Source organism: Myxine glutinosa, chromosome 6 (assembly GCF_964187855.1).
Source record: "Myxine glutinosa chromosome 6, kmMyxGlut1.1, whole genome shotgun sequence".
Lineage (NCBI taxonomy): Eukaryota > Metazoa > Chordata > Myxini > Myxiniformes > Myxinidae > Myxine > Myxine glutinosa.
The window spans coordinates 191019437-191307794 of NC_136266.1; the positions used below are offsets into that span (position 1 = coordinate 191019437).

A 288358-nucleotide genomic window follows, 5' to 3' on the forward strand; every position below is an offset into this window, starting at 1 on the left:
GAACTCCAAACGTTCAGCAATCGTCTTCCAATCACCTCCATGGGCGTTGAATTGATAGACGCGGTCATATGACGTCATCATGGATTACTTCGTGAAGACTGAAGAGGCAGGAAAACAAAGAAAAATCAGAGAATTTCACGAACTGGGTGAATACCAGGGGCAATTAAAGTTTCCTGCGAAGGTTTATCCTCATCGCCATGTGTTGTTCCACCCAAAGAACACCAACTCAGCTCAATGCAGAGTGACCGCCAACCTGGAAGTGACGTGTACATCCATATCCGGTTGTTAAATGTTGCCGAGGGTGAGGTCGAGATGTTGCAAACATCAAACCCATATCGTCACATGCCACCATGGACAACTTGCGCCCAGTTGCTCTAACTGGCCATTTCTCAAAAATTGCAGAACGGAATTCTACAAGGATTGTAGTTGGGACATCTTGTCGTTCATGCCATGGTCAACAACGCAATGCAGGAGTGTGCTTTTCAGTGCCAGGGATTGTGAGACTTGCAAGGATAGAGGGAACAATAAATGGAGCCAAACACTGGTAAAATCTTGAGGAGAACCTGCTTCAGAGGGCAAAAGATCTGAGACTGCAGCAAAGATTTACGTTCCAACAGGACAATGTGAATACTTTCTGGAGGCACTGCATATCGTTCACCGGCAATAAGATGTAAAACAAGCGTTATGCCTTGGTCCCCCGTCGTATCGGGGAAGTGATGTGAGTTGACAAAGTGGAAGACGCAGAAAACATGCCATGATATGATATTTCGCTCACAAGGTTCAGAAATACATGGAGGCGGCCATCTTGGATTTTGACGTGGCGACCCAATTTTCAATAGCGTTCTTCCTTATGCCTAGATACACCCACACACCAGATTAGAAGTTGGTACTTCGCTTATTTTTCAAGATATTTCGCTCACAAGGTTCAGACATACATGGCATGAGACATACATGGCGGCGGCCATCTTGGATTTTGACGTGGGTTGCATCCACACACCAAATTCGAATGCGGTCCTTCGCTTACCCACGCACGCACGTACGCACGTACGCACGCACGGAGGGGAAAACCATAGTCCCCCTTTCGCTCCGCGGTGCGACGGGGGACAATATTTGGGCCCATTGAGGAAGTAGTTGTAGTGGAGGTTTACAATGTGCTCCAGGATGCATGTCCCCCTGCTGGCACTGCATGAGAAGCTTGTCGATATCAAACCACCACGTTTACAAAACGTTAAACTTTTCCTGTTTAAATGAACCAACTTCGCCTGCATTGAATTTCCTATTGGAAAGACAAAGTTGTGGTGCTGTGCACACACAACTCGTTTGCCAAAAAGGTAGGCCACAACGCATGGTACAAACGAAAGCACTTTATTACAAGCTCGCACATCAGCACTCGGCGGGCTCGACCTTAGAGCCCGCATATATGTCCCGAGGCCACGCGTTGCCCCCGGGCGTGGCCGATCGGCCGAAAGGCGAGTCATGTATCTCAGTTCCACGCCCAGACGCTCGCGCCACCCACTGGTACGCGGAATTATTGATCATTGTGCCCGCCACACGCGCCCCCCCAGAATTCCCGCGCACCTGAAGGGTGAGCTTGCGGGGAAGCCAGATGACCCGGCCGAAACGCCCTCTGGCGATGCGTGCAGGGCTGGGGGGTAGCGGGACGGTGGGACTGGGGGGTGCCGGGGGTCTGATCGCCGGGGGGCGGCCTCGACGCGGAGGCAGAGCTGCTTGCGGTGGGTGGTCCAGATCGAGGTGGGCCGGCTTGAGGGGGTCCACGGAGATACGATCCGGGGCACCGCCGATGTCCACGGTAAAATGTTTGTCCCCGGTCTCCAGCACGTGGAAGGGGCCGTCGTACGGGGGCCGCAGTGGTGCCAGGTGGGCGTCGTGCCGGACGAAAACGTACTCCACCATGCGACGCTCCGGGGCGATGTGGGAGGACGGGCAACCGTGGTGTGCCGTCGGCACCGGGGTGAACCTCCTGGCGGCCTCCTGCAGGGTGGAGCGCTGTTGCGCCGCGGACCAACGAGCCGTGGAGTCGGGGATAAATTCGCCCGGCACCCGCAGCGGTTGTCCGAAGACCAGCTCCGCCGAGGACGCGCGCAGGTCGTCCTTGGGCGCCGTCCTGAAGCCCAGCAGGACCCAGGGGAGCCTGTCGGCCCAGCTGCCGTCGCGGAGGCTGGCCCGGAGCGCGGCCTTCATTGAGTGATGAAAGCGCACGCACAGGCCGTTGGCCTGGGGGTGGTAGGCCGTGGTGCGGTGCAGTTTGACGCCGAGCCCTTGCGCCACCGCTCCCCAGAGCTCCGAGGTGAACTGGGGGCCACGGTCAGACGAGATGTCCGAGGGGGCACCGGACCGGGCAACCCACGTGGTGATGAAGGCTTGCGCGATGTCAGCCGCAGCCGTCGCCGCCAATGGCATGGCCTCCGGCCACCGGGTGGTGCGGTCCACCATGGTGAGGAGGTGGGTGAACCCCCGCGAGGGGGGCAGAGGTCCCACGAAGTTGACGTGGTCGTACCGACGCTCTGGCACCGTAAATAGGGCCAACGGGGCCTGGGTGTGGCGGTGGACCTTTGCGTGCTGGCACGCGAGGCACGTCCTGGCCCAGTCGCGGATGTTCTTCGTGAGGCCATGCCAGACGAACTTCGCCGCGACGAGCTTCTGGGAGGCCTTCGTGCCCGGGTGGGACAGGCCGTGGATGGCGTCGGAAACCAGGGGCTGCCAGCCAGCAGGCACGATGGGGCGAGGCCGGCCGAGGGAGACGTCGCACAAGAGGGCCGTGCCCGCGACATCGAACGGCACCTTGGTGACGCGGAGGCCCGTGACGGTGGTCCACAAGGCCTGGATGTCGGGGTCGGCGGTCTGGACCTCCGCCATCCGGGCATAGTCGATCCCGAGGTGGACCGCGTGTGCGACGGACCGGGAAAGGCAATCCGCCACCGGGTTGTCTTTACCCGCGACGTGACGGATGTCCGTCGTGTACTCGGACATGGCAGAGAGGTGATGTTGCTGCCGGGCCGACCATGGCTCGGCGACATTGGCCATTGCAAACACAAGGGGCTTGTGATCGACGAAAGCTGTGAACGGGCGGCCCTCGAGCAGATGGCGGAGTGTCGGACCGCCAGGTGGAGCCCGAGCAGCTCGCGGTTGAAGGTGATGTAGCGGCGTTCGTGCGGGCGAAGCTGCCGGCTAAAAAACGCCAGCGGCTGCCAAGCACCACTCACCCACTGCTCGTGCACCGCACCCAATGCGTAGTCCGACGCGTCGGTGGTGAGGGCGATCGGTGCATCGGGCGCAGGGTGCGCCAGCATGGTGGCGTTGGCCAGGGCCAGCTTTTCGCCCGCAAACGCCGAGGCCATCGGCGCCGTCCAGGCGATGTCACTTTTGCCCGGCTTGCCCCGGAGGGCCTCATGCAGGGGGCGGAGGAGCTGGGCGACGTGGGGCACGAAACGGTGATAAAAATTCACCATGCCCAGGAATTCCTGGAGCCCCTTCATCGTGTGGGGGCGCGGGAAACTCCTGACCACCTCCACCTTGGCCGGCAAAGGGATGGCCCCGTGCCTGGTGATGCGGTGCCCCAAGAAGTCGATGGCGGTGACGCCGAAACGGCACTTCGCGGGGTTGATTATCAGGCCATGCTGGCCCAGGCGTTCGAAGAGCGTGCGGAGGTGGAGCAGGTGCTCCTCCCGGGACGCGCTCGTGACTAGGATGTCGTCCAGGTAGACGTAGATGAAAGGCAAGTCGTGCAAGACGCTGTCCATGAGCCACTGGAACGCCTGGGCCGCATTTTCAACCCAAAAGGCATCCGCAGGAACTCAAAGAGGCCGAAAGGTGTGATGACGGCCGTCTTTGGTACATCGTCCGGTCGTACGGGGACCTGGTGGTAGCCCCAGATGAGGTCCACCTTGGAGAAAACGGTCGTGTTTGCCAACCGGGCAGAAAAGTCTTGAATATGCGGGACCGGGTAGCGGTCGGGGGTGGTGGATTCGTTGAGCCGGCGGTAAGCACCGCACGGCCGCCATCCGCCGCCGGGCTTGGGCACAATGTGCAGAGGAGAGGCCCATGCGCTGTTGGAGCGCCGTACGATGCCCAGCCGCTCCAGCGTGGCGAATGCCGCTTTCGCCATGGCGAGCTTCGTGGGGTCGAGGCGGCGCGCCCGGGCATAGACCGGTGGGCCGACGGTGGGGATATGGTGCTCCACCCCGTGTTTGATGGCCACCGCTGAAAAGGTGGGCCGGGTGAGTGCCGGGAAACTGGCGAGGAGGCGGGTAAACTCGTCCGCTGCCAGAAGCGTACAGACTAACCTCGCCGGGACGGAACCACTCAGCAAGCCGCTTGGCAAGCCGCTCGGTGAGCCGCTCAGCGAGCTGCTCAACGAGCCGCTCAGCGAACAAGCGAGCGAGCTGAAGGTTTCGGCCTGGACGAGACGTCGACGCTTAACGTCCACCAACAGCCCATGCGCCCAAAGGAAGTCCGCACCGAGCAGGGCCATTGGCACGCTGGCGGTGACGAACGACCATTGGAAGCGCTGCCCTCCGAACCACAGTGAGAGGGAACACTTCCCAAATGTGCAGATGGGTGTTCCATTGGCGGCAAGCAAAGCGGGGCCCCGGCCCGCGGCTTGCTTGTCAGATGCGGAGGCAGGGAGGACGCTTACCTGCGCTCCCGTGTCGCACAGAAAACAATGACCAGACGAGGTGTCCGTGATGAACAGGAGGCTGCCGGAATGGCCGACGCTCATGGCCGCAAGTGAGCGCCGGCCCGGTTGTTTCCCGACCCGTCAAAAGAACACGGCGTGCGGCACGTTCTAGCCTTGCGGCCTAACCTGGCGTGATAGTAGCACCAGGTTTGAGGTGGTGGCGGCCACGTTGGCCGTGCCGGCGGCGGTGGTGGTGGTGGTGGTGGCGGCGGTAGTGGGCAGGGCGTAGCAGCGGCCACGAGGGAAGCAGGGGGCGCTGTAGCCTCCGCACCAGGATCCACTACGGCAGCACCGTACACCGACCGCTGTCGCAGGCCGCGAAAAATTTGTCGGCCTCTCCGGCCAGGGCGCGGGGTTCCATTATTTTTGAACCGGCCAGCGTGAGGCGCACCTGTACAGGTAGCTGGCGGACGGAAAGTGCTCGGAACAGGAAATCCGGGCGCTGGTCTCCGAGAAGGGACAGCATAAAATCCATCCAAACGGACGGTCGTGTGTCGCTGAGGGCGGGAAGGTCCAGGAGGCGGTCGGCGCGTTCGACCTCCATGAGCTCAAACGTGGCGAGGAGGAGACTTTTGAGCGCCGCGTACTTGTGGTCGCCTGGCGGGCGCCAAAGGATGGACACGACACGGGCGGCAGTGCCGGGCCCGAGGGCGGCGACCACATGGTAGTACATGGTCTCATCCGCCATGATGCCCCAGAGTTGGAATTGAGCTTCGGCCTGCACAAACCAAACGTCGGCTTGCGCTTCCCAGAACTCCGGGAGTTTGACAGCGACGGCGTTGGTAGCCTTGGCGCGTTCGGGGGTCAGCGACGGCTGAACCAGTCGGGGTCACCAGTGTGGTGCTGTGCACACACAACTCGTTTGCCAAAAAGGTAGGCCACAACGCGTGGTACAAACGAAAGCACTTTATTACAAGCTCGCACATCAGCACTCGGCGGGCTCAACCTTCGAGCCCGCATATATGTCCCGAGGCCACGCCTTGTCCTCGGGCGTGGCCGATCAGCCGAAAGGCGGGGCATGCATCTCAGTTCCATGCCCGGACGCTCGCACCACCCACTGGTGCGCGGAATTATTGATCATTGTGCCCGCCACAAAGTAATACATACATAAGCAGTGTAAGAAGAAGAGCAATTATAAAATGTTTATTCAACAACCAAACCTCGAAAGTTCCCACACAAACAACAACAGTCATGAACAAAGACAGCTGTACTCAGTGTTTAACCCTTCAAATGATACTGGAAACATTTAGTGCGTGTCAAACAAATCATTTTGCTGCATTTTAAACAGTAACTTGCATAAACAGGTAGGACAATGTCAAACGGTTCATTGCAGTTCCCGGCATGCTTTGCGGTAGTGTTCACTGTGTCGCAGAACATTCTACAACTACTAGCACGATGAGCCAAGTCCCTGAATATCCACTTGCACTGCGTACTCATTTCAGATTAGCACATGGAAAGTATATACATTAGTCAACTTCACCTATGATGCAGGTACAGGACATGATTTGCTCACCTTCCTTTTCAATGCAGGCCACAAGGCAAAGTAAGCAGTGTAATGGTTTCCACAGCTGTAAACAGTGTATACATCAATTGCAAACTTCTCAAAGGAATAGAAAACCCATTTTGTCATATGGTGTACCATGGTGTACCGTTTGAGCATTTGTCAATGTACAGGCTGTTTCAAGGTAAGGCAGGAAATACCTGGGTGATAAAACACCAGGATTGGGAACATTAAACACTCTTAAGACACGAGTAACACTCATCCATTTATACTGCAGCATCTTACCTGCTCAACAACTCAAACCGCTGTTGGAGCATCTTACCACATTCACACCACATTCCCACCACATCTCCCACCACTCGAAAAACCATGGAGACGTCATGGCAATGTCACAGAGCAGGAATGAATGAAAAAGAAGCTCACAACCACAACATATATGATATATGATATGTAAAAGGTTTCCTGTGGGTGGTCACAAGTCCCCAGTTTTACAGAGGTCACGTGATCACAAATAGTCTTACATGAGGTCACAATTTGCATTTGACAATTGGTGAGACTATGAACCACCGCACAATTATATTCAGTGATGTTCATAATTTACATGGAATCAGCTTCTAAATTATATCTGAAGTTTATAATTTTAAAAGTTAACACTGGGACAAAAGGAGACAAAATAGTCAAAGAAAAAGCACTTGATTAAATTTGAAATTCAAAGAAATGGACACTCGTCGTTCGTATGGAGATAGACCGTCTCCAAACCTTCATATTATATATATATACAGTATATATATATATATGTATGTGTATCTGTATCTGTATCTGTATCTCGTGTTGCAATGAATTCCTCAGCACAAATCACCATAAAACCAATATTGAGCATGTGAAGGAAAAACACCCAACCGAATAGTTTCCGCAACAAAAAAAAACGTTTTGTCATCAAGTGTGGAATGCTGGACTTATATTTTCATGAACACGGTAACTTAAATAAGCAGGTATTAGGAGTTGATCGAATGGATGAATAACAGGTGTGACGTAAACATGACAAAGAAAAGGAGAAACGGTCAGACGTCGGATGGACACCAAAAGAGAAACGGTCACACGTCGGGTGGACAATAAAGGAGAAAGTCAGACGTCGGATGGATAATAAAGGAGACAGTCAGAGGTCGGATGGACAATAAAGGAGAAACGGTCAGATGCCAGATGGACAATAAAGGAGAAACGGTCACACGTCGGATGGAGAAAAAGGAGAAAAGGTCACATGTCGGATGGACCAAAAGGAGAAACGGTCATATGTTGGATGGACAAAAAAGGAAACGGTCATATGTCGGATGGACAATAAAGGAGAAACGGTCACACGTCGGATAGCCAATGAAGGAGAAACGGTCACACGTCAGATATACATTAAAGGAGAAACGGTCACATGTTGGATGGACAAAAAGGAGACACGGTCACATGTTGGATGGACAATAAAGGAGAAACGGTCATATGTCGGATGGACAAAAAGGAGACACGGTCACATGTCAGATGGACAATAAAGGAGAAACGGTCATATGTCGGATGGACAAAAAGGAAAAACAGTCATATGTCGGATGGACTAAAAGGAGACACGGTCACATGTCGGATGGACAAAAAGGAAAAATAGTCATATGTCGGATGGACTAAAAGGAGAAACGGTCACACGTCGGATGGACAATAAAGGAGAATCGATCAGACGTCGGATGGACAATAAAGGAGAAACGGTCAGATGTCGGATGGACAATAAAGGAGAAACGGTCAGACGTCGGATGGACAATAAAGGAGAAACGGTCAGACTTTGGATGGACAATTAAGGAGAAACTGTCAGACGTCGGATGGATAATAAAGGAGAAACGGTCAGACGTCGGATGATGAGATGAGACATGATCAGATGAGATGATCAGATGAGAAAGAAACTCCTTCCAAACGGAAATTTGTTTCACCGCAACAGCATTTCCAGATTGTTGCATTTGCAGTCTGTGGGCCCAGAAGAATCCATATGTATTGTTCATTCTGTTCATATTGTAATTACAATGATCATATTCTCGTTTGCATCGATACCTTGCACAATGGTGATAGTTGCGAGTGAAATTTGATCACAACATTCTCACGCACCTTTGCAACGCAGGAAGTGGAATGAGTCAGTAAAGAAGAAGCGAAGAAGAATGAAGAAAGTGAATAAAGGAAGGTTAGCAAGGAAGACTGTTGGAAAATGTCTCCGGAACATAAAGTGCAAGAAGTGTGTCGTCACAATTTTATCCTGATTCACAACCTATAATCGGAGTACAATTAACCAGCAGAATAAAACTACATCCAGCAGACATTATAGCAAATAAATAGGAAATCATCAAATTAAGAGTGGATAACATTTAGCTGTAAAAGACGCTTCTTCAGCCATCTTGCTCCTGTGCATCTGATTTTTGAGAAGTGTAGGCTCTGGGGAAATAAAGAAAACACGAGAATGCAAAATCGTAATTTAATTTTGTTGTTTTGTTGCGTTCGTTATGCTTTAAAAAGGTAGAACGTTCACCGATCAGAACCCTATAGCAGTATAGCATCCGCCTGCATTGGATTAGCCCAAGTGTGCCCAGTTTGTCACTATGCGCCATTCTTCAATGTACGAGGACATGTTGAAAAGTAATCCCTCGAGTACTGTTTCTCCAAAACAGGTAACGATATTCGAATGAAGCAAACACAAATATTACACCGATCTTTATTCTACCATGATGCATATTTATTGATCAATATGATCATAACTGCAGTCCACACATTTCTGCCAACACCCAAAGGTTTTGTGATGCCACCACGATGAAACTTTCCATCTTGCCGACTTAACGAGACCATCACAGCGGCCTTCACATCATCGTCAGAAGAAAAATATTCTCCATGAAGGTGTTCCTCAAGTTTGGGGAAGAGAGAAAAATGTGACGGAGCCAAGTCGGGGTTGCGGCGGGATGTGTGTGTGTGTGTGTGCCTTTGATATGGTCTGGCACCCTGCTCTGCTCACCAAACTCTCCTCCTATGGTGTCCATGGAAATCTCCACGCATGGTCTGGCACCCTGCTCTGCTCACCAAACTCTCCTCCTATGGTGTCCATGGAAATCTCCACACATGCCTTTGATATGGTCTGGCACCCTGCTCTGCTCACCAAACTCTCCTCCTATGGTGTCCATGGAAATCTCCACGCATGGCTTGCGGACTTCCAATCTGATTTCAGCCAACGTGTGGCCCTGAATGGATTTCTCTAATTTCCCCCTTCCTGTTCAGGCTGGAGTAAAAGGCACCACCCCCGTTCAGGCACCACCACCGCCGCCGGTTATCGATGAAGTTCCGCCAAGGCAGTGTTCTGGGCCCTGTGTTTTTTCAGGTCTTCATTAATGATCTCTCCGACTCTGGGAAATCCTCTCCTGACAAATCTCAGTCTCACTTTGTCTCTCCGAAAAGACAGTCTGGACAACCCTCCCATCTACTTTCTGAACAATCATCTTAAAGAAGTTCTGTCACTCAAGGTTTTGGGTCTCACAATCTGCCATGATCTTTCCTGCGAAAACCACATTTCCAAGGTTGCCTCCAAAGCCAGTTGCCGACTGGGCATCCTCCGTCGTGCGAAGTTCTTTCTGGGCACACCTGAGCTCCTCACCACATACAAAGCTTTCATCTACAGCTCACTGCAATACTGCTCTCACCTCTGGGCTGGTGCTCCTGCCTCACACCGAGCTCGGCTTTACATGGTTGAAACCAAAGCATTCAGAATCATTGGAATCTCCTGCGATGAAGCTGATTCTGAGAGCCTTTCTCTCTCTCTCACCTCAGGCAGGTTTGTGGTCTTTGTCTTCTACCGACTCCTCTCTGGCCTAGCTCCCCCTGCTCTCTCTGGGCTCTGTCCCCCAACTATTCCTACAGGTCGCACAAGATCTGCCTGCAACCCTCTTATGGTTAAACTGCCAAAATCAAGACTCTTATTGTCCATCCGACGTGTGACCGTTTCACTTTTGGTGTCCATCCGACGTGTGACAGTTTCACCTTTATTGTCCATCCAACGTCTGACCGTTTCTCTTTTGTTGTCCATCCGACAGGTGACCGTTTCTCTTGGTCTTGATTTTGGCAGTTTAACCCATGTGTGGGGGGAGGGATGTGTGTGTGTGTGTGGGGGGGGGGGGAGGGATGTGTGTGTGTGGGTGTGTGTGTGGGTGTGTGTGTGTGTTTGGAAGGGTGTGCATGTGGGGGGAGGGGTGTGGGTGTGTGTGTGGGAGGGGGTAGGGGGGATGTGTGTGTGTGTGTGTGTGTGTGTGTGTGTGTGTGTGTGTGTGTCGGGGTTGTATCCAAGGGGGTTGTGTCAAAGCATGTCCAATGAAAGTGGGGTTGTATCACAAGTGGGGTTGTATGAAAAGTGGGGTTGTATCAACAGTGGGGTTGCATCAAAAGTGGGTTCGAGTAAACCGGTCATCACTGCCAGCAGTTTTAAAGTGGCAGTTCTAGTGGCAGTTCATGGCGGAACTTCATTTTGGGGGGGGGGGGGGGGGATACAAGATCGAGTCCCATGTAAGAGCTAACATTAATCACAAAAAACTTAAGCGGACACATAAAACATATAATAAAGGGAGCGGGAGACAAGATGGGGAGAGGTAAGCACATAAGTACAACAGTAGAGAACAGGGACATCAGGAGATTTGTGGGAGGGAGAGGGCTTGGGGGGAGGAGGCATGGGAAAGGGTGGGGGGTGGTGGGAGAGAGGTATAAAACACATGGACACTGCTAGGACATCAAGGAAAGAAGTTGGTATTTCAAAAAAGTGGATCTGGGGTGAATTAACGGGGGTAGAAGAGATCAAGATTTTGGATGGGGGAACATAAGAGATGGTGGTGAAAACCTGATTTAAAAACCTGGAGGGAGGAGTGGGATGGAAGAGAGTGGGGGAGTTTGTTCCAGAGGCGGGAGAAAAGAGAAATGAAGGAGTGAACGTGAGCAGAGAGTCTTGATTTTGGCAGTTTAACCATAAGAGGGTTGCAAGCAGATCTTGTGCGACCTGTAGGAATAGTTGGGGGACAGAGCCCAGAGAGAGCAGGGGGAGCTAGGCCAGAAAGGAGTCGGTAGAAGACAAAGACCACCAACCTGCCTGAGGTGAGAGAGAGAAAGGCTCTCAGAATCAGCTTCATCGCAGGAGATTCCAATGATTCTGAATGCTTTGGTTTCAACCATGTAAAGCCGAGCTCGGTGTGAGGCAGGAGCACCAGCCCAGAGGTGAGAGCAGTATTGCAGTGAGCTGTAGATGAAAGCTTTGTATGTGGTGAGGAGCTCAGGTGTGCCCAGAAAGAACTTCGCACGACGGAGGATGCCCAGTCGGCAACTGGCTTTGGAGGCAACCTTGGAAATGTGGTTTTCACAGGAAAGATCATGGCAGATAGTGAGACCCAAAACCTTGAGTGACAGAACTTCTTTAAGATGATTGTTCAGAAAGTAGATGGGAGGGTTGTCCAGACTGTCTTTTCGGAGAGACAAAGTGAGACTGAGATTTGTCAGGAGAGGATTTCCCAGAGTCGGAGAGATCATTAATGAAGACCTGAAAAAACACAGGGCCCAGAACACTGCCTTGGCGGAACTTCATCGATAACCGGCGGCGGTGGTGGTGCCTGAACGGGGGTGGTGCCTTTTACTCCAGCCTGAACAGGAAGGGGGAAATTAGAGAAATCCATTCAGGGCCACACGTTGGCTGAAATCAGATTGGAAGTCCGCAAGCCATGCGTGGAGATTTCCATGGACACCATAGGAGGAGAGTTTGGTGAGCAGAGCAGGGTGCCAGACCATATCAAAGGCATGTGATATGTCAAGGGAAACAGCTCTGATAACCTCTTTGACATTAAGAACCTCCATCCATTGTTGAGAGAGCAGAAACAGCATGTCCAGTGTAGAGTGACCTGGTATGAATCCAAATTGATGATCCGAGATCAAGCCATTGCAGAAGAGGAAAGATTTGATATCCAAAGCAATGATGGATTCCATGACCTTGCTGATGATTGGGAGCAGGCTGGTTGGTCTGTAGTTGTAAGGATCTGTTTTTGCACCTTTTTTGTGTAAAGCGGTAATGTTTGCTGATTTCCAAGCTGGTGGCAGATGACCTTGAGCAAAATATGGTAAAGAGAGCAGCTAGAGGGTGAGATAGAGCGGCAGAGCAGGATTTTAGGACCCGTGGGCTGATGCCGTCTGGTTCAGTTGCAGAGTGTGCGATATTGTAGGAATATTTGGGGGACAGAGGTGGGTACAGAGAGAGACGGGTTTGGGACACAAGATTTTGAGGCAAACACAGAGTTGAGGCATTCAGCTTTTTCATGTGCGGAGTCAACTGTGTATCCGTTTGAGGTAAGGGAGGAGATGGAGGGGGAACAAACACCAAAAACAGATTTGACCAGACGCCACCAGGATTTGGAAGAGGGAGACAGGATTTAGAGTTCAGTCTTGAGAGTAGAGAGATATTGTTTCCTGGCTCTCCTGAGGGTTGTCATTCTCTCAGGATCATCTTGACTAAAACAGCACTGAGACATCTAGTGCCAGAATCACAAATCTTCGCACTCCGTGGTGGGAAGAACTAATGTGTGGAATGCACGTTGTTTCATTTGAACACCTTTACCTGTTTTGGAGAAAAAGAATAGGAGGCATTATTTTTCAGCCCTTGTAGCATCTAAGTTTGTATTTCGTTAGTAAGAGGATGCTTGTTGGATTACTCAAAGGTAATGCATTATCCTTTTACCTGTCTAATCTGTTTATTTCCTCGCCCAGTTACGAACAGTTACGAACAGTTACAGAGATATTGTTTCCTGGCTCTCCTGAGGGTTGTCATTCTCTCAGGATCATCTTGACTAAACCGCTCTCAGGATACCGCTCCCGATGTTATATGTTTTATGTGTCGGTTTGTCTTTCTGTGTGATTAATGTTCGCTCTTTCACGAGCCTCGATCATGTATACAAAAAAAAAAAAAAAAAAAAAAAAAAAAAAAGTTACGAAAGGTGTCTTCACAGGAAATAAATAATCTGCTTTTCTTGAGGGGACATTAAGGCTAATCTTAGCATTGGCTTGTGAACATGAAAATCCCATGGTGCTCTCAGCTAGACCAATAGACTGAAAGAGCATCAAGCACATAAGAGATGAGGCGAATGGGAAAAATCAGCAATAGTCAATCATGCACAGACTAATAATTATCATCGCATACTAGGGACAGAGAGCAAACTTCTCACATCCATCAGCCAATGGCACACAAGGAGAATCAGAGAAGCAATGGACATATATTTACATCACATCCAAGAAAATGGACAACCCATTAGCGACATCTGGATCTCCCTGATAAAGAAACAGACACCTACTAACATAGGTATCGCCACATCGACGACAATGGACCAATGGACCATGATGAGCCAAACCACACTGGCCAATCAGCAACACACAATGAACAACCATTTGGGGGGTGTGTAGTTTTTTTCAACCCTGCTCCAATTCGTTCCAATTACTTCCACCTGTCAATGGGCGGAGCATGCTGCCCAAAACGTTGGGGCCTACTTTCCTTCATTTTCTTTTGCTTTGGAGTTATTATTTAAAGTATAAAGGATATAAATAGCTCTTCTAAGAGCCAACACATGGTGTAAACTGTAAAACCTTTTACTTTATTGTCATTCCTTCATGGAAACTGCACAGAGGTTTGGTTTGAATGTGCCATCTACGAACCTTCACCTTTCACGGGCCCATATCATCAACGTTTTTTTGCAATACGGACTGGAACATATCACCTTTTGGACAAATTGTTCAGGAAGTTCTCCAACTGTTTAGTTGTACAGAGGCATACCCCTTTCTCACAGGTAGGCTTACAAGTATTTTCAGCTTCTTTAAAAGTTTTTTTAAAGTCGTTTCATTTTACAATCCTTATCTGGGAGGCATGAAATATGTCCAGACCCCACGGATTTACTTCGTTACTCGAGGGTTCGACACTTACATGCCGAGCAACCTGGGGCAGATTACGTCTTTTTGAAAGTGCTGTATGATTTTTTAAAGCTAGGTGATTAAATTGTCCTCATACAAAAGGGGTCATCTCGTTATTACAGTCTCATAAAGGAAGGTACAGTGAGGTTTTCGCCAGTGGATACAAAGGGTTGAGGGATTGGGGAGATTTAGTTCATACAGTAGAGTCGTTATATCGGACTCACACCAGATTGGGGAGATTTCTGACCCCGGTAGAGTGAATTCCTCCGCCAGGCTGAACAGTTCAAGTTTTGTATCCCACTGATAGGTGGGATCTTCATCCGGACCATTCAGCCTTGTCACACCCAACTAGATGGTATTCATAGAATACTTACCCTGTGCAGTCAACTTGGTGTGAGCCAACTCTTCTATTTTTCAATGTTTCTTTTTTTTTTGATCCAATATGGCTACCAGACCACGTGAGCAATGACATCATGAATTTATATTCTCTAAATAATTGTTGCATAGATCATGCTCAATACATTTAAAACTGATCAGACTAAGCGTTGCCCCTGTCGAATTATGACGTCATAATTATGGCACCAATGACGTCATCGTTAACAACACCTATTCCCCATATGGAGTTATTTACAATGAGCCACGTTTCAATTTTTAAAATGCTGACACGGCACACACTTTACTTTACTGAAATGCAGACACAAATGTTATATGTTCGTCAAAAATCGGCAGAATTTCGCCAAATCTGTTTTGGCCGTGTGTTAATATACCTCAGCGATTGACAAATCTGAAATCAGAATTTTATTTGAGGTCAAAATGACACCGTGAGGTCGCTCCGTACTTTGCCTGTTCGTCATGTCGAGTGTGATAATTAATTCCATGCCAACTCTAGAAGACTCTACTTCTTCACACAATAACAACTTCTAGATTCCAGACCGTAAATCCAATCATCTTGAAATTTTGCAGACATGTTACACTTCATTACCTATACTATAATATAAAGTTTCACGTCGATCAATGAAGCAGTTCAAGAGTTATAAATTTTGAAATAATTTCGTTTAATTATTCATATCTGCCAAATCACGTCACCTATCGCAAATTCCAAAAGGTCATTTTAGTAGAATGATATGCTGAACACATCTTTGAAGTTTCCCCTCGATAGGATCAAAATTTATGGTGGAGCCAGGTTTTTTAAGTTTATGCTTAAAAACGTCATAATTCCGAAACCATGTGATGCATGACGTCATGCTCGCTGACTTTTTTGATTGTCATGGGTATGTGATACTGCCTGCAAAGGTTGGCCTCGATCTGCTCAGTCGTTTTGGAGAAAGTTGGATATTAGTGGTTTTTCAGGCTTCTCACTCAAAACAATATGGCGGCCGAACCACGTGACCTACGACGTCATTATAATTTTATTTCTGCATCAATTTATACCGAGAAGATGATCAGAAATTTCATCCTGATCGGATAAAGTTTTTTGGATATCGGATAAAGGATTCGACATCCTTGTCGAATTATGACGTCATAACGGCAGCACCTATGACGTCATCATTCACATATGTTATTCCGCAAGGAGAGTTCTTTGCAATGAGACCCGTCTCAATTATTTCTGTGCAGCGGTTTTTGAGATAGAGGTACAAAGTTTTTTGTTTTTCCAAGATGGCAAACGTACCACGTGACCAGTGACGTCATAATATTCGCGAAAATATTCTACAGGAGGAGGCCCTCATCTGGTGAAAATTTAATGTCAATCGGACCAACGGTTGCCGAGAAAATGAATTTTTAAAATGCTGACGGCACACACTTTACTTTACTGAAATGCAGACACGCACGTACGTACGTAGTGGAATGCTTAAACACGCCTTTCGCTTCCCGAGCGCAGGGTAAAAATCGAATCCGCTTCTTCTTGTCATCTACACAACTCATCCAACAAGTTTACTACTACAACTACAACTACAACAACAACAACGTCAGAATCAGTGCATAAACTTTTGAGATATCGTGCTCACGTACAGGCAAACATACCAAGCCAGACAGACAGGAGTGAAAACATAACCTCTGTCCACCTTCGGTGGTGGACATAAAGTGGTTTCTAACCCTATGTTTTCATGCAGTCGACGTCTGAGTAAAAGTCTCACCTCTTGAGCTGTGTCGAAATTTGTGCTGATATCCAAAGCAATATTCCGGAGACTGATATCATCCTTGATGGAGCTGCATTTGTCAACATGGTGGAAGCAGTTAGTCCAAAAACCTTCGACCATGCTTTGAAGTTCTTCGTACCATTCAAATCGAAAGGGCTCGTCGAGTGGACAGTGTGGGATTGTTATTTCCAGAACAGCTTGAAATCAGACAAGAAGCGTGAAAAAGGAGCGACAAGAAGAGTTGAAGTGTCAAAATACCCACCAGCAATCAGTGTCAAATTGCCCACCCACAATCAATGTCAAATTGCCCACCCACAATCAGTGTCAAATTGCCCACCCACAATCAGAGACAAATTGCCCACCCACAATCAGAGACAAATTGCCCACCCACAGTGTCAAATTGCCCACCGACAATCAGTGTCAAATTGCCCACCCACAATCAATGTCAAATTGCCCACCCACAATCAGTGTCAAATTGCCCACCCACAATCAATGTCAAATTGCCCACCCACAATCAGTGTCAAATTGCCCACCCACAATCAGAGACAAATTGCCCACCCACAATCAGAGACAAATTGCCCACCCACAGTGTCAAATTGCCCACCGACAATCAGTGTCAAATTGCCCACCCACAATCAGTGTCAAATTTCCCACCCACAACCAGTGTCCAATTGCCCACAAACAATCAGCGTCAAATTTCCCATCCACAATCAGTATCAAATAGCCCATCCACAATCAGTGTCAAATTTCCCACCAACAATCAGTGTCAAATTTCCCACCAACAATCAATGTCAAATTTCCCACCCACAATCAGTGTCAAATTTCCCACCCACAACCAGTGTCCAATTGCCCACAAACAATCAGCGTCAAATTGCCCATCCACAATCAGTGTCAAATTTCCCACCAACAATCAGTGTCAAATTTCCCACCAACAATCAATGTCAAATTCCACACCAACAATCATTGTCAAATTTCCCAAGGACAATCAGTATCAAATTGCCCATCCACAATCAGTATCAAATTGCCCATCCACAATCAGTGTCAAATTGCCGATGAACAATCAGTGTCAAATTTCCCACCAACAATCAGTGTCAAATTTCCCACCTACAACAACAGCAACAACAACATGCATTTTAAGGCCATTTTCCCTGCCAGAGCGCGGGTAAGCCATGCGGTCCCCATGACGATCTTCTCCATCTTGCCCTATTTTCTGCATCTCTCCTTGTTAACCCCCTTGCCCGCATTTCTTCTTCCACCATCTTTAGCCAAGTCTTTCTCGGTCTTCCCTGTCCTCTACTTCCTTCTACATTCATTTCCAACACTCTTCTCAACCAGTCACTTTCATCCTCCCTCAACACATGACCAAACCATCTCAACCTGTTCCTCTTCACAGCATCAATCACAGGCTCTATTCCCATCATCTTTCGCAATTCATCATTTGTCTTCCTCTCTCTCAACGATACACTGCACATCCACCGAACCATTCGCATTTCCACCCTTTCCAGCCTTCGTTGCTGCTCTACGTTCATTACCCATGTCTCGCTCCCATAAATCATAACACTTCTTACACATGCAGCATACACCTTTCCCTTCAGCTTCAACGACACTCCCCTCCTCGTCAGCACGCCACTCAGTTCCCGAAACTTCTTCCATGCACATCTCACTCTAGCAACCGTTGCCGAATCTGATCCACCTTCTCCATTCAGCATGTCTCCGAGGTAGCAAAATGTTTTCACACCTTCCAGCTTCACGCCGTCTGCAAGATCCAACTCAACATTTCCTCCATCTGCAGCTTCCGATGTGCACACCTTACATTTGAATGTAGCTGCCACACTGGTTAATGACCCTCTCAGACCACTACATTTTTGATGAACCCACTCAGCGCACATTGTACATTGAATGGAGTTCACTCCGAAACCCTTCCTGCACACAGCACGTGGCCACTTCCCAATTCTTTCCACCTCACCACATGCTTTACCACTTGCCATCACCTTTGTCTTTCTTATATTCACCTTTAGACCTTTTGTCTCCAGACATTCCTTCCACTTGTTCATCTTTTCCTTCAGTCCATCCATACTTTCCGCAATCAACACCAGATCATCTGCATACAACAACTCCCACGGTAAACCCTCCTTTACGTTCTATGCCAGCACCTCCATCACAGCTACAAATAGTAGTGGACTTAGTACCGACCCCTGATGCACTCCTACCTTCACCTCAAACTCACCACTGTTCCCGTCCTTCGTCCTTACAGCTGTGCGCACTCTTTTGTACATTGCCATCAATACTCTGATCAACCATTCCTCCACTCCTAACTTCCTCAATGCCCATGTCATTACTTCTCGTGGAACCCTATTGAATGCTTTCTCCAGGTCAACAAACCCAAGAAACAACTTCTTCCTCTTCTCCATGTACTTCTCCTGCAACTGCCTCACAATAAAAAGCACGTCTGTCGTTCCTCTTCCTTGCATAAATCCAAACTGCATTTCGTCGATCTTCACCTTCTTCCTTATCTTCCTCTCCACCACCCTTTCCAATACCTTCATTCCATGCTCCAATAACTTTATCGCTCTGTATGATCCACACTCCAGAGGGTCACCTTTCCCCTTATATAGAGGGACGAGGGTACTCAGTTCCCAATCCACTGGAATGTGGCCTTCTTTCACAACCAGATTACAGATCTCTGTCATTCTCTTCACACCCCAACTTCCTGCTGCCTTCAACATATCTCCCACAACTCCCATCGGCCGTCCCGCTTTTCTACTCTTCATTGCTTTTATCGCTTCCTCATCTTCCTTCTCAGTTATCTTCTCTGCCGGTCCTAAAACTGGGTTACTCTCTATGTTGCCATCCCATTCATTCTCTGTATTCGACAGCATTTCCATATGTCTTTTCCATCTTCCTTTAATTCCATCTGTGTCCACAACGATTTGTCCCACTTCATCCTTCAAGCAACTCACCCCCATCACATCACACCTCTCTTTCGCTATCTGCTTTGCAATCCTGAATACCGCTGTCTGACCCTCTTCTGAATCCAAGCGTTCTCCGAACATTTTCCTACATGTCTCCTGCGCCTTTGCTACCTCTTTCTTTGCAGCCTTCTTGGCTGCTTTTTCTGCTACCATACCCTTCGCCTTCTGCCACTCCTTGAACTTCTTCCTCTTCTCGTCAATCCTCTTTCCAACTTCCTCATCCCACCACCATGTTTCCGAGTGCCTCGGTGGTCCTTTTGTCCATCCATATACGTCACCAACGGCTCACAACAGACTATCTTTCATTGACATCCAACCACGTTCAAGCCCAAACACATCATCCTCTACCATACCCAGCCTCTCTTTTAATGCCTCCCTTACTGTCACCTCTTTCAACCTCCACACCTTCATTCTCGGTTGGTACTTCACTGGCCGAGCTCTCCTCGCACCTTTCACCCTTATGTCGCAGACAACCAAGTGGTGCTGTGAAACAGCCTCCTCCCCCGGGATCACCTTTGTGTCCCGGAGGTGCCCCCTATCTCGCCTACGCACCATCAGGCAGTCAACGGTTGTCGTCGACCCACCTGACGTGTATGTAACAAGCTTATTATCCTCTTTCTGGAACTGAGTATTTCAAATCAACAAATCAGCTCCATCAGCAAACTCCAAAATCCTTTCACCTTCTCCATTTCTCACACCATATCCATAACCCCCATGAACTCCCTCAAAAGCATCCATACTCCTTCCTACATGTCCATTTAGGTCTCCTCCTACCACAACAGCTTCCTCCTCTTTCACGTTTTCCATCAGCTTCTCTATCGCACACCAGAACTTGTCCTTCTCTTCATCGCTTCGACCAACCTGCGGAGCATAACCCGAGACGACGTTCACCAAGAGCTTTCCAATCATCATTTTCACCATCATCAACCTATCACTCACTCTAGTCACACTCACCACACTCTACAAACTCCTCAGAAAACAGGACACCAACAACATTCATGCACTCCGGGCAACTTTGCCACACAAACTTGTATTTGTGTCCCTGCCTACCCTTCACCATTCTTCACACCACTTCCCTTCCATCTCGTCTCTTGCACACAACATATGTCCAACTCTTCTTCTGACCAATACTTCCACCACTTCTCCTGATCTCCCTGTCATTGTCCCTACATTCCATGTCCCAAACCTCAGAAAGCGATCTCCACTTCGGGCTGTTACCTGCCCATATGTAGTTGTAATTGTCATGGTTCTCTTTTTGAGGCAATGTTTTTATGGCCGGATGCCCTTCCTGATGCCAACCCTCTTAGTCGCCTCTTAACACGCAGGGATACGGTGTACCTATTCTAACCAGGGTACACACCGGGATAAAGCTTTGAATAAAACCAAACGGGTTTAATCCCGAACGAATAAACGGAGAATGAAATCAATAATAACTATATACAATGAAGTAAAATAAATCCGATAAAAACTAAGGCGTTAAGTCACAAGCACAGACGGTGTGAGGGTCACAAAATGGCGACTTATCTCTGGTGGCAGCGGTTGAGAGGATGGGCATGGAGCAGGCGATGAGAGGATGGGCATGGAGGGCACATGGGGGCATGAGGACAAATGAGGGCACATATCAAATTTCCCACCGACAATCAGCATCAAATTGCCCATCCACAATCAGTGTCAAATTGCCCATCCACAACCAGTGTCAAATTGCCCACCCACAATCAGTGTCAAATTGCCCACCCACAATCAGTGTCAAATAGCCCACCCACAACCAGTGTCAAATTGCTGCCTACGCACAATCAGTGTCAAATTGCCCACCAATTAATCCATGTCAAATTGCCCACCATCAATCAGTGTCAAATTGCTGCCTTCCCACAATCTGTGTCAAATTTCCCACCGAAAATCAGTGTCAAACTGCTACCTATGCACAATCAGTGTCAAATTGCTCACCGTCAATCAGTGTCAAGCTGCTGCCTACGCACAATCAGTGTCAAATTGCCCACCGTCAATCAGTGTCAAACTGCTGCCTATGCACAATCAGTGTCAAATTGCCCACCGTCAATCAGTGTCAAACTGCTGCCTATGCACAATCAGTGTCAAATTGCCCACAGTCAATCAGTGTCAAATTGCCCACCGTCAATCAGTGTCAAATTGCCCACCAACAGTCAGTGTCAAATTTCTCACCCACAATCGGTGTCAAATTTCTCTCCCACAATCGGTGTCAAATTTCTCACCCACAATCAGTGTCAAATTTCTCACCCACAATCAGTGTCAAATTGCCCACCAACAATCAGTGTCAAATTGCCCACCAACAATCAGTGTCAAATTTCTCACCCACAATCAGTGTCAAATTTCTCACCCACAATCGGTGTCAAATTTCTCACAACCAATCAGTGTCAAATTTCTCACCCACAATCGGTGTCAAATTTCTCACCCACAATCAGTGTCAAATTTCTCACAACCAATCAGTGTCAAATTTCTCACCCACAATCAGTGTCAAATTTCTCACCCACAATCAGTGTCAAATTTCTCACCCACAATCAGTCAAATTTCTCACCCACAATCGGTGTCAAATTTCTCACCCATAATCAGTCAAATTTCTCACACACAATCCGTGTCAAATTGCCCACCATCAATCAGTGTCAAATTGCAGCATACCCACAATCTGTCAAATTTCCCACCGAAAATCCGTGTCAAACTGCTGCCTACGCACAATCAGTGTCAAATTGCCCACTGTCAATCAGTGTCAAATTTCTCACCCACAATCAGTGTCAAATTTCTCACCCATAATCAGTGTCAAATTTCCCACCCACAATCAGTGTCAAATTTCTCACCCACAATCAGTGTCAAATTTCTCACCCATAATCAGTGTCAAATTTCCCACCCACAATCAGTGTCAAATTTCTCACCCACAATCAGTGTCAAATTTCTCACCCACAATCAGTGTCAAATTTCTCACCCACAATCAGTGTCAAATTTCTCACCCACAATCAGTGTCAAATTGCCCACCGTCCCTGTTCTCTTCTGTTGTTGTGTTTGTGTGCTTCCCTCTCTCCCCCTCTTGTCTCCCGCTCCCTTCATTGCATGTTGCGTGTCTGTGCATGTTTTCATGTTCTATGTGTTAGCTCTTACACGAGCCTCGATTCTGTATAAAAAATAAAAAATAAAAATGGCATGATTGAGCCAATCAGACAAATGCAGGTTTTGTGGAGTAGAAACAAAGTACCGGTCAACTTTCGAGATGCAAAATACTCATGTCGAAATAGTTGTACACAGAAAGACATGACACCGTCTGTCGAGTGATCCACTGGCACATATGTAAACATTTCAACATTTCAACATTCCGGTTCAGAATAATCATGGAAACACAAACCAAACTTGATCCTTGAAAATGAACACATAGTGCTCACGCATGACAAGATGATCCCATCAAGTGTGGACATTGCAGGCGGAGCATTGCATCCCAGACATAGTGCTTAAACGCAAAAAGGAAAAGACAACATTGTTGATCGAAGTTTCGGTTCCCAATGATTTTGCACTAAATGCTTCAGAAAGCAAGAAAATGCTGAAATACCAGGATCTGAAAAATGAGGTGAAGAGGTCTTGGAAATGGAAGAAAACTGAAATTGTACAAGTGATAGTCGGAGCAACAGGGATGATCAGGAAAACCCTTGCTGAGCACTTAAAAATCATTCCGGGAAATATCACGACAAAGGAGCTACATGTGGAGACCCCGTCAGGTGTCCGCGTAGCCAGCAGCCGCTGGGGCCACCCACAAAGAGGGGCCACCCACAAAGAGGGGCCTCCTACATCAGCTAAAGCATCATGAAAGTCCAGTTGTGCAACACAGACGTTTCCAATAACACTAGTCTGCATATCTACCGGTTCCCAATCGCTTCACTGATGGGTTTAATCAAACACATCATGTTGCACTTCACAACCACATGGTAAATCTACCTGTAAATCTCAGAGGATGAAAAATACAGTGTAACACGTGAAAACCCGACCTTTCGTGGCAGAGCTGTTGTTGTTGTTGTTGTTGTTGTTTATGTGCTCCTTCCATGTCTGTCACACATTATTCTAAAATCTTAAATGGTTCCTGTTACCACAATAAACATCTTCTTCATCCAATTCAGAAAGATAGACGGAGTTTTTAAAATATAAACCTGTATCTTTATGTTTAAACAGACATCGATTTTTTCCAAGTAAAATCGATCATTAGGGGACCTTTTGTCGATAAGAGACTTGTCTCCTTTTGTCTATAACAGACTTGGTCTCCTTTTGTCTATAACAGACTTGGTCTCCTTTTGTCTATAAGGGACTTGGTCTCCTTTTGTCTATAAGGGACTTGGTCTCCTTTTGTCTATAAGCGACTTGGTCTCCTTTTGTCTATAACAGACTTGGTCTACTTTTGTCTATAAGGGACTTGGTCTCCTTTTGTCTATAAGGGACTTGGTCTCCTTTTGTCTATAAGGGACTTGGTCTCCTTTTGTCTCTAAGGGACTTGGTCTCCTTTTGTCTCTAAGGGACTTGGTCTCCTTTTGTCTATAAGGGACTTGGTCTCCTTTTGTCTATAAGAGACTTGGTCTCCTGTTGTCTATAAGAGACTCGGTCTCCTTTTGTCTATAAGAGACTCGGTCTCCTTTTGTGTATAAGAGACTTGGTCTCCTTTTGTCTATAAGAGACTTGGTCTCCTTTTGGCTATAAGAGACTTGGTCTCCTTTTGTCTATAAGAGACTCAGTCTCCTTTTGTCTATAAGAGACTTGGTCTCCTTTTGTCTATAAGAGACTCGGTCTCCTTTTGTCTATAAGAGACTTGGTCTCCTGTTGTGTATAAGAGACTCGGTCTCCTTTTGTCTATAAGGGACTCGGTCTCCTTTTGTCTATAAGGGACTCGGTCTCCTTTTGTGTATAAGAGACTCGGTCTCCTTTTGTCTATAAGAGACTTGGTCTCCTTTTGTCTATAAGAGACTCGGTCTCCTTTTGTCTATAAGAGACTTGGTCTCCTTTTGTCTATAAAGGACTTGGTCTCCTGTTGTCTATAAGAGACTCGGTCTCCTTTTGTCTACACGAGACTTGGTCTCCTTTTATTTTTGGACTTATTATTATTCTTTCCGCCAAATTTTGTGGAAGCTGTAGTGTTGGCACTGTTGCTCTGATCAAGTTTAAACTTTCCAGGAATGTTGGAGCCAATGGGGATTGATTCCATCTTTTTCCGAATTTTGATTTTGGTATCACCATGGCAACTAGCTTGGATTTAAGCGAAAACTTTAAAGATCTTCTTCTCTGAAACCGCAACTGCTATAGATTTGATTCTGGTCATGTTATGATCGACTACCCATGGTGCAAAAAAGTTGTATGAGATGACGTCATTGGTGAAGCGGTTTGGCAGCTACGTTGAGGTAAAAAAAAAATTTTTTTATCCGATTAACACAAAACATTTTTTGTGGCATATATTCATCAATAATAAGTTGAATATATTTTTTAAAAATTGATCGGTCACATGGTATGGCAATGAAATAGAAAACAAAATTGATCAAAATTGATGATGTCATATGTCACGTGACCAGGCGGCCATATTGGATTTCATGAAATCTTTAAAATGCATTTCCGCCTTAATTTTTCGATTGATCGAGTTGAAACTTGGACCACTTTTAGAATGCCAATTGACGATGTATATCCTCTGAATGACGTCAAACGTCACGTAGCATTGCGGCCGTATTGTACTTCATGAAAAACCTCTAAAATACACCTCCTCCATGTTTCGGTTCGATTCGGTTCAAACTTTGCATAATTGGGTCCAGGCTGCCGTTGTCTATGACGTTGTTGCACCCTCGTCCAATCAGAATGGGCAGTTTTGGTCCCCGGGGCACCACTGCTCGCAGTTTTAATTACTCCTTGTTTCCATACTTTTTCCAGTAACATCTCTACATCCTTTTTCGTTTTTTACATGTTTTTATTACTTGTTAAATAACTTTCCAACGACCTCAAAGTAAATCGAATGAAATTTACTTTTAATCATTTACTAATTTTACGTCATTTCCTCCATCTTGCGGAAGTACCTTTGGGATGCGAGTCAGCGTTGTCTTCATTCTTAACATACTCGGTATTAGGCCCACATAAGCTATCCGGGCTATAATGAACAGCGATTGACATTTAACTTGGTTCATTGTTGGCCACATATCACACTCTGGTTAACCCACACTACTATCCTTTCAAGTTTGGTTACAATTGGTGTTGGCACAGCCGAGATATGACAATACATTACCCATGATGGTGTGGAAAGACAGACACACGCAGAGACAGACGGAACTGGTCATTCTAATACTTTGCTAATCCCTCCGGAACCGAGGTATGAATGGAATCTTCGCCTGAACATCTGTCACCATATTATTAGCCATCCAATAGAAAGGGCCCCCACGTGAGGTGTTCAGGGGGCCCCCCTCACGTGAGGTTTGCAGGGGGCCCCCACGTGAGGTTTGCAGGGGGCCACCCACATACCCAGCGGAGGCTCTGGTTACACGTGGAGGCTGCCAGAGGCTCAGTGAGGCTTCTAAAAACAGCCCTTGAAATGAAGCTGTGAGAATGAGGTTTCACAATCTCATTCACGAGTAATGATCCTTTACCGAAAAAGGAGGTGGAGATTTTGAGTTCTGGGCAAACTTACTCCCACCTCCTAAAACCCGTATATGGAAATAACAACCAATGAGAGAAGCATATTGATTTTGAGGTCAAAGAACAAAGGTCATCTTGTGGTCAAATTTCTAAAATTGTCATTTTTCATTTGATTGATTTCAAAGTTGAATAGGATTTGAATATTGGGTTAATTAATTGGGACAACAACTATTTTTGAGGTCAAATGGTCAAAGGTCAAATTAAGGTCAAACTTCTAAAATGACGAATTCTCATTTGAAAAATAATGAATTTTCATCTGATTGACCTGACCATTCATTAAGATCATTAATTTTAATGTTAATGAAATGGACAAGTTGATGTATCCATGGCACCTTTTTTGGGTGGGGAGGGGGTGGATTTTTCAAGTATCGAGCTCTGCATAACGTCTTTCTTGATTAAACGTGAGCAAGAATCAAGTTTAATTTGGAAATGTGATTATGAGGGGGTTTTTGCATTTAGTGGGTTCATTATTGCGTTCAAACTCATGGCCTCAAGAGGAATGCGTTTCACCACCAATATGGGATCGAGTAAAACGAAGAAGCCTTTACCTCAACTGGTCCTCAACTTGTGCCAGACGCAGGCGAGTCTCTGCCAAAGTGTGAGTAATCACATCACTGTGACGACGACTGGCAGCTAAGGCCCGTCCCCTGTCCGTGATCTCACGCCGCAGGTTCACATTCTCCTCTGCCAACACTTCACAAAATGCCTAGGGAGAGCATGATAGATCCAGCCCCAAAGGACTTGTCATGCTCAGATGCAGACATGAAGAGAAAGTGTGCATAATGAGAGCGGCGATTACACTCGATTAATAAAAACTCTGGTAGGCAACAAGTCAAAACGTACCCTGCTTTCCTCCAGACTGTCGAATGGACCCGGTGGATCATCCAAGCAGAGGAACTCGCGTACCGGAGCGCTGCAGTTGGGACATTCATGAAGAAATGATGGTGCGCAAAGAGCAATCACAGGTGGACAAATCATGAAATCATGTCGGTGGGGTAGGCCCATACTCTTGACAGTATGTCAGAGTGTTCACACCAAATTAACATTTCCCTGGCTGAGAACCGGATCTTGCTTGGGTTGTCACTCACTCCATCAAATGTTGCGCACATTTCCACTCTGAGCAGCCATGGCAGTCGAATCCACAACAATCAGGAAAATGGAACAATGCTTTATTGTTACGGATCCGTCACTTCCACCTTTGTTGTTATTATATACTTGTAGGATTTTTAGTTTCAGGTAATATTGTTGTTAAGATTTTTGTGTGAAATGGAGATGACTTTAGTAAAAGGTAAAAATAATTGTTTGTGAAGGAAGAAGGAAAATGCGGCAAAGGAACCTGAAGAGGAGAGAGATCGAGATTGGCAGGGAGAGGAGGAGACAGCTGTGAGTCGCATCAAGTCTGCGAGCGGACTTTTTTTGATATTGGTCGTGAATGAATTGAGGCTTCCCGGGAAAGGGATTGCCCACGACATCGTCCTATATTGCGATTGCAATTAAACCTCAGTCTCAGGTTTTATTACCAAGAGTGAGTTATTGTTGGCGGGGAAGCAAGAGCCTCCATTTTGTCCTCGAAGAGACTGTCCGCTTGGTGCATATTGTTTTGTCATTGGGATTCCCATATCGACATCATTATGTTGATTGCCGATGGTTCCCATATCGGCTCAATTCCCATATCAACTCAATTCCCATATCGACCTCTCACCTCGTAACTCCTCATCCACCACCATGCCGATACTTGCCTGTTCTCATCGTTCGGCACGAATTCCACTTTCAACCAACGTGGGGATCCGTGCACGGACTTTGGGGAATGTTACATTCCACTCACATTTAGCGTATCGTGAGTTCATTGCTTTGAGAGCATTGGGGAATGATGGTACCATCATATGTTTTTTTTTCTTTTTTTCTTTTGTATACAAGATCGAGGCTCGTGAAAGAGCGAACATTAATCACACAAAAAGTCAACCGACACATAAAACACAAAATAAGGGGAGCGGAACACAAGATGGGGAGAGAGGGGGAAGGACACAAACACAACATTTGAGAGCAAGACACAGAGAGAAATGTGGGAGGGGGAGGGCTTGGGGAGAGGTGGTGGAGGTTTCAAACATATCAACACTGCAAGGACTTCCAGGAAAGATGTTGGAATTAAAAAAAAAAGTGTACCTGGGGTGAAAATTAGCGGGGTAGAAAAGATCAAGGTTTTGGATGGGGGAAGATAAGAGATGGTGGTGAACAGCTGTTTTAAAGACCTGGAGGGAGGAGTGGGATTGAACGGAGTGGGGGAGTTTGTTCCAGAGGCGGGAGAAAAGGGGAATGAAAGAGTGAAGGTGAGCAGAGAGTCTTGATTTTGGCAGTTTAACCATAAGAGGGTTGCTGGTTGCTGGCAGATATTGTGCGACCTCTAGGAATATTAGGGGGACAGAGCACAGAGAGAGAGCTGGGGGAGCAAGGGCGGAGAGGAGTCGGTAGAAGACAGAAAGACCACCAACCTGCCTGCGGTGAGTGAGTGAAAGGCCCTCAGAGTTAGCTTCATCGCAGGAGATTCCAATGATTCTGAAAGCTTTGGTTTCAACAGCGTGAAGCCGAGATAGGTGTGAGGCAGGAGCACCGGCCCAGAGGGGGGGGGGGGGGGGGGACAGTATTCCATTGAGCTGCGGATGAAAGCCTTGTATGTGGTGAGGAGCTCAGGTGAGCCAAGGAAAGACTTCGCACGATGGAGGATGGCCAGTCGGGGACTGGCTTTGGAGGCCAGCTTGGAAATGTGGTTTTCCCAAGAAAGATCATGGCAGATAGTGAGACCCAAAAGCTTGAGCGACAGGACTTCTTGGAGAGGCTTGTTGAGAAAGTAGATGGGAGGGTTTTCCAGTCGGTCCTTTCGGAGAGACATCGTAAGAGTGTGAGATTTGTCAGGATTGAAAGACTTGTTCCACTTGCCTGACCAGTCTGTGATTTTGTCCAGGTCTACAGAAAGTGAGGAGGCTGCAGACTGCCGATCTGAGGGATGGGGAATGGAGCAGCAGATAGTGGAGTCATTAGCAGAGAGATAGAGGATTTTCCAGAGAGTCGGATAGATCATTGATGAAGACAAAATTGTTCATTTGATGCAAGTGATATTTTCATTGTACTTTTTTAAATAGTGTTATTATTGTGTATGTGAGAGTTATTAACACAATTACTTGTTTTGTTCTACAATTGCATTGGTGTGGTTTTACCATGGTTTATTAGAAAATGCAAAATAACAAATCTTTCTGCCACATTCCCTCTCAAGACTCTGAGGTGCACTGTAACCGGGTTTTGGGGAGGTAACATGTAACATTTATCGACTCCAACTCAAGGCGACTTGGACCGTTATGGTTAGAGCAAAATATAATTGTCAACAAATGCGAAAAAAATAATTTTGTGCCACAGAAACAAGACCTAAAAATGAATCCCTTTGTAGAAATATTTAAATGTATCAATGAAAACTTTGCTTCAAACCAAAGTATGGTCGATTAAAATTGGAGAAAGTTGTTACCCAGTTCCCAAGCACCTGGCCATTCCACACCTTGCTAGAAGACCTTGATGTTGAGAAAGGGTGCAAAGGTAGTGATGCAGCGCACTCTGTCTTGTGTCCAAAAAGGTGAGATGAAAGTTGTCACAGAGTCGACGCTTGGGTGGCAGAGAGAGGCCGAGCCAAGGAAAGGAGGCTTTGAGCTAAAACAGAGAAAAAACAGCGATAATTATTTAAAAAGTAAAACTCATGCATATCTATCCTTTCTAAACACTGATCAGCAAGCAAGGAAGCAGCATGGACACTTTCTAAATACTGATCATCAAGCAAGGATGCAGCACGGACACTTTCTGAATACTGATCATCAAGCGAGGAAGCAGCATGGACACTTTTTAAACACTGATCATCAAGCGAGGAAGCAGCATGGACACTTTCTAAACACTGATCAGCAAGCAAGGAAGCAGCATGGACACTTTCTAAATACTGATCATCAAGCGAGGAAGCAGCATGGACACTTTCTAAATACTGATCATCAAGCGAGGAAGCAGCATGGACACTTTCTAAACACTGATCAGCAAGCAAGGAAGCAGCATGGACACTTTCTAAATACTGATCATCAAGCGAGGAAGCAGCATGGACACTTTCTAAATACTGATCATCAAGCAAGGAAACAGCACAGACACTTTCTAAATACTGATAATCAAGCAAGGAAGCAGCACAGACACTTTCGAAATACTGATCATCAAGCGAGGAAGCAGCACGGACACTTTCTAAACACCAACCATCAAGCGAGGAAGCAGCATGGACACTTTCTAAATACTGACCATCAAGCGAGGAAGCAGCATGGACACTTTCTAAATACTGATCATCAAGCAAGGAAGCAGCACGGACACTTTCTAAACACTGATCATCAAGCAAGGAAGCAGCACGGACACTTTCTAAATACTGATCATCAAGCAAGGAAGCAGCACGGACACTTTCTATATACTGATCATCAAGCGAGGAAGCAGCATGGACACTTCCTAAATACTGATTATCAAGCGAGGAAGCAGCATGGACACTTTCTAAACGATGACCATCAAGCAAGGAAGCAGCATGGACACTTTCTAAATACTGATCATCAAGCGAGGAAGCAGCATGGACACTTTCTAAACACCAACCATCAAGCGAGGAAGCAGCATGGACACTTTCTAAACACCAACCATCAAGCGAGGAAGCAGCATGGACACTTTCTAAATACTGATCATCAAGCGAGGAAGCAGCACGGACACTTTCTAAATACTGATCATCAAGCAAGGAGGCAGCACGGACACTTTCTAAATACTGATCATCAAGCGAGGAAGCAGCATGGACACTTCCTAAATACTGATTATCAAGCGAGGAAGCAGCATGGACACTTTCTAAACGATGATTATCAAGCGAGGAAGCAGCATGGACACTTTCTAAATACTGATCATCAAGCGAGGAAGCAGCATGGACACTTTCTAAACACCAACCATCAAACGAGGAAGCAGCATGGACACTTTCTAAACACCAACCATCAAGCGAGGAAGCAGCATGGACACTTTCTAAATACTGATCATCAAGCGAGGAAGCAGCATGAACACTTTCTAAATACTGATCATCAAGCGGGGAAGCAGCATGGACACTTTCTAAATACTGATTATCAAGCAAGGAAACAGCACAGACACTTTCTAAATACTGATAAATCAAGCAAGGAAGCAGCACAGACACATTCTAAATACTGATCATCAAGCGAGGAAGCAGCATGGACACTTTCTAAACACTGATCATCAAGCGAGGAAGCAGCATGGACAATATTCGAAACACCAACCATCAAACGAGGAAGCTGCATGGACACTTTCTAAATACTGACCATCAAGCAAGGAAGCAGCATGGACACTTTCTAAATACTGATCATCAAGCAAGGAAGCAGCATGGACACTTTCTAAATACTGATCATCAAGCAAGGAAGCAGCACGAACACTTTCTAAATACTGATCATCAAGCGAGGAAGCAGCATGGACACTTCCTAAATACTGATTATCAAGCGAGGATGCAGCATGGACACTTTCTAAACAATGATCATCCAGCGAGGAAGCAGCATGGACACTTTCTAAATACTGATAATCAAGCAAGGAAGCAGCACAGACACTTTCGAAATACTGATAATCAAGCAAGGAAGCAGCATGGACAATATTCGAAACACCAACCATCAAACGAGGAAGCTGCATGGACACTTTCTAAATACTGACCATCAAGCAAGGAAGCAGCATGGACACTTTCTAAATACTGATCATCAAGCAAGGAAGCAGCATGGACACTTTCTAAATACTGATCATCAAGCAAGGAAGCAGCACGAACACTTTCTAAATACTGATCATCAAGCGAGGAAGCAGCATGGACACTTCCTAAATACTGATTATCAAGCGAGGAAGCAGCATGGACACTTTCTAAACAATGATCATCAAGCGAGGAAGCAGCATGGACACTTTCTAAATACTGATAATCAAGCAAGGAAGCAGCACAGACACTTTCGAAATACTGATAATCAAGCAAGGAAGCAGCATGGACACTTTTTAAATACTGATCATCAAGCAAGGATGCAGCATGGACACTTTTTAAATACTGATCATCAAGCAAGGATGCAGCATGGACACTTTTTAAATAATGATCATCAAGCAAGGAAGCAGCATGGACACTTTTTAAATACTGATCATCAAGCAAGGATGCAGCACGGACACTTTATAAACACTGATCATCAAGCGAGGAAGCAGCATGGACACTTTCTAAACACCAACCATCAAGCGAGGAAGCAGCATGGACACTTTCTAAACACCAACCATCAAGCGAGGAAGCAGCATGGACACTTTCTAAATACTGATCATCAAGCGAGGAAGCAGCACGGACACTTTCTAAATACTGATCATCAAGCAAGGAGGCAGCACGGACACTTTCTAAATACTGATCATCAAGCGAGGAAGCAGCATGGACACTTCCTAAATACTGATTATCAAGCGAGGAAGCAGCATGGACACTTTCTAAACGATGATCATCAAGCGAGGAAGCAGCATGGACACTTTCTAAATACTGATAATCAAGCGAGGAAGCAGCATGGACACTTTATAAACATCAACCATCAAGCGAGGAAGCAGCATGGACACTTTCAAAACACCAACCATCAAGCGAGGAAGCAGCATGGACACTTTCTAAATACTGATCATCAAGCGGGGAAGCAGCATGGACACTTTCTAAATACTGATTATCAAGCAAGGAAACAGCACAGACACTTTCTAAATACTGATAATCAAGCAAGGAAGCAGCACAGACACATTCTAAATACTGATCATCAAGCGAGGAAGCAGCATGGACACTTTCTAAACACTGATCATCAAGCGAGGAAGCAGCATGGACAATATTCGAAACACCAACCATCAAACGAGGAAGCTGCATGGACACTTTCTAAATACTGACCATCAAGCAAGGAAGCAGCATGGACACTTTCTAAATACTGATCATCAAGCAAGGAAGCAGCATGGACACTTTCTAAATACTGATCATCAAGCAAGGAAGCAGCACGAACACTTTCTAAATACTGATCATCAAGCGAGGAAGCAGCATGGACACTTCCTAAATACTGATTATCAAGCGAGGAAGCAGCATGGACACTTTCTAAACAATGATCATCAAGCGAGGAAGCAGCATGGACACTTTCTAAATACTGATAATCAAGCAAGGAAGCAGCACAGACACTTTCGAAATACTGATAAATCAAGCAAGGAAGCAGCATGGACACTTTTTAAATACTGATCATCAAGCAAGGATGCAGCATGGACACTTTTTAAATAATGATCATCAAGCAAGGAAGCAGCATGGACACTTTTTAAATACCGATCATCAAGCAAGGATGCAGCACGGACACTTTATAAACACTGATCATCAAGCGAGGAAGCAGCATGGACACTTTCTAAACACCAATCATCCAGCAACGAAGCAGCATGGACGCTTTCTAAATACTGATCATCAGGCGACGAAGCAGCATGGACACTTTCTAAATACTGATCATCAAGCATCACTTCATATCCTAACACTCAAACACCATGACTCATCACTTCATATCCTAACACTCAAACACCATGACATCACTTCATATCCTAACACTCAAACACCATGACTAATCACTTCATATCCTAACACTCAAACACCATGACTCATCACTTCATATCCTAACACTCAAACACCATGAATCATCACTTCATATCCTAACACTCAAACACCATGACTCATCACTTCATATCCTAACACTCAAACACCATGACTCATCACTTCATATCTCAAAACTCAAACACCATGACTCATCACTTCATATCCTAACACTCAAACACCATGACTCATCACTTCATATCTCAAAACTCAAACACCATGACTCCTCACTTCATATCTCAAAACTCAAACACCATGACTCATCACTTCATATCTCAAAACTCAAACACCATGACTCATCACTTCATATCTCAAAACTCAAACACCATGACTCATCACTTCATATCCTAACACTCAAACACCATGACTCATCACTTCATATCCGAACACTCAAGCACCATGACTCATCACTTCATATCTCAAAACTCAAACACCATGACTCATCACTTCATATCCTAACACTCAAACACCATGACTCATCATTTCATATCCAAACACTCAAAAAACCATGACATCACTTCATATCCTAACACTCAAACACCATGACTCATCACTTCATATCCTAACACTCAAACACCATGACTCATCACTGCATATCTCAAAATTCAAACACCATGACTCATCACTTCATATCCGAATACTCAAGCACCATGACTCATCACTTCATATCCTAACACTCAAACACCATGACTCATCACTTCATATCCTAACACTCAAACACAATGACTCATCACTTCATATCCCAACACTCAAACACCATGACTCATCACTTCATACCCTAACACTCAAACACCATGACTCATCACTTCATACCCTAACACTCAAACACCATGACTCATCACTTCATATCTCAAAACTCAAACACCATGACTCATCACTTCATATCCTAAAACTCAAACACCATGTCTCATCACTTCATATCCTAACACTCAAGCACCATGACTCATCACTTCATATCTCAAAACTCAAACACCATGACTCATCACTTCATATCCTAAAACTCAAACACCATGTCTCATCACTTCATATCCTAACACTCAAGCACCATGACTCATCACTTCATATCTCAAAACTCAAACACCATGACTCATCACTTCATATCCTAACACTCAAACACCATGACTCATCACTTCATACCCTAACACTCAAACACCATGACTCATCACTTCATATCCTAACACTCAAACACCATGACTCATCACTTCATATCTCAAAACTCAAACACCATGACTCATCACTTCATATCCTAAAACTCAAACACCATGACTCATCACTTCATATCTCAAAACTCAAACACCATGACTCATCACTTCATATCCTAACACTCAAACACCATGACTCATCACTTCATATCTCAAAACTCAAACACCATGACTCATCACTTCATATCCTAACACTCAAACACCATGACTCCTCACTTCATATCTCAAAACTCAAACACCATGACTCTTCACTTCATATCTCAAAACTCAAACACCATGACTCATCACTTCATATCTCAAAACTCAAACACCATGACTCATCACTTCATATCCTAACACTCAAACACCATGACTCATCACTTCATATCCTAACACTCAAACACCATGACTCATCACTTCATATCCAAACTCAAAAAACCATGACATCACTTCATATCCTAACACTCAAACACCATGACTCATCACTTCATATCCTAACACTCAAACACCATGACTCATCACTGCATATCTCAAAATTCAAACACCATGACTCATCACTTCATATCCGAATACTCAAGCACCATGACTCATCACTTCATATCCTAACACTCAAACACCATGACTCATCACTTCATATCCGAACACTCAAACACCATGACTCATCACTTCATATCCCAACACTCAAACACCACGACTCATCACTTCATACCCTAACACTCAAACACCATGACTCATCACTTCATACCCTAACACTCAAACACCATGACTCATCACTTCATATCTCAAAACTCAAACACCATGACTCATCACTTCATATCCTAAAACTCAAACACCATGACTCATCACTTCATATCCTAACACTCAAGCACCATGACTCATCACTTCATATCTCAAAACTCAAACACCATGACTCATCACTTCATATCCTAAAACTCAAACACCATGACTCTTCACTTCATATCTCAAAATTCAAGCACCATGACTCATCACTTCATACCCTAACACTCAAACACCATGACTCATCACTTCATATCTCAAAACTCAAACACCATGACTCATCACTTCATATCCTAACACTCAAATACCATGACTCATCACTTCATATCCTAACACTCAAACACCATGACTCATCACTTAATGTCAAAACTCAAACACCATGACTCATCACTTCATATCCTAACACTCAAACATCATGACTCATCACTTCATATCTCAAAACTCAAACACCATGACTCATCACTTCATATCCTAACACTCAAACACCATGACTCATCACTTCATATCCTAACACTCAAACACCATGACTCATCACTTCATATCCTAACACTCAAACATCATGACTCATCACTTCATATCCTAACACTCAAACACCATGACTCATCATTTCATATTCCAATTGTTGGACCAGCACCTGATCTATCAAGGTCTGCAGATGGAAGAAGCTGCTACCTGCCCACCTGTCTGAAGGACGAGAAATGATACGGCAGACGGTGGATTTTTTGTGTACATTTTGATGTTAAAATACCTTGTTACACTTGAGGTACTGACCATCACTTCCGTTTCCGGTTCCCTGGGTGAGGTTGTGTGGCGTCAGAGCTCGTCCACGGCAATCAAAGTGAAGTTGATTTTTTTTTCTCAAAGTTAAGTATTTTGTTTTGCTGTGTTTGTGGTTCAATCGTGTTTTGCATTTCATGCACAATTGTGTATTAGTCAGTTTGGTCGTACCGTGTTTGGGGCTTGGTTAGCCTCGAGGTCTGCCCAGTCGCCCCTTATGCTCTTTTGTTATTCACGTTCGATCTCTCTGGATTTTTTTTTTCACCCCCTCCTTTCCCCCTGACCTCTTACTCTTTATTTGATGTCTGAAATACAAAAAAAAAAAAAATTATAATAATTACCTTCTCTCCTCGTGGTCTTCCCTCCCCCTTCCTCTTCCCCTCACCCCTCCCCTTCAAAACTCCCAACCCACCCCTCCCCTTCAAAACTCCCTCCTCACCCTTCCCCATCAAATCTCCCCCCTCACCACTCCTCAAATCCCCCCTCACCACTCCTCAAATCCCCCCTCACCAATCCTCAAATCTCCCCTCACCACTCCTCAAATCTCCCCCCCCCCCACCACTCCTCCTCAAATCTCCCCCCCCCCCCACCACTCCTCCTCCTCAAATCTTCCCCTCACCACTCCTCAAATCTCCCCCCTCACCACTCCTCAAATCTCCCCCCTCACCACTCCTCAAATCTGCCCCCCCACCGCTCCTCAAATCCCCCCCTCACCGCTCCTCAAATCTCCCCTCATCGCTCCTCAAATCTCCCCTCACCGCTCCTCAAATCTCCCCTCACCGCTCCTCAAATCTCCCCTCACCGCTCCTCAAATCTCCCCTCACCGCTCCTCAAATCTCCCCTCACCGCTCCTCAAATCTCCCCTCACCGCTCCTCAAATCTCCCCTCACCGCTCCTCAAATCTCCCCTCACCGCTCCTCAAATCTCCCCTCACCGCTCCTCAAATCTCCCCTCACCGCTCCTCAAATCTCCCCTCACCGCTCCTCAAATCTCCCCTCACCGCTCCTCAAATCTCCCCTCACCGCTCCTCAAATCTCCCCTCACCGCTCCTCAAATCTCCCCTCACCGCTCCTCAAATCTCCCCTCACCGCTCCTCAAATCTCCCCTCACCGCTCCTCAAATCTCCCCTCACCGCTCCTCAAATCTCCCCTCACCGCTCCTCAAATCTCCCCTCACCGCTCCTCAAATCTCCCCTCACCGCTCCTCAAATCTCCCCTCACCGCTCCTCAAATCTCCCCTCACCGCTCCTCAAATCTCCCCTCACCGCTCCTCAAATCTCCCCTCACCGCTCCTCAAATCTCCCCTCACCGCTCCTCAAATCTCTCCTCACCGCTCCTCAAATCTCCCCTCACCGCTCCTCAAATCTCCCCTCACCGCTCCTCAAATCTCCCCTCACCGCTCCTCAAATCTCCCCTCACCGCTCCTCAAATCTCCCCTCACCGCTCCTCAAATCTCCCCTCACCGCTCCTCAAATCTCCCCTCACCGCTCCTCAAATCTCCCCTCACCGCTCCTCAAATCTCCCCTCACCGCTCCTCAAATCTCCCCTCACCGCTCCTCAAATCTCCCCTCACCGCTCCTCAAATCTCCCCTCACCGCTCCTCAAATCTCCCCTCACCACTCCTCACATCTCCCCTCACCACTCCTCACATCTCCCCTCACCACTCCTCAAATCTCCCCTCACTACTCCTCAAATCTCCCCTCACCACTCCTCAAATCTCCCCTCACCACTCCTCAAATCTCCCCTCACCACTCCTCAAATCTCCCCTCACCACTCCTCAAATCTCCCCTCACCACTCCTCAAATCTCCCCTCACCACTCCTCAAATCTCCCCTCAACACTCCTAAAATCTCCCCTCACCACTCCTCAAATCTCCCCCTTCACTACTCCTCAAATCTCCCCTCACCAATCCTCAATTCTCCTTACCCCTCCCTCCTCAATTCTCTCCCCTCACCCCTCCTCAAAGTTACCTCAACTCCTCCACAAAGCTGCCTCCTCCCCGTTTCCTCTCCCTTCCATCTCATATCTCCACATCCTCCAACCTTCCACTTCTCTGTCACCACTCAAACAACACCTCTTTGTGCCTCATCCCATCATCATCAAACCTTTTGTCCTCCTCATCCTCCCCCTTCTCCGAGCTCTCCTGCAATCTCTGACACACGATCAACAGCTCTCCCTACCCCCCTCTCCTTCCTCATATTTCCATTCTCCTCCCCTCCCTTATCCTGTATCCGATGCTCCCCCTCCCTCTTCGTTAACCTCAAATATCTGGGGCCTTCGCTCAAACCTGATTGATCTCTCAATACAGGTTGCTTCAGACAAACCAGACTTGATCTGCTTAACAGAAACTTTCCTCCTTCATGATGTCTCTGATTCCTTAATTTCTCTCCCTGGTTACTCCCTCCTCCAGTATTAAAGACCTGAGCCTCGCTCAGGTGGTTGGGTTGCTATCTTTATAAAAAAAACTCTCTTGCTCACTCTCCTTGCACTGCCTTCTCTCCACCTGACCCCCAGGAGTACCTCTGGCTACGGCTTCCTCTCCGCTCCACCTCTTGTTCATACGTGTTCGGTACCGTCCACCAAACAGTGATGACTCCATTTACATTTCACTGTCTGACAACATGGACCAACTTTTATCCACACATCCCAACTCTCTCTTCCTCATATGTGGCGACTTCAACTGTCATCATGCCAGCTGGCTGGGTGTGGGTACCTCTCTCACCAGCCATGGCACCTCAGCCAAGGACTTCTGCGACTCATTGGGACTGACACAATCTGTCAATTTCCCGACCCGGATTTCAGTCACTGGAGTATCTTCTCTTCTAGACTTTGTTATGACAAACTTCCCTGCAAATGTCTCCTGTTCTTCTTCTGCTCAAATTAGTTCATCTGATCATTTCCTTGTTTAAGTGGACATCTCAGGCCATTCTCAGAGAGCCTCCTCAGTGTTGACGAGTCTGGCATTTCACTCAGGCGGACTGGCACGGTCTTCAAGCAGCCATCAATCATCTGGACTGGTCTCCCATCTCTACTGCCTCTGACATCAACTCATCCTGGTAATTCTTCCAAAGTAAATTGCTCTCTCTCATGCACAGATTTATCCCATCTCGTCTTCAGTTGTCATAACCTTCCTCCTGCCCATGGTACATGGAATCTTGTGGTGAGGCAGTTTCCCTGAAACAATTTACCTTCGTTTCGTGGAAGGCAAATCCAACGGAAGGCAATCTCATTTCCTTTCACAAAGCCCGGAACAAGTGTGTCTACCCTCAGGAGAGCCAGGAAACAATATCTCTCTACTCTCAAGACTGAACTCTCAAACCTGTCTCCTTCCTCCACCAAATCCTGGTGGCGTCTGGTCAAATATGTTTCTGGTGTTTGTTCCCCTTCCATCCCGTCCCTTACCTCAAACAGCTACACAGGTGACTCCGCACGTGAAAAAGCTGAATGCCTCAACTCTGAATGAGGGAAAAGGGTGACGAGGGTGAGAGGGGAAAAGCTTAATGCCAATGGCCACACAATAATCATAAGATGTCGGGGCTCGTCGAGTATTCCGTGGTCTCGCTAATGGCGAAGGTACCTGGGTAATTTTGTTGAGCAGTAAGTTATTGGGAGCAGAAACCGAAGTAATATCTGTAGAAAAGTGAAAGAGATACAACTTTGCGACGTAATTCGAGTGGGTCGAGTTTTGAGGTCAGATTGGGAGAGTTGATAAGTCGGATACATTGGATTTAATTCTGTCCAATAAGTATGTGGAGCTAGAGCCGCCCCAGATGTGAAAGCAGTACTCCATACAAGGACGAATCAATCCTTGACAGTCACGTGAAAAAGTAAGTACACCCCATGTGAAGTTTTGACTTTTTCAACATATTTCAACATACAGCTATTTGATCTTAATTTCAGCAATATTGATAGATAAAGGTGATATAATATAACAAATATCATGAAACATTTACATTTTGTAGTCCATTGTATAATTTAAATAAACATAAATGCAAATTTCACATGTGGAAAAAGTAAGTACACCCCATGAAATGTATTTTTTATCTTTTTAACATATGTGGACATATCAATATTTGATCTTCATTTAAACAGTATCTATAGATAAAGGTGATCTAATTGAACAAAAAACAATGAAAAATTGACTTTGCAATAATTTATTCAACAAAAAGTTGTTGCACAGCATGCACAACTGCATGCACAGCTCGTTTCAAATCCCCCCCTCCCCCCCCCCCCACAACATCTCGATGGGATTTAGATCCGGCCTTTGACTTGGCCATTCCAGAACCCTCCATTTCTTTCTTTTCAGCCATTCCTTGGTGGATTTACTGGTATGTTTAGGGTCATTGTCATGTTGCAAGGTCCACCTTCGGTTGAGCTTCAACTTTCCGACAGATGGCCTCACATTATCCTCAAGCACCCTCTGGTACAATGAAGAATTCATAGTGGATTCTATGATGGTGAGCTGCCCAGGCCCTGATGCAGCAAAGCTGCCCCAAACCATAATATTTCCACCACCATGCTTTACAGTTGGTATCAGGTTCTTGTGGTCAAATGCTGTCTTTGGTTTTCGCCAAACATGTCTTCTGGTACTGTGGCCAAATAGCTCTACCTTTGACTCATCTGTCCAGAGCACATTGTTCCAGAAGTGCTGGTCTTTGCCAAGGTGTTCATTTGCAAACTTTAGTCTTGCCCTGATGTTCTTTCTGGACAGCAAAGGTTTCCTCCTGGCACACCTCCCATGTAGATCAAATTTGTGCAGCCTCTTTCTAATGGTAGACTCGTGCACTTTGACATCAACAGTGGCAAGAGCTACCTGTAGGTCCCGTGATGACATTCTGGGGTTCTTAGAGACCTCCTTCAGCATTTTGCAGTCTGCTCTCGGGCTGAACTTGCTGTGACGGCCTGGCCTGAACAAGTTGGCAGTTGTTTGGAATCTTCTCCACTTGTAGATGATCTTCCGGACAGTCGATGATTGATTTCAAATTGTTTGGAGATCTTTTTAAATCCCTTCCCAGACTCGTAGGTATCTATAACTTTCTTTCTGAAGGCCTCGGAGAGCTCTTTTGATCTACGCATGGTGACGCCGCACACTTCAACAACAAAGAGCAAACCAAACTAAATGTCTGAGGTTTAAATAAGACAGGTTCCTCCAAGATCCTCTCTAACGATGTTCTAATCATTTGCACCTGAGCTGGTGTACCTGATTCAAATTTTAGGTATTTGAAGTGGTGATAAATGTAGGGGTGTACTTACTTTTTCCACATGCGAAATTTGCATTTATGTTTATTTAAATTATTCAATGGACTACCAAATGTAAATGTTTCATGATATTTGTTATATTATATCACCTTTATCTATCAATATTGTTGAAATGAAGATCAAATAGCTGCATGTTGAAATATGTTGAAAAAGTCAAAACTTTACATGGGGTGTACTTACTTTTTCACGTGACTGTAGTTGAAGCAACTGTTGAGAGGAGAAGAATCTTCGACATCTGAACAGGACTCCCAGTTTATTCGAGGTAGACTTGGCTCTTTATGTGATGTGTGGATTCCAGGATAAATTTGATGTTAGGGTAATACCTAGTATGTTTATTGTATCACGTTGTGTAATTGTGGAGCTTTCAAAGGTGATTGTAGAGTTGAGGAGATTTAGAGAGAGATGGGAAGAAATTTAGTTTTAGAAACATTAGTCAGGTTCACTATGTCAATAAATTATATTTCGTTCAAAATCATGGTAGATTAGCAAACCTATACATTTTTGGAAAGGTTATAGCATAAGGAAACTAAAAATCAATGTTTACATTTGGAGAGATACCTGTATGGCGGCCATTTTGGATTTTCAAAATGGCCACTGTAAAATACATATTTTGTTCTATTTCTGCCTCTAATTACCCTAAAAACTTTTAAAAATATACTAAACCTATATTTTCAGGGACAAGGAATCCAATGAAAGTATCAAATTAGTGCTATGGGGAATGGTAAGACACGAATCAAAGGTTTTGAATTGCAAAATACTGTCTTTATATTCGCGATAAGTTGCATAATCAAATACATGTTATCATTTTGTACAGGCAGTTAATAACATCAAAATGTGTCACAATAATTCACATCACCAAACATACACAGGCACTCAGCAAAATCATATATACACATGCAGTCAGTATAACTTCACATCTACACAGGCAGTCAATGACAAAATATACACAGGCAGTCAGTGGCATCAAACATATACGATTACAGAATATGCCATTTAGAGTTCGTCATCACCGTCCTGTGTGTCGTATCCGACAATATAGTCCGCATCGTTTTCACAGTCCGTTCCACACAAGCAAAGGTCGGTCAAATTGATTGGCAAATCGAATTGGTCGAATGGTCGATCGAATCGAATTCGATGAATCGAATCGAATCGATCGAATTGGTTGAATGGTCGATCGAAGCGATTGGTTGAATGGTCGAATTGGTCGAATGGAATTGGTCGATTGGTCGAATTGGTCGAATCGAATTGGTCGGAATTGGCAAATGTAAACATTGATTTTCTGATTTTCCATGTAATAACGTTTCCAAAAATGTATAGGTTTGCTAATCTACCATGATTTTGAACGAAAAAACATTGTGAACCTGACTACATTAAACATAACCTGATTACCTTTTCCCCACTGAGATTCAAGATGCTTGAGGAAATGGGAATTTAGAAGATGTTCAAAGACTTCTGAAACAGTAGAAGTCAGAGCAATAGGACGGTAGTTTGAAGGATTTGAAGGATCAATCTTTCAAATAGGCTATGCTAAGGTTTATTTCCAGGAAAGAGGAAAAGTTTGGGTTTGTTAACAAAAGTGAAACAAACGAGCAAGCACGAAAGCAAGTTCTGAAGCACACTACTTAAAAACATGAGGAGGAATGCCATCTTATCTGTATGCCTTTGTGTCCAGATAGAGGAGTACATTTTGACTGTATGAAAAGATTGTAGGGAGGGGCCTAGAATTGGTAAGGGGTGCTCAGAGGGAGATGGAATGTTCGAGTCATCCAGTGTAGAATTAGAGGAGAAAAGAGAACCAAAAAGAGTTGCTTTATCAGTCAGAGAGACAGCGATAGTATCATTGGAATGGAACAATGAAGCAAATGAAGAGCGACATAATTTTTGGAGATACTTTTAGCTCTATCATTGGAACTAGAACTAGGACCAGAAAGATCTATTATTGGAAGAAGATGAGAGGTTGCCACATTTGTTTTGGATCAAGGAATGCTTCACCTCATGAATAACATGTTTGTAATGATTTCTCGCAGATATGAAAGCTGAATGCGAGTCGGAGGAAGAAGAGTTTTTCCATGTCTGATATGCCACATCTCTTAGACGAATGATCACAGAGCAGGAATTATTGAACCAATAGTTGATAGAAGAGATAGACTTGAAAAAAGGGGATATAAGCCTCCATTCCTGCACCAATAACTTCAACTATGCGTTCAGCAGAGATAGAGGCATCGCCCGAGGAGAGACATGAGTCTTTCCAGGGAAAATCAGAAAAGAAGTTCTATAAACCAGTCCAGTCAGCGCTATTGAAATGCCAATACTGGTGTTTAGTCGGAGCAGTCGGAGGAGACGGAGGAGATGGAGTGGTGGTAAGTAAAGTGATGCACACAAGATTGTGGTGAGAAGAACCAATTGGAGGTGAAAATGTGTAGCTTCAACACAACAGATTTAAGGTAAAGAACAAATCCTAGGTATTGGAAGAGTGGTCATGACAATCTGGGATATGGGTAGGGTGGGTGATAATTTGTTCCAAATCATTGAAAATGGAAAATATAAGAGCTTCAACTCCCCCAACATCCATGTGGGATGATTTCAACCATTCCCTGTGGTGTACATTGAAGTCTCCTAAATAGAGGATTTCCGCTTGAGGGTGTTCGGATGACATGGCCTTATGGTATGAATTAAGATAGTGACGAAGGTGTATCGATTCGAATGTCCACACACCAAGAACAATTTTGAAGATTTAATTCCCCGGAGAAGATTCACTTTGAATACAACAAGGATTACAGCAAAGTTTAACAATACTATACTGACGTATACAATCACAGATTCAACACAACCTGTCCAGCCAATCTTCTAGCGAGTGGTTGAATGCAGCTCCTTTTTATAGTAAGTTTGGGAACAAAATAAATCTCCTGCTGTCTCAGGAGTCAGACTGAGGAATGGAAAGGTCAAGGGTTTTGCAGACAGATTGCACCATGGACTCTGCAAAGCATCTGTTTAACATTAAGCAACTGAAGATGAAAAAGTGCGGACTTGTTGTTTTTCCCAGCATGGCAGTCCAGGGGCGGATCCAGGGGGGGGGGGGTGCGCACCCCCCCCCTTCGATCCAGGATGAGGGTGCAGGTGGTGCAAATCTGCTGAACTGTTGGACCAGGGAAGAACACAAGCAACTGCAGAAACTTCCAAGAACGCACGAAATGCCGTTTCTGACGATCATTTTTTTTACATTTCCTGGGGGAGGACCCCCAGACCCCCATTAACCCCCCCTCCCCTAAGCGCTATAGTTTTATGCACCCCCCTTCTTGAAACTCCTGCATCCGCTCCTAGGCACCTCCCAGAGACTATCTGTTCTTGTCTGATGAAAACGGTTCCATTTGCCTTTTGTACATTTCAATACCCTTTCAAATCTTGTATCTCTTTCCTTGCATAGATGATCAATGTTAGCCTTATTTCTAAGCAGAGCAAGCATGAATTTCTATAATCCATTATGCAGATTTAATCAAATATTTATCAGTAAAGTATAAGCTTCACTTTTATTGGCTGCATAGATATATCGAAGACTAACAGTTGGAAGTCCATTTTAGACTTCCACAATAGTCAAAGAAAGCCATAAATTTTGTGGAATTTGGAGAGCAGGAAATGAAACAGAAAAATAGTGATGGTCAGGAGACAAATCTGAAGCCAGATTACATCAAAGTTTGGGAATTCGAGGTCCACAAGGTGTACAGCAGGTGTGTTGATATTGGAGTAGATATACACTCCTCCTTTGAAGCAGTATTGTGAGTGAAGGTTGTAGTTTGAAATATTAAAGGAGTTAACAAGAACATCATGTGACAATTGTGTCTCTGAGAGAAGTAAGATATTAGGAGAGGTACTTGCTAGATGATGTTCAATGGAGGAAACATTTGAAGAAAGACCCCAAATGTTGGTAAAATGAATTGAAAAAGAGTCACGTTGATTCAACAGGCAAAGGTATTGGGGGGGGGGGGGGCGACACTACTACTGCCTGGGCACCTCCTCCTCCCCCCCTCCTCATTGACAGCAGAGATAGGCAGGTCACCGGAGATTCCTCACACCCCATGCCAGGAACTAGAGGCCTTTAACTTTTCAGACGTTTTCATATTTAATTGGATGTTCTGAGGAAATGAGAGGAAAGAGAAATAAAGGAGAGAATGTAAAGGTGCGGAGTGAAAATGAGTAAGAAAGGCATGTGATGAAAAGTGTATGATGTTTGTTTGCAAGAGAGATTGAAGCTTGGCCGGAAGCTCAAGTTTTAGTGAGACAGAAAGTAAGTTCAGCAATCCTGACACGGAGAGTGTGCGATGGTTCCGGGCACCACTTTATCGCTCCTAAGTCAGAACGGTAGTACTACCCTGAGCAGTCTACCACCTACTACCGAAAAAACCGGTCCAACCAGATGGGTGTTTTTTTTGGAGACGCCATTTCCTTACTGGATGGCCGTTGGCTCCTGAAGGGAGCTCATCTGCCCTTTGACAGGTATTTTTAGTCCTGCATGATATCAGTCACCCTCCCCACTGGCAAGCCAGTGAAGGTAGTCAGTTTAGTCGCCGACATTCTGACCATGCGGTAGGTAGCACTGGGTTGCATGTTACTAGTGGCAGTAAAGAGACTGACATGACTGTATGTACAATATGTACCATAATATGAGGTAGAAAGAGAAAAAGAAAATAGCTCGACATAGATTGGTTGACAATATGACAGATAATCCAAAGTGTGTACCACGGTTAAGAATAGGTACACCGTATCCATGTGTGTCGAAAGAGGGGACTAAAAGGGTTGGCATCAGGAAGGGCATCCAGCCAAAAAACATTGCCTCAAAAAGGGAACCATGACAATTACAACTATATAAGGGCAGGGTACAGCCCGAAGTACCCGGTGGGGAGCATCACCCCCTCTCGTCAAACATCACGGTGGGGAAGCCGATCGAAGCAAGGGAGGAAATCACTCCATTTATGACGACGAAACGTCTGATGCCCCACGTGGAGATCGGTTTCTGAGGTTTGGGACATGGAATGTAGGGACAATGACAGGGAGATCAGGCTAAGTGGTGGAAGTATTGGTCAGAAGAAGAGTTGACATATGTTGTGTGCAGGAGACGAGATGGAAGGGAAGTGGTGTGAGAATGGTGAAGGGTAGGCAGGGACAGAAATACAAGTTTGTGTGGCAAGGGTGCCCAGAAGGCATGAATGGTGTTGGTGTCCTGTTTTCTGAGGAGTTTGTAGACAGTGTGGTGAGAGTGTGACGAGAGTGAGTGAAAGGTTGATGATGGTGAAAATGATGTTTGGAAAGCTCTTGGTGAACGTCATCTTGCTCTGCTCCGCAGGTCGGTCGGAGCGATGAAGAGAAGGACAAGTTCTGGTGTGCGATAGAGAAGCTGATGGAAAACGTGAAAGATAAGGAAGTTGTTGTGGTAGGAGGAGACCTAAATGGACATGTGGGAAGGAGTATAGATGGTTATAAGGGAATTCATGGGGGTTACGGATATGGTGTGAGAAATGGAGAAGGTGAAAGGATTTTGGAGCTTGCTGCTGGAGCTGGTTTGTTGATTTGTAATATTCAGTTCCAGAAAGAGGATAATAAGCTTGTTACATGCACGTCAGGTGGGTAAACAACAACCGTTGACTACCCTGATCGTGCGTAGGCGAGATAGGGGGCACCTCTGGGACACAAAGGTGATCCTGGGGGAGGAGGTTGTTTCACAGCACCACTTGGATGTCTGTGACATAAGGGTGAAAAGTGCGAGGAGAGCTCGACGGGTGAAGTTCCAACCGAGAATGAACGTGTGGAGGTTGAAAGAGGTGACAGTGAGAGAGGCATTAAAAGAGAGGCTGAGTATGCTAGAGGATGATGTGGTTGAGCTTGAAAGTGGTTGGATATCAATGAAAGATAGTCTGTTAGGAGCCGTTGGTGAGGTATGTGAAATGACAAAAGGACCACCGAGGCACTCGGAAACATGGTGGTGGGATGTCGAAGTTGGGAAGAAGATTGATGAGAAGAGGAAGAGGTTCAAGGAGTGGCAGAAGGTGAAGGGTATGGGGGCAGAAAAGGCAGACCATGAAAGTTATAAGGCAGCCAAGAAGGCTGCAAAGAAAGAGGTAGCAAAGGCGCAGGAGGCATGTAGGAAAATGTTCGGAGAACGCTTGGATTCGGAAGAGGGTCAGAGAGCGGTATTCAGGATTGCAAAGCAGATAGCGAAAGAGAGGTGTGATGTGATGGGGGTGAGTTGCTTGAAGGATGAAGTGGGACAAATCGTTGTGGACCCAGATGGAATTAAAGGAGGATGTAAGAAATATAGGGAAATGCTGTTGAATGCAGAGAATGAATGGGATGGCAACATAGAGAGCAACCCAGTTTTAGGACCGGCAGAGAAGATAACCGAGAAGGAACTTGAGGAAGCGACAGAAGCAATGAAGAGTAGAAAAGCGACGACAGTTTGAGGAGGATGGTGAGGAGGATGGTGGGGGGGTGGGGGGGGAGCTCAGAGCATAAAGGAGGATTACCGTGGGAGTTGTTGTATGCAGATGATCTGGTGTTGATTGCGGAAAGTATGGATGGACTGAAGGAGAAGGTGAACACGTGAAAGGAATGTATGGAGACAAAAGGTCTGACGGTGAATATCGGAAAAACGAAGGTGATGGCAAGTGGTAAAGCATGTGGTTAGGTGGAAAGAACTGGGAAGTGGCCGTGTGCTGTGTACAGGAAGGGTGTCGAAGTGAACTCCATTCAATGTACAATGTGCGCTGAGTGGGTTCATGAAAAATGTAGTGGTCTGAGAGGGTCATTAACCAGTGTGGCAGCTACATTCAAATGCAAGGTGTGCACAGCAGATGAAGGAAATGTTGAGTTGTATCTTGGAGACGGCGTGAAGCTGGAAGGTGTGAAAACATTTTGCTACCTAGGAGACATGTTGAATGGAGAAAGTGGATCAGACTCGGCAACAGTTGCTGGAATGAGATGTGCATGGAAGAAGTTTCGGGAATTGAGTGGCGTGCTGACGAGGAGGGGAGTGTCGTTGAAGCTGAAGGGAAAGGTGTATGCTGCATGTGTGAGAAGTGTTATGATTTATGGGAGAGAGAAATGGGTCATGAATGTAGAGCAGCAACGAAGGCTGGAAAGGGTGGAAATGTGAATGGTTCGGTGGATGTGTGGAGTATCGTTGAGAGAGAGGAAGACAAATGATGAATTGCGAAAGATGATGGGAATAGAGCCTGTGATGGATGCTGTGAAGAGAAACAGGTTGAGATGGTTTGGTCATGTGTTGAGGAAGGATGAAAGTGACTGGTTGAGAAGAGTGATGGAAATGAATGTGGAAGGCAGTAGAGGACGGGGAAGACCGAGAAAGACTTGGCTAAAGGTGGTGGAAGAAGAAATGTGGGCAAGGGGGTTAACGAGGGGAGATGCAGAAAATAGGGCAAAATGGAGAAGATTGTCATGGGGCCCGCAAGGCTAACCCCCGCTCTGGCAGGGAAAATGGCCTTAAAATGCCAGTTGTTGTTGTGTATCCAAGGGCTGATAAGGTACCTGACAGGTACATGATCTTGTTTCCGATTGATTGACAATATGATAGATCATCCAAGAGTTGGCAGGGATAGCTGACAGGGACATGATCACGTCTCTGATTGTTTAACAATATCATCCAAGGGCTGTTAAGGTACCTCACAGGTATATGATCTCGTCTCCGAACCGTCTCGCCTGGGTTCGAATCTCGACCCAGCTGTAAGCTGTCTCTCTTGTGTTTTGATGGAGGGCGAGGCATCCAGTGTGTGTGTCATCCAAGTGATGGACGTTAAGCTGGAGGATCCATCTGGCGGCCCTGGTCGTCTGGGGATGTTGAAGATCCATCGGTTTCTTTCACAAAGAGTTTGAGGGTTTTTGTCGGGACCCTGAAGGGAACCTTCCTCCCTGGCTCACTGCTGAGAAGGCAATGGCAAACTACCCAGCACAACCCTTGCCAAGAGACCTCTTTGGCAGCACCAATTCTCTGTAAAGCATGGTACATTCATGTTGACGATGTCATCCACAAATATAATCATATGATTTTTTGGGGGTGTCCTACTATTGCATTATCTTTGTGCATTAGTTTTTTGGTGATCACCTGCCATAGTGATTTCCTCAATAGGTTTTTATAATCTGAGAAGCAATAATAAAAAAGAATTGTTTTTCATATTTTTTCTGACGTCATACAATTGTAATGCAAAGTTTTTGCTTGGTTTCCCTAACTCTTAACAGTTGTGCCATTACAATAACATTAATAACCTCATGTTACATCTAAGCAGTCCGCTCATTGGATTATGTCGTCTCGACCAATATACTAATGTAGCAAGTAGGTAGGTGACAACTACTCACCTTGTCATCCAATCGGACAAAGTCTGTATAGCGTCGAAACACTGTCCACATACCATGTGCGCTTCGCACTTGCACCTTGTACACCTAGGTGATTGGGAATTGACAAAACAAATAATTATTAGAAAATTACACAACACACCCAAGAAATAAGGTTATTTCTAATGAGGCAAGTTGTTAATTGGTTTCAGAGCCACAGTTCCTTATATTCAATTTTTCGATCCCATTGCGTTTTTGATCTGATGCTCTTCCATCTGGTGGAGTGACGGTGCTTCTTGATGTACGTTAAACAGATTTGTGAAACCTCCCTATAGTGTTGTAATCGATGGACTTAGGGGGTGTGTACCCCCTAATAAGATTGACTTAGGGCCGTGGTTCTTAACCTGGGTTCGGCCGAACCCCAGGGGTTCAGTGAGCCAGTTTCAGGGGTTCGGCGGAGGTCCTCCGAAACGCATTGCAATTTTTTTTTTTTTTTTTTTTAGTTTTGTATCAATTTTGAATCTATGTGTAATTACACTTGTTATTAATATTATTATTATTTTGCTATGTATGTTACGAACGAATGGAAATGTTATTTGTAATTGTATTCCCATCCCATTCATGGTTTCTCCGGTCTGTGTTTAAGATAAGTTGTTTCACACTGACTGTAGTAAGTTGAATCAATGAGCAACTTCCTAATTATTCTGTTGATGGTGCTTACTTGCTTACTTACTTACTGGATTTTGGACGTTGCAGGTGTTCGGAAATTCCAGTGAATAGTCTCGATTAGCTTGCCGTGTGCCGTGTGTCATTGGTCGCCTTACTTTGGAGTTAATGATTAATTGAAAAGTAAGTTGGAAATGTTTGTGGATATGCAGGGTGGGTTCAGTTATATTAAAGTCAAAAGTGGATGGTGATTATAAAATATGATTGAATTACTCAGAAAATTAGGTGGAGGTGATATAACTCCTTTGGTCGCAATTCAAACTAACAATTCGCAGTTTTCTATGTAATATTATAATGGGATTTGACGTGACAGAGTTGAGTAGATAATAAATCCCGTCATCGTAACTATAAGTTATGTTTTCTTCGTTAAAATTTCTCAGTTTTCAGAGGGGTACTGATTATATTTAAGCAAGTTCCTTTTTAAATTTTTGTCATACAATTATTTGCCCAAACTCAATTTAGATCAGTTTGTTACTTTTTTTTTTTTTTTTTGCAGTTTGTCGAGCAAAAAAAGGAAGTGGTCGGAGGATTACGTGCAGTACGGGTTCACGTGTTTGACGGAACGGGACGGAAGTCAGTGTCCTCAATGCATGCTTTGCAATGTCAAGTTGAGCAACCCCAGCCGAGCACCAGCAAAACTATGGGAACACTTCAAAAACTGCATGGTGAGGGGCAGGCAGTCCAAAGACACAATGCTGGATGAATTCAAATTGAAGAGAGTCTGATTCGACGCAAGTTCTACCTTGCCCACTCTCGGCTTCGTTCCAATTGACAAAACGATCCTCACCGTGTCATATGAAGTTGTATACCTGATTGCAAAGCAGGGCAAACCGCACACAGTTGGCGAGACACTCATCAGTAGTGTAATAATGTTGTTCCTGGGACACCCCCAAATCTCCATTCACTTACATGTTAATTTTCCTCTCACCCTCACTTTTCTTCATTTCCCTGAAACACCCCTATTCCTACCCCCCTTAATGTAGTCCCTTAGACCACTCTACTAATGAGCCTATAAATATATTATCTCTTTCTAACTTTTTAAAATCCCCCATTCTGTTTTGGAACTCATCTCCATCTAGGATATTTATAAATTGAACATCATCTTTATTTGTTATCTGAGAAAGAATAAAATGGTATGTTTCACGGAGGGCTCTCGTTTGTCCTCCTCCGGGTCCACATACCATCTTAAAGTTGTAATATATACCAGGCTGGTATCCATCAAAGTTCTCACTCCACTCTAATATATTTTTCTTCCCGCCCTCCATTACCCCACTTAACAAATGAATACGTTTATCCGTCTTGCGGACCTTTTCACCAGTTATTTCTTCAATAAGACTTGTTTGATATTTCTCACACTCATTATGTTTACCGTTTATATACCAAGGCTGATTATGCCTCCACTCTTTAGTCTGGTTAATGCTTGGTTCTATCATTTATATATTCATTAAAAAAGGTGGCGGTAGCCCGTTAAAATCCCTAACCCCATTATCTTATCACTTATATATCTTATCACTTATATATCTTATCACTTATATATCTTATCACTTATATACTTATATAACCATAAGGGAGACTATCAATTCCATTTTCTAAAATAAACCTCTTATCATCAAAAGCCCCCAATGCTTTTTTATTCACCTCTTCTGAATATAATTGATGTTTATAACTTCTTAATCCATTAATCTTTCTAAACTCTTCTTTCTTTGTTGTTAAACAGTTATAATAATCCTTAAAGTTTATTGTTTCTTTGATACATTTTTCTTTACACCTTTTAACTTCTTATCAGTCTTTTCAACGTTATTCCCAATGTATTTATAAGCATAGGCCTTTGACCTCAATCCCACAAATTCACTCATAACATATCCTCCTAATTCATCCTTGAACTTTCCAATCACCTTTTTATTTTTAGAAGAGAACAACTCACTCTCTGGACTGTAATTACTCGTATCATAGATATTAATGTCCTTTTTCATGTCGGAATAAACATCATCAGTATTAATTTTTAAAATAAAACTATCTGTATCCATATAAAGTAGATTAACATCATTTTGATATTTCTTCCTCAAGTTATTGTAAAAGTAATCATACATCAAGGACTTTGATAAATCAAGTATTGAGGTACCAATGTAAATAGGTTTGTCCATCTCAACGCTTTCTCTCATCAAATGTATTGCACAAAAGTTTTCCGTAAAACCTTCTACTCTCGAGAAGCTTGGTCTGTTGATTAATTTTGATGCTTGTTTCCATGATGTTGATAAACGAATGATTTGCCTCTTTCTAACATTCTCCATCGTTTTTCCAAATACAGCGTTATTCATCAACTTATAAAAGTCTTTCTCAAAATCATTCTTTGATTCAATCCTGCATTTTGTGTTAAAATCAATGTACTCTTTCAATCAATGACTCTGATTAAACTTAAGAATCCTATGTATCTTTTCAACACGGAGACCCTTTGAAAGACATTGTCTCAAATTTCTTTGATGGAGTACATAATTTTTCTTGTTGTATAGTGTTGTTAGAAGCTTCTCTGACGCTTTACCCTTTACATTAAATGATTGTTGATAATCACTTAACCACTCCTTCTTTGGACTTTCCTTTTCACAAGCAAATGGGAGATCTTTGTGTAGGTTATGGAGTTCCTCTGGATATTTCAAATCAACTTCAAAATAATAACCAACTTTTTCTTCATCTCATTCTGCTTGTGTAGATATACATAGATTCTCAAAGACTTTGTTGAAATTATTTTCCTTTACCCATCTTAGTTTTCCATAAGGAAGAGCTTGAGACATTGCCCAGCCATACAAGTTGTTTGCGTCATAGTACATCAAGTAAGAACTCTTTTTCGTTGAATTATAATTTGAAAGATATTTGTTATTTGCTTTTGCGTATCTACTCGAGCAGACTTGTGAAATTCCACCTCTTTTTGCCTTTTCAATCATCAAAAGCATATCAACATCTGTTATCAAATCCAAAGCTTGTTTTGTCATTTTCAACATCGCACTCCAAGCCAATCCAGGAGCAGTGTAATAGTGAGCAGGGTCCAATCCATATCCAGAATGACAGATTGTTCTGAAAGCCTCAAACACATCAGCCAACAAAAGCACATCAGTTTTGAGATACAAATCGTGATACTCACCAAGATTCTTGATGTTATATTTTTCCCAAACATTTTGTGCGTGTACATAATCTTTATCAGATATATGACTATTATTTAATTTATTATAGAAATTTTCTTTTGAAGGAAGTTGTGTTTCATTGAATCTCTCAAATGAGCCCATATAGTCATAAGGATAAATTCCCTTTTGTGTTAGTAAATCTTTGTCTGAAAAATACTCTGAAAGACATGGAAACTCTTTTAGATTTTCAACGAGTTCAGCAAGAGGAGAATTCATGAATTTGTAAGTGTCTAAAAATCTAATATTAGTTATATCATAAGTATTTTTATTTTTTTTAATGTTAAATCCTGTTTTTATAAAGATTGTTTTTGTGAATGAAATGTATTTTTGGTCTGTGTTTGGAATTGCCGAGATACTTCCAGAAGCCTTTGAGAGATCCTTGATAAAAAGATGAGTGTCATAATTAGCATTGTTATGAAGAAAGACAGGAATAAAAGAGGGAAGTTTATAATTAATATTACAACTTTGATGAGCCGGACCTCTATATTTACCAGTGAGATGACAATGGTCTCTAACCTTTGAAACGTGAAAACGCACGTGACGCACGTGAAAAAGCTGAATGCCTCAACTCTGTGATTGCCTCTAAAGCTTGTGTCCCAAACCCATCCCTCTCTGTACCCACCGTACCCAGTCGTACCCAGCTGCTCCTGGACTCTGTGTCCTTTCCTCCTGACAAGGTGGAAAAGTTTCTGTCAACCCTCGACTCGGATTCTGCAACTGGACCTGACGGAATCAGCCCACGGGTCCTAAATTCCTGTTCTTCCGCTCTTTCACTCCCTCTCTCTGTTCTCTTCACCCTCTCTTTTGCTCAAGGTCATCTTCCATCTGCTTGGAAATCTGCCAACATCACCGCTTTGCACAAAAAAGGTGCAAAAACAGATCCCGGCAACTACAGACCAATCAGCCTTCTCCCAATTATCAGCAAAGTCATGGATTCCATCATTGCTTCAGATATGAAATCTTTCCTCTTCTCCAATGGCTTGATCTCTGATCATCAATTTGGTTTCAGACCTGGACACTACTCTGGACATGCTGCTTCTGCTTTCTCAACAATGGATGGAGGTCCTCAATGCCAAACAGGAAATTAGAGGTCTCCCTTGACATATCACGTGCCTTCGATACGGTCTGGCACCCCGCTCTGCTCACCAAACTCTCCTCTTATGGTATCCATGGAAATCTCCACACATGGCTGGTGGACTTCCTCTCTAGTCATAGTCAACATGTGGCCCTGAATGGGTTTCTCTCATCTCCTCTTCCTGTTCAGGCTGGAGTTCCACAATGCAGTGTTCTGGGCCCTGTGCTTTTTCTGGTCTTCATCAATGATCTCTCTGACTCTCTTGAAAATCCTCTGTATCTCTTTGCTGATGACTCTACTCTGTCGGTCCATTCTTCATCCCTCAGATCGGCAGTCTGCAGCCTCCTCACTCTCTGCAGACCTGGACAAAATCACAGACTGGGCAAACAAGTGGAACATGTCTTTCAATCCTGACAAATCTCGCACTCTTACGATGTCTCTCTGAAAAGACCGACTGGACAACCCTCCCATCCACTTTCTGAATAATCCTCTCCAAGAAGTTCTGTCACTCAAGCTTTTGGGTCTCACTATCTGCCATGATCTTTCCTGGGAAAACCACATTTCAAATCTGGCCTCCAAAGCCAGTCGCCGACTGGGCATCCTCCATCGTGCGAAGTCCTTCCTTGGCACACCTGAGCTCCTCACCACATACAAGGCTTTCATCCGCAGCTCAATGGAATACTGCTCTCCCCTCTGGGCTGGTGCTCCTGCCTCACACCTCGCTCGTCTTCACGCTGTTGAAACCAAAGCATTCAGAATCATTGGAATCTCCCACGATGAAGCTAACTCCAAGGGCCTCTCACTCACTCACCGCAGGCAGGTTGGTGGTCTTTCCGTCTTCTACCGACTCCTCTCTGGCCTTGCCCCCCCAGCTCTCTCTGGGCTCTGTCCCTCAAATATTCCTACAGGTCGCACAAGATCTGCCTGCAACCCTCTTATGGTCAAACTGCCAAAATCAAGACTCTCTGCTCACCTTCACTCCTCTTTTCTCCCACCTCTGGAACAAACTCCCTCACTCTCTTCAATCCCACTCCACCCTCCAGGTCTTTAAAACAGCTGTTCACCACCATCTCTTATGTTCCCCCATCCAAAACCTTGATCTTTTCTACCCCCGCTAATTTCACCCCAATTCCACTTTTTTGAAATACCAACTTCTGTCCTGGAAGTCCTTGGTGTCCTTGTGTTTTATACTTCTCCCTCCCCCCCCCCCTTCCCACACCTCCTCCCCCCAAGCCCTCTCCCTTCCGCACATCTCCCTGCTCTCAAATGTTGTGTTTGTGTGCTTCCCCTTCTCTCCCCATCTTGTTTTCCGCTCCCTCTTTTTATATATTTTGTTTGTCTGGTTAATTTGTTTGTGAAGTAAATGTTAGCTCTTTCACGAGCCTCGATTCAGTATACAACAAAAAAACAAACAAACAAAAAAAAAAACCTTTCGACCTTTATCAATTTTCTCCTCACAAATATGAGACTGTTTTTTCTAAATTCCCTTTTCTCTTCACTCGTCAAGGACATTGGTTTATTGGTTTCTCTCATTATCTTGGTTAATCGAACACAGTCTTTTTCTAGTCGTTTCACAAACTCCTCTGGGGTATTTGAGCCTCTATACACCTCTACCTTGAATATTCATCACCAACGGATGATTTGATATAATAACAAAAACCACAAGGAGTATGTTTTTGATATTTATTTGTGTATGATTCTTTTGGATCTTGAGAAGCAGTATCTATTTTTTCTAGAATACTTTCAAAATCAGCATATATTACAAATGGATGTTTTATTGTTTTCTTTTCATCTTTGAATGAGATTTTTGAGCCTTTTATAGGCATGTTGATTACCGTTGATTTATGCTCACCACAATAATTTGAATGTTTATCTAATCTTTCTTGTGTATGGAAGAAGTTAAGACAACGCAAACAAATATATATTTTATTTGTTCTCTTACAGACTTGTGGTTTTATTAATTTTGTAATATCTTTGATGTATGTATAATGTGAATTTTCGTCTGAATTAAAATATAGAAGATTAATATGAGTTTGTTTACAATTGTCAGAAAGCTTTAAAGCCTGAATGTTGTTTGTTTCTGTTCGACCATAAACATTAACTGATAAATTATTCATCTTTTCAAATTAAGGAATATCATTTAAAGTCATCGGAAACTTTAGATCTTTCGTAATTAATGTATTCTCATATTTTTTATAATGAGATACTCTTTCATCATGAAAATGTGGAGGATGTAAGTGTGCTAGAATAGACCAGAGAAAACATTTATTGTCTTTATTTTTGATATTGATAACTGCTTTTCTATTTTTGATAACACTAGGTAAATCAATGTAAGAAGAAGCTTTTAGAGGGTCTGATTTAAGAATATGAATGTCAATAAATAGTATCCCATCTATATTGAAACCACTTCCAGTAATAGTATGCTCAAGTTCTTGTTCTTGCTGGATAAGTTCATCATAGACTCCTGATGTTTTAAAATCTTGATATGAAGATATAAAGTGTGTGCCTGTTCTCATGTAAGCTGTATCAGTGTAATAATCACCAGTGAATGGATTATCTTTTGAGATTAACATTTTAACACCCAAGTAAAACTTGATTGTATTCAATTCTAGAAGAGTCTCTTCAACAAAGACTTTCATTGATGACTCAATAATCTCTGCAGCTTCAAGTATTGACTTTGGACCAGGAGGATGAAAGTCAAATATGCGTATTCTGATATGATTTTTGAAAGCACCATCAGTATTTTTAATAGTAAACAATTTTGACAAGTGTTTGTTTGTTTTAAGATGGGCTTTGAAACCCTTCTTTAGGATATCTCTATTACAGAGACTACAATGTTTTTTGTTCTTAGGAAGTGGTGATAATTGATTTAGAATGTTGTATGTATGTTTTGCGGTGAGAATATGTTGTTTATAATATTTTACTTCCTTCTCGCAAGTATCACAATAAACCATATTTATATAGTAAGGGAAACATATGAAAATCTGTTAACTAAATTGTTACCAAAAAATTTCTTCACCAATATGTTTGTAAAGGTGTGTAATAACATGTGTTAAAATGTTGAAGGTCAACTCCTGTGGGAAACCCAGAAAAAAGCTGTTGAATTCGGGTACCGAAAAATTATTTTCGAGAATTTTTATTTTTTTAATCGGCCCTTAAGTAACTTATGAGGGGTCAAATAAGGGTTTTTCATGATTCTGAGTTGATTGTTAACATTTATATTTCACCACAGACACTCCTTTGTGGAAAAATAATTTCTAAATATATCTCATTTTCTACTTTGCAGGACATGGAGTCGAGCAATATGGATGAAGACGTTACTCCACCTGTGCTCAATTGCTTCATCTGTGCACGCTCGGATACACCAGCTGAAAGGCTCATACAGGCAACTCCAAAGGGATACTCAACTTTATTGAAACAAGCAGAAACTGTCGAAAATGTTACTGTTGTGGAACGTATGAAGGAGGCTCAAAAGGAAGGAAAACTGAGGTACCACCAGAAGTGTAAAAATGATCTGTACAACAACTTTGTTGCAACCACCAAGAAGTCACCTCAAGCATCAAAGGCAGAGAAACAGTCATCAAAGTTGAAGAGAAGACGCACTACTTGTGAGTTCAGTTCATCAACTGGCTGCAGTTCTAGAAGATCACAGTCAGTTGACCTCCTGTATAAGGATGTATGCATTCTTTGCAACCAACCAGCCCAGCTCTACAAAAATAATCCAGCACAAGCTAGAAAGAAATACAGAGTGCCAGATAATTTGACTGCAGATACACTGAAGGCAAGCTTGCTGAAGACAGCACGGAGTCGCGGGGATGACTGGGGCACTGAAGTCACTGGACGCCTGGAAGGGATCAACGACTTGGTAGCAGAAGAAACACTGTACCATTTGCGATGCAAACTTATGTTTGCGAGAGGTGACAGTTTGTCCAAGACTGATGAGGAAGGAAAAAGGAAGAGAGGACAGAGGAGTATTGATGAGGAGCGAGAGGCAGTTTTTATTGAATTCTGCGAATGGTTAGACTCAGAATTAGAGCATGGGGTAATGAACATGGACCAAGTACATGAAAAGCTGCAGGAATTTGATCAGTCACCAGAGAAGAGCCTTTCTTATTCAAAGCATTGGCTAAAGATAAAACTTCTAAAGAAATACGAAGACACCTTGTATTTCACAACACAGGAAAGAAGGGCAGATGTACTCTGTCTCAAAGATGGCACCGACAATATTCTGCGAGAGCATCATGCTCATCTTGACCATGGAGATGAGAAGACTCAGATCATAAAGACGGCACTCAAGTTCATATCCAATGATATTGCCTTGATTGATTTAGGTCCAGTCATACCCCACCACACACAGTATGACTGACATTGATAGTCAGCTGACACTTGTTCCTACAAGCCTTCAGATGTTCTTGAGACCGATTGTCAAGACAGACGTCCCCGCGACTCCGTGCTGTCTTCAGCAAGCTTGCCTTCAGTGTATCTGCAGTCAAATTATCTGGCACTCTATTTCTTTCTAGCTTGTGCTGGATTATTTTTGTAGAGCTGGGCTGGTTGGTTGCAAAGAATGCATACATCCTTATACAGGAGGTCAACTGACTGTGATCTTCTAGAACTGCAGCTAGTTGATGAACTGAACTCACAAGTAGTGCGTCTTCTCTTCAACTTTGATGACTCTTTCTCTGCCTTTGATGCTTGAGCTGACTTCTTGGTGGTTGCAACAAAGTTGTTGTACAGATCATTTTTACACTTCTGGTGGTACCTCAGTTTTCCTTCCTTTTGAGCCTCCTTCATACGTTCCACAACAGTAACATTTTCGACAGTTTCTGCTTGTTTCAATAAAGTTGAGTATCCCTTTGGAGTTGCCTGTATGAGCCTTTCAGCTGGTGTATCCGAGCGTGCACAGATGAAGCAATTGAGCACAGGTGGAGTAACGTCTTCATCCATATTGCTCGACTCCATGTCCTGCAAAGTAGAAAATGAGATATATTTAGAAATTATTTTTCCACAAAGGAGTGTCTGTGGTGAAATATAAATGTTAACAATCAACTCAGAATCATGAAAAACCCTTATTTGACCCCTCATAAGTTACTTAAGGGCCGATTAAAAAAAATAAAAATTCTCGAAAATAATTTTTCGGTACCCGAATTCAACAGCTTTTTTTCTGGGTTTCCCACGGGAGTTGAACTTCAACATTTTAACACATGTCATTACACACCTTTACAAACATATTGGTGAAGAAATTTTTTGGTAACAATTTAGTTAACAGATTTGTGAAATATCTCATAAAATGCCCTTACTAATAGCGTGAGAAAACGTGGTGTTTTATATATATCGCTGTGCTTAAAATAAAACACTTTTGAGCTTTTTGGCTTGTTTTATATATATAACTTTACTTAAACTAAAACACCTTTACATCTCCCAATCCCTATCAGAACCAGGGTCATATTCAGAATCAATCTCACAATCAGAGACATCTGAGTCATCAATAAAACTACTATCATAACTATCATATTGACTCTGAATCAAAACTATCTACTGAACCTAGACTCTCCGTATCACAGGAGCAGAGGCTCTCTGTATCACAGAGGCTCTCAGTATATGAGGAAACTTCTGAGCAGGAACTATCACTCATTTAATTAGCAGGAAAAATATTACCATCTATAACAATATACTTTCTTTCATTAACGGATTCAATCACTGCATTTTTAATATCGAAAGTTATCTTAAAATAATCTCTAACGATCATAGTACGAAATGACATTTCACCGGAAATATTAACATTGTTCAAGTTTCTTAAATCTACATCCTTTGGATTATTAAAGAAGACACAAATATCTCCATGTGTATTGTTGATGGTCTTATCATTCATTTTCAAAGCATCACTTTCAATCACTTTTTCAAGCTTTGAATAAATTGCCAGGAGTAGAGGAGAAACATTTGTTAGACTTACTCTAATAGATGTCTTTCCAGACATAGTTAGAGCTCTTCCTTTAAATGAAATAGAGGAGCTCATGTTATTTTCCATTATAGGTTTTATCCAATAATTTCCATATTTATCTTTATTCAATTTTACATCTTTGACATATTTTACCACATCTTCCATTGATGATGAAATTGATTGAAATTTGTCTTTTGTGTTTTGAAACATTGTATTTATTAGCTAAAAAACTTGCGTTTAGTTTAAATAAAAATTTACTATATAAATATGATAAATTCTGAAGGATATTTAGAATTTCCAGACTCTCCATATGATAAATTAGAGAATTGTCTGGCTTGTGATAGAATAGGGCTTAATAATGAGGGTTCATATAAACAATGTATTTTCTGTGATTATATTTTAATTAATGATAATAAAAAATATAAAAATATATATAACTCTTTTAAATTAGAACCAAAAATGAATTACTTTACAAGATTAATAAGAGAGATGAATGTTAAGTATTGTGATGATAATACACCATTTCTTACAAGGAAAGAGACTATTTGTATTGAGGAAATGTATAAGGGTTTAATGGTATTTATTATTCAAAATAATTTTAATGGAAATGTTAATACAAGATACTATATAAATAAAATAATGAATTATTTTGAAATTAAACCTGAACTCAGGATAAAATACAGAGTTTCTAAAATAGCTCACAAAAAGTTAGATGACTTGTTTTCCAAATATATAAATGAATGATTTTTTACCCGTTTGGGAAAATAAGATAAACTTTAATAACCATAAAAACATTCCAAATTCATTGAGATGTCTAATAGTTGGTTCAAGCGGATGTGGAAAAACCTGTTTACTTTTAAAGATGCTCCTTGGTTCTAATTTTTTAGATTATAATAATTTAATAATTTTTACAAAGTCAAGTTTTCAACCCGAGTATCAACTACTCTCACAGGGTTTTAATGCGGGTCTTAAAAAGGAAGACATTATCGGTTTATTTAAACTTCAAAACAAACTAAATGATTTTAACATTGAGGATATAATACAATTATTTTGTGATACACAGAAATCAAAATCGAAACCCATAACTTGTATTCTCAGTGATAATACGGATGATATACCTTCACCTCAAGATTTAGATAAATCAAAAAAGAACCTCGTCATCTTTGATGATTGTGTTAATGAGAGAAACCAAACAGTAATGGATAGCTACTATACAAGAGGGAGACATTCTTCTTGTCATTGTATTTATCTTAGTCAGTCATATTTTCAACTCCCTCGGCGCTCAATAAGAAACAATGCCAATACTTTTATTTTATTTAAGTTAAATTCAATAGATGTAAATAATTTTTGGAGAGATAATTGTTCTACGTTATGTAGTAAAAAAGAATTTGAAAATTATATGAAACACACGATTGGAAAATATAAATATATTGTTGTGAAACAAGATGAGATACTAACTGATATTTTACACACATAAATGACAACTATTATTAATCTTGTGGGTAAATCTGCTTCAGGAAAGAACTTTCATGAGTGAGAACTTTGATGGATACCAGCCTGGTATATATTACAACTTTAAGATGGTATGTGGACCCGGAGGAGGACAAACGAGAGCCCTCCGTGAAACATACCATTTTATTCTTGCTCAGATAAAAAATAAAGATGATGTTCAATTTATAAATATCCTAGATGGAGATGAGTTCCAAAGGAGAATGGGGGATTAAAAAAAGTTAGAAAGAGATAATATATTTATAGGCTCATTAGTAGAGTGGTCTAAGGGACTACATTAAGGGGGGTAGGAATAGGGGTGTTTCGGGGAAATGAAGAAAAGTGAGGGTGAGAGGAAAATTAACATGTAAGTGAATGGAGATTTGGGGGTGTCCCAGGAACAACATTATTACACTACTCTCATCAAACCGGCCACGTTGAAGATTGCCAACATCATGCTGGGAAAAGCTGCTGAAAACACATCTCTCATTCCACTCTCAAATGACACCATCAGATGCAGAATTGACGACATGAGCGACGACATCCTCGCCCAGGTAGTTGCAGATGTAGTCACGAGCCCGACAAAATTCAGCCTTCAACTCGACGAGACCACCGACGTTTTGAATTTGAGCCAGCTCATCTTATTTGTGCATCATGTCAAAGGAGACGAGATCAAGGAAGACTTTGTTCTGCAAGCCTCTCACAGCAACGACGAAGGCAGCTGATGTGAAGAAGCTTGTGGACAACTGCTGCAAAAACAATGGCCTCTCGTGGAACATGGTGTCTGCAGTTTGCTCAGACGGAGCTCCAGCCATGCTGGGATGCAACTCCGGTTTTGGAGCGCTGGTGAAGGCCGATACACCACACATCATCGTCACGCACTGCGTCCTGCACAGACATGCGCCGGCATCAAAAACCCTGCCTCCAAAACTGGCCAATGTTCTGAAAATCGTCGTTGAAACTGTGAATTACGTGCGAAGCCGTGCTCTGAATCATCGCATCTTCAAAGAGCTGTGCAATGAAATCGGCTCTGAATTCGAAGTCCTTCTCTACCACTCTAACGTTTGATGGTTATCACGAGGGAAGGTAGTGAACCGTGTTTTTGCCTTTCATGTAGAATTAGCCCTGTTTTTGTGAGAACACCAGCATTGCCATGCAACGCACTTCCAAGAGTCAGAGTTCATCCTCGCCTTGGCATACTTGGCTGACATCTTCGACGCACTCAATCATCTCAATTGCCAGATGCAGGGTGGTGGAGTGAATGTCATCGAATCTGAAGAAAAGCTGAGCGCTTTCCGAAAGAAGTTACCATTGTGGAGGCGGCGAACAGAGAACGACAACTTCGCAAACTTTTTGCTACTGGACGAGTGCATGAGCGGGATCGAAGATGAGTCTGAAGTTGGAGGCACTGCTGTACCAGGGGAGCTGAAGCAAGCGATTGCCACGCACTTGGATGAGCTGGGAAAGTCATTCGACGGCTACTTCCCCGACCAAGAGCAATACCGAGCATTGGTGCGGCAGCCGTTTCCTTTCGACGTTGCAACGGCAGATGTCAAGGACCAATACCTCGACGACCTCATCGAACTTCAGCAGAGCCAGACTCAACAACAACTCTTCGGCATAACAACTCTCTCAACATTTTGGTGCCGCCAAATGGAAGGGTATCCTCACATCGCTAAAATTGCCCTTGAGATCCTCACACCGTTTGTTACAACATATCTCTGCGAGCATGCGTTTTCGAAACTGGTGGACATTAAAACAAAGAAAAGGAGCAGGCTTGCTTGCGAAAATGATTTGAGGGTGGCCCTTACCAAAACAAAACCACGCATTTCCCAGATCGCCTCCCGAAAAGAACAGAAAACGCATTAAGATGCAATTCTTCTTAATTTTTTTTGTCAAATTTGAGGGGTTCTGCGAGTGTTCGGTGGGTTTCGTTGGGGTTCGGCGCCTTTAAAAAAGGTTAAGTACCACTGGCTTAGGGGGTGTGCACCCCCTAATAAGATTGACTTGGGAAGTGTGTACCCCCTAATAAGATTGACTTAGGGAGTGGGTACCCCCTAATAAGATTGACTTAGGGAGTGGGTACCCCCTAATAAGATTGACTTAGGGAGTGGGTACCCCCTAATAAGATTGACTTAGGGAGTGTGTGTGTGGGGGACTGGGTCATTATAATTGTGGTTGCTTTCATTATTAATTCGTTTATGCTTTTCAATATTTGCTTTAACCTCACTGCGAAGAAAGAGCCACGACTCGTCTGCAGTTTATCCCTAGGTCAGCTGAACAACAGCATCACCATTTGTTTGTCTTGATAAGAATTGAGTCTGGGGAAGAAGCAACATTTGGGGATTAGGAATTGTGGTAGAAAGAGATAAACCGGGAAACTTGGAAATAGTCTTTGAAACACGTCCTTTGTGGCTTGGCTCAGCAGTTTGGTAAAGGATAAAGCTGGAGCCAGGGCTGAGATTAACAATTCGGGCCGATAGGATAAGGAATAAAAGCCTGGAGCCTGGTCTCATTTGTAAATCAGGCCGATAAGGACAGGAAGAGTGATCCAAATCCTTTGAAACTGCCTTTGTCTCGTTGGGAAATAATCAGATTCAGGTTTTGTATTTAAACTCAATTCTTGGCATGGTAGAGTCAGATGCTTGGAGATTCTGAAGGCTGCGTGAGTCCTTCTCTTTCCTGAGCATCTCCGCGATCATGTACTTGGTATATTAATAAATTTGGTTACTCTTCTTCTTCTTCTTCATCGTGGTGGACCTTCGATTTATTCATCAACATGTGTACCCCCTAATAAGAATGACTTAGGGAGTGGGTACCCCCTTATAAGATTGACTTAGGGAGTGGGTACCCCCTAATAAGATGGACTTGTGGGGGTCGGTACCCCCTAATAAGATGGACTGGTGGGGTGGGTACCCACGGATGTCAATGTATTTCCTTCAACACAAGCTCAGCATCAGGTCTTCAATGTTGCATTGAAAGGGATGTCTGTCCCTTGGTGTTTCTGGACAAAGTATTTATTTTGTTGGCAATACTCAGAGTACTTAAAAAGTTTTAGGACCGGGAAAACCCATTGAAAAAAAAAACCCGAAGATTATTTTTGTAATGCTGTAGAAAGATAAGAAGAAAGAACTACAACGACTGCATCGCCAATATGCCTCCACATAGTCCTATAACGGGTATACTGTATGCCCTCATTCACTGTCTTAAAAATAAACAAGTTTGATTTAAATCCCTTCAGCTGTTTTCAAGAATCACATTTTCACCAGCCATGACGGTTTCACTTCGATCGGTGAAGCAGTTTCAGAGGGGATTTTTTTTTTTTAATATCGGCTTTCAAGCTAATATGGCTGCCACACCACATGACATATGACCTTTAAAAATGTACACTCTGCATATGTATGGGTAGGGGATCACATTTGTGAAGTGTCATGTTGATCAGAGAAGGTTTATTTTTATATCCAAGATGGGTGCCAAACCACGTCACCTACAACATCATCATTTTAAAACTACAGGCAACAATAATGTTAGATGACATTTGTAAAATTTCACATTTGTAAACATGTAAAAAAACAAGCAGTTTCAGAGATTTAATTATTTAATATTTTCCTTCAATCCAATATGGCTGCCTCACTCACCATCTGACCAATGATGTTTTCGTGATCATCGTTTAATTGCCATGCCTAGTCAATGACACACGTAAAGTTTAGATTCAATTGATTTGGGGGTTTGGGAGATTTTTTAAAAATGTTTTAGGTGAAATCCAATATGGCTGCCAAACCATGTGACCGATGATGTCATAAATTTAATATTTCAATACAAATGCGTCACAGATAATGTGCATGCAATTTCAGATTTTAGGATAAGGAATTCCATTAAAACCTTTTTCTTTTTTTTTTTGTATACAAGATCGAGGCTCGTGAAAGAGCGAACATTAATCACACAGAAAGACAAACCGACACAAAAACATATAACATCGGGAGCGGTAGACAAGATGGGGAGAGAGGGGGAAGGACACAAACACAACATTTGAGAGCAGGGACCGAGAGACATGGAGACATCGAGATATCTCAGAGAGGGTGAGGGCTTTGGGGGCGAGGGCATGGGAAGGGGGGGGGGGGGGTGGGAGAGGTATAAAACATATGGACACTGCCAGGACTTCCAGGAAAGAAGTTGGAATTTCAAACAAGGTGGATCTGGGGTGAATTAGTGGGGGTAGAAAAGATCAAGGTTTTGGATGGGGGAAGATAAGAGATGGTGGTGAACAGCTGTTTTAAAGACCTGGAGGGAGGCGTGGGATTGAAGGGAGTGAGGGAGTTTGTTCCAGAGGCGGGAGAAAAGAGGAATGAAAGAGTGAAGGTGAGCAGAGAGCCGAGATTTCGGCAGTTTAGCCATCAGACGGTTGCTGGCAGATCTTGTGCGACCTGTAGGAATATTTGGGGGACAGAGCACAGAAAGAGCTGGGGGTGCAAGGCCGGAGAGGAGTCGGCAGAAGACAGAAAGACCACCTACCTGCCTGCGGTGAGTGAGTGAAAGGCCCTCAGAGATAGCTTCATCGCGGGAGATTCCAATAATTCTGAAAGCTTTGGTTTCAACAGCGTGAAGCCGAGCTAGGTGTGAGGCAGGAGCACCGGCCCATAGGGGAGAACAGTATTCCATTGAGCTGCGGATGAAAGCCTTGTATGTGGTGAGGAGCTCAGGTGTGCCGAGGAAGGACTTCGCACGACGGAGGATGCCCAGTCGGCGACTGGCTTTGGAGGCCAGCTTGGAAATGTGGTTTTCCCAAGAAAGATCATGGCAGATAGTGAGACCCAAAAGCTTGAGCGACAGAACTTCTTGGAGAGGATTGTTGAGAAAGTAGATGGGAGGGTTGTCCAGTCGATCTTTTCGGAGAGACATAGTAAGAGTGTGAGATTTGTCAGGATTGAAAGACATGTTCCACTTGTTTGACTAGTCTGTGATTTTGTCCAAGTCTTCAGAGAGTGAGGAGGCTGCAGACTGCCGATCTGAGGGAAGAGGAATGGAGCGGCAGAGAGTGGAGTCATCAGCAAAGAGATAGAGAGGATTTTCAAGAGAGTCAGAGAGATCATTGATGAAGACCAGAAAAAGCACAGGGCCCAGAACACTGCCTTGGGGAACTCCAGCCTGAACAGGAAGAGGAGATGAGAGAACCCCATTCAGGGCCACACGTTGACGACGACGAGAGAGGAAGTCAGCCAGCCATGCGTGGAGATTTCCATGGATACCAAAGGAGGAGAGTTTGGTGAGCAGAGCGGGGTGCCAGACCGTATCGAAGGCACGTGATATGTCGAGGGAGACAGCTCTAATTTCCTGTTTGTCATTGAGGACCTCCATCCATTGTTGAGACAGCAGAAGCAGCATGTCCAGAGTAGAGTGACCTGGTCTGAAACCAAATTGATGCTCAGAGATCAAGCCATTGGAGAAGAGGAAAGATTTCATATCCGAAGCAATGATGGATTCCATGACTTTGCTGATAATTGGGAGAAGGCTGATTGGTCTGTAGTTGCTAGGATCTGTTTTTGCACCTTTTTTGTGCAAAGCGGTGATGTTGGCTGATTTCCAAGCAGATGGCAGTTGACCTTGAGCAAAAGAGAGGGTGAAGAGAATAGAGAGAGGGTGAGATAGAGCGGCAGAGCAGGATTTTAGGACCCGTGGGCTGATGCCGTCGGGTCAGGTTGCAGAATCAGAGTCGAGGGTTGACATAAACTTTTCCACCTTGTCAGGAGGAAAGGACACGGAGTCCAGGAGCAGCTGGGTATGGTGGGTACAGAGAGGGATGGGTTTGGGACCCATTTGGGACCCGTTTGGGACCCATTTTGGGTTTGGGACGTTTTGGGACCCAAACATTTATGGCTGGTATAGCACTTCACCTATGATGTCATCATTATCATGCTTTTGTTCCACGTTGGGAGTACATGACAATGTGCCAAGTTTCACATTTTTCCATTCAGCGGTTTCTGAGAAAAAAAATTTTCATTTGCATTTAATCCAAATGGCTGCTGTACCATGTGACCTATGACGTCACAATTATATATAAAAAAACAATCTGCATGGGTGTCACTCCTACCCTGAAAGTTTCATCTCAATCGGACATGTGGTTGCAGAGGAAAACAAGGTTTAGCCCATAGAGGACGAAAGGCCGGACAACCCGAAAACATAATGCCTCCGGTCACCTTCAGGAACGGAGGCATAAAAGTTGCCACAAACACAGCCTTTCACTACTTATCTAATTCCGTCAAGTCATGTACCACTGCCAATGACGTTCATGATCAGATCTCTCCAAACATCCCTATCCTAAACTGTTTCCCAACGCTTTCTGGCCAAGACAGCTTGGTTTCAGCCTTTACCCCATCCATCCAGCATCTACAAGGTCTACCTCTCTCTTTCCCCCTCAACTCTTCCCAATATGGTTCATTTTTCCAGACCTTCATTTTCTGCACACATGATGTGTCTGAAGTACGACAGTTTCTGCTTTCGCATCAGCGTTTCTAATGTACATGACATGGTGTCTATTTTCTTCTAAGATTTCAAAATGGTCAATCTTCTTCCTTACTTTCCTTTTCACTGTCCAAGACTCACTGGAAATACCAGACCATTCACCAGGCTCCTCTTCGTCTGCATTGTCACATCCTTGTCTTCACCAGGCTCCTCTTTGTCTGTATTGTCACATCCTTGTCTTTCCAGTCCTTTGTCAATCCCGGCATTCCTGTTGCCCCCAACGCCGACTCTCTATTACATTTCATTATTCTCCTCAAAATTTTCCACTCACTTCAATCTTAGAAAACAGGAAGATGAAACTTTGAAACTTTCCACTATTTCTGCATGATCGTCTCCCTATCTGAAAACTCCTCGTCCCCCTATCTGAAAACTGATCGTCTATCTTTCTGAAAACTGATCGTCTCTCTATCTGAAAACTGATCTTCTCCCGATCTGAAAACTGATCTTCTCCCGATCTGAAAACTGATCGTCTATCTTTCTGAAAACTGATCGTCTATCTTTCTGAAAACTGATCGTCTATCTTTCTGAAAACTGATCGTCTATCTATCTGAAAACTGATCGTCTCCCTATCTGAAAACTGATATTCTATCTTTCTGAAAACTGATCGTCTCCCTATCTGAAAACTGATCGTCTCCCTATCTGAAAACTGATAGTCTATCTTGCTGAAAACTGCTCGTCTATCTTTCTGAAAACTGATCGTCTATCTTTCTGAAAACTGATCGTCTCCCTATCTGAAAACTGATAGTCTCCCTATCTGAAAACTGATCTTCTCCCGATCTGAAACCTGATCGTCTATCTTTCTGAAAACTGATCGTCTATCTTTCTGAAAACCGATCGTCTATCTTTCTGAAAACTGATCGTCTCCCTATCTGAAAACTGATCGTCTCCCTATCTGAAAACTGATCGTCTATCTTTCTGAAAACTGATCGTCTATCTTTCTGAAAACTGATCGTCTATCTTTCTGAAAACTGATCGTCTCCCTATCTGAAAACTGATCGTCTCCCTATCTGAAAACTGATCTTCTCCCGATCTGAAACCTGATCGTCTCCCTATCTGAAAACTGATCGTCTCTCTATCTGAAAACTGATCGTCTCTCTATCTGAAAACTGATCGTCTCCCTATCTGAAAACTGCTCGTCTCCCTGTCTGAAAACTGCTCGTCTCCCTATCTGAAAACTGCTCGTCTCCCTATCTGAAAACTGCTCGTCTCCCTATCTGAAAACTGCTCGTCTCCCTATCTGAAAACTGCTCGTCTCCCTATCTGAAAACTGCTCGTCTCCCGATCTGAAAACTGCTCATCTCCCGATCTGAAAACTGCTCGTCTCGCTATCTGAAAACTGATCGTCTCGCTATCTGAAAACTGCTCATCTCCCGATCTGAAAACTGCTCGTCTCCCGATCTGAAAACTGCTCGTCTCGCTATCTGAAAACTGATCGTCTCGCTATCTGAAAACTGCTCGTCTCCCTATCTGAAAACTGCTCGTCTCCGTATCTGAAAACTGCTCATCTCCCTATCTGAAAACTGCTTGTCTCGCTATCTGAAAACTGATCGTCTCCCTATCTGAAAACTGATCATCTCCCTATCTGAAAACTGATCATCTCCCTATCTGAAAACTGATCGTCTACCTTTCTGAAATGTCATCGTCTCCCTATCTGAAAACTGATCGTCTCCCTATCTGAAAACTGATCGTCTCCCGATCTCAAAACTAATAGTCTCCTTGTCTGAAAACTGATCTTGTCCCTAACTGAAAACTGATCGTCTCCCTGTCTGAAAACTGATCTTCTCCCTAACTGAAAACTGATCGTCTCCCTGTCTGAAAACTGATCGTCTCCCTGTCGGAAAACTGATCTTCTCCCTATCTGAAAACTGACAGTTGTTTGATAAAATAATGTTAGATAATAACAACTGATAGATAAAACTGACCTCACCACCACTTAATTAAAAACACCTCACCACCACGTAATTAAAAACACCTCACCATCACGTAATTAAAAACATCTCACCACCACGTAATTAAAAACATCTCACCACCACGTAATTAAAAACATCTCACCACCACGTAATTAAAAACATCTCACCACCACGTAATTAAAAACATCTCACCACCACGTAATTAAAAACACCTCACCACCACGTAATTAAAAACACCTCACCACCACGTAATTAAAAACATCTCACCACCACGTAATTAAAAACATCTCACCACCACGTACTTAAAAACATCTCACCACCACGTAATTAAAAACACCTCACCACCACGTAATTAAAAACATCTCACCACCACGTAATTAAAAACATCTCACCACCACGTAATTAAAAACACCTCACCACCACGTAATTAAAAACACCTCACCACCACGTAATTAAAAACACCTCACCACCACGTAATTAAAAACATCTCACCACCACGTAATTAAAAACACCTCACCACCACGTAATTAAAAACATACCACCACGTAATTAAAAACACCACCACCACGTAATTAAAAACATACCACCACGTAATTAAAAACAACTCACCACCACGTAATTAAAAACGCCTCACCACCACGTAATTAAAAACACCTCACCACCACGTAATTAAAAACATCTCACCACCACGTAATTAAAAACATCTCACCACCACGTAATTAAAAACACCTCACCACCACGTAATTAAAAACATCTCACCACCACGTAATTAAAAACACCTCACCACCACGTAATTAAAAACACCTCACCACCACGTAATTAAAAACACACCACCACGTAATTAAAAACACCTCACCACCACATAATTAAAAACACACCACCATGTAATTAAAAACACCTCACCACCACGTAATTAAAAACACCTCACCATCACGTAATTAAAAACATCTCACCACCACGTAATTAAAAACATCTCACCACCACGTAATTAAAAACATCTCACCACCACGTAATTAAAAACATCTCACCACCACGTAATTAAAAACATCTCACCACCACGTAATTAAAAACACCTCACCACCATGTAATTAAAAACACCTCACCACCACGTAATTAAAAACACCTCACCACCACGTAATTAAAAACATCTCACCACCACGTAATTAAAAACATCTCACCACCACGTACTTAAAAACATCTCACCACCACATAATTAAAAACACCTCACCACCACGTAATTAAAAACATCTCACCACCACATAATTAAAAACATCTCACCACCACGTAATTAAAAACACCTCACCACCACGTAATTAAAAACATACCACCACGTAATTAAAAACACCACCACCACGTAATTAAAAACATACCACCACGTAATTAAAAACAACTCACCACCACGTAATTAAAAACGCCTCACCACCACGTAATTAAAAACACCTCACCACCACGTAATTAAAAACATCTCACCACCACGTAATTAAAAACATCTCACCACCACGTAATTAAAAACACCTCACCACCACGTAATTAAAAACATCTCACCACCACGTAATTAAAAACACCTCACCACCACGTAATTAAAAACACCTCACCACCACGTAATTAAAAACACACCACCACGTAATTAAAAACACCTCACCACCACATAATTAAAAACACACCACCATGTAATTAAAAACACCTCACCACCACGTAATTAAATACATCTCACCAACACGTAATTAAATACACCTCACCACCACGTAATTAAAAACACCTCACCACCATGTAATTAAAAACACCTCACCACCATGTAATTAAAATCACCTTACCACCACGTAATTAAAATCACCTCACCACCACGTAATTAAAAACACCTCACCACCACATAATTAAAAACACCTCACCACCACGTAATTAAAAACACACCACCACGTAATTAAAAACACCTCACCACCACGTAATTAAAAACACCTCACCACCATGTAATTCAAAACATCTCACCACTACGTAATTAAATACATCTCACTAACACGTAATTAAATACACTTCACCACCACGTAAGTAAAAACATCTCACCATCACATACTTAAAAACATCTCACCACCACGTAATTAAAAACATCTCACCACCACGTAATTAAAAACACCTCACCACCATGTAATTAAAAACACCTCACCACCACGTAATTAAAAACACCTCACCACCACGTAATTAAAAACATCTCACCACCACGTAATTAAAAACATCTCACCACCACGTAATTAAAAACACCTCACCACCACGTAATTAAAAACATCTCACCACCACGTAATTAAAAACATCTCACCACCACGTAATTAAAAACACCTCACCACCACGTAATTAAAAACATCTCACCACCACGTAATTAAAAACACCTCACCACCACGTAATTAAAAACACCTCACCACCACGTAATTAAAAACACACCACCACGTAATTAAAAACACCTCACCACCACATAATTAAAAACACACCACCATGTAATTAAAAACACCTCACCACCACGTAATTAAATACATCTCACCAACACGTAATTAAATACACCTCACCACCACGTAATTAAAAACACCTCACCACCATGTAATTAAAAACACCTCACCACCATGTAATTAAAATCACCTTACCACCACGTAATTAAAATCACCTCACCACCACGTAATTAAAAACACCTCACCACCACATAATTAAAAACACCTCACCACCACGTAATTAAAAACACACCACCACGTAATTAAAAACACCTCACCACCACGTAATTAAAAACACCTCACCACCATGTAATTCAAAACATCTCACCACTACGTAATTAAATACATCTCACTAACACGTAATTAAATACACTTCACCACCACGTAAGTAAAAACATCTCACCATCACATACTTAAAAACATCTCACCACCATGTAATTAGAAACATCTCACCACCACGTAATTAACAACATCTCACCACCACGTAATTGAAAACACCTCACCACCACGTAATTAAAAACATCTCACCACCAGGTAATTAAAAACATCTCACCACCACGTAATTAAAAACATCTCACCACCACGAAATTAAAAACACCTCACCATCACGTAATTAAAAACATCTCACCACCACGTAATTAAAAACACCTCACCACCACGTAATTAAAAACATCTCACCACCACGTAATTAAAAACATCTCACCACCACGTAATTAAATACATCTCACCACCACGTAATTAAAAACATCTCACCATCACGTAATTAAAAACATCTCACCACCACGTAATTAAAAACATCTCACCACCACGTAATTAAAAACATCGCACCACCACATAATTAAAAACATCTCACGACCACGTATTTAAAAACATTGCACCACCACGTAATTAAAAACATCTCGCCACCATGTAATTAAAAACATCTCACCACCACATAATTAAAAACATCTCACCACCACGTAATTAAAAACATCTCGCCACCACATAATTAAAAACATCTCACCACCACGTAATTAAAAACATCTCACCACCACGTAATTAAAAACATCTCACTACCACGTAATTAAAAATATCACCACCACGTAATTAAAAATATCTCACCACCACGTAATTTAAAATATCACCACCACGTAATTAAAAATATCTCACCATCATGCAATTAAAAACATCTCACCACCACGTAATTAAAAATATCACCACCACGTAATTAAAAATATCACCACCACGTAATTAAAAACATCTCACTACCACGTAATTAAAAATATCTCACCATCATGCAATTAAAAACATCTCACCACCACGTAATTAAAAACATCTCACTACCACGTAATTAAAAATATCACCACCACGTAATTAAAAATATCTCACCATCATGCAATTAAAAACATCTCACCACCACGTAATTAAAAATATCTCACTACCACGTAATTAAAAATATCTCACTACCACGTAATTAAAAACATCTCACCATCATGCAATTAAAAATATCTCACCACCACGTAATTAAAAATATCTCACCATCATGCAATTAAAAACATCTCACCACCACGTAATTAAAAACATCTCACTACCACGTAATTAAAAATATCACCACCACGTAATTAAAAACATCTCACTACCACGTAATTAAAAATATCACCACCACGTAATTAAAAATATCTCACCATCATGCAATTAAAAACATCTCACCACCACGTAATTAAAAACACTTCACAACCACGGAAACAAACGTTTGAGGGAGTAGTTCAGTGCGAACACAGACACGGCCCAGATATGTAGATATCAGAGAGTACCGTAGTACTCTCCATGTAAGGACGGCACGGAAAAAAATATCGCTCCCATCTGCTGCATCCAAAACCAAAGTTGGAGTATCTTCTTTAAAAGCTCACTTGAGCTACAGATGAGAGCCGACCTGGTCTGTTCAGCTGATTGTCGAGGTAGGGATCACTTTTCATTTCTCCAGACCAAGGCAAAAGCAAAATAAAGCAAAATAACGAGATTGGTCAAACCCGGGAATTAAACTTCTTGTTCATCTATCTATAATTCCAGCAATCTCTGTGTGTATGTTTGTATGTTTGTATGTTTGTATGTTTGTATGTTTGTATGTTTGTATGTATGTTTGTCTGTGACCGCTGTTTCTCGACAACTACCGGTCCGATATACTTTAAACTTGCCAGGTATATTGCTGGGGACCCGAGGATGTGCCTTTTCAAGGTTTTAAATTAATCGCAGAAGTAGTTACCGAGCTATGTCCAAAAAACGATTCAACCAATCAGAGAGCAGCGAGCTATCACGTGTGCCGAACGTGGCGAACAGACTCTGCCTCGGATGGCACATTTGAGAGCGTATTCATTTATTTCCCGTCGGCAAACTATGTTGCCGTTAAACTATGTTTTAAAACTAATTAAAACTAATTTGCGATTCATCGTAACTGCGATTTGCGACCTTCCGGACAGTCAAATGAGGACGTCACTTCTGGACTTACGTAGCGGCTAGCGGGCGCCATTTGGAGGAGCTGGGAGGACTCAGTCGTGGTAGAGTGAGCCTGAGTGAGTATATCAAGACAAGAACAAGATCTAGAAGGAGGTATGTACGGTGCGATTCATATACAGTGGAACCTTGACTTACGAGTTTTTCGAGATACGAGCCGTCACTCTGGCAGTTTATTGCTTTGAGATGCGAGCCGAGATCCGAGTTACGAGCTTTCGCCACCCGGTCACGTGGTTATCTTGCCGTGCACGTACAGTATCTCTGTCGTAGTATAGCGCTGCATTTTAGTCAAACTCGGTATCGTTTTGAGCGCACGGTTCAGACCTTCAAGAAAAAGTTTATTTTGTAAAAATCGAGCCACGCGTTCAAAAGATATGACCGGTTTTGTTCGCCGGCACGTCGGCGCTCGAATCGAATCGAGTTAAAACGAACACTGCCGTTGTCGGGTCCGTCTGAGACAACCACCGGGCCTAGAACGCTGGGACCGGTCTCGTTGGATAGGCCTGGATCAGATCTCGAAACGCTGGAAGCTGCACCTCTCTGTGATAATCTTGTGGACCATGACAAGAGATCGTGCGACACGTGGTTATCTTGACGTGCACGTACAGTATCTCTGCCGTCAACTTGTTCAGAGTGCCGGCGATAGCTCGCCTTCTCTTTGTGGAAAACACGGTGAGATCCTTAACATCCAACAACTAATGGGACGCAAACGGGGCGCCCAGTTTAGCGGTACACACATTGATGAATCACCCTGCCTGTGATTCACCCATGACAGGTTATAGCTAGGTCGGGATTCAAACCCAGGCTGGACAGTTTAGACTTTAGAGTCAAGTGTGCGTACCTCCAGTCCAGGCCATCCTGCCAACTTGTATGCTGCATACAGGTGAAATATAAAGCGCGAGATATTTTTATATATACTGTATATTTAAAAAAAAATTGGTGTGGTTTTTGGCGGGCTGGAACGGATTAATAGCATTTCAATGCATTTCAATGGGGAAATTTAATTTGAGAAACGAGCAAATTGAGTTACGAGCTCGGTCACGGAACGAATTAAACTCGTAAGTCAAGGTTCCACTGTATATATATTGTTTAGTTATCGTCGATGAGGAATTTGGGGGCCCGATTAACTGCAGCGCCATCCGAGCTGCGGCGTCGGGACGATACATTCATTGTACGGTAACATCACGCACTTACGGGCACGTCCTATATATATAGTACGGGCATGCCCTAGTAATAATAATAACAATAATAATAATACGCTTCCTCTTCATACTCTTCTTCCTCAGACGGCATATTTCCGAGCTGCCTCCACCAATGGCAATGATTGTTACCATTCGACAGTGTTTTACTTCCTGCAACATCCTTTGCTGTTATAATTCTCGTACCTTGAAATTATTCCTCAAAGTATGTAAAACTATATTCCTTTGTGAAAGAATAGGACTGGGGTAGGTGTGGCTATGACTGCCAATCAGGTTGATGGGGGCGGAGCCGCTAGATACATTTGCATCAGTGTCGGCGTTATGGGTGATAATGTTATGTGGCAACAAATAATATCAGCAGAAATATCCTGTCTTTGGAAATGCCTTGTTTTTCATTGTTACATTTATGAAAATAAAATAATGGTGAGGTACCAGTGCTATACACCGCATACGGGACACGTGATCATGAACCCTCTAGTCGCGGGTCAAGGTAAAAGCAAACCACGTGATCAATAAACCTTCTCGAGTCGCGGTTTCTCAGCGCCAGATTCGCTATGTCGGCGCATCACTTATGCTGTCATACAAAACAGCCTGAACAAGCAATCCACTCAAATTGAATCTACTATAAATGGAGGTGTGTGTGTGTGTGTGTGTGTGTGTGTGTGTGTGTGTGTGTGTGTGTGTGTGTGTGTGTCATACTTTTTGATGTCTATTCATTAATTATGTACTATTCAAATGTGCCTTTTAACCCTTTAGACTGCTGAGACCCCTTAGACCTTGGCAAACCCTTTAACAATTGACCCAAAAGACCCCCCCCCCCCCCAAGGACCCAAAAGACCAAGATGACCCAAAAGTCCTTGATGACCCAAAAGACCCAGATCACCCAAAAGTCCACGAGGACCCAAAAGTCCCCAAGGACCTGTTGAATATTTTGGACAGTATGTAATAGATGAATCAAGATTTCAATGTCCAAAAAACTTTTGTCAGAAGAAGAATCACAAATTTTAATTCCCGAGGAGGATATCACTTTTGTTTACAAGGAAATACACAGCAAGAAACATTAAACCCGTATCAAACCAAGCAGAACATACTACAAAGCACGACAGCACACTGCAAGATTGACAACAAAATCCTAGATCAAAGTCCGAAGTGAAAATCCTGGTACAGTAGAGATGTACAAAAGAAATGTCATACCAAACACCAGCATGCATAGAATACAGTGTACATACAGTATAGACAAACCCACTTTATCCTAGGGTGAAAATCAACGCACAGAGTCAACAAACCAAGTGAATCCTAAGTACAACATCAACATTCAGTATTTACAAAACCAAGTCGAACATCAACATTCAGAATAAGTGAAATCCTAAGTACAACAAACCAGGTGAAAAATCCTAATATTTGACATCATTCCTGACCTTTATACTAGTTGAAAGTGGGAGGAGAAAGTGGAGAGGGAGGAGCGAAGATGGGATTGGTCACATGAAGAAAACGGGAGGAGAGCAGTAGGATTGGTTGAGCAGAGTGCAGGTAGGAGGGATGAGGGAGGTGGGGAATGGTGGAATGAAATATTGGGGTGGGAGGGGGGCAAGGATCGAGGGATACAATGTGGCTGGTCGAGTGAAAGGCGAGGATGAGTGGACTCCCCACCGAGCAGGTCTGCATTCCAAATCCTTTAAATGAGGAACATCTGTTCTCATTGTCTTTTGTCAGGCTTTGCGGAGAATGCCGAAGGTCATTCATTGACTATCTTCAAATGTGAAGCATTTGAGAGAAATAAGTGGATATATCTTTACTCAAGTTTACTTAACTTATACTATGTAAACGTAAACTACAAAAAAACTTTATATATTTACTTATTAAACTTGTAAATATCATCTTAGAAACTAACACACCAAATTCATCTTTGTCAACCGCAAAACTCATCTTTAATATTATTAAGTCAAACATCATTATAACATTACATTACAAAACCTATGTATATATATTGTGCAGTGTAAGAAAAAGTATAAACTCTTATACTGTGTATACCGCTGCAAAAGATTTTTACTGAGAAAATCTCAGGATCAGAATGCCGGAGATAGCTAGTCTACCAAACTACCATGCACGTGGTGGATATTTGGGAAAAGCTTTCAGGGGTTTTCTACACCTTAACTTTGATCAACCCGAAGCTTTTTATTCAATGTTTAATTGTTGTTCTTTTGAAAGATTGACTGAGAACGTTGACAATTCCCTCAAACTATTTATTAGATTAACGTGTAAGTGGAAATAGAGAAAGGTGCACTGGGCCCATCCCCCATAGGCCAGCGCAGAGTAAACAAGCGTTACGCCTCGGTCCCCCGTCGGTGAAGTGATGCGAGTTGACAAAGTGGAAGACGCAAGGCGGCCATCTTGGATTTTGACGTGGCGACCCAATTTTCAATAGCGTTCTCCCTTATGCCGAGATACACCCACACACCAGATTAGAAGTTGGTACTTCGCTTATTTTTCAAGATATTCAGCTCAAGGTTCAGACATACATGGCGGCGGCCATCTTGGATTTTGACGTGGGTTGCACCCACACACCAAATTAGAATTCGGTCCTTTGCTTACGCACGGACTGAGGGGGAAACCATAGTCCTCCTTTCGCTCCACGGTGCGACAGGGGACAATGCAGAGTAAATCATCCACTTCTATTGTATCAGGGAACTCTTTGTCTCACTCTGCAAATAATTACCAATTAATTTGCATTTACTCATCAAAACAATTATTATCAAAACAATGTTAGCCGAGACCTCGTACCGAGTCCATTATTAACAGTCACAACGAAAGCTTGTTTACCAAGCGCATTTACAAGTAAGCCTCGATAGTAATTAGTTTTACGAAACAATGGACACCTCTGAATACTAATTTACTCTCTCAGACATTGTGACGCTAGCTGTCAGCCGTAGTAATTATCAAGAAAAACAATATCTTTACTTATAAAACTCAGTATAAAACATTTTTTATATATTTCATTTATCATTTGGGAAGTACACTATTTTCAAAAAACATCCGATCTGTAACCTACACAAAATTTGGTCGTGAGGTGTGCAGGTCCCAAACACACGATTTTGACAGGTTGTAGCTCATAAAAATCACTCGATTCATAGATAAATTCTTCACTTCCACAGACCCAAATGGTCTGATGACCCAAAAGTCCCCGAGGAACCAGACTACCAAAAAGTCCGAGTCTAAAAAGACCAAGATGACCCTGATGACTCAAAAGTCCCCGAACACCCAAAAGTTCCCAATTAAAATTTGGTCCTCTGGACCAACGGGCCTCCTCGTTTAATAAATATTTGAACTGACATTTGGAGCTCCTTTCATCTTTGTTTTGGCATACTGCATCACCTGGAGTGGTCATTGATCAATTAATTGATATAGGCTCCGCCCCTTACCTCTGTCCCGTGCTATTGGTTAAAGGGAAACCACATCAGTTATTTTGGGCATTTCTAAGTGCAGGTCCTTGTGTGACCTGAGGCTGCATGAAGACATTACTCTTTGAGAAACGAGCAATAAGACAGAGCTGCAAGATACAGTCAGGGTTACGTAAGACAATATAGGAACATGTGCAGTGTTTGACTTTGCCGACTAAGATATCTTGGCACTTTTGCTCCAAGATTGGGCATCCTCCGAGCACCGTACCATTGTGTTATTCCACATTGTAAAAAATTACAGAAACAAGTGAATAAAATTTTTTATGTTAAATTAAAAAGGCAATGTAGGGATGACAAACAGTCTAAAAAAAGGTCATAAACAACATAGGGCTGATGTTGGTTTAGAGAGTAGCGAACAGTATTGCCGTCACATAACAATCCGCACATCACCGCCTCATTTACACTTCATCAATCGTTGCTTCAAGCTTCTACAAACACTCCACTGGTTACCACAGTACTTGATTACTCTCGTAGTGTCGCCACATACTGAGACTACAAATTAGCAGCCCGAATATAATGTTATAATATCAGTACATGATCATCAACTTCTTACAAACTGCATGAACATCTCTAAAAACAGCATTCTATCATTACCTGCATTTGTGATTGGTTACTCTAAGTTGATAAAAAAGAAAAGTAGGAAAGACAACTGAAGCAGCAAGAAGTCCCTGAAATTATACAGGAGCTTCTAATACTTTTAGCTCGGCCTAGCCCTCGACAATAGTCTGGAGTGAGTGATGTAGGGATTGTTATGTGACGGCAATACCGTTGGCTACTCTCTAAACCAACATCATCCCTATCTTGTTTATGACCTTCTTTAGACCGTTTGTCATCCCTACATTGCCTTTTTAATTTAGCATAATGTTTTTGTTCACTTCTATAGCTCGATGACTGCACCTGAGTTGCTGTTTTGTCATGGTTTATACCAATCAAAATACAATCATAATGCACAAATGTATTTGTAATATACGTGATATTACATTTTATAAACAATTGAAGTTGAAGATTGAAGTAAAAAAAAAAAAAAAATTGACATTAAAAAAAACAAAAAACCATTAGGACCTACCCATGGGAGAGGTAGGTGCATACCAGGGGTTTGGTACGATTCACAAAAGTTTGAGGGAGTAGTTCAGTGATAACACAACACAGATACTGCACAGATATATATATATATAGATATGTACACAATTTGTGAAAATGACGAGATTCACTGAAAAGGGGAATATAATATTACGTCATTACAAATGAGCACGAGATGACGTATTAAATTAAAGTGCCAATTATATTTCACCGTGAACTTTGACCTTCGTTCTGCCACCTCGTAACCAACGACAGCAGCGAGGGGTCTTGTCGCATCCTCGTCCTCTCCGTTCGTTTCCTCTTCCTCCTTAACGAGCTCTTCCTCCCTGGTTGCGGAACAGGTAGAGAATGAAACGACGCCCTCCGACCTGAGCCTGGCCCTGGCCTTGCGTGACTCTGCTACCTCGGCCATGTCTGCTCGGGGTTCGCAGCAATGTTGGAGTCTCGGTGACACGGAGACGAGGCAGGTGGGGGTCAGACCCAGGATGGACCAGGTGACCACCGTATTGGAAGATACGAATGGGAGGCAAGTGGGGTCGGACCAGGAAGGACCAGGTGAAGACCGTTAGCTCCCTCTAGTGGAACACACGAAGGGGAGGAAGGTAGTGTCGGAAACAGGAAGGACAGGTAGCGATCTTTAGCTCCCTCCAGCGGAACACACGAAGGGGAGGCAGGTAGTGTCGGACACAGGAAGGACAGGTAGCGACCTTCAGCTCCCTCTAGCAATTTGGTTCGGTAAGAAGTGCACTCTGGAAATGCTCCAGGTAGTTAGACTCTGGAAGTATTCAAACGACTGAACCTGTGTCCACCAGTAATTTAGTTGAGAATGCCTGTCCATCAGGTGTGCAAAGACGAACATCACAAAATAGGTTCATTCTAATTTGTTCAGTAGCAAGTGTGTTTATGCTTAAAACAGTCACATCTGGTACAGTCACTTTACACACTTGGTAATTGCGGTCTTTACTGTGACATACCTTAGCAAAATGACCAGTTTTACCACACTTACGACAATTAACAACTTTTGCAGGGTATTTGGGGAAATTGGCCGAGTGCATTTTCATTTTTTTTGTGTACAGAATCGAGGCTCGTGGAAGAGCTAACACATTGAACATGAAAACATGTGCAGACACATAAAAGATACAATGAAGGGAGCGGGAGACAAGAGGGGGAGAGAGGGACGCACACAAACACAACAGATGAGAACAGGGATGTCGGTAGATCTGTGGAAGGGGGAGGGCTGGAGGAGGAGGGAGGGGGTACACGGTATAAAGCAAATTAACACTGCTAGGAATTTCAGGAAAAAAGTTGGGGATGAAAGAGGTGGATTTGCGGTGTTTTAACGGGGGTAGAAAAGATCAAGGTTTTGGATGGGGGAAGATAAGAGATGGTGGTGAACAGCTGTTTTAAACACCTGGAGGAAGGAGACGGATTGAAGAGAGTGGGGGAGTTTGTTCCAGAGGCGGGAGAAAAGAGGAATGAAGGAGTGTAGGTGAGCAGAGAGCCTTGATTTTGGCAGTTTAACCATAAGAGGGTTGCTGGCAGATCTTGTGCGTCCTGAAGGAATATTTGGGGGACAGAGCACGGAAAGAACAGGGGCATCCACAATGATAACAGGTACTCTCTTGGACCGTTGGCTTACCTGTTGAGCCTGTGAAATTTTTTGTCTTTGGAGGTTAATTTAACGTGTTCCTGGTATGACGTCATGTCTGTATTGCTTCCCCCTGGGATGGACTAAAATTGTATTTACATCTTGAAAGGACGTTGATGTGCCATATGCAATGGCTTTCGCTTCCGCCATGGCCGATTCGACCCGTCCCGCGCCATGGCCTATTCGACCCACCCCGCACCATGGCCGATTCGACCCGTCCCGCGCCATGGCCGATTCGACCCGTCCCGCGCCATGGCCTATTCGACCCACCCCGCGCCATGGGCGATTCGACCCGTCCCGCGCCATGGCCTATTCGACCCACCCCGCACCATGGCCGATTCGACCCGTCCCGCGCCATGGCCGATTCGACCCGCCCCGCGCCATGGCCTATTCGACCCGCCCCGCGCCATGGCCTAATCAACCCATCCCGTGCCATGGCCTAATCGAACGGAGCAACCGTTCACTTGTATGAGCTGCAAGGGGTTTTTCCACGAGCTGATCTCGTATCATTTCAACAACAACATGCATTTTAAGGCCATGTTCCCTGCTAGAGCGGGGGTTAGCCTTGCGGTCCCCATGACAATCTTCTCCATTTTGCCCTGTTTTCTGCATCTCCCCTCGTTAACCCCCTTGCCCGCATTTCTTCTTCGACCATCTTTAGCCAAGTCTTTCTCGGTCTTCCCCGTCCTCTACTTCCTTCTACATTAATTTCCAACACTCTTCTCAACCAGTCACTTTCGTCCTTCCTCAACACATGACCAAACCATCTCAACCTGTTCCTCTTCACAGCATCAATCACAGGCTCTATTCCCATCATCTTTCGCAATTCATCATTTGTCTTCCTCTCTCTCAACGATACTCCGCACATCCATCGAACCATTCGCATTTCCACCCTTTCCAGCCTTCGTTGCTGCTCTACATTCATGACCCATGTCTCACTCCCATAAATCATAACACTTCTCACACATGCAGCATACACCTTTCCCTTCAGCTTCAACGACACTCCCCTCATCAGCACGCCACTCGGTTCCCGAAACTTCTTCCAGTTCACACTTCTTCCAATTCTTTCATCAGATTTCTCGAAATTCACAATTAACCGCAATCTCACGAAAAGCAGCAACAAACTGAGCAGTTGATTCATTCGGTCTTTGCGCTCGCTGATGAAACGTACAGTCGTGGCCAAAAATATTGGCACCCTCGCACCTTTTTCAAATAACTCAATTTCTCTAAAAAATAAGTTGAAATTGATATAAGTATTTGGTCTCCACAATTCTAATTTTCACTGTTAATATTACAGAACCTTTGTTTTTGATTCAGAACATATCTCCTTTTAAATCAGAAAATAAAAAAATGGCATTGCCAAAATCATTGACACCCGAGACTTCATATTTGACAGCACAGATTTTGGACAAAATAACTGCAGTAGAGGTCTTCCTACAGCCATGAAAGAGCTTCCTACACCTCTCTACTGGCAGTTTGGTCCACTCTTGTGCAAACTTCTCCAGTTCTCCCAGATATGAAGGGTGCCTTCTCCCAACTGTTTTCAGATCTCCCGACAGGTGTTCAATGGGATTTAGATCTGGACTCATTGCTGGCCACTTCAGAACAGTCCAGCGTTTCGTCTTGATCCATTCCCGGGTGCTGTTTGAAGTGTTTGGGGTCATTGTCCTGCTGTAAGACCCATGACCTTCGACAGAGACGCACTCTGACACTGGGTTCAACATTGTGCTCCAAATTGCCTTGGTAATCTCTTGATTTCATGCACACATTCAAGGTACTCAGTGCTCGCGGCAGCACAGCAACCCCAAAACATCAATGAACCTCCTCCATGTTGAGTGTAGAGGTCTTCTTTTCTTTGAAGGCTTCATTTAGTTTTCTGTAAACGGAGAGCTGATGTGCTTTACCAAAAAGCTCTAATTTGGTCTCATCTGTCCACAAGACATTCTCAGAAGGACTTTGGCTTGTTCAGGTGTCTTGGAAAATTCCAGTCAGGCTTTCTCGTCTCTCTCACCAGTGGGGTCCTCCTGGGTCTCCGACCATAGAACCCCATTTCGAGTTGGCGATGGATGCTGCGAGTTGCAACTGTCGTACCTTGTCTGAAGGTCAGCTTTAAGCTGTTATTTTTTTTGGGGGGGATATCAGATCGAGGCTCAGGTAAGAGCTAACAATAATCACAAAAAAAAAAAAAGGACAAACCATACAATAAAGCTAGCGGGAGACAAGATGAGGAGACAGAGGGAAGCACGCAAGTACAACAGTAGAGGACAGGAACATCGGGAGATCTGTGGGAGGGAGAGGGCTTGGGGAGAGGAGGCATGGGAGGGGTTGGGGGGTGGGTGCGGGAGAGGTATAAAACACGGACACTGCTGGGACTTCCAGGAAAGAAGTGGCTATTTCAAAAAAAGTGGATGGGGTGAATTAACGGAGGTAGAAAAGATCAAGGTTTTGGATGGGGGAAGACGAGATGGTGGTGAACAGCTGTTTTAAAGACCGAGAGGGAGCAGTAGGATTGAAGAGAGTGTGGGAGTTTGATCCAGAGGCAAGAGTAAAGACGAATGAAAGTGAAGGTGAACACAGAGTCTTGATTTGGGCAATTTCACGAGAAGAGGGTTGCTGGCAGATCTTGTGCGACCTGTAGGAATATTTGGGGGACAAAGCGCAGGTAGAGCTGGGGGAGCTAGGCCGGAGAAGTCGGCAGAAGATGAAGACCACCAACATGCCTGCGGTGAGAGAGAAAGGCCCTCAGAATCAGCTTCATCGCGGTAGATTCCAATGATTCTGAACGCTTTGGTTTCAACAACGTGAAGCCGAGCTCGGTGTGAGGCAGCAGCACCAGCCCAGAGGAAAGAGCAGTATTCCATTGAGCTGCGGATGAAAACCTTTTATGTGGTGAGAAGCTCAGGTGAGCCAAGGAAGGACTTCGCACGACGGAGGATGCCCAGTCGGCGACTGGCTTTGGAGGCCAGATTTGAAATGTGGTTTTCCCAGGAAAGATCATGGCAGATAGTGAGACCCAAAAGCTTGAGTGACAGAATTTCTTGGAGGATTGTTGAGAAAGTAGATGGAAGGGTTGTCCAGTCAGTCTTATCGGAGAGACATAGTAAGATTGTGAGATTTGTCAGGATTGAAAGACATGTTCCACTTGTTTGACCAGTCTGGGAAAACAAACCTTTCCAAGGTCCAATCAATGAAAACTCAATGGAATCAACTCAATGAAAAGTCTAAGTCTTTCCTGAGAAAACCACATTTCAAATCTGGCCTCCAAATCCAGTCGCTGACTGGGCATCCTCCGTCGTGCGAAGTCCTTCCTTGGCACACCTGAGCTGCTCACCACATACAAGGGTTTCATCCACAGCTCAATGGAATACTGCTCTCCCCTCTGGGCTGGTGCTCCTGCCTCACACCTAGCTCGTCTTCATGCTGTTGAAACCAAAGCGTTCAGAATCATTGGAATCTCCGGCGATGAAGCTGATTCTGAGGGCCTTTCACTCACTCACCGCAGGCAGGTTGGTGGTGTTTTTCTACCGACTCCTCTCCGGCATTGCTCCTCGAGCTATCTCTGGGCTCTGTCCCCCAAATATTCCTTCAGGTCGCACAAGATCTGCCTCCAACCCTCTTATGGTTAAACTGCCAAAATCAAGACTCTCTGCTCACCTTCACCCTTTCATTCCTCTTTTCTCCCGCCTCTGGAACAAACTCCCTCACTCTCTTCAATCCCACTCCACCCTCCAGGTCTTTAAAACAGCTGTTCACCACCATCTCTTATCTTCCCTCATCCAAAACCTTGATCTTTTCTACCCCCACTAATTTCACCCCAAATCCACTTTTTTGAAATACCAACTTCTTTCCTCCAAGTCCTTGGTGTCCTTGTGTTTTATACTTCTTCCACGCCCCCCCCCCTCCCACGCCTCCTCCCCCCAAACCCACTCCCTCCCACACATTTCCCCATGTCCCTGCTCGCAAATGTTGTTTATGTGCTTCCCCTTCTCTCCCCATCTTGTCTTCCGCACCCCTTTTTATATACTTTGATTTGTTTGTGTGATAAATGTTGGCTCTTTCACGAGCCTCGATTATGAAAAAAAAAAAAAAAAAAAAAAATCCCGATTTTGTCCAGGTCTGCAGAGAGTGAGGAGGCTGCAGACTGTCGATCTGAGGGAAGAGGAATGGAGCGGCAGACAGTTGAGTCATCAGCAAAGAGATAGAGGATTTTCCAGAGAGTCAGAGAGATCCTTGATGAAGACCAGAAAAAAAGCACAGGGCCAAGAACACTGCCTTGGGGAACTCCTGCCTGAACAGGAAGAGGAGATGAGAGAAACCCATTTAGGGCCACACGTTGACTGACCAGAGAGGAAGTCTGCAAGCCACGCGTGGAGATTTCAATGGATACCACAGGAGAGTTTGGTGAGCAGAGCTGGGTGCCAGACTATCAAAGGCACGTGATATGTCAAGGGACACAGCTATGATTTCCTGTTTGGCATTGAGGACCTCCATCCATTGTTGACAGCAGAAGCAGCATGTCCACAGTAGAATGACCTGGTCTGAATCAAAATTGATGATCGGAGATCAAGCCATTGAAGAAGAGGAAGGATTTGATATCCGAAGCAAGAGTGGATTTCAAGACTTTGCAGATAATTTGGAGCAGGCTGATTGGTCTGTAGTTGCAAGGATCTATTTTTGCACATTTTTGTGTAAAGCAGTGATGTTTGCTCATTTCCAAACTGATGGCAGATTACCTTGAGCAAAAGAGGGTGAAGAGAGCAGAGGGTGTGAAAGAGCGGCAGAGCAGGATTTTAGGACCTGTGGGCTGATAGTCTGGTCCAGTTGCAGATTCAGAGTCGAGGCTTGACAGAAACTTCTCCACCTTGTCAGGCGAGGACAGTACAAGAGCAGCTGGGTTCGACTGGTTAAGGTGGGTACAGAGAGTTGGGTTTGGGACACAAGATTTTGAGGCAAAGAGTTGAGGCATTCTGCTCTGTCACGTGCTGTGTCAGCTGTGTAGCCATTTGAGGTAAGGGAGGGGAACAAACACCAGAAACAGATTTGACGAGACGCCACCAGGATTTGGAGGAAGGAGACAGGTTTGAGAGTTCAGTCTTGAGAGTGGAGAGATAGTGTTTCCTGGCACTCCTGAAGGTAGAAACACACTTATTCTGAGCTTGGTGGAAGGAACTGAGATTGCCTTCAGTTGGATTTGCCTTCCAAGAGGCGAAGGCAAGTTGTTTCAGGGCAACTGCCTCACCACAAGATTCAGTGTACCATGGACGGGAGGAAGGGTAAGACAACTGAAGACAAGATGGGATAAATCTGTGCATGAGAGAGAGCAGTTTGCTTTGGAAGAATTCCCAGGATGAGTTGATGTCAGAGGCAGTGGAGATGGGAGACCAATCCAGATGATTGATGGCTGCTTGCAGACCGTCCCAGTCAGCCTGAGTGAAATGCCAGACTCGTCGACAATGAGGAGTCTTTCTGAGAATGTCCAGAGAGATGTCCACTTTAACAAGCACATGATCAGAAGAACCGATTGGAGCAGAAGAAGAGCAGCAGACATTTGCAGGGAAGTTTGTCATAACCAAGTCTGGAAGAGAAGATACTCCATTGACTGTGATCCGGGTCAGGAAATTGACAGATTGTGTCAGGCTCAATGAATCGCTGAATTCCTTTGCTGGGGTGCCATTGCTGGTGAGACAGGAACGCACACCCAGCCAGCTGGAATGATGACAGTTGAAGTCACCACATATGAGGTTGGGATGAGTTGATAGAAGTTGGTCCATATTGTCAGACAGCAAAATATAAATGCAGTTATCACTGTTTGGAGGACGGTACAAAACACATATGAACAAAAGGTGGGAGTGGAGAGGAAGCCGAAGCCAGAGGTACTCCTGGGGGGTAGGGTGGAGGGGGCAGTGCAAGGAGAGTGAGGAAGATAGTTTTTGATAAAGATAGCCACCCCACCACCAGGACGAGGCTCAGGTCTATCATACCAGAGGAGGGGGTAACCAAGAAGAGATATTAAGGAATCAGAGACATCTTGAAGGAGGATAGTTTGTTCAGCAGATTACATCTTGTTTGTCAGAATCAACCTGTATGGAGAGATCAATCAGGTTTGAACAAAGGCCCCGGATGTTTGAGGTCAATACCCATAAGGAAGAGGGAGGGGAAGCATCAGGTGCAGGACAGGGGAGGGGTAGGGTAAGATGAGGGGTGAGGCAGAGGTAGGGAGAGCTGTTGATCATGTGTCACAGATTGCAAAAGAGTTAGGAGAAAGGGAAGGATGAGAAGGGCAAAAGGTTTGATGGTGATGGGATGTGGCACAGTGAGGGGTTGTTTGAGGGGGGCAGAGCAAAGTAGAAGATTGTAGGAGGTGGAGGTATGAGATGGAAGAGATGGAAGAGATGAAGTGGGGGGGAGGAGGCAGCTTTGAGGAGGAGGGGGAGGGGGGGAGAATTGAAGGGAGAGGCGTTTTGAAGGAGAGGGGAGGGGGCGATTTGAAGGAGAGGGGCAAGGGGGGAGATTTGTAGGGGAGGGGTGAGTGGGGAGAATTTAAAGGGAAGGGTGAGGGGGGGGGGGCTTTAGAAAGTGGATGATTAATGAGAAACGAACATTTATTACAAACTGGGTTTGTGATTTACAAGTCAGAGATCCATTTAAAAACGATCGAGGAGGGGTGGAATTAAGGTGAGTTTAGAGAATGCTGAGAGGAGGAACTGTAACAGATTGAATTTTTTTTTGAAGTGGAATGAATTGGAGGAAATTTTTAAAAGCCTATTAAATAGGGAGAAAAACAGCGTGTTGTAATAAACCACTGAATAAAACACTGCAGGGTAAAGTTTAAACATATTTAAATAATATTTAAACAAAACTGTGAAAACCAATCTGGGAAAAGTGAGTACGTGGATTTGAGAAAGAAGGAGAAAGGGTTGCGTGAGTATGGAGGAAACGAGTTGGAAAGGCTGGAGAAATAGGAGATAAAGGGGGCGGGGTACAAGGCAAGACAAGGTGGCGGGGCACAAGGTGAGACGAGGAGGCGAGAGAACAAGCACGTGTCAGCGAGGAGAGAAAGAATAAAGTTTTTTTTTTTTTTGTATTTAAAACGATTGACAAAGCATAAGATGTCTGTGGGAGGTAGGGGGGAGAAAAGAAAATCAAACAAGCAAATACAGCAAAGGAAAGAACTTGTATTCACAATATACCGACGGGGGGAGGTCGCCGAGATAGACCAGACCGTGCACGAGGTGCGAACAAAAAACGAAGAATTACACACAAGTTTGCAATAATTACAAAAAAAAACTAGAAACACACAATAACACATACGCAATAAAATAACCAGTGGAAATTTGACAGACACGAATGGGAAAATACTCAAACTTCGATGCCGTGGAGAGATCGAAGCAAGCCTCCTTGCTCGAGGGACCGGAAGCGGGAAGTTTATCCCGGCGTTTACAGTTGATCAAGGCGTGTTCTCCACCAACGAACAATCCTTCGCTGCAATCTTCAATCAAGTTCTCTTGCTACCACATCCTGGAAGGTTGGCTACAGCGCCATGGGCCTTAAACTTCCTGATAACATTGCGTACGGTGGACACAGGAACATCAAGGTCTCTGGAGATGGACCTGTAGCCTTGCGATTGTCCATGCTTGGCTACAATCTTGTGTCTGACCTCCTCCGACAATTCTCTGGTTTTCTTTATCTCCATTCTCATTGTGGTACACAGACACAATACAGCAGAATGACTCCTTTACTCCATTCAAACTGGTTGAATGAGTGATTTTTATATTGCAGACACCTGCAACTCACTACAGGGGAGTTAAATTCCAAAGTAAAGGAGAATCACCTGCTTGAAATCTCATTATTTCTAACAACTTCTAAAAGGTGCCAATAATATTGTTACGTTTGTGTGGGTAGATGAGGAATCTCATAGGAAAGTTGGGAATTTGTAAGTTGTAGTATAGACCGTGTGACACGAAGAAGAAGCCCACCTCGATGTAATCAAGTAGGGAATCTGTATAGAATAAGATCGTATATATATGTCTCCATACAAGGGGTGGAGCTATGCAATTAGGTAGTGCTTAAGGATAAACCCTAGCGTGCAATTACCCTGTGATTTTTTCCCTTCGTTATTGCATCAAAAAGGGGCCGCCATTACAAAGACCCCCGCCCAGCCAAACATTCCCAGACGACTAGACCCGACCCCCCCTGCTCCCCCCCCCCCACCCACTCGGGAGGCCGCGCCCGGCCTTCATGATTGGTGGAGGCGCGATTGGATGATTGAGTAGCGCTTGATTGGATAGAGTGTGACGTCAGCGGGGTCGAACGAACATCCAAGCTGGAGGAAAAAAAGACGGTCTGGCCATCTTGGTCTCTCTTGTCCTGAGTTTGGTTGCGGTGGCCGCATCTCTCTATCTTCGTCTCGTTTTATCTTGGTCATGCTGGCAAACCGCTGTTGTGCTGCGTCTTCATGAAACCTTGGATAGTAACGGAGGAAGAATAATCTGTCCTATCAATCTCTGTCTAGGTGCCTTGGTGGAAGGTGGGCAGGCGTGTCGTGCTGGTGCATTTTTGGTCACGTGTGCGCCTGTGAAAAGGAGGAATACGGCGGTGGTTTGCGGAGCTCTTGGTGGGTTGGTCGGAGGGAGACAAAAGCGAGGGGGACCGGCCGCACAAAATCACCTCTCAATCGTGGCAACACGAAAAGGAGCTTTGCACCATCTGGCGATTTTCCAGCACGCGGCTGCACCCCACTTTGTGCTGCCGGCATCATTTGACGGCCTCGCTTGAACAACGCTAAGTGCCGGCACAATAAACACCATTTTATTTTCATCATCTTTTCTCCCTTCTCCCTCGGCCGTAGTCAATATCTACAATTTACACATTGTTCAAATCTTTCTCAGTTCGAGCCACTCACCTCTCCATGGAAATAATTAACACTAACCGTGATTTTGATTACGCATGGACAGAAAATGCATAGAACCACTTTATTATGTTACAAGTTCAAATGTATCTTGCACAGCATGAAATCCATTTAAAATTATATTCATTCAAGACCGGCCCTTCAAAAATGGAGAATGCCGATTTAAGTGAAAAAAGGAAGGCCAAGTGAAACTGTACAGCCCATCTTGCATCAAGACATTTCAACTTGCTTGCAAACTTCCCCAAAATTGCATGGATTTCAAATATTTTCACTTTGCAGAAACACCAACACTTTCCAGTCGATTTTCCATTCTCATGAAATTTCTGCAAAAAAAAAAAGAAAAAAAAAAGTTTTCTTCAAAGGATGAGCATCATCAGACAAATCATCTTACCACACCAAGTTAATCTAAACCTCAAGGGTTATTTTGAAGGCAAATCATTTTGACTCAAACATTTGATTAAACCACTTTTTTATGACTCCCTTGAATAGTGCTGGGTGAGCCTGGTGGAATTGAGCCTGGTGTTGGCTTAGCGGTTAGGGTGCCGGCTTGGGATCCTAGGATCCTGGGTTCGAATCCCGGTCGATCGCTAAATTAACGCCAGGGGGGTTGACTCAGCCTGTCATCCTTCCGAGGTCGGCAAATTGAGTACCAGCTTGCTGGGATGAATGATCACGGTGTGTACCCCGGTTTAGAATAGGTACACCGTATCCCTGCGCATCGTAAGAGCGTGACCAAGGGTTGGCGTCAGGAAGGGCATCCGGCCATAAAAACATTGCCTCAAACAGGGAACCATGATTGTCATGGGGCCCGCAAGGCTAACCCCCGATCTAGCGGGGAAAATGGCCTTAAATTTCAACTGATTTTCAAAATGGCCATTTCAATTGTCACCATGCCAGTTGGCTGGGGGTGGGTACCTCTCTCACCAGCCATGGCTCTTCAGCAAAGGACTTCTGTGACTCACTGGGACTGACACAATCTGTCAATTTCCCAACCTGGATCTCAGTCAACGGAGCATCTTCTCTTCTGGACTTGGTTATGACTAACTTCCCTGAAAATGTCTGCTGCTCCTCTTCTGCTCCAATCGGCTCTTCTGATCATGTGCTTGTTAAAGTGGACATCTCTCTGACCATTCTCAGAGAGCCTCCTCAGCGTCGACGAGTCTGGCATTTCACTCAGGCCAACTGGCACGGTCTTCAAGCAACCATCAATCATCTGGACTGGTCTCCCATCTCTACTGCCTCTGACATCAACTCATCCTGGGAATTCTTCCAAAGTAAATTGCTCTCTCTCATGCACAGATTTATCCCATCTCGTCTTCAGTTGTCATACCCTTCCTCCCGTCCATGGTACACGGAATCTTGTGGTGAGGCTATTGCCCAGAAACAACTTGCTTTCGTCTCTTGGAAAGCAAATCCAACGGAAGGAAATATCATTTCCTTTCACAAAGCCCGAAACAAGTGTGTCCACCCTCAGGAGAGCCAGGACACAATATCTCTCCGTTCTCAGCACCGAACTCTCTTATCTGTCTCCCTCTTACAAATCCTGGTGGCGTCTGGTCAAATCTGTTTCTGGTGTTTGTTCCCCCTCCATCCCCTCCCTCACCTCAAATGGCCACACGGCTGACTCCGCACGTGAAAAAGCTGAATGCCTCAACTCTGTGTTTGCCTCTAAATCTTGTGTCCCAAACCCATCCCTCTCTGTACCCACCGTACCCAATCGTACCCTGCTGCTCCTGGACTCCGTGTCCTTTCCTCCTGACAAGGTGGAAAAGTTTCTGTCAACCCTCGACTCCGATTCTGCAACTGGACCTGACGGCATCAGCCCACGGGTCCTAAAATCATGTTCTTCCGCTCTTTCACTCCCCCTCTCTGTTCTCTTCACCCTCTCTTTTGCTCAAGGTCATCTTCCATCTGCTTGGAAATCTGCCAACATCACCGCTTTGCACAAAAAGGTGCAAAAACAGATCCCAGCAACTACAGACCAATCAGCCTTCTCCCAATTATCAGCAAAGTCATGGAATCCATCATTGCTTCAGATATGAAATCTTTCCTCTTCTCCAATGGCTTGATCTCTGATGATCAATTTGATTTCAGACCTGGACACTCCACTCTGGACATGCTGCTTCTGCTTTCTCAACAATGGATGGAGGTCCTCAATGCCAATCAGGAAATTAGAGCAGTCTCCCTTGACATATCACGTGCCTTCGATACGGTCTGGCACCCCGCTCTGCTCACCAAACTCTCCTCTTTTGGTATCCATGGAAATCTCTACGCATGGCTGGCGGACTTCCTCTCTAGTCGTAGTCAACGTGTGGCCCTGAATGGGTTTCTCTCATCTCCTCTTCCTGTTCAGGCTGGAGTTCCCCAAGGCAGTGTTCTGGGCCCTGTGCTTTTTCTGGTCTTCATCAATGATCTCTCTGCCTCTCTTGAAAATCCTCTCTATCTCTTTGCTGACGACTCTTCTCTGTCGCTCCATTCTTCATCCCTCAGATCGGCAGTCTGCAGCCTCCTCACTCTCTGCAGACCTTGACAAAATCATAGACTGGGCAAACCACATTTCAAATTTGGCCTCCAAAGCCAGTCGCCGACTGGGCATCCTCCGTCGTGCGAAGTCCTTCCTTGGCACACCTGAGCTCCTCACCACATACAAGGCTTTCATCCGCAGCTCAATGGAATACTGCTCTCCCCTCTGGGCTGGTGCTCCTGCCTCACACCTAGCTCGCCTTCACGCTGTTGAAACCAAAGCATTCAGAATCATTGGAATCTCCCGCGATGAAGCTAACTCCAAGGGCCTCTCACTCACTCACCGCAGGCAGGTTGGTGGTCTTTCCGTCTTCTACCGACTCCTCTCTGGCCTTGCCCCCCCAGCTCTCTCTGGGCTCTGTCCCGCAAATATTCCTACAGGTCGCACAAGATCTGCCTGCAACCCTCTTATGGTTAAACTGCCAAAATCAAGACTTTCTGCTCACCTTCACTCCTTCATTCCTCTTTTCTCCCGCCTCTGGAACAAACTCCCTCACTCTCTTCAATCCCACTCCACCCTCCAAGTCTTTAAAACAGCTGTTCACCACCATCTCTTATCTTCCCCCATCCAAAACCTTGATCTTTTCTACCCCTGCTAATTTCACCCCAATTCCACTTTTTTGAAATACCAACTTCTGTCCAGGAAGTCCTTGGTGTCCTTGTGTTTTATACTTCTCCCTCCCCCCCGCCCCCCCTTCCCATGCCTCCTCCCCCCGGGCCCTCTACCTTCCACACATCTCCTTGCTCTCGGATGTTGTGTTTGTGTGCTTCCCCTTCTTTCCCCATCTTGTCTTCCGCTCCCTCTTTTTGGGTATTTTGTTTGTCTGGTTGATTTGTTTGTGAAGTAAATGTTAGCTCTTTCACGAGCCTCGATTCAGTATACAAAAAAAAAAAAGAAAAAAAAAAGATCATTAATTTTTTTTTCTTGAATTGTGCTAGATCGTGGCAGTTTTGAGATTAAAGTAATCAATCAAGAGGTTATCATGGAAGAAAGGTAGTTTTAACGAGGTGGTGACAATCTGCACTCGCTGCAATGGAAACATCCACGTTCATCGTCCCAGCGCACCTAGTCACGGCAACGCACAAAATCGTACCTCCTGCCTGCGAACCCTGGCTAAATCACCTGAATTCATCCCCGCTGTTCAAAACAACATCAAGCTCACCCTGTTCAACACCCGGTCCCTCAACAACAAATGCCTCATCCTCAACGACTACATCCTGGATAACAAACTGGACTTTGTCTCACCGAAGCCTGGCAACAACCACTGGACTACTACACACTCAACCTCACCACACCCAATGGATATTCCTACGTCAATAAACCACGCTCGGAGGGCCGAGGTGGTGGAATTGCCGTTATCCACCATCAAGACATCAGGACCAGCCTCATCCCCATCGCCTCATCCTCATCCTTTGAACACCTGGCTTTTAAACTCTCTGGTCGCACGCAGTCAGTCATGGCTGTCGTCTACCGCCCTCCCAAACCACACCCATTATTCCTGTCTGACTTCTCCTACTTTCTGACCCAGCTATGTTCCCTCTCCCCCTCAATCCTCCTCCTTGGTGATTTCAATATCCACATGGACTCCACTGACTCCACAATAACCACTGACTTCACTGATTTACTCACCTGCTTTAACCTCACTCAACATGTCAACTTTCCTACGCATATCCGTGGTCACATTTTGGACCTTGTCTGCTCCACTGGATTAATTTTGCACCATCTCTCTGGCTCCGACCTCACCCTCTCTGACCACTTAGCCATCACTATGACCATCAACATCCCCACCCCAAGACATTATCGCACTATCAACTTCCGTAAGCTAAACGCTCTTTCACCTACCTCATTCTCATCCACCCTCTGAAAAAATGTCCACTTCTCCCTTCATTGACCTCCACACCCCTTCCGACCTCACTGACTACTACAACCACACTCTCTCCTCCTGCCTTGACCAGCTTGCGCCTGTAAAAACCAAAACAGTTTCTTTCACCCATTCTGCTCCCTGGTTTACCCCTGAACTCCGCCTGATGAAAACTCGTGCTCGCCAACTTGAAAGACTCCACAATAAAACAGGTCTCACAGTTCACTCCCAAGCCTACAAGGACCACCTACAACACTACAAAGATGCCCTCTCCCACGCCCGCTCCGCCTACTACTCAAATTATCCACTCTGTTTATTGTCGAGAAGAGTGCTTTTGGGTTTCCGGAGCCAAACTCCTCCGCCCCCTGGACACCACCACCCAGTCATTCACAGTAGACAACTGCATCTCCTTCCTTTCTTTCTTCCAACGCAAAATTGACATCTACAACAGCTTGACCACCGCCGCACCCGCTCTCCCTCCAACCACCTGCCCCCCCTTATCCTGCCTTCCCCTGTCTCAATTCTCCCCGGTCTCCCCTACTGACCTCTCTGAACTCCTCATAGGAATTAAAACTGCCACCTGCACTCTTGACCCCATCCCCTCCAGCTTTGTCAAGGCCTCCCTCCCTGCTCTCTCTCCACTTATCATTGCAACAATAAACTCCTCCCTGTCTACAGGCATCATCCCACCATCCCTCAAAATTGCTGCTGTTACCCCCATTCTAAAAAAACCTGGTCTAAACCCTGACACCCTAAACAACTTCAGACCCATCTCCAACCTACCCTTTCTGTCGAAAGTTTTGGAACGCGCTGTAGCCACTCAACTCAAACATCACCTCGCTGCCAATAACCTGTATGAAACATTCCAATCCGGATTCCGCTCCAACCACAGTACTGAAACTGCTCTCCTCAAAATCACCAACGACCTTCTCCTCTCCTCCGACGCTGGCAACCTCAACATTCTCGTCCTCCTCGACCTCAGCGCTGCCTTTGACACCATCGATCACACCATCCTCCTCACCCGACTTGAATCCACCTTTAACGTTACCGGCACTGCCCTCTCTTGGATTAAATCATACCTCTCTGACAGACGCCAGTTCATCTCCATCAATAACTGCAAATCCCCCACTGCTCCCCTCCCCCAAGGTTCAGTTCTTGGCCCCCTCCTCTTCATCCTTTACCTGTCCCCCCTCGGTCACATAATCCGCCGTCATGGTCTCCAATTCCACTGCTTCGCCGATGACATCCAGCTTTTCATCTCCACCAAGTCCATCTCCACAGACACCCACTCTATCCTGACAAACTGCATCTCTGAAATAAAATCCTGGCTTCAAATCAACTTCCTCAAGCTTAACTGTGATAAATCTGAAATAATCATCATTGGCCCAAAAACGCTCACAAAATCCACCCATAACTTTGCCCTCAACATCGACGGTATCCCAGTATCCACCTCCCCTCTCATCCGGAATCTTGGCGTCATCTTTGACCAAACCCTCTCCTTCGACAAATACACTAAACAGATCACAAAGACAGCCTTCTTTCACCTGAAAAACATCGCCCGTCTCCGCTCATCCCTCTCCTCCACGGCTGCAGAAACCCTCATTCACGCCTTCATTATCTCCCGTCTGGACTACTGCAATAGCCTCCTCTATAGTTCACCCTCAACAATCACCAATAAACTCCAATACATTCAGAACTCCGCTGCCCGTCTACTCACCCATTCCCGGACCCGTGACCACATCACCCCCGTCCTTTACAAGCTTCACTGGCTCCCCATCTCCCAGAGAATCCAGTACAAAATCCTCCTCTTGACCTACAAAGCCCTCCATAACCTGGCCCCATCCTACCTGGCTGACCTCCTCTCCAGACACACTCCCACCCGCAACCTCCGCTCTGCTGGTACCAACCTCCTGACCCCCCCCCCCCCCCATCCGGACCAAATTCAGATCCTGGGGGGACAGGGCCTTCTCCATCACTGCTCCCACCCTCTGGAACTCACTACCTCACACCATCAGAGACTCCTCCTCACTCACCACATTCAAAACATCACTCAAGACCCACCTGTTCAGCACTGCATTCAACATTCAACCCACAGCATTTAACCCCTGACTATCTCTTCTCCTTCTCCCTCCTTTTGCTTTAAATATTTCCCTATTGATTCTTGTCTTTTTGCAATTGTTGTTTTCATGTTTTGTTATGCATTATGTTTTGCACTCTGTCAAAGCGCCTTTGGGCTTCTGGAAAAGCGCTATACAAAATAAATGAATTATTATTATTATTATTATTATTATTATTATTATTATTAACCGCCGATAAGCTTGAAATGCTACTACATCACAGGTGAATCATAAACGTCATTTGTCACCAAAATAATGACAAGGTGCCACCCACCTTCAACGTGCTGCTGCATCAGACCTGCTTGAAGGAACCCAGGTAGCACGACGTCCAAACCAGCTCAAATTTGGCCAGTTTAGCTGGCGGCGAGTTCTGGATGGAGGGAGCACAACACCAAAAGTCTCTGCAGCCAGCCGCCGTTCCTCTTCCCAAGTGATTCTTTTATTTCTGTGCCAAAATAAAACCATGTGTGATCATAGTTCATATCTTAGTCGCTTCAAGTTGATGTGCAGCAGAGCAACAAAAGTCAAACCTTATATCAGATGAAAAGTTGTCAAAGAAGGATTTTGAACGGTCATAGACAGGATCCTCCCTCCGTAACTCGTTTGAACATGCCTCCTGATCTGCTGAAATGAGAATCCTTTTAAGAATAAAATTCAGTTTGGAGATTTGTAAAACTTCAAAGACAGTTCAAGTGAAAAAATTAATGTGTTGGCATCAAAGCGACATCAAGTCGAATTGATGGAAAGTCAAAATTCCTGTGTACTCATACAATGGAAAGGGTACACTGTGGAATTGGAATTGCAACAAAAGGTACACTGGAATACAGTGGAACAAAACCACAATTGCTGTGTACTCGTACACTGGAAAAGGTTTAAATACAGCGGAACAAAGTCAAAATTGCTGTGTACTCGTACACTGGAAATGGTTTAAATAGAGTGGAACAGTCAATTGCTGTGCACTCGTACACTGGAAAAGGTTTAAATACAGTGGAACAAAGTCAAAATTGCTGTGCACTCGTACACTGGAAAAGGTTTAAATACAGCGGAACAAAGTCAAAATTGCTGTGTACTCGTACACTGGAAATGGTTTAAATAGAGTGGAACAGTCACAATTGCTGTGCACTCGTACACTGGAAAAGGTTTAAATACAGTGGAACAAAATCACAATTACTGTGCACTCGTACACTGGAAAAGGTTTAAATACAGTGGAACAGTCACAATTGCTGTGCACTCGTACACTGGAAAAGGTTTAAATACAGCGGAACAAAATCACAATTGCTGTGTACTCGTACACTGGAAAAGGTTTAAATACAGTGGAACAAAATCACAATTACTGTGCACTCGTACACTGGAAAAGGTTAAAATACAGTGGAACAAAATCACAATTACTGTGTACTCGTACACTGGAAAAGGTTTAAATACAGTGGAACAAAATCACAATTACTGTGCACTCGTACACTGGAAAAGGTTTAAATACAGTGGAACAGTCACAATTGCTGTGCACTCGTACACTGGAAAAGGTTTAAATACAGCGGAACAAAATCACAATTGCTGTGTACTCGTACACTGGAAAAGGTTTAAATACAGTGGAACAAAATCACAATTACTGTGCACTCGTACACTGGAAAAGGTTAAAATACAGTGGAACAAAATCACAATTACTGTGTACTCGTACACTGGAAAAGGTTTAAATACAGTGGAACAAAATCACAATTACTGTGCACTCGTACACTGGAAAAGGTTAAAATACAGTGGAACAAAATCACAATTACTGTGTACTCGTACACTGGAAAACGGTACACTGTGGAATTGGAATTGGAACAAAAGGTACACGAATACAGTGGAACAAAATCACAATTGCTGTGTACTCGTACACTGGAAAAGGTTTAAATACAGCGGAACAAAGTCACAATTGCTGTGCACTCGTACACTGGAAAAGGTTTAAATACAGTGGAACAAAGTCACAATTGCTATGCACTCATACACTGGAAAAGGTTTAAATACAGCGGAACAGTCACAATTGCTGTGCACTCGTACACTGGAAAAGGTTTAAATACAGTGGAACAAAGTCACAATTGCTGTGCACTCGTACACTGGAAAACGTTTAAATACAGTGGAACAAAATCACAATTGCTGTGTACTCATACAATGGAAAAGGTTTAAATACAGTGGAACAAAATCACAATTGCTGTGTACTCGTAAACTGGAAAAGGTTTAAATACAGTGGAACAAAATCACAATTACTGTATACTCGTACACTGGAAAACGGTACACTGTGGAATTGGAATTGGAATTGGAACAAAAGGTACACGAATACAGTGGAACAAAATCACAATTGCTGTGTACTCGTACACTGGAAAAGGTTTAAATACAGTGGAACAAAGTCACAATTGCTGTGTACTCATACAATGTAAAAGGTTTAAATACAGTGGAACAAAACCACAATTATTGTGCACTTGTGCACTGGAAAAGGTTTAAATACAGTGGAACAAAATCACAATTACTGTGCACTTGTACACTGGAAAAGGTTTAAATACAGTGGAACAAAACCACAATTGCTGTGCACTCGTACACTGGAAAAGGTTTAAATACAGTGGAACAAAGTTACAATTGCTGTGTACTCATACAATGGAAAAGGTTTAAATACAGTGGAACAAAGTCACAATTGCTGTGTACTCATACAATGGAAAAGGTTTAAATACAGTGGAACAAAGTCACAATTGCTGTGTACTCATACAATGGAAAAGGTTTAAATACAGTGGAACAAAGTCACAATTGCTGTGTAGTCATACAATGGAAAAGGTTTAAATACAGTGGAACAAAGTTAGAATTGCTGTGTACTCATACAATGGAAAAAGTTTAAATATAGTGGAACAAAGTCACAATTGCTGTGTACTCATACAATGGAAAAGGTTTAAATACAGTGGAACAAAGTCACAATTGCTGTGTAGTCATACAATGGAAAAGGTTTAAATACAGTGGAACAAAGTCAGAATTGCTGTGTACTCATACAATGGAAAAGGTTTAAATACAGTGGAACAAAGTCACAATTGCTGTGTACTCATACAATGGAAAAGGTTTAAATACAGTGGAACAAAGTCACAATTGCTGTGTACTCATACAATGGAAAAGGTTTAAATACAGTGGAACAAAGTTACAATTGCTGTGTACTCATACAATGGAAAAGGTTTAAATACAGTGGAACAAAGTCACAATTGCTGTGTACTCATACAATGGAAAAGGTTTAAATACAGTGGAACAAAGTCACAATTGCTGTGTACTCATACAATGGAAAAGGTTTAAATACAGTGGAACAAAGTCACAATTGCTGTGTACTCATACAATGGAAAAGGTTTAAATACAGTGGAACAAAGTCACAATTGCTGTGTAGTCATACAATGGAAAAGGTTTAAATACAGTGGAACAAAGTTAGAATTGCTGTGTACTCATACAATGGAAAAAGTTTAAATATAGTGGAACAAAGTCACAATTGCTGTGTACTCATACAATGGAAAAGGTTTAAATACAGTGGAACAAAGTCACAATTGCTGTGTAGTCATACAATGGAAAAGGTTTAAATACGGTGGAACAAAGTCACAATTGCTGTGTACTCATACAATGGAAAAGGTTTAAATACGGTGGAACAAAGTCACAATTGCTGTGTACTCATACAATGGAAAAGGTTTAAATACAGTGGAACAAAGTCACAATTGCTGTGTACTCATACAATGGAAAAGGTTTAAATACGGTGGAACAAAGTCACAATTGCTGTGTACTCATACAATGGAAAAGGTTTAAATACAGTGGAACAAAGTCACAATTGCTGTGTACTCATACACTGGAAAAGGTTTAAATACAGTGGAACAAAACCACAATTGCTGTGTACTCACACTGAAAAAGGTTTAAATACAGTGGAACAAAACCACAATTGCTGTGTACTCATACAATGGAAAAGGTTTAAATACAGTGGAACAAAACCACAATTGCTGTGCACTCACACTGGAAAAGGTTTAAATACAGTGGAACAAAGTCAAAATTGCTGTGTACTCATACAATGGAAAAGGTTTAAATACAGTGGAACAAAGTCAAAATTGCTGTGTACTCACTGGAAAAGGTTTAAATACAGTGGAACAAAACCACAATTGCTGTGTACTCACACTGGAAAAGGTTTAAATACAGTGGAACAAAGTCAAAATTGCTGTGTACTCATACAATGGAAAAGGTTTAAATACAGTGGAACAACATCAAAATTGCTGTGTACTCACTGGAAAAGGTTTAAATACAGTGAAAAAACCACAATTGCTGTGTACTCACACTGGAAAAGGTTTGAATACAGTGGAACAAAACCACAATTGCTGTGTACTCACTGGAAAAGGTTTAAATACAGTGGAACAAAGTCAAAATTGCTGTGTACTCACTGGAAAAGGTTTAAATAGTGGAACAAAACCACAATTGCTGTGTACTCACTGGAAAAGGTTTAAATACAGTGGAACAAAGTCAAAATTGCTGTGTACTCAATAGAAAAGGTTTAAATACAGTGGAACAAAGTCAGAATTGCTGTGTACTCATACAATGGAAAAGGTTTAAATACAGTGGAACAAAGTCAAAATTGCTGTGTACTCATACAATGGAAAAGGTTTAAATACAGTGGAACAAAGTCAGAATTGCTGTGTACTCATACAATGGAAAAGGTTTAAATACAGTGGAACAAAGTCACAATTGCTGTGTACTCCTACAATGGAAAAGGTTTAGATATAGTGGAACAAAGTCACAATTGCTGTGTACTCATACAATGGAAAAGGTTTAAATACAGTGGAACAAAGTCACAATTGCTGTGTACTCATACAATGGAAAAGGTTTAAATATAGTGGAACAAAGTCACAATTGCTGTGTACTCATACAATGGAAAAGGTTTAAATACAGTGGAACAAAGTCAAAATTGCTGTGTACTCATACAATGGAAAAGGTTTAAATACAGTGGAACAAAGTCACAATTGCTGTGTACTCATACAATGGAAAAGGTTTAAATACAGTGGAACAAAGTCACAATTGCTGTGTACTCATACAATGGAAAAGGTTTAAATACAGTGGAACAAAGTCACAATTGCTGTGTACTCATACAATGGAAAAGGTTTAAATACAGTGGAACAAAGTCACAATTGCTGTGTACTCATACAATGGAAAAGGTTTAAATACAGTGGAACAAAGTCACAATTGCTGTGTAGTCATACAATGGAAAAGGTTTAAATACAGTGGAACAAAGTCAGAATTGCTGTGTACTCATACAATGGAAAAGGTTTAAATACAGTGGAACAAAGTCACAATTGCTGTGTACTCATACAATGGAAAAGGTTTAAATACAGTGGAACAAAGTCACAATTGCTGTGTACTCATACAATGGAAAAGGTTTAAATACAGTGGAACAAAGTTACAATTGCTGTGTACTCATACAATGGAAAAGGTTTAAATACAGTGGAACAAAGTCACAATTGCTGTGTACTCATACAATGGAAAAGGTTTAAATACAGTGGAACAAAGTCACAATTGCTGTGTACTCATACAATGGAAAAGGTTTAAATACAGTGGAACAAAGTCACAATTGCTGTGTACTCATACAATGGAAAAGGTTTAAATACAGTGGAACAAAGTCACAATTGCTGTGTAGTCATACAATGGAAAAGGTTTAAATACAGTGGAACAAAGTTAGAATTGCTGTGTACTCATACAATGGAAAAAGTTTAAATATAGTGGAACAAAGTCACAATTGCTGTGTACTCATACAATGGAAAAGGTTTAAATACAGTGGAACAAAGTCACAATTGCTGTGTAGTCATACAATGGAAAAGGTTTAAATACGGTGGAACAAAGTCACAATTGCTGTGTACTCATACAATGGAAAAGGTTTAAATACGGTGGAACAAAGTCACAATTGCTGTGTACTCATACAATGGAAAAGGTTTAAATACAGTGGAACAAAGTCAAAATTGCTGTGTACTCATACAATGGAAAAGGTTTAAATACAGTGGAACAAAGTCAAAATTGCTGTGTACTCACTGGAAAAGGTTTAAATAGTGGAACAAAACCACAATTGCTGTGTACTCACTGGAAAAGGTTTAAATACAGTGGAACAAAGTCAAAATTGCTGTGTACTCAATGGAAAAGGTTTAAATACAGTGGAACAAAGTCAGAATTGCTGTGTACTCATACAATGGAAAAGGTTTAAATACAGTGGAACAAAGTCAAAATTGCTGTGTACTCATACAATGGAAAAGGTTTAAATACAGTGGAACAAAGTCAGAATTGCTGTGTACTCATACAATGGAAAAAGTTTAAATACAGTGGAACAAAGTCACAATTGCTGTGTACTCCTACAATGGAAAAGGTTTAGATATAGTGGAACAAAGTCACAATTGCTGTGTACTCATACAATGGAAAAGGTTTAAATACAGTGGAACAAAGTCACAATTGCTGTGTACTCATACAATGGAAAAGGTTTAAATATAGTGGAACAAATTCACAATTGCTGTGTACTCATACAATGGAAAAGGTTTAAATACAGTGGAACAAAGTCAAAATTGCTGTGTACTCATACAATGGAAAAGGTTTAAATACAGTGGAACAAAGTCACAATTGCTGTGTACTCATACAAAGGAAAAGGTTTAAATACAGTGGAACAAAGTCACAATTGCTGTGTACTCATACAATGGAAAAGGTTTAAATACAGTGGAACAAAGTCACAATTGCTGTGTACTCATACAATGGAAAAGGTTTAAATACAGTGGAACAAAGTCACAATTGCTGTGTACTCATACAATGGAAAAGGTTTAAATACAGTGGAACAAAGTCACAATTGCTGTGTACTCATACAATGGAAAAGGTTTAAATACAGTGGAACAAAGTCACAATTGCTGTGTACTCATACAATGGAAAAGGTTTAAATACAGTGGAACAAAGTCACAATTGCTGTGTACTCACACAATGGAAAAGGTTTAAATACAGTGGAACAAAGTCACAATTGCTGTGTAGTCATACAATGGAAAAGGTTTAAATACAGTGGAACAAAGTTAGAATTGCTGTGTACTCATACAATGGAAAAGGTTTAAATACAGTGGAACAAAGTCACAATTGCTGTGTACTCACACAATGGAAAAGGTTTAAATACAGTGGAACAAAGTCACAATTGCTGTGTACTCATACAATGGAAAAGGTTTAAATACAGTGGAACAAAGTCACAATTGCTGTGTAGTCATACAATGGAAAAGGTTTAAATACAGTGGAACAAAGTCACAATTGCTGTGTACTCATACAATGGAAAAGGTTTAAATACAGTGGAACAGTCACAATTGCTGTGTACTCACACAATGGAAAAGGTTTAAATACAGTGGAACAAAGTCACAATTGCTGTGTACTCATACAATGGAAAAGGTTTAAATACAGTGGAACAAAGTCACAATTGCTGTGTACTCATACAATGGAAAAGGTTTAAATACAGTGGAACAAAGTTAGAATTGCTGTGTACTCATACAATGGAAAAAGTTTAAATATAGTGGAACAAAGTCACAATTGCTGTGTACTCATACAATGGAAAAGGTTTAAATACAGTGGAACAAAGTCACAATTGCTGTGTAGTCATACAATGGAAAAGGTTTAAATACAGTGGAACAAAGTTAGAATTGCTGTGTACTCATACAATGGAAAAGGTTTAAATACAGTGGAACAAAGTCACAATTGCTGTGTACTCATACAATGGAAAAGGTTTAAATACAGTGGAACAAAGTCACAATTGCTGTGTACTCATACAATGGAAAAGGTTTAAATACAGTGGAACAAAGTCACAATTGCTGTGTACTCATACAATGGAAAAGGTTTAAATACAGTGGAACAAAGTCACAATTGCTGTGTACTCATACAATGGAAAAGGTTTAAATACAGTGGAACAAAGTCACAATTGCTGTGTACTCATACACTGGAAAAGGTTTAAATACAGTGGAACAAAACCACAATTGCTGTGTACTCATACAATGGAAAAGGTTTAAATACAGTGGAACAAAACCACAATTGCTGTGCACTCACACTGGAAAAGGTTTAAATACAGTGGAACAAAGTCAAAATTGCTGTGTACTCACTGGAAAAGGTTTAAATACAGTGGAACAAAACCACAATTGCTGTGTACTCACACTGGAAAAGGTTTAAATACAGTGGAACAAAGTCAAAATTGCTGTGTACTCATACAATGGAAAAGGTTTAAATACAGTGGAACAACATCAAAATTGCTGTGTACTCACTGGAAAAGGTTTAAATACAGTGAAAAACCACAATTGCTGTGTACTCACACTGGAAAAGGTTTGAATACAGTGGAACAAAACCACAATTGCTGTGTACTCACTGGAAAAGGTTTAAATACAGTGGAACAAAGTCAAAATTGCTGTGTACTCACTGGAAAAGGTTTAAATAGTGGAACAAAACCACAATTGCTGTGTACTCACTGGAAAAGGTTTAAATACAGTGGAACAAAGTCAAAATTGCTGTGTACTCAATGGAAAAGGTTTAAATACAGTGGAACAAAGTCAGAATTGCTGTGTACTCATACAATGGAAAAGGTTTAAATACAGTGGAACAAAGTCAAAATTGCTGTGTACTCATACAATGGAAAAGGTTTAAATACAGTGGAACAAAGTCAGAATTGCTGTGTACTCATACAATGGAAAAGGTTTAAATACAGTGGAACAAAGTCACAATTGCTGTGTACTCCTACAATGGAAAAGGTTTAGATATAGTGGAACAAAGTCACAATTGCTGTGTACTCATACAATGGAAAAGGTTTAAATATAGTGGAACAAAGTCACAATTGCTGTGTACTCATACAATGGAAAAGGTTTAAATACAGTGGAACAAAGTCAAAATTGCTGTGTACTCATACAATGGAAAAGGTTTAAATACAGTGGAACAAAGTCACAATTGCTGTGTACTCATACAATGGAAAAGGTTTAAATACAGTGGAACAAAGTCACAATTGCTGTGTACTCATACAATGGAAAAGGTTTAAATACAGTGGAACAAAGTCACAATTGCTGTGTACTCATACAATGGAAAAGGTTTAAATACAGTGGAACAAAGTCACAATTGCTGTGTACTCATACAATGGAAAAGGTTTAAATACAGTGGAACAAAGTCACAATTGCTGTGTACTCATACAATGGAAAAGGTTTAAATACAGTGGAACAAAGTCACAATTGCTGTGTACTCATACAATGGAAAAGGTTTAAATATAGTGGAACAAAGTCACAATTGCTGTGTACTCATACAATGGAAAAGGTTTAAATACATTGGAACAAAGTCAAAATTGCTGTGTACTCACTGGAAAAGGTTTAAACACAGTGGAACAAAGTCAAAATTGCTGTGTACTCATACAATGGAAAAGGTTTAAATACAGTGGAACAAAGTCAAAATTGCTGTGTACTCAATGGAAAAGGTTTAAATACAGTGGAACAAAGTCAGAATTGCTGTGTACTCATACAATGGAAAAGGTTTAAATACAGTGGAACAAAGTCACAATTGCTGTGTACTCCTACAATGGAAAAGGTTTAAATATAGTGGAACAAAGTCACAATTGCTGTGTACTCATACAATGGAAAAGGTTTAAATACAGTGGAACAAAGTCACAATTGCTGTGTACTCATACAATGGAAAAGGTTTAAATACAGTGGAACAAAGTCACAATTGCTGTGTAGTCATACAATGGAAAAGGTTTAAATACAGTGGAACAAAGTCACAATTGCTGTGTACTCATACAATGGAAAAGGTTTAAATACAGTGGAACAAAGTCACAATTGCTGTGTACTCATACAATGGAAAAGGTTTAAATACAGTGGAACAAAGTCACAATTGCTGTGTACTCATACAATGGAAAAGGTTTAAATATAGTGGAACAAAGTCACAATTGCTGTGTACTCATACAATGGAAAAGGTTTAAATACAGTGGAACAAAGTCACAATTGCTGTGTACTCATACAATGGAAAAGGTTTAAATACAGTGGAGCAAAGTCACAATTGCTGTGTACTCATACAATGGAAAAGGTTTAAATATAGTGGAACAGTCACAATTGCTGTGTACTCATACAATGGAAAAGGTTTAAATACAGCGGAACAAAATCACAATTGCTGTGTACTCGTACACTGGAAAAGGTTTAAATACAGTGGAACAAAATCACAATTACTGTGCACTCGTACACTGGAAAAGGTTAAAATACAGTGGAACAAAATCACAATTACTGTGTACTCGTACACTGGAAAAGGTTTAAATACAGTGGAACAAAATCACAATTACTGTGCACTCGTACACTGGAAAAGGTTTAAATACAGTGGAACAGTCACAATTGCTGTGCACTCGTACACTGGAAAAGGTTTAAATACAGCGGAACAAAATCACAATTGCTGTGTACTCGTACACTGGAAAAGGTTTAAATACAGTGGAACAAAATCACAATTACTGTGCACTCGTACACTGGAAAAGGTTAAAATACAGTGGAACAAAATCACAATTACTGTGTACTCGTACACTGGAAAAGGTTTAAATACAGTGGAACAAAATCACAATTACTGTGCACTCGTACACTGGAAAAGGTTAAAATACAGTGGAACAAAATCACAATTACTGTGTACTCGTACACTGGAAAACGGTACACTGTGGAATTGGAATTGGAACAAAAGGTACACGAATACAGTGGAACAAAATCACAATTGCTGTGTACTCGTACACTGGAAAAGGTTTAAATACAGCGGAACAAAGTCACAATTGCTGTGCACTCGTACACTGGAAAAGGTTTAAATACAGTGGAACAAAGTCACAATTGCTATGCACTCATACACTGGAAAAGGTTTAAATACAGCGGAACAGTCACAATTGCTGTGCACTCGTACACTGGAAAAGGTTTAAATACAGTGGAACAAAGTCACAATTGCTGTGCACTCGTACACTGGAAAACGTTTAAATACAGTGGAACAAAATCACAATTGCTGTGTACTCATACAATGGAAAAGGTTTAAATACAGTGGAACAAAATCACAATTGCTGTGTACTCGTAAACTGGAAAAGGTTTAAATACAGTGGAACAAAATCACAATTACTGTATACTCGTACACTGGAAAACGGTACACTGTGGAATTGGAATTGGAATTGGAACAAAAGGTACACGAATACAGTGGAACAAAATCACAATTGCTGTGTACTCGTACACTGGAAAAGGTTTAAATACAGTGGAACAAAGTCACAATTGCTGTGTACTCATACAATGTAAAAGGTTTAAATACAGTGGAACAAAACCACAATTATTGTGCACTTGTGCACTGGAAAAGGTTTAAATACAGTGGAACAAAATCACAATTACTGTGCACTTGTACACTGGAAAAGGTTTAAATACAGTGGAACAAAACCACAATTGCTGTGCACTCGTACACTGGAAAAGGTTTAAATACAGTGGAACAAAGTTACAATTGCTGTGTACTCATACAATGGAAAAGGTTTAAATACAATGGAACAAAGTCACAATTGCTGTGTACTCATACAATGGAAAAGGTTTAAATACAGTGGAACAAAGTCACAATTGCTGTGTACTCATACAATGGAAAAGGTTTAAATACAGTGGAACAAAGTCACAATTGCTGTGTAGTCATACAATGGAAAAGGTTTAAATACAGTGGAACAAAGTTAGAATTGCTGTGTACTCATACAATGGAAAAAGTTTAAATATAGTGGAACAAAGTCACAATTGCTGTGTACTCATACAATGGAAAAGGTTTAAATACAGTGGAACAAAGTCACAATTGCTGTGTAGTCATACAATGGAAAAGGTTTAAATACAGTGGAACAAAGTCAGAATTGCTGTGTACTCATACAATGGAAAAGGTTTAAATACAGTGGAACAAAGTCACAATTGCTGTGTACTCATACAATGGAAAAGGTTTAAATACAGTGGAACAAAGTCACAATTGCTGTGTACTCATACAATGGAAAAGGTTTAAATACAGTGGAACAAAGTTACAATTGCTGTGTACTCATACAATGGAAAAGGTTTAAATACAGTGGAACAAAGTCACAATTGCTGTGTACTCATACAATGGAAAAGGTTTAAATACAGTGGAACAAAGTCACAATTGCTGTGTACTCATACAATGGAAAAGGTTTAAATACAGTGGAACAAAGTCACAATTGCTGTGTACTCATACAATGGAAAAGGTTTAAATACAGTGGAACAAAGTCACAATTGCTGTGTAGTCATACAATGGAAAAGGTTTAAATACAGTGGAACAAAGTTAGAATTGCTGTGTACTCATACAATGGAAAAAGTTTAAATATAGTGGAACAAAGTCACAATTGCTGTGTACTCATACAATGGAAAAGGTTTAAATACAGTGGAACAAAGTCACAATTGCTGTGTAGTCATACAATGGAAAAGGTTTAAATACGGTGGAACAAAGTCACAATTGCTGTGTACTCATACAATGGAAAAGGTTTAAATACGGTGGAACAAAGTCACAATTGCTGTGTACTCATACAATGGAAAAGGTTTAAATACGGTGGAACAAAGTCACAATTGCTGTGTACTCATACAATGGAAAAGGTTTAAATACAGTGGAACAAAGTCACAATTGCTGTGTACTCATACACTGGAAAAGGTTTAAATACAGTGGAACAAAACCACAATTGCTGTGTACTCACACTGAAAAAGGTTTAAATACAGTGGAACAAAACCACAATTGCTGTGTACTCATACAATGGAAAAGGTTTAAATACAGTGGAACAAAACCACAATTGCTGTGCACTCACACTGGAAAAGGTTTAAATACAGTGGAACAAAGTCAAAATTGCTGTGTACTCATACAATGGAAAAGGTTTAAATACAGTGGAACAAAGTCAAAATTGCTGTGTACTCACTGGAAAAGGTTTAAATACAGTGGAACAAAACCACAATTGCTGTGTACTCACACTGGAAAAGGTTTAAATACAGTGGAACAAAGTCAAAATTGCTGTGTACTCATACAATGGAAAAGGTTTAAATACAGTGGAACAACATCAAAATTGCTGTGTACTCACTGGAAAAGGTTTAAATACAGTGAAAAAACCACAATTGCTGTGTACTCACACTGGAAAAGGTTTGAATACAGTGGAACAAAACCACAATTGCTGTGTACTCACTGGAAAAGGTTTAAATACAGTGGAACAAAGTCAAAATTGCTGTGTACTCACTGGAAAAGGTTTAAATAGTGGAACAAAACCACAATTGCTGTGTACTCACTGGAAAAGGTTTAAATACAGTGGAACAAAGTCAAAATTGCTGTGTACTCAATGGAAAAGGTTTAAATACAGTGGAACAAAGTCAGAATTGCTGTGTACTCATACAATGGAAAAGGTTTAAATACAGTGGAACAAAGTCAAAATTGCTGTGTACTCATACAATGGAAAAGGTTTAAATACAGTGGAACAAAGTCAGAATTGCTGTGTACTCATACAATGGAAAAGGTTTAAATACAGTGGAACAAAGTCACAATTGCTGTGTACTCCGACAATGGAAAAGGTTTAGATATAGTGGAACAAAGTCACAATTGCTGTGTACTCATACAATGGAAAAGGTTTAAATACAGTGGAACAAAGTCACAATTGCTGTGTACTCATACAATGGAAAAGGTTTAAATATAGTGGAACAAAGTCACAATTGCTGTGTACTCATACAATGGAAAAGGTTTAAATACAGTGGAACAAAGTCAAAATTGCTGTGTACTCATACAATGGAAAAGGTTTAAATACAGTGGAACAAAGTCACAATTGCTGTGTACTCATACAATGGAAAAGGTTTAAATACAGTGGAACAAAGTCACAATTGCTGTGTACTCATACAATGGAAAAGGTTTAAATACAGTGGAACAAAGTCACAATTGCTGTGTACTCATACAATGGAAAAGGTTTAAATACAGTGGAACAAAGTCACAATTGCTGTGTACTCATACAATGGAAAAGGTTTAAATACAGTGGAACAAAGTCACAATTGCTGTGTAGTCATACAATGGAAAAGGTTTAAATACAGTGGAACAAAGTCAGAATTGCTGTGTACTCATACAATGGAAAAGGTTTAAATACAGTGGAACAAAGTCACAATTGCTGTGTACTCATACAATGGAAAAGGTTTAAATACAGTGGAACAAAGTCACAATTGCTGTGTACTCATACAATGGAAAAGGTTTAAATACAGTGGAACAAAGTTACAATTGCTGTGTACTCATACAATGGAAAAGGTTTAAATACAGTGGAACAAAGTCACAATTGCTGTGTACTCATACAATGGAAAAGGTTTAAATACAGTGGAACAAAGTCACAATTGCTGTGTACTCATACAATGGAAAAGGTTTAAATACAGTGGAACAAAGTCACAATTGCTGTGTACTCATACAATGGAAAAGGTTTAAATACAGTGGAACAAAGTCACAATTGCTGTGTAGTCATACAATGGAAAAGGTTTAAATACAGTGGAACAAAGTTAGAATTGCTGTGTACTCATACAATGGAAAAAGTTTAAATATAGTGGAACAAAGTCACAATTGCTGTGTACTCATACAATGGAAAAGGTTTAAATACAGTGGAACAAAGTCACAATTGCTGTGTAGTCATACAATGGAAAAGGTTTAAATACGGTGGAACAAAGTCACAATTGCTGTGTACTCATACAATGGAAAAGGTTTAAATACGGTGGAACAAAGTCACAATTGCTGTGTACTCATACAATGGAAAAGGTTTAAATACAGTGGAACAAAGTCAAAATTGCTGTGTACTCATACAATGGAAAAGGTTTAAATACAGTGGAACAAAGTCAAAATTGCTGTGTACTCACTGGAAAAGGTTTAAATAGTGGAACAAAACCACAATTGCTGTGTACTCACTGGAAAAGGTTTAAATACAGTGGAACAAAGTCAAAATTGCTGTGTACTCAATGGAAAAGGTTTAAATACAGTGGAACAAAGTCAGAATTGCTGTGTACTCATACAATGGAAAAGGTTTAAATACAGTGGAACAAAGTCAAAATTGCTGTGTACTCATACAATGGAAAAGGTTTAAATACAGTGGAACAAAGTCAGAATTGCTGTGTACTCATACAATGGAAAAAGTTTAAATACAGTGGAACAAAGTCACAATTGCTGTGTACTCCTACAATGGAAAAGGTTTAGATATAGTGGAACAAAGTCACAATTGCTGTGTACTCATACAATGGAAAAGGTTTAAATACAGTGGAACAAAGTCACAATTGCTGTGTACTCATACAATGGAAAAGGTTTAAATATAGTGGAACAAATTCACAATTGCTGTGTACTCATACAATGGAAAAGGTTTAAATACAGTGGAACAAAGTCAAAATTGCTGTGTACTCATACAATGGAAAAGGTTTAAATACAGTGGAACAAAGTCACAATTGCTGTGTACTCATACAAAGGAAAAGGTTTAAATACAGTGGAACAAAGTCACAATTGCTGTGTACTCATACAATGGAAAAGGTTTAAATACAGTGGAACAAAGTCACAATTGCTGTGTACTCACACAATGGAAAAGGTTTAAATACAGTGGAACAAAGTCACAATTGCTGTGTAGTCATACAATGGAAAAGGTTTAAATACAGTGGAACAAAGTTAGAATTGCTGTGTACTCATACAATGGAAAAGGTTTAAATACAGTGGAACAAAGTCACAATTGCTGTGTACTCACACAATGGAAAAGGTTTAAATACAGTGGAACAAAGTCACAATTGCTGTGTACTCATACAATGGAAAAGGTTTAAATACAGTGGAACAAAGTCACAATTGCTGTGTAGTCATACAATGGAAAAGGTTTAAATACAGTGGAACAAAGTCACAATTGCTGTGTACTCATACAATGGAAAAGGTTTAAATACAGTGGAACAGTCACAATTGCTGTGTACTCACACAATGGAAAAGGTTTAAATACAGTGGAACAAAGTCACAATTGCTGTGTACTCATACAATGGAAAAGGTTTAAATACAGTGGAACAAAGTCACAATTGCTGTGTACTCATACAATGGAAAAGGTTTAAATACAGTGGAACAAAGTTAGAATTGCTGTGTACTCATACAATGGAAAAAGTTTAAATATAGTGGAACAAAGTCACAATTGCTGTGTACTCATACAATGGAAAAGGTTTAAATACAGTGGAACAAAGTCACAATTGCTGTGTAGTCATACAATGGAAAAGGTTTAAATACAGTGGAACAAAGTTAGAATTGCTGTGTACTCATACAATGGAAAAGGTTTAAATACAGTGGAACAAAGTCACAATTGCTGTGTACTCATACAATGGAAAAGGTTTAAATACAGTGGAACAAAGTCACAATTGCTGTGTACTCATACAATGGAAAAGGTTTAAATACAGTGGAACAAAGTCACAATTGCTGTGTACTCATACAATGGAAAAGGTTTAAATACAGTGGAACAAAGTCACAATTGCTGTGTACTCATACAATGGAAAAGGTTTAAATACAGTGGAACAAAGTCACAATTGCTGTGTACTCATACACTGGAAAAGGTTTAAATACAGTGGAACAAAACCACAATTGCTGTGTACTCATACAATGGAAAAGGTTTAAATACAGTGGAACAAAACCACAATTGCTGTGCACTCACACTGGAAAAGGTTTAAATACAGTGGAACAAAGTCAAAATTGCTGTGTACTCACTGGAAAAGGTTTAAATACAGTGGAACAAAACCACAATTGCTGTGTACTCACACTGGAAAAGGTTTAAATACAGTGGAACAAAGTCAAAATTGCTGTGTACTCATACAATGGAAAAGGTTTAAATACAGTGGAACAACATCAAAATTGCTGTGTACTCACTGGAAAAGGTTTAAATACAGTGAAAAACCACAATTGCTGTGTACTCACACTGGAAAAGGTTTGAATACAGTGGAACAAAACCACAATTGCTGTGTACTCACTGGAAAAGGTTTAAATACAGTGGAACAAAGTCAAAATTGCTGTGTACTCACTGGAAAAGGTTTAAATAGTGGAACAAAACCACAATTGCTGTGTACTCACTGGAAAAGGTTTAAATACAGTGGAACAAAGTCAAAATTGCTGTGTACTCAATGGAAAAGGTTTAAATACAGTGGAACAAAGTCAGAATTGCTGTGTACTCATACAATGGAAAAGGTTTAAATACAGTGGAACAAAGTCAAAATTGCTGTGTACTCATACAATGGAAAAGGTTTAAATACAGTGGAACAAAGTCAGAATTGCTGTGTACTCATACAATGGAAAAGGTTTAAATACAGTGGAACAAAGTCACAATTGCTGTGTACTCCTACAATGGAAAAGGTTTAGATATAGTGGAACAAAGTCACAATTGCTGTGTACTCATACAATGGAAAAGGTTTAAATACAGTGGAACAAAGTCACAATTGCTGTGTACTCATACAATGGAAAAGGTTTAAATATAGTGGAACAAAGTCACAATTGCTGTGTACTCATACAATGGAAAAGGTTTAAATACAGTGGAACAAAGTCAAAATTGCTGTGTACTCATACAATGGAAAAGGTTTAAATACAGTGGAACAAAGTCACAATTGCTGTGTACTCATACAATGGAAAAGGTTTAAATACAGTGGAACAAAGTCACAATTGCTGTGTACTCATACAATGGAAAAGGTTTAAATACAGTGGAACAAAGTCACAATTGCTGTGTACTCATACAATGGAAAAGGTTTAAATACAGTGGAACAAAGTCACAATTGCTGTGTACTCATACAATGGAAAAGGTTTAAATACAGTGGAACAAAGTCACAATTGCTGTGTACTCATACAATGGAAAAGGTTTAAATACAGTGGAACAAAGTCACAATTGCTGTGTACTCATACAATGGAAAAGGTTTAAATACAGTGGAACAAAGTCACAATTGCTGTGTACTCATACAATGGAAAAGGTTTAAATATAGTGGAACAAAGTCACAATTGCTGTGTACTCATACAATGGAAAAGGTTTAAATACATTGGAACAAAGTCAAAATTGCTGTGTACTCACTGGAAAAGGTTTAAACACAGTGGAACAAAGTCAAAATTGCTGTGTACTCATACAATGGAAAAGGTTTAAATACAGTGGAACAAAGTCAAAATTGCTGTGTACTCAATGGAAAAGGTTTAAATACAGTGGAACAAAGTCAGAATTGCTGTGTACTCATACAATGGAAAAGGTTTAAATACAGTGGAACAAAGTCACAATTGCTGTGTACTCCTACAATGGAAAAGGTTTAAATATAGTGGAACAAAGTCACAATTGCTGTGTACTCATACAATGGAAAAGGTTTAAATACAGTGGAACAAAGTCACAATTGCTGTGTACTCATACAATGGAAAAGGTTTAAATACAGTGGAACAAAGTCACAATTGCTGTGTAGTCATACAATGGAAAAGGTTTAAATACAGTGGAACAAAGTCACAATTGCTGTGTACTCATACAATGGAAAAGGTTTAAATACAGTGGAACAAAGTCACAATTGCTGTGTACTCATACAATGGAAAAGGTTTAAATACAGTGGAACAAAGTCACAATTGCTGTGTACTCATACAATGGAAAAGGTTTAAATATAGTGGAACAAAGTCACAATTGCTGTGTACTCATACAATGGAAAAGGTTTAAATACAGTGGAACAAAGTCACAATTGCTGTGTACTCATACAATGGAAAAGGTTTAAATACAGTGGAACAAAGTCACAATTGCTGTGTACTCATACAATGGAAAAGGTTTAAATATAGTGGAACAAAGTCACAATTGCTGTGTACTCATACAATGGAAAAGGTTTAAATATAGTGGAACAAAGTCACAATTGCTGTGTACTCATACAATGGAAAAGGTTTAAATACAGTGGAACAAAACCACAATTGCTGTGTACTCATACAATGGAAAAGGTTTAAATACAGTGGAACAAAACCACAATTGCTGTGTACTCACTGGAAAAGGTTTAAATACAGTGGAACAAAGTCACAATTGCTGTGTACTCATACACTGGAAAAGGTTTAAATACAGTGGAACAAAACCACAATTGCTGTGTACTCATACAATGGAAAAGGTTTAAATACAGTGGAACAAAACCACAATTGCTGTGCACTCACACTGGAAAAGGTTTAAATACAGTGGAACAAAGTCAAAATTGCTGTGTACTCACTGGAAAAGGTTTAAATACAGTGGAACAAAACCACAATTGCTGTGTACTCACACTGGAAAAGGTTTAAATACAGTGGAACAAAGTCAAAATTGCTGTGTACTCATACAATGGAAAAGGTTTAAATACAGTGGAACAACATCAAAATTGCTGTGTACTCACTGGAAAAGGTTTAAATACAGTGAAAAACCACAATTGCTGTGTACTCACACTGGAAAAGGTTTAAATACAGTGGAACAAAGTCAAAATTGCTGTGTACTCACTGGAAAAGGTTTAAATAGTGGAACAAAACCACAATTGCTGTGTACTCACTGGAAAAGGTTTAAATACAGTGGAACAAAGTCAAAATTGCTGTGTACTCAATGGAAAAGGTTTAAATACAGTGGAACAAAGTCAGAATTGCTGTGTACTCATACAATGGAAAAGGTTTAAATACAGTGGAACAAAGTCAAAATTGCTGTGTACTCATACAATGGAAAAGGTTTAAATACAGTGGAACAAAGTCAGAATTGCTGTGTACTCATACAATGGAAAAGGTTTAAATACAGTGGAACAAAGTCACAATTGCTGTGTACTCCTACAATGGAAAAGGTTTAGATATAGTGGAACAAAGTCACAATTGCTGTGTACTCATACAATGGAAAAGGTTTAAATACAGTGGAACAAAGTCACAATTGCTGTGTACTCATACAATGGAAAAGGTTTAAATATAGTGGAACAAAGTCACAATTGCTGTGTACTCATACAATGGAAAAGGTTTAAATACAGTGGAACAAAGTCAAAATTGCTGTGTACTCATACAATGGAAAAGGTTTAAATACAGTGGAACAAAGTCACAATTGCTGTGTACTCATACAATGGAAAAGGTTTAAATACAGTGGAACAAAGTCACAATTGCTGTGTACTCATACAATGGAAAAGGTTTAAATACAGTGGAACAAAGTCACAATTGCTGTGTACTCATACAATGGAAAAGGTTTAAATACAGTGGAACAAAGTCACAATTGCTGTGTACTCATACAATGGAAAAGGTTTAAATACAGTGGAACAAAGTCACAATTGCTGTGTACTCATACAATGGAAAAGGCTTAAATACAGTGGAACAAAGTCACAATTGCTGTGTACTCATACAATGGAAAAGGTTTAAATACAGTGGAACAAAGTCACAATTGCTGTGTACTCATACAATGGAAAAGGTTTAAATATAGTGGAACAAAGTCACAATTGCTGTGTACTCATACAATGGAAAAGGTTTAAATACATTGGAACAAAGTCAAAATTGCTGTGTACTCACTGGAAAAGGTTTAAACACAGTGGAACAAAGTCAAAATTGCTGTGTACTCATACAATGGAAAAGGTTTAAATACAGTGGAACAAAGTCAAAATTGCTGTGTACTCAATGGAAAAGGTTTAAATACAGTGGAACAAAGTCAGAATTGCTGTGTACTCATACAATGGAAAAGGTTTAAATACAGTGGAACAAAGTCACAATTGCTGTGTACTCCTACAATGGAAAAGGTTTAAATATAGTGGAACAAAGTCACAATTGCTGTGTACTCATACAATGGAAAAGGTTTAAATACAGTGGAACAAAGTTACAATTGCTGTGTACTCATACAATGGAAAAGGTTTAAATACAGTGGAACAAAGTCACAATTGCTGTGTAGTCATACAATGGAAAAGGTTTAAATACAGTGGAACAAAGTCACAATTGCTGTGTACTCATACAATGGAAAAGGTTTAAATACAGTGCAACAAAGTCACAATTGCTGTGTACTCATACAATGGAAAAGGTTTAAATACAGTGGAACAAAGTCACAATTGCTGTGTACTCATACAATGGAAAAGGTTTAAATATAGTGGAACAAAGTCACAATTGCTGTGTACTCATACAATGGAAAAGGTTTAAATACAGTGGAACAAAGTCACAATTGCTGTGTACTCATACAATGGAAAAGGTTTAAATACAGTGGAACAAAGTCACAATTGCTGTGTACTCATACAATGGAAAAGGTTTAAATATAGTGGAACAAAGTCACAATTGCTGTGTACTCATACAATGGAAAAGGTTTAAATATAGTGGAACAAAGTCACAATTGCTGTGTACTCATACAATGGAAAAGGTTTAAATACAGTGGAACAAAACCACAATTGCTGTGTACTCATACAATGGAAAAGGTTTAAATACAGTGGAACAAAACCACAATTGCTGTGTACTCACTGGAAAAGGTTTAAATACAGTGGAACAAAGTCACAATTGCTGTGTACTCATACACTGGAAAAGGTTTAAATACAGTGGAACAAAACCACAATTGCTGTGTACTCATACAATGGAAAAGGTTTAAATACAGTGGAACAAAACCACAATTGCTGTGTACTCATACAATGGAAAAGGTTTAAATACAGTGGAACAAAGTAAAAATTGCTGTGTACTCATACAATGGAAAAGGTTTAAATACAGTGGAGCAAAGTCAAAATTGCTGTGTACTCAATGGAAAAGGTTTAAATACAGTGGAACAAAGTCAGAATTGCTGTGTACTCATACAATGGAAAAGGTTTAAATACAGTGGAACAAAGTCAAAATTGCTGTGTACTCAATGGAAAAGGTTTAAATACAGTGGAACAAAGTCAAAATTGCTGTGTAGTCATACAATGGAAAAGGTTTAAATACAGTGGAACAAAACCACAATTGCTGTGTACTCATACAATGGAAAAGGTTTAAATACAGTGGAACAAAGTCACAATTGCTGTGTACTCATACAATGGAAAAGGTTTAAATACAGTGGAACAAAGTCACAATTGCTGTGTACTCATACAATGGAAAAGGTTTAAATACAGTGGAACAAAGTCACAATTGCTGTGTACTCATACAATGGAAAAGGTTTAAATACAGTGGAACAAAGTCACAATTGCTGTGTAGTCATACAATGGAAAAGGTTTAAATACAGTGGAACAAAGTTAGAATTGCTGTGTACTCATACAATGGAAAAAGTTTAAATATAGTGGAACAAAGTCACAATTGCTGTGTACTCATACAATGGAAAAGGTTTAAATACAGTGGAACAAAGTCACAATTGCTGTGTAGTCATACAATGGAAAAGGTTTAAATACGGTGGAACAAAGTCACAATTGCTGTGTACTCATACAATGGAAAAGGTTTAAATACGGTGGAACAAAGTCACAATTGCTGTGTACTCATACAATGGAAAAGGTTTAAATACAGTGGAACAAAGTCACAATTGCTGTGTACTCATACAATGGAAAAGGTTTAAATACGGTGGAACAAAGTCACAATTGCTGTGTACTCATACAATGGAAAAGGTTTAAATACAGTGGAACAAAGTCACAATTGCTGTGTACTCATACACTGGAAAAGGTTTAAATACAGTGGAACAAAACCACAATTGCTGTGTACTCACACTGAAAAAGGTTTAAATACAGTGGAACAAAACCACAATTGCTGTGTACTCATACAATGGAAAAGGTTTAAATACAGTGGAACAAAACCACAATTGCTGTGCACTCACACTGGAAAAGGTTTAAATACAGTGGAACAAAGTCAAAATTGCTGTGTACTCATACAATGGAAAAGGTTTAAATACAGTGGAACAAAGTCAAAATTGCTGTGTACTCACTGGAAAAGGTTTAAATACAGTGGAACAAAACCACAATTGCTGTGTACTCACACTGGAAAAGGTTTAAATACAGTGGAACAAAGTCAAAATTGCTGTGTACTCATACAATGGAAAAGGTTTAAATACAGTGGAACAACATCAAAATTGCTGTGTACTCACTGGAAAAGGTTTAAATACAGTGAAAAAACCACAATTGCTGTGTACTCACACTGGAAAAGGTTTGAATACAGTGGAACAAAACCACAATTGCTGTGTACTCACTGGAAAAGGTTTAAATACAGTGGAACAAAGTCAAAATTGCTGTGTACTCACTGGAAAAGGTTTAAATAGTGGAACAAAACCACAATTGCTGTGTACTCACTGGAAAAGGTTTAAATACAGTGGAACAAAGTCAAAATTGCTGTGTACTCAATGGAAAAGGTTTAAATACAGTGGAACAAAGTCAGAATTGCTGTGTACTCATACAATGGAAAAGGTTTAAATACAGTGGAACAAAGTCAAAATTGCTGTGTACTCATACAATGGAAAAGGTTTAAATACAGTGGAACAAAGTCAGAATTGCTGTGTACTCATACAATGGAAAAGGTTTAAATACAGTGGAACAAAGTCACAATTGCTGTGTACTCCTACAATGGAAAAGGTTTAGATATAGTGGAACAAAGTCACAATTGCTGTGTACTCATACAATGGAAAAGGTTTAAATACAGTGGAACAAAGTCACAATTGCTGTGTACTCATACAATGGAAAAGGTTTAAATATAGTGGAACAAAGTCACAATTGCTGTGTACTCATACAATGGAAAAGGTTTAAATACAGTGGAACAAAGTCAAAATTGCTGTGTACTCATACAATGGAAAAGGTTTAAATACAGTGGAACAAAGTCACAATTGCTGTGTACTCATACAATGGAAAAGGTTTAAATACAGTGGAACAAAGTCACAATTGCTGTGTACTCATACAATGGAAAAGGTTTAAATACAGTGGAACAAAGTCACAATTGCTGTGTACTCATACAATGGAAAAGGTTTAAATACAGTGGAACAAAGTCACAATTGCTGTGTACTCATACAATGGAAAAGGTTTAAATACAGTGGAACAAAGTCACAATTGCTGTGTAGTCATACAATGGAAAAGGTTTAAATACAGTGGAACAAAGTCAGAATTGCTGTGTACTCATACAATGGAAAAGGTTTAAATACAGTGGAACAAAGTCACAATTGCTGTGTACTCATACAATGGAAAAGGTTTAAATACAGTGGAACAAAGTCACAATTGCTGTGTACTCATACAATGGAAAAGGTTTAAATACAGTGGAACAAAGTTAGAATTGCTGTGTACTCATACAATGGAAAAAGTTTAAATATAGTGGAACAAAGTCACAATTGCTGTGTACTCATACAATGGAAAAGGTTTAAATACAGTGGAACAAAGTCACAATTGCTGTGTAGTCATACAATGGAAAAGGTTTAAATACGGTGGAACAAAGTCACAATTGCTGTGTACTCATACAATGGAAAAGGTTTAAATACGGTGGAACAAAGTCACAATTGCTGTGTACTCATACAATGGAAAAGGTTTAAATACAGTGGAACAAAGTCAAAATTGCTGTGTACTCATACAATGGAAAAGGTTTAAATACAGTGGAACAAAGTCAAAATTGCTGTGTACTCACTGGAAAAGGTTTAAATAGTGGAACAAAACCACAATTGCTGTGTACTCACTGGAAAAGGTTTAAATACAGTGGAACAAAGTCAAAATTGCTGTGTACTCAATGGAAAAGGTTTAAATACAGTGGAACAAAGTCAGAATTGCTGTGTACTCATACAATGGAAAAGGTTTAAATACAGTGGAACAAAGTCAAAATTGCTGTGTACTCATACAATGGAAAAGGTTTAAATACAGTGGAACAAAGTCAGAATTGCTGTGTACTCATACAATGGAAAAAGTTTAAATACAGTGGAACAAAGTGACAATTGCTGTGTACTCCTACAATGGAAAAGGTTTAGATATAGTGGAACAAAGTCACAATTGCTGTGTACTCATACAATGGAAAAGGTTTAAATACAGTGGAACAAAGTCACAATTGCTGTGTACTCATACAATGGAAAAGGTTTAAATATAGTGGAACAAATTCACAATTGCTGTGTACTCATACAATGGAAAAGGTTTAAATACAGTGGAACAAAGTCAAAATTGCTGTGTACTCATACAATGGAAAAGGTTTAAATACAGTGGAACAAAGTCACAATTGCTGTGTACTCATACAAAGGAAAAGGTTTAAATACAGTGGAACAAAGTCACAATTGCTGTGTACTCATACAATGGAAAAGGTTTAAATACAGTGGAACAAAGTCACAATTGCTGTGTACTCATACAATGGAAAAGGTTTAAATACAGTGGAACAAAGTCACAATTGCTGTGTACTCATACAATGGAAAAGGTTTAAATACAGTGGAACAAAGTCACAATTGCTGTGTACTCATACAATGGAAAAGGTTTAAATACAGTGGAACAAAGTCACAATTGCTGTGTACTCATACAATGGAAAAGGTTTAAATACAGTGGAACAAAGTCACAATTGCTGTGTACTCACACAATGGAAAAGGTTTAAATACAGTGGAACAAAGTCACAATTGCTGTGTAGTCATACAATGGAAAAGGTTTAAATACAGTGGAACAAAGTTAGAATTGCTGTGTACTCATACAATGGAAAAGGTTTAAATACAGTGGAACAAAGTCACAATTGCTGTGTACTCACACAATGGAAAAGGTTTAAATACAGTGGAACAAAGTCACAATTGCTGTGTACTCATACAATGGAAAAGGTTTAAATACAGTGGAACAAAGTCACAATTGCTGTGTAGTCATACAATGGAAAAGGTTTAAATACAGTGGAACAAAGTCACAATTGCTGTGTACTCATACAATGGAAAAGGTTTAAATACAGTGGAACAGTCACAATTGCTGTGTACTCACACAATGGAAAAGGTTTAAATACAGTGGAACAAAGTCACAATTGCTGTGTACTCATACAATGGAAAAGGTTTAAATACAGTGGAACAAAGTCACAATTGCTGTGTACTCATACAATGGAAAAGGTTTAAATACAGTGGAACAAAGTTAGAATTGCTGTGTACTCATACAATGGAAAAAGTTTAAATATAGTGGAACAAAGTCACAATTGCTGTGTACTCATACAATGGAAAAGGTTTAAATACAGTGGAACAAAGTCACAATTGCTGTGTAGTCATACAATGGAAAAGGTTTAAATACAGTGGAACAAAGTTAGAATTGCTGTGTACTCATACAATGGAAAAGGTTTAAATACAGTGGAACAAAGTCACAATTGCTGTGTACTCATACAATGGAAAAGGTTTAAATACAGTGGAACAAAGTCACAATTGCTGTGTACTCATACAATGGAAAAGGTTTAAATACAGTGGAACAAAGTCACAATTGCTGTGTACTCATACAATGGAAAAGGTTTAAATACAGTGGAACAAAGTCACAATTGCTGTGTACTCATACACTGGAAAAGGTTTAAATACAGTGGAACAAAACCACAATTGCTGTGTACTCATACAATGGAAAAGGTTTAAATACAGTGGAACAAAACCACAATTGCTGTGCACTCACACTGGAAAAGGTTTAAATACAGTGGAACAAAGTCAAAATTGCTGTGTACTCACTGGAAAAGGTTTAAATACAGTGGAACAAAACCACAATTGCTGTGTACTCACACTGGAAAAGGTTTAAATACAGTGGAACAAAGTCAAAATTGCTGTGTACTCATACAATGGAAAAGGTTTAAATACAGTGGAACAACATCAAAATTGCTGTGTACTCACTGGAAAAGGTTTAAATACAGTGAAAAACCACAATTGCTGTGTACTCACACTGGAAAAGGTTTGAATACAGTGGAACAAAACCACAATTGCTGTGTACTCACTGGAAAAGGTTTAAATACAGTGGAACAAAGTCAAAATTGCTGTGTACTCACTGGAAAAGGTTTAAATAGTGGAACAAAACCACAATTGCTGTGTACTCACTGGAAAAGGTTTAAATACAGTGGAACAAAGTCAAAATTGCTGTGTACTCAATGGAAAAGGTTTAAATACAGTGGAACAAAGTCAGAATTGCTGTGTACTCATACAATGGAAAAGGTTTAAATACAGTGGAACAAAGTCAAAATTGCTGTGTACTCATACAATGGAAAAGGTTTAAATACAGTGGAACAAAGTCAGAATTGCTGTGTACTCATACAATGGAAAAGGTTTAAATACAGTGGAACAAAGTCACAATTGCTGTGTACTCCTACAATGGAAAAGGTTTAGATATAGTGGAACAAAGTCACAATTGCTGTGTACTCATACAATGGAAAAGGTTTAAATACAGTGGAACAAAGTCACAATTGCTGTGTACTCATACAATGGAAAAGGTTTAAATATAGTGGAACAAAGTCACAATTGCTGTGTACTCATACAATGGAAAAGGTTTAAATACAGTGGAACAAAGTCAAAATTGCTGTGTACTCATACAATGGAAAAGGTTTAAATACAGTGGAACAAAGTCACAATTGCTGTGTACTCATACAATGGAAAAGGTTTAAATACAGTGGAACAAAGTCACAATTGCTGTGTACTCATACAATGGAAAAGGTTTAAATACAGTGGAACAAAGTCACAATTGCTGTGTACTCATACAATGGAAAAGGTTTAAATACAGTGGAACAAAGTCACAATTGCTGTGTACTCATACAATGGAAAAGGTTTAAATACAGTGGAACAAAGTCACAATTGCTGTGTACTCATACAATGGAAAAGGTTTAAATACAGTGGAACAAAGTCACAATTGCTGTGTACTCATACAATGGAAAAGGTTTAAATACAGTGGAACAAAGTCACAATTGCTGTGTACTCATACAATGGAAAAGGTTTAAATATAGTGGAACAAAGTCACAATTGCTGTGTACTCATACAATGGAAAAGGTTTAAATACATTGGAACAAAGTCAAAATTGCTGTGTACTCACTGGAAAAGGTTTAAACACAGTGGAACAAAGTCAAAATTGCTGTGTACTCATACAATGGAAAAGGTTTAAATACAGTGGAACAAAGTCAAAATTGCTGTGTACTCAATGGAAAAGGTTTAAATACAGTGGAACAAAGTCAGAATTGCTGTGTACTCATACAATGGAAAAGGTTTAAATACAGTGGAACAAAGTCACAATTGCTGTGTACTCCTACAATGGAAAAGGTTTAAATATAGTGGAACAAAGTCACAATTGCTGTGTACTCATACAATGGAAAAGGTTTAAATACAGTGGAACAAAGTCACAATTGCTGTGTACTCATACAATGGAAAAGGTTTAAATACAGTGGAACAAAGTCACAATTGCTGTGTAGTCATACAATGGAAAAGGTTTAAATACAGTGGAACAAAGTCACAATTGCTGTGTACTCATACAATGGAAAAGGTTTAAATACAGTGGAACAAAGTCACAATTGCTGTGTACTCATACAATGGAAAAGGTTTAAATACAGTGGAACAAAGTCACAATTGCTGTGTACTCATACAATGGAAAAGGTTTAAATATAGTGGAACAAAGTCACAATTGCTGTGTACTCATACAATGGAAAAGGTTTAAATACAGTGGAACAAAGTCACAATTGCTGTGTACTCATACAATGGAAAAGGTTTAAATACAGTGGAACAAAGTCACAATTGCTGTGTACTCATACAATGGAAAAGGTTTAAATATAGTGGAACAAAGTCACAATTGCTGTGTACTCATACAATGGAAAAGGTTTAAATATAGTGGAACAAAGTCACAATTGCTGTGTACTCATACAATGGAAAAGGTTTAAATACAGTGGAACAAAACCACAATTGCTGTGTACTCATACAATGGAAAAGGTTTAAATACAGTGGAACAAAACCACAATTGCTGTGTACTCACTGGAAAAGGTTTAAATACAGTGGAACAAAGTCACAATTGCTGTGTACTCATACAATGGAAAAGGTTTAAATACAGTGGAACAAAGTAAAAATTGCTGTGTACTCATACAATGGAAAAGGTTTAAATACAGTGGAGCAAAGTCAAAATTGCTGTGTACTCAATGGAAAAGGTTTAAATACAGTGGAACAAAGTCAGAATTGCTGTGTACTCATACAATGGAAAAGGTTTAAATACAGTGGAACAAAACCACAATTGCTGTGTACTCATACAATGGAAAAGGTTTAAATACAGTGGAACAAAGTAAAAATTGCTGTGTACTCATACAATGGAAAAGGTTTAAATACAGTGGAGCAAAGTCAAAATTGCTGTGTACTCAATGGAAAAGGTTTAAATACAGTGGAACAAAGTCAGAATTGCTGTGTACTCATACAATGGAAAAGGTTTAAATACAGTGGAACAAAGTCAAAATTGCTGTGTACTCAATGGAAAAGGTTTAAATACAGTGGAACAAAGTCAAAATTGCTGTGTAGTCATACAATGGAAAAGGTTTAAATACAGTGGAACAAAACCACAATTGCTGTGTACTCATACAATGGAAAAGGTTTAAATACAGTGGAACAAAGTCACAATTGCTGTGTACTCATACAATGGAAAAGGTTTAAATACAGTGGAACAAAGTCAGAATTGCTGTGTACTCATACAATGGAAAAGGTTTAAATACAGTGGAACAAAACCACAATTGCTGTGTACTCATGTCAAGGATTTCATATATCCTGAGAAAAGTTAGGAAACCAGGCAGCATTGGTCCATTACTATGGAAACTGTTGGCCCTTTCAGGAAGAGTGAGAAAACAAAGAGCACGTGTTATAATTGTTGTTAACCTCACCTTGGCAAACATCTCCTGTAATTTCATTTTCACTTGTTATTGCATTCTCACCTTACCCCGCCTAAAAATGTGTGGGTGAGAGTTTTCTTCGGAGCTGAAAGGCTGAAAACCTCATCAGGTTCCATTCAAATGATCCTTGAACATACTATATAAACTATGGCCTGTCATGTGTAAAGGAAGAGCTGTGATGGACGGAGGGATGCTGACCGAGACCCCCCACAGCTTTCCTTCCATGTACATGTACATTTCTGATCTTTAATAATAAATTCTCTTGAAAGTGTCTGAGTCTGGTCAAATGATCATTCCTGGAGTCGGGGGGGGGGGGGGGGGGGGAAAGGGGGAGGGGGGTAGAGTAAATCCCCCACACTCACACTGGAAAAGTTTTAAATACAGTGGAACAAAATCAATTGCTGTGTACTCACACACTGGAAAAGGTTTAAATACAGTGGAACAAAGTCACAATTGCTATGTACTCATACAATGGAAAAGGTTTAAATACAGTGGAACAAAATCAATTGCTGTGTACTCATACAATGGAAAAGGTTTAAATACAGTGGAACATAGTCACAATTGCTGTGTACTCACTGGAAAAGGTTTAAATACAGTGGAACATAGTCACAATTGCTGTGTACTCATACAATGGAAAATATTTATATTATATACAGTGTAACAAAGTCACAATTATCGTTTTCGGAATTAATCGTTTTCTCTTTGCTCCGCATGCATGGCCTTGTAACCTGAGGATTCCCCCGTCAGTGCTTTGTTAATTTAAGTTATTTCCTTTGCTGTATTGCTCGTTTCTTATATTTTTCTTTTCTCCCCCAAACATCGACTTTGTCCAACGTTTCAAATCCCCCCCAAAAATGAACATTTCCTTTTCTCCACATTCTCATTGTGTCCTTCTCTCCACGTGGGCCGTCTTGCCCCACTCCCCTTATCTTCCACCTTTTGCCCTGTTCACGTGACACGTGGTTGTCCCTCTAGGCTTCCTGTCCCAGTCGGTATTTTGTGAATATAAGATTGTTTTTCACGGCTTTGTTTAAATATTATTTTAATATGTTTATACTTTCCCCTGCAATGTTTTATTCAGTAGTATATTACAACACACTGTTTTTCTTCCTATTTAAAAGGCTTTTTTTCAATTTCCTCTTCAATTCATTCTACTTCAAAAAAATAAATAAATAAATTCAATCTCTTACAATTCTTCCTCCCTACACGCTCTAAATTCACATTCATTCCACCCCTCCTCCATCATTCTTAAATGGTTCTCTAACTTGAAAGTCACAATAAACCCAATTTGTTATGAATGTTCGTTTTTCATTAATCATCCACTTTCGATAGTCCCTCCTCCGCACTTCCCCCTACTAAACTCCCCCCTCAACCCAGTCCTTCAACCCCCCCCCCCCCAACCCCTCCCCTTCAAATTGCCCCCCTACCACCTTTCTCCAAATCTCCCCCCTCCCCCTTCCTCCTCAAAGATGCCTCCTCCTCACTGTCTCACTTCTATCTCATACCTCCACCTCTTCCAACCTTCTACTTTCCTCTGCACCCCTCAAACAACCCCTCACTGTGCCTCATCCCATCACCATCAAACCTTTCGTCCTCCTCATCCTTCCCTTCCTTGAAACTCTTTTGCAATCTGACACTATCAACAGCTCTCTCTACCTCCCCTCACCCCTCATCTTACCCTACGCCTCCCCTCCTGTCCAGCACCCTATGCACCCCCTCCCTCTTCATTAACGGTATGGACCTCAAACATCCAGGGCCTTCGCTCAAACCTGATTGATCGCTCCATACAGGTTGCTTCTGAAAATCCAGACTTGATCTGCTTAACAGAAACTTTCCTCCTTCAAGATGTCTCTGATTCCTTAATATCTCTTCCTGGTTACTCCCTCCTCCGGTATGATAGACCTGGGCCTCGTCCTGGTGGTGGGGTGGCTATCTTTATCAAAAACTATCTTCCTCACTCTCCTTGCACTGCCCTCTCTCCACCCCACCCCCAGGAGTACCTCTGGTTACGGCTTCTCCGCTCCCACATTTTGTTCATGTGTTTTGTACCGTCCTCCAAACAGTGATGACTCCATTTACATTTCACTGTCTGACAACATGAACCAACTTCTATCCACTCATCCCAACTCTCTCTTCCTCATATGTTGTGACTTCAACTATCATCATGCCAGCTGGCTGGGTGTGGGTTCCTCTCACCAGCCATGGCACCTCAGCAAAGGACTTCTGTGACTCATTGGGACTGACACAATCTCTCAATTTCCCGACCCGGATCTCAGTCAACGGCGCATCTTCTCTTCTAGACTTGGTTATGACAAACTTCCCTGCAAATGTCTGCTGCTCTTCTTCTGCTCCAATCGGTTCTTCTGATCATGTGCTTGTTAAAGTGGACATCTCCGTGGCCATTCTCAGAGAGCCTCCTCAGCGTCTCGAGTCTGGCATTTCACTCAGGCCGACTGGCACGGTCTTCAAGCAGTCATCAATCATCTGGACTGGTCTCCCATCTCTACTGCCTCTGACATCAATTCTTCCTGGGAATTCTTCCAAAGCAAACTGCTCTCTCTCTCTCATGCACAGATTTATCCCATCTCGTCTTCAGTTGTCTTACCCTTCCTCCCGTCCATGGTACACCGAATCTTGTGGTGAGGCAGTTGCCCTGAAACAACTTGCCTTTGCCTCTTGGAAGGCAAATCCAACTGAAGGCAATCTCAATTCCTTCCACCAAGATCAGAACAAGTGTGTGTCTACCCTCAGGAGTGCCAGGAAGCACTATCTCTCCAACCTAAGAATGAACTCTCAAACCTGTCTCCTTCCTCCAAATCCTGGTGGCGTCTGCTCAAATCTGTTTCTGGTGTTTGTTCCCCCTCCACCCCCTCCCTTACCTCAAATGGCTACACAGTTGACACCACACGTGACAAAGCCGAATGCCTCAACTGTGTTTGCCTCAAAATATTGTGCCCCAAACCCATCTCTCTGTACAACCTTACCCAGTCAAACCCAGCTGCTCCTGGACTCTGTGTCCTTCTCTCCTGACAAGGTGGAGAAGACTTTGTCAAGCCTCGACTCTGAAACTGGACCAGACGGCATCAGCCCACGGGTCCTAAAATCCTGCTCTGCCGCTCTATCTCACCCTCTCTCTGTTCTCTTCACCTTCTTTTGCTCAAGGTCATCTGCCATCATCTTGGAAATCAGCAAACATTACCGCTTTACACAAAAAGGTGCAAAAACAGATCCCTGCAACGACAGACCAATCAGCCTGCTCCCAATTATCAGCAAAGTCATGGAATCCATCATTGCTTCGGCTATCAAATCCTTCCTCTTCTCCAATGGCTTGATCTCTGATCATCAATTTGGATTCAGACCAGGCCATTCTCCTACTCTGGACATGCTGCTTCTGCTGTCTCAACAATGGATGGAGGTCCTCAATGCCGAACAGGAAATCAGAGCTGTCTCCCTAGACATTTCGCGTGCCTTCGATACAGTCTGGCACCTAGCTCTGCTCACCAAACTCTCCTCCTATGGTATCCATGGAAATCTCCACGCATGGCTTGTGGACTTCCTCTCTGGTCGTAGTCCACGTGTGGCCCTGAATGGATTTCTCTCATCTCCCCTTCCTGTTCTGGCTGGAGTTCCCCAAGCCAGTGTTCTGGGCCCTGTGCTTCTTCTGGTCTTCATCAATGATCTCTCTGTCTGGAAAATCCTCTCCATCTCTTTGCTGATGACTCCACTGTGTCGCTCCATTCCTCATCCATCAGATCGGCAGTCTGCAGCCTCCTCACTGTGCAGCCCATGACAAAATCAGACTGGTCAAACAAGTGTAACATGTCTTTCAATCACGAAAGAGCCAGTCGCCGACTGGGCATCCTCCGTCGTGCAAAGTCCTTCCTTGGCACAGCTGAGCTTCTCACCACATACAAGGCTTTCATCCGCAGCTCAATGGAGTACTGTTCTCCCCTCTGGGCTGGTGCTCCTGCCTCACACCGAGCTCGGCTTCACGCTGTTGAAACCAAAGCGTTCAGAATCATTGGAATGTCCCGCGATGGAGCAAACTCTGAGGGCCTTTCACTTACTCATCGCAGGCAGGTTGGTGGTCTTCGTCTTCTACCGACTCCTCTCCGGCCTTGCTCCCTCAGCTCTGACCCCCAAATATTCCTACAGGTCGCACAAGATCTGCCTGCAACGCTCTTATGGTTAAACCGCCAAAATCAAGACTCTCCGCTCACCTTCACCCTTTCATTCCTCTTTTCTCCCACCTCTGGAACAAACTCCCTCACTCTCAAACCCACACCTCCCTCCAGGTCTTTAAAACAGCTGTTCACCACCATCGCTCATCTTCCCCCATCCAAAAGCTTGATCTTTTCTACCCCCGTTAATTCACCCCAGATCCACTTTTTTGAAATACCAACTTCTTTCCTGGAAGTCCTTGCAGTGTTCATGTTTTATACCTCTCCCACCTCCCCCCAAGCCCTCTCCCTCCCACATTTCTCTCGATGTCCCTGCTCTCACAAGTCGTGTTTGTGGCTTTCCCTTCTCTCCCCATCTTGTATACCGCTCCCCTCATTATATGTTGTGTGTCCGTTTGATTTTTTGTGTGATTAATGTTAGCTCTTTCACGAGCCTCGATCTTGTGTATATATATATATATATATTGCTGTGTACTCATAAACTGGAAAGTTAAGTACAGTGGAAGAACTCCATCACAGGTCATACTATCTGCAGAGTTTACACCATTAAGTGCAATTCTGACATGCATTATGTTGCGTGTGCTTTGCAACGATCAACAAAATCAAAGACAGCATCATAATTTGACTAAATGGACATTTCAAAGTTGATGCAGTGATCTCGAGTTTGAAAGAAAATGTGTACATACGTATGTCTTTTTTAAACCAACAGCAATATTTACTATCACAGAAAGCAACATGCAGTAATTGTGAATCAGGAATGAATGAATGAATCAACTAATGAATGAATGAATTAAATTTGAAAATGTTAAGACTGCAGAATTGATGTTTCGCAAAACATCAACTTTTTTCATTTCTACAATACCATTCAAATATTCCAACACTTCTTCCTCAAATATGTAAACTACGTCGTAGACGAAGGTTATTCAGAACGATAATTATACCTTTCCATCACGTAGTAAACAATCAGCACTACGTACCTGTGTTTCCGAGCTTCTGAGTGTTCATGTATTTTTTGAAGCGTGCGTTGGCACCTGCAAAATCGTACTCGACCTGGAGTTCAGAGATGGAGGGACTACGAAAAGCAGAGCTTAGAGGCCCTGGAGGTTTTTCAAACTCCAAAACATCTATAGTGACAGAAAAAAAAGATGCTCTTTCAGAGACGATCTTCAAATGCCTCAACCAAAAATGTTGAAATATGTCAAGACCAATATGTCGCTTCCGTGCACCACTCAGCCCAGTTTGAAAACAGCGCTGGCCTAACTGCATTTCAGCTATCCCAGGAAATGAGCTTTTCATTCGGCTTGGACAGGTGTGTGTGTTCGACTTGAAAACCCGATTCAGGTGATCACGGTTTAACCCTGGGTTGAGTGGATCGTGGAGACGAGTCATTTGTTTTCCATGCTTCAAAAACAGAGTGAAGGATCGTCTATGCACAATTTTACCTTGGATTGAAAACGTTCGAATTTGCATCAAGATAAAGGTTTAAGGCAAATTACCAATAATTTCACACTCGTCACTCGCTCTGTTCGGATAACCTCCGATGGCTCGGTCTCCACATGCACTTCCTTCCTCCACCTCATGCTCAGCCTCCACCTGCGTCTGGACCCCTTGTTCAATCATCACCTTGCGCACAAGATGGTTGGCTAAACAACCCATGTAAAGGCAATTTTGTCAGCCAGCATTTGGAAACGTTCCAAGCAATAAATACAACAAAATATCGGTCGATCAGCCATTCAATACACCGATCACTTTAATCACAGTTAAAATTAAAGGTCACTTTTAAAAGTGCAAGGCCCAAACATTTTTTCATCATGCTGTCAGTCTCGTCTCGTGACAGGGTCCTGTATGAGGGCTGTTCAAAAAGTTAGGATGAAGAGGGGAAAGCATCATTCGTATGCAGCACAAGGTTGAGTGCGGAATCTGGCCGAGGGTGCGGCGTCCTCGGCGGAGGGTGCGGCAATGCCCCCTCCTGGTTAGGGCAGGAATCTGGCCGAGGGTGCGGCAGTGCCCCTGATGCAGTGCCCTCTCCTGGTTAGGGCAGGAATCTGGCCGAGGGTGCGGCGTCCTTGGCCGAGGGTGCGGCAGTGCCCCTGATGCAGTGCCCTCTCCTGGTTAGGGCAGGAATCTGGCCGAGGGTGCGGCGTCCTTGGCCGAGGGTGCGGCAGTGCCCCTGATGCAGTGCCCTCTCCTGGTTAGGGCAGGAATCTGGCCAAGGGTGCGGCGTCCTTGGCCGAGGGTGCGGTAGAGCCCCTGATGCAGTGCCCTCTCCTGGTTAGGGCAGGAATCTGGCCGAGGATGCGGCAGTGCCCCTGATGCAGTGCCCTCTCCTGGTTAGGGCAGGAATCTGGCCGAGGGTGCGGCAGTGCCCCTGATGCAGTGCCCTCTCCTGGTTAGGGCAGGAATCTGGCCGAGGGTGCGGCGTCCTCGGCGGATGGTGCGGCAATGCCCCTGATGCAGTGCCCTCTCCTGGTTAGGGCAGGAATCTGGCCGAGGGTGCGGCGTCCTCGGCGGATGGTGCGGCAGTGCCCCTGATGCAGTGCCCTCTCCTGGTTAGGGCAGGAATCTGGCCGAGGGTGCGGCGTCCTCGGCGGATGGTGCGGCAATGCCCCTGATGCAGTGCCCTCTCCTGGTTAGGGCAGGAATCTGGCCGAGGGTGCGGCAGTGCCCCTGATGCAGTGCCCTCTCCTGGTTAGGGCAGGAATCTGGCCGAGGGTGCGGCGTCCTTGGCCGAGGGTGCGGCAATGCCCCTGATGCAGTGCCCTCTCCTGGTTAGGGCAGGAATCTGGCCGAGGGTGCGGCAGTGCCCCTGATGCAGTGCCCTCTCCTGGTTAGGGCAGGAATCTGGCCGAGGATGCGGCAGTGCCCCTGATGCAGTGCCCTCTCCTGGTTAGGGCAGGAATCTGGCCGAGGATGCTGCGTCCTTGGCCGAGGGTGCGGCAGTGCCCCTGATGGTGCCCTCTCCTGGTTAGGGCAGGAATCTGGAATTTCATCAGTGCCGGCTTTCGCTCACTTCTTCACGAGAAGTACACCATGGCATCTTTAACGTCCACCAAACCATGATGTTTAACATCCATTCGAGGAATGGCAGATGCATTGATTAATTACCCTGCCTGTGAAACACCAGGATGGCAGTTTATAGTCGGACGGAGATGTGAACCTAGGCCAGGCAAGATAGTTCAGACAAGTACGCTTACCTCAAGGCCATCCTATCAGCCCAGCAAAAGAAATACCTTAAGACAGTGGTACCCAATCAGAGTACAATGAATATGGTTGTACTGTATGTGGAAATTGTGGCTTCTGATTACTTCATGGACCATCCCCGCCCCCTCCACGTAGACATTTTTTCCAGATTCCTAAGATAAAGCCCAATTAACCATGCCACCCCCTTCCCCCCCCCCCCCCAAACCCCCACTTCCCCACTGTTGCCTTAAATGGTTGAATTGCTCGAATAACCAAAAAAAGCTGTATGGCAATGTCTTTTATTTATTCAAAGATGAACACCAAATAAATTAGAGGCAATTGCAGGATTATTGGAAAAAATAACTACGTAGCCTTTCACCACCAAGATGTCGGTGAAACAAATCACAAAAGGTGAAAGGTCAGATCAACAACAATGGTGGAATTGAATCGCAAGTCGAGTCCCAATGTCAGATATTTCATCAAAGGAAGTGGGAATCAGGATGGAAGTGTTCAAACAAACACCTTTGGACCAAATCCACAGCTTTTTCTCAAAATATGAAAAATTAAACATGGCTTCATCATTGCGATTCAGACAAAAGGTAATTCCTTCAAAGGAAGCGACTCTCACCTCACAAATATTTAAAAGCAGGAACTAAAAACCATGTCACAATGGTTCATTTAGCATACAATGTGGTCACGATCACAAGAGAATAGTGCTCGGAACTTCATTTGGATTTGAGGGATCAGATCGTGCTGTCCGTATGGCCACAGACCTTGCAGCATTGCTGATTTGATTTGTATTTTGCCATCAAACATGACTAGGTTTATCGGAATTAAAAATTTGACCCCTTCTGACTCACTGGTTAACCTATTCTCATCCTTAGATGTCAGCTGTTTGTTTGTGTCACCTAGTCAACATAGTCCTCAAATTCTGGTTCCTTGACTAACACCATTGTGAGATTATGCATAAAATGTTGCAGGGAATGTCATGGGATGAGTGTTACGGATTCGGCACTTATGATTATTGTTGTTATTATTATTATTAGTATTGTGGGTTCTAAGTATTATGGTTATTATTGTTTAAAGGAAATGGTTATTGTGGTGAAAAGGTTAAAAAGCGCTCCTGGTAAAATGTGGACGGAAATCCGGATCGTGACCCGGAAGAAAAAGGGAGCGAAGAAGAAGAGGCGTGGGGAGAAGTAAAAAGACGATCTTGGTTGAAGCTCCGTACCGAGCGGTTGAGCGTACAGTGAGAGTGAACTTTGAGTCCTTGAAAGGAAGTTCGTGCGATAGGTGACGTCGCCGGAGTGCTGTGGAGCCTGCGTAGTCGGGTATCTGCATTGAGGGTCCGGAGTATCCTTGCCTCGAAGCCCCGGCTCGAGTGAAAGCCGTCCGCCATTTCGCCACGCGCGCTGCCTTCAGTGAAAAGGTATTTGTCACGTCGGCCGGGCATTATTCCCCGGTGGGTTGCCGGGGACGGCTGTGCAAGAAAGTGGCTTTTGAGGATTATAAGGAGACTCGCTGATTGAACCGCAAATGGGTACATCAGAGCGCGTCTTTGGGAGGTTTTCCATTCCACCGCTATTGTGCTGGGTGTTGGACCACGTGACCTCTGGGTTGCTTCGATCGTCCACGCCTCAATTGATTTTGATCGGACATTGATCCAACGATCGCTGGAGCGAATCGACTTCGCCTTGGAGGGGTACAGAGACATTGGGGGAGTGCCGTGAGTTGGGTTCAAGGACTAGATAAGGTGGTACCATCTTAAGATAGTGATTGTAGGGTGAATTGCTATTATTATTTGTGTCGTGATTCCGGTGCGATTTATAATATATTATTGTTTGTTCATAACCCTTGGTGTGGTTTCATTATTGATTTGATCGATTTCAACCAAGGATAACATATCTTTCTGCCGGGGACCCTCTTAGGGTTCGGAGGTTTACCGAGACCAGGGGATAGGGGAGGACCCCGTAACAATGAGATCAAGATTCAACATCCCTTTTGAATCAGACCGACCTTTTGTAAAACCCCAATACTTGCGTCAATTACCTAGCAGGTGTTTAACATTGCACATTCTTGGAGGAATTTGCAAAGACTTATGCAATAAAAAATTCCTCACACAATCACATTTGTCACACAAAGTTAAACTGTTACTTCTGAAGTGAGGTGAGATCACATGTTCAAAAATAATTTGCATGGGAAAAAAAAAAAAAAAAACAAAAAAAACAACAAGGCAACAGTCAAACTACATTATCAGAAAATATATATATTTCAATTCATGTAGCCACCACCACAAACATTTACTTTTTTCACATTTTTGGCATTCCAACCTCATTACAGCTCGTTCTGCAATTCAATCCCATGTTGTAGACATACACTGCTATGCAAAAGTCAAAACATTTAGAATTTTTATCTTCTGATGGAGATGGTTGTCTACTGTGAATGACTGGGTGGTTGTATTCGGTGGGCTGAGGAGTTTGTTTGTTGTAGAAAAGAGTGCTTTTGGGTTTCCGGAGCCAGAGTGGATAATTTGAGAGTAGCAGGCGGAGCGGTAGAGGGCATCTTTGTAGTGCTGTATGTGGTCCTTGTAGGCTTGGGAGTGAATTGTGAGACCTGTTTTATTGTAGAGTCTTTCAAGTTGGCGAGCACGAGTTTTCATCAGGCGGAGTTCAGGGGTAAACCAGGGAGCAGAATGGGTGAAAGAAACTGATTTGGGGTTTCTATAGGCGCAAGCTGGTCAAGGCAGGGTGAGGCGGATTGTGTGATTGACGGTGTCAAAGGCGGCGCTGAGGTCGAGGAGGATGAGAATGTTGAGGTTGCCGGCGTCAGAGGAGAGAAGGTCATTGGTGATTTTGAGGAGAGCAGTTTCAGCACTGTGGTTGAGGCGGAATCCAGATTGGAATGTTTCATACAGGTTATTGGCAGAGAGGTGATGTTTGAGTTGAGTGACTACAGCGCGTTCCAAAACTTTGACAAAGGGTAGGTTGGAGATGGGTCTGAAATTATTTAGGGTGTCAGGGTTGAGTCTAGGTTTTTCCAGAATGGGGGTGAAGTTTCACGAGTTTTTTGGGAAATCGGTATGGGTAGCTGGATTAAGTTTTGAGTGGTTGTTACATAGTGGTTGTTACATATGCTCTGGGTACATGTGACTTAAAGGAGGAATTGGACTCGCTGTAAACAGTGTAGATGCAAGAAGAGATAGACAGGGACACAATGAGCTGCTTGGTGAGCCATTGAGGTGGATTGGATATTTTGTTGTTGTTTGTCTGGGAGTTCGGTTGTTGAATTGCCGCCAAAAGTTTGTGTGGTGTGGTGTCTGTTGATGGCGGATTGCCTGTTGTGGCTGTGGCTGCCTAGAGTCGGGGAGGTGGCTTCAGTTGTTGATATTGGCTGCGGGTTGTCCGGGGTGCTTTGATTTGCACAGGGGGTGAAGTTGGGATGGCAGTGCATTCATTGAGTAAGTTATTAGTGATAGGAGTAAGTATTAGTATGAGTAATTACGTAAGTAATTATGAGTTATTATGAGTTATTATGAGTAATTATGTGAGTATGAGTAATTAGTATTAGTATTAGTAAGTATGTCCTTCTGGTCCGTCCCTCTTTCTGCATTATTTTATTATCCTTCCTTCTTCCTTGGTTTCTTTTGGTTGTAAATAGTAGTAATAAATCATATTCGTATTTCCTACCTTTTGTCTTCTTCTTCTTCTTCTTCTTCTTCTTCACATCCTTCGTCTTTGAGGTTTCCACATTGAATACCCGTGGCACGATTTGGCCAACGTTCAGGAATCGGGTCTAGTATCTGTTAACAGTTCGTGCCGCGGTTGCTTAAAACCGCTCGGCAATTAACATCTGTCCACGGTACGAACGGGGCTGTGCCACCAGCCTTTCCGGAGGTCGCTGTACAGCGCCAGGGACCACGTCGTTCAGTTATAGAAGAGGGGATTAATCCCCCCTCTAAGGGGATCCGAGGCCGACGTTGGGTTCCACAACAATTGGGGAATTGTTGTTTGTTTTTGATCCACAATCGTTTTGTGGATCTGGGGACAAGCTAGTTTGATGGGACCCTGGGGTCTTCTGTCTATGTGTTTGTCTGGCTGTTACACTGGACTCTTGGATGGGTTTTCATTGGGTTTCACTACTTATTTCAGAATTGATCTGCACCCCACCTCACTGTAAAACTTACTGTAGTAAACTTACACCCTCACTGTAGCTTAAAAGTAGGTAGAGGGAATAGGTAAATTGTGGTGGATATTGGCATCTGTGGTGCGTGTGGTAGAATGGTGTTTGGATGGGTGCATTAGTGGCGCGTGTGCACACCAACAGGGGAAAGAGTAAAACAGGACACCTGCACTCAGTGAGAATCTATTTTGAGTGAGTCACAGTGGGTGAGAAAAATTGACCAGACGGTAAGACATATGAGAACTATTGTATTTTTTTTCATTTTTTTTCTTCTATTTTTATTATTCTATTTTTATTTTCAATATTTATTTTCACTATTTTTATTTTCAATAAATAGATCAGGTTATTTTCATTATTTGTTTATTTGCGAAAATAAATAAATAACAGGGGGAGGTTAATGGTGGTTTGTTGGCGGTAAAAATTGGTTGAAAGTCGAGTTGAAACAATTTATATTGGGATTTATATTGGGATTACAATTTTATGGGATTTATATTGGGATTTATATTGGGATATTGGGATTTATATTGGGATATTGGGATTTATATTGGGATATTGGGATACATTGTAGACATGCCATTGTAGACATTGTAGACATGCCATGGCCAGCCATTGGGCCAGAGGCTGAAACAACCTTGGGGGGAATTCTTGTAGGAAATTTGGAAAATGCGACGTTTCCTCACATCCACAGGTTCGGCGATAAAAAATGGCGCATTGGTGGAAGGACTCCTCCAAAGCATATTTGCTTCCCCGCGCTATCGCGGTGATTAAATGTCGTGGCGATTAAATGTCGCGGCCACCAAAGGACGGACACTGACGTTGCTCGGGCAACGCAAGGGCGGACGAGGATGGGATTAGCCGCCAACCAAAGGGTAGGACGCAACATGCTATAGCACACGACGAAGTGTTGGACACGGTTGTCCATATGCGCACAATGGTTATGCAGAACGAGGGGGTGTATGTGGGATAATTGAGGGTAAGTGTTGTATGTACGTATATTCCTGACCCATCGAAGGGGGTCAGTACTGCTATTATAAGGTTAAGGGAAAGTGCACACAGATTGACAAAGGATCGAAGGGACCGAGAAGCCTCCCACCAGTGGCTCACTGACTGGTTTACAGGATGGACAATGCAGAAGGCACCCTCGGAATTGTGGTTTGTGGTGTACTAATCAAGGCTTTAGTCCTTGCGTGTGTGTGAGAAAATGTTTCACAGGATGGACAATGCAGAAGGCACCAGGAAAAGCCATGGTGATGACCGTCAAGCTGACCATGGATCCAAACAAGCCTCCGGCTGTCTGTGTGACTGCGGACTGCGGATCCTGGAACGACGACCCGAACGAGCCACTGGGCAGGGATGAGATCTCCGCTCCGAAGATTGTTCCTCTCCGAAGATTGTTCTTCCGTGGTCGATTTGCCCGATAAAGATTTTACTGCCAACATTGATTTTACCGATAATGATTTTGATTACACTGCAAAATTGGATTTGGATTCAGATGTGAACCTGATTTGGTCCTCACGGACCCCGCCTAATGATTCTTGTGCTACTTATGTCTCACGGGCTCACAGCAGTTCAACCATTACTGACTCGACTCTGGATGTCGACCCAACTCCGGACCGGACTGCAACACTGGGTCTGGTTGTCAAGGGACCTGACACCAATGATACTCTGGATTCCGACGATGTTCGTCCAAGGACAACGACTTCGACTCGAACAACTTCAACTTTAACTCAAAGGAAGTTTCTCTCCCTCCTTTGGATCGTAATGTTTTGTTTTATGGCAAGAAACCGATGCTGTCAGATGCTGATGTTATGTATTCCCCAGAACATCAGCACCTACAAGGCCTTATGAACATGACCATCGATTGAGCGCCGAAGATCTGCAAGGATTGCGCTTGGAAATGCTTGGGCGAGCTCCTGCTAGGGGGGAGTCCCGGTTGCACCTTCGTGGGCCAAGGGTGAGCCGGGAGATCCTCTCGGGTGTGGACCCCGGCCAAACCAGACGCCTTCGTTGTGGATCCGACGCGCCATTGGATGATCATGCCTCTATGGCCAGCACCCAATTCCATACTCACATACATACGCGAATTGCCCATCAGAGAGCGATGCGGGGTGCTTTGGGCATGTGGCATGGTATCTTTACATTGACTGTCTCCCTATCTTGATTGAATAAAGGCCTTTGGTTGGCTCGTAGATAACGTTGTATCTTAGATCGAAAAGGGCAGTATGTGGGGCCTTGAGATCCCCCTCCCCCTTTGGCTTTATGATGTTTGAGCAATTAACAAATATAACCAATTATATGCTTGCTTTGCTTAAATTATTATATCCTATATATCCTTTGAAACCCTGCTTTTTGTTTTATAAAACTTATGTTACATTACTTTGCCTGTTATGTCTCTTAAGGATTGTATACTTTGTGTGACTTTTATGCCTTGTGATGGCATGTTCTCTTACTGTCGAAATATTCCTTTGGAAACTTGCTATATCCTCATAAGGAGTTATATGTTTTGTAAAAACCAGGCCCTGATGGCATAATCCTTCACTCTGAGAGACCAAACCGAATCTTTCCAGTCTCCCATAAGACTGTTAGATCACCTTGATGTTGGCATTTTTAAGACTATCCACCCTCGTTGAACTTTCCCTTAAACAGGGTTCTAGAAAGTAAACATGTTGATTGACCCATGGGTGACCTCGGAGGAACCGATGAGCCCACCCTATCTTTGTCTTGAGAGCTAAAACCACACCCCAATATATTCCTTTATAAAGTGAAGCTTGATCGAATTATTTCAGAGCATCTTGTTGGAACGTTGGTCTTTGTGAGCTTCTGTTCGACGTGTTTTGCTCTCCACAAGCTTGTGTATGCGAATCCAATAAATATATCAGTTGTTCCTTCTCAGTCTTGAGTCCTAAGTCAACGGATCCCGTCATGTGTGTGTATATATATATATATGTATATATGTATATATATATATATATATATATGTATATATATATATATATATATATGTATATATATATATATATATATATATATATATATATGTATATATATATATATATATATATATATATATATGTATATATATATATATATATATATATATATATATATGTACATATATATATATATATATATGTATATATATATATATATATATATATATATATATATATATATATATATATATATATATATATATATATATATATATATATATATATATATATATATATATATATATATATATGTATATATGTATGTATATATATATATATATATATATATATATATATATATATATATATATATATATATATATATGTATATATATGTATATATATATATATATATATATATATATATATATATATATATATGTATATATATATATATGTATATATATATATATATATATATGTATATATATATATATATATATATATATATATATATATATATATATATATATATATATATATATATATATATATATATCTATATATATATATATATATATATATATATACATACATCAGTCTTGTCACCTGGGTGTAGATTAGGCGACTGCAGTCGAAGTAGCACAGTGCACTGGTCTGTAGTGCAGAGTATACAGAGATCAGTGGAACCGAGCCGTGGAACCGAGCCGGTGAGCGAGGGCTGGCATTGCAGGTAATGTGGTATCCGGCAGTGGGGGGTAGGCAATGTATTGGCTGAGTTAGTGGTATGTGACAGAGTTCAGGTGGGTAACAGCCCTCAATGAATGCATCTCAAGCATCTCCCAGATGGCAGGAGGGGAAACAGTCCTTGGCTGGGGTGGGTGGCGACCCTGGTGATGCTGCGTGTCTCCACAGGCAACGTTTCTGAAAGAAGTCCTGGTTTTGGACCTTCTCCCTGTCGGCTGACTCAGCATTGTTGGTGATCAGGCCTACCACCGTGGTGTCGTCCGCAAACTTTATGGTGTTGGAGTTACGGACAGGCACAGTCATGGGCGAAGCGTGAGTAGAGGACGGGGCTCAGCACACATCTTTGTGGAGCCCTGGTGCTCAGGGTTGGGGTGGGGGAGGTGTGGTTGCCAAACCTAAAAGACTGGGATCTGTTAGTCAGAAAGTCCAGGGTCCAGTTGCAGAGGGAAGTAATAAGTCCGTGGATGTGCGGTTTGGTGGCAAGCTTCGTGGGGATGATAGTGTTGAATACTGAGCTGTAATCAATGAACAGAATTCTGACAAGTGTACTTGCCTTCCAAGTGGGTCAAAGCAGAGTGAAGAGCAGTGGATATGGCGTCTTCCATTGACCTATTTGCACGATAGGCAAACAGGTGCTGGTCAAGGATGGCAGGGACAGTGGCTTTTACGTGAGCCAGGACAAGTCTCTAGGCACTTCATTATGATGTGGGTAAGCACGACAGGGCGGTAGTCATTCAGGTTGGCACAGTCAACCTGCTTCAGCACCAGAACGATGGTTGTAGACTTGAAGCATGTAGGAACAACCGCCTGGGCCAATGACAGGTTAAAGATGTCCGTGAAGACCTCAGTCAGCACTCACCTTAAGTACCCATCCAGGGATGCCGTCCGGGCCGGCAACCTTGTGTGTGCTCACTCTGCATAGACAGCCCCTTATATCAGAGGTGGTCAGTGTGAGCACCCGGTCATCCGATGGTAATGGGGCCTAGATAGCTGGCTCCCTGTTGTGCATGTCAAAGTGAGCGTATAAGTTGTTAAGCTCGTCAGGGAGGCGTTGCTCTTTGGGGGGCAGGTGTTCTTCCTTTTATAGTCTGTGATGGTTTGAATGCCTTGCCACATGCGCCGATAATCTATTGTTGCGGAAATGGTCCTCGATCTGTAGTGTGTAGTTCCGTTTGGCGTTCCTGATGCCCTTTTTCAGGTTAGACAAGGCTACACTAAGCCACGTCGGACTTAAATGCTGCGACACGTGTCTTCAGCAACAAGCGGACCTCCCTGTTCATCCATTGTTTCTGGTTGGGGAATGTCCGTCTGTCTTTCTGGGTTGTGATGTTCTCGACATGACTGTTTATGTGGAATAAAACTGTGGAAGCATATTCCTCAATGTCAGTGTGAGTCCTGCATGGCTTCCTGAGCAAACATGTTCCAGTCAGTGCATTCAAAACAGTCCTGCAGTTATAAACTGCCACCTCTGACCATACTTTAACTGACCTCTCAGATCGTTTGACTCGTTTGATGAAAGGTCTATCTGAAATATGGTTGCAGATAGATGGGCAAAACCCAATCCATAAGCCAGGTTTCAGACCAAGTCCAACAGGAGCTAATAACCAAATATATACACAACAGTAATATCTTGCTTAGTGCTTAGGATGCGTTCATGGAGAAGAGTGCGAATCGAAAAAGTGCTAAAGGGGAAATTATCCCATTTTATACATGGAGATTGGAGATACGTTTCCGACTGATATTTCATATATATAAGCAGTGTATGAGGGCTTCATTGGGGCATTGGTAATAGTGCTCACCTTACTATAATTCACCAAATATCCATCTGTCTGTCCATCCATCCATTCCCAGGTACCGCAAAAACAGCTGAACCGATCGCAACGATATTTTGGGTGGGTAATCCTGGAAACGCCTGGAGTAAAATAGTCTTTTCATAATTTTCCAGTTTTTCCAAACACGATGGCATAATATTTACCGATATGAACAGTGATGTGGCTTTTATTGAAATTCTACAAATACAGACTTGGCATTTAATATGGAATATATATTTTTTCTTGACTTGGGTTTACTTTCTTAACTCAGTATATCAATCTGGTGAGTTTCTTTTACACTTTGGTGATTTATTTGTTAAAAGAACCATGTCACTGATTGTCTGTCGCAGCAAGAAGTCAACAACAGGATTATATCACAGGTGGCATGGCAAAATGTACGGACAGGTGCATTTGATGATTGGCTTCACAGTCGGGTATACAAGGGTTGTTGCGTTCTGTATTAATGGAAAACAACTGCTGCACGTCTCCAAAAGTTATTGCCGCTGCCTCTGGAGATGGTCCGTCAACTCGACAATGCTGTTTGTCATGGAGTGATGGCTTTACGAAATTACGGCATGAAACAGCGTGCTATTGCTTGGCAGTATGGCATCACTCAAGGTCAGGTGTCAAGGATCCTGAAACGAAATGCTCAGAGGGGTGTCCCTACTCCAATACCGAGGCCAGGACGTCCCCGCAGAACCACAAGGAGGGATGATCGCCAGCTGCACCGGTTAGTCCGCAATGGCCGTACCAAGTCAGCTAATCGGCTTGGGACTGAGTGGCAGCAACTGACAAATGTGCCTGTATCCAGAAGGCTAGTCAACCAACGACTGGTTCAAGCAGGCTATCGTGCCAGGCGTCCCCTGAGAAAGTCATGCCTGACAAGACAACACCGCCAGCGTCGACTGCAGTGGGCCAGAGCACCGTCAATGGCAGCCAGGACACTGGAATCACGTGATCTTCAGTGACGAGTCTAGATTGCTGGTCTATTGTCAAGATGGCCACGTCCGAGTGCGCAGACAAGTGCATGAAGCCTACAACAAAGATTGTATAGTGCCAAGAGTCCAAGCTGGAGGTGGTGGGGTGACCATTTGAGCTGCTTTTCATGCAGGGGGCAAAACTGACCTGGTTGTTCTGAATGGAAACCTGGACCAGTTCAAGTACAGGGCCATTCTGCAAGAAACATTGCTTCCATTTGGTCGTGCAGCCTTTCGAGGAAACTTTGTCTTCCAAGATGACAATGCACGGTCTCATCGTGCTAGCATGATCCAACACTTTCTTGCTGACCGTGGTGTAGAGCATATGGAGTGGCCTGCCATGTCCCCGGATATGAATCCGATAGAGAACTTGTGGGCAGAATTAACGCGTCAAATCGACCACGGAGCAGCAGCCGACCTCCGTGCGTGAATTGCAGCAGACAATTGTCACTGCATGGCAAGCGATTCCTGTCCAAACCTTGGCAAATCTCGTGAACAGCATGCCTCAACGTGTACATGCTCTCCTGAATGCTCGTGGGGGTCACACGAAGTACTGAACTGTAATTTTACTGTCCGTAATCCCAGTCGTAATTTAACTTTTGTTTTTGTAAAAAAAAATTTTGGCTAATGTGCAAAATAAAGAGATACTTCTGGAAAACGTACAGAAGTTTAACACAGTACTGTCCATGAATTGAGTTCAATATCAGTTTACATCACTTTCAAGGATCAATTTATTTGTTTCGAAATGTCAAATGTGGTTTTTGTTTCTTTTAAAGGTCACATTAACAAAATCTGGAATAATTTCAACATAATTCCAATGAACTTTTGGTTCTAAGACATCTTGAAAAGTAAGTTCACCCCCACAAAAGAAATATTCCATATGAATAATAATAATAATAATAATAATAATTCATTTATTTTGTATAGCGCTTTTCAAGTAGCCCAAAGGCGCTTTGACAGAGTGGAAAACAATGCATAACAATACATGAAAACCACAATTGCAAAAAGACAAGAATCAATAGGGAAATATTTAAAGCAAAAGGAGGGAGAAGGAGAAGAGATAGTCAGGGGTTAAATGCTGTGGGTTGAATGTTGAATGCAGTGTTGAACAGGTGGGTCTTTAGTGATGTTTTGAATGTGGTGAGTGAGGAGGAGTCTCTGATGGTGTGAGGTAGTGAGTTCCAGAGGGTGGGAGCAGCGATGGAGAAGGCCCTGTCCCCCCAGGATCTGAATTTGGTCCGGATGGAGGGGGTCAGGAGGTTGGTACCAGCAGAGCGGAGGTTGCGGGTGGGATTGTGCCTGGAGAGGAGGTCAGCCAGGTAGGATGGGGCCAGGTAATGGAGGGCTTTGTATGTCAAGAGGAGGATTTTGTACTTGATTCTCTGGGGGATGGGGAGCCAGTGGAGCTTGTAAAGGACGGGGGTGATGTGGTCACGGGTCCGGGAATGGGTGAGTAGACGGGCAGCGGAGTTCTGAATGTATTGGAGTTTATTGGTGATTTTTGAGGGTGAACCATAGAGCAGGCTATTGCAGTAGTCCAGACGGGAGGTGATGAAGGCGTGGATGAGGGTTTCTGCAGCCGTGCAGAGGGATGAGCGGAGACGGGCAATGTTTTTCAGGTGAAAGAAGGCCGACTTTGTGATCTGTTTAGTGTATTTGTCGAAGGAGAGGGTTTGGTCAAAGATGACGCCAATATTCCGGATGTGAGGGGAGGTGGATACTGGGATACCGTCGATGTTGAGGGCAAAGTTATGGGTGGATTTTGTGAGCGTTTTTGGGCCAATGATGATTATTTCAGATTTATCACAGTTAAGTTTGAGGAAGTTGATTTGAAGCCAGGATTTTATTTCAGAGATGCAGTTTGTCAGGATAGAGTGGGTGTCGGTGGAGACGGACTTGGTGGAGATGAAAAGCTGGATGTCATTGGCGAGGCAGTGGAATTGGAGACCATGACGGCGGATTAAGTGACCGAGGGGGGACAGGTAAAGGATGAAGAGGAGGGGGCCAAGAACTGAACCTTGGGGGACACCTTGGGGGAGGGGAGCAGTGGGGGATTTGCAGTTATTGATTGAGATGAACTGGTGTCTGTCAGAGAGGTATGATTTAATCCAAGAGAGGGCAGTGCCGGTAACGTTAAAGGTGGATTCAAGTCGGGTGAGGAGGATGGTGTCAAAGGCAGCACTGAGGTCGAGGAGGACGAGGATGTGAGGTTGCCAGCGTCAGAGTAGAGAAGGTCGTTGGTGATTTTGAGGAGAGCAGTTTCAGTACTGTGGTTGGAGCGGATTCCAGATTGGAATGTTTCATACAGGTTATTGGCAGAGAGGTGATGTTTGAGTTGAGTGGCTACAGCGCGTTCCAAAACTTTTGACAGAAAGGGTAGGTTGGAGATGGGTCTGAAGTTGTTTAGGGTGTCAGGGTTTAGACCAGGTTTTTTTAGAATGGGGGTAACAGCAGCAATTTTGAGGGAAGGTGGGACGATGCCTGTAGACAGGGAGGAGTTTATTGTTGCAATGATAAGTGGAGAGAGAGGAGGGAGGGAGGCCTTGACAAAGCTGGAGGGGATGGGTCAAGAGTGCAGGTGGCAGTTTTCATTCCTATGAGGAGTTCAGAGAGGTCATTAGGGGAGATTGGGGAGAACTGAGACAGGGGATGGCAGGACAAGGGGGGGCAGGTGGTTGGAGGGGGAGCGGGTGCGGCGGTGGTCAAGCTGTTGTAGATGTTGTCAATTTTGCGTTGGAAGAAAGAGAGGAAGGAGATGCAGTTGTCTACTGTGAATGACTGGGTGGTGGTGTTCAGGGGGCGGAGGAGTTTGTTTATTGTCGAGAAGAGTGCTTTTGGGTTTCCGGAGCCAGAGTGGATAATTTGAGAGTAGTCGGCGGAGCAGGCGCGGGAGATGGCATCTTTGTAGTGTTGTAGGTGGTCCTTGTAGGCTTGTGAGTGAACTGTGAGACCTGTTTTATTGCGGAGTCTTTCAAGTTGGCGAGCACGGGTTTTCATCAGGCGGAGTTCGGGGGTAAACCAGGGAGCAGAATGGGTGAAATAAACTTTTGGTTTTTACAGGCGCAAGCTGGTCAAGGCAGGAGGAGAGAGTGTGGTTGTAGTAGTCAGTGAGGTCGGAAGGGGTGTGGAGGTCAACGAAGGGAGAAGTGGACATTTTTTCAGAGAGGGTGGATGAGAATGAGGTAGGTGAAAGAGCGTTTAGCTGACGGAAGGTGATAGTGCGATAATGTCTTGGTGTTGGGGTGGGGATGTTGATGGTCATAGTGATAGCTAAGTGGTCAGAGAGGGTGAGGTTGGAGCCAGAGATGGTGCAAATTTAATCCAGTGGAGCAGACAAGGTCCAAAATGTGACCACGGATATGGGTAGGAAAGTTGACATGTTGAGTGAGGTTAAAGCAGGTGAGTAAATCAGTGAAGTCAGTGGTTATTGTGGAGTCAGTGGAGTCCATGTGGATATTTAAATCACCAAGGAGGAAGATTGAGGGGGAGAGGGAACATAGCTGGGTCAGAAAGTAGGAGAAGTCAGACAGGAATGCTGGGTGTGGTTTGGGAGGGAGTGCCATATGAAATGCCAAGTCTGTAGTTTAGATTTTGATGAGAATTATGAACCTGCCGCAAATGCGGAAGTGGACAGATTACAGCCATGCGAGGGTTTGATAATATCCCAATACAACCGTCATTCAATCGTAATGTTTAATTGTTAAACGTTTTGTTAAAGTATCAATTGATGATTGGAATTGAGTGAATACAATTACAATTTTGAATTCGTAATTGTATTCACCCAACCATACGGGACTTCACATCAGGATTTAAATATTTGATTATGTCACGAATGTTGCTAAAAGTTTATTTTTTATATTTATGTTATTTAATTTGTGATTCGAGTTATGTTGTTTGGAATGAAAAAAAGATAGAGTTCAAGTGAATGACCAAATCCCATGACAGTTTCTACTTTCTAAACGTGAAATTTGCGGATCGCCATTTGCAGATACGCCACGGACCCACGATCAATATTTCTATACATGAACATACCCGTTTGTTTGCGAATGGGTACGTTTTTCATGCAAGTCCTTCACGAACTTGCTGTCCATGTCTGATGTGCGACTGAAGGTGCTACAGGAATGTGGAATTTATTGGTTTCATGCTTTAGCATTCGCCGTTTCTGCATTGTCTGATTGCTTCTGGCCTCCCACCCGTGCGTAGCACGGGTATCTCACTAGTAATTATAATCGATGGTAAACATTTTATAAATACGTAATAAAGATGGTAAACAGCACCTCGGGTAATTTAAGAGCTGCCTGGCCATCAACAATCATACCCATGTTTTGCAAGTTTGGGGAATTTAAGGGATACCTGGCCATCAACCATAACGATGTTGTGAAAGTTCAGGGAATTGAAGGGCTACCTGGTCATCAACAATAACAATGATGTCGCGCAAGTTACTGTGACACTTAAACCTGTCTAAGCAAGCTTAACCAGCTCTCCATCTTCTCCAAACTGCTCACCGAACAAGGTAACTTTGTTTGAGTTAAAGTGGTGGACTCGACAAGCTTTTATCCTACCTGCACTGAATTTTCACCCAAAATAAGCTTGATTCATAATCGTCAACATCGTTATGATAGTAAAAAACACAAATGAAGACCGAGTAAATTGATTCTAGTAACCTCCATATATTGCAAACACTGAATGCATCCAAGACTTTTGTTTAGCAGTGTATAGTCTCCTAATATCCCTTTAAATGTAATATACAAGCACTTCACATGCCATTTTGTTTTTATTTTAACAAAAAATAAATTTTTTTAAAAAATAAACAATTTGTGGAGTACATGCATACATACGATTCATGGATGCACACTGACGGCCCATCAGGTTTGAGGTCACATGACTGTAACTTGGCTGCATGGAGCGTGCAGGGAATGTAGGGGGTACAGCACGACGCATGTTGGGGTTTGGTGCACATCCTGGCAGAGTGTAGTGAACCATTCCTCCTGGTGTTCCAATCGCCGACTAAGGCAAGGAGCAGGACAGGGAATCCATTAGTATTCAAAATCTCATGGAAGGGGAGGGATGGTCAAGTTAACATATCAGTTTGTTAAAGTTTGTGATTCTATCAATTCATTATTTCATTCACTTTACAAAGGTTCCTTGTATTGCATTATTAGTTTCACTCGGAGCCAAAGCTCAGCTACTTATACAGTCTACCACAGAATGATGGTGCAACATCAGGTGGTGGAAGTTGGATCCATCTAAAAAGCACAAAATATCCAACTTGAAGGAAAAATTTGGCATCAACATTATTCATGCCTGTTCTCCCATCATTTTAAAAGTGAATGTTGCTTTTCAAATGCAGCACAGGAAGCTGCCGCTGTAAACGGGAGACTAACAGCACGGCCTGCAATACATTATGAATATGTATTGCGTAGAGTGAGCTTCGTCGACAATGGTCAGTCGATAGAGTACGCAGCACTCGCAAACATCTGTAGGCCTAGGCCTGGCTAGGTTGTTTGATCTTGGGCTTAGAATGAAAATTCAAATTAATTTTATTGAATGGATAGATTGGGATAGAATGCAGGACTTGTATATAGTGGGTGAAAAAAATTTATCAGTCGCGCCAGACCAAAGCAAGATCACGTGTGCAAGATGCTTTTTATGAAAAAGCGAACAATGAACAATAAATTAATAAATGAATTCATTTATAGAGAGCTTCATAAGCGAACCTCCATGCCAATTGCATGTATATGTAAATCCATTCAAAATTTTATGTAAATCCATTCAAAAGGTCTTTCATTTCAAATAAAAAACATTTCAAATTTTTCCCCATTCTCTTGGGAACAAAATTTCATGTCGTCATTTGAAATGTCCACTCCATGATCCACCATCTTGTCACTCCCATGATCCGCCATCTTGTCACTCCCATGATCCGCCATCTTGCTCACGTGATCTTGCTTTGGTCTGGCGCGACCGATAAGTTATTTTCACCTGGTGATTAAAATCAATAAATTACAATGCAGTACTGTACAGAACGGATTTTGAATTTGAAACCGCTCATCATTTACGCCAGCTACACAGACTTCTTTTTTTCACCAGCTACACCGACTTCATTTAAGCCAGGTACACCGATTTCATTACGTACCTGCCAGTCGGACCTATGTACCTGGTCCAGTCGACCTGAAGTCTAGACTATATAGCCTACAGTAGGTAAGTCTTGCATTCTATCCCAATCTATCCATTCAATAAAATTAATTTGAATTTTACTTCTAGGCCCAAGATCAAACAACCTAGCCTAGCTAGGCCGAGGCTGACAGATGTTTGAGAGGGCTGCGTACTCGATCAACTGACCATTGTCAACGAAGCTCTCTCTCCGCAATGCGTATTCATATTGTTGGGGTTTCGAGAACCCTGCACTTGGTAAATTGTTGTAAATATACCCTTTGTAAATTATTGTGTAAATACCTCCATTTCATTGTTAAGGTCAAAGGTCGGCCCCTAGTTAGTCCATGAACAACACGTAGCGAACCATAGGCCCTCTTCGTAGTTATTTAATTATTATGTGTTTCAGGTAAGGCTGTGTTTCCAATAAGTTGAATATGCGTTGCATTAATCAAATAAGATAGGTCCCTTTCGTTGCTTTCAAAAGCGGTGCGAGTGGTTTGCTATCCCAACAAGACGCCATTGCCATGTGCTCCATCTCGGAGAAGGGGGAGGAGCCACCAGAACAGGCGTGGCACGTCGTCATCATCAGAGGTGGTCAGCAAGCCTGACCGGCCAACCAGCACCGCGGTGAGCCAACCGGTAGGCGCGTTCTCAGAGCTGACGGCTTGATACGGCCAACAGCAATAAAAGCAACTGGAGGGACTGCTTAGAGAGACACATGAGGTTCATGAGAGAGGACCGAGGAGGAAGAACCGAGAGAGGAGTGAGAGAGGAGCACCCAGCAGTTTGTTTGAGCACGAGCATCGTTGGGTGCAAGAGTCAGTGCGCTCGGGTCACCAAGACAGCGGCAACATAAACCGCGCTGCCTGCCGGGTTTTCGCCGCTGAAACCATATACGTGGGGCCGCCGCCGGCTGCTCGTTTTCCAGCCCGTAGCGTGGATTTGAAGCAGACCTCCTCCCTGAGCTTTTTCCTGCGAACCTTTGTCCAGCCATTCCTGCCTGCAATTTCCTTTGTCGTGTAAGTCTGGTGTCTGTCCTTTTTGTTGTCTGGGGTTCAATAATTAAGACTGTTTTAAGGCTGCCCTGTGTATCTTCTTCTTCTTCGTCCTGTATATTACTTTCGTTTCTCTTCCTTTGGTTTGTTGTACATAATTAATAAATACCTGTTATTTCTTACCCCTTTTGGTTTCATTCTTCCCAGATCGCTTTCGTCTTTTCCTGATTGAATACCTGTGGCACGATTTGGCCAACGCTCGGAATCGGGTTTCGTCAATTGATAACGGCTCGAACCGCGGATTGCTAAACCGCTCAGCAAATACCATCTTGTCCGTGGTTCGAGCGGTACTTGTCTCCCTGTTTTGCGGAGGGATTGGTGAAGGTATTCGGGATAACACCTTGATCAATAACCCTGATCAATCCCACCCCGCAAAAGAGCGTTACAAGTACCAGGACCGATCGGACGGCCAGCTTAACAGGACAAGGGGATTAACCCCCCCCCTTGCTAACGGAAGTGCCATCCCCCGGATCCGTAACAATTGGTGTCAGGAGTGGGATTTGGACCCGAACCAAATTTTTTTAAAAACATCAAAAAATTGTCAAAATTGAGTGGCCGAAATTTTTATTGATATCCCAAATTAAAGTCGTGCCATGGATGGTCAAGGCGGTCGGATGCCGGTAGGGGAGATAGAAGAGGGAGTAGAATTGACCCAGGACCGCAGGGAGGAATTGGGAGAGAGAGAGGAAGGCAATGAGGATGCGGTAGAGGGTGATGGTGGCGCCTCGCACGAGGTTGCAGGAGCACAAAATGGCGCCTCGCACATGGCGGCGAGGGCTACGCCCGCTGCGCAAATGGGGGTGGGCGACATGCAAGCCCTCATGGAGCAATTTATGGCGCAAATACAGGCGTCCCTCAGCCTGCAGAGAGACGAGACGAGGACTCAGGGTGAGCGATTGGAAAGTAAATTAGACACCCAAAAGGAAGAAGCGAGGGGCACCAGTGAGCAATTGGGAAACCCAAATTGGGGGATTAGAAAATAAATTGGGAGGGGTAAGAAGGTAAATTAGGGGGCCAATTGGAGGACGTGAGTAACCAAATCGGGGAAGTAAAGGAGGGGTTGGCGAGGGACAAGGCCACATATGAGGTAAGGGAAGCAGAGAGGGAGGTGAACCGCAGGTTGAGCGAAGGTCACGGGGGTACGCGACGAGGTAACGCGGTTTGAGAAGCGAGGCGGAGCAGAGCGCAGGTAACTGGACCGGGATATAAATCGCGACCCGGGGTATGGGGAAGCCGGCGACCGCTGAGGTAGAAGAGGGAATTTTAATAAAGCCAGCGGTCGTCGAGGTGAATAAAGAAAAAGAAATAGTGGACATTGGGATTGGAGAGCCGGACTTGGTAGAGCAACAGCGGGAGGAAAAGATGGAAAATGTGCAAAGTCCGTGCTCACATCATGATGCCGTGCTTAATCCTTATAAAGATTTGGAGGTGCGTGTGGAGCGAAGAAGAAGAACCCCGGAGGTGAGACGGGCTGTGTATGGTGCTAAGAGGTTTTTCGGCAAAGTGTTTGGCGCGAAAAGAATTTTCGCGTGCTTGGGATCGAGGTGTAACCCGGGTGCTCGTAAAAGGTCCGTGGTGCGCGTTATGGATGGCAATGGCACGCGTGTGAGGAAAAGGTGTGTAAAGGTGAACGGTGCGTGTGTACGAATGGCGTCGGAGCGCGAGTGTGTTACCAAGAGCGAGGGAGAGTGCACGACAAAGCATGGGAGTGATACCGAGTGCGAGCGAGAATGCATGTCGGTGTGTATGTGTGATGAGAGCGACACGGAGAGAGATGGATGAGGAGCGGGTGCGAGGATGCACGCTTGGAATGGTTGAGAGTGTGCGAGAATGCACACCTGAGTTGGTTGTGGCGCGTGTGCGGGGGGGTGAGGGGGGGAGGGGGCACATCGGAGCGCGTGAGTGGGTGGATGGATGCAAGAGTGCACCCCCATGAGTGGTGCGGAGTACGTACCGGGAGATTGTGCGCAAGAAGGTGCACGAGAGGTGTGGTGTGTAACAGGGAGTGCGGTGGTGGAATGGACGGAGTGTGTGGAATGCATGAGAGGTGCTGAGCCGCCGGGTTTGGTGAATGTAAAAAGGAACGCGTGGTGTGAGCATGTCCGGGGAGCATCGACATTAAACGGAGCAGCGGTTAGACCGACGTTTAACCGACGCGAGCTCTCGGTCCGTGCCGGGCTGTGGGTATTGCGGGAGCCGGCGGGGATTGGTGCAGCGTCGCTTCTGTTCAGAGCGTCGTGCACGATCCAGGCCGGGTCCCGCACCGCACGGTCGAGTCCGGGCTTGGCGACCGGTCCGGTTCGTGGGAAGGTAGGAGGGATCGGAATGGCGCCCCCTTGTGGTGGCGGCGTTCTACCCGGGCAAGGTTGGCCCACCGCGCATGGGAGCGAAAGGCCCTGCGTAGGGATGGTGCGCTTTAAACCTTGGCCCAACCAAACCTCCTCCCCTGAACCAAATGCCGGACGGACCCAACCTGCAGGCGACCAAACCACCGGTATGCATTGCGCGGCTTTGCGAAGCCGCGCTTCGAGAATGTAACGATGCACTGAGAGGCTCAAATGAGTGGACATGTGATGGTGATAGCAGTGAAATTTGATTGGCAAAAATTTGATGGGTAAATTGATTGGCAGATGTGATTGGAAAAATTGGATGGGTGAATTTGGTTGAAATTTTATGCCTTTGATTGGCGAATGGTATATGGGTAAAGGGATGGTAGCTCTGCCATCCTTCCCATCAGACCGGGCACATGAGCTATAGACTTATGGGGTTTGGCAGTGTAAGCTCGCCGAGGGCGGGTTAGGATAAATGTATGGGGACCTTGAGATGACCATAGGTGACTGATTTAAGTAGCGCATGTACCTGTAGTAGGGGACGTAGGGAGGTTAGATGGTTGTTAATGACGTGGTATGTGCAATAGTGTAAGGGATGACTGGGGATGCACTAAGTTAGAAGGGCATCAGGTAGTTTAGATGATGCAGTTGTGTTTGTGGTGAGTATGATGAAATGAGGAATTGGTATGAAAGTGCACGGTAGTGCTGGTTATGAAATGAGGAATTGCTCGTGAGAGATGTGTGTGTGTGTGTGTGTGTGTGTGTGTGTGTGTAGAGAGCGTATCGAGCAGAGTATTGTGAAAGGGTGTGATAGTGCATTGCATGGAGTGAATGGTCTCGGAGGAAGGAGGGTGCAGGGAGCACCAGGTGTGATGGAACAGGTGTGCAAGTGAACAGGTGTGCAAGTGAACAGGTGTGCAAGTGAACAGGTGTGCAAGGAACAGGTGTATGGAGAATGGTTGAATGGAATAACTGGTCTGGAGTAAATTGAGTATGGAATGGACGGTGTGGAGTGAGTATGGTGGAAAATGTGGAGTGGAAGTGCATGGTGCGAAGGTGTGAATGGGGGAAAGGTGGACCCCCTTCACGAATACCCGGGGAGGGTAGTTTAAGAGTTAGGTAGAGGGTACAGGTAAATTGTGGTTGGATATTGGCAATTGTGGTGCGTGTGGTAGAATGGTGTTTGGATGGGTGCATTAGTGAAGTGGAAATGGCTGGGCGCGTGGGCTGTTAGTGTGTGTGTGGTTAAATGGGCACTCCGCCACTGTGAGGATGTCGGCCAGGTGAGGCCGCAGGTGGGCTCTGGGAGCCGGTAGAGTTGTGAATGGGGCCCGAGGATCCGGAGGACGGACCCAGGTAGCCCAGTGCCAGAGGGCACCGAGTGGGGAGAGCGCCAGAGAGCCTTCCCCAGGTAGATAGGTTAGGGTAAGGAGCAGGTAAGCTCGGAGGCAACTACAGTGGCGGAGGTGTGCAGGTGAGCGGACCTGCTGGGAGCGCCACACGACCGTCCTGCAATTGTGCAAAGGCACAGGGAGTTGAATCGGGGGAGTGAGACCCAAAATTGGTGAGCACCACAGATGGTCAATGGGAGTTTGGTTTTTAGAACTGCATAGAGTAAAGTGGCCAATGGTTTGGCAGGGAAAGACCCCAGGTAGTGTAAAAGTGTGTTAGTCATTTAGAAGGTAGATAGAATTGAAATCTCCTCGCACCATCTACATCCACTCGGAGGTGATGACAGTGCTCCACACCATGCCATGGTTCTTTTTGTGCAAATGTTTTGGAGTGTAAGACGCATCATGACGTGGGGGTGACATTGTGCTGGTATTCCATCTCTTCCTCCTTAGGAGGGATTGATGATGAATTGATTGGTGGCAAATTTGGTTAAGAGGGATTGGGGACGAATTTGGTATAAGGAGATATGGGGAGGACAGGACATAGAGACGGATTTGTAAATTTTGTAAATACGGGGTAAGGGGCAAGGGTAGAGTAGGTGACAGGGGGGGGTGACGTACGATAGGGACGGGCTTTCTCCGCTCGCTCCCCATGCGCACGTCACTCTGCATTGCCTTGTTTTAATGTGTACTCTTGCGCCCTTACCCATCACTACTCTGCTTCGTCTTCCTCCCCATCCATGGACCGTGGTCTTGGGCACTGAGGGAAAAGTGCGCAGGCGTCGCAGTTTGCCCGCATTCCCGCTGCCTGGACTGATGCACCACTTTATGGACCGCACGACTTGCGGCCTAAGCACCACTTTATGGACCGCACGTTTCTGCGGCCAAGCACCACACATATGGACCACACGTTTGTGGCATAACCCCTCTGCTGGGACCGGCCATTGTGGCCAGAAGTCTTCGCTTGCGGACCTTGGTGAGGTGGCACTAAGCCATGCAGGTGGACCACCATAGTTGGCCCCTGCTGGCCATAATTAAAAAAACAAAAACGGACACGATTGTGCTTTTTGTTTTATTAGCCATCAAATCGGCCGCAAGCAAGAACAGCAAGAAAGAGCAACATCACGACCATCGGCCCGGCAGAGCGGAGAGGACGTCGGACACCATCTTATTGACATTGGAATGTATGACTGTGCACTGGATGGTGCTTTGATAGTGCTTTGGTGCTTTTTGGTGTTTTTGGTGCTTGCATGCTCGGGGATGCATTGCAATATCAATTCTGCATCCCCGGGCATGCGAGGGTGGTGTATCGGTGCAGTGCAGTGCATGCTTTTCCTCCCTCCCGCAGGATTCTTTTTGCTTCCCAAGAAAGACACGTCCTGGGTCGAGTGTAAATACAAAATAGTGTCTTGTAAATAATGCTCCCCACCGTAAATGTGTAGTTTGAAAATAATTCCGCAATTCGGTTATTCTGTGGGCGTGGGTCTGTTAGGTAGGATGCAACGTAGCAGGGGGGCATACTTAATTGTTTTTAAAACTGTCGCACTCAGGGTAAGGTTAATAGTAGAGGGTAACTACAACTGAGTGTCACATTAAGTTAAAGTTTTGTCGGCCCGGGGCGTGCCTGGAGGAATGAGGGTGCTGTGTTGGGGTTTTGAGAACCCTGCACTTAGTAAATTGTTGTAAATATACCCTTTGTAAATAATTGTGTAAATACCTCCATTTCATTGTTAAGGTCAAAGGTCGTCCCCTAGTTAGTCCAGGAACAACACGTAGCGAACCATAGGCCCTCTTCGTAGTTATTTCATTATTATGTGTATCAGGTAAAGCTGTGTTTCCAATAAGTTGAATCTGCGTTGCATTAATCAAATAAGATAGGTCCCTTTCGTTCCCTTCAAAAGTGGTGCGAGTGGTTTGCTATCCCCACAAGATGCCATTGCCATGTGCTCCATCTCGGAGAAGGGGGAGGAGCCACCAGAACGGGCATGGCACGTCATCGTCATCACAGGTGGAGTCGGCAAGCCTGACCGGCCACCAGCACCGCGGTGAGCCAACCAGTGGGCGTGTTCTCAGAGCTGGCGGCTTGATACGGCCGACAGCAATAAAAGCAACTGGAGGGACTGCTTAGAGAGACGTGTGAGGAGGTTCATGAGAGGACCGAGGAGGAAGAACCGAGAGAGGAGGGAGAGAGGAGCACCGAGCAGTTTGTTTGAGCACGAGCATCGTTGGGGTGCAAGAGTCGGTGCGCTCGGGTCGCCAAGACAGCGGCAACATAAACCGCGCTGCCTGCCGGGTTTTCGCCACTGAAACCATATACGTGGGGCCGCCACCGGCTGCTCGTTTTCCAGCCCCGAGCGTGGATTTGAAGCGGACCTCCTCCCTGAGCTTTTCCTCCGAACCTTCGTCCAGCCATTCCTGCCTGCAATTCCCTTTGTCGTGTAAGTCTGGTGTCTGTCCTTTTTGTTGTCTGGGGTTCAATAATTAAGACTGTTTTAAGGCTGCCCTGTGTATCTTCTTCTTCTTCGTCCTGTATATTACTTTCGTTCCTTTGGTTTGTTGTACATAATTAATAAATACCTGTTATTTCTTACCCCTTTTGGTTTCATTCTTCCCCGACCGCTTTAGTCTTTTCCTGATTGAATACCTGTGGCACGATTTGGCCAAAGCTCGGAATCGGGTTTAGTCAATTGATAACGGCTCGAACCGCGGATTGCTAAACCGCTCGGCAAATACCATCTTGTCCGTGGTTCGAGCGATACTTGTCTCCCTGTTTTGCAGAGGGATTGGTGAAGGTATTCGGGATAACACCTTGACCAATAACCCTGATCAATCCCACCCCGCAAAAGAGCGTTACAAGTACCAGTACCGGTCGGACGGCCAGCTTAACAGGACAAGGGGGATTAACCCCCCCCCCCCCCCCCCCCCCGTTAACAGTAGTGCCGTCCCCTGGATCCATAACAATATTATATATATATTGATTTTAATCACCAGGTGAAAATAATTTATCGGTTGCGCCAGACCAAAGCAAGATCACGTGAGCAAGATGGCGGATCATGGAAGGGACGAGATGGCAGATCATGGAAGGGACAAGATGGCGGATCATGGAAGGAACATTAGAAATGACATGAAATTTTGTTCCCAAGCGAATGTGGAAAAATTTGAAAATTTTTTTGTTGTGAAATTTGAAATGAAAGTGAAATTTTTAATGGATTTACATATACATGCAATTGGCATCGAGGTTCGATTACGAAGCTCTATAATTGTTGAGCTTTTCAAATGCAGCACAGGAAGTGGCCGCTGTAAACGGGAGACTAACAGCATGGCCTGCAATATACAATTGGTAACTTCACCACAAAGACCATTTGGCCCATTGGGCCTGCACAATGGTTGCAAACCTATGGCAGTTCTTTTGTACATTACACCGATTCAATGCTCATGGATGAGAGAGAACACTGAATGGATAACAGGAAAAAAAAAAAGTGCAGTAGAGGGGGAAGCGCAGGGGTCTCCAACAGCAGATATGGACAACATAGAGAAAGACAGACAAAAGAGGGTGGAGAGGAATGGGGTTGGCAGTATTCATAGAAGGAAACCATCCCTCTCCTTTCCCCAATCCCTCCTCCTTATATATCTATGTTCTATCCTTTTTGAATGACTTTGGTAGAAATGGGAATAAAAAAAAAAGTGATGTGGACTGTGGACGGAGACAGGTTTACCATGTACACAATGGCAATCCACTCAGAAGAACTAATGTTTGTGATTAATTGTGCGATACTAGCAAAATCTTTACGAAACAGTTGCCATGGGAGCTAGTAAACAAACGTGGCATTTTGTCCACATCATGTGGGACTTTTCGGTATTCTACATACAAATATGAACAGAACCTGAAAAAAGAAAATTCATTCGTTCACTTTTGCACTCTGAGCTTGGTATTAAAGGAGTTTACCAATGCGGGGTTGGGGGAGGGGCTTTTGGTTATGGCTAGTGACCCTCAAGTATTACTACAGAATGCCCTCAGACATAATATAAGGACTTAGAGGTCTCCAGGTTCTACAAATTTTGTTTAAAGGATGTTAAGGTTCTAAACAGTCTTAGAGTATGAAGCGATCAAAAGGTGTAGAGGAGTCTCGAACTCCCATGCACAGCTCCTTTTATCGTATAGATTTGTACAACATTTACGAGTTATATTTGGGAGTCTCACAGTACACAAATTAAAAGTGCCTTTTTGGAAATTTGATGACGTATCGCCCTCGGTAATGCTTTGCTTGACCTCCACCCTTCCCCTCCGTCCCCCACCCTCCCCCACCATAAAACAATATGTCACAAAGTAAAGTGACCTTTTAAAATCTTGATCAGCTTTCTTAAAGTTAATTATTTACTTATTATAACCAGTGGCATGCAATAGCTCAGTCAATAAGATGGTGTTGCCCTTCTGCACACGACAAATTTTACAAACTTCTCGTTTTTCTTTTTCAGATATGCTCTCCATTTCAAATTAATGATTTAACAACTGCCATTTTTGGATGATTTGAACTTGAAAGAAAGGTCGGTCTAAACTGACATATCCTGTCATGGTGAAAGGAAATTAAAGCAAATCCAAGATGGTTGCACCAATTAAGATAATCACAGAATTTTGGCTGATTTATTCTCCCTTCTCCCTCTCCTCTGAAGCCTAGGTCTTGTGTCAGGTGTGCTTATATCTTCTTTATTAGATATCTTTGACATAAATGAACACTGTGTACTCTGCTCACTTTTGCCCATCACATTCAGCGAATTTTACCTCCCTCCACTGTGTATTTATTGTGATTTAAAAAAACAAAAAACGCTTCGGTACACCGACCTTGAGGCTTGGCTTGCAAGCCATCATCTACAATTCCAATGTAAGATATATAATTATATAGTAATTATAATTACTGAATCGAAATTATTGAAATTATAATTTCAATATAATTTTAAGAAATTATAATTTCAATAAATTTCATCATTTCAATAATTATATAGTAATAATTGAAATTATAATTACTAATTACTAAGAGTAATTATAATTACTCTTCTTTGGGGTCTTCAGAGTCCTCAGGGTCTTTTGGGTCCTCTGGTTCATTTGGGTCTTTTGGGTGCTCTGCATCTTTGGGTTCCTCAGGTATTTTCAGTCATGTAGGTCTTTGATGTATTTTGGGTATTTCGGGTCATTTCGGGGTATTTCGGGTCATTTCGGGGTATTTCGGGTCTTCGGGGTATTTCGGGTCTTCGGGGTATTTCGGGTCTTCGGGGTATTTCGGGTCTTCGGGGTATTTCGGGTCTTCGGGGTATTTCGGGTCTTCGGGGTATTTCGGGTCTTCCGGGTCTTCGGGGTATTTCGGGTCTTCGGGGTATTTCGGGTCTTCGGGGTATTTCGGGTCTTCGGGGTATTTCGGGTCATTTCGGGTCTTCGGGGTATTTCGGGTCTTCTGGGTATTTCGGGTCTTCGGGGTATTTCGGGTCTTCGGGGTATTTCGGGTCATTTCGGGGTATTTCGGGTCATTTCGGGTCTTCGGGGTATTTCGGGTCTTCGGGGTATTTCGGGTCTTCGGGGTATTTCGGGTCTTCGGGGTATTTCGGGTCTTCGGGGTATTTCGGGTCTTCGGGGTATTTCGGGTCTTCGGGGTATTTCGGGTCTTCGGGGTATTTCGGGTCTTCGGGGTATTTCGGGTCTTCGGGGTATTTCGGGTCTTCGGGGTCTTCCGGGTCTTCGGGGTATTTCGGGTCTTCGGGGTATTTCGGGTCTTCGGGGTATTTCGGGTCTTCGGGGTATTTCGGGTCTTCGGGGTATTTCGGGTCTTCGGGGTATTTCGGGTCTTCGGGGTATTTCGGGTCTTCGGGGTATTTCGGGTCTTCGGGGTATTTCGGGTCTTCGGGGTATTTCGGGTCTTCGGGGTATTTCGGGTCTTCGGGGTATTTCGGGTCTTCAGGGTATTTTGGGTCTTCAGGGTATTTTGGGTCTTCAGGGTATTTTGGGTCTTCAGGGTATTTTGGGTCTTTTCAGTGTTTTGGGTCTTCGGTGTCTTTAGGGAATTTTGGGTCTTCAATGCCTTTTGGGTTTTTGTTTTCTTTTGGGTGTATTTCGAGTTTGAGTATTTTGGGTCTTCTGGATATTTAAGTGTCTTTGGGGTCTTTTAGGTTTTATGGGTGTTCTGGATATTTAAGGGTGTTTTGGGTCATCAGGGTCTTGGTGTTTTTGGGGTCTTTAAGGGTTTCGGGGTCCTTTGTCTTTTGGGTCTTCAGGGTCTTGGTGTTTTGGGCACTTGAGACTTCAGGGTCTTTTGGGTCTTTAATGGTATTCAGGGTAATTTGGGTCTTTTGGGTGTTTGGGGTCCATTGGGTCTGAACAAATTTTGGGGTCCATTGGGTCTTCAGGGTCTTTTCAGTCTTTGTAGTATTTCGAGTCTATGGCTTAGCAGTTAGGGTGCTGGCTTGGGATCCTAGGATTCTGGGTTTGAATCCCGGTCGATCACTGAATCAACGCCAGAGGGGTTGACTCAGCCTGTCATCCTTCCGAGGTCGGCAAATTGAGTACCAGTTCACTGGTAATTCCCTGTGTCGCAAGAGGCGACTAACAGGGTTGGCGGCAGGAAGAGCATCCAGCCATAAAACTGCTTCAAAAAAGGGGACCATGGTGCCCAAAAAAGGCCAACCCCTGCTCTGTGGGGAAAAATGACATCTAAAGGTGGTTCTTTGTAGTAGTTTGGGTCTTTATTAGTCTTCGGGGTATTTTTGGTCTTCAGTGTATTTGGTGCACTGAAGCACGAGTCACCAATCAGGGCTCACAGCGTGTGGCTGCAGCACAGCGTCACAGGGCGTGGTTGGGACATTTGATCGGGCTAAGGGCGTGGCAATAAAACCGATCGCGCAAAGCCCCCACCTCAGTTATGAGGCGGGAGAGGCGCTCGTCAGTGGCAGTACCTGAGGTATGAGAAGGGAGAGGCGCTCGTCAGTTGCAGTACCAGAGTTATGGGAGAAGTGCGCTGGAGTGACTGCTGAGTACGGAGAAAGGAGACGCGCTTGAAGGGAATCCTTCGCACTGTATGAACTTTGTTACAAGGAATACGTGGGCGCAGACAGGGCGTTGATAACTCACGCGGTTCGGCCAAAGCGAGTGAACGCGGTTGAGTAACCGCCAGCCGCACAAAGTCCGCCCTCTACCATTCGCCCCGAGATTACCCGCTTTGTTCGAGCGACACGATCCGAGTTCCTGCCTTCGCCGACCTCCATCTTCACGGGACGTGCCCGGGACCGTGGAGAGCGAGACAGGGCCGATCCTGGACGACCACTGCGGCGCTGGTGAACATCATCCTGCCCATCTGCAATCCCCGTGTGAGTGTGAGTGAGACGCGCCCGTTTGTCCTGGGGTATTAAGAATAAGACTGCCTAAGGATTTCCCTGTGTCTCTTCATCCTGAGCTGTAAATACGTGCAATCATAATAAAACCTATTTGTTCTTCCTTTTCTTCTTATTCGATCGTCTTTGTGATTTCTCCATTGACTAAGCGCGGCACGAATAAAACCGCTTGAATCGGGTTCCACGATCTGTAACGGCGCGGATCAGGTGTACGCAAACCGCTCGGCACATCACCATCACACGTGGTTCGTGCGAGGCTTATTTCCTCGCTTCCAGGGCAGCGCTAATACTTCGGTACGAGCGAATTTGGTCCCAAAACCCTATTTGGCGCTGTCCGGAAGGGACGTAAGAGGTCTCGGGTCACGCCAAGCTAGTAAAGACAAGGGGATTAATCCCCCCTTGATAAGGGGAGAAGGCCGGCAGCAGATCCGCAACAATTGGTAGTCAGGAGTGGGATCTGGAACCTGGGACGAAATTTTTTAGACAAAATTTTGGGCACCAATTGTAATATTGGCCGCAACAATTGGTGTCAGGAGTTTGGGATAGGACCCGAAGTGCGCTTAACACACTCCAAATTCCGAGCGACCAAAATTTAGTACAAGACCCAAATTTTAATTCGTGCCATGGCTAGCCAAAGCGGTCGAATGCCGGAGGGGGTAGAAAATGAGGTGGAAGAGGAAGAGTTGATAACCCAGGACCCCCGGGAAGAAGTGGGAGAAGAGGAGGACATCGATGAGGGGCCGGCCGTAGGGGTAGAGAATGGCGGCGCCTCGCACGTGGTGGCGAGGGCCGAGCCAATGGATATGGATATGGGATATGCCAATATGCCAATGGATATGGGCCTATTTATGACACACATGATGGCCTTTGTGGCCAAAACGGAGGATAGCCTGAAAGAAGTGGGAGGCAAGATGGACGCCCAGTGCCAAATCCACCCGGGAAAGGAAAGAATTGGGGGACAAATCCACCCGGGACATAAAAAGAATGGGTGATAAATTGGAAGAGGTGAAAAATGAATTGGAAAGCAAAATGGGTGACCAATTGGAAGAATTGGGGGACAAAACCACCCGGGAAATGGAAAAATTTATGGCGGCGTCGAAGGACACGAAAGCCGGGAAGGACATAAGGCACAAGTTGAGCGAAGAGGTCGCAAAGGGACGCAACGAGGTAAAGCGGTGCGAGGAACGCAGGGAGAGCGAGGCAGAGCAGAGCACGGCTAAAGTGACCGAGGGTATAGAAATCGCGACTCGGGGTGTAGGAAAACCGACGGCCATCAAATTGGATAAAGAAATGTCGGGAGCGCCGGGGAAGGTCGAATTGGAAGACGAAATTTTATTGGCGCCGGCGGTCGTCGAGGACAAAAATGTGTATAGTTGAAATTGGGGCCGAAGAGACGGCAGAGATAGAAATTTAATCGAGGGAAGAAATGGAATGCACTCAAAGTCTGGATTTGCATTGTGATGTCGTGCTTCCTAATAAAAATGAAGGTTTGCAGGTGCGGTTGGCGGAGAAGAGAATCCCGAAGGTGAGCAGGAGTGTGTATGGCGCGAAAGTGTTTGGTGGGAAAACATTTTTGGCGCGCTTGGGATCCCGCCGAAACCCGGACGCTCGTGGAAGGTCCTTTGTGAGGTGTACGAGAGCAAATGGCACGCGTGTGGAAAAAAAGTGTGCACCGGAGCAAGAGTGTGAAACGGAGTGTGAAAGAGTGTGCGAGTGGTATGAGCACCAGGATGTGCACGGGGGTGTGTGATAGTGGAGTGTGCAAGCAGCATGAGTGCACCTGTGTGGTGTGCACCTGAGTGTGTAAGGGAAGAGAATGCACGGGGGAGTGCAGTAATAGAATGCAGGAAGTGTATGTGAGGCGATGGAGCGCCGCATTGTGCGAGTGAGGAGTGGGTCGCGAGGTGTGTTGAGAACGCGGCTTGAGCATCGACGCAGACCGGGGCAGCATTTAGGGCGACGTATAGCCGATGCGAGCCCTCGGTGCGTGGTGTGCTTTGTGTGCCGAGGGGATTGCTGCCGCGGCGGCGTGCACGATTCGTGCCGGGCCCCGCCCTGTATGGTCGGTGCCACGCCTTGGCGGTAAAGGCAATCGGCATGGTTCGAAGGGGGGTAGGAGAGGCGCCCCCTGGCGGACGCGGTGCTCCGACCATGGGCGGCTGGGCCATCATGCATGGGACCGAAAGGCTCCGCGCATAGATGGCGCCTGGAACCTTGGCCCAACAAAACCTCCTCCCCTGAATTGAAAATGCCGGATGGACCCAACCAACAGTAGACCAACCACCCGCATGCATTGCTTGGCTTTTCGAAGCCGAGCTGTGAAAATTTATTTCCGCACCAAGAGGCTCAAGTGGAGTGGATGAATAGCGATAGTGTTGGCGAATGGTGCCGGCGTGGGGGAGTGGTGGTTTCGCCATTCCTCAAACGACGTGGGGCACATGGGCACTAGATTATGGGGTGGCAGTGTAAACGAGCCGAGGGCGGGCTCGGATATTGTTAGGGATTTAGAAATGGCAATAGGAGACAGGATTTAAGTAGTGACTTTTGTACAGGTAGAGGGGACGTAGTTAGATTAGTTGGATGATAATGACGAGGGAGTGCTTAGTGTAAAGGAAGACAGGGGAGCACGAGTATTAGTGGGAGAAGTAGTTAGTTAGATGATGCTGTGTGTTTGTGGTAGTGTGGAGAAATTGTGTGTGAGGATGAGCTTGAGCAATTGAGGAATTTAATGGGGATAACCAGAGGTGGTGTATTGAGGATGAATCGAGTGTGTTGAAGTGAATTGACTTGCATGGTGTGCAAGTGGGGAACAGATGCATGAGCACAAGAGGTGTGCAAGAGAACTTGGTGTGCGTGTAGAATATTTAGTGTGGAATGCTTGGTGTGAAGTAAATGGTGTGGAATGCATGGTGCGAAGGAGTGAATGGGGGGGGGGGGGGGGAAATTGACCCCTTCACGAATACCCAGGGAGGGTAGTTTAAAGTTAGGTAGAGGGTTTAGGTAAATTGTTTGGATATTGACACCTGTGGTGCAGGAAGTAGCAGGAAGTGCTTGTATGGGTGCTTGAGTCTGTGGAATGGCTGGGCGTGTGGGCTTTGTTAGTGCGTATGGTTGTTGGAGCACTCCGCCACTGGTAGTTTGTCGGCTAGGTGAGGCCTCAGGGAGGCTCTGGGAGCCAGTTAGAGTTTAGTGTACAGTGGGGCCTGAGGATCCAGGAGAAGGACCTGGGTAGCCCAATGCCAGAGAGGGCATCAGAGGGGTGAGAGAGCCAGCAGGGGACTTCCCCAATTTAGGTAGTCGCAAGGAGCAAGGTAAGCTCGGGTGGCGACTTCAGTGGCGGAGGTGCGCAGGTAGGTAGACCTGCTAGTGGAGCCACATGACCCAGCCCCGAAATTGTGCAAAGGCACAGATTGAAAAATTGGGGAGTGAGACCCAAATTCGAAGAGCACCGCAGGGTGGTCAATGTGAATCAGGTTTTTAGAACCACATAGTTTAAAGATGCCGATTGGCAGGGCATGACCCCAGGTTAGTTAACCGAGTTAATGTAACTAGTGTAGTTAGAATGAGAGAATTCCCTTCGCACCATCCACATTCATTCACCAAGGTGACAAAGCTCCACACCAGCACCAAGTGGATGATTTGAGTGAGTAAGACGCATCATGACGTGATGATACAATGCGTTGGTTCCATCTCTTCCTTCCTGGGAGGGATTGGAAGACGAATTTGGATTAGAGGGGGATATGGGAGACAGGATGTAGAGACGGATTTGCAATTTGTAAATACAGGGAGGGGCAAGGGGTAGTATAAGCTGACATGGGGGGGGGGGGGGGGTACGAACGGTTATGGACGAGCTTGCTCTGCTCGCTCTCCCGCGCCCCTCATGTTGCATTGCCTTGATTGATGTGTACCCTTGCGCCCTTTCCTTTGCTAACTGTGCTTTGTCTCTCCTCCCCACCCATGGACCCATTTTGGAGGAGTGGTGCAGCAACCTCGAACTGTGCGGCTGCACCTTGCTACCCTTGTGCAGCTGCACCATGTGTTTGCCATGCTGCGCCTGTGCGGCTGCACATGTGCAGATGAACGGCACAGTACTTTGCTGCCGTACTCTATTAACTTTGCTGCACATGCACAGACACTTTGCTGCACCACATTACACATGGACCACACGTTTTGTGGCTTTACACTTTGCTGAGCAGTCATTTGCTGCAAACTCACCTTGCATCTTCGGACCACTGGTTTTAAGTGGCATCAATGTCACGCAGTTGGACCACATAGGGTTGGCCCTGCTGACAAATAAAAACTAACACGGGTTCTTTGTACATTTTATTCTGGTGTGCCAGGAAAGAAGAACTAAGTTTTTATTGCACACAGAAGATGAAGCAAGAAGAAGATGCGGCCCAGCAGCAAATGGTGAACTGTGCATTTTTGAACTGTGAATGTGTATTGGTGCATTGCTGTGCTTTCTCTCCCCTCCAATCTTCTTTCCACAAAAAGAACAGGTCCTGGGTTATAGAAATGTAAATAATTAGGTTTTGTAGTTGTAAATAAGATGCTACCCACCGGCTTTATGTGTAGTTTGAGAATTAATTCTGCAATTCGCTTAGTTGTGGGTGCGAGTCTGTTCGTTACACAATGCAGTAGGTTAGAACATTAGACATAACTAACGTTCTAAGGTGGCCTACATGTTGCGTGTGGACTAACTATGGGGGCAAACCTTTAACCTTAGATGATCAATATTTACACTCAGAACCGTAACACTGCACCCCTCCTTCACCAGGCTCGTCCCCGATCGTCGTCGTTGGAAGATTGGCTTTGAAAGGACTGCGCGGAGACGTCCGATTGTACAGGACGTATGCTATTGAACTTGCATTGGGGAGCACCTATTGAGCGGTATTGGGAGCGAATATAGCACCAGTTCATTTATTACATACGCGGCTGAGCCGCGAAGTAACCGCCAGCCAGCCTTGCCTTTCGCCCATAATTGTCCGCTCCGCGTCAACGACCCGCGGGGAGCTTCTGCCGCCATGACCATCTGCTTCGCAGTACGAGTCGGGGACCGGAGAACGAACTGCCTGGACGCCATCATCCCTGGACCATCACCCTGACCATCTACATCCCCGTGTGAGTGTGTATGTGAGTGTGAAACGGGCCTGTGTCCTGAGATAAGTTAAGACTGTATAAGCTTCACTGTGTTCTTCTCCTTCCTGAACAAATTGTAAATAAACCAATCTGTTCTTCCTGTCTTTCCTGATTCGACCGTATCAGTGTTTTCCTCCATTGGGTAAGCGTGGCACGATTCGGAACCACTCAGATCGGGTTTAGTTCTTAACAGCTCGGATCACGGCTCGCTATCGCTCGGCGTTTTCACTTATAACCGTGATTCGGGTGGGGTTCTTTTCTTGCTTCCTGGGAGGCGTTGGTAATTAGGTAATAGGAATTCGGCCTACTACCTTATTCAACACCATCCGGAAGGAACGTCATAGCCCCGGATCGTGTCGGCTAGTAAAAGACAAGGGGACTAATCCCCCCCTGGTAAGGGGAAAGGCTGACGTTGAGATCCGCAACAATATATATATATATATTTATATATATATATATTATATATACATACATACATACATACATACATACATACATACATAGTTATGTCTGGCGGGTAGTGATATGTAGAGCAGATAGAGCTGAATAGGTAACATGCTTCGAGGTGTCGCGGTAAGGAAAACTACCCTGAAATAAGTTCATGTGTCGGCGTTTTGTCGGTTAAGATGTATACTTGTGAATTTACCAAGAGGTTCAAGTGACAAGTAGTGTAGGGATTAAGGAGTGGCGCGCCTGTGTGTCCTCACCTGGTTAGCCAAACCTTTGTCCCTTTTGGCACTGCACATCACATAGACATTCTGACGGATCCTTAGTGCAACACTAAATAATGCCCTCCCCCTACATGACTGAGGAAGAAACCAGGCCAGGACACCGCCGCTGGGCGCCGCCACCATTTACACCTCCGACAGGCCGATCCACCTCGAATAGCACGTGCTATGACATCAGGAGCAAGGAGCGTGAGTGGGAGTGACGAAGTGGGCGTGCACCTGAGCGAGCCGGCGGAGGAGACTGATTGGTTGGCAGCCCGCCAAGGCTGACGTCACGGGCCGGCAGATATCGAGCGCCGAACGCCATTTTCGGGCAGTTGGAGTAGGACTGGCAGTAGAGGGCAGTTTGTTGGAGAGTTGGACTTTTCGTGCGCAGAGTAGAGTCCCGGTGCGAGTCAAGTTGTGAGTTGGATCCCGAGTTGGAGAGTTCGCTAGAGTGCACGCAGTTTCTTCAGAGCAGTTGCTTCTGGCAATGGTTCGAGAGATGCAGAAAAGTGACACTATTGCAGCTCTTTTTCGTCTTGCGCAGCTCGAATTGGGCTGAGGTGTAGCCCGAGTGGAGCTCGCTGTCCTGCTGTGGGACCTCGTGGTGCTTGGAGCGGTGCTCGGTGCTTTGGAGCATGGTGCACAGACCGTGGGAGCGGCGAGAGGCCTGGTGGCGGCCGAGCGGGGCCGTGTTACTGGAAGACGACGAGACCAGATAAAACCGAGCTCCGCGCTCACAATAACATAACGAACGTGTTTCTTTCATATTTCATCCCCCTGTTCGTGTTTGAGGTCTGGTGTGCGGGATCCCGATTTAAGCATTAGATTAACCGGCGCGTGCTTTTCCTGTCCCTGCCTTGACTTGAATAAATACTTGCATTATTTTTTTTGTACATATACCTGAACGCAGTTTTCCGGGTGATTGATTTAAACAGGTACTGCTGCAGGGCTCTCGCCGCGCCACTCCATCCCGCGCGCTTGGGGTAGCTTTTGGTTTTGGAAGCCGCCATTGAGTTTTCGCCTCAGGGGATAAGGCCTTCGCGATCAGCATCCCACGACCGCCGGATATTAATCAAAGGCGGTTGCGCGACAATGTATGTGTGTGTGTATATATATATATATATATATATATATATATATATATATATATATATATATATATATATATATATATATATATATATATATATGTGTGTGTGTGTATATGTGCATATATATGTGTATATATGTGCATATATATGTGGAAATATATATATATATGTACATATACATATATATATGTATATATATATATATATATATATATGTATGTGTGTATATATGTATGTGTGTATATATATATATATATATATATATGTATGTGTGTGTATATATATATATATATATATATATATATATATATATATATATGTATGTGTGTGTATATATATATACAGTATATATATATATATATATATATATATATATAATGTATGTGTATATATATATATATATATATATATATATATATATATATATATATATATATATATATGTATGTGTGTATATATGTATGTGTGTATATATATATATATACAGTGAAACCTTGACTTACGAGTTTAATTCGTTCTGTGACCGAGCTCGTAACTCAATTTGCTCGTTTCTCAAATTAAATTTCCCCATTAAAATGCATTGAAATGCTATTAATCCGTTCCAGCCCGCCAAAAACCACACCAATTTTTTTTTAAATATACAGTATATATAAAAATATCTCGCACTTTATATTTCACCTGTATGCAGCATACAAGTTGGCAGGATGGCCTGGACTGGAGGTACGCACACTTGACTCTAAACTGTCCAGCCTGGGTTTGAATCCCGACCCAGCTATAACCTGTCATGTCGGTGTTTCACAGGCAGGGTGATTCATCAATGTGTGTACCGCTAAACTGGGCACCCCGTTTGCGTCCCATTAGTTGTTGGATGTTGAGGATCTCACCGTGTCTTCCACAAAGAGAAGGCGAGCTATCGCCGGCACTCTGAACAAGTTGTGGCCTGGCATGCTCTTCTCCTCTGCCGTTATATACGTCCTCCTCGGCATCTTTTTCCAGAAGAGCCCTGTCTCGTCACAGTTGAAGATTTGCTGGGGGATGTATCGTTCGGCTTCTATCAGTTCGGCAAAAGTTATAATAAAATCTTCAGCTGCCCTCACATCTGCCTCACCAAGTCGACAACACGCACACCTCGCTCATGTTTTTCGACGATTGCGTGTTTTATATCCAAGCACATCATCCTCTTCTTCTTCTCAGTACTGCCCTTGGCACTCAATTTCTTAGGACCCATGGTTAAAACTAAGAAAATTTTCCAAAATAACCAAAATGCGAAAACAAAGCAGCAGCGATATACGGCAGAGATGCTTGCACGGCAAGATAACCACGTGACCAGAACCCACCTGGTGGCGTAAGCTCCAAAATAACCAAAATGCGAAAACAAAACAGCAGCGATATACGGCAGAGATGCTTGCACGGCAAGATAACCACGTGACCAGAACCCACCTGGTGGCGTAAGCTCCAAAATAACCAAAATGCGAAAACAAAACCGCAGCGATATACGGCAGAGATGCTTGCACGGCAAGATAACCACGTGACCAGAACCCACCTGGTGGCGTAAGCTCCAAAATAACCAAAATGCGAAAACAAAACAGCAGCGATATACAGCAGAGATGCTTGCACGGCAAGATAACCACGTGACCGGAACCCACTTGGTGGCGGGTGGCGTAAGCTCGTAACTCAGATCTCGGCTCGCATCTCAAAGCAATAAACCGCCCGAGCGACGGCTCGTATCTCGGAAAACTCGTAAGTTGGTGCACTCGTAAGTCAAGGTTTCACTGTATATATATATGTGTATGAGTGTAAGTGTGTATATATATCTATATTATAATAGCCGTAGATGATTCTGTCTGTCTGTCTGTCTATCTGTTGGGTGTCTGTCCGGGGTGTGGCTTACTCGGTTTGCAGAGTAGCTCCACCCATAGCTCCACCCATTCTGGGAGTGGCTATAAACAAATATCCACCATTTTATTAACTCGCATAGCTTTGAGTCCTGTTTTGTAGGCCCGTGGTGTCTTGCTCTCCCCCAGTTTTATTTCAAATCAAATTCGATAAATCATTTCATTTTTCACAGTCGCTAACATAGTTTTAGACTCGGTTGAAAAAAAACGGGAAGAAAATCCGATGAAAGTTGCCGTTTATAGAACGAAATGAATTCTCAAAGGCCTGTAACTTCAAGGCCATTGAGTCTCTCTCACGCCTTTATCTCCAATCTAACTCACCATATGATTTCATTTTTATCGATGGTTTTACTTTTAGACTCGGTGTCAGCAATAATTGAGAACAATCCACACACGCGGGAAAATGCAGAGATATATTTTTTAAAATCGCGTCATGGTGTATCATACACCGCCCAACATGACACCGCCGGCAATGTGTCGATATATATTAAAAATTCGCTTTTGCTTTTCCGTTATGATATATTACTATTTCGTTTGATGATAGTCGTCACAAAAACGTCAACAATGATGCCGACATATATTTCTTCGTTTTTATTTCATTCAACATATTAGCCGGAAGTAAAATATGTTTGAGGAAATTACCGAGAGATATTTCTTCGTTTTTTTTATTAGTTATGTGCGCATACACTTTAAATAGGTTTATTTGAAATCTTTAATTTTCCACAAACATTCCACACACGCGGGAAAATGCAGAGATATATATTTTAAAATCGCGTCATGGTGTATCATACACCGCCCAACATGACACCGACGGCAATGTGTCGATATCTATTTTAAATTCGATATATCATTTCATTTTTCACAGTCGCTAACATAGTTTTAGACTCGGTTGAAAAAAAACGAGAAGAAATTCAGATGAAAGTTGCCGTTTATAGAACGAAATGAATTCTCAAATGCCTGTAACTTCAAGGCCATTGAGTCTCTCTCACGCCTTTATCTCCAATCTAACTCACCATATGATTTCATTTTTATCGATGGTTTTAGAGTCGGTGTCAGCAATAATTGAGAACATTCCACACACGCGGGAAAATGCAGATATATTTTTTAAAATCGCGTCATGGTGTATCATACACCGCCTAACATGACACCGACGGCAACGTGTCGATACATATTAAAAATTCGATATATCATTTCATTTTTCAGTCGCTAACATAGTTTTCGACTCGGTTGAAAAAAAACGGGAAGGAAATCCAATGAAAGTTGCCGTTTATAGAACGAAATGAATTCTCAAACGCCTGTAACTTCAACTTCAAGGCCATTGAGTCTCTCTCACGCCTTTATCTCCAATCTAACTCACCATATGATTTCATTTTTATCGATGGTTTTGGACTCGGTGTCAGCAATAATTGAGAACATTCCACACACGCGGGAAAATGCAGAGATATATTTTTAAAAATCGCGTCATGGTGTATCATACACCGCCCAACATGACACCGACGGCAACGTGTCGATATATATTAAAAATTCGCTTTTGCTTTTCCGTTAAGATATATTACTTTTTCGTTTGATGACAGTCGTCACAAAAACGTCAACAATGATGCCGACATATATTTCTTCGTTTTTATTTAATTCAACATTATTAGCCGGAAGTAAAATATGTTTCAGGAAATTACCGAGAGATATTTCTTCGTTTTTTAAAATTAGTTATGTGCGAATACACTTTAAATAGGTTTATTTGAAATCTTTAATTTTCCACAATATAATTTACTTGCCATTTATCATTTGATGATTACGAGACAAATTCCTCTTGAGGATCGTGACAATTCATGCGCTGCGTGGAAACTTCTATTTCCAAAATGAATGAGACGATCGATGAAGAACGCAGACTTGAACAGGATGCAGCAAGAAAACGAATGAGACGGGCGAACGAGTCCATCGACGAACGTCAATGCAAACTTGCGGGGTCACCCGTGGGAATCCCACGGGCATGGATGTGTGTGACATTTCGACATATTGAGTTAGATGCTGCACATTCATTTTTACAAAATGGTTACTGGCAAGTCATCAGATCCAGAAATGGTGTAAAAACCACCGTTTAGAGGCCATTTTTCCCCCGCAAAGCGGGGGTTGGCCTTTTCGGGGACCGTGGTAGTTGTTGTTTTTTTGTCCCCTTTTTGAAGCAATGTTTTACGGCCGGATGCCCTTCCTGACGCCAACCCTTTTTGCCGCCTTCAACGACAAACAGGGAATTACCAGTGAACTGGTACTCAATTAGCCGACCTCGGAAGGATGACAGGCTGAGTCAACCCCCCTGGCATTAATTCGGCGATCGACCGAGATTCGAACCCAGGATCCTAAGCCGGCACCCTAGCCGCTAGCCCAACACCAGAAATGGTGTCATGAACACAATTTATTTACGCACAAGCACAAAAGCAAGACGGGCCGATTTCCGATTCCGACGGGCCGACGGGCGAGACGGGCCGATTTCCGATTCCGACGGGCCGATTTGGAGCAAGAAAAAGAACGAGACGGGAGAAAAAGGAGAGAAACGAGACGGGGAAAGCCGATTGGAGAGGCGAGTGAGGCGCGATTGGAGAGGAGTGTGAGGCGCGATTGGAGAGGAGTGTGAGGCACGATTGGAGAGGAGTGTGAGGCGTGATTGGAGAGGAGTGTGAGGCACGATTGGAGAGGAGTGATTGGAGGGGAGTGTGAGGCACGATTGGAGAGGAGTGTGAGGCACGATTGGAGAGGAGTGTGAGGCGCGATTGGAGAGGAGTGTGAGGCGCGATTGGAGAGGAGTGTGAGGCGCGATTGGAGAGGCGTGTGAAGGATTGGAGAGGAGAGGAGTGTGAGGGATTGGAGAGGTGAGGGATTGGAAAGGAGAGGGATGTGAGGGTTTGGAGAGGAGAGGAGTGCTAGGTGGAGAGAGGAGAGTGTCAGGTGGAGACAGGAGAGTGTCAGGTGGAGACAGGAGAGTGTCAGGTGGAGAGGAGTGAGGGGTCACATATTATGTGAAATAACTAAATTCACACCATTTCTGGATCTGATGACTTGCCAGTAACCATTTTGTAAAAATGAATGTGCAGCATATAACTCAATATGTCGAAATGTCACACACATCCATGCCCGTGGGATTCCCACGGGTGACCCCGCTAGTATATATATATACACACAACACACACACAGTCACAGTCACAGACACAGACACACACACACAAAGTTTTGAAATTTTTCAACAGCTATTTGATCTTCATTTCAACAATATTGATAGATAAAGGTGATATAATATAACAAATATCACGAAACATTTACACTTTGTAGTCCATTGTATCTATCTATAATTCCAGTAATCTCTGTCTGTACGTTTGTCTGTGACCGCTGTTTCTCGACAACCACGGGTCCGATATACTTTTAACTTGCCAGGTATATTGCTGGGGACCCGAGGATGTGCCTTTTCAAGGTTTCATATTAATCGGACAATTACTTACCGAGCTATGTCCAAAAAACGATTCAACCAATCAGAGAGCAGCGAACGATCGCGTGTGCCGAACGTGGCGGGCACACTCTGCCTCGGATGGCACATTTGAGAGCGTATTCATTTATTTCACGTTTGCAAACTATGTTGGCGTTAAACTACGTTTTAAAACTAATAAAAACGAATTTGCGATTCATTCGCTTTCCTGCGCGTTTGTGCACGCGATGGCGATTTCTTTACCAAACTCCGGAAGCCGTTCGCTTTGGACCAAACCATTGCATGTAAATAGAGGGGGGGGTTCTGTGGTCGTTGCGAATGGACCAAACCATTCATGTAAATAGAGGGGGGGGATTGTCACTGTACTCGCAAGCCGTTCGCCGTTCGCTTTGGCGTTGCGAATGGACCAAACCATTTCATGTAAATAGAGGGGGGGGATATAATTTTAGATAGATATATAGTACGGGCATATATATAGTACGGGCATGCCCTAGTAATTTAAATAAACATAAATGCAAATTTCGGATGTGGAAAAAGTAAGTACGCCCTTGGCTCCAATAGGTGGTATTGCCCCTTTTGGCAGAAACAACCTCAAGTAGGCGTTTATTATAACTGTCTCCCAGTCTCTGTATGGTCGGTGCACGTGAAAAAGCCGAATGCCTCAACTCTGTGTTTGCCTCTAAATCTTGTGTCCCAAACCCATCCCTCTCTGTACCCACCGTACCCAGTCATACCCAGCTGCTCCTGGACTCTGTGTCCTTTCCTCCTGACAAGGTGGAAAAGTGTCTGTCAACCCTCGACTCTGATTCTGCAACTGGACCTGACGGCATCAGCCCACGGGTCCTAAAATCATGTTCTTCCGCTCTTTCACTCCCTCTCTCTGTTCTCTTCACCCTCTCTTTTGCTCAAGGTCATCTTCCATCTGCTTGGAAATCTGCCAACATCACCGCTTTGCACAAAAAAGGTGCAAAAACAGATCCCAGCAACTACAAACCAATCAGCCTTCTCCCAATTATCAGCAAGGTCATGGAATCCATCATTGCTTCAGATATGAAATCTTTCCTCTTCTCCAATGGCTTGATCTCTGATCATCAATTTGGTTTCAGACCTGGACACTCCACTCGACATGCTGCTTCTGCTTTCTCAACAATGGATGGAGGTCCTCAATGCCAAACAGGAAATTAGAGCAGTCTCTTTTGACATATCACGTGCCTTCGATAGTCTGGCACCCCGCTCTGCTCACCAAACTCTCCTCTTTTGGTATCCATGGAAATCTCCACGCATGGCTGGCGGACTTCCTCTCTAGTCGTAGTCAACGTGTGGCCCTGAATGGGTTTCTCTCATCTCCTCTTCCTGTTCAGGCTGGAGTTCCCCAAGGCAGTGTTCTGGGCCCTGTGCTTTTTCTGGTCTTCATCAATGATCTCTCTGACTCTCTTGAAAATCCTCTCTATCTCTTTGCTGACGACTACTCTGTCGCTCCATTCTTCATCCCTCAGATCGGCAGTCTGCAGCCTCTTCACTCTGCAGACCTTGACAAAATCACAGACTGGGCAAACAAGTGGAACATGTCTTTCAATCCTGACAAATCTCACACTCTTACGATGTCTCTCCGAAAAGACCGACTGGACAACCCTCCCATCCACTTTCTGAATAATCCTCTCCAAGAAGTTCTGTCACTCAAGCTTTTGGGTCTCACTATCTGCCATGATCTTTCCTGGAAAAACCACATTTCAAATCTGGCCTCCAAAGCCAGTCGCCGACTGGGCATCCTCCATCATGCGAAGTCCTTCCTTGGCACACCTGAGCTCCTCACCACATACAAGGCCTTCATCCGCAGCTCAATGGAATACTGCTCTCCCCTCTGGGCTTGTGCTCCTGCCTCACACCTAGCTCGCCTTCACGCTGTTGAAACCAAAGCATTCAGAATAATTGGAATCTCCCGCGATGAAGCTAACTCCAAGGGCCTCTCACTCACTCACCGCAGGCAGGTTGGTGGTCTTTCCGTCTTCTACCGACTCCTCTCTGGCCTTGCCCCCCCCAGCTCTCTCTGGGCTCTGTCCCGCAAATATTCCTACAGGTCGCACAAGATCTGCCTGCAACCCTCTTATGGTCAAACTGCCAAAATAAAGACTCTCTGCTCACCTTCACTCCTTCATTCCTCTTTTCTCCCACCTCTGGAACAAACTCCCTCACTCTCTTCAATCCCACTCCACCCTCCAGGTCTTTAAAACAGCTGTTCACCACCATCTCTTATCTTCCCCCATCCAAAACCTTGATGTTTTCTACCCCCGCTAATTTCACCCCAATTCCCCTTTTTGAAATACCAACTTCTGTCCTGGAAGTCCTTGGTGTCCTTGTGCTTTATACTTCTTCCTCCCTCCCCCCCCCCCCCTTCCCATGCCTCCTCCCCCCGGGCCCTCTCCCTTCCACACATCTCCCTGCTCTCGGATGTTGTGTTTGTGTGCTTCCCCTTTTCTCCCCATCTTGTCTTCCGCTCCCTCTTTTTGTGTATTTTGTTTGTCTGGTCGATTTGTTTGTGAAGTAAATGTTAGCTCTTTCACGAGCCTCGATTCAGTATCCAAAAAAAAAAACAAAAAAAAAAAAAAAAAAAAAAAAAACACGCTAATTTCACCCCAGATTCAATTTTTTGAAATACCAACTTCCTTCCTGGAACTCCTTGGTGTCCTCGTATTTTATACTTCTCCCACCCCTCCCCCCCTTCCAACGCCTCCTCCCCCCAAGCCCTCCCACAATCTCCCGATGTCCCTGCTCTCAAATGTTGTGTTTGTGTGCTTCCCCTTCTCTCCCCATCTTGTCTACCACTACCCTTATTATACGTTTGTCTTTCATTTTTTGTGTGATAAATGTTAGCTCTTTCACGAGGCTCGATCCTGTATACAAAAAAAGAAAGAAAGTGAAATCTCTTAATCCTTACATTAAGCTGCTTCTACAGTAACGAGAGTGTAATGCAGGCACCTATTGAGGCCTGTGAGAGGGTCCGACCAAGAAAGGAGCACACATGTACTGCCAATGGAATCCAAGACGAAGAGTGAATCCTGTGCAGAGGCCTGTGAGAGGGTCCTGCTGAGAGCAGATGCACACGTGCTCGGTGAAAAAGGCAAAGAGCGAGCGTAACCATGCAGGCACCTGATGAGTGAACCCGGCAGAACACATGTGCAAGGCCTTTCGTGAGGGCCTGGCAATGGGTGGGGGCTGCTGTTTGAGGGTGTCCTGGATTCCGATTGGTGGAGCCTGTCACTCCTCCCCCACAAGCTCTCTCGAGGCCCTGAAGGGTGCATATCCCAATGGTCTTTGGTCTGTCTTCTGTCTTTCAAGACTTTAAATCAATCTGTGGATGCAATCTTTGTGCACCTGCCTGGTAAATTATACCTTTCGGAGTGCAGGACCTGTCTTTCCCCTCTCCAACGCATAAAGACATACAAACACGAAATAAGGGGAAGGGGCTAAGATAATGTTCTATGAAACAAGTGAATCCTCTTGGATTGCGCTGAGGTTCGGGCATGGAATTTCTAGGAGGAAGTATAATTTGTATGCAATGAAAGTACATGTAATATGGGATCGAGTAAGATCGAGTAAGCTTCACCAGTGCGCGTGCGCGAATTTACGTCACGTCGGCAGCGAGAAGGCGTTCCCCAACACGAACCAATCAGGAACTGCCACGCCCACTTATATGATCTCAGAATTCCTGTGACAGGAATTAGCGTTACACTGGCTGGAAGTCATTCGCTAGAGGCGCTTCCTCAGCGCCAATCACCAGTGCGCGTGCGCGAATTTACGTCACGTCGGCAGCGAGAAGGCGTTCCCCAACACGAACCAATCAGGAACTGCCACGCCCACTTATATGATCTCAGAATTCCTGTGACAGGAATTAGCGTTACACTGGCTGGAAGTCAATCGCTAAAGGCGCTTCCTCAGCGCCAATAATTATTCTAAGGGACCTGTATGGTGGTTGTCATTACTTCTCAGCTTTTCCCTAAAAACAACAATACATAACCACATAGATTTTGCTCCATTATAATAAAGATATCATTGAAACTTGAACATGTCTATTAATTACATACTATTGAAACCTGACTACGTGAATCAATTACGTCCATTTAAAACCAGAGTACGTCTATTAATTACATGCTATTTTAACATATTACATACTATTCAAACATGAGTAAATATCTTTCATACCATTGAAACCAGACAGTGCGTCTTAAACACAAACAATTAGAATAAGTAGAGTACGTCCATTAATTACATACTATTGAAAAATGATTAGATGGGTCTTCTGGGTCCTCTGGGTGTTTAAGGGTATTTTAGGCATTTTGGGTCCTCGGGTTCTTCTGGGTCTTTTTGGGTCTTCAAGATATTTTGGGCATTTTGGGTATATGGGGTTTGTTGGGTATATGGGGTCTTTTGGGTATATGGGGGGGGGGTCTGTTGGGTATGTGGGGTCTTTTGGGTATACGGGGTATTTTGGGCACACGGGGTATTTTGGGCACACGGGGTCTTTTGGGCACACGGGGTCTTTTGGGCACACGGGGTCTTTTGGGCACACGGGGTCTTTTGGGCACACGGGGTCTTTTGGGCACACGGGGTCTTTTGGGCACACGGGGTCTTTTGGGCACACGGGGTCTTTTGGGCACACGGGGTCTTTTGGGCACACGGGGTCTTTTGGGCACACGGGGTCTTTTGGGCACACGGGGTCTTTTGGGCACACGGGGTCTTTTGGGCACACGGGGTCTTTTGGGCACACGGGGTCTTTTGGGCACACGGGGTCTTTTGGGCACACGGGGTCTTTTGGGCACACGGGGTCTTTTGGGCACACGGGGTCTTTTGGGCACACGGGGTCTTTTGGGCACACGGGGTCTTTTGGGCACACGGGGTCTTTTGGGTCTACGGGGTCTTTTGGGCATACGGGGTCTTTTGGGTCTATGGGGTCTTTTGGGTCTTTTGGGTATATGGGGTCTTTTGGGTATATGGGGTCTTTTGGGTATATGGGGTCTTTTGGGTATATGGGGTCTTTTGGGTATATGGGGTCTTTTGGGTATATGGGGTCTTTTGGGTATATGGGGTCTTTTGGGTATATGGGGTCTTTTGGGTATATGGGGTCTTTTGGGTATATGGGGTCTTTTGGGTATATGGGGTCTTTTGGGTATATGGGGTCTTTTGGGTATATGGGGTCTTTTGGGTATATGGGGTCTTTTGGGTATATGGGGTCTTTTGGGTATATGGGGTCTTTTGGGTATATGGGGTCTTTTGGGTCTTTTGGGTATATGGGGTCTTTTGGGTATATGGGGTCTTTTGGGTATATGGGGTCTTTTGGGTATATGGGGTCTTTTGGGTATATGGGGTCTTTTGGGTATATGGGGTCTTTTGGGTATATGGGGTCTTTTGGGTCTTTTGGGTATATGGGGTCTTTTGGGTCTTTTGGGTATATGGGGTCTTTTGGGTCTTTTGGGTATATGGGGGTCTTTTGGGTATATGGGGTCTTTTGGGTATATGGGGTCTTTTGGGTATATGGGGTCTTTTGGGTATATGGGGTCTTTTGGGTATATGGGGTCTTTTGGGTATATGGGGTCTTTTGGGTATATGGGGTCTTTTGGGTCTTTTGGGTATATGGGGTCTTTTGGGTATATGGGGTCTTTTGGGTATATGGGGTCTTTTGGGTATATGGGGTATTTTGGGTATATGGGGTCTTTTGGGTATTTTGGGTATATGGGGTATATGGGGTCTTTTGGGTATATGGGGTCTTTTGGGTCTTTTGGGTATATGGGGTCTTTTGGGTATATGGGGTCTTTTGGGTATATGGGGTCTTTTGGGTATATGTGGTCTTTTGGGTATATGGGGTCTTTTGGGTATATGGGGTCTTTTGGGTCTTTTGGGTATATGGGGTCTTTTGGGTCTTTTGGGTATATGGGGTCTTTTGGGTCTTTTGGGTATATGGGGTCTTTTGGGTATTTTGGGTATATGGGGTCTTTTGGGTCTTTTGGGTATATGGGGTCTTTTGGGTCTTTTGGGTATATGGGGTCTTTTGGGTATATGGGGTCTTTTGGGTATATGGGGTCTTTTGGGTATATGGGGTCTTTTGGGTCTTTTGGGTATATGGGGTCTTTTGGGTATATGGGGTCTTTTGGGTATATGGGGTCTTTTGGGTATATGGGGTCTTTTGGGTATATGGGGTCTTTTGGGTATATGGGGTCTTTTGGGTATATGGGGTCTTTTGGGTATATGGGGTCTTTTGGGTCTTTTGGGTATATGGGGTCTTTTGGGTATATGGGGTCTTTTGGGTCTTTTGGGTATATGGGGTCTTTTGGGTATTTTGGGTATATGGGGTATTTTGGGTATATGGGGTCTTTTGGGTCTTTTGGGTATATGGGGTATATGGGGTCTTTTGGGTATATGGGGTCTTTTGGGTATATGGGGTCTTTTGGGTATATGGGGTCTTTTGGGTATATGGGGTCTTTTGGGTATATGGGGTCTTTTGGGTATATGGGGTCTTTTGGGTATATGGGGTCTTTTGGGTATATGGGGTCTTTTGGGTCTTTTGGGTATACGGGGTCTTTTGGGTATATGGGGTCTTTTGGGTCTTTTGGGTATATGGGGTCTTTTGGGTCTTTTGGGTATATGGGGTCTTTTGGGTATTTTGGGTATATGGGGTCTTTTGGGTATTTTGGGTATATGGGGTCTTTTGGGTCTTTTGGGTATATGGGGTCTTTTGGGTCTTTTGGGTATATGGGGTATATGGGGTCTTTTGGGTATATGGGGTCTTTTGGGTATATGGGGTCTTTTGGGTATATGGGGTCTTTTGGGTATATGGGGTCTTTTGGGTATATGGGGTCTTTTGGGTATATGGGGTCTTTTGGGTATATGGGGTCTTTTGGGTATATGGGGTCTTTTGGGTATATGGGGTCTTTTGGGTATATGGGGTCTTTTGGGTATATGGGGTCTTTTGGGTATATGGGGTCTTTTGGGTATATGGGGTCTTTTGGGTATATGGGGTCTTTTGGGTATATGGGGTCTTTTGGGTATATGGGGTCTTTTGGGTATATGGGGTCTTTTGGGTATATGGGGTATTTTGGGTATATGGGGTATTTTGGGTATATGGGGTATTTTGGGTATATGGGGTATTTTGGGTATATGGGGTCTTTTGGGTCTATGGGGTCTTTTGGGTCTATGGGGTCTTTTGGGCATACGGGGTCTTTTGGGTCTATGGGGTCTTTTGGGTCTTTTGGGTATATGGGGTCTTTTGGGTATATGGGGTCTTTTGGGTATATGGGGTCTTTTGGGTATATGGGGTCTTTTGGGTATATGGGGTCTTTTGGGTATATGGGGTCTTTTGGGTATATGGGGACTTTTGGGTATATGGGGACTTTTGGGTATATGGGGACTTTTGGGTATATGGGGACTTTTGGGTATATGGGGACTTTTGGGTATATGGGGACTTTTGGGTATATGGGGACTTTTGGGTATATGGGGACTTTTGGGTATATGGGGACTTTTGGGTATATGGGGACTTTTGGGTATATGGGGACTTTTGGGTATATGGGGACTTTTGGGTATATGGGGACTTTTGGGTATATGGGGACTTTTGGGTATATGGGGACTTTTGGGTATATGGGGACTTTTGGGTATATGGGGACTTTTGGGTATATGGGGACTTTTGGGTATATGGGGACTTTTGGGTATATGGGGACTTTTGGGTATATGGGGACTTTTGGGTATATGGGGTCTTTTGGGTCTTTTGGGTATATGGGGTCTTTTGGGTATATGGGGTCTTTTGGGTATATGGGGTCTTTTGGGTCTTTTGGGTATATGGGGTCTTTTGGGTATATGGGGTCTTTTGGGTCTTTTGGGTATATGGGGTCTTTTGGGTCTTTTGGGTATATGGGGTCTTTTGGGTATATGGGGTCTTTTGGGTATATGGGGTCTTTTGGGTATATGGGGTCTTTTGGGTATATGGGGTCTTTTGGGTATTTTGGGTATTTTGGGTATTTTGGGTATATGGGGTATATGGGGTATTTTGGGTCTATTGGGTCTTTTGGGTATATGGGGTCTTTTGGGTATATGGGGTCTTTTGGGTCTATGGGGTCTTTTGCGTATATGGGGTCTATGGGGTCTTTTGCGTATATGGGGTCTTTTGCGTATATGGGGTCTTTTGGGTATATGGGGTCTTTTGGTTATATGGGGTCTTTTGGTTATATGGGGTCTTTTGGGTATATGGGGTCTTTTGGGTATATGGGGTCTTTTGGGTATATGGGGTATATGGGGTCTTTTGCGTATATGGGGTCTTTTGGGTCTTTTGGGTATATGGGGTCTTTTGGGTATATGGGGTCTTTTGGGCACATGGGGTCTTTTGGGCACATGGGGTCTTTTGGGCACATGGGGTCTTTTGGGCACATGGGGTCTTTTGGGCACATGGGGTCTTTTGGGCACATGGGGTCTTTTGGGCACATGGGGTCTTTTGGGCACATGGGGTCTTTTGGGCACATGGGGTCTTTTGGGCACATGGGGTCTTTTGGGCACATGGGGTCTTTTGGGCACATGGGGTCTTTTGGGCACATGGGGTCTTTTGGGCACATGGGGTCTTTTGGGCACATGGGGTCTTTTGGGCACATGGGGTCTTTTGGGCACATGGGGTCTTTTGGGCACATGGGGTCTTTTGGGCACATGGGGTCTTTTGGGCACATGGGGTCTTTTGGGCACATGGGGTCTCTTGGGCACATGGGGTCTCTTGGGCACATGGGGTCTCTTGGGCACATGGGGTCTCTTGGGCACATGGGGTCTTTTGGGCACATGGGGTCTTTTGGGCACATGGGGTCTTTTGGGCACATGGGGTCTTTTGGGCACATGGGGTCTTTTGGGCACATGGGGTCTTTTGGGCACATGGGGTCTTTTGGGCACATGGGGTCTTTTGGGCACATGGGGTCTTTTGGGCACATGGGGTCTTTTGGGCACATGGGGTCTTTTGGGCACATGGGGTCTTTTGGGCACATGGGGTCTTTTGGGTACATGGGGTCTTTTGGGTACATGGGGTCTTTTGGGTACATGGGGTCTTTTGGGTACATGGGGTCTTTTGGGTACATGGGGTCTTTTGGGTACATGGGGTCTTTTGGGTACATGGGGTCTTTTGGGTACATGGGGTCTTTTGGGTACATGGGGTCTTTTGGGTACATGGGGTCTTTTGGGTACATGGGGTCTTTTGGGTACATGGGGTCTTTTGGGTACATGGGGTCTTTTGGGTACATGGGGTCTTTTGGGTACATGGGGTCTTTTGGGTACATGGGGTCTTTTGGGTACATGGGGTCTTTTGGGTACATGGGGTCTTTTGGGTACATGGGGTCTTTTGGGTACATGGGGTCTTTTGGGTACATGGGGTCTTTTGGGTACATGGGGTCTTTTGGGTACATGGGGTCTTTTGGGTACATGGGGTCTTTTGGGTACATGGGGTCTTTTGGGTACATGGGGTCTTTTGGGTACATGGGGTCTTTTGGGTACATGGGGTCTTTTGGGTACATGGGGTCTTTTGGGTACATGGGGTCTTTTGGGTACATGGGGTCTTTTGGGTACATGGGGTCTTTTGGGTACATGGGGTCTTTTGGGTACATGGGGTCTTTTGGGTACATGGGGTCTTTTGGGTACATGGGGTCTTTTGGGTACATGGGGTCTTTTGGGTACATGGGGTCTTTTGGGTACATGGGGTCTTTTGGGTACATGGGGTCTTTTGGGTACATGGGGTCTTTTGGGTACATGGGGTCTTTTGGGTACATGGGGTCTTTTGGGTACATGGGGTCTTTTGGGTACATGGGGTCTTTTGGGTACATGGGGTCTTTTGGGTACATGGGGTCTTTTGGGTACATGGGGTCTTTTGGGTACATGGGGTCTTTTGGGTACATGGGGTCTTTTGGGTACATGGGGTCTTTTGGGTACATGGGGTCTTTTGGGTACATGGGGTCTTTTGGGTACATGGGGTCTTTTGGGTACATGGGGTCTTTTGGGTACATGGGGTCTTTTGGGTACATGGGGTCTTTTGGGTACATGGGGTCTTTTGGGTACATGGGGTCTTTTGGGTACATGGGGTCTTTTGGGTACATGGGGTCTTTTGGGTACATGGGGTCTTTTGGGTACATGGGGTCTTTTGGGTACATGGGGTCTTTTGGGTACATGGGGTCTTTTGGGTACATGGGGTCTTTTGGGTACATGGGGTCTTTTGGGTACATGGGGTCTTTTGGGTATATGGGGTCTTTTGGGTATATGGGGTCTTTTGGGTATATGGGGTCTTTTGGGTATATGGGGTCTTTTGGGTATATGGGGTCTTTTGGGTATATGGGGTCTTTTGGGTATATGGGGTCTTTTGGGTATATGGGGTCTTTTGGGTATATGGGGTCTTTTGGGTATATGGGGTCTTTTGGGTATATGGGGTCTTTTGGGTATATGGGGTCTTTTGGGTATATGGGGTCTTTTCGGTATTTCGAGCTTTTACGAGTGTTGTTACGTTTGTGGGGTTTCCTTCACCTGCCGGTGATTGTTACTTCACCTACCGGTGAAGAAATACCTGAAGAAATTCAGGAATGTGTCGGTTTTACTATGGACCATGTAAAGCGAAGAAGCCATCTCTAACATACGCAGGGCAAATGTCCAGGTTAAGAGTGTTTGCATGTCACCATAAGGGACGTGGCTTTCGTGTTAACTAGTTCTCGGGCCCCAGTGTGTAGTTGCCCCCCTATGATTTTTCCCTAATGTTCTTATAAAACTCTGCCAGCCAGGTGATTGGCTCCATAAGCCAACCACGCCGCCAAGCCCAACAGAAACCCAGCATATTTGCCAATCGGCAAGTAAACCCCGACGTCATCCGAACATTCCCGAACAGAGATACGACTCCACCCCCTGACGACGCATGACAGGGAGGCCATGCCCTGAGCTTTGTGACTGGTTAAGAAGCCATGGAGTGATGAACAGAGCTTGGTGATTGGACAGCGTGTGACGTCAGCAGTGGAACATTCAAGAGCTGAAGGGAGAAGACGCTGTCTCACCACCTGGACAGCTCTTATGATCCTGGGATTCATAGCGGACGGTGGTGTTTGCCGCTCTTTGTTCTGGCTTGGTCGTGGGAGGTGGTGCATCTTTGGCTCATGTGTGCTTGTGGGGAAGAGACTGAACAAGAGTGATCGGGGCAGTCGGCATCGCGAGAAGTACCTCACATTGGGACATGGAGCCTCACATGTACCTCACATGTGAAGTACCTCACATGGCCCCACGACCCATGCACCATGCCCGTTGGATGTCAAAGGTCATCTATAGCCTGAAAGTTTGGATGTTCAGAAGTCAGTTCAAACTCACTGGCAAAGAGCAGAAAGGACAGAGACATTGCCATCTTCACCATCCGTACTTACATCAGAGCATGGATGACAGCTCCTCTTGCGGCTTCTGCCCCAAACAGTGATTTGCTTCTTCTAAAATCTCTGGTGCAGTACAAAGATGTAAACCAAGCAATTTCGAAGGCAGCAACCATGAAACTAGCAGGCCATCTGTGGTACTTATCAGAGGACCTGATTGGTCTTGCATTTTTTGACAAGAATGTGCCTGCAGCAGTGAAACAACAAATGATCCCCGCACTGGAGAATGGACAAGAAGATCCTCCGAAGCACATCCAAGTTGATCTGGGAAATATTCAGGAAAGTGGTTTGGAAGACTGTTACACAGAAATCCCACATGCTTTTTGAAAAGATGGACCTTCCTGACAGTTTTCTGGAAGCAGACCCAGAGATTTGGGAAGACCGAGACGATTTTAAAGCAGCGTGTGAGACTGTGAAGGCCATGAAAGTGGTAAATGACCATGCGGAACGAGGAGTTGCACTAATTCACGAGTTCAGTGGACTGCTGACACATGATGATCAATTTCAGTTCCTGCTGCAGGTTGTGCAGGACACAGGAAAACATTCCCTGACAGCAACAAGAAGATCCTAACTGGAAAAGCCTGAATAACCAGCTGGTAGATGTGTTTAGAATTTGTATGTACTGTATGTGTAATTTGTGTATTGCGTTATATACCAATTTCACCTGTATAGTGTATAGACTATATATATATACTGAAATTTCAAGTTAGTTGAGCTACCTCTAAATATTAAAATAGATCCCTAAAACTCCAGTGTTTTTTATGACCAAAGGAACAATTATGGATGGTGAGAACATTAAAAAGTTACAATTTTTTTCTCATATTATTCTGGACCACCAAAACCGAGGGGTCTTAACCCCAGGGTCATGACTATTTTTGGTCTTTAGGGGTCTTGGTATGGTCTTAAGGGTCTTGAGGGACAAAGGGTCGTCAAAGGTCTGAAGTGTCTCAGCAGTCCAAAAGGTCAAAAGGTGCATATTCCAACATTATATAATTAAGAGTTCATGGGTTTTTGGGTGTTATTTTAATTTGAAGAAGACGTATGGTCACAAATATACAAACAAAAGCATATATACATTTGCTCTATTACAATAAGATAGTAGGATTGCCTATTGATGCACCATTGTAGCTAAACCTAGAGGCTTTAAATTGACATTTGCTTGAGCTTTCTGCTAAAATGAGCAGCAAGTTGTACTTATCAGCATTCACACTCATCATTCCAACAATAAGATAGACAATGGAAGGACACATACATGAACAATGGCTGGGTCAGAATGGAACATTGAGCCACTGGAGCCTTCTTGCACTGTGACCTCTTTAATGTCAGTAGCACGGAAGATGACGTACTCGTACAGATCGTTTTGTGGTGCCACATGACGGTGACCACGGCGATCCTCTGTGCCAAACATGCGCACTTGGGGGGGCAGTGAGGGGGGGGGGGGGGGGAGAAGAACAATCGGGTGAAAATAAACACGTGGACATTTCAAAAATTCAGACACCGACCGGGGCATTTTTGGGTGCAATATTTTTTTGTATACCAGGTTGAGGCTCGTATAAGAGCTAACAGATATAATATAATAAAGGGAGTGGGGGATAAGAGGGGGGAGAGGGAAACAAGTGGGGTACAGGGACATCGGGAGATCTGTGGAAGAGGATTGGGGTGAGGGGAAGGGTGTGAGGGGGGTATGTCCCCAATCACACTTCATTCCATTATCAGTCGGTGACAAAAGCTTGGGTTCCGCACGCTTTTCTTGCTTCCAGACCAAACTGATAGGGCAAGGTCAGGTATGCAGGCATGCCTCAGAGCAGCAAGTCACCACATCCTTTCTGCCAGTACACCAGGGATCTCTGCCTGGCCATCCCCTGGGTAGATGCCCGACCCATCCCCATCTTGAGATGACAATCATCCTGCTGCAACCATGAGGCATGTGATAATCCTGTTGGCCACTCCACTCAGGAGGCTCCCTCGCTGAGAATCTGGAGAGCAGGGTCAGCATCAGGAAAATTGCCAAATGTCCGTACAGCCACAGCTGACACTTGAGGACTGTACAGGTAACAAATATCATCTGAGTCTCAGCAAACAATCATTGGATACAAAGTCTGACCAATCATAACCAAGGATTCTCCAGAGACCTGGCAACAAGGATTAAGTCTGTCTAAAATGCTTGGTCAGAATAAAAGTCTCACATCCAAATAGAGCGAGACTGGAAGCAAGAAGGACTTAAATGCTCAGATTTTCGTCCTCCTGCATAGGTACGGATAGCACCACACCACATGATCCAGTGAATACATGAATCCTTCCTCATGCCCTACAAGCTTCTATCAACCTCTGGCTCATAACATGCAGAGACATGAATATTACTGCCAAGTGAATCTCTGACTTCAACATTCCTGCAAAAAACAAGTAAAGACAAGCCAGCAACATCCAAGATGTCAACGCAAGCCTGGATCTTATTTGACTCGAGACTCAATCCTGGTGGCTCCGACGACTCATTATGTGCCTGAAGGGCCCCTATAAGGATATCCAGCTTCTCCACAAGGAAGACTCCATCTGCAAAATGAATGTCAGATCTTGACATTCCCAAACAATGCACCACAGCTAGATTTCTGACATCCTCCAGTTTGGTCTGTACACCCCTGAAATTCCAGTAACTGAAAATAAGTCAAATGGAACCACCACTTCACAGCACTCAGTACCAGAGTACAGTTCAGAAACCAGATTGATAAGATTTGGTGGTACCCCACAAAGCCAAAGATTCTGCCAGAGGGCATCCAGATTCACAGAGTCAAATGCTTTGCAGCCAACAGACGACAAGCATCCCCTGCTAAAACTCACCTCTGTCTGGTTAAGGACCTGAATAGCAAGGATACGGTCAATCGTTACCTACTTTGGTGTAAAGCCCAACTGCTCTATGTGGTGGTTCTCAAGAAGATGGTGGTGAACCCTATCGTGAATGATCTGAGCAAAGACCTTGCCTGGAACAGAGCAGCATCACTCCCTGGTGAAGTTGTTGCAGTCCTGGTGATCACCCTTCCCTTTTGAGAGAGGGACAAGCCTAAAGCTCAGAATATATGCCACAAATCCCAGGATTTTACCCCCTTTAGAAACGGTTCACCACAGCCTACGTTTCCACAAATGAAGACGGTTCACAGTTGAAGGGTCAGCAATCGGGAAAGTAACACCCGAGTTCCAACTCAACAGCTGGTGGATCAGCCGAGTACAGCCACTCAAAGCAACAGGCCCAGCAGGCCTTCACTTCAGAATCCTGTGTCAAGAGCTCACAACCCTCCACTAACTGCGGTACACTGAGGGATAGGCTTTGAGGAATGTAAAGCAGATTCCTCTGCAAGCAGGCCCAGAATCACAAACAGGTGATGGTCGACCCTTTCAGATTTCTTGCACATATACCTCCTTGTCCACCCTCAACAAACTTTGTTTTATGTCTCAGCTCCCTGAACAGCTCAGGTCTGACAAAGCCCGACTCTGCAACTCTGGTCAATGCTATTCAGTGTCCCTTGGGGGACAAGGTTTCTTCACTTAAAGGTGGGTTCCAAGAAAACCACCAGCAAAATGAAGAATTGTAGTCTTGGTCACTCAACAACTCTTCAGGATCCCCCAAAACACCCAACCCCCCCCCCCCCCCCACCCCCCTCCCCCCTCCCCCAGATCCCTACTCAATCTGATCACACACTTCTCAGCTACACTCATCCTTGAGCTTGCCAACATCAAGCCGAGGCTGGGGTGGTACCATTCTCCCACATTTGAGCTGCAGCTTCAGACTTTTTACAACAAGCCTGTGGTCAGTATTGAGGAACCGAGTACTCCCATAGACCCCACAGTTCTGGAGAATTATCCAGTGACAATGAGCACACTGTCAATCTCCTTTGCCACACGACCAGCATTGCAGTACCAAGTACAGCGATGAGGGTGCTGAGATGAGGGTGCTCCATAACTTCAAGGGTGCTGAAACCTTGAAGCCACCACCCTAAATGCACTTCTTGCGAGGTCAAGGAACTTGGAATGATTCTGGTGCAGTTCCAGACCCATGGGGATCAACACGTCTCATAACCATCCCTATCAGTACCAACCGATGCATTGAAATCCCTCAAGATTAGAATATCTCGCTCGGTGCACCAATAAACCACCGACTCGACCACGTCATAGAACGTCTCCTTCACAGCGAGATCACTCGCCTCAGTCGGAGCATATGCAGAGTCCAAGGACATGACACGGTGACAAATTCAGTCTCAATATGCTCCATAACTGGTGATACCTCAATAATTATTGTGCAAGTCAGCTTATTGCACAGCCACAGCAATTCCTTAGGCATGGTATCCATCAGAGCGACCACACCAGTTGTAGGTGTAATACCCACCATGATCTCCAATACCCACCATGATCTCACCACTATCCAGCCTCCAAACCTCAAAGGGATGCAATACTAATGTTCAAACACTGGAACTCAGACGACAACAAAGATAGGTGATCACGCTCAGTGAGGACATTCCAGGCACCCACCCAAAAGGACCGCCTCAGGTTAACCCAAGGAGAAACGTCTGGTGGACACCCCAGCACCACCACAACCCGAACCAGCAAGGTTTCCCCATGGTTTCCCTCCTATCATCAAATAATGGGATCACAAAGTCTTTGCCCCAATCCCATCAGGTGAACTTCCTCACGCTGCATAGGAGGTACTCCACAGGGTGGGTTTTTCTTAAATTTTATTTGTACATGTTGCACTTGTTGCAGAATGAAATATTTTACATTGGCAGGGGTGCAAACTCTGCCAACAATCTCCTAAAACGAGGTAACCCAACTGCAGGAGGATGTCCACAGACAGTTGGGGGACCTGATATAGATTGTCGTTGGGCCACGAGGAGCTTTCTCTGCCCTTTGACAGGTTTTATTTTTAATCTTGCCGAGTGTCCATATCCCGACATCCTCCACCAGAAAACCTGGTAGGGGAGACTGTTTAGTCACCAACAAAGAGCATGAAACAGGTTAATACAGGGTAATACAGGTTTACATGCTACCTGTAACAAACTGATCATGTGCATGTCATGTGAAACTTAATGGCATCACACATAGTAGGTAGCACTTCCGTTTAACTGGTTTTGGAGAACAGTAGGCAACACGCCTGGTTGGCTGTATACATGTGACTTGGAACATTGCATACTTGGCAGAGCAATGTTTCTGCCGCAACAACATTTTCCTGCGTTCGATATCCTGTGCCCAGACCAATGAGTAGCATATGGTGATCTCCAAAAAACATCTGGATAGTCTTCTTTGAGTGACCTGCTACAAATTATGTTATGTCACAACCGCTCAGTGCATGGAATGATAGGTCATCCACACATCCTGGCAGAACAGAACCTTGCTGTGCACCTGTTGTATTGGGATCAATTTTGGTTTTGCTTGTGTGGCGATTATGAAGGACTGTTGGCATCGTTCGTGTGGGGCTCGAGGCTATTTAAGTGACACCCACACAAATTGACGGTGCGACCTTGGTATGTTGTGAGCCAAAGATTCATGTTGGTAAGAGGGAGTTTCTTTGCAAGATGTATCGTTTGTATAACCTTGCGTATTAATTGTAATAGATTTGCTACAATATACTCCTGCTTGATCCTGGTGTTGGGCTAGCGGCTAGGGTGCCGGCTTAGGATCCTAGGATCCTGGGTTCGAATCCCGGTCGATCGCTGAATTAACGCCAGGGGGGTTGACTCAGCCTGTCATCCTTCCGAGGTCGGCTAATTGAGTACCAGTTCACTGGTAATTCCCTGTTTGTCGTTAAAGGCGGCAAAAAGGGTTGGCGTCAGGAAGGGCATCCGGCCGTAAAACATTGCTTCAAAAAGGGGACCAAAAAACAACAACAACAACCACGGTTCCCGAAAAAGGCCAACCCCTGCTTGCGGGGAAAAATGGCCTCTAAAGGTGGTTATATACTCCTGCTTGTATTTGTATGTGTTTTTTTAATAAACCCTGCTTTGATTCAAGAAAAAACAAGTACAAAAAGTTTTAATTAAAACAAAGGCCGCGTCGATGTTACACAATGCCTAGATGCAGCTGTGCCTATAACGTCGATGTTATAGGCACAGGACATTCCTATTGATTCGATTACTTGATGTTATTTTTGTGCAAAGTGAAAATATATCTCGGCAATTTCCCATGTGTGGTGACGAATTTTTAATATATCTCGGCATTTTCCCGTCTGTTATTTCGGGCGGTGTATGACTGACCATGCCGCGATTTAAAAAAAAAAAATCTCAATGGACTTGAAGTTACAGGCCTTTGAGAATTCATTTCGTTCTATAAAGGGCAACTTTCATCGGATTTTCTTCCCGTTTTTTTTTTCAACAGAGTCTAAAACTATGTTAGCGACTATGAAAAATGAAATGATATATCGAATTTGATTTGAAATAAAACTGTGAGAGGAAGAAGACACCACGGGCCTACAAAACAGGCCTCAAAGCTATGCGAGTTAATAAAATGGTGGATATTTGTTTATATGAAGCCTCTCCCACAATGGGTGGAGCTATGGTTCCCAGAATGGGTGGAGCTTTGAGGTTTTGTCTTCTCTGCAAGAAGAAGAACAAGAAGAACAACAACAACAACAGCAGAGGGCACTATATAGCAGCGTCTGCGACGCGGCTAAAAACCGATCATTGATCAAAAGTTACTTCTCTATTCATTTCAATTTATTATACTTGAATCTGATCACCATGGACAAAATGCTCAAGTTAGAGGAGTTTGACATAGACCTGAACACTGGAACCACCGGAGAGGAGTGAGTCCACTGGATCTGTGTCTTAACACTATATCTCCGGGCTTAGGAGTCTGATGAAGATAATAATAATAATAATAATACATTTATTTTATATAGCGCTTTTCAATAAGCCCAAAGGCGCTTTGACAGAGTACAAAAAAACAAGTGCAAAAAGACAAAAATCAATAGGTAAATAATCAAAGCAAAAGGAAGGAGAAGGAGAAGAGATAGTCAGGGGTTAAATGCTGTGGGTTAAATGTTGAATGCAGTGTTGAACAGGTGGGTCTTGAGTGATGTTTTGAATGTGGTGAGTGAGGAGGAGTCTCTGATGGTGTGAGGTAGTGAGTTCCAGAGGGTGGGAGCAGCAATGGAGAAGGCCCTGTCCCCCCAGGATCTGAATTTGGTCCGCATGGGGGGGGGGGGCAGGAGGTTGGTACCAGCAGAGCGGAGGTTGCGGGTGGGAGTGTGTCTGGAGAGGTCAGTAAGGTAGGATGGGGCCAGGTTATGGAGGGCTTTGTAGGTCGAGGAGGATTTTGTACTGGATTCTCTGGGGGATGGGGAGCCAGTGAAGCTTGTAAAGGACGGGGGTGATGTGGTCACGGGTCCGGGAATGGGTGAGTAGATGGGCAGCGGAGTTCTGAATGTATTGGAGTTTATTGGTGATTATTGAGGGTGAACCATAGAGGAGGCTGTTGCAGTAGTCAAGACGGGAGGTGATGAAGGCATGGATGAGGGTTTCTGCAGCCGTGGAGGAGAGGGATGGACGGAGACGGGCGATGTTTTTCAGGTGAAAGAAGGCTGTCTTTGTGATCTTTGTAGTGTATTTGTCGAAGGAGAGGGTTTGGTCAAAGATGATTGCCAAGATATTGAGGCGGACAAGCTCAATGTGCTCATTATTCGCGTCTACGTCCGGCTATCGATATTTCACCCACTGCACAACCTACACTGACGCTTGTGCAGCTCTCGAGGAATTGTACGTAAAGCCAGACGGAACGATATATGCTCGCCATCTGTTAGCTACCCGCCATCAAGAACCGGGAGAGATTGGAGCAATTTGTGCAAGCATTTAGGCATTTGAGTAGGTATTGCAACTTTCAAATTGGTACATTGCAGGAACTTGAAGATTATTTCATGTGTGATGCTTTTATAACTGGTCTGCAATCGACTCATATGGCAGTGCCTATTGGAAAATGACTGAATCTTCAGGCAGTGCCTATTGGAAAATGACTGAATCCTCATGTGTACAAACAGGCACATACTTTGCAACTTGCTCAGACGTGTTCTGACTCTTATGGGCAATCGTGTCTACCCATGAACACTTCAAATTCAGAGGGACAACAAGGGGAGATGCAGACACTCACTTCAAGGATTCCCCAATCAATGTCTCTGCGACACGACCACCATTCCAGGAATCAGATCCAACAGCCGATTATAAACCATCGACCACAGAGCACAGAGCAGTCAAACCCCAAGTTAATGATGACCACATTGGCTGCTACTGCCAAAAGTTAGTTCTGCAGATATCGGAGACATCCACAGATCCAATGCCCGGCTCGCAATGCGATATGTAATAACTGTGGGAAGAAAGGAGACTATGCCAAGGTATGTCGAGCTGCAAGACTGTCAGACCCACTATGTCTGGTATGCAGTTGGAAGCCACTATGCTCTGCTACTTCACCTAGCTAAAGCTATAGTCAAGATTACGGTGAATGATAATCGCCGATGCCCTGATCGATACAGGGAGCTCTGGTAACTACGCGAGTACTGCTTGGACGATCCACCCCACGGGGAAATGAGCACACACACACACCTGGTCACAAGTGTGCCACACTGACCGGGTCCACAACCCTAACAGCAACACCCCCACATCCAGAATCCTGAGCACCAAACAAACATGGTGGGACACTCAAACACCCACCTTTATACCCTTCACCACTCACCAACAAAACACACCAGATCATTCATACACACACACACAAAAATTAATTCATGTAAAAACACCCTCACCCACATACACAAAATAAGAAATAATAATAGTAACAAAAAATAAAAAACAAAAAATAAACCACACAACCAACCACCTACCCTTACCAACATGCACCACTCATGCAAACATGCAAAACCATTCATACAAAACCACACGACACACGACACACGACACACGACACACGACACACGACACACGACACACGACACACGCACACACACACACACACACACACACACACACACACACACACACACACACACACACACACACACACACACACACACACACACACACACACACACACACACACACACACACACACACACACACCAATTTCTATTCCGTAACCTCAACCTACACCGTTCGACATGCCTCCATAAACGTCCTCCAAATCCAAAATGAGCCTTTCAAGGCAACCTGGGCCACCTCGTCACACATCCTCCTCTGTCCCACACACTCCCAGCCAAGCAAGAAATGCAGAAAAGGAATTTCCAATATACCCTCTACAACCCACCTCAAATGGCTGACATAAAACTCGCCAACCCTTCTCCCGGCACTCTGCCTCCAGCTCACTGTACTTCCTCTTCCTCTCGTGCACCTCCTCCATGTTCTCTTCCCAAGGTACAGACAATTCTCCGAAGATGACCTGTCTTGTTGCAACTGACCAAATGACAATGTCAGGCCGCAACCTTGTCACACAGATCTCTTCTGGAAATACCAATTGTGGCTTTGGGTTTGCCAACACCTGCCAATCACAAGCATCTGACAGCCCTCTTGCTGTCCCTGTCCTCCACCTCCTCCTCCTCCTCTTCTTCTTTCCAGCTCTTACCACTTGGCCCTCCTTGACAAACCACACCTCTCCCCCATCAGTCTCCTTCTCCATTCTTCTCTCTCTCGACCTCAGCACCTCTTGTTGCACCATCTGCACCACCACCGCCAGCACCTGATCATGTCGCCAACTGTGTTGTCCTGCTGCCAATGCTACTGAACATGCACTCAGTGCATGCTGCACCGTTCCCACGCCTCCACACAAATAACATCTCTCCTCCTGCAACAACCCCCACATTCCCCACAATCTCAAGTTTACTGGTGACAGAAGCACATCATACGTTGCTCGCAACAGGAAATTCAACAATATTGGCTCCATATATATACATATACAGTCACGTGAAAAAGTAAGTACACCATGTAAAGTTGACTTTTTCAACATATTTCAACATACAGCTATTTGATCTTCATTTCAACAATATTGCCAGATAAAGGTGATATAATACAACAAATATCATGAAACATTTACATTTGGTAGTCCATTGAATAATTTAAATAAACATAAATGCAAATTTCGCATGTGGAAAAAGTAAGTACACCCCGACATTTATCATTACTTCAAATACCTAAAATTAGAATCAGGTGCACCATCTCAGGTGCAAATGATTAGAACATCATCAAAGAGGATCTTGGAGGAACCTGTCTTATTTAAACCTCAGACATTTAGTTTGGTTTGCTTTGTTGTTGAAGTGTGCGGCGTCACCATGCCTAGATCAAAAGAGCTCGCTGAGGCCTTCAGAAAGAAGGTTATAGATGCATACGAGTCTGGGAAGGGATTTAAAAAGATCTCCAAACAATTTGAAATCAATCATTCGACTGTCCAGAAGATCATCTTCAAGTGGAGAAGATTCCAAAACAACTGCCATTTTGTTCAGGCCAGGCCACCCCAGCAAGTTCAGCCCGAGAGCAGACCTCAAGATGCTGAAAGAAGTCTCTAAGAACCCCAGTGTCATCACGGGACCTACAAGTAGCTCTTACCACTGTTGATGTCAAAGTGCATGAGTCCACCATTAGAAAGAGGCTGCACAAATTTTATCTGCATGGGAGGTGTGCCAGGAGGAAACCTTTGCTGTCCAGAAAGAACATCACGGCAAGACTAAAGTTTGCAAATGAAGACCAAGGCAAAGACCAGCACTTTTGGAACAATGTGCTCTGGACAGATGAGTCAAAGGTAGAGCTATTTGGCCACAGTACCAGAAGACATGCTTGGCGAAAACCAAAGACAGCATTTGACCACAAGAACCTGATACCAACTGTAAAGCATGGTGGTGGAAATATTATGGTTTGGGGCAGCTTTGCTGCATCAGGGCCTGGGCAGCTCACCATCATCGAATCCACTATGAATTCTTCATTGTACCAGAGGGTGCTTGAGGATAATGTGAGGCCATCTGTCAGAAGTTGAAGCTCAACCGAAGGTGGACCTTGCAACATGACAATGACCCTAAACATACCAGTAAATCCACCAAGGAATGGCTGAAAAGAAAGAAATGGAGGGTTCTGGAATGGCCAAGTCAAAGGCCGGATCTAAATCCCATCGAGATGTTGTGGGGGGATTTGAAACGAGCTGTGCATGCAAGAAACCTCTCAAACATCGCACAGCTGAAAGAATTCTGCATGGAGTGGGCAAAAATTTCTCCCAGTCGATGTCAGAGACTGGTAGACAGTTATAAGAAACACCTACTTGAGGTTGTTTCTGCCAAAGGGGGCAATACCACCTATTAGAGCCAAGGGTGTACTTACTTTTTCCACATGCGAAATTTGCATTTATGTTTATTTAAATTATACAATGGACTACAAAATGTAAATGTTTCATGATATTTGTCATACTAGGGCATGCCCGTACTATATATATGCCCGTACTATATATCTATCTAAAATTATATCCCCCCCCTCTATTTACATGAAATGGTTTGGTCCATTCGCAACGCCAAAGCGAACGGCGAACGGCTTGCGAGTACAGTGACAATCCCCCCCCCTCTATTTACATGAAATGGTTTCGTCCATTCGCAACGACCACAGAACCCCCCCCCTCTATTTACATGGAATGGTTTGGTCCATTCGCAACGCCGGCACACGCGATCGTTCGCTGCTCTCTGATTGGTTGAATCGTTTTTTGGACATAGCTCGGTAAGTAATTGTCCGATTAATATGAAACCTTGAAAAGGCACATCCTCGGGTCCCCAGCAATATACCTGGCAAGTTAAAAGTATATCGGACCCGTGGTTGTCGAGAAACAGCGGTCACAGACAAACGTACAGACAGAGATTACTGGAATTATAGATAGACTAGGGCATTGCCCGTACGTGGGTGCCCGTTCCTTGCCAAAAAAAAAAAAAAAACGCTACCCGTACGCTCTACCCCGCCCGTACGCCCGTAAACAAAAAATAACAACGCTCTTCGCTTCCGCCCTTCGCTCTGACTGAATTGGGAGAAATAATGCGCATAAGAAATCGAATTACGTACCGTAATGGCGGTCAGCTCGTAACGCGCACACTGTCCGGAAGTTCGCATATCGCATATCTATCTATCTATCTATTAATGCCCATTTATTCAATTATCGCCAACGTATTTTGGCTTTTTGCAATTTAATCGCAAGGAAAAGTAGAAAGAGAAGAGGGAAAAAAAGAAAAGCCTTGCCTTGCTGCAAACAGCTGCTGCAAACAACAACAACATGGAAGGCTGCACTGTCCGGAAGTTGGCATATCGCAGTTACGATTATTTTAGTGTTAATGGCCAATTATTCAATTAGCGCCAACGTATTTTGGCTGTTTGCAATTTAATCGCAAGGAAAAGTAGAAAGAGAAGAGGGAAAAAAAGAAAAGCCTTGCATTAACGCATTAACGCTTGCATTGCATTAACGGTTCGGCACACGTGATAGCTCGCTGCTCTCTGATTGGTTGAAGCGTTTTTTGGACATAGCTCGGTAGGTACTTGTCCGATTAATTACAAACCTTGAAAAGGCACATCCTCGGGTCCCCAGCAATATACCTGGCAAGTTTCAAGTATATCGGACCCGTGGTTGTCGAGAAACAGCGGTCACAGACACACAGACACACAGACAGACACACAGAGATTGCTGGAATTATAGATAGATTATATTAAAGCGCGGCGTTACGCGCGCTGCTTGCGAGCAAGGAGAAAGCGGACAAGCGGTAACTTATAAGCGTCTTTATTTCAGGAGCTCACCAACACTAGCTCGCTCCGGGCTGCGCGCCCCGTGTATATCCTCAGGCCACGCCTACCCCTCGGGCGTGGCCACCGCCCACTTGGTGCGCGGAACGATGTCACCACGCCAGTGGGCTTTTGTGTCCGCCACATCCGCACCCCCAGAATTCCCACGCACCTGGAGGGCCAGTTTGCGGGGCGGACGGTTGACCCGGCCAAAGCACCCCCTGGCGATCGGCGGCGTCCGGGGTGCAGGGATGCCAGGTGGGATGCCCCTGGCTGTCCCTGGGATGGGTGCAGGACCGGGGGGCGGCGTGGCTGAGCGGTGCCGGGGGTCCGCCCGCAGGGGGGCGGCCCCGACGCGGGGGTCGGGCCACTGGCGGTGGATGGTCCACGTCGAGGTGGGCCGGCTTGAGGCGGTCTACAGAAACGCGGTCAGGAGTACAGCCGATGTCCAGGGTGAAGTGCTTCGCCCCGGTCTCCAGCACGCGGAAAGGCCCGTCGTACGGGGGCTGCAGTGGTGTCCGGTGGGCATCGTAGCGGACGAAGACGTACTCCGCCGTGCGAAGCTCCGGGGTGACGTGCGTCGGTGGGTGCCCGTGGCATGCCGTTGGCACCGGGGCGAACCTCTGGGTGGTCTCTTGCAGAGCGGAGCGCTGCTGTGCCGCGGACCATGGAGCCGTGGAGTCGGGGAGGAACTCGCCCGGCACCCGCAGCGGTTGCCCGAAGACCAACTCCACCGCGGATGCGCGCAGGTCCTCCTTGGGCGCCGTCCGGAGGCCCAGCAGGACCCAGGGGAGCCTGTCGACCCAGCCGCCGTCGCGGAGGGTGGCCCGGAGCGCGGCCTTCAATGAGTGGTGAAATCGCTCACACAGGCCGTTAGCCTGGGGGTGGTAGGCCGTGGTTCGGTGCAGCCGGACCCCGAGCCCCTGCGCGACCGCCCCCCAGAGCTCCGAGGTGAACTGGGGGCCACGGTTGGACGAGATGTCGGAAGGGGCGCCGAACCGGGCGACCCAGGTGGCGGTGAAAGACTGCGCGACGTCCGCCGCCGTCGTCAACGCCAAGGGCACGGCCTCCGGCCACCGGGTGGAGCGGTCCACCATGGTGAGGACGTGGGTGAAACCCCGCGAGGGGGGCAGAGGTCCCACCAGGTCCACGTGGACGTGGTCAAACCGGCGTTCAGGCACCGTGAATGGGGCCAATGGGGACTGGGTGTGCCGGTGCACCTTGGCGCGCTGGCACGCGAGGCACGTCCTGGCCCAGCCACGGACGGCCTTCCGGAGGCCATGCCAGACGAACTTGTCGGCGATCAACCTTTGGGAGGCCCTCGCGCCCGGGTGGGACAGGCCGTGGATGACGTCAAACACCTGGTGCTGCCAAGCCCACGGGCACGATGGGGCGAGGCCGCCCGAGGGAGACGTCACACAAGAGGGCTGCGCCCGCGCCGTCGAACGGCACCTCGGTGACACGGAGGCCCGTGACGGCGGTCCGCAAGGCCTGGACGTCGGGGTCAGCAGCCTGGTCCGCTGCCATCCGGGCATAGTCGATGCCGAGGTGGACTGCGTGGGCGACGGCCCGGGAAAGGCAATCCGCCACCGGGTTGTCCTTCCCCGCGACGGATGTCCGTCGTGTACTCGGACACGGCCGAGAGGTGACGCTGCTGCCGGGCCAACCACGGCTCGGTGACCTTGCCCATCGCGAAGATCAGCGGCTTGTGGTTGACGAAGGCCGTGAACGCACGGCCCTCGAGCAGATGGCAGAAGTGCCTGACTGCCAAGTGAAGCTCGAGCAACTCGCGGTCGAAGGTACTGTAACGGCGTTCGGGCGGGAGAAGCTGCCGGCTGAAGAACGCCAGCGGTTGCCAAGCTCCACGCACCCATTGCTCGTGCACCGCGCCCACCGCGTAGTCCGGGTGTCGGTGGTGAGGGCGATTGGTGCATCGGGCGCCGGGTGCGCGAGCATGGTGGCGTTAGCCAAGGCGAGCTTCGCGCCCGTGAACGCCGTGTCCATCTGCTCGGTCCAGGTAACATCGCCTTTGCCCGGCTTACCTCGGAGAGCTTCGTGCAGGGGGCGCAGGAGCTGGGCGATACGGGGCAGGAACCGATGGTAAAAGTTCACCATGCCCAGGAACTCCTGCAGCCCTCTGATCGTGCGGGGGCGCGGAAACCCCTTCACCGCCTCCACCTTGGCCGGCAGGGGGACGGCTCCGTGCCTGGTGACACGGTGCCCCAGAAAATCGATTACGGCGACGCCGAACCGGCACTTTGCGGGGTTCACAATCAGGCCATGCTGGCCCAGGCGTTCGAGGAGCGTGCGGAGGTGGCATAGGTGCTCTTCGCGGGACGCGCTGGCGGCAAGGATATCGTCCAGGTAGACGGAGACAAAATCCAAGTCGCGCAGGACGCTGTCCATCATTCGCTGGAATGCCTGAGCGCATTCTTCAGACCGAAGGGCATCCGCAGGAACTCGAAGAGTCCGAATGGCGTGATGACCGCCGTCTTCGGGACGTCCTCCGGCCTGACGGGGACCTGATGGTAGCCGCGTATGAGGTCCACCTTTGAGAAGGACATGCCCGCCAAACGGGCGGAAAAGTCCTGAATGTGGGGGACGGGGTAGCGGTCGGGGGTGGTGGCGTCATTGAGACGGCGATAGTCCCCGCACGGTCGCCATCCCCCGCCGGGCTTCGGCACGATGTGTAGCGGTGACGCCCAAGCACTCTGAGCGCCGAACGATGCCGAGTCGCTCCAGGATAGCGAACTCCGCTTTTGCCACCTCCAGCTTCGTCGGCTCGAGGCGGCGTGCCCGGGCGTAGACCGGTGGCCCGACGGTGGGGATGTGATGGGCCACCCCGTGCTTGACGGCCCCCCCGAGAAGGTGGGCCACGTGAGGGCCGGGAAGCCGGCGAGGAGGCGGGTGAATGCGCCCGCTGCCGGAAGCGTACAGATCAACGTGGCCGGAACCGAACCGTTCGGCAAGCCGCTTGGCAAGCCGCTCGTTGAGCTGCTCGACGAGCTGGGCAGCGCACAAGTGAGCGAGCTGAACGTCTCGGCCTGGACAAGACGTCTGCGCTTTACGTCGACCAGGAGCCCATTAGCGCACAGGAAGTCTGCACCAAGCAGTGCCATGGGCACGTCGGCGGTGATGAACGTCCATCGGAAAACCTGCCCTCCGAACCGCAGAGAGAGGCAGCGTTTTCCATACGTACGGATGGGCGTCCCGTTCGCGGCAAGCAGCGCGGGGCCCCCGCCCACGGCGTGCTTGTCTGACGTACCGGCGGGAACGACACTCACCTGCGCTCCCGTGTCGCACAGGTAACGGCACGCGGATAAGGTGTCCGTTATGAACAGCAGGCTGCTCGAACGGCCGGCGCTCATCGCCACTATTGAGCGCCGGCCCGGGCGTTTCCCGACCTGTTGAATGAGCATGGCGGATGACACTGCCGAGCCTCGTGGCCGAACTTGGTGTGCAACCAGCACCAGGTGGTGGAGCTGGAGGAGCGCGGCTGGCTCCGCCAGGCCGGTGGAGTTGGCGGTTTTCCCCGCGGTGGCGGTTTTCGCCGCGGCGGTGGGCGGGGCGTGGCGGCGGTCACGAGGTGCGTATCAGCATGCTGCGTATGCTGTGTAAGCTGATGCTGTGGATCAGCATCATCAGCAGCATCAGCCTCGAGGTCCGTGACGGCCGCAAAGTACCTGTCCGCCTCGGCTGCCAATGCTCGGGGTTCCGTTAACACGGTCCCGGCCAACGCGAGGCGAACCTGCGCTGGAAGTTGGCGACGGAAAAGCGCCCGGAATAGAGAACCGGGGGCTTCGTCGCCCAACAGTGACAGCATATGGTCCATTCGGACCGACGGGCGCGTGTCGCCGAGCTCGGGGAGATCCAGGAGGCGGTCGGCCCGTGCGTCGTCCGTGAGGCCGAACATGGCTAGGAGTAGCCGCTTGAGTGCCTCGTACTTGTGGCCGTCCGGTGGGTGGCGAAGGACGGACACAACTCGAGCGGCCGTGCCGGGCCCGAGGGAGGCGACGTGGCAGTAGCGCGTGTCGTCGCCGGTGAGGCGCCGAAGCTGAAATTGGGCTTCGGCTTGGCCGAACCAGACTTCGGCCTGGGCCTCCCAAAATTCGGGAAGTTTGATGAAGTTGGCCATGGCAATGGCGTCGTGTGTGGAAGGATCGCTCCGGCAGATCCAACGTCGAGGTCACCAGTAAAGCGCGGCGTTACACGCGCTGCTTGCGAGCAAGGAGGAAGCGGACAAGCGGTAACTTATAAGCGTCTTTATTTCAGGAGCTCACTAACACTAGCGCGCTCCGGGCTGCGCGCCCCGTGTATCCTCAGGCCACGCCTACCCCTCGGGCGTGGCCACCGCCCACTTGGTGCGTGGAATGATGTCACCACGCCAGTGGGCTTTTGTGTCCGCCGGTCACGAGGTGCGTATCGTCGGCTCGAGGCGGCGTGCCCGGGCGTAGACCGGTGGCCCGACGGTGGGGATGTGATGGGCCACCCCGTGCTTGACGGCCCCCCCGAGAAGGTGGGCCACGTGAGGGCCGGGAAGCCGGCGAGGAGGCGGGTGAATGTGTCCGCTGCCAGAAGCGTACAGATCAACGTGGCCGGAACCGAACCGTTCGGCAAGCCGCTTGGCAAGCCGCTCGTTGAGCTGCTCGACGAGCTGGGCAGCGCACAAGCGAGCGAGCTGAACGTCTCGGCCTGGACAAGACGTCTGCGCTTTACGTCGACCAGGAGCCCATTAGCGCACAGGAAGTCTGCACCAAGCAGTGCCATGGGCACGTCGGCGGTGATGAACGTCCATCGGAAAACCTGCCCTCCGAACCGCAGAGAGAGGCAGCGTTTTCCATACGTACGGATGGGCGTCCCGTTCGCGGCAAGCAGCGCGGGGCCCCCGCCCACGGCGTGCTTGTCTGACGTACCGGCGGGAACGACACTCACCTGCGCTCCCGTGTCGCACAGGTAACGGCGCCCGGATAAGGTGTCCGTTATGAACAGCAGGCTGCTCGAACGGCCGGCGCTCATCGCCACTATTGAGCGCCGGCCCGGGCGTTTCCCGACCTGTTGAATGAGCATGGCGGATGACACTGCCGAGCCTCGTGGCCGAACTTGGTGTGCAACCAGCACCAGGTGGTGGAGCTGGAGGAGCGCGGCTGGCTCCGCCAGGCCGGTGGAGTTGGCGGTTTTCCCCGCGGTGGCGGTTTTCGCCGCGGCGGTGGGCGGGGCGTGGCGGCGGTCACGAGGTGCGTATCAGCATGCTGCGTATGCTGTGTAAGCTGATGCTGTGGATCAGCATCATCAGCAGCATCAGCCTCGAGGTCCGTGACGGCCGCAAAGTACCTGTCCGCCTCGGCTGCCAATGCTCGGGGTTCCGTTAGCACGGTCCCGGCCAACGCGAGGCGAACCTGCGCTGGAAGTTGGCGACGGAAAAGCGCCCGGAATAGAGAACCGGGGGCTTCGTCGCCCAACAGTGACAGCATATGGTCCATTCGGACCGACGGGCGCGTGTCGCCGAGCTCGGGGAGATCCAGGAGGCGGTCGGCCCGTGCGTCGTCCGTGAGGCCGAACGTGGCTAGGAGTAGCCGCTTGAGTGCCTCGTACTTGTGGCCGTCCGGTGGGTGGCGAAGGACGGACACAACTCGAGCGGCCGTGCCGGGCCCGAGGGAGGCGACGTGGCAGTAGCGCGTGTCGTCGCCGGTGAGGCGCCGAAGCTGAAATTGGGCTTCGGCTTGGCCGAACCAGACTTCGGCCTGGGCCTCCCAAAATTCGGGAAGTTTGATGAAGTTGGCCATGGCAATGGCGTCGTGTGTGGAAGGATCGCTCCGGCAGATCCAACGTCGAGGTCACCAGTAAAGCGCGGCGTTACACGCGCTGCTTGCGAGCAAGGAGGAAGCAGACAAGCGGTAACTTATAAGCGTCTTTATTTCAGGAGCTCACTAACACTAGCGCGCTCCGGGCTGTGCGCCCCGTGTATCCTCAGGCCACGCCTACCCCTCGGGCGTGGCCACCGCCCACTTGGTGCGTGGAATGATGTCACCACGCCAGTGGGCTTTTGTGTCCGCCACAATATCACCTTTATCTATCCATATTGTTGAAATGAAGATCAAATAGCTGTATGTTGAAATATGTTGAAAAAGCCAAAACTTTACATGGGGTGTACTTACTTTTTCACGTGACTGTAAAATGCACATATACATATGTCGGCCTCGCCCATATTAACTCTCAAACTAATCCTCTTGATATTCATTTGCATAGTAGTTACTCGTTGACAATTTTCTAACTTGTTGTAAAATCCCTTTATAATCGTAACTTTCAGGGACCTTTTTAAATAATGCAACTGGTAATGTGCAGAACCGCCCGCTGGCAAAAGGACAATTAATTCCGGCCGCGCTCAGCGTTCTCAAGGCAGACTTGGATTCACTCGAGCATTTGTTGGGATAAGCTCGTGGGAGCCCTTCTCTCGGGTAAACGGTCGGATTTTAAATCTCGCAAGGTCATAAACAGCTAGAACTCCTTGTCTCTCTCTCTACTTCACTCAACCATCTGCAAAAAGGTAAGGTTTTACGATTGTGTTACCTGATGTTGAAATGTACAAATACGTGCACATCACGAATCTGTTTGAGTTTTCTCGGCGAAGCCATGAGTTTAGTGGGAAGAAAGGGGTATCGTGCACACCCCAGAAATCAACTTCTAATCGATGTCTCGAGATCAGAATAAATGCGTAGAAAACGATGAGCTATGTTAACAAATTGTAAAAATGTCCCACGTATCATTTTTATGCAAATTATGCCACGATTACCGGAAAATCTAATTTTCACTATATCTCAGCCATTACTGCAGATAACTGAATAAATAAGGTGTCTAGACCCATGTTTTGAGGGTCAAAGATCACAATAAAACTATTCTTGGTGACGACATGTGTCCGTGGCATACTAGTATGCAAATTAGTGCCGCCATTACCGAAAAATCAATTATTTGCCATATCAGCTAATATTGCACATAACTGCACAGGTAAGGTGTCCAGACCCATGTTTTGAGGGTCGAGGATCATTAAAAGACCATTCCTGAAGCAACTATGCATGTCCTTGGCATGTAAATATGTAAATTCCAGTGTCGACATTAGCGAAAATTTGATTTTTAGCTGCATCTCAGCCAATATTGCAGATAAGTTGACAGAGGGTTTTTTCAGTGTTTTTTTAGGGCAATACTTTCACCAATGTAACTTCTTTCCCATTCTCTTTCCCATTCCAGATAAGCAGTGGTGATATAAGTGGACATTAAGCAATCATGCCCAAAAGAAAACGTAACCAGAGTGCAGATCCTGCAGCCCCCAAACACTCCCCGCCTACATGCATCCTTCATGTGCTATCCATGTCTGTTCATGATAGTTTTACACCCCTCAGTAAAATCAAAGGAACTGCAAGTGAAAAACTACAGCAACTTCACAAGATCCGGGACCAACGTCTCCATCAATCACATGAGTCCCCATATCGTACGCAATCAGTGTGCGACCAGATTCCTACAACTCACCCCGATGATCTGGAAAGTGTTGGGTATCACCGTCAGTGTTATCAGCACTTTGCTGGCAACCTCAATCATCTGGGAGGTGATTCAGAACCAGAAGCATCAACCTCGCAATGGCATCACTCCCCTCGTAAATAGTCTTCAGCGGGTTCCGCTGGACCCATCTTCCCACCAGAGTGCATTTTCTGTGACAAAGTAGATCAAAGATGGTGATCGCTAAACTGAGCGAGTGGAAGTCTTCTCATCTTGGAAGAACAAAGAAAATGCATGGGAGCAAATCGAATCACGGCCGAGAAAATGGGTCTCGTTCGACTTCATCGACAGGTGAAAAACAAAGACCTCTTTGCTGTCGAGGCCAAACACCATCCATCATGCTTGAGAGCTTTCCGCACAGCATTCGCTAATTACGAGCGCGGGATTCGTAGAGCCGAAAGGGCAATTAATACCGAGCATGCTCGCATGTCAGCCGCCCACAACAAGGCACTCGTCTCGGTACTGGAGCACATTCAAACATGTTGTCCAGCAGAATGAGATCCTACGGCTATCTTCCTTGTGCTTGCTCTATGTTGAAGAACTGAAACGGAATGGGTACGAGAACTCGAACTATCGCTCTGAGAAACTACTGAAACGACTACAGAATGACCCAATCAAGAACCATGTCTCATTCACGAAGGTCGATCACGACAAAGTTGATGCAATTTCATTCTGGCTCGTGTACAGCTCGAATATCACCATTTCTAATACTATTGCATGAGCTTACACTCTCGGAAGCGCAGACAAGTACCAAGATGTCGCTCTCCTTCATTGTAATATTCTACGGGCTTTCAGAGAGTCCAAAGGGCTACCATGGCCGCCAACAGCTGACGACATGGAGCTCAGTTCTGAAAAGCTCCTACCTCCAAGCCTCCTACAGGCTTGGCCACTGACAGCTACGATTTTAGTTTAGAGTTGTAAACTGCCCTGGCTCAGGCACTGCATGAAGTATCAACCTATCTAACAGATATCTTTGTGATTCTTCTCTACCACGCTCACGCCATCAAGCTGACTGTATACCTGGATACGGGGTCAGGGAAACATCGACAACTACTCAACCTCTGAGCTCGCAGAATCCCTGGGAGAAGACTACTGCGGCACTCTTCTTGGGTTCTATGTATTCAGTGGAGAGGACTGCACCAGTTCCTTCAAAGGCAAGGGGAAGGTGGGGCCCCTGAAAAAGCTGGAGAAGAACCCCAAGTTTCACAAGGCCTCCAGGCAAGTCGGTGATGACTGGAACATCAAGCCACAGGTGCTGAAGCAGTTGGAACAGTTCACCTGCCTGATGTACGGACAGAGTCGAGAGTCTTCGGTGGACATCATCCGTATCAAGCTGCTGCGCAAAATGGTGGGGGAGGACAAGAAACTCACTTCCAAGTCTAAGGTCGACCTGGCTCGCCTTCCTCCCTGCCGGTCTGCTCTGAAGCTGCACATCCAGCGTGTGAACCACCACGTTGCCTTGTACAAGCGAGCTGACGAACCCATTGTAGAAAAGCCAAAACCCTACGATGAGGGGCAGGGATGGATGAGGACTGACAAAGGCGTGTTGGAACCGGTGTGGTCCTGCGGTCCTGCCCTACCAACCTCGCTGGTTGATCTTCTGGACACTGAAGATCATGAAGAAGGAGGAGGAGGAAGAAGAACACGAGTTTGACTGATTTCATTGAAAGCGACGATGATTGATTGATCTGATAGTGGACCTGTGATCGCAAAAATAACACCATTTGTGAAATCATTGCCCTGAAAAACCCCTAACTTATCTACAATATTGGCTAAGATACAGCGAAAAATCAAATTTTTGGTAATGCCAGCACTTTAGAATTTACATGTTTACATGCCAAGGACACACGAAGTTACTTCAGGAATGGTCCTTTAACGATCCTTGACCCTTAAAACATGGGTCTAGACACCTTACTTGTGCAGTTATGTGCAATATTGGCCGAGATATGGCAAAAAAAGATTTTTGGGTAATGGCGGCACTAATTTGCATACTAGTATGCCACGGACACGTGGTCACTTCAAGAATAGTTTTATTATAATCTTTGACCCTCAAAACATGGGTCTAGACACCTTATTTTTTCAGTTATCTGCAGTAATGGCTGGGATGTAGTGAAAATTAATTTTCCAGTAATCGTGGCCTAATTTGCATAAAAATGATACGTGGGACATTTTTACAATTTGTTAACATAGATCATCGTTTTCTATGCCTTTTTTCTGATATAGAGACGATTAGAAGTCGATTTCTGGGGGGTGCACGATACCCCTTTCTTCCCACTAAACTACACGGGTTGTCCACCTTGTCGTGATCACTGCTCCACGGCACCGTGCTGACCCGATTGTCAAATAAACTACGTTTCCTGAGAACTATATATATATATATATATATATATATATATATATATTTATCCTTACACCAAGAGATAAGGGGATACTGTGTTGTGGAACTTGGAGCAAATGAAACCAAATACAAGAAAGTAAAATTGATGGTACTGAGACTTGTGTGCTTATCTATTAGGTCACAATTTTCTTGCCACGGCATACTGACTTGAATATGCGTTTTGGCGGTACTAAACCTACCTTTTCAGTTTGTAGTCTGGCAGAAGTAGTTGTCAAACCACAATCAATTTATGCCAATTTAACTGCAGATTGTAAAATAATCACTGGGAAGTCGACGACTTACTCGAGAGGATGCGAAATTTGTTGCATCGGATACCAGGAAACTTCTCAACAAAGGAATTGTCAAGCAGAGCAAGTCACAGTGGCAGGCTCAGGTTTTGGTGACAACCAATCCAAATCACCGGAAAAGGATGGTGATAGACTATTCTCAAACCATTAATAGTTTCACGCAATTAGACGCATAACCTTTGCCTCGCATGGACGAGAAGGTGGGAGAAGTGGTGAAATATGAGGTATTCAGTACTTTGGATTTGCGGAGTGCTTACCATCAAATTCCAATTCAAGAGTCTGACAAAGTTCACCACGTTTGAATCAGGTCAAAGACTATCAGTTTTGTCAAATCCCCATTGGAGTAACTAATGAAGTTTCATGTTTCCAACGAGCTATCAATGAGTCACTCGAGAGAGTCTCAAAGACACCTTTGTATATGTAGACGTCATGGTGTGTGGCCACACTTAAGACGAGCACTATGATAACTTGAAACAGTTCATGGAGGTAGCTCACCAGTAGTGATTGACTCAATGACAAATGCACTGTGAAAACCATTAACCTTCAAGGATATACCATTTCAGAATGATCGATTCGTCCTGACATGTTTCGATTGCAGCCTCTATTGGAAATGGCACCTCCCAAGGACTTAGCAGTGCTGAGACAAACCCTAGGACTGTTCACGCATTATTCTAAATGGATCCCAAAATATTCAGAGAAAAATCGTCCCCTGGTTGAAAGTAAAAATTTTCCATTGTCTTCAGTAGCAAAACTGGCTTTTCACAATTTGACAAATATTTCTGAAGCTATAGTAATGCCAATTGACAGTGTTCCTTTCATGATCGAGACAGACGCCTTCAAGCAAGCAATCGCTGCAACCTTGAATCGGTTAGGGCGACACGTGGCCTTTTCCAGAACGTTATCATAGTGAGAGGTGCGACTCATTTGTGGAAAAGGAAGCTTACACCATTGTTGAGGCCTTGCATAAGTGAAAACACTTTCTTCTCAGAAAACACTTCAGTTTAATCACAGACCAGTGGTCGGTCGCTTTCATGTTTGATGGTCAACATTCGCAGAAATTTAAAAAATGCGAAGATCGCTAGGTGGCATATCGAGCTTGTGGATTTTGGCTGTGACAGTTTACTGCCCGGGCAAGAACAATGTAGCAGCTTCTTTTTTTTTTTCTTTTTTTTTGTATGCTGAATCGAGGCTCGTGAAAGAGCTAACGTTTACTGATGTGCTTTCTTATGCTTTCTATGCGACCGTGTGGTCCGAGGGTGTATTGTGGGTGCTGCATGATTCGCTCTGTCATCTGGGAATCACTTGTCTGGCTCATTTTGTACGATGTCAAAATCTCCTATTCCGTTGATGTAAAACGGGTCTGTAGTTCTTGTCCTATTTGTGCTATTTGTGCTCAGCTGAAATCGCAAATCCACAAACAGCCTCAATGAGTTTTGATCAAACCCACTCAACCATGGGAGCATCTGAACATCAATTTCAAAGGTCCCCTCCCTACAGGCCACCACTATACGTTACATGCTCACCATCGTAGGCGAGTACTCACGTTTGCCATTTGCTTTCCCTTGTGGAGATCTCTTCGACTTCAGTGATTAAATGTCAGAGTTATTTGCGGTTTGTTTGTCCAGCATATATACATTCTGATCGTGGAACTGCTTTCATGTCTCAAGCAAATAAGCAATTCCTTCAGGAAAGGGGTATAGCTTCCAGTCAAATGACCAGCTATAATCCACAAGGCAATGGTTTAGTAGAGTGATATGGCATTATCTGGTGTGCTGTTTCGATGCGACTCAAATCACGTGATCTATCGGTTGGCCAGTGGGAGACTGCTGTCGCATGCTCTGCATCCAATTCGGTCTTTACTGTTCACGGCCACTAATGTAATGCCGCATGAACGCTTGTTTTCTTGTTGGAGTACCAGTGGACAATAATTGTTAGACATGGTTGTCAGAACCAGGACCTGTATTATTATGTCAGTCTATGCGTCAAATCAAATACTAGCCCATAGTGGATGAGGTGAATCTTATCAAAGCCAACGCGGAATACGTGCATGTTCATTTGGCCGATGGACCCGAGACCAGTGTAGGTTCATCATCTTGCAATGCGTGGGGAGGTTGGGGATAGCATTTGCAAGCCTGAGTTGCAGGTAATGTCACCTAAAGAGTTTCCAGGGAGGATTGCTGTACCGAGCAAGGGTTTGCCAGAGATAGTGCCCATGTCGCCTATTTCTCTGAAGCATCTCCCGGCGATTGAGATGCTGCAAGAGCAGGATGAACGTACTTCTGAGCATGGGGTTTATCGAACGCATAGTGGTCGATCGTGCCGACCCCCCCCCCCCCCTCCCCCGCCCCCCCCAACAGTTTGACTTTGTAATCTGAAATCGATTTTGTTTGGTAATCTGAATTTTAGTTGAAACCATCTAGATGCCACTTTTAGTTTGACATTTATCGAATATTATTTCGGTTGATTTTTATTTGCATACATCTAGGAGCTTCATTTTTCCAGTGGGGGAGATTGCGGTGATTGAGGACTGTTGGCGTCGTCCGTGTGGGGCACGAGGCTATTTAAGTGCCACCCGCGTGAATGACAGGGTGAGGCCTTGGTATGCTGTGAGCCGAAGTAAGACAGCGATTCATGTTGGTAAGAGGGGGTTTCTTTGTGAGATGTATCGTTTGTATAACCTTGTGTATTAATGTTAATCGATTTACTATAATATACTCCTGATTATATTTGTATGTGTTTTTCAATAGATCCTGCTTTGATTCAAGCATAGTAAAGCCTATCATCGATCAAAGGTTACTTCTCCATTCATTTCAGCCTGTTGCATTGAATCTGCTGAACGAGTAGGAGTACGACACCAGTGTCATGATTGACAATGGTTTTGGAGCATCAGCCGGGTATCTGCTTCATGGGTTGCTTTTTAACACATCAAAAGTTAATCGCTTCTGACATTCCATAAATCTGGGAAACCCTCACTTACAATGACAGTCTTATCTGGGCCAAACATTTCCCTGGAAGAAGAAAAACCTCAGTCTTCCTTGTTCTCCGAGCGCAGTGGAAATTGGCCCAATGAACTGGAATCAGGACATTACAATCTTCAATAACACCAAATTGACAGTCTTGGACCACCTTTGGCGCTTGGATGCCTTGGTGTATTGGTGTCTTCTCTGTTCCTACCGAAAACGATAGCAACCACGTCATATTTAGCACTCGGAGTTCACCCGGTCAACAAGAGCATCTGCTAGATCCCCGAATGTTTTACATTCAAGGAAGCTTGCCCATTGCAATGACAATCACCTGACCAGTGATAGGAAGACAGCCAGTACCTTGCATATTCATTCATGCTGGACAATCAGCACTTAAGCATTCAATGACTAATACATTTAAACCAGTTTGAAAAGCTTTGTTCGTCTCGTGTCAGCAAGAGAAATCGGTATCGGTATCGGCATCGACATAATCTTGAGCTGAAGGACACCTGCCAGATCGACCCAGCTGCGGATGAAGCAACGATGCACGAAAATGTTACGATCGATATTCATGGCTTGTTGATCCCAGGTTTTGCTGTCTTTTTGGATGGTGTCCTCGAGGGTGGGGGAGAAGATAGAGGATTGAATCAATGGTTCTGGCTGCCCTTGGTACTTGGGCCTGTGGTCTCACCAGTTTTCCTTTGTGTGTCAGCCCTGCACAGCAAGGAACTTGCACATCGAGAGTGTGTGGCTTGGCAGTTTAAAAAAACGTGGATCTAGAGTGCAAGTCAAGGACATCTGAGCATGGGAGTCAACAAAACATATTTGCACGAGTGTGACGAGTGGAACCGAGTGGCTTTTGAACTGTGATTTTTGTGAAAAGCATTTATGTGTGAGCTGAATAATAACAAATTAAATGCATTAAGGAGAGATGGTGGAGAGACATAAGGTAAGAGGGAGGGATTGGGGATGAAGGGAAAAGGGAGGGAGTGACTGGTGTTGCAGGAGGAAGAGAAGGAGTGAAGGGTGTGGATGTAAAGAAAAGTGAGTGGGGTGTAGGTAGGGATAAGTGACTCCAGGGTGGTGGAGGATTTTAATGTGGAGGAAGGGGGCTGAGCAGGGGAAAGGAGGGGAGCAAGTGGCAAAAGAGCTGGGTGTGTGCATGCACACGGATAGTAGAATTTTTAAAGTAATTCTTCACCATTGGTCAAAATAGGATTATATATCTCAGCCAAAGGCCAAAAACTACATATAGCAGGATATCTCAAAAACTTATGGATGGATTTGGACAAAACTTGGTGGAGAGGGGTGTGTGACAAGGACAAATCGGTTTGATTTTTGGTGAAGATCTGAATATGGATTCAGATATGGGAATTATTTGATTTTTGAGTGATTCTTCACCATTGAGAGAGGGATAAAACAGATACATAGCACAATATCTCAAAAAGTAAGACATTTAGACAAAACTTGGCGTACCCAGTGGGGATGTGACGGGGACAAATCTATTCGATTTTGGTTCAGGCCCATCAATGATACAAACTGTTTAGCCTGGTGGAGGTATGCACTCATGCCATTATAGTTGCCCATGGGATTAAACTAAAGGGAGAATACCCAGAATCATTTTCTAAAAATTGTGAAAAAAAGCAGTGAAAATCGATCTAAAGGAATGAACAGCAGAATTACACCACGCACCACACCCTTTCCTTCTCTCAAACTTCAAAAGGTGTAGTATACAAAAGTACTAAAAACCACAGCGGTTCCTTCTCAAACTTATTGGAAAGGTGTGTGAGCATAAATTATGTTAACTTCAGTAAAATGTACGAATGCAAAAATCAGCCAAGTTGTAATTGTAATTTTACTTCTCTCATTTCAGATGCTTCCAATGAACATAAAAGGACTGCGTACAAGAATTGACACTAACAGTACGTCAGCACGCACAGCCCATGTGCTACCTCAAATATGCATCATATGCTGGAGAAAAAAGTACATTTGACAAGCTCAAAGGAACAATAGCAGAACCCCTCACTTCCTATGAACTTATAGATGGTGGCCAACTAGCAAAACAAGCCAAATCACAAAATGTTGGACATTTTATGAGAAATTTAAGGCAAAGAATGTGTAGCAATAGAAGTGAAGTACCATTCATCTTGCTACAGAGAATACATGAGGCCCTTATCAAGGCAAAAAAAAAGCCAGAACTGAGCATTGTGACAGAGGTTTTGGAAAATCTTTCAACAACTTTTGTGAAGTCATCGAACCAGATTATCCAGGATAAGGCTGTTAAACAAATTAACAAAGCTGAAAAGGATGTTTGTGAAAACTAAGGTAGAGAAACAGGATGCCCAAACATACAAATCATTTACTTGAAGTGAAGACTCACTCCATTACCCTCAGCTGAAATATCTGCGTCCTCATAGATGCAACCAAAGTGATGTGGTGTATGTCGACCAACTTTCTACAGAAATGCTCTTAACAGATGAAACACGTGGTCCTATTGAAGGCAGACATGGCCACAGATACCACTGACCGAGGATGACATAGACCAAGTGCGCATGACTGCAGATCAAGTAAATCCATCAAGCACAGCAACACTGAGGGAAATGTATGCACGTGCATTGGACCAGAAGACAGAAATTAATGCCATTCCATCTCAAGACAATACCATGGCCACCTACATCTTCTCACCTGACATTGGATACAGCTGAGAAACTTGTTCCTGTAAAGGTGTTTAATTTTCTTGCCTGGATGAGTGGTCCATCTTCTGAGCCAGAAGAGAAGGAATTTGTCAAAGTTACAGATAAGCAGCAAAGACACATCCTATCCATAGCGCAAGACATTTACTTGGCATCAAATGGCAGGAAAGCAATGCCAAAACATACATCACCAGCGAAGGCAGTGAGGCACTTGACGGGGTGTGCGCAGCTAATTGGGCTTTTGAATGGTTTTGGTCAATTCAACTTTGCACACTGCCATCCTGGAGCACAATACAGCATTGGCAAAAGAAGAGCTTCAACAAGGAGACACCACTCTTCCCACCTGTCTGCAGCAAGGTGTATTCACAACCCTTGTGTGTGATAACTTGGGTGAAGAGACGTTGTCCGGCAAAGGAATAACAAACGGAATTGCCATCCAACATGAGCCGTCCACAGAAGAAAGGTCACCTTCACTCAAAGCATGACAACGAGGGAAAGATCCCAGGCAGCCGTAGAGAAGAAACTGGTTCCATTCTTTGGAAAAAAGAACAATCCAAAAATTATTTGAGTACAGATCTCACTTCAAAAGGACATCCATAGAGGGGTGAGAGATGCAGCAAAACACATGGATTATGGGTACCTCATCACGAAATACCCAGTTACTGAGTCAACCGCTGCTCCCAGGTTGGGCAGGATACAACCAGAAGCTTGTTAATCACATTCCTCAAAAGGCATCCATCAGCTACCTTCCCATAGTAGATGCCACTCCAACTGAGCTAAATAGTGAACACCGTCTTGCAAAGAGGTGTCGATGCACCAAACTCACTCCATCTGGATGTAATTGTTGTCGTTTACCAAGCCTTACATATGCAAAAGCTCAGGTCAAGATGGCAAACACCTGTGTTTACTGAGAAAATCGGCTTAAGGTTGGGGCTTTCCATACCGCCATGACCTTCCTTGCTTGCATAGGAAAGCAGTTTGGAGATGGTGGGCTGGAGGACATCCTTATTGAATCTGAAGTATTGGCACCTGGATCAGTGAATAGAGTGATGAACGGAAGGCACTATAACAAGCTTGTGCTGTCAAAAACTGTTGGTGGAGGCCTTACACCTTTTACTTCGGCAGAATTTCCTCCAGGCTCAGACATAAGACTGTTAACCGTTACGTGGCAATCATTATGCAGCTACAAGCATCATTTCTATCAATAGAACACAGATACAGTAGATGTTGCTGACTTCTGCTCCATGCTAGAGACCTACTCAGTTTGTTGAAAATAAAAAGGCAAATGCAACATTTGCATTCTGGTGTACATCGAGATGATGGAAACAATTCTTCAATTCATTCCAAGTTTTCAAGAGGGAAACTTGCCATTACACTCGTCATCAATGAATTACATTGACTCGTCGTCAATGTTCTCGTACAACCCGCACAACCATGCACGTTATATGCCTGTGTCGTGGATGGAGATGCAGGATTTGCCAAATTCCCACCTCGCCATTCACCAAGAGTTCCAGCAAGGTGATTTTTCAGTGCAGAGACAGGACCTATATGGATTTGCTGGTATTCCCTGTGACATGACAATCGAACAGAGTGTAAACAAGGACTCCAAGAAGCATGGTGGACTCAAAGGATTTACAGTCAATAAAGGAGCAGTCAACAGGTGGACAACGACTCACCATGAACAAACGTCGATTACACGCCAGTGTGAGGAAATGGCGGGGAAAAGCCAATGAGCTTTGATGAGGAAAGATTTGACGGTGGGTCGTATGACAAGGGATGAGGAGGATGTAACACAGATATGTGACAATTTCAAATCTCACCAATTTATTTGAAGACCTGGAAGAATCAGAAATTGTTCATCTTGCCTCCGGCGTAGTGACCTCACCTGAGGTAGCGAGAGACTTACTTTTTGCAGAAGAAAAGGGAGATGCTGCATTTGTCAAATACTGTGAGGAAAGGCTCCAAAAAGATAAAAAGACTTTGCAGGACACAATACCAAAGTCAAAGCTGAAAACAGTGACATGTCAAAGACGGTTGTAACAAAAGTGAAGGGGAAAGAGGAAGCATCGAAAAGCGACAGACATTTTCGCAAGAATGCCATCATTGGAAAAGTGAGAAACTGACCTGCAGAACATGATGACCTACTCACCTAGCCTGTTACCACTAGCAATTACAAAAAATGATGGCTGCCTAGTAAAGAAACAAGGCAAAACTCCTGCATATGTTGGAGGATTTACATGTACCAAATGAATAAGTTGATGCAGAGCTGCCACTGGAACCTCAAAAAGGTGGTGTGTGGGTTGATGGCATGACTTCTCCAGGCTAACCACAATAATTTTCCGCACACTTTTGGGCAGTTTGCTGAGGAGATACCAAGACAGCTGATCACCATTGCCTTGAAGAATCAGTCTCAGCGTGTTCACTTTGTCACCGACACCTATCCAGAAGTCAGCATAAAGAATGCAGAGCGGAAAATGAGGGCTGCCAGTGGATCTCAAAATATTAAGATTTCGAGACCTGACCAGAATTTAACCAAGCAGTGGAAAAAATTCCTTGCCAACAGCCACAACAAACAGCAGCTAGTGAGATTCCTCCTTGGAGTGGAAAACATGCCAAGCAGACAAACTCAGGGGAGTATGCTTAATTGTAGCACAGAGTGCTATTCCATTTCTGCAGATGCAAATGGGACAGTTGAAGTCAAAGCTGTGGATCAGCTATACTGTAACCATGAATAAGCGGACACGCGTATGCTGTTGCATGCTAAGTACATATCTGAAACTATGAACAGAGCAACTGTCATCATCCGAAGTCCTGACACAGACGAGTTTGCGATTTATGTTGGACTTGCTAATCAGATAAGTTCACCACTACTTCCACACCCGCAAGGGTGCCATGGAGCGCACAACAAATGTGAGGGATGTTCAACAAGATTTGGGAGATTCACCGACGGAAGCTCTCATTGGCTTCCACCGTTTTTCCGGCTGTGATTCCGTTAGTTCCTTTTATAACAAAGGAAAACAAAAGACTCGAAATCTTTTGCAGAAGAACCCCTCCCTTGCTGAGCCCTTCAAAGAATTGGGAATATCTGATGTTGTATCTGAAGAGATGGTCAGTGGTTTGGAAGTATTTCTTTGCCTCCTATATGGACAGAAGGAAGTGAGTCCTGTAAATAAAGCAAGATATATTATGTTGAAGACCGCAACAAGAGCTGAAAACATCATGCCACCAAACCATGACTCATTAATGAAGCACATCCAGAGGGCTAACTTTCAATCCAGCATATACAAGAAAAGCCTGCCACAACAACAAGATCTTCCATCGCCAGCAGGCAATGGATGGAAGACGGATGACAGTGAGCTATCCATCGACTGGATGGATTTGGCTCCAACTCCTGAAAGTGTTCTAGAGCTTGCATTCTGCAGGTGTAAGGGATCCAAGTGCAATTCTGTGGATGCCGACAAGTCATGTTGTGCCTCCCTTGGACTTGGATGCACTGATCTGGGCCAGTGTAAAAAGTGCGAAAACACTGCACTCCCAACAGATGAAGAAGGGTTAGAAGTAGCTGAAGATGATGATGTAGGTGATGAGAATGATGAACTTTAAGGAAGGTATGAAATTTAGAATCTGTATATTAATTATTGTATACTACTGGATGAAAATGTTTCGTACCAATCATGTTTTCATACTTTTGCAAGTGATTGTCACATCCAAATGCAGCATTTAATAAACTTGAAATTAGCAGAATGTAACAGATAAAAACCAAAAGTCTAACAGTGGCATAGCCGGGCTTGTAAAATATTATAAACCACAAACGCATATTATTCGCTTTTTAACAGACACTAATGCTGTTTATAACATTAAACAAAGAAATTTGGAGGAATCTCGACATCCATGATGTAAGTTTTACTTACAGAACTGAGCAAAGATCTACTGAAATCTAGATTATACCCCACAAGGGTTGAAGGTGTGAAAATTTACCAAGCTGGTAGCTCGCGCTTGCCAAGCCAGCCGTTCCTTAACGGTTTTGAATGGAGTGCTTGGTCGAATGCTTAAACCACTTGGCGATCTCTCCACAAGAAACTTGGTAAATGAACACACCCAATGTTCTTGAGACCCGATCATAGAGACTGTAATCTATATACCCCAAAGAGGAATGACCTTTCCTGCCTCTTCACAAACAATGGTAAATCTTTGGTAAATGATCCATCTGCCTCTTCACAAACAATGGTAAATCTTTCCTCCACATTCAACCTACTCATGGACCATCCATCCAACCCTTCAAAGACAATGGTAAATATTTAATCCACAACCTACTCATGGGCCAGCTATCCGCACATTCGTAAAGACAATGGTAAATATTTAATCCACAACCTACTCATGGACCATCCATCCACCCCTTCACAAAGACAATGGTAAATATTTAATCCACAACCTACTCATGGACCATCCATCCACCCCTTCACAAAGAATGGTAAATATTTAATCCACAACCTACTCATGGGCCATCTATCCGCACCTTCGCAAAGAATGGTAAATCTAATCCACATCCACAACGTACACACGGACCATCTATCATCCCCTTCATAAAAACAATGGTAAATCTTTCATCCACACAACCAACTCATGGACCATTCATCCGCACATTCACAAAAACAATGGTAAATCTTTAATACACATTAAACCTACTCATGGACCATCCATCATCCCTTTCACAAACAATGGTAAATCTTTAATCCACATCCACATTAAACCTACTCATGGACCATCCATAATCCTTCATAAAAACAATGGTAAATCTTTAATCCACATTAAACCTACTCATGGACCATCCATCCCCTTCACAAACGACGGTAAATCTTTAATCCACATCCACATTAAACCTACTCATGGACCATCCATAATCCTTCATAAAAACAATGGTAAATCTTTAATCCACATCCACATTAAACCTACTCATGGACCATCCATCATCCCCTTCACAAACAATGGTAAATCTAATCCACATTAAACCTACTCATGGACCATCCATCATCCCTTTCGCAAACAATGGTAAATCTTTAATCCACATCCACATTAAACCTACTCATGGACCATCCATCATCCCCTTCACAAACAACGGTAAATCTTTCATCTACATCCACAACCTACTCATGGACAATCCATCCATCCATCTACCTTTAGCAAGAACAATGGTCGCATTATCAGCGTCGATGGTGTAGAGAAGCCCCTCGTATCGGATTTCAGCTTTCGAGATCAGAGTGATTACGTGGCCCAGGTAAGGCATTCCCCCACTCATGGTTAAAATATCTACTTTATATTAATATAGACGAATTTGTCCTCCACCTACAACTTCACTTAGTACAACTTAGCCAAGCGCCGACACGATTATACACCGTTCGCCATTAGGGAAGGCCACAATGGGGGGGAACGAATCACGTGAGGTCATTTAAATACGATCGATCGCTGCAACAACAGCCAATCAGAGCCGCTCCAACCCACAGGTGCAATTTATTGCAATCGCACGATATCACCGACTGCGGAGTGAATTTCATGATTACCTCTGAAATATCATTGTTCATCATTATTGTTATCATATGTTTAAACAAACGGTTATTTAGGCAGACGTCCGCAATTCCGGGCTGTGTTCCGTTAACAAGCGGCTTGCGAGGCACTCGGAAAATGGAGCAAGCGATTAAGAGAGGGTTTCGGTATTGAACAAAAATGGCCGTCGTAGTCCGATTCAAAATGATAATCCAACCAATGAAATGTTCAGATAAATATTCCCGTGATATAATAAGTGTTAATAAAACGTGTATTTGAAACTTTACATTTTACTCGACCCTTCACCCTAATTCTTCATAATTTACACACATGCAAACCCCGCCTCCCCCCCCCCCCCCCCACCCCACATTGCACAGTGGTACGGTCCAAAGAAAAACTTGGCTGGGCGTTTCCTCATTGACCATTGTGCCTCCTCATCTTTATTACTTTCGCTTGAGGAGACGGTGTTGCATTTGAGTCTGTTTGTCTGTTTGTCCGCACAGAATAAATATGATTTTCTCTGCAACCGTTGGTCATATTGACAGGAAATTTTCACCATAGGTGGACCTTCGCCTGTACAATTTTTAAATTATAATTATGACGTCATAGGTTACGTGGTTCGGCCGCCATCTTGGAAAAACCGAAAAACTTTGCACCTCTATATCTCCGAAAGCACTGAATATAAAAAATTGAGACGTGGCTCATTGTGAAGAACTCTCCATGGGGAATAAAATATGTTAATGATGATGTCATAGGTGCCTCCGTTATGACGTCATAATTCTACTAGTACCTGACTGCAAAGCCGCAATGAGCCAGCGAAGCCAAAGCCTCTTGCCACTATTTTACCCATCACAATGGCATCAGTAGGTTAGGTAGTTGGTTGTAGGTAGGTGTAGTAGGTACCGTACCTAGTTCAAAATGACACCATTTGCATTCTGGATGAGATTAAAATTTATATAATTTACTTCTTGTTTAATTAGGTGAATTCCATCTCAACTTCGGATATTTCCGGCCGTGAAAAACTATCCCCTACGGCCGCGAGATTTCTAAAAAAAGAATTCTTCGTCAATTTTAGAATATTTGACGCCGTTTTCAGCCTCCGAAATGCGGTAAAAAGCTTTTTAAAAATATTTTTTCAAATGCTCGAATCTCATTGGTTCCGGTAAGTGGTGACGATTTTCGTTGAAGATGACCAGGGCCCATGTGGGCCCGGGGAACGAGGTTGGTCTTAAAGTATTTTAATTACAAATTAGAGGTGCATAAGATGGTGAATCAAACAAAGACGGATGAAACAAACTCCTATTGAACTTTTTCTCAATTTTTTATGCATACTTCCGCATCCGCAATATGGCGGTCTCCATTGAGTGATTTGGTTTTTGAAATATTTTTTCAAATGCTCGAATCTCATTGGTTCCGGTGTTTGGTGACGATTTTCGTTGAAGATAACCAGGGCCCGTGAGGCCCGGGGAACGAGGTTGGTCTTAAAGTATTTTAATTACAAATTAGAGGTGCATAAGATTGTGCATAAAAAAAAGACGGGTGAAACAAACTCCTATTGAACTTTTTCTCAAATTTTTATGCATACTTCCGCATCCGCAAGATGGCGGCCTCCATTGAGTGATTTGGTGCGTCAAAGCTTGGAATTCTCAAAGGATCCAGCATAATCTGGTTTTTCAACATAATACGTACGCGTTCATTCACAACACCGGCTTCGCCAGCTACAAGTACCAAACTTCATCCAATCAAGATGAAATTTATTGAGCATAATCAAGGAATAAATTAGTTCAGAAAAAAATAATAATGATGACGTCATTGGTAACGTGGTTCGGTCGCCATATTTGTTTTGACACAAAAGCCTTAAAAACCACTGAAAATACATCCTGGTGAGGGTTTGCAATCTCTGATGGCTCATTCTAGTTGACTTTTGCTTTCATCCTCTTCGTCCTCTTCATCCTCTTCGTCCTCTTCATCCTCTTCGGCCTCTTCATCCTCTTCGTCCTCTGTAGTCACTGTTGACCAATTAAAACGTTTGGGGAAGTTGTCACAGGAGGATCGAGTAACACTAAAAACTACAGCATTTGCTCCAGTACCACGATAGCATTGTTTCCATAGAACCCGCCATGTTGTTAAGCTCCCCCTCCCCCTGATCCTTCTGATAACCGGTGTGTGATGCTCCTCCTGATAACCGGTGCTGAGCACTCCCCCTGATCAGGTACGTTATTATTTATTTCTCATATACTAGAAATGGTACCTGCCCTACGGGTGGGGCTTCAATTGGGAGGCCCAAATGAAAAGGCTAAATATCAGAAATTGAAGGCTTTTTTTCTTTTAAACGATTTATATAAACATCCGTAAAATCTCGATAGGTGCAGCCGTTTGTGCAGCACCCAGGAAAATAACGTCATGCGGGAGCAAGTATCAGCAGGATGTGGCAGTGTGGAAGTCCACGTTTCTGATCCTCCTTCATGCCGAAGTAGCCCACCACTTCTCCAAGCATTCCGCTCTTCAGATCCGCCAAGCTTGACACTGAAGACACGTGCAGTTAGTACTCCCGATGTCGTATGTACTTCCGATATGTATTTCCTTCATTGTAAAAACTACCAAATCAACAGTTAAAAGGATTTTGAGCCGATAGGCGTTACGGCCTTGGCAAGATTTATGGAGACATCGATCTGTTAGCGTATACACCGCCCAAATAGCTATGTGGAATTCTCTCATGTAGAGATTAAACTCACGTCATTTGAACTTTAGCCGAGGTCATTATTTTCTTTTAATGATGTTTATATACGAATGATGTTTAATGATGTTTATATTGGTTTTGGGCTGTCCTTTCCGCATATCTCATGGGATTGTGAGTTGAAGAGACGGCCATGATGGCGGGGAGGGGGATGGAATTCTCTCAAGCAGGGATTCAACCCGTGTCCTTATAAAAGGTCTTTGTCCGAGGTCACTGAGTCCGATTGGTGCAGCTGTGCAGCGATCGGTGCAGCCGTTTGTGCGGCACCCGGGAAAACAACATCGTTACAATGAACGTTATGCAAACGCGAATGTTATGCGGGAGTCCAAACCTGAGAATGCTGGAGACCAAAGCTGAAATTGGAAAAATTAAATAGCCTATTTTACTCCTGGGGATCCCAGGATTACCTTCCCAAAATATCGTTGCGATCGGTTCAGCTGTTTTTACGGTACCTTCGAACAGACAGATAGACAGACAGACAGACAGACAGACAAACGGACGGACATTTGGTGAATTATAGTAAGATAAAGCTGAGTTATTGTCTGTGGGTCATAAGCGCCGCCCATTTACAGGCCACGCCATACCTCCTCCTCCCCCGGCACCATTATACACTACATGACCAAAAGTATGCAGACACCCCTTCTAATTAGTGGATTCGGCTGTTTCAGCCATACCCATTGCTGACAGGTGTATATAAATCAAGCACACAGCCATACAACCTCCATAGACAAGCATTGGCACTAGAATGGGCCATACTGAAGAGCTCAGTGACTTTCAACATGGCACCACCTTCATAGGATGACACCATTCCAACAAGTCAGTTCATCATATTTCTGCCCTGCTAGAGCTGCCCCAGTCAAATGTAAGTGCTGTTATTGTGAAATAGAAACGTCTAGGAGCAACAACAGCTCAGCCACGAAGTGGTAGGCCACACAACCTCACAGAACGGGACCGCCGAGTGCTGAAGCGCATAAAAATCGTCTGTCCTCAGTTGCAACACTCACTACCGAGTTTCAAACTGCGTCTGGGAGCAACGTCAGCACAACAATTGTTCGTCGGGAGCTTCATAAAATGGGTTTCCATGGCTGAGCAGACGCAGACCAGCCTAAGATCACCATGCACAATGCCAAGTGTCAGCTGGAGTGGTGTAAAGCTCCCCACCATTGGACTCCGGAGCAGTGGAAATGCGTTCTCTGGAGTGATGAATCACACTTCACCATCTGGCAGTCCGATGGACAAATCTGAATTTGGCGGATGCCAGCAGAACGCTACCTGACCGAATGCATAGTGCCAACTGTAAAGTTTGGTGGAGGAGGGATAATGGTCTGGGGCTGTTTTTCATGGTTCGGGCTGGGCCCTTTAGTTCCAGTGAAGGAAAATCTTGATGCTACAGCATACAATGACATTCTAGATGATTGTGTGCTTCCAACTTTGTTGCAAGACTTTGGGGAAGGCCTTTTTCCTGTTTCAGCATGACAATGGTCCCTTGCACAAAGCAAGGTCCATAGAGAAATTGTTTGTCGAGATCGGTGTGGAAGAACTTGACTGGCCTGCACAGATCCCTGACCTCAACCCCATCGAACATCTTTGGGATGAATTGAAACGCCGACTGTGAGCCAGGCCTAATCGCCCAACATCAGTGCCTGGCCACACCAATGCTCTTGTGGCTGAATGGAAGCAAATCCCCGCAGCAATGTTCCAACATCTACTGGAAAGCCTTCCCAGAAGAGTGGAGGCTGTTATAGCAGCAAAGGGGGGGACCAACTCCATGTTAATGCCCATGATTTTGGTATGAGATGTTCGTTGTTTGGGTGTCCACATACTTTTGGTCATGTAGTGCATGTTAATGTTGTTACTGCTGTTGGTAAAGTGACGTAGTCATGCATCATCGCTATACCGCATTCGAAGGGTGGGCGTGACGTCACAGTCATGTGATTTTGCTTGGATACACGACCACCATATTGGAAAAGTTGAAAACAAAAGCCGTTGCACGGAGTGGCTTCACGATCCGGGTTGGAGGGTGCTTCTGATTTCTTCCGGTATTTCGTATGGAATCGCTTCCTGTGTTCGTGTGATTGTTCCTGGGTGTAAAGTCTTCTTCTGTGGGACTCCTGAGATGAGTGAGTTAATGGAGACCATATCGGGAGAGGATGAGGGGGGTCGCGGTACTAGGAGTCGCAGAGCTTCTACTCCTAGACCTAGAGGTTCGGGCGTGAAGAGGAGCAGCCTGGCCAGGAAAGCACTGATGAGTTAGACTTGCCGAATGAGGTCAAGGGCCATAATATGGGGATAGATTCCTAATAATAATTTTGGTGCTGGATGGCTCCAAATCATTAATGTTCGACAACCCAATTAAAATGGCTTCTTTAATCGGGGAAGAAGGTGGCGACGTTCACAGTGCCAAAAAACTTAGATCAGGTGATTTTCTGATCAGTGCAAGTCGGGAGCGCAGCGAGAAAAATTCTGAGAAACTCCTTTGTCGCGTCCGAGTCTCTGCCCTCATCCCTCGTTCTCTGAGGGAAAGTTGGAGAGTTATTGATGGGGTATGTCCTGCCATTGGTATGGAAGATATTGAGAGCCATTTGGTGGATAAAGGTGTAGTGGACACCCGTCGCCTCACTAAGGTTAGGGAGGGGGTGAAGGTTGAGACCACGTCGGCGGTGTTGTCTTTTTCCAGCACTTCCCCACCCCCTAAAGTGTTCCTTGGGTATCAAGCATTTCCTGTCCGGGAATACATCCCTCCCCCTCTAAGATGCTATAGATGGCAAAAGTTCGGACATACTGCACCATCTTACAGTGGCAAACAACACTGCAGTAAGTGCAACGGGGCGCACGAGTACGGTAGTTGTCCAAGCCTGAAAATGTGTTGTACCAATTGTGGGGCCGACCACAGTGCTGTGTCTACAGAGGGTGTGTGGAATTTCAAACGGCTGTCCGGATTCAACAAGTTAAAACTACAAGGAAGCTCTCATATGCAGAGGCTGTTCTCAAAGGCCCTAAAGTTAAGGCGCCAACCAATGAAACCAATCTGATCACCAATACCCCAGTCCAGACTCAAATACAGACAAAGTCGGTGGGTTGTCAAACCGAGGCTATAGACCAGGGATGACAAACCGAGGATACAGATGGTGATTTGGAATTTGACTTTTCCAAAATAGGGTTCATTGGATTGGAGGTGGTAAATTGTGCGGCTCAAGCTAAAAGGAGGTCGGAGAAAATCAACATAATTTCTTCGGCTGCCTGTAAACATTTTGGGTGGGAGGGCTCGGGAAAACAGATTAATAAAATATTTAGCAAGACAGGGAAGAAAGGTCACAACTCATGGACTGAGGCCAAACAGTCTCAGGACTCTCATGTGAGCAATTCAATGGAATGCGAAAAGTCCAGTGGCCCATGGGTCTGAATTTAAATATTTTATTTCTGAATTGCCATCAAAACCTGATGTAATTTGTTTACAAGAGACATGGCTTAAAAGTCGCAACCAACTTCAGATTCCGGGTTACACCCTTATACGTGGGGATAGAGTTTGTGGGAATGTGGGTGGATGTGGGATTCTTATTAGTCCCCTACCGGTGTACACAGGAGGCGATTATAGATTTGCACGCCGTCCCTCTGTCTGTCAGTCTGCCCGTCTGTCAGTCCGTCTGTCAGTCCGTCTGTCAGTCCGTCTGTCCGTCTGTCAGTCCGTCAGTCTGTCAGTCCGTCACGCAAAGAACAGTTTTCCGGACTTTTTTTCTAAACGCTTAATGCTAATGATTTCAAACTTGGCACATGGTTTCCTTATGATAAGTTACAGGACAAGTTCGAGCTTCACGACGTTTCGATCATTTTTGACATAGTTATGGCACTTTGAACTTTGGCAATTCTGATAATTCTGATGATCCTTAACCCAGTGCCATTTTAAGTTTTAATTTCCTTTAAAAAAAGATTTTCTCTGCAATAATTAATAGGACCGATTGAGATCAAATTTTTACGGTAGGGGGGACTCGGTCTGTAGAATATTTTAATGGTAATTATGACGTCACAGGTCACGTGGTTCGGCCGCCATATTGTTTTTCGTGAAAACACGAAAACCCCTTTTTCTCTGCAACGTCTGAACAGATCGAGGCCAAACTTTGCAGGCAGAATCGCATACCCGTGACGAACAAAAAGGTCAGCGAGCATGACGTCATGCATCACATTGTTTCAGAGTTATGACGTTTTTGAGCATGAACCTTTAAAACCGAGCTCCTCCCTCATTTTTGATCCAATCGAGGGGAAACTTCACAGATCTGTTCAGCATGTCAGTCTACTAAAATGTTCTTTTGGAATTTGCGATAGGGCACGTGGTTTGGCAGGTATCGTTAATTAAACGAAAATATTTTTTTTAAATGGATATCTCTTGTTTATTCCAGAGTTCTCCTCAAGCCGCACCGCCCGCCCTCAGCCTCGTCTCGCGAACGTCAACAGCGCGACACAGTGCGCGCTTTCCGGAGGTGCGGAGCCAAGCCGAGCAACATATATATATACACATCGATCATTGATCGTGAACTGGAAAATATAATAAATTACTGATATTTAGCGACTCGAAAGGTTCTTTATCAACAACTTATTTTCTCGTGCTTCTGCTGACCTGTCTGCAAGGTGTATAAATCGAAGTCCCGAGTGCGAATCACAGGTGAGCCCATCCTGAGGTAATTAGCAATTGGGAACGATTCAGAACCTGTGGGTAAATAACCCTTGGTAATTTCCCCAACAGTTTTCCAGACGACAGACTGCCGGTAGGGGACATGTATTGCAGCGCAATACTCAGAATGCTTGTTAAACTTGGTATTCCCTTCACAGTAATGGAATGCGGGATGAATTTGAGGGGAATATGATTTCCATTCATGGCTCAAGGGGAAGGATTACAGTTATGAACTTTTATAATCCTTGCCAGCAGTTGGGGACTAAGGCATTTCAGGAGATTTTTAGGAAGTGTGTAGGGGTGGTTTTCCTTTTTGGTGACTTTAACAGCCATAACATTATTTGGGGCTCCAGATCCACGGATAGGAATGGTGGATGCGTCGAGGAGTTAATAGACGAATTTGATATGGTGTTACTAAATGATGCAGTGGGGACTTGTATCAATCCAGCTACGGGGAATTTGTCCTCTTATATCGTCCTCGGTAGCGGCGAAGTGTGAATGGAGGGAGCATGAAGACAACCTGGGTAGTGATCACTTTCCAGTGATCACTAACCTTAAATTAGGAAGGGACTCAGTGGATTGGGATGGACCGGCCTATTGAAATTTCTCCAAGGCTGACTGGGGCCTCTTTTTGAGTCGGTGTGCTCGCGAAGTGAGGAAAGAGATGGTTATGGATGATATTTATGGCCTTAATAGCAATATGGTCCAAATTATAAATAAAATTGCGGGTGATACACTTCCAATTTCTATAAGTTACATCGGCAAGAAAATTAGAGTCCCCTGGTGGAATGAGAGGTGCAAACAGGCTATTCAGGAGAGGAGGGTTGCCCTTAAAAGGTTAAGGAGAACCCTGAGGTTGGAGGACACCTTGCAGTATAAAAGGAAAAGGGTGTGTGCCCAACGGGTAATCAAGTGAACCAAAACGGCCTTGTGGCACGTATTTTGCTCTTCAATCAATCCAGACACCCCGCTTAAGGTTATATGGAAAATAGTCAAAAGTATGAAGGGAATCAAATCGGGGTGGAAGTCGATCCTGGCTCTCATTTTCCAGAACACAACTCTTTGCTCAAATGGGGATAAGGCAGAGGCCCTGGGCCAGCACTTCTCTGGAAGTACTGGTGGAGATAACAGGGGGTTGAATGGGCAAAGGATCCAAATTGCAGAGCATCATCTGGACATCATCAATGATGAGCGGGCCCCAAATTCCTCACTTGACCTGGATTTTACTCTTTGTGAGCTGAAGCAGGTTGTTCAGAAGTCTAGGAATAGTGCCCAGGTCCAGATTGTTTGACATATCTTATGGTCAAGCATTTGGATGATAGGGTTCTGAGAGTTCTCCTTTTGCTATTTAATAGGAGTTGGGAGTTATGGAAACTTGCCTATGGTTGGAAGCACTCTATTGTAGTGCCTATTCTTAAAGATGGGAAAGATGGTGCAGCCCCGTCCTCATACCGTCCGATTTCCCTCACTTCGGTTATATCCAAATTGATGGAGAAAATGGTTCATAATCGCTTGGTTTACTTCTTCGAAAAGAACAACCTCTTCTACAAAGGGCAGTCTGGGTTTAGAAAGGGACGGTCAGCTGTTGACCACATCACCACACTGGCAAAAACATTAGGTCAGGAAATCTTTGAATAATCAGGAGTCTCTTCTGGCGGTTTTTCTTGATATGCACAAGGCTTACGACTTTATTGAGAAAGAGGGCCTCTTTCATAACATTCATAACCTTGGGGTTAGTGGCAGAATGTTTAGGTGGATTCGGGATTTTCTGTCTAATAGATCCTTCCAGGTTCGAGGCGGTCTTAGCCTATCCTCAGGTTTTCATGCAGATAAGGGGATTCCTTCCCCAGGGCAGCTGCCTGAGCCCAACACTCTTCAATATTATGATTTATGATTTAGCTTCCCATCCTAGGCTCCATAGCAAGATCCTTTTGTTTGCGGATGACATTGCAATGTGGACCCATGGTAAGAACGTGGCCCATGCCGGGAAAAATCTTCAGACTGACATCGGTTTCGTGGAGCAATGGGCCCAAGCCTAGGGGTTCAAGCTGTCTGGAGATATGACCAAAATTATCATTTTTTCCCGTAAAAGAAGGTTGGGGGACATATTGATGGTAGTGAGCGGCATTTAGCTTAAAGCGTCGTCTGAGGTGTCCCTCTTAGGAATTCTTTTCAATAAGGGATTAACATGGACCCCTCTTACACCAGGAGCCCAGAAGGTATATTCAAGTGAAAAGTGCCGAAGCAACGGACCACGTGGGTTGAAAGGGTTCTACCTCCACATCAGAAAAATGCATTGCTGCCGGGTCAGGGCCAGTGCCTTCCCGCCCAAAAGCACCCAAAGTAAGGAAACCATTGCTGAAAATCCTATTTCCCTCAATATCTGGACAACTATACATGGGAGTATCACAAATCTGCTGTCTACACCCATGTTTTCATGGTCAAACATTACAAAAATGCAGTTTTCTCCTTAGTAAGGGTCATATTTTTCCCGCCCAAAAGCACCCAAAGTAAGGAAACAATTGCTGAAATCCTACTTTCCTCAATATCTGGAAAACTATACATGAGAATATCACAAATGATGTGTCTACACCCATATTTTCATGGTCAATTATTACATTGCCAACAATTGGAGTGCTTTAAAAATGACTACATTCACCATGTATTATCTAAACAATACAACAACAACAACATGCATTTTAAGGCCATTTTCCCTGCTAGAGCGGGGGTTAAGCCTTGCGGTCCCCATGACAATCTTCTCCATTTTGCCCTATTTTCTGCATCTCTCCTTGTTAACCCCCATGCCCGCATTTCTTCTTCCACCATCTTTAGCCAAGTCTTTCTCGGTCTTCCCCGTCCTCTACTTCCTTCTACATTAACTTCCATCACTCTTCTCAACCAGTCACTTTCATCCTTCCTCAATACATGACCAAACCATCTCAACCTGTTCCTCTTCACAGCATCAATCACAGGCAATATTCCCATCATCTTTCGCAATTCATCATTTGTCTTCCTCTCTCTCAACGATACTCTGCACATCCATCGAACCATTCGCATTTCCACCCTTTCCAGCCTTCGTTGCTGCTCTACATTCATTACCCATGTCTCGCTCCCATAAATCATAACACTTCTCACACATGCAGCATACACCTTTCCCTTCAGCTTCAGCGACACTCTCCTCCTCATCAGCACGCCACTCAGTTCCCGAAACTTCTTCCATGCACATCTCACTCGAGCAACCGTTGCCGCGTCTGATCCACCTTCTCCATTCAGCATGTCTCCGCGGTAGCAAAATGTTTTCACACCTTCCAGCTTCATGCCGTCTCCAAGATCCAACTCAACATTTCCTCCATCTGCAGCTCCCTCTGCGCACACCTTACATTTGAATGTAGCTGCCACACTGGTAAATGACCCTCTCAGACAACTACATTTTTGATGAACCCACTCAGCACACATTGTACATTGAATGGAGTTCACTCCGACACCCTTCCTGCACACAGCACACGGCCACTTCCCAGTTCTTTCCACCTCACCACATGCTTTACCACTTGCCATCACCTTTGTCTTTCCGATATTCACCTTCATACCTTTTGTCTCCATACATTCCTTCCACTTGTTCATCTTTTCCTTCAGTCCATCCATACTTTCCGCAATCAACACCAGATCATCTGCATACAACAACTCCCACGGTAAACCCTCCTTTACGTTCTGAGCCAGCACCTCCATCACAGCTACAAATAGTAGTGGACTTAGTACCGACCCCTGATGCACTCCCACCTTCACCTCAAACTCACCACTGTTCCCGTCCTTCGTCCTTACAGCTGTGCGTGCTCTTTTGTGCATTGCCATCACTACTCTGATCAACCATTCCTCCACTCCTAACTTCCTCAATGCCCATGTCAATACTTTGCGTGGAACCCTATCGAATGCTTTCTCCAGATCAACAAACCCAAAAAACAACTTCTTCCTCTTATCCATGTACTTCTCCTGCAACTGCCTCACAATGAAAAGCACATCTGTCGTTCCTCTTCCTGGCATAAATCCAAACTGCATTTCGTCGATCTTCACTTTCTTCCTTATCCTCCTTTCCAACACCCTTTCCAATACCTTCATTCCATGCTCCAATAACTTTATCGCTCGGGACGAGCCACACTCCAGAGGGTCACCTTTCCCCTTGTATAGAGGGACGAGGGGACTCAGTTCCCAATCCACTGGAATGCGACCTTCTTTCACCACCAGATTACAGATCTCTGTCATTCTCTTCACACCCCAACTTCCTGCTGCCTTCAACATATCTCCCACAACTCCCGTCGGCCCTCCCGCTTTTCCACTCTTCATTGCTTTTATCGCTTCCTCAACTTCCTTCTCAGTTATCTTCTCTGCCGGTCCTAAAACTGGGTTACTCTCTATGTTGCCATCCCATTCATTCTCTGTATTCAACAGCATTTCCATATATCTTTTCCATCTTCCTTTAATTCCATCTGGGTCGACAACGATTTGTCCCACTTCATCCTTCAAGCAACTCACCCCCATCACATCACACCTCTCTTTCGCTATGTGCTTTGCAATCCTGAATACTGCTTTCTGACCCTCTTCCGAATGCAAGCGTTCTCCGAACATTTTCCTACATGCCTCCTGCGCCTTTGCTGCCTCTTTCTTTGCAGCCTTCCTGGCTGCCTTATAACTTTCATGCTCTGCTGTTTCTGCTCCCGTACCCTTCGCCTTCTGCCACTCTTTGAACTTCTTCCTCTTCTCGTCAATCCTCTTTCCAACTTCAACATCCCACCACCATGTTTCCGAGTGCCTCGGTGGTCCTTTTGTCCATCCACATACCTCACCAACGGCTCCCAACAGACTAGCTTTCATTGACATCCAACCACTTTCATGCTCAACCACATCATCCTCTACCCTACTCAGCCGCTCTTTTAATGCCTCCCTTACTGTCACCTCTTTCAACCTCCACACCTTCATTCTCGGTTGGTACTTCACCCGCCGAGGTCTCCTCGCACCTTTCACCCTTATGTCGCAGACAACCAAGTGGTGCTGTGAAACAGCCTCCTCCCCCGGGATCACCTTTGTGTCCCGGAGGTGCCCCCTATCTCGCCTATGCACCATCAGGAAGTCAACGGTTGTCGTCGACCCACCTGACGTGTATGTAACAAGCTTATTGTCCTCTTTCTGGAACTGAGTATTACAAATCAACAAATCAGCTCCATCAGCAAACTCCAAAATCCTTTCACCTTCTCCATTTCTCACACCATATCCGTAACCCCCATGAACTCCCTCAAAACCGTGCATACTCCTTCCCACATGTCCATTTCGGTCTCCTCCCACCACAACAACTTCCTCATCTTTCACGTTTTCCATCAGCTTCTCTATCGCACACCAGAACTTGTCCTTCTGTATTATCTAAACAATGGTGTATTATATTGTACCGTACATGGTGTTATGTAACATGTCTCGATTTTATTGCAAAATTTGCTATACTATGTAGTTGCACCAATGTTTTTGATTTCCTTAAACCCTAAGGAACACAGCTGGGTTGGTCTCATTTTTTTCTATTATTCCAATGGTGGCCATTTTGAATTTCACAGTCCACCATTTTTACATAAAAATAACTATATGTCAGATTCTAGTACAGCATCTAGTACAGTTATTTGGTGCCAATGGGTAGGTTTATGGGATCAAATAATTCAAATTTACCATTATTTCCAATGTTGCTGAGTATCCATCTACCAAAATTCAAGATGGTGGCCAAAATGGCTTCCAAAATGGACGCCACAGCAAAAAAAAAAATTCTGCCAGCTTAATGACTCTGTGGAAAAAAAACGTGACCATGATCACGGAAGATGGTGATAATACGAAATTATTAAATTAAATTGGACACATCTGGGTATTCGTAGTAAAAAAAACAAACTTTAGGGGGCAGCACAGTGACTACAGGCTTTGTTTACTACAACCATCAGCTCATCTAATTGGGTGGAAGTTCTGCATGCCATTGTTTGTATCAAAAGGTGACTAGTGTCATTGAACAGTACTATTTTCCTTCTGAAGGACAATGACTGCAAGTTGTGAGTTAAGGACACAAGTTGGATGGAAATACCATAATACAGCATTGTTGAGGTAATGCATAGTGAATTAGATATTTTAAACACTGTAAATGTTGCCAATGTAATGACTGACCATGAAAACATGGGTGTCGACACGTCATTTGTGACTTTAAACACTTTTCTTGCACAACGTTTCTAAAAATGTTTAAAACCTAAACACAAATGTCAAATTCATAAACACCGTCTATTTAATAAACATAAGCCATCAACTTCCTAAACATGTTTAGCATAAATTTAAACATGTTTAGAAACGTGGTGCAAGATAGTGTTTAGAAAAGTGTTTAAAGTCTAAACACTGTTTTGCATATGGGATTATCATGTATAGTTTTCCAGATAATTAGGAAAGTATTGAAGGAGCTGCGCTCCAACGCGAGTCGAAAGAATTGACGCGACCAAAGATGGAATTCGTCCGAGTTGCTTTATTGAAACAAAACAGCTCAGGTATTCTGACAAAAGCCCGTTTATCGGGCAGCAATATATATACACATTTATGTCGGGAAGTTTGCCCGGCAAAAGCGACACCGGGCATGCCCGGGTGTCAAGGGCGAGCCTTGGAAAGGCGAGTCTGGACCTGCCCGGGCGTGTTTGGCTGCGGCCTGGCAAGTCGAGGCTGGGCGTGCCCGGGCGCTCTGGATGAGCACTGGAAAGGCGAGAGCGGGCATGCCCGGGAAAGACGAGACCGGGCGTGCCCGGGAGGTTCGGGCGTGCCCGGGAACAGTGAGTCCGGGCATGCCCGGGAGAGGCGCGTCTCGCCGTGTTCTGGCCGGTGCAAGGCGATTGTGTGCATCCAGCGGTAACTGCTACACACGCCCCTCCAGAATCGACCTGCACCGGCAGGGTCAATTTAAGGGGGGTCCGGCTGACCCGGCCAAAGCGACCCCTGGAGGGTCGTGGGGAGGGGTCCGACATGGTGGTGGGTGGTCGAGCGGGGGGAACTGTGGACGGGGGGCGGCCTCGCCGCGGAGGAAGGGCCAACCGTGGTGGTCGGTCGACGTCCATATGCGCCGGTTTGAGGCGGTCCACAGAGATCCGGTCCGACCGGCCGCCAACGTCGACGACAAAGGACTTGTCGCCCCGTCGCAGGACCCGGAAGGGCCCGTCGTACGGCGGCCGGAGTGGCCCCCGGTGCGCGTCATGATGCACAAAGACGTACTCCGCTGTGCGAAGCGCCAGGGGGACGTAGGACTAGGGGCCACCGTGGCGGGACGTTGGCACGGGGGCAAATCGGCGGGCGGCCTCCTGGAGGTCCGAGCGCTGGTGTGCGGCGGACCAGGGACTGGTAGCATCGGGCATGAACTCGCCCGGGACGCGTAGCGGCTGGCCGTAGACGAGCTCGGCGGCGGACGCCCAGAGGTCCTCCTTGGGGGCCGTGCGGAGGCCCAAAAGGACCCACGGCAGCCGGTCGGTCCAACCGTCATCCTGAAGGCCGGCCATGAGTGCGGCCTTCATGGAGCGGTGAAACCGCTCGCACAACCCGTTGGCTTGGGGGTGGTAGGCCGTGGTGCGGTGCAACGTGACCCCCAACGAGCGGGCGACCGCGCCCCAAAGTTCGGACGTGAACTGTGGGCCATGGTCGGACGAGATGTCTGCCGGTGCACCGAAGCGCGCGACCCAGGTGGCGATGAACGCCTGCGCCACGTCGGCGGTGGTGGTGGAGGTGAGGGGCACGGCCTCCGGCCACCTGCTGGTCCTGTCCACCATGGTGAGCATGTGGGTGAACCCCCGCGATGGGGGCAGGGGACCCACCAGGTCCACGTGGACGTGGTCGAAACGCCATGCAGGCACGGTGAAAGGTGCCACCGGGGCCTGGGTGTGGCGGTGGACCTTGGCCCGCTGGCAGGCCGTGCAGGCGTTGGCCCAGTCGCGGACGTTCCGTCGAAGGCCGTGCCAGATGAAACACGCCGACACCAGCTTCTGAGAAGCTTTCCGGCCCGGGTGAGAAAGGCCGTGGATGGAGGCGAAGATGCGGCGCTGCCAGGAAACGGGCACGATGGGGCGAGGCTGGCCCTGGGAGACGTCGCAGAGCAGGACGGTGCCCGCGAAGGGGATGTCGGCCAGGCGGAGGCCCGTGTCCCATGCGAGGGCCTGCACCGAGGTGTCGGTGGTCTGGTCGGCCGCCATGAGCATGAAGTCCATGCCGAGGTGGACCGCGTTCGCGCTGGCCCGAGAAAGACAGTCGGCCACAGCGTTGTCTTTGCCGGCGACGTGCCGGATGTCCATGGTGAATTCCGACACGGCGGAGAGGTGGCGCTGCTGGCGGGCCGACCACGGCTCCGTGGCTTTGGCCATTGCGTAGACCAACGGCTTGTGGTCGACGAAAGCCATGAACGGGCGGCCCTCCAGGAGTTGTCGGAAATGGCGAACGGCCAGGAATAGACCGAGCAGCTCGCGGTCGAACGTGCTGTATTTTAACTCGTTCGGCCAGAGCTGCCGGCTGAAAAAAGCGAGTGGCTGCCAAACCCCGTCCACCCATTGTTCATGGACGGCGCCCACCGCGTAGTTGGAGGCGTCCGTAGTGAGGGCGATGGGCGCGTTGAGCACCGGGTGAGCCAGCATCGTTGCGTCGGCGAGGGCCCGTTTTGCGCTCGCAAAGGCCGCGTCCATGGCCGCGGACCAAACGATGTCATGCTTGGCCGGCTTGCCCCGGAGGGCCTCGTAAAGGGGCCGCATGAGCTGAGCAGCGCGGGGCACGAATAGGTGATAAAAATTCACCATGCCGAGGAACTCTTGTAGGGCCTTGATGGAACGGGGACGCGGGAACGTGGTGATGGCCTCGACCTTGGTCGGCAGCGGCACGGCCCTGGTCTTGGTGATGCGGTGGCCCAAAAAGTCAACGGTCGTCGTGCCGAAGTGGCATTTGGCTGGGTTGACAATTAAGCCGTGCTCGCTGAGGCGACCGAACAGTGTTCGGAGGTGGAGGAGGTGCTCGGCGCGGGACGTGCTGGCGACGAGGATGTCATCCAGATAGACGAAAAGAAATGGCAGGTCATGCAGCACGCCGTCCATTAAGCGCTGGAACGCCTGGGCCGCGTTCTTGAGGCCAAACGGCATCCTCAAAAATTCGAACAGGCCGAACGGCGTGATGACGGCCGTCTTCGGGACGTCGGCCGCCCGGACAGGTACCTGGTGGTATCCCCGTATCAGGTCAATTTTGGAAAATATGACCCGTCCCGCCAAACGGGCGGAAAAGTCCTGGATGTGCGGGATCGGGTACCTGTCGGGGGTGGTAGCGTCGTTGAGGCGGCGGTAGTCACCACACGGGCGCCATCCGCCCCCCGGCTTTGGCACGATGTGCAGTGGTGAGGCCCACGCGCTATTGGAGCGCCGCACGATGCCGAGGTGCTCCAACGCATCGAACTCGGCCTTTGCCACGGCGAGCTTGGCTGGGTCGAGGCGGCGGGCCCTGGTGTAGACCGGCGGGCCCGTAGTGGGTATGTGGTGCTCGATCCCATGCCGCACTGCGACGGCCGAAAACGTCGGCCGTGTGAGGGCCGGGAATTCCGCGAGCAGGCGAGCGAACTCGTTCGCCGTCGGGAGGGCGCACGCCAGTTCGGTCGGCGCGGAGCTGCTCATCGTGCACGCCAGGGAGCTGAAGGTCTCGGCGTTGACAAGTCGACGACGTTTGACGTCGACCAGCAGCCCGTGCGTGCAGAGGAAGTCGGCGCCCAGCAAAGCCATGGGGACGCAGGCGGTCACAAAGGTCCACTGAAAGCGCTGGCTGCCGAAGCAGAGGGTGACGTTGCGCGGGCCGAAAGTGCGTATGGCCGAGCCATTAGCAGCGACCAAAGAGGGGCCGCAAACGGCGTCCCGCCTGTCCTGCTCGGAGGCGGGTATGACGCTCAGTTGGGCGCCAGTGTCACAAAGGAAACGCCGCCCGGATGCTTTGTCCCGAATAAAAAGCAAGTTGCCCGAGTGGCCGGCACTCATGGCTGGGAATGAACGCCGGCCCGGCCGTTTCCCGACTTGCCGAAAGTGCACGGGGGTCGGCACGTCCGCGCCTTGTGTCCGAACCTGGCGTGGTAATAACACCACGCCTGGTCAGGTGGAGGCCCCGGCCGTCGTGTCGAAAGTGGTCGGTGCGGCGTGGCGGCCGCCAGTTTCACCGGCAGTTCGGCCTCCAACCACGCAGGGCGCTCGGGCATCGTGGGCGTCGCCTCGGACGGCGGCAGGCTCCAAGTAGCCGCGCCGACATGTTGGCCCGCTGAGGAGATCTTATCGGCTTCCCTGGCGAGGGCGCGGGGATCGGTGATCGACGTGCCAGCCAGGGCGAGGCGTACCGGGTGAGGCAGCTGGCGAAGGAACAACTCGCGGAACAGAAAATCCGGAGAGTGCTCACCGAACAATGAGAGCATATATTCCATGCGCTCGGACGGGCGCGTGTCGCCGAGCTCGGGCAGGTCGAGCAGGCGCCGTGCGCGTGCCGCCGGTGAGAGGGCGAAAGCGTCGAGGAGGAGCGTCTTCAGCGCATCATACTTGTCGGCAGCCGGCGGGTGCTCGAGGAGGCTCAGGGCACGGGCCGCGGTGGCGGAACCGAGCGCTGCCACGACGTGGTGGAAGCGGGTGTCGTCCGCGGTGATGCCTCGCAGGGCGAACTGGGAGTCCGCCTGGGCGAACCAAACAGCCGCGTGAGCCTCCCAGAAGGTAGGCAGTTTAAGAGTCACTGCCATGTCCATGTCGGTAGGTCACCAGTGAAGGAGCTGCGCTCCAACGCGAGTCGAAAGAATTGACGTGACCAAAGACGGAATTCGTCCGAGTTGCTTTATTGAAACAAAACAGCTCAGGTATTCTGACAAAAGCCCGTTTATCGGGCAGCAATATATATACACATTTATGTCGGGAAGTTTGCCCGGCAAAAGCTATACCGGGCATGCCCGGGTGACAAGGGCGAGCCTTGGAAAGGCGAGTCTGGACCTGCCCGGGCGTGTTTGGCTGCAGCCTGGCAAGTCGAGGCTGGGCGTGCCCGGGCGCTCTGGACGAGCACTGGAAAGGCGAGAGCGGGCATGCCCGGGAAAGACGAGACCGGGCGTGCCCGGGAGGTTCGGGCGTGCCCGGGAACAGTGAGTCCGGGCATGCCCGGGAGAGGCGCGTCTGGCCGTGTTCTGGCCGGTGCAAGGCGATTGTGTGCATCCAGCGGTAACTGCTACAGTATGATCTTTTAACAATGGTATCCTTACTTTGGGCGCTTTTGGGCTTGACCAAGGAGAAATGCATTTTTGTAATGATTGACCATGAAAACATGGGTGCAGACACCAGATTTGTGATACTGTCATGTATAGTTGTCCAGATATTGAGGGAAATAGGATTTTCAGCAATGGTTTCCTTACTTTGGGCACTTTGGGTGCTTTTGGGCGGGAAAGACACAACCCTGGCTATGGAGAAATGCATTCTTGTAATGATTGACCATGAAAACATGGGTGTAGACAGCAGATTTGTGATACTGCCATGTATAGTTTTCCAGATATTGAAGAAAATAGGATTTTGGGTAAGGGCGTCCCTATTTTGGGCGATTTGGGCGGGAAGGCACCGGCCCTGACCTGGCAGCAATGCATTTTTGTGATGTGGGGGTAGAACCCTTTCAACCCACGTGGTCAGTTGCTTCGGCGCTTTTCACTTTTTTTTTTTTTTTTTGTATACTGAATCGAGGCTCGTGAAAGAGCTAACATTTATTTCACAAACAAATCAACCAGACAAACAAAATATACAAAAAGAGGGAGCGGAGGACAAGATGGGGAGAGAAGGGGAAGCACACAACCACAACATTTGAGAGCAGGGAGAAGTGTGGGAGGGAGAAGGCTTGGGGGCAGGAGGTGTGGGAAGGGGAGGGGGGGGGGGGGGGGAGAGGTATAAAACACAGGGGACCGAAAATTAGCGGGGGTAGAAAAGATCAAGGTTTTGGATGGGGGAGGATAAGAGATGGTGGTGACAGCTGTTTTAAAGACCTGGAGGGTGGAGTGGGATTGAAGAGAGTGAGGGAGTTTGTTCCAGAGGCAGGAGAAAAGAGGAATGAAGGAGTGAAGGTGAGCAGAAAGTCTTGATTTTGGCAGTTTAACCATAAGAGGGTTGCAGGCAGATCTTGTGCGACCTGTAGGAATATTTGGGGGACAGAGCCCAGAGAGGGCTGGGGGGGGCAAGGCCAGAGAGGAGTCGGTAGAAGACGGAAAGACCACCAACCTGCCTGCGGTGAGTGAGTGAAAGGCCCTTGGAATTAGCTTCATCGTGGGAGATTCCAATGATTCTGAATGCTTTGGTTTCAACAGCGTCAAGACGGGCTAGGTGTGAGGCAGGAGCACCAGACCAGAGGGGAGAGCAGTATTCCATAGAGCTGCGGATGAAAGCCTTGTATGTGGTGAGGAGCTCAGGTGTGCCAAGGAAGGACTTCGCACAACGGAGGATGCCCAGTCGGCGACTGGCTTTGGAGGCCAGATTTGAAATGTGGTTTTCCCAGGAAAGATCATGGCAAATAGTGAGACCCAAAAGCTTGAGTGACAGAACTTCTTGGAGAGGATTATTCAGAAAGTGGATGGGAGGGTTTTCCAGTCGGTCTTTTCGGAGAGACATCGTAAGAGTGTGAGATTTGTCAGGATTGAAAGACATGTTCCATTTGTTTGCCCAGTCTGTGATTTTGTCCAGGTCTGCAGAGAGTGAGGAGGCTGCAGACTGCCGATCTGAGGGATGAGGAATGGAGCGACAGAGAGTAGAGTCGTCAGCAAAGAGATAGAGAGGATTTTCAAGAGAGTCAGAGAGATCATTGATGAAGACCAGAAAAAGCAGAGGGCCCAGAACACTACCTTGGGGAACTCCAGCCTGAACAGGAAGAGGAGATGAGAGAAACCCATTCAGGGCCACACGTTGACTACGACCAGAGAGGAAGTCCGCCAGCCATGCGTGGAGATTTCCATGGATACCAAAGGAGGAGAGTTTGGTGAGCAGAGCAGGGTGCCAGACCGTATCGAAGGCACGTGAAATGTCAATGGAGACGGCTCTAATTTCCTGTTTGGCGTTGAGGACCTCCATCCATTGTTGAGAAAGCAGAAGCAGCATGTCCAGAGTAAAGTGACCAGGTCTGAAACCAAATTGATGATCAGAGATCAAGCCATTGGAGAAGAGGAAAGATTTCATATCTGAAGCAATGATAGATTCCATGACTTTGCTGATAATTGGGAGAAGGAGAACTTGAATAAACCTTCTGGGCTCCTGGTCTATCTTGTTAAGAAGTTGGTTGTTAAATGTGCCAAGGGCTTAAACTTATTGCGGTGCATATCCGTTACTGAGTGAGGAGCAGACAGGGAGAGCCTCCTCCTTTTATATATGGCTTTTATTCTCTCCCATCTGGATTATGGCTGTCAGTCCTTTGGAGATATGTCCATGAGCAACCGCCTCAAACTGGAAAGCATCCGGTCTAAAGCTCCGTGTTTGTTTAGGGGCTTTTATAAGCTCCCCAGTGACAGCGCTTCAGGTGGAGGCAGGAGAGATGCCCTTGGCCCTTCATTGGGAATTGGCCAGAATGAAATACTGGGCTAGAACCATTTCATCTGGAGATAACCATTCTGGTAAAGCCATATTTTCAGATTGTTGGGAGTATCAATGGCCCAGTAAGATTTCGCATCTCCTCCCCTAGGGCTTGCCTGTATGAAGGTCGCTAAGGACATGGGGCTGGACTCTCTTCCTATTAACCCCCTTCATAAAGTTCCAATCTGGCCTCCCTGGACTCTCGAAACCCCCTGTCTCCGGATCTCCTGGATCTCTGGTGGAAAATGGATAGGAGTTATCCCATGGCATCTTGAAACCAGGCCATTGAATTTATTAATCGGAATTGGAGTCAATCCCTGCATGTTTATACAGATGGGTCTAAAGAACCTTCTCTAGGAAGAACAGCCTCTGCAGTATGTATCCCGGACCTCAGGGTAGTCAGATCAATGCGGCTAACCGACCACATCTCAGTTTTCACAACTGAACTTTTTGCCATAGTTATGGCCATAGAATGGGTAATTGAATTTAACCATCTCAGTGCGGTCATTCTCTGTGATTCCCTTTCTGCGCTGAAGGCTTTGGAATCCCTGCAGGATGGTGGCAGTTATGACATGGTCCTTGAAGTGCTTCACTTGGTGAACATTGCGAGGTGGACGGGGTCAGTGATCGACCTGTGTTGGATCCCCGCTCATGTGGCCATTGGGGGGAATGAGGCTTGTGATTGGGCGGCTTAGCAAGCCCTTGAGAGTCATTATGAAATCAAGTCGAGACCTCTTTTCCAGATATGAGGCTTTATTGAAATCTATCTCCACATACCATATACGCACAGAATAAAACAATAATATTAGAACGACAGAGAAAGAACGAAATAGCATTTCCAACTGATCTATAAGCAAGCGAATGACCATTTAACAGTCCCCATCATACCTTACTTAAGTGTCTGCTCACAGAATACAGAAACTAAACCAACTCTTCCTCCATCCTCCCCTGCATTACGTTATATCCACTCCTCTGTGCCATCCCACAACCGAATATTCTTCTTCATATTTCATCACATTCTCCCTCCGTTAAAAATACAAGCTAGCAAACAAACAGCAAATAAACGGAGAGCAGCATTTTGTTGAATACGTTGAAAGGAAGTACAAGCACACAAGTCATGGAGGTAGAGAATGTTGGCAAGCTGTTTATTGGTGGACTAAACTTTGACACAACTGAGGATGCTCTCGACTCTATATTTTGGAAATATAGACCACTTTTGGAAGTGCTGCTGATGAAAGACTGGGAGACACACAAGTCGAGAGGGTTGGCCTTTATCACATTTGAAAACCCAGACGACGCCAAAGATGCAGAAAAGGATTTGAATGGTAAGAGCATTGATGGTCGGACATTAACAGTGGAGCAGGCAAGCCATGAACGTCGAGGGGGCTTCAGAGGTGGTAATGGTGGTGATTGATTCAGAGATGGTTATGGTGGCCACGGTGGTGGTGGTGGTGGTCGTGATTACCATGGTGATTCCCAGCAACGCAGTTTTATACTTGGTTAAATTATAACTAACTAGCCGAAAGCACCCGGTGTTGCCCGGGTTCTTTTTGAATGAATTTACGACTATAATTCAGCTTTCACTCGCGGCTGTAGAAGATAGACTACGATAATTCAGCTCAGCTTTTAATTGCAAAATTGGCCCAGCCTGGCCAAAGCGGCCTCGTCCGGCCTCACCACCTAGCCTATAACCTTCACGGGGCCTGTCCCGACATTTTTAGTTCTTTTAGCTGAATTTACTACTATAATTCAGCTTTTACCTGCAGCCGTAGAAGATTGACTACGATAATTCAGCTCAGCTTTTTAATTGTTAAATGGGTCCAGCCTGGCCAAAGCGGCCTCGACCGGCCTCACCACCTAGCCTATACCCTTCCCGGGGCCTGTCCTGACATTTTTGGCTCTTTTTGAATGAATTTACAACTATAATTACAACTATAATTCCAACCTACCCTTTCTGTCAAAAGTTTTGGAACGCGCTGTAGCCACTCAACTCAAACATCACCTCTCTGCCAATAACCTGTATGAAACATTCCAATCCGGGTTCCGCTCCAACCACAGTACTGAAACTGCTCTCCTCAAAATCACCAACGACCTTCTCCTCTCCTCTGACGCTGGCAACCTCAACATTCTCGTCCTCCTCGACCTCAGCGCTGCCTTTGACACCATCGATCACACCATCCTCCTCACCCGACTTGAATCCACCTTTAACGTTACCGGCACTGCCCTCTCTTGGATTAAATCTTACCTCTCTGACAGACGCCAGTTCATCTCAATCAATAACTGCAAATGCCCCACTGCTCCCCTCCCCCAAGGTGTCCCCCAAGGTTCAGTTATTGGCCCCCTCCTCTTCATCCTTTACCTGTGCCCCCTTGGTCACTTAATCCGCCGTCATGGTCTCCAATTCCACTGCTTCGCCGATGACATCCAGCTTTTCATCTCCACCAAGTCCATCTCCACCGCCACCCACTCTATCCTGACAAACTGCATCACTGAAATAAAATCCTGGCTTCAAATCAACTTCCTCAAGCTTAACTGTGATAAATCTGAAATAATCATCATTGGCCCAAAAACGCTCATAAAATCCACCCATAACTTTGCCCTCAACATCGACGGTATCCCAGTATTCACCTCCCCTCACATCCGGAATATTGGCGTCATCTTTGACCAAACCCTCTCCTTCGACAAATACACTAAACAGATCACAAAGTCAGCCTTCTTTCACCTGAAAAACATTGCCCGTCTCCGCTCATCCCTCTCCTCCACGGCTGCAGAAACCCTCATCCACGCCTTCATCACCTCCCGTCTGGACTACTGCAATAGCCTCCTCTATGGTTCACCCTCAAAAATCACCAATAAACTCCAATACATTCAGAACTCCGCTGCCCGTCTACTCACCCATTCCCGGACCCGTGACCACATCACCCCCATCCTTTACAAGCTTCACTGGCTCACCATCCCCCAGAGAATCCAGTACAAAATCCTCCTCTTGACATACAAAGCCCTCCATAACCTGGCCCCATCCTACCTGGCTGACCTCCTCTCCAGACACACTCCCACCCGCAACCTCTGCTCTGCTAGTACCAACCTCCTGACCCCCTCCATCCGGACCAAATTCTGATCCTGGGGGGACAGGGCCTTCTCCATCGCTGCTCCCACCCTCTGGAACTCACTACCTCACACCATCAGAGACTACTACTACTACTACTACTACTACTACTAACTCACTACCTCACACCTCACTCACCACATTCAAAACATCACTAAAGACCCACCTGTTCAACACTGCATTCAACATTCAACCCACAGCATTTAACCCCTGACTATCTCCTCTCCTTCTCCCTCCTTTTGCTTTAAATATTTCCCTATTGATTCTTGTCTTTTTGCAATTGTTGTTTTCATGCATTGTTATGCACTAGGGCGTGCCCGTACGTGGGTGCAAAAAAACATGCGTGCAAACAACAACAACAAAAAAAAACTTTGAAACCACGTGGCAGTAACGACCACAGAACCCCCCCCCCCTCTATTTACATGAAATGGTTTGGTCCATTCGCAAAGCCAAAGCGAACGGTTGGTAAATAAATCGCCATAGCTCGGTAACTACTTGTCCGATTAATTTCAAACCTTGAAAAGGCACATCCTCGGGTCCCCAGCAATATACCTGGCAAGTTTCAAGTATATCGGACCGGTAGTTGTCGAGAAACAGCGGTCACAGACAAACAAACACACAGACACACACACAGACACACACACACACAGAGATTACTGGAATTATAGATAGACTAGGACGTGCCCGTACGTGGGTGCCCGTACGTGCGTGCAAAAAAGCATGCGTGCAAACAACAACAACAAAAAAAAACTTTGAAACCACGTGGCAGTAACGACCACAGAACCCCCCCCCTCTATTTACATGAAATGGTTTGGTCCATTCGCAACGACCACAGACCCCCCCCCCCCCTCTATTTACATGAAATGGTTTGGTCCATTCGCAAAGCCAAAGCGAACGGCGAACGGCTAAATCGCCATAGCTCGGTAACTACTTCTCCGATTAATTTCAAACCTTGAAAAGGCACATCCTCGGGTCCCCAGCAATATACCTGGCAAGTTTCAAGTATATCGGACTGGTAGTTGTCGAGAAACAGCGGTCACAGACAAACACACACACACACACACACACACACACACAGACACACACACACACAGAGATTACTGGAATTAAAGATAGATTATGTTTTCCACGCTGTCAAAGCGCCTTTGGGCTTCTTGAAAAGCGCTATACAAAATAAATGAATTATTATTATTATTATTATTATAATTCAGCTTTTACTCGCGGCCGTAGAAGATTGACTACAATAATTCAGCCCAGCTTTTAATTGAGAAATGGGCCCAGCCTGGCCGAGGCGGCCTCGACCGGCCTTGCCACCTAGACTATAACCTTCCCGGGGCCCGTCCCGACATTTTTTTTGTTTCAGAGGTTTCCTCCTATTTTTCACCATTCAGGAAATTAGCGCGTGCAGACAAACAAACAAACAAAAACTTTCTTTTATATATATATATAGACTAGTCGAAAGCACCCGGCATTGCCCGGGTTCTTTTTGAATGAATTTACTACTATAATTCAGCTTTTACTCGCAGCCGAAGATTGACTACGATAATTCAGCTCAGCTTTTAATTGTGAAATGGGCCCAGCCCTGCCGATGCGGCCTCGAACGGCTTCACCAACTAACCTATAACCTTCCCGGGGCCCATCCCGACATTTTTGGTTCTTTTTGAATGAACTTACTACTATAATTCAGCTTTTACTCGCGGCCATAAAAGATTGACTACTATAATTCAGCTCAGCTTTTAATTGTGATTTTTTAAGTAAAAACTCCTACCTTTCACCGTTCAGGAGATTAGCTCGTGTAGACAAACAAACAAACAAACAAACAAACAAAAACTTACTTTTATATACAGATTTGGCATTTAATATGGAATTATTTTTTTGTGGGGGTGAACTTACTTTTCAAGATGTCTTAGAACCAAAAGTTCATTGGAATTATGTTGAAATTATTCTAGATTTTGTTAATGTGACCTTTAAAAGAAACAAAAACCACATTTGACATTTCGAAACAAATAAATTGATCCTTGAAAGTGATGTAAACTGATATCGAACTCAATTCATGTACAGTACTGTGTTAAACTTCTGTACGTTTTCCAGAAGTATCTCTTTATTTTGCACATTAGCCAAAATTTTTTTTAACAAAAACAAAAGTTAAATTACGACTGGGATTACGGACAGTAAAATTACAGTTCAGTACTTCGTGTAACCCCCACGAGCATTCAGGAGAGCACGTACACGTCGAGGCATGCTGTTCACGAGATTTGCCAAGGTTTGGACAGGAATCACTTGCCATGCAGTGACAATAGCCTGCTGCAATTCACGCACAGAAGTCAGCTGCTGGTCCAAGTGGTCGATTTGACACGTTAATTCTGCCCACAAGTTCTCTATTGGATTCATATCTGGGGACATGGCAGGCCACTCAATAGGCTCTACACCACGGTCAGCAAGAAAGTCTTGGATCATGCGAGCACGATGAGGCCGTGCATTGTCATCTTGGAAGACAAAGTTTCCTCGAAAGGCTGCACGAGCAAATGGAAGCAATGTTTCTTCCAGAATGGCCCTGTACTTGAACTGTTTCAGGTTTCCATTCAGAACAACCAGGTCAGTTTTGCCCCCTGCATGAAAAGCAGCCCAAACGGTCACCCCACCACCTCCAGCTTGGACTATTGGCACTATGCAATCTTTGATGTAGGCTTCATGCACTTGTCTGCGCACTCGGACGCGGCCATCTTGACGATAGACCAGAAATCTAGACTCGTCAGTGAAGATCACGTGATTCCAGTGTCCTGGCTGCCATTGACGGTGCCTTCTGGCCCACTGCAATCGGCGCTGGCGGTGTTGTCTGGTCAGGCATGGCTTTCTCAGGGGATGCCTAGCACCATAGCCTGCTTGAACCAGTCGTTGGTTGACTAGCCTTCTGGATACAGGCACATTTGTCAGTTGCTGCCACTCAGCCCTAAGCCGATTAGCTGACTTGGTACGGCCATTTCGGACTAACCAGTGCAGCTGGCGATCATCGCTCCTTGTGGTTCTGCGGGGACGTCCTGGCCTCGGTATTGGAGTAGGGACACCCCTCTGAGCATTTCGTTTCAGGATCTTTGACACCTGACCTTGAGTGATGCCATACTGCCGAGCAATAGCACGCTGTTTCATGCCGTAATTTCGTAAAGCTACCACTCCATGACAAACAGCATTGTCGAGTTTATGGACCATCTCCAGAGGAAGCGGCAATAACTTTTGGAGACGTGCAGCAGTTGTTTTCCACTAATACAGAACGCAACAACCCTTGTATACCTGACTGTGAAGCCAATCATCAAATGCACCTGTCCGTACATTTTGCCATGCCACCTGTGATATAATCCTGTTGTTGACTTCTTGCTGCGACAGACAATCAGTGACATGGTTCTTTTAACAAATAAATCACCAAAGTGTAAAAGAAATTCACCAGATTGATATACTGAGATAAGAAAGTAAACCCAAGTCAAGAAAAAAAAATATTCCTGATTAAATGCCAAGTCTGTATATAGATGAAAACAAAGTACAAAAAGATTATCACTGTTTTCAAGGATGACTGTCGTTATGATAAATTATAACGAAGTATAAAAAGATTATCACTGTTTATAAGAATGACTGTCGTTATGATAAATTATAATGAAGTATAAAAAGATTATCACTGTTTACAAGAATGACTGTCGTTATGATAAATTACAACAAAGTATAAAAAGATGATCACTGTTTACAAGAATGACTGTCGTTATGATAAATTATAATGAAGTATAAAAAGATTATCACTGTTTACAAGAATGACTGTCGTTATGATAAATTATAATGAAGTATAAAAAGATTATCACTGTTTACAAGAATGACTGTCGTTATGATAAATTACAACAAAGTACAAAAAGATGATCACTGTTTACAAGAATGACTGTCGTTATGATAAATTACAACAAAGTATGAAAAGATTATCACTGTTTACAAGAATGACTGTCGTTTTGATAAATTATAACGAAGTATGAAAAGATTATCACTGTTTACATAAATGACTGTCGTTATGATAAATTATAACGAAGTATAAAAAGATTATCATTGTTTACAAGAATGACTGTCGTTATGATAAATTATAACTAAGTATGAAAAGATTATCATTGTTTACAAGAATGACTGTCGTTATGATAAATTATAACGAAGTATAAAAAGATTATCATTGTTTACAAGAATGACTGTCGTTTTGATAAATTATAACTAAGTATGAAAAGATTATCACTGTTTACATGAATGATTGGCGTTATGATAAATTACAACAAAGTATAAAAATATTATCATTGTTTACAAGAATGACTGTCGTTATGATAAATTATAACGAAGTATAAAAAGATTATCATCGTTTACAAGAATGATTGGCGTTATGATAAATTATAACTAAGTATGAAAAGATTATCACTGTTTACAAGAATGACTGTCGTTATGGTAAATTATAACGAAGTATGAAAAGATTATCACTGTTTACAAGAATGACTGTCGTTATGGTAAATTATAACTAAGTATGAAAAGATTATCACTGTTTACAAGAATGACTGTCGTTATGGTAAATTATAATGAAGTATGAAAAGATTATCACTGTTTACAAGAATGACTGTCGTTATGGTAGATTATAAGGAAGTATGAAAAGATTATCACTGTTTACAAGAATGACTGTCGTTATGATAAATTATAACGAAGTATGAAAAGATTATCACTGTTTACAAGAATGACTGTCGTTATGATAAATTATAATGAAGTATGAAAAGATTATCACTGTTTACAAGAATGACTGTCGTTATGGTAAATTATAATGAAGTATGAAAAGATTATCACTGTTTACAAGAATGACTGTCGTTATGGTAAATTATAACGAAGTATGAAAAGATTATCACTGTTTACAAGAATGACTGTCGTTATGGTAAATTATAACTAAGTATGAAAAGATTATCACTGTTTACAAGAATGACTGTCGTTATGGTAAATTATAATGAAGTATGAAAAGATTATCACTGTTTACAAGAATGACTGTCGTTATGATAAATTATAACAAAGTATCAAAAGATTATCACTGTTTACAAGAATGACTGTCGTTATGATAAATTATAACTAAGTATGAAAAGATTATCACTGTTTACAAGAATGACTGTCGTTATGATAAATTATAACTAAGTATGAAAAGATTATCACTGTTTACAAGAATGACTGTCGTTTTGATAAATTATAACTAAGTATGAAAAGATTATCACTGTTTACAAGAATGACTGTCGTTATGATAAATTATAACTAAGTATGAAAAGATTATCACTGTTTACAAGAATGACTGTCGTTTTGATAAATTATAACTAAGTATGAAAAGATTATCACTGTTTACAAGAATGACTGTCGTTATGATAAATTATAACTAAGTATGAAAAGATTATCACTGTTTACAAGAATGACTGTCGTTATGATAAATTATAACTAAGTATGAAAAGATTATCACTGTTTACAAGAATGACTGTCGTTTTGATAAATTATAACTAAGTATGAAAAGATTATCACTGTTTACAAGAATGACTGTCGTTTTGATAAATTATAACTAAGTATGAAAAGATTATCACTGTTTACAAGAATGACTGTCGTTATGAAAAATTATAACTAAGTATGAAAAGATTATCACTGTTTACAAGAATGACTGTCGTTATGATAAATTATAACTAAGTATGAAAAGATTATCACTGTTTACAAGAATGACTGTCGTTTTGATAAATTATAACTAAGTATGAAAAGATTATCACTGTTTACAAGAATGACTGTCGTTATGATAAATTATAACTAAGTATGAAAAGATTATCACTGTTTACAAGAATGACTGTCGTTATGATAAATTATAACTAAGTATGAAAAGATTATCACTGTTTACAAGAATGACTGTCGTTTTGATAAATTATAACTAAGTATGAAAAGATTATCACTGTTTACAAGAATGACTGTCGTTTTGATAAATTATAACTAAGTATGAAAAGATTATCACTGTTTACAAGAATGACTGTCGTTATGAAAAATTATAACTAAGTATGAAAAGATTATCACTGTTTACAAGAATGACTGTCGTTATGATAAATTATAACTAAGTATGAAAAGATTATCACTGTTTACAAGAATGACTGTCGTTTTGTCTATCATTATATTCAAGCCATTGACCATCGTGTTATATTGAAGCAAATCCTTGTAATTGGCTGAGATCGACAGCGTTTGACACCGAGACGGTTCCAGGAGATGAGTCTCGATGGAATGGGTCAATAACGTCTTGATCCGACGCGCTTTTCGCTAAGAAACAATGGTCTGATGTGCCTTAATTGGGCCAAAATGGTAATAAGCTGACGTGCTTTAATTAGGCTGAGACGGTCATCCGCTGAACTTGCTGGCAACCCACCATGACATGCTGTTCCAACGTTATGTTCATTGCTTGCAAATTGAAGCGTTGCCACGGCGCTGTGGAGACTCCAAAGCGATTTTCACCGGTACATGTGGACATGCCCCATTAGGGTGGTCCTCAAATGTACACCAAAAAATAAAATTGGACTTTTTTCATGTGCTTGTTGCTAAAATTGTTCCTTGTTGTGAAAAAATGAAATGTGCCAAAGATGGTTTCTGCACGACTTTATTTACGACTGTCACACATGGGTTGAAAATTACAATGTTTCAGTATCAACACACAAAATTGTTTTTAATAAACTAACACTCAGATGTAATCCCAAATCAGTAAGAATGTATGACAATCATCATAAACACACAGAGTAAGAGTCCTCCAGACCATTGATTCCTCATTAATAAGTTCTGTGGTAAATTATTTCCTCCTTATCTTCTTTGCGTCGGGGAACTGATGGCGATGCCACTCAACAACTTGCAACAGGTACTGGCGCTGCTGTTCATCCTTTGTCAAGACTTGATTGTAGTCCTGTATTAATGCTACACCACGTTCTGCAAAGTCGTTGACAGTGGCAATACCACACAAGACTTGCTGTGATGACTGAAATGATGGGTCATCAGCCCACTCACCAGGGTCCTTTTCTAGGAAGTCAGTATTGACTTTGAATGCAGTAAAAATTCGCAGTGAGGCAGAAGTAACAAAATCTGCAACAGTCTTGGCAGCGATGGCTTCTTTTGCTGTAAGATCCACATGTACCCGTGGTTGAGGATTCTCTTGGCATTCTTCTTTAAGAGCAGCCACTATCATTCGCTTGACATCAAGCTCAACACTATCGTCAAACAGAGCAAGTCCTGCCAGTTCTTCGCTGAGGTCCCACAAGTGATTGGAAAGCTTTTTGCTGGTGGTTTCGGCAATCACTGAATCAGGATAGAAAATGAGTGCTTTTAAGAGAGCTAGGTCTCCAGCGGGAGCGTCAATGGCAGATGGAGCGCTGAACCAGGCTTTGGTATACACTGCTCCAACAAGTGCTGTAAAATGCTTTATGCCAGTGAGTTCCTTTGGGGTCTGTCGAAACTGATCACGGAACAAGTAGATCTTGATTCCATAAATCACACGGGGCATCCATCTTGCCCGATGCATGGCTCCTGGCTGCATGAACCTGAATCCTCTCGGAGGATGCTCACCAAACAGAATAATAGTCAACTCAAGAAGTTCATGGTAGTCATCTCGGAGTTGGCCCGATTCCAGTTTCTGGATGCAGAATGAAACGACATCTTCTTTGCAACTTAAAAATACACCTGAAACTACAGAGTCCAGGTCATCAGGCATCATTGGCTTAAACTTGCTTTGGTCAATGGAAATCCAGTTTGACTGGAAACGCTTGAAGACGGCTATCTCAGGTCCTTTTGATGGACCAAGAAATGGTTTGAATGATGCCATTGCTGCCTCTACCACTAGTTTCAGAATGTGATGCCGGCATGCAAAATGTAATAGTGGTCATCCAAGCTTTTGCTGCAAAATAGTGCATGCACCAAGTGCTGAACCAGTGTTGCTGGCTGTCGTGTGAAAGCTCATACCTGCCACCATGTCTGGCAAATGCCATTCTTCGAGGCATTGCATAACAGCAGCAGCTGTTGCTAGTCCAGTTCCTGCTGGCAGCTTTGGCACACCCAGAAGCTTTCCAGTTCCTTGAGGGTCACTGACAACGACAGGAAGGCGATCAACTTTTTTAGTCCCATCGTCTGGAAGGAGCTTGCCATCCCAATGAACCACCAGCCTTGTGTTTGGAGCATAGGAAGCCTGGATGTCACCTGCAATTGCCTTCTGTTGGATCCGCCTGGATTTCCTGATCAATGTGCAGTTGATGGCCAACTCTGAAGGGTCGTGTCCCAGAGCAGAGGCTGCTGCTGACAAGATGTGAACAGCTGATCGATCGCTAACCTTGGTGCGGTCGAGAGCTGCTGTTAGGTCCGGTGTAACAATGCTACTTGCACGCTTTCGGCTCTGCCTCTTTGAAGCAGATAGAACAGCAGAGTCGTCATGATCACTGGCTTCAGCACTGCTGTCTGTTGATGATGCGAGCTCAAGAGTCTCCTCTCGGGCTGCTTGCTTCTCTTTTTCATGCTGCTCTCTTTCAGTCAACACCTTGTCGCGTTGATGTGTCCGCTCCTCTTTTCCTGCTAGCACCTTGTCAACACCAACCATAAAGCCCCGTCGACCTGGCTCCCGTTGTGCCTTAAGGAATTCACGGTCCTCTGATATTTTGATCAGATCAAAGACATCAACATGAGCAATGTCAAATAAGTCACGTAGACCGGTTTGAAACTGCTCTTCTTTCTTTATCTGAGGGACAGATCGCCGGCTCTTTCCTTTCAGGATGGATCTGTATTGTTCTACTTTTCTCTCTAGTTTTGCAATGATATTCCGCTCATCTGCAGTGGGGATCCGTGCTTTCTCCCAGATGCATAATGTCTCACGAACAACAGTTATTGCGGCACTGCTTATGTTCAATTTCTCAGCATGATGTTGCTTAAAGTATCGCTGCAGAATCTCTTGCCAAGATGGGAGCCGAGTTTCTGGTAGTTTTTCAATATGGCAGCCTATCAGCCACACATGGTTCTTTTTCTGGTTGCTTTTCTTGAAGTACTTGCACTCGCCATCATAACTGAAACAAACCGAAATAATTTCTGTATCGTGCTGATTAGCAGATTAGCAGGGGCCATGTGACAGTGGTAAAAGTTTTCAAAATGAAATGAAATTTTACCCAATTTGTTCTCTCTACAGGTGTAATAAAAAAATGTAAAAGCACTTTAGAAAAGTTAATGTTTACATTTGAGGACCACCCTAATGCCCCATGGAGCATTGCGTCAAATGTCTGCCCGGTCATATTTGTTGGTTGGTCGTCGCCGAAATGTGTCACCATTCCACTAGATAATACACTGCATTGTGGTGTGCACCACATAACATAATGCACCTTATTCCACTGCATCATGGTGTATATCCTATAACATCATGGGATCCTATTCCACTGCATCATGAACATCCTATAACATCATGGGATCCTATTCCACTGCATCATGGTGTACATCCTATAACATCACGGGATCCTCTTCCACTGCATCATGGTGAACATCCCATAACATCATGGGATCCTATTCCACTGCATCATGGTGTACATCCTATAACATCACGGGATCCTCTTCCACTGCATCATGGTGAACATCCTACAACATCATTGGATCCTCTTCCACTGCATCATGGTGTACATCCTATAAAATCATGGGATCCTATTCCACTGCATCATGATGAACATCCTATAACATCATGGGATCCTATTCCACTGAATCATGGTGAACACCCTATAACATCGAGATCGACAGGGGCGAGTGGAACGGGCGCAGCATGCTGACTTTGCGCTCGGTGGCTAGAGGAGTGGACTGCACAGCAAGGCCTAGTTCCCGCTAGCGGGCGGTGCAGCCTGTTTCCTGCACAGGGATGTGGAGGCCTGTGACGATCCAGGACGATTCCTGACGAGGTTCAAGAGCCGCTCGAAGCTAAGTACAAACTAACACATATTTATTTTCCAGTTATGTTTCCCCTTGTGTTGTATTTGAGTCTGTATGGATGAGCTCCATTTAGGAAACTTATTTTATCATGCATTATTTGGTTACAGGCATTTCTTCAATAAAGCCGATATTTTTGTACATTTAATTCTGTGTCGGCTTGGAATTAATTATCGCAGGTTCGAAGACATCCGGTGGGACTAGTGAAGGTAAGTTCGTCATTCTCCTTTCCCTCGCGTGTAAAGAACACCATCATTTTTGACTGAACGCCTCGGAGTGTAAGTTTGTTCGGCTATATGTTTCCTTGGAGGATTTTAATCCCTAGGAACACGACACTATTTATAAATATTGACTCGACGTTTGTTCAAGTAGGATAAACCCTGAGGGGAGGTGAGAGATTATTCGTATTAATATTGTTTTGTAATAACATTAATATTATGCTATTATCATTCGTTTTGTTATTACAAGTGGCCTTGGAAAAATGCTACGATAAAGCTAACTTAACATGGATATACACCTCACCATGCAACCCCATTGGCGGCAGTGGCGTGGAAAACCCCCTTGAGGAGGGGGGCAAATGAATATGCGACAACCTTAATTATGTAACCCTTAGTCATCCTGTCAAGTTTTGTTGAGAATGGGTAAGTAATGACGAATGTCTCGCGGTAAAAAAATAATCAGACAGACGGACAAACACAAAATTGCGTATTTTAGTTTGATGTAGATCAAACTTGCTTGTGATTGGATTGCTTGTGATGGCTGTTGATAGTGTTGTGGATATGAGAATGTTTTTTTTTTTGTTGTTGTTGTAGTGTACATTGTGGTAAAATATCGCCCTCCTTACTCCAGTGTTGTATAAAGGTCAAAGGGCGTTCCCGTAGTTAGTTCCATAAAGCATACATGAAGGACACCATAATATCCCTGTTCAGTAGCTTATTTCCTTATTATGTGTATTAGGGTAAGGCCTTGTCTTCCATTAAGATGACACTCCATTGCACCAAGTGAAATAAGATAGATTCCCTTTCATTCCCCATTCCCACTCCCAAAACTTCTACTGCCAACTACAATAGCCGCCATTAAGCATGTGCTCAGCTCGGGGAAGAAGGGCGTGCCCGCCCATCGTCATCAAGGGTGGAGTCAGAGGGCCTGTGCCCACCAATCAGGGCCGAAGCGAGCTCACCGAGGGGCGTGTCCTGAAGGCCGGCGGCTTGATCGCCTGAGGCGCTATAAAAGCGCGCGCGCAAGAAGCGAGTGAGTGGTTGGACCAAAAGGGAGACGTGCAAAGAGTTGTGGTTGGACCAAGCAAGAGACGTGAAAAGAGAGGCGCGTCAGAACGTTGGTTGGTGGTTGGACCAAGCAAGAGAGAAGGGTGTGGTTGGACTAAGCAAGGGAGTTGTTGAGTTGTTGAGTTGAGTGGTTGGACTGAGTACGAGAATGGTTGGACTGAGTACGAGAAGAGTTGAGTTGAGTACGAGAAGAGTTGAGTAAGGGATCCCTAAAAGAGCAGCTCCAGCCACCGCAAGTTCAGTCACAGCAGCTTCAGCCACAGCAGCAGCAGCCACAGCAGCTTCAGCCACAGCAGCTTGGGGGCCTTGACGGCAGTTTTTGAGCAGGGCCGCGAAGGAATGGCGGCTGCTAAACGCACCGATCAGAAGAGGAACGGCGGCTGTTAACGTGCCGATCGAGAAAGGGTGGCGGCTGCTAATCCCCGACCCGACCGTGCTGCGGGTCCAGCTGAACCTTCCTCCCCCTCCAGCCATCCACCTCCTGCCATTCCCATCATCATTCCCCGCGTGAGTCTGTCTTCTGTTTGTTCTGTCCTGGGTTTAATTAAGGCTGTAGGTAAGCTAATAATTGCACTGTGTCTCTGATTCTTCTGTATATTATTTTATTATCTTTCCTTCTCCTTGGTTACTTTGAGCGTGTAAATAGTAGGAATAAATTTAGTAGTATTTCCAACCTTTTTGTCTTCTTCTTCTTCTTCACATCCGTGTCGCCTTTGTCTTTTCCCTATTGAATACCTGTGGCGCGATCCGGCCAACGTTCGGGAATCGGGTTAGTCGGGGTAACTGTTAGGGCCGCGGGGCCATCCGCTCGGCAAACCAACATCTTATCCGCGGTCCGTAACAATTGGTGTCGGGAGCGGGATCGGACCCGAAGCGCGCTTAATGCGCTCAAAATTACGAGCTGCCGAAATTTGTTTCGTTTTAAAAAACCCGAACTTTGAAATCGCGCCATGGCTAGTCAAGGCGATCGGATGCCAGTGGGGGAACTAGAAGAGGGGTTAGGGGTAACCCAGGATCAGAGGGAAGAAATGGAGGAGAGCAGGAGGAGGTGGTTGAGGAGGTGTCAGGCGCGCAAAATGGCGTCCTCGCGCACGTGGGTGTAGCGGCACCAAATTTAGCGGCGCCCGTGACTGTAGCAGCACCGGTGGACTCGAACCTTTTTTTGCTACAAATGGGGGCCCTTATGGACAAAATGGGTGAGCGAATAAGGGACGAAGTGAGGGCTGATAGTGAAAAAATGGAAAACAGAATGATGGGAGCAATGAGGGACGAAGCGAGGGGTACCAGTGCCCAAATTGGGAAGTTAGACAATAATTTTAAGGGGTTAGACAAGAAATTTGAGGGGTTAGACAAGAAATTTGAGGGGTTAGACAAGAAATTTGAGGGGTTAGACAATGGGATAGAAGGGGTGAAACATGGGTTAACGGGGGTGGAAAATAGAATGGCTGCCCAGGAGAATCAGATAGAGGGGTTGAAAAATGGGTTAGAAAACAAGATGGAAAACAAATTGCGGGAAATAGGGGAGCAATCCGCCCAAGAAATTAAACAAATGGGAGAGCAGATAGAGGAGGTGAAAATCGGGGTAGAAACCAAATTGGATGCTCAGAGGGATGAATTGGGACAGATGAGGGTGGCATCTACAAAAGAGATGGAGGAGATGAAGGAGGAGATACGACGAGGTGTAAGCGAGGAGGTCTCGGGAGTATGCGAGGAGGTAAAGCGAGGTGAAAAGCGTATGGAGAAAGAGGTGAGGAATAATACGGCTAGGTTACAAGGGGGCATAGAGGACCTGACGCAGGAGGTGGAACAGCTGATGGTGGGACAGACGGAGCTAGTGGAGCAGGTACAAAGGAACACTGCGGTACTAGGAGGGTTAAAGGCGACACAAAAAGACATTAAAAATGAATTAATAGCGACACAGAAGGAATGTCAGATGGTACATGAGGGGTTGATGAAGAAGTTGGAAGAGGTGACAGAAGTAATGGAGACGAAGGACCGAGAGGTGAGGACGCACATAGAAACGGTTAAAGTGGCGTTAGAGGAAGAGATAGAGGAGGCGCACTGGGAGATGAAGGAGGTAAAGGAAAAATTAGAGGAGGTGGAAGAGGGGGTGAGTGAAATTAAGAAGAGACTGACGGAAACTAAGAGAGAAATACAGGAGGAAGTAATGGAATATGTGCAAGGTCGGTGCTCAAATCGTGATGGTGTGCTCGCCAACCAAATAAAGAGTTTGCAGGGGGTGAAGGAGGTGCGGAGACGAGGTGCCGAGGTGAGTGGCGATATACGTGGAAATGTATATGATGTGAGGGGAGCTTCAGTCGGCTTGGGGGTTGATTTGGATCCGGGTGTTCGTGAGAGGCCGTTGGTGAAGTGTGCGACAGGTACGGTGTGCGAAGGAGGAGGTGTGCGAGAATGTCCGACTCTGGGGTGTGTCAGGAAAAAGTGCGCGCCGAGGAGTGAGTGTGCTGTCGAGAGTGAGTTGGTCGTAGCGCGTGTGCGAGGGAGCACATGGAAGCGCGTAGTGGGGTGTGTTACGGAGGATGTAACGGGAGAGTGGGCCCAAGAGGATGCACGAGAAAGGTGTGTAACGGACGGGTGCATGGGGAAAGAGTGCGCTGTCAAGAATAAAGGAGAATGCACGCCTGTGGTGAGTGTTATAGAGGGTGTAACGGGAGAGTGTGCGCGAGAAAGGTGTGTAACGGACGGGTGCATGAGGAAAGAGTGCGCTGTCAAAAGTAAGGGTGAATGCACGACCGAGTGTGGTGGTAAAAGTAGTAAGAGTGACACGGAGCGTGAGTTGGTTGTGGCAGGTGAGAGAGGATGTACACCTGGAATGGAAGGATGCACACCTGGAATGGTAGAGCGTGTGTGGGAATGCACGCTGGAATTGGTCGTGAGGCACGTGATTGGGTGCGCAAGTGAGAGCACACCTGTGGTTGTCACAGAGGAGGTGACCGAGGAGGGGGCGCGAAGAGGTTTGTTGGTGAGGTGTGCGAACGACGAGTGTGTGCAAAGGTGTGCGGTGGTCAGGTGTGTGACAAAATCTGTAAGCGAAATGAGTGTACCTGGGTGTGTCAGGGAAGGTGCAATGACCAAGAGCATGGAGACGGCTGGATGTGTGAGCAAGGAACGGGCTGCGGGGTGTGAGCATGCAAGTGGAGCATCGACGCTAACCGGGTTAGCGGTTAGAGCGACGTATAGCCGAATCGGGCCTTCGGTGCGCGCCAGGCAGTTTTGCGTGCCGCGGGGATCCGCGGCGGTCTCGAAAGAACCGCCGTGCGAGATCCACGCCGGGCCGCGCTTTGAACGGCCGCGTCCGTGCTCCACTAGGCGGAGCGGGCAGCCCGATAGGAAGGGTCATCATGGCGACCCCTTTTTGTTGAGGCGTTCCGGCAGGTCGAGATCGGGCCATTGGACGGCTCTGTGCCGAGATGGTGCGTGGGATCTCGGCCCGGGTAAGCGTCCTTCCCTGCACCGAATGCCGGACGTATCCAGCCGCTGGCACCAAGCAACCCGCATTCATTGCTCGGCTTTGCGAAGCCGAGCTTTGGAGATGAATTGGCACACCGAGAGGCACTAGTGAGTAGACTGTGATGATGAGGATAGTGTTTTGGCCCCGAAATTAGAAAAAGCAAAATTTGATGATTGGCAAAGGATTGGCAGAGTGATGATTGGCAGATGATTGGTAGTGATTGGCAAATTTTTAATTAGCTGGAATTTGGTGTGCAAAATTGGTAGTGAGAGATACCCGATGTGGTGGGATGGCAACTATGCCATCTCTCACAACGGGGGCAAAGGAGCACTAGTCTTATGGGGTTTATGGCAGTGAAAACTAGCCCGGGAGGGTTTGGATAATGTGTAGGGATCTAGAGAAGATGACAATAGGTAACGTTAAGATTAGTTAGTGACAATGATACCTGTAGTGGGGACGCAGGTAGATTAGCGTGGATGATAATGACGTGGTATGTGCTTAGTTTAAAGGGGAGACGGGGAGCACTAAGTTAGCAGGGCAACAGGTAGATTAGATGATGCCGTGTGTATGGTTAAAAGGTGTGATTGCGCAGGTGTGCAACTGAACAGGTGGATGGAGCAGTGTATGAGTGAGTGATAGTGATGTGTATTGTGTTGACCAAATGGTCCAGGAAGGAAGGAGGGTGCAGGTGGCACCAGGAGAGATTGCACAGGTGTGCAACTGCAGGTGTATGGAGAATGGGAGTGTGGAATACATGGAGTGTGGAATATATGGAGTATTGGAATGGATGGTCGTGGAGTGAGTATGGTGGAAACTATGGAGTGGAGTGGATGGTGCGAAGGTGTGAATGGGGGAAGGATGGACCCCCATCACGAATACCCGGGGAGGGTAGTGTAAGTGTTAGGTAGAGGGTCTAGGTAAATTGTGGTTGGATATTGGCATCTGTGGTACGGGTGAAAGAATGGTATTTGGATGGGTGCATTAGTGTTGTGGAAATGGCTGGGCGTGTAGCCTGTTAGTGTGTGTAGTTGGTTTGGGCACTCCACCACTGTGAGGATGTCGGCCAGGTGAGGCCGCAGGTGGGCTCTGGGAGCCGGTAGAGTTGTTGTGGATGGGGCCCGAGGATCCGGAGACGGACCCGGGTAGCCCAGTGCCAAATGGCACCGAGGGGTGACAGAGCCAGGAGGGGCCTTCCCCAATTAGATAGGTTAGGGTGAGGAGCTAGGTAAGCTCGGGTGGCAACTGCAGTGGTGGAGGTGTGCAGGTGGGTAGACCTGCTGGGAGAGCTACACGTCCCAGCCTGGAAATTGTGCAAGGGCACAGGGAGTTGCATCGGGGGAGTGAGACCCCAAATGAAGGAAGCACCACAGTTTGGTCAATGGGAATTGGTTTTTAGAACCCATTGTGTAAGTTGGCCAATGGATTGGCAGGGAAAGACCCCGGGTAGTGTAAAGTGTGTTAGTCATTTAGAGGATAGTTAGGATTAGGAATCTCCTCGCACCATCTACCTCCACTCACCTGGGATGACGTACCTCCACACCATGCCATGTTTTATTATTTTTATTGTGCAGATGTTTGGATTGTGAGACGCATCATGACGTGGGTGTGACATTGTGCTTTGTGTTCCATCTCTTCCTCCTTATGAGGATTGATGATGAATTGGGTGATGGCAAATTTTGGATAGAGGGATTGTGGAGACGAATTTGGTATCGGGGAAATATGGGGAAGACGTGACATTAGCGACGAATTTGTAAATGTGTAGATTTTTGTAAATATGGGGTAAGGGCAAGGGTAGTGTAGGTGACGGGGGGGGGGGGGGGGGGGTGACGTACGGTAGGGACGAGCTTTCTCACTTCGCTCTCCGTACGCACTTCGCCTTGCATTGCCTTATTGAAGTGTACCCTTGTGACCTTACCCCTCGCTCATCTGTCTTTTCCCCCCTTTGTCTCCCACATGAGGACCTGTGCGCCACTGGGCGCCGAGGGGAGCGTGCGTGAGTCGGCCATTGTGCACCCAAACCTCTTGCAACCACAGCTGTCTGCATCGATGCACCACCTTATGGACCACATGTCTGTGGCTGAGCACCACTGATGGACCCCATGGGTTGGGGCATGGCCCCTCTGCTGGCACCGGCCATGAAGGCCCGAGATCTTGCTGGCGGACCTTGGCCACAGGGCACCGATGCCCCACAGGTGAACCACACTAGTCGGCCCTGTGGGCCATAAATAAATAAAATGGACACGTTGGGTGCATTTTATTTCCACCAATAGGCTGCCAGTAAGAAAATGAAAGAAAGACAACATCAGGAAGAGAGCAATAGCCAGCAGAGGGAGCCGAAGAGCAAGAGACCACCAGCAGGGTTAGGGGTTGTTTGGTTATTTTGTATTGATGAACAGTGATGACTGTGCACCGATTGGTGCTTGAGGGTGTGTTGGTGCGTTTTGGGTGCTTTCATGGTGCGTCGATGCAGAGCAGACTGTCTCCCCCCCAGAAAGAACAATCACAGGTCCTGGGTTAGTTTTGTAAATAAAAGCAGAGCCATTGTAAATAATGATCCCCACCGTCAATGTATAGTTTGAAGACCACTCCGCAATTCGGTTATCCTGTGGGCGCAAATCTGTTAGGCAGGGTGCAATGCAGCAGGGGGACATATTTATTTGTGTTTTAAAATTGTCACACTCAGGGTCAGGTTAATTGTAGAGGGAATTACACCTGCGTGTCACACTAAGTTAAGGTAAGAGGCCCGGGATGTGCCTAAGAGGAGGAGGGTGCAGTGTTGTGGATATGAGAATGTTTTTTTTTGTTGTTGTTGTTGTCGTGTAAATTGTGGTAAAATATCGCCCTCCTTACTCCAGTGTTTGTTTAAAGGTCAAAGGGCGTTCCCGTAGTTAGTTCCATAAAGCATACATGAAGGACACCATAATATCCCTGTTCAGTAGCTTATTTCTTTATTATGTGTATTAGGGTAAGGCCTTGTCTTCCATTAAGATGACACTCCATTGCACCAAGTGAAATAAGATAGATTCCCTTTCATTCCCCATTCCCACTCCCAAAACTTCTACTGCCAACTACAATAGCCGCCATTAAGCATGTGCTCAGCTCGGGGAAGAAGGGCGTGCCCGCCCATCGTCATCAAGGGTGGAGTCAGAGGGCCTGTGCCCACCAATCAGGGCCGAAGCGAGCTCACCGAGGGGCGTGTCCTGAAGGCCGGCGGCTTGATCGCCTGAGGCGCAATAAAAGCGCGCGTGCAAGAAGCAAGTGAGTGGTTGGACCAAAAGGGAGACGAGCAAAGAGTTGTGGTTGGACCAAGCGAGAGACGTGAAAAGAGAGGCGCGTCAGAACGTTGGTTGGTGGTTGGACCAAGCAAGAGAGAAGGGTGTGGTTGGACTAATAAGGGAGTTGTTGAGTTGTTGAGTTGAGTGGTTGGACTGAGTACGAGAAGGGTTGGACTGAGTACGAGAAGAGTTGAGTTGAGTACGAGAAGAGTTGAGTAAGGGATCCCTAAAAGAGCAGCTCCAGCCACCGCAAGTTCAGTCACAGCAGCTTCAGCCACAGCAGCAGCAGCCACAGCAGCTTCAGCCACAGCAGCTTGGGGGCCTTGACGGCAGTTTTTGAGCAGGGCCGCGAAGGAACGGCGGCTGCTAAACGCGCCGATCGGAAGAGGAACGGCGGCTGTTAACGCGCTGATCGAGAAAGGGCGGCGGCTGCTAATCCCCGACCCGACCGTGCTGCGGGTCCAGCTGAACCTTCCTCCCCCTCCAGCCATCCACCTCCTGCCATTCCTATCATCATTCCCCGCGTGAGTCTGTCTTCTGTTTGTTCTGTCCTGGGTTTAATTAAGACTGTAGGTAAGCTAATAATTGCACTGTGTCTCTGATTCTTCTGTATATTATTTTATTATCCTTCCTTCTCCTTGGATACTTTGAGCGTGTAAATAGTAGGAATAAATTTAGTAGTATTTCCAACCTTTTTGTCTTCTTCTTCTTCTTCACATCCGTGTCACCTTTGTCTTTTCCCTATTGAATACCTGTGGCACGATCCGGCCAACGTTCGGGAATCGGGTTAGTCGGGGTAACTGTTAGGGCGGCGGGGCCATCTGCTCGGCAAACCAACATCTTATCCACGGTCCGTAACAATATGGATGCATGGCTTTGTGTTTAGGTTTTAGTATTCCCGTCTCCGAGCATGTACTCATTTTTTAATCCAGGCCAAGTTGGGGAGATGAGCTGAGTGAGTAAAGTGAGTGCTACAGGGTTGGAGTAACGTATGCCCAAGAAACAGCCTATAGAGTTAGATGGGGTGTGTCTGTGGTGCCAAGTGCCGCAGTTTGGTAGAATTTGTCTATGTCAAGGTTGTGTACAACCAGAGTAAACTTGCATGATGGAGGTAAAGGGTTGTTGTCCCTCTCCCTTCATCGGTAGACAAAGACAGTTGTGAGTCTCCACAATGGCCAGAGTGATGTGGCTTCTGCATCTTGACACGACGTTTTCCTTGACATTGAGTTTTGTGATTTACATACTTCATCTATGGATGAGGAAATCCATGATGTTTATGTGTCTCCTGCAGGTAATAATGTGATGTTGTCTCAATGAGAAACTCCATGATGTTTACGTGTCCTCTGCAGGCAATAATGTGATGTTGTCTCAATGAAAAACTCCATGATGTTTATGTCTCCCCTGCAGGTATTAATGTGATGTTGTCTCAATGAGAAACTCCATGATGTTTATGTCTCCCCTGCTGGTAACAATGTGATGTTGTCTCAATGAGAAACTCCATGATGTTTATGTCTCCCCTGCAGGTAACAATGTGATGTTGTCTCAATGAGGAACTCCATGATGTTTATGTGTCTCCTTCAGGTAATAATGTGATGTTGTCTCAATGAGGAACTCCATGATGTTTATGTGTCTCCTGCAGGTAATAATGTGATGTTGTCTCAATGAGAAACTCCATGATGTTTATTTGTCTCCTGCAGGTAATAATGTGATGTTGTCTCACTGAGAAACTCCATGATGTTTACGTGTCCTCTGCAGGTAATAATGTGATGTTGTCTCAATGAGAAACTCGATGATGTTTATGTCTCCCCTGCAGGTAATAATGTGATGTTGTCTCAATGAAAAACTCCATGATGTTTATGTCTCCCCTGCAGGTAATAATGTGATGTTGTCTCAATGAGAAACTCCATGATGTTTATGTCTCCCCTGCAGGTAATAATGTGATGTTGTCTGAATGAGAAACTCCATGATGTTTATGTCTCCCCTGCAGGTAACAATGTGATGTTGTCTCAATGAGAAACTCCATGATGTTTATGTCTCCCCTGCAGGTAAAATGTGATGTTGTCTCAATGAAAAACTCCATGATGTTTATGTCTCCCCTGCAGGTAATAATGTGATGTTGTCTCAATGAGAAACTCCATGATGTTTTTGTCTCCCCTGCAGGTAATAATGTGATGTTGTCTCAATGAGAAACTCCATGATGTTTGTCTCCCCTACAGGTAATAATGTGATGTTGTCTCAATGAGAAACTCGATGATGTTTATGTCTCCCCTGCAGGTAATAATGTGATGTTGTCTCAATGAAAAACTCCATGATGTTTATGTGTCTCCTGCAGGTAATAATGTGATGTTGTCTCAATGAGAAACTCGATGATGTTTATGTCTCCCCTGCAGGAAATAATGTGATGTTGTCTGAATGAGGAACTCCATGATGTTTATGTCTCCCCTGCAGGAAATAATGTGATGTTGTCTGAATGAGGAACTCCATGATGTTTATGTGTCTCCTGCAGGTAATAATGTGATGTTGTCTCAATGGCGAACTGCATGATGCTTATGTCTCCCCTGCAGGTAATAATGTGATGTTTGTGGTGAAAATGTAAGTTGAACCCAGGTGTGACGCTCACTTAAACCACTGGGCGGTGTCTATAAGACCTCGGGACGTCCGCGACTCGAGGCCACTCCTGCGACTTTACACATAGTACCTGCGACTTTACACCTGCGACTAACAACGATATGTAGAATTGAATGGTACGTACCCACTTATATTCTAAGCTTGCTTGCATTGACTGATATATCCAATCTTTCTCATATGATGCCTGGATCCTGACATATATGTTGCATGGTGTATTTTACAGGATGATGTTACGATCTAAGTGAAATTAAACCTATCTATGGACGAGTTGTGGATCTGGTTGATTTTTCACAACACTTAATTTCACTTATGATCTTCGGAAAGGGCGGGACACGAGTCTTGCGATGGCCGGATGAACGCAGATCACAGACGAGCGTTCCCGACATTCTCTGCGCTCCTGCGAGGCCCACCTCGGAGAAGGATGACCGGCGGAGGACCCGTCGAGCTAGCTCCAGCTACGGAGCTCCGACTACTCTCGCCACCGGTCTGCCTCAAAAGGACCGGGTGCGGTGGGACCTCACAAGCCTTTTGCGGGACCGCGTCGACAAAACGCAAACTGCTCTCCTGAGGCCCGAACGCCGGGGCAGGCATGACAGACTCCGGCAAGGCGCCTGCTGAAGGAGGCCACTGGGAAATGTCCTGGGCCGCAACTCCGTCGGAACGACGGACCCGCTTGGCGCCGCAGGTACGAGTCAAGCCTCGGTTGCTCGAAATGCTAACGGCTCCGTCCGAGAGAATCATCCTAGATTTGCGTGCCTCGGCCCGAGATGAGATTCCCACGCGAGTGATCACGACTCCCATGTCGGCCATGCCTCCACACGGCCGGCACACTCCGACCACTTGCTACTCGGTGGAATCGCCTCCTCCGCGGGGGCCGGCACACTCCGACCACTCGCTGCTCGGTGGAACCACCTGCTCCGCGCGGATCACGCACTGCTCGTCGGGATCACGCCGTGCCTCACACGGCCGGCTCACCCTGACCACTCGCTTCTCGGTGGAACCACCTCCTCCGCGCGAATCGCGCACTGCTCGTCGGAATCACGCCGTGCCTCACACGGCCGGCTCACCCTGACCACTCGCTTCTCGGTGGAACCACCTCCGCGCGAATCGCGCACTGCTCGTTGGGATCACGCCGTGCCTCACACGGCCGGCTCACCCTGACCACTCGCTTCTCGGTGGAACCACCTCCTCCACGCGAATTGCGCACTGCTCGTCGGAATCACGCCGTGCCTCACACGGTCGGCTCACTCCGGCTGCTCGGGCCCTGCGCCCTTCGCGGGCACCACTCTGCGAGGCCGGCGATTCTGATCGCGGCCGTCGAAATCCCACCTCCCACCTACATGTGGCTACTCAACGAGGCCGGCGAACTCCGCTGCCCGGAATCACCTCAATGGAGGCTCGCTTGGCACCATGCGAGGACTCGTCGCAGCACGGATGAGTTTCTAAGGACGTCGAGCGGGACCTTCATAGCCTTTCACGACACTCGGGCTTATGCTTATGATAGATGATCGTATACCATGTGTATTCTATAAGATGATCGTATACCATGTGTCTTCTAATATGGCTACCTATGTCTAAAACTCCGGACAAAACGCGGCCCGAAAGCTGAACAAACGAGACGCTACTTCCGATCCTTTGACCCGAAAGCTAAACAAACGAGACGCTACTTCAGGGCGTGATATGTATTCGATCCTTTGACCCGAAAGCTAACAAACGAGACGCTACTTCAGGGCGTGATATGTATTCGATCCTCTGACCCGAAAGCTAACAAACGAGACGCTACTTCAGGTCGTGCAGTCTATCGCTGCCAAGCATGCTCGCCCTCTCGACTCGGCGTGCTCGCCCCTCGACTCGGCGGGCTCACTCTCTCGACTCGGCGAAGCCGCACTGGTTCAACGGGCCGAGCTCAACTTTTGGTTTCCCTCGTACGCCGTGCGCCCTAGATAATACTTTTCGCTCGTCGGCCGGGTTCGTATTCCGCATACCGATCTCGAGCCCGCTCGAATGCTGCTGCCCAATGGACGCGAGACTTTAGATTTCGGAGTGCTACTTTACTCCGTCTGGGGATACCGCTCAGCTGGAACTCGCCGTCAAACCCGCCCGCACGCGCCCGAACCAATTGATGACGTCATCGACTAAATCACGCGTTTGCTTTACAGCGTCATTAACGTAATTGCGTGCTTCGCGCGATCTCATCGGGGATTCGTTTACATTTCCATGTACCTTGGTAAACTACGTACCAAATGTCCTTTACGTAAACGACGTAAACTACGTAACGCGGCGCTACCTCAAGGTCGCGCGCCCGCGTCGTTTCGGGAGTACACGGTGACCTCGTGAAATGGTGACATTGAGCGTCGCGCCCGACTCCCTTGTCACCTGCGCAAGTAACGGGGGCACCGTACTGCCTGCTCGCCCTTGACTCTGGGCTTGTTGTTTATCGAACAGAGCTCTTGGCTCGTATCCACGCACATTTCGAGACTGCGAGACGCCTCGTCTGATTCCATTTTCTCTCTGCCCCAGACTGACTGTGGCTCAGACTGACCCAGACTGTGAAGGTCGTCTGACTTCGGTATGCAGCGCGCTGCTGCAACCTTGGTGGGGGGCGGGGGGGGGTGGGATCCCTGGAGGTTATTGTTGCTCGCCCGGATGCCGTCCGGTATAACGCCTCCCACCTCGCCCCTTTGTGGGGACCCAGGATGGATGTCTTTGTGTCTTTGAGTGCGTCTTTGTGTCTTTGAGTGAGTCTTTGAGTCCATGGATGGTCGATCCGAGCCATTCAATGAAGGTGTTGAATGGATGGATTGGTCGGACATCCGTGGATGGTCAATCCATCCGGGACATCTAGATGGTCAATGGTCAATGGATGGTCAATCCATCCGGGACATCTAGCATGGATGGACAGTCCATCCGGGGCGATGGCTGTCTTTGGGTCTCTGAGTCTTTGCGTCCGTGGATGGTCGATCCATCCGCGGTCCAGCCGGATCCGTGCCATGCAATGAAGGCGTTGAATGGATGGATCGGTCGGACATCCGTTGGATGGATTGGTCGGACATCCGTGGATGGTTTGTCGACCATATCACGCCCATTAAACCACCAGCCGGGACTCTCTCTCGGTTTGTGAATGGGACAATTCAATTCGCTTTGAATGGGACAATCCTTCCATCCGGGGCATCCTCTCGGTAGCCGGTATAGCCGATCTTCTCCGATCCTCCGCGCGCTGTACAGCAGGACAGGATTGCCATATGCATCCCGGAGGTTCTGCGCGCTTCGCTGGAGAGGCGCGTTTCGGTCGTTTTTGTCGTCCATCCGGGACGTTCTCTCGGCAGCCGGTAAACGGCAGCCGGTAAAGCCGGTCTTCTCCGATCCTCCGAGCGCTGTACTGCTTTGTCGTCCATCCGGGACGTTCTCTCGGCAGCCGGTAAACGGCAGCCGGTAAAGCCGGTCTTCTCCGATCCTCCGAGCGCTGTACTGCAGGACGGGATTGCCGTATGCATCGCGGAGGTTCTGCACGCTCCGCTGGGGAGGCGCGTTCCGGTCGGTTTGTGCGTCGTCGTAATCAGCCATGCCGGTCGTTCGGGCAGCCTACGGAGGGCACTCGTGCCCTAGCGTCGTTTTGATTGAAACTATTTGCCGGAGCTTGTAATTCGTATGCGCTGCCTTCGAGAGCGCTCGAGTCTCGTGATTTCAAAACAGGGGGACTCCGGGGTATCGCGTAACTCTCGTTATGGCTCTCGTCGGTTCTCTCCCTCGGCAATTCCATGACATGGATCTAATGAGGATCGACCATGTACCCTTGGGAGCCAAGGCAGGTACAGACTTACCGTAATGGACTTACTATAATGGCCTCCTGTCATGTAATCTTACTTACTGTTACAGCTTACTGTAAAGAGGCTTACTGATTTACACATCTTCCACATCGACACATCTGCCTGAGATGCGTTGCATTGCGACGGATGGACATTCGCTCTTCGACAAGGTACACCTTATGTTGTAATGAGTTGCATATCGCTAAGGTACACCTTATCCAGCACATAGGCCTGTGAGACTAGACTATCGTGACTCACAGGCTCATCGTCTGCCAGTATCGGACATGTTTGCTAACCAGGCTATGAGTGCGCCTAGAGAACATCTTCGCCAGATACACCCCTGCCTGAAGCGGTGAGGACACTGAGGTGCCCCTCCGACACCTGCCTCCAGCGGCTACTCCGAAGCAGGGGACTCCGGATTTGGGGACGTCGTACCCGGTAGTTTCCGAACCTGTGCTGGCGGGGTAATTCGCCACACTGACCTCTACGGGTGGACCGACTGACCTGTACTGACCGAAACTTACTGACCGAAACATAACACAATGGCGCAAAGACAAGAATTAATAGGGATATTTCTTTGACACCCTGATAATGATATAATGACTTCCTCTACCCATTAATGCTGACGCGCGCTCGCTTCCTGCCTAGTGGCAGCATGGTTTTAACGGCGGGGAGAATGTGGTGAAAATGTAAGTTGAACCCAGGTGTGACGCTCACTTAAACCACTGGGCGGTGTCTATAAGACCTCGGGACGTCCGCGACTCGAGGCCACTCCTGCGACTTTACACAACGACATGTAGAATTGAATGGTACGTACCCACTTATATTCTAAGCTTGCTTGCATTGACTGATATATCCAATCTTTCTCATATGATGCCTGGATCCTGACATATATGTTGCAGGGTGTATTTTACAGGATGATGTTACGATCTAAGTGAAATTAAACCTATCTATGGACGAGTTGTGGATCTGGTTGATTTTTCACAACAATGTTGTCTGAATGAGGAACTCCATGACGCTTATGTCTCCCCTGCAGGTAATAATGTGATGTTGTCTGAATGAGGAACTCCATGATGTTTACGTGTCCCCTGCAGGTAATGATCTGATGTTGTCTCAATGAGGAACTCCATAATGTTTACGTGTCCCCTGCAGGTAATAATGTGATGTTGTCTCAATGAGGAACTCCATGATGTTTATGTGTCTCCTGCAGGTAATAATGTGATGTTGTCTGAATGAGAAACTCCATGATGCTTATGTCTCCCCTGCAGGTAATAATGTGATGTTGTCTCAATGAGGAACTCCATGATGTTTATGTTTCTCCTGCAAGTAATAATGTGATGTTGTCTCAATGAGGAACTCCATGATGTTTGTGTCTCCCCTGCAGGTAATAATGTGATGTTGTCTCAATGAGAAACTCCATGATGTTTATGTCTCCCCTGCAGGTAATAATGTGATGTTGTCTCAATGAGAAACTCCATGATGTTTACGTGTCTCCTGCAGGTAATAATGTGATGTCCTCTCAATGAGAAACTCCATGATGTTTATGTGTCTCCTGCAGGTAACAATGTGATGTTGTCTCAATGAGGAACTACATGATGTTTATGTCTCCCCTGCAGGTAATAATGTGATGTTGTCTCAGTGAGGAATTCCATGATGTTTATGTCTCCCCTGCAGGTAATAATATGATGTTGTCTCAATGAGGAACTCCATGATGTTTATGTGTCTCCTGCAAGTAATAATGTGATGTTGTCTCAATGACAAACTCCATGATGTTTACGTGTCTCCTGCAGGTAATAATGTGATGTTGTCTCAATGAGAAACTCCATGATGTTTATGTGTCTCCTGCAGGTAATAATGTGATGTTGTCTCAATGAGGAACTCCATAATGTTTTCGTGTCCCCTGTATGTAATAATGTGATGTTGTCTCAATGAGGAACTCCATGATGTCTGTGTCTCCCCTGCAGGTAATGATGTGATGTTGTCTCAATGAGGAACTCCATGATGTTTACGTGTCTCCTGCAGGTAATAATGTGATGTTGTCTCAATGAGAAACTCCATGATGTTTATGTCTCCCCTGCAGGTAATAATGTGATGTTGTCTCATTGAGGAACTCCATGATGTTTACGTGTCCCCTGCAGGTAATGATGTGATGTTGTCTCAATGAGGAACTCCATGATGTTTACGTGTCCCCTGCAGGTAATAATGTGATGTTGTCTCAATGAGAAACTCCATGATGTTTATGTCTCCCCTGCAGGTAATAATGTGATGTTGTCTCAATGTGGAAATCCATGATGTTTATGTGTCTCCTGCAGGTAATAATGTGATGTTGTCTCAATGAGGAACTCCATGATGTTTACGTGTCCCCTGCAGGTAATAATGTGATGTTGTCTCAATGAGGAACTCCATGATGTTTATGTGTCTCCTGCAGGTAATAATGTGATATTGTCTCAATGAGGAACTCCATGATGTTTACGTGTCCCCTGCAGGTAATAATGTGATGTTGTCTCAATGAGGAACAAAACGGAATTTTTAAAACTCAAAATCTGATATTGGTTCAATGGAAGTGGAACTTTTTGCCATCTTTTAACTTTGTTTTTGTTGGGAAGCGTGGTGATTTGCGATGGCACATCATCGACTTTGCGCTAATTTTCTATTTTTATAATAAAATATTGTTTGAGCTGTCTAATCTTGGTGACATTCCCAATAAGTACTTCTGAGGAAGGGTGACCATCCATCGCATTGACATGGTTTGTTTTCTGTCTATCCATGCTGGTTGTTGGCGGACGCGAAGGATCGCATGCTCTTTTGCAATGAGTCGTGGAGTCATCGCCAGCATCCTGGCATGGTCTAATCTACATTGTGTGTTGTTTGAAATGTTTCATGAACATAAACGTGACGAGGGAAAACTACTTCTTGGTGATGAGGAAATGACTGTCCGATAGCCATGGAATAATATCAATCACTTTTGGTGGAATATCTTTCCTTGATCTTCCCAAATTGTGCTTCATTGCCGTCTCCACGGTGTTAACAATGTCCCAAAGGAAGAACCCGGCACAGGTAATTATGTTTCAGTCTATGGTTCAATCGATCGTCCTGCACTAATTGCACCACAGTGAGTCGGATCACACACTCTAACACAAACAAGTTCATTATTGATCATTCATTGTTATTTACTGGACTTTAAAACAAGATTTGGAGCCATGTTATGGCAGCACAATTTTCATTTATAGATTTTTACTTCTCAACATCAATGTATACAGCAGGGAAGGTTTATATGGTATATTAAAAATAATCAGAAAACACAATCACTTCCTTTTAATCATAGTGTGATACGGCCTTGTAGGTTAAATCAGAAATTACTTGCTTTGTGATCTTCCAAGTGTGTGTTTGATCCCCAGTTGTTTTATTTATTTATTTATAGTGTATACAATGTCGAGGCTCATGTAAGAGCTAACATAATAAACGCAAAAAACATCAACGGACAAATAAAACATATAATAAAGGGAGTGGGAGACAAGATGGGGAGAGAGAGGGAAGCACACAAGCACAACAGGAGAGAACAGGGATGTCGGTAGACCTGTCGAAGGGAGAGGGCTTGGGGAAAGGAGGGCGGTAAGGATGGGGGTGGAGGGGAGGGGGTGCACATAATAAAACAAATGGACACGACTAGGAATTTCAGGAAAGAAGTCGGGGATTGAAAGTGGTGGATTTGTGGTGCATTGACAGGGGTAGAAAAGATCAAGTTGTTGGATGGTGGAAGATAAGAGGTGGTGGTAAACAGAAGACCTGGAGGGAAGTGTGGGACTGAAGAGAGTGTGGGAGTTTGTTCCAGAGGCGTAAAAAAATGAGGAATGAAAGAGTGAAGGTGAGCAGAGAGTCTTGATTTTGGCAGTTTCACCAGAAGAGGGTTGCTGGCAGATCTTGTGCGTCCTGTAGGAATATTTGAGAGACAGAGCACAGTCAGAGCAAGGGCAGCTAGGCCGGAGAGGAGTCGGTAGACCATAAACCTGGTCTAAGACAGAAAGACCACCAACGTGCCTGCGGTGAGTGAGTGAGAGGCCCTTGGAGTTAGCTTCATCGCGGGAGATTCCAATGATTCTGAAAGCTTTGGTTTCAACAGCGTGAAGACGAGCTAGGTGTGAGGCAGGAGCACCAGCCCAGAGGGGAGAACAGTATTCCATTGAGCTGTGGATGAAAGCCTTGTATGTGGTGAGGAGCTCAGGTGTTCCAAGGAAGGACTTCGCACGATGGAGGATGCCCAGTCGGCGACTAGCTTTCGAGGCCAGATTGGAAATGTGGTTTTCCCAGGAAAAATCATGGCAGATAGTGAGACCCAAAATCTTGAGTGACAGAACTTCTTGGAGACGATTGTACAGAAAGTAGATGGGAGGGTTGTCCAGTCGATCTTTTTGGAGAGACATCGTAAGAATGTGAGATTTGTCAGGATTGAATGACATGTTCTACTCGTTTTACCAGATTGTGATTTTGTCCAGGTCTTCAGAGAGTGAGGAGGCTGCAGACTGCCGATCTGAGGGAAGAGGAATGGAGCGGCAGAGAGTGGAGTCATCAGCAAAGAGATAGAGAGGATTTTCCAGGGAGTCGGAGAGATCATTGATAAAGACCAGAAAAAGCACAGGGCCCAGCACACTGCCTTGGGGAACTCCAGCCTGAACAGGAAGGGGAGATGAGAGAAATCCATTCAGGGCCACACGTTGACTACAACCAGAGAGGAAGTCCACAAGCCATGCATGGAGATTACCATGGATACCATAGGAGGAGAGTTTGGTGAGCAGAGCGGGGTGCCAGACCGTATCGAAGGCACGTGATATGTCAAGGGAGATAGCTCTAATTTCCTGTTTGGCATTGAGGACCTCCATCCATTGTTGAGACAGCAGAAGCAGCATGTCCAGAGTAGAGTGACCTGGTCTGAAACCAAATTGATGATCAGAGATCAAGCCATTGGAGAAGAGGAAAGATTTCATATCCGAAGCAATGATGGATTCCATGACTTTGCTGATAATTGGGAGCAGGCTGATTGGTCTGTAGTTGCAAGGATCTGTTTTTGCACCTTTTTTGTGTAAAGCGGTAATGTTAGCTGATTTCCAGGATGCTGGCAGATGACCTTGAGCAAAAGATAGGGTGAAAAGAACAGAGAGAGGGTGAGACAGAGCGGCAGAGCAGGATTTTAGGACCCGTGGGCTGATGCCGTCTGGTCCAGTTGCAGAATCAGAGTCGAGGTTTGACAAAAAAGCACAAAAAAGCAGATTGAAGGGGAACAAGCACCAGAAACATATTTGTACAGACGCCACCAGGATTTGGTCGTCAGAGGGAGACAGGTTTGAGAGTTCAGTCTTGAGATTGGAGAGATATTGTTTCCTGGCTCTCCTGAGGGTAGACACACACTTGTTCCAAGCTTTTTGAAGGGAACTAAGATTTCCTTCCATTGGATTAGCCTTCCATGAGGCAAAGTGAAGTTGCTTCAGGGCAACTGCCTCACCACAAGAGTCAGTGTACTATGGACGGGAGGAAGGGTGCGACAACTGAAGACGAGATGGGATAAATCTGTGCATGAGAGAGAGCAAATTTCTTTGGAAGAATTCCCAGGATGAGTTGATGCCAGTGGCAGTAGAGATGGGAGACAAGTCCAGATGATTGATGGCTGCTTGAAGACCGTGCCAGTCAGCCTGAGTGAAATGCCAGACTCGTCGGCGCTGAGGAGTCTCTCTGAGAATGGCCAGAGAGATGTCCACTTTAACAAGGAAATGATCTGATCAACTGATTGGAGCAGAAGAAGAGCAGCAGACATTTGCACGGAAGTTAGTCATAACCAAGTCTAGAAGTGATGATGTACCATTGACTGAGATCCGGTCAGGAAATTGACAGATTGTGTCAGTCCCAATGAGTCGCAGAAGTCCTTTTCTGAGGTGCCATGGCTGGTGCTAGAGGAACCCATTCCCAGCCAACTGGCATGATGACAGTTGAAATTGCCACATATGAGGTACTCCTGGGGTGTGCTGAAGTGAGGACAGTGCAGGGAGAGTGAGGAAGAGAGTTTTTCATAAATAAAGCAACCCCACCACCAGGAGGAGGCTCAGGTCTATCCTAATGGAGGAGGGAGTAACCAGTGAGACATATTGAGGAGTCAGATACATCTTGAAGAACGAAAGTTTCTGTTGAGCAATTTATGTCTGGTTTGTCAGTTTCATCCTGTATGGGGAGATTTGTCAGGTTACAGTGCAGGCCCCGGATGTTTGAGGTCCACACCATTAAGGAAGAGGGAGGGGAGGAGGCGTTGGGTACAGTAGAGGGGAGGAGAGGCAGAGGTAGGGAGAGCTGTTGACAATGTGTCAGAGATTGCAGAAGAGCAAGGAGAGAGGGCTGGATGCACAAACGAGGAAAATGTTAGGCCTCAAATAACCTGGTTTGAAAAGTCTGACGAATACTTACAAATTAGCACAAATTTAAAAAAAACCAAACTCGAAGCACAGAGTGAACATGCAAACAAAATTTTGCGATACGATCAAAGATGGCCGACGGCTATTTTATTTTGTAAAAAAAACCCGTATTGAACACATCCTCAACCATTTCTCGGAAATGCATTTACCAGTCTTGTTCAAACCTGGCACACAGATAATGAATGATGGCTTACATGTGCACGTAATTTGCTTTCAAGGTCAAATCCAAGATGGCCGAATGGCGGCCATTGTGTTACTCAAACAGGTCCCCAATCATTTCTCGGACATACGTTGATCAATATTGTTCAAACTTGGCACAAAGACACCACATGAGAGTATACATATGCAGAAGGTTTTCTTTAGTAACCTGATCAAAAATGACCGACTGGCGGCCTTTAACTCCGTACAGGAAAATTACTAAAAGCACGGGAGCTATTGTTCTATTGTCTATTTGTTCTGGCATGATAACAGTACAAATAGAGCTATTGTCTATTTGTTCTTGTTGATTGTGACATCACCACCTTGGTTTTATGAAGTGTATTTTGCATGGATTTGATATACAAGAACATACAAGCGTAGGAAAGAAAACCCAGGCACAAAAAGTCATTTGGCTCATTACACTTGTGTAATATCCACATCCAAAGTCTTTATTTCCCTGTGCTCATGAAGCGAAAAGCAGGGTTAGGCATTCGGTTACGTCGGTCCGTGTGTACGTGTGGCGTGTGTGTTTGCATTTTAAAAATCCATTTTCTCGGTAATCATTGGTCTGATTGACACAAAATTTTACCATAGGAGTGCCTCCGCCTGTGTAATTTTTTTATTCATAATTATGACGACATTTGTCACGTGTTACGGACGCCATCTTGGAAAAACTTCGCACCTCTATATCTCCCAAACCGCTCAATGGAAAAAGTTGAAACAAGGCTCATTGTCAAGTATATCCCATGGGGAATAATACATGTTGATGATGATGTCATCAATGCCTTCATTATGACGTCATAATTCGACAAGTACACTTGATCTGATCAGTATGAAAAAAAAAATCCTCTGCAACTGTTAGTAGGATTGACACGAATGTTTAATCAGTGTTCTCATGTGTCATCAGTATCATTCATTGCTCTCATTAGTATCGGGGTGGTTTGCGTTTTATATGCGTGAGATTATCCAATGGCCTACAGTAGGGTCAGAAACATGTCTTTTATCGCGTTTATAACTTTGCTCTGCTCTGGCTATTGCAAGATACTTTATTTTCACAAGGTGAGGCCTATCAAGTAGAATTTATTTTTAGTCTTTGCTAAAATAAAATGTACCCCAAAAGGAATTACTTTGGCTAAACTAAAAAATAATAATAACGGGCTCACTAAACTAGAGGATCGGATGTAAAAAGGAAAAGTGGATGATGAAGACAAGGCAGAATCACAGGGGAGATGAAGAATTGAAGATACGGGATGAAGTGATTGAGAAAGTAGACTCGTTTGTTTCTTGTTTGCGAAGCAACTCCCAGGAAAAGGAGATAGTGACAAGAAAGTGAAGAGAAGGCTGGCAATGGCCGAATCTGGCAATCGAAATGGCTGGCAATTTAAAATGCATCCCTGCGTTCATTTTTCGATCGATTGAGTTGAAATTTTGAACAATCGGATCTGGACTGTCGTTATTAACGACTCTAGCACGCACCCGTCCAATCAGGATGGAGCGGTATGGTCCCCGGATTATCACTGCCCGCAGTTTTAATTAGTTTTACTTTTTCTCTTGGTCATATAATTTTGAAGACATGCATGTCATGATATAGGAAATGTTTGTTCTGTTGAACGGAATAAATGTTGTTTATTTGTGTGGGTGTGTATTTTTGTGTATTTTGTATATATTTTCACGGCTAATTCCAGTTAACATCCTGCAAAATTTGCTCGTTTTCTGGCCGAGTCGAAATTGCGTTGAGTTCCTATGGCATGCGCCATTAAAAGCGCTGTGTAATGGTTGAGCTCCCTTTATTTCGTTTTGGTCATGCGGATGAGCAGACAAAGTGACGAATGCTGCGGCTGGAGCAGTAGAAGCGATGTTTTTTTTAATTGAAACGATGTAATTTAATTAAAAGTGGGAGGGGGCAACACCACGCATACCTCTTTTAAGGTGTGTATAAACCCTGGAATAAACATGGGAGGGGGCAACACCACGCATACCTCTTTTAAGGTGTGTATAAACCCTGGAATATTTCAGCAATCAATACAATGCTGAAACTATGTAAGTTAATTTAATGAGTAATTTAATGAGTAATTTAATGAGTAATTTAATGAGTAATTTAATGAGTAATTTAATGAGTAATTTAATGAGTAATTTAATGAGGAATTTAATGAGGAATTTAATGAGGAATTAAAAGTGGGAGGGGGCAACACCACGCATACCTCTTTTAAGGTGTGTATAAACCCTGGAATAAACGTGGGAGGGGGCAACACCACGCATACCTCTTTTAAGGTGTGTATAAACCCTGGAATATTTCAGCAATCAATACAATGCTGAAATGATGTAATTTACTGTGTAAGATGGTCGACCTTGGGTTTGTTTGGGTTTTGTTGTTTATTTTTGTGGGTGTGTATTTTGTATTTTGTATATATTTTCACGGCTAATTCCAGTTAACATCCTGCAAAATTTGCTCGTTTTTCTGGCCGAGTCGAAATTGCGTTGAGTTCCTATGGCATGCGCCATTAAAAGCGCTGTGTAATGGTTGAGCTCCCTTTATTTCGTTTTGGTCACGCGGATGAGCAGACAAAATGACGAATGCTGCGGCTGGAGCAGTGGAAGCGATTTTTTAATTGTTCAATGATTATTCGATATTGTTATGACTTATTGTCAATAGGTATACTAAGTGGCCATGAGGTAGCCTGTTGCTATGTACAGTTTTATTCTATTGTTGATTATACCACATAGCTGTGGTGATAAAGGAAATGTTCGTTTTAAATAGATGATTATGATAGGACCATGACTATAAAATCATGATGATTATTATGAATGATATCATAGGGTTCAAATGCAGAATGATTGCATGAACTTGGGAAAGAACTTTCAAGCCCTATGGGATAAATTGGGTGTTACAAGCGATGGAGTTTCAAATTTAGCATGATTAAAGGAATTTTACAGTCTTATTTCAGGAGTTTTACGAAATTTATATTGCCAAGAGATTTGGGTACTATTAAAAGGAAAATGATGAGATATTTTTCCCAAAGAACTTTAATATCTGCCATCCATTTTGGCGGTCTCACGAATGAAGGATGAGTTGCCTTTAGTGGTTGCAAAGAAAATTTGTGAAGACCAGGCAAAATGGAAAAAATAGGTCAGATATGACCCTAGGACAGAACAGTGATTCGTCAATTGACATGAGGTATGAACCAGAGGTGACGACCGATGAGCTTCGATCTCAGTCAATAGATGGACCTGTCCTGACATCATTGGGGAAAGGGCTTATGCAAGGAGTCATCCAAAATGATTAATTTGATTTATTGATGAATATTGATAAATTAATTGAAATTGAATAATTGAATTGAACTGAATAAATTTAATTGAATAAATTTAACTGAATAAATTGAACTGAATAAATTGAATTGAATATATTGATTGTTTGATTGATGAAAATGCGGTCTCAAGAAAGAAGCTTTGATATCTTTGTGAGATATTATCAACAGAAGACAACCTTGGAAAATTGAGCAAGGTGGTGAGTTTATATATAGATATATGTGCGGTTACCATTGTGTGATTTCCCCTTCAACAGAGCGGACACCTGAGAATTCATCCATTTCATACTGACCCTTTGGCTCATCTGCAAATACTGATCTGTGAGATTGGATTGTGCAAAAGCCACAGGTGAGAGAGATTCTCTGGAAATCACCGTTTGAACAGGTGGAGAGATCCTTCCTGGAGGTACGAGTGAAGCTTTAGAGGAACAAACTACAACACATCCAACGCTACTTTGATAAAAGGCAAAATGGGAAATGGAGCCTGCAAGAATACACAAGGACAACCAGAGATTCCACAAAAAGGTACTTGTACACATCATATGTACGACCGTTATGGTGCCGAAGCTATAAGGCAGGTCGAGAATTGGTATTTGTGGACAAAGGGACATGATGAGGAGTTTCCAAGAGATGGTACATTTGAGCGAAGTCGATTGGAAAGATTGGAACAAAGATTGAAAGCCAGGAAGAGACAGAATCTAACGGTAGACTGGCTTGCATTCCATCTTTGGGATGGTGAATCCAGACAACGGGAACAGCAAGAACGGATAACGGATCTAGAACTTAAAATAAAAAGGATACAGGATACAGTGGAGGAGACAAATGCACAACTGCCCTCGAAATTAGGAATGAAAGTGACAGTTGTCCCATCTGATTTCCAGTTGTCTCCCCAAAAAGGACGGTACAGAGAATTTTTTCGTGTTTCAGGAGATAACGAGCGATTGCAGTGGCAACTCAGGGATGTAGAGATGCAGCCCAGCAATACAAGTGCACAGGTGCACAGACCAGGCAACGACAGAAACCGGTGTTTCAAGTGTGGACGGATGGGACATTGGAAAAGAGGATGTCCGTATACCAAAAGGAAGACAAGTTCATAGGGTAAACCAAGATCAAGGGTACCAGTGCTGACCGATACCTCAGACAATGATTAGGCCTTCATTGCGACAAATCCCAAATGACGATTGGCCTCAACAAATTAGATTACTGGACAAACATGAATAAATGTCGATGATTCTTGGGTCTGAAAAGTTTTCGGAGCAACAATTATTCATTTTTCTTTTGCTTGTAAGCAAATTGATAATTAATTGATCAAATGCCGAAATTGGATCTTTTATGTTGGGCACAAAATTTTAAATTTACAAAGTTTGGAACAATTGCTTTGCAATTTTTTGGCAAACCAAGTGACAAGAGTCACATCATGATCAGGTGGGAATTTCGGACTATTGTTCCACACGATTGATAGGTCAGTGGTCGACTGACATACAAATGGGTGAGTAGTCAAATTTGGATAAATTATTGTGGGAACTGAAAGGGTAATGTCAATGTGACGTCATAGGGGTTTTCTAAGAATAAACTTTTTGGTCCATTTGTGTATTAGCGCTTATAAAATTGAAGGACAAATTTTGAGAAATTGAAATAAAGTTGACACCCATCCGGATCTGTAAATAAGGGTTCCAACGCAAACAAATACGCATAATGCATGTGTGTGTGGGTATTTTGTGTGTCAGTGTTTTTGTTTTTGTGTATCAATCTTACAAGATTGTTGACACCGACAGTGTGCCTTGTCTGAAAAATAGATAGTTCCATGGGGATGGGATCGCATATCGAGAGAATTCATAAAATAAAAAAATAGAAATATAATTTGATTATGAAAATTATCACTTTTGTCAAGGGAGATGGAGAATAAAGATTTGATTTGCTGAGTTATGAGCAGCTATTCATTAATAGTAAAAAATTGGAAGTAATCTTGGGATTCCATTGTGATCGAATTTATATGAGAATCAAAGCTATTTATGGATATGAGCTTCATAAAAATGTGGGAGTACAAAATTAGCCAAATTTTGGAGAGGTCTTACACTGACTTCCCAGAGTACTCTGCTCACAGATTTTTATATACTAGGGCATGCCCGTACTATATATATGCCCGTACTATATATATATCTAAAATTATATCCCCCCCCTCTATTTACATGAAATGGTTTGGTCCATTCGCAACGCCAAAGCGAACGGCGAACGGCTTGCGAGTACGGTGACAATCCCCCCCCCCTCTATTTACATGAAATGGTTTGGTCCATTCGCAACGACCACAGAACCCCCCCCCCCCCCCTCTATTTACATGAAATGGTTTGGCCCATTCGCAACGCCAAAGCGAACGGCGAACGGCTAAATCGCCATAGCTCGGTAACTACTTGTCCGATTAATTTCAAACCTTGAAAAGGCACATCCTCGGGTCCCCAGCAATATACCTGGCAAGTTTCAAGTATATCGGACCGGTAGTTGTCGAGAAACAGCGGTCACAGACAAACATACATACAAACATACATACAAACATACACACAGAGATTAGTGGAATTATAGATAGATATAAACTTGAATTTTATCAGCATATAAATTGTGCTGTATGTATGGATGTGTTTTAGGCATAGATGATATGGGAAAATAGTAAAGAAAATTTTGCTGGTTTGAACTATTGTGAGTTTTCAGTTCTGGAGTTCAAACAAAGTCACTGGTTAACAGATGAGAAAGGATAGTAAATAAATTATTCGATGCTGGGTAAATTAAGTACGATATTACTAAGACTTATGAGAGCTATTGTTCTTCCTTACAGGGAACTTCCTTGGGACAGGGCCTTCTCCATCGCTGCTCCCACCCTCTGGAACTCACTACCTCACACCATCAGAGACTCCTCCTCACTCACCACATTCAAAACATCACTAAAGACCCACCTGTTCAACGCTGCATTCAACATTCAACCCACAGCATTTAACCCCTGACTATCTCTTCTCCTTCTCCCTCCTTTTGCTTTAAATATTTCCCTATTGATTCTTGTCTTGTCTTTTTGATTCTTGTCTTATATATATGCCGTATATCGCTGCTGTTTGTTTTCTTGATTCTTGTCTTTTTGCAATTGTTGTTTTCATGTATTGTTATGCATTATGTTTTCCACTCTGTCAAAGCGCCTTTGGGCTTCTGGAAAAGCGCTATACAAAATAAATGAATTATTATTATTATTATTACAGCAGTGGAAAATTATTGGAAAAAAAATTAGATCCAACATAATGAATCTATAAAAGAATGTGATAGGGATAATATCCTCAATTTGTACTAATTATTTGATTGTGGGTAAAGGAATTAATTTATCGTAGTGGATTGTTAACAGCAGCCGGAAAATGTCCTGAGAGTGTGCATCCATGTAATCAGAAATCCCAGATTTGTTTTTACAAACAACATTTTGGTAGAGGTCTTGGGTGGACGAGCACTTCCTTGGTAGATAAAAAACGGTACTGCTTGCTGGCAGCCACTTTTGCGGCCAGTTAGGCCAAACAAATTGAGAGGAAATTGTAGTTAAATACGTAAGTTACACATGGCTATTTGTAAAAAAGGAAATTTGTTGAGATGGGAAACATTTTTCGAAGGTTTATTAAAGTGTTATAATATGACATGTGGCAAGGCAAACTATTGGATGGGAAAATTAGATCTGGTTATAGAATAAATTTATTGACCCCTTGAAGTTAATTCCTCGAATCATTGTTTCACTGGCATTTTTTGTTCACATTGGAAATAGTTTGGTAGAGCCTTGGTTAAAACCTTTGGTTGCGGTATCTTGGAACGAAATGATAAACCATAGGAGATTGATAAGAATAGAAACAAATATGGACCCAAAATAGAAAGTTGGATTCATGCCTCTCATTGCAAGCAAGCAAATGGGGCTAAGGTGGACGATCCCACAGAAAATGAGGCTGCACCTAGCAGCCCAGCAGAACATTCAGTGGCGGATAAATGATAGTCGTGATATACTTTCATTTGAATTACATTTTAACACCCCTTGCATTGATAAACATTACAATTTCAACATTTAATATTCCTACTTGAATTAGGGAAGATAGTGACATTTATTTGCCTACATGACATACCATTATCTACTGATATTAGCGCAACATGAGGGATAATGTATCACAACTACACTCATGATTAGGGGATTTAGTTCGACCCCGGGAGATAGGGGGATCAGGGTAAGACAAATAATCTGATTTATGTTACATATTAAGGGATTTTCTTTATTTACCTTTTAGGAAGCTTGTTAGTTTGGTATACAATGTTGAATGTCATTGACATATAATTATGTTATAGGTATGAACATATACAAGGGGTAGCTCACATGTTTTACAGATGGCTACAGGTGGGACAAGAGGGAGCAAGATACCACGATTATATAAAAGGGGGTGCCTTTGCATGGTTGGGAAACACATTTAGAGGGGTGGTAGCTAAGATACTCCAATATTTGTTTGTTGGTTTAGTAGTTATTTTGGCAATTGTTTTAGTGGTGGCTTGCTTGAAAGCCTTAGTGACGGTGTGTCTGAATAAGGCAACCAACAACACGATGATAACGCATGAAGTGACAAATGAGGAAAGAAATGTGGAACCAGAAAAGGAAGACTTTTATGGCGACATAAATACTGAGATTAAAAGATTAAATCAAGTGATGTTGCAAATGAATACAGTCGAATTAAGATAATGGCATAACGACAATGTTATGAGTTGTGTCAATTACAATATCAGTGAACTCATATCACCACGAGTGACACACTGTTAGGGAAAAAAAAAAAAAAAAACGGAAAAAGAAAAAGTGGAGAGGAATTATGGTAATAATACATTATGCTTAATTTGTTAGTTTGGGAAAATTGTTGTTGGGAATTAGATATTCCTGTTTGTGATTGTAATCATATACAATTTATTTTCTTAGAGTAGTGCTAAAATACCTGCATGAGTTAATTTTTGAACTATATTAACCTGAAAGCAATTGTGGATGCTATTCTTAGTTTAGTAATAAAATACATACCTGATTGAATATTATTTGTGTGACGCATATAAATGAATATAACTTTTTGAATGTTGTAAGGGAAAACAACAAATTGTTGAATGTGAAACTGTCGGAAGATATACATGATTATGCTGATTTCATGGTAAGATGTACCCTATCTGATTCAGTGTGTGTGGAAAGCAGATTCAGATGTGACTGAGCATAAAGATAAGACGAGATCACATTTTGAAGGGAGTGCTAACGGAATTGGGAAGAAGTTCGAGAAAGAAAATTTGTGGCTAAAAAATGAAGTTAATCGTGGCATACACCCTCTTTCTCAAAGAATGATGAAAACATTCTCCCGTGTACCTTGGAGATGAATGCTTACCTTCACCAAGGAAATTTATGTGACCATTTGCCTGGATCACACTGCAACATATGAAAGAAAGGCGATCACTTACTCTTGTTCGAAGGCTTGGAACATTCATCACATCAGAAGTTGCAGGACAACGACACCTTACCTGCAACCTCTGTGAAATGCAGGGACATATGTTATTACTTCACCAACTTCCGGGGAGCCAGCATGGAGCTGCAAACCAATGGCTGTGCCTTTTCACAACAGCTGTGCACGATTCTGCGGGCCACTCCTGGTATGGACCATGGATGACCTGAACACCATGGTCCCAACATCATTGTGGATGCATCCGGCATCCCTGTTCCACATCTTGCTGGCCAATCAACGTCACACCAATACTTGCTGCCCACTCACAATGAGGGAGGAGGCAAGTCGACTACAACTGGGTGAAGGCCTTGTTCAGGAATTACTATGGTTTACAGCAAAAAGTGGCAAGAATGCTACATGGAGAGCAGGGTCAGTCTATGACTCCGCAATGTTACCACAACAGCGAAATCCTACACGAAGTAGTGCAGGAGCTATGAAGACATTAGGAGAAAATGTTTCATACCTGGATTCAAACACAAGTGATCAGCCCTTCCTTTCAAACAAAGTCAACATTTGTGTGGAGGCAAACGTTTTTGCCAGATGGTGCAGATGCTTTACAAAACTTGAAAATGAAGTGAAATTGTTGTATCTTGGTGATGGTGAAGTGTTGTTTTGAAAAGATATTTGTGATGCAAATGCAATAGATTGAACAATATGGAAGGAGTCAATGACCAACGAAATGTTTTGTGATTCTTGCAGGATGACGGTGTATGCCTAAGGGAATTTGATTACCAAAGTTATGATTATTTACTTATACTTGTATTGATATTTACTTGTAGATATTGATTATTTACTTATACTTGTAATGATGTTTACTTGCAGTGATTGATTATTTACTTATACTTGTATTGATGTTTACTTGCAGTGATTGATTGTTTACTTATATTGATGTTTAGATTAATGGTTAATATAAACAAAAACAAAAAGATGAGGGAATTGTGGAAATGTAACTCATTGATTGGGACTAGTAACGAAGCAGATAGACGATTTCGTAAATGAATGTCAGGAATGTGCATGAACATGGTAATCTCTTGTCCACCTGGTCACAGCCCCAGGCTGGAGCACCCCCCTATTGTTTGGTAAATGGAACTCGCAGCAGGAGGGGAGCGAGCTGGTGCCAGTGAGGCGACCGAGTAACGTTTGTGGAGAACGGATTAGAAGCAGCGGAGAAGGGATTACGATTTCAGCGCACAGAGGATTAACGGAAGCTTGCCCATATAAACAGAAGAGACTTGGAGTCAAGGTCCACTTGCCATCAGAAGTCCTGCCCGATGGGATGAACGAGTACGGCGTTGCGGAGGAATATCGGCTGAGAAAAAGGGACTATGTGGATAAGAGTTATCTGGTCCATTGAGTTAACGGTAGTCATTAGTATTGGAATGAAGTGAACAACCAGTTAATAAAGTCATCACCTTTTGTAAAACCTGTTTCCGACCATTGGCGTCTTGAGTCCCTACACACTTCCACGACAGTACCATCATAGGATATATATTGATTGTACTTTTGATTACTATTATTGTTGTACTGTTATTCTTGTGTGATCTTAATACAATATTTGTTTGTTGGTAGCAAATGGTGTGGCTTCACCATTGATCTTTGACATACAGAATAACACATTTTTCTGCTGTGACTCCTCTCAGGGCTCGGAGGTACACCGTGACCGGGGGTTGGGGAGGAGCACGTAACACTTGGCACACCTGAGCTCCTCACCCCATACAAGGCTTTCATCCGCAGCTCAATGGAATACTGTGCCCCCTTCTGGGCTGGTGCTCCTGCCTCACACCTAGCTCGGCTTCACGCTGTTGAA

The 288358-nt window shown here is 44.6% G+C and overlaps 2 protein-coding genes across 7 annotated transcripts; both read right to left on the reverse strand.

Annotated features, from left to right (window-relative positions):
- Window positions 1–3568: 3568 nt before the first annotated feature.
- Window positions 3569–82085, reverse strand: LOC144892722 (sorting nexin-16-like). Of its 3 annotated transcripts, none has more exons than XM_078781040.1 (6): window positions 81729–82085; window positions 50006–50089; window positions 29504–29652; window positions 26803–26872; window positions 26508–26665; window positions 5591–8651 (listed from the first exon to the last, which is right to left on the reverse strand). In XM_078781040.1, exons 1-6 carry the CDS (start codon window positions 81927–81929, stop codon window positions 8606–8608), a joined length of 708 nt encoding a protein of 235 aa, XP_078637166.1. In that variant the 5' UTR covers window positions 81930–82085; the 3' UTR covers window positions 5591–8605. The 3 variants fall into 3 exon arrangements, with proteins under 3 accessions (XP_078637165.1, XP_078637166.1, XP_078637167.1); XM_078781041.1 differs by lacking the exon at window positions 5591–8651 and adding an exon at window positions 20079–20151; XM_078781039.1 differs by lacking the exons at window positions 26508–26665; window positions 26803–26872; window positions 29504–29652; window positions 50006–50089; window positions 81729–82085 and adding an exon at window positions 20065–20078 and having other exon boundaries at window positions 3569–8651.
- Window positions 82086–92116: 10031 nt separating this feature from the next.
- LOC137429322 (protein LSM14 homolog B) lies at window positions 92117–222368 on the reverse strand. 4 transcript variants are annotated; one of them, XM_068119276.2, is made up of 8 exons: window positions 222121–222364; window positions 189557–189717; window positions 151125–151293; window positions 133956–134102; window positions 133437–133583; window positions 99106–99196; window positions 98850–99020; window positions 92117–92396 (listed from the first exon to the last, which is right to left on the reverse strand). In XM_068119276.2, the coding sequence occupies exons 1-7, from the start codon at window positions 222239–222241 to the stop codon at window positions 98852–98854; spliced, it is 1005 nt and encodes a 334-aa protein (XP_067975377.2). In that variant the 5' UTR covers window positions 222242–222364; the 3' UTR covers window positions 92117–92396; window positions 98850–98851. The 4 variants fall into 4 exon arrangements, with proteins under 4 accessions (XP_067975377.2, XP_067975376.2, XP_067975378.2 ...); XM_068119275.2 differs by having other exon boundaries at window positions 99106–99199; window positions 222121–222349; XM_068119277.2 differs by lacking the exon at window positions 133956–134102 and having other exon boundaries at window positions 99106–99199; window positions 222121–222368.
- Window positions 222369–288358: the final 65990 nt, after the last annotated feature.

What these genes read in the sequence shown, in the direction of transcription:
- LOC137429322 (XM_068119275.2), bottom strand. Translation starts at nt 222,241, where the DNA reads ATGAGTGGGGGAATGCCTTACCTGGGCCACGTAATCACTCTGATCTCG. An exon ending in GACCATTGTTCTTGCTAAAG is followed by an intron (nt 189,718 to 222,120) that starts GTAGATGGATGG and finishes TGCCCCCCCAAG; the next exon opens with TGCGCATGTTTGGCACAGAG. An exon ending in TCAGAAGCTCGGAAACACAG is followed by an intron (nt 99,200 to 133,436) that starts GTACGTAGTGCT and finishes TTCTCATTTCAG; the next exon opens with CAGATCAGGAGGCATGTTCA.
- LOC144892722 (XM_078781039.1), bottom strand. Translation starts at nt 4,741, where the DNA reads ATGAGCGTCGGCCATTCCGGCAGCCTCCTGTTCATCACGGACACCTCG.